This window comes from Aotus nancymaae, unplaced genomic scaffold, assembly GCF_030222135.1.
Source record: "Aotus nancymaae isolate 86718 unplaced genomic scaffold, 86718_ANA_hifiasm-v0.15.2.pri h1tg000040l, whole genome shotgun sequence".
In the NCBI taxonomy this organism is placed as follows: Eukaryota; Metazoa; Chordata; class Mammalia; order Primates; family Aotidae; genus Aotus; species Aotus nancymaae.
This window is the reverse complement of record NW_026988454.1, coordinates 126,462,213-126,744,593: the sequence shown is the minus strand read 5'-3', so window position 1 is coordinate 126,744,593 and position 282,381 is coordinate 126,462,213. Positions and strand designations below refer to the sequence as shown.

Here is a 282,381-nt window from a genome sequence, read left to right as displayed (position 1 = left end):
ATCATGTAAGGTATAACTCAAGACTCACTTTTTTATATATGAGGACCAAATTGTTCCAAAACCTTTGTTTTTGAAACGACAATACTCTTTCTATTTCATTGTCTTGGCAGCTTCTTCAAAAATCAACTGACTATATGTTTTTTCTGGACTTTTCTATTCTGTTCCATGAATCTGTTTATCTTTACACCAGTTACCACAAATACTGTGTTTAATCACTGTAGCTGTTAAGTTTTGGAAATCGGTGTTAAATCCTCCATCTCTGTTATTCTTTGTCAAAATAGTTTAGGCAATTCTAGATCTTTGCATTTCCATATGAATTTTAAAACCAGTCATCACTTTCTATACTTTCCAAATCTTTGGGGAAAACTGATGTCAATATTGAATCTTCCAATCTTTGAACACAGTATCTGTTCATTTATTTAGGTTTTCTCTAATTTTTCTCAACAATGTTTTATAAGCTTGCAGTTAGAGAAAAGCTTGTATATTTTTTGTAAAATTCACCCTTATTTAGTATTTTTTTTACTGTCAATATTATTTTTAAATTCTAACACCTGATTGTTCATTTGTATACAGAAATACAACTGACTTTTCTATATTGATCTTGTATCCTGTAAATTTGTTAAGCATACTTAATTGCTCTAATACCATTTTTGTAGAAATCATAGGCAATCATGTCATCTGTGAATAAAGAGAATTTTACTTCTCCCTTTCCAATCTGGAATACTTTTTCTTATCTTATTGCACTGGCTAGAACCTCTAGAACAATGGTGAATACAATTGGGAATAGCAGATATCTTGACTTGTTCTAAATATTACAAGGAAAGCATTCAGTCTTTCAGCATTAACTATGATTTCAGCTATTGGGTTTTTCACAGATGCTCTTTATCAGATTGAAAAGTTCCCTTCTTTTCCTCGTTTGCTGAGTTTTTATCAGCAAGGCATGTTAAATTTTGTTAAATGTTTTTTTCTGCATCTACTGAGCTGATCATATGCTTCTCTTGCTTATGTGGTACATGACATTGGTTTTCAAATGTTAAACCAACCTTGCATACCTAGAATAAACCCTATTTGGTCATGGCATTTTATCGTTTTTATATATTATTGGAGTCAATTTGCTAAAATTTTGTTAAAAATTTTGCAGGCTGGGTGTGGTGGCTCACACTTGTAATGCATTTTGGGAGGCCAATGTGAGTGGACTGCTTGAGCCCAGGAGTTCGAGATCAATCTGGGTAACATGGTAAAACCTCATCTCTACCAAAAAATACAAAAATTAGCCGAGCATGGTAGCATGCACGTATAGTTCTAGCTACTCAAGAGGCTGAGGTGAGAAGATGGCTTAACCCCAGGAGGCGGAGGTTGCAGTGAGCCATGATTGCACCACCACACTCTAGTCTGGGCAACAGAGTGAGACCCTGGCTCGGGGGGGAAAAAAGAAAAGAATTTTGCAACTATGTTCATGAGGGATATTGGTCTATAATTTTCTTTCCTTGTAATGCATTTGTCTAATGTTGGTAGACTAGATTTGTCTAGTTTGGCATTTGGTAATACCAGTGTCATAGAATGACTTAAGAAATATTCCATCTTTATCAACTTTATGAAGGAGTTTATATAAAATTGGAATTATGACTTCCTAAAATGTTTAGCAGAATCAGGAATACCATGTAGGCCCAGAGTTTTCTTTGGGGAATTCAATTTCTGTAACAGATACAGGACTTTTCAGGTTGTTTCTTCTTCAGTGAGCTTAGGTATTTTGTATCTTTCAAGGAATCTGAACATTTCATCTAGCTGTCTAATGTATTAGTATAAAGTAATTCATATTCTCTTATTTATCCTTTTAATAATTATAGAATCTGAGCTTTCTCAGCAATTATTTCATTCTTGATATTGGTAATATGTGTGTTCTCTGTTTCCTGATTAGTCAGGTTAGAGGTTTGTCAATTTTATTGTTCTCAAAGAACCAGCTTTTGATTTCACTGACTTTCTCTACTAGTTTTCTTTTTTTCTATTCTACTAATTTTGGCTTTTATCCTTAACTCTTTTCCTCTGTTTACTTTGGGTTTAATTTTCTCTTCTTTTTCTAATTTCCTAAGGTGAAAGCAGAGGACACTGATTTGTGATTTTACTTTTTACCCAATACAGGCATTTAGTGCTATGAATTTTCCTCTGAACATCTGCATTAACCACAACCCACAAATTCTGATGATTTTCATTAAGTACAAAATACTTTCTAAATTCATCTTTGATATTCTTCTTTGACCCATGGACTTCTTAGGAATATATTAGTTTCTTATTTAGGAATTTTCTAGGTATCTTTCTGTTACTGACTTTTAATTTAATTCCCTTTGATCAGCATATACATACTCTATAATAATCTAAGTCACTTTAAATGCATTGACATTGTTTTATGAACCAAAATATGGTCTATCTTATGAGATGTCCTGTGTGCAACTGAAAAGTTTGTGTATTCTGCTTGTACTGCATAGAATACCATGTAAATGTCAATTAGGTTAGTTGATAGTGTTGTTGACATCTTCTAAGTCATTTTTTGTCTACTTGTTCTATCAATTATTGAGAGAGAGGTAGGGTATTGAAGTCTCCAACTATAATTTTAGATCTATTTCTCCTTTTAGTTCTATCAGTTTCTGATTCATGTATTTTGAAGCTCTGTTACTAGGTGCATAAATATTTGGGACTTAATTTCACTTGATGAATTGACTCCATTATCATTATTAAATGATCTTCTTTATTGCTGGTAATATTCTTTGCACTAAAATCTAATGTCTGAAATTAGTATAGCTATTCCAGTTTTCTTTTGATTAGCATTAGCAATAATACATCCTTTTCCAACCTTTCCATTTCAGCTCTATTTGTATCTCCATACATAAAATATGTTTCTTATTCCAACCTTTCCATTTCAGCTCTATTTGTATCTCCATACATAAAATATGTTTCTTATAGGCAGCATACAATGGGTATTGCTTTTTTATTCAATCTACTCAGCTCTGCCTTTTGAGGTGTTTAGACCATTTATACTAAATACGATTATTATTATTATTTTTTTTTTTGAGATGGAGTTTCACTCTTGTTACCCAGGCTGGAGTGCAATGGCGCGATCTCGGCTCACCGCAACCTCCGCCTCCTGGGTTCAGGCAGTTCTCCTGCCTCAGCCTCCTGAGTAGCTGGGATTACAGGCATGAGCCACCATGCCCAACTAATTTTTTGTATTAGTAGAGACGGGGTTTCACCATGTTGACCAGGATGGTCTCGATCTCTTGACCTCGTGATCCACCCACCTCGGCCTCCCAAAGTGCTGGGATTACAGGCTTGAGCCACTGCGCCCGGCCTAAATACGATTATTAATATGGTTTGGTGTAAATCTGCCATCTTATTTGTTATCCATTCATCACATCTGTTCTTTGTTCCCTTTTTCATCTTTTTCTTGGATCTCTGAGTTAAAATGATCAAATTTAGAAATTCCTTGACCATTGTTTCTTCAAAATTATTTTCTGTATTTCCTCCTCTCCTTAAGACTACAACTACATGCATATTAGGCCACATGAAGTTGTTGCACAGCTCACTCATGCTCTGTTCATTTTTTCCTAGTCTTTTTTTTTCTTTCCTCTCTGAGTTTATTTTGGATAGTTTATGTTGCTATGGCTTCAAGTTTTCTTTTTTTCTTTCTTTCTCTCCCCCTACCTTCCCTCCTTTTTTCTTTCTTTCCTTCCTTCATTTATTTAAGAGACAGGGTCTTCCTGCTTTATTGCCCAGGCTGGAGTGTAGTGGCATGATCATGGCTCACTGCAGCCTTGATCTTCTAGGCTCAAATGATCCATCTACTTCAACCTCCCAAGTAACTAGGACTGCAACTGTGTACCACCATGCCCAACTAATTTTTAAATTGCATTTATTTTATGGCTGGGCATGATGGCCTCACACTTATAAGCCCAACACTTAGGGAGGCTGAGGCAGGAGGATCATTTGAGCCCAGGAGTTTCAGATCATCCTGGGCAACATGGCAAAACCCCATCTCTATGGAAAAATCAAAAAATTAGCTGGGTATGGTGACACCGTGCCTGCAGTCTCAGCTACTTGGGAGGCTGAGGCAAGAGGACTGCTTTAGCCTAGGAGGTTAAGGCTGCAGTGAGCCATAATCATGCCACTGCATTCCAGCCTGGGTGACAGAGTGAGATCCCATCTCAAAAAAATAAAAATAAAAATAATTTTTTTAAGAAGAAAAAAGTATTATTTTTTAAGAGATGAGGGGATCTCACTCTGTCACCCAGGCTGGTCTCAAATTCCTGGCCTCAAGCAATCATCCCACCCTGGCCTCCCAAAGTGCTGGGATTATAGGCCACTGCACCCAGTCTGGCTTCAAGTTATCTTTTCTCCTGCACTGTCTAATTTGCTGTTAAACCCACGCAGTGTATTTTTCATTTCCCACATTATAGTTTTCATCTCTAGATGTTCAATTTGGGTCATATCTTCCATATTTGTATTTAACATTTGCAATGTTTCTGGGTACTTTCTTGAATATGTGGAATATAGTTATAATAACTTTTAATATCTCTGTTTACTAATTCCATCATCTGTGTCATTTCTGGGTCTGTTCCTAGTGATTGATTTTCTTCTTCATAGGCTATATTTTTCCCACTTCTTTGCAAACTTGTTAATTTTTTACTGGGGGCTAAAATAAAATTTTACCTTAGTGAGAGCTAGATATTTTTGCATTCCTACAAATACTGAGCTTTGTTCTGGGATGCAGTTAAGTTACTTGTAAACAGTTTGATCCTTTGGATACTTGTTTTTTTAATTAATTTTTTTTTTATTGTACTTTAGGCTCTGGGGTACATGTGCAGATCATGCAGGATTGTTGCATAGGTACACACATGGCAATGTGGTTTGCTGCCTCCATCCCCCCGTCATCTACATCTGGCATTTCTCCCCATGTTATCCCTCCCTGACCTCCCCTGGATACTTGTTTTTAAGCATTTTTTTTTTAGATACAGTTTCACTCTGCAGTCCAGACTGCAGGGTAGTGGCATGATCTCAGCTCATGGAGACCTCTGCTTCCCAGCTTCAAGTGATTCTCCTGCCTCAGCCTCCCAAGTAGCTGGGATTACAGGTGCACATCCCTATACTCAACTAATTTTTTTTTGTATTTTTAGTAGAGACAGGGTTTCACCATGTTGGCCAAACTGGCCTTGAACTCCTGACCTCAGGTAATCTGCCACCCTCAGCCTCCCAAAGTGCTAGGATTACAGGCATGAGCCACCATGCCTGGCCTTTAAGCTTTTTTTTTTTAAAAAAATGTATTACTATTATTTTTTAATAGCTCACTGCAGCCTTGAATTCCTGGGCTCAAATGATCCTCCCACCTCAGCCTCCCAAGTAGCTGGGAATACAGGTGTACACCACTAGGCCCAGCCCATTTTGAATTTTTTGTAGAGACAGGATCTCACCATGTTGCCCAGGCTGGTCTTGTAACTCTTGTGCTCAAGAAATCCTCCTGCCTCGACCTCCTCAAGTGCTGAGGATTACAGGTGTGAGCAACCATGCCCAGTCTGCTTTTAAGCTTTGTTGGAGGGATGAGAGCATTCCTCACTCTAGGGCTACATTTGCCTCACTACAGAGGCAATACCTTTCTGAGTAATCTACCCTATGTCCTGTAACTTATGAAGATTTTCTGGTCTGGGTGGTGGAAACCAATTATTCTTGATGCCGACAAAGAATTAGGAATTCTTTCCTCAAATTCTTTTGGGTGCTTCTTTCTCTAGTTTTTGGTAGCCTCCACACAACACATTCACTGACCAGTACTCATTTAAAGACTTAGGGGAACTGTCTGCAGACCTCTGGAGTGCTCTAACTGTGCAGCTCTCTCCTCTCCAAACTCTGGCCACTTTGGCCTTCCTGGACTCCAGCTCCATCTTCTCAACTCAAAGAGATTTCTGCACTCTGCCTGGGGTCCCCCTCTGTACCCTGAAACCTAGAACTCTTGTTAGGCAATAAGCTAGTATATAATTATAGACTTTATCTTGTTTGTTTCTGCTTTCTTGGGATCACTGTCCTGTGCTGCCTGTTGTTCAGTATGAAACTGATGCTTAATATATTTTGTCTAGGTTTTCGCTTATTTTGTGATTACAGCCAAGAGAGTAAATCCAATCTTGCTATTCCATCTTGGCCAGAAGCCCAAGGCCATAAGTACAAGGGAGACATAGTAAAAAGACACAAGTAAGGGGAAGAAAGTGTCTTATAAACAGTGGCTGAACAAATTTTGACAGTCTGAAATGTAAAGGGGATAGGTTTTTCATGTCTCTATAAAAGTCAAAGCCTGTAGCTAATGCTTTATTTTAAAATAGATACTATGTGTGCATATTTCTACAAGTCTAGATAACTGAGTCTTATTTTGTTTCTTCAATCTGTATAAAAATGGCTATTTTAAACCTTGCAAGAAAAAAAAGAAGGCCAGGCGCGGTGACTCACGCCTGTAATCCCAGCACTTTGGGAGGCAGAGGTGGGTGGATCACAAGGTCAAGAGATTGAGACCATCCTTGCCAACATGGTGAAACCCCATCTCTACTAAACATACAAAAAATTAGCCGGGTGTGGTGGTGCATGCCTATAGTCCCAGCTACTCAGGAGGCTGAGGCAGGAGAATTGCTTGAAACCAGAAAACGGAAGTTGCAGTGAGCCAGGATCGATCCACTGCACTCCAGCCTGGTGATAGAGCGAGACTCTGTCTCAAAACAAGAAAAGAAAAGAAAAATTGTGATTTTACATTTCAGAAGGCCATTAATAAATAAATATCACAATAAAAAAAATCTGAGACAAAACTATTTTTCCCCTTCTTTTGAGTAATTCAATTTAAAAATATGCCAGATAAATCATCTTAATACTTCAAAGTTATAATGCTACAAAAGTTGCCTTTGGGTGACTTTGTATTAATAGGCTTTAGCAGGTCTTTAAATTTCTCTTTCCCTTTGAAACAAACCCCAAATCCCCACCTATTACACTACTTAAACTAGAAAGAAAACCCTAAACTATTTAGAGCACAAACACTCCGCAACAGACTTGCAAACAACATGTGAACAGTAGCTGTCACCAAGCCACATAGCTCTCCCTTCTCTGTGTAAACTTTTTTTTTTTTTTTGAGACAGAGTTTCACTCTTGTTACCCAGGCTGGAGTGCAATGGCGTGATCTCGGCTCACCGCAACCTCTACCTCCTGGGTTCAGGCAATTCTCCTGCCTCAGCCTCCTTAAACTTTTAACTAACCCTAGCACCACCTGCAGATCTCTTAAAAAGCATATAATTTCAGGCTGGGTGCCGTGGCTCATGCCTGTAATTGCAGCACTTGCTTGAGCCCAGGAGACCAGCCTGGGCAATATAGGGAGGTCCTGTCTCCACAAAATAAAATAAAAACATTAGCCAGGCGTGAAAGCACACACCTGTAGTCCCAGCTACATTGGGAGCTGAGGTGGGAGGATCATTTGAGCCCAAGAGATTGGTGCTGCACTGAGCTGTGATCATGCCACTATACTCCAGGCTGAGACACAGCAGGACATCTCCAAAAAAAAAAAATCTATATATAATTTCATAAGAAAACAATATATACAGATGCCAAAAATTGACAGAACTCAAACAGAGGCAAAAAAGGCAGTGAAGAGCTCTGCTTGAACAATTTCCTTCTCCCCCTCCCGAAATCACTTTCCATCAAAAGTGGCTTCTGTAGCTCAGACTATACTGACTGTTACCTTCAGGGTACTCTGCCACAGTTCATTCCACTTACCAATGGGAATTAGATAAACTAGCCAGATTTTCAAAATTTCATCCAAAGGTTCTGCTGAAAGTCCTAAGCTAGGGTGTGAGAAAGAGGCTTTTAACGGACAGTGGAAAGACAGATGAGAAAGTAAACAAAACTGACTGGAGAGGGAAAGGAGCATTCAAGGAATTGAGTATTATATCTGAGGCTGGCCCACTTTAATCATAACCCTATATCTCAGCTCCTCACCTTCACACAGTTTTCCTAGAAAGATGGGTACCTGGGTTTTATCTACAGAATGAAGAAGGGTTGTATTTTGAGTTATTTTATTAGCCAAAACTTAAATTTTTAAAATTATAACTATGTTATATGTAACATAGTTTGGGAAATAAAGAAAATATGTTAACCATATACGAATATTACAATTTTAGGGTACTTTTTTTAAAAAATAGACTTTATTTGTTAGAGCATTTTAGGTTCACAGCAAAAGAGAGCAGAGTACAGACAGTTCTCATATACCTGTTGCCTGCCCAAAGCCTCCTCCACTATCAACTCTGACACCAGAGTGGTACGTTTGTTATAACTCATGAACTTACACTGGTGATCATTAACAATCCATGAACCTACATCATTATCACCCAAAGTCCGTAACAGTTTAATTAGCGTTCACTCTTGATGTTGTATATTGTATAGGTTTGGACAAATACATAATGACATGGATCCACCATTACAGGATCAGGGTAGCTGACCTGTCCTAAAATTCCTCTGTGCTCTGCCTATTCATTCCTCCATTTACACTAACTCTTGGAAACCACCGATTTTTTTTTTTTTTGAGACAGAGTTTCACTCTGTTGCCCAGGCTGGAGTGCAGTGGCACAATCTCAGTTCACTGCAATCTCCACCTACCGGGTTCAAGTGATTCGACCTCCTGAGTAGCTGGGACTACAGGCATGCGCCACCACACCCAGCTAATTTTTGTATTTTTAGTAAAGACAGGGTTTCACCATGTTGGCCAGGCTTGTCTCAAATTCCTGACCTCAGGTGATCCGCCCACCTCAGCTTCCCAAAGTGTGGGATTAAAGGCATCTTCTCCCTCCACCCTGGGAAGTCCCAGTCCCATCCTGGTGTGAGAATAAATTTGGGCTTTCCTGCTCCACCTGCGATAACCAACTCTCTTCCATAATCAGGAAACCAAATGTCACCTTCTCTAAGAAACTTTATTTTCACATAGCTGAAGTGCAAAACATAGGTGACCATTTTTAATAAGCATAAATCTTTAGCCACAGAATGTCTACAAGAATTATGACTTTAAAATACAACCAATTTTTGTATTTCAAAGATATCTGAACTCAAATAAATCAATTTCTTAAAAAAAAAAAATGTAGCTGGGTGTGGTGGCATGTGTCTTTAGTCCCAGCTGCTCGGGGGGCTGAGGTAGGAGGATCACCTGAGCCTAGGAGGTCGAGGCTGCAATGAGCCATGATTGTGCCACTTCACTTCACCCCAGCCTAGGTGACAGAGTGAGAGATCCTGTCTCAAAAAAAAAAAAAAGTCCATATACAGGTTTTTGTCTGGATATATGTTTTCAACTCATTTGGGTACACACCAAGGAGCATAACTGCTGCATTATATGGCAATGATATGTTTAGTTTTCTAAGAAATTGCCAGATTGTCTTCCAAAGTGGTTTTACCATTTTGCGTTACCACCAGCAACAAATGAGAGTTCCTGTAGTTCCACATCCTTGTCCGCATTTGGTGTTGTTAATGTTTTGGACTTTAGCCAGTCTAATAAGTGTGCAGTGGCATCTCATTCTTGTTTTAATTTGCAGGTTTTTTTCTTTTTCTTTTTGAGACAGGCTTGCTCTGTTGCAGTGGAATGATCTCGGCTCACTGCAACCTCCACCTCCCAGGTTCAAGTGATTCTTCTGCCTCAGCCTCCTGAGTAGCTGTGATAACAGGCACACACCACTATGCCTGGCTAATTTTTGTATCTTTAGTAGAGACAGGGTTTCAGCATGTTGGCCAGGCTGGTCTCAAACTCCTGACCTCAGGTGATCCACCCGCCTCAGTCTCCCAAAGTGCTGGGATTATAGGTGTGAGCCACAGTGCCATGTTTTAATCTGCAATTTCTTAATGACACACAATGTTGAACATCTTTTCATATCTTTGTTTGCCATCAATGTATCTTCTTTGGTAAGGCGTCTGTTAAAGTATTTTGCCCATTTTGAAATCAGGTTGTTTTTCTTATTGTTGAGTTTTTAGAGTTTTTTTTTTTGTATATTTTGGATAACAGTCCTTTATCAAATATATCTTTTGCAAAGTCTGTAATTTGTCTCCTTATTCTCTTGGTAAGGGTTCTTTTAAACACTTATTATTATTTTTTATTTATTTATTTTTCTTTTTATCTCAGCATCTTCCCAATAAACATTTTTTCATACATTTGCCATCATAGTGTACCTATTTTATATTCTGATTCTTCCAATTTAACACTATGCACATTTTAAAATGTCACTAGAAGATTGTGACATTTAGTAGTATTAAAATAACTACAATTATAAATGACTACATTATATCCTATTGAATGCTCTCCAAACTGATCAATGAAATCCTTGCCAAAATCTAAGCTGGCTTTGTGGCAGAATTTAGCAAGCTGATCCTAAAATTCATATGGAAATGTAAGAGACCCAAAATAACCAAAACAATCTTAAGAAGAAAAAAGTGGTAGAACACATACTTCATAGTTTCAAAACTTACTACAAAGCTACACTAATCAAGACAATGTGGTAGTGGCATACGGAGAGACATGTAGATCATGGAATAGAACTGAAAGTCAAGAAATAAACTTACATTCAGCCGGGCATGGTGGATCACACCTGTAATCCTAGTACTTTGGGAGGCCGAGGCGGGTGGATCACCTGAGGTCAGGAGTTCTAGACCAGCCTGACCAACATGGAGAACCCCTTTTCTAAAAAACCAACCAACCAACCAACCAACCAACCAACCAAGCAAGCAACCAACCAACCAAATAAACTTACATTCATGGTCAACTGAGTTTTGAAAAGGGTACCAGGACAATTCTGGGATAAAGAACAGTCTTTTCAACAAATTGTGCTGGGACAACTAGCTCTTCCCATGCAAACGATTACAATGTTGGAAACACAACCTTAAACCATTTACAAAAAGTAACTCAAAATGAATCAAAGACATAAATGTAAAATATAAAACTATAGAACTATAGAACTCTTATTAGAAATCATAGGGGTAATCTTCATTGACCTTGGATTAGGCAAAGGTTTCTTATGTAAAACTGAAGGCCAAAGCAACAAAAAAATAGAAAAACTGAATTTCATCAAAATTTAAAACTTCTGTGTTTCAAAGGACATCATCAAGGAAATGAAAAGGTAATGCACAGAATGGGAGAAAAATTTGCAAGTCATCATATAATGAGATCTGTAGCCAGAATATTGTAAGAGGCCAAGTGCAGAGGCTCACACCTGTAATCCCATGTAATTATAAGTAATTAACATAATTAAAAGTATGGGTTCTGTTCATTACATATGTAATCCCAGCACTTTGGGAGGCCAAGGTGGGAGGATCACTTGAGCTCAAGAGTTGGAGATCAGGCTGAGCAACATAGCAAAACCCCATCTCTAAAATAAATATATATATATGTATATATAAAGAAATCCTCCAAGTCAATAAAAAGACAAAGCAAATTCAAAATGAGCAAAAAATTTGAACAGATCTTCTCCAGAGAAGATGTAACAAATGGCCATATGAAAAGATGCTTGGCCAGGCACTGTGGCTCACACCTGTAATCCCAGCACTTTGGAAGGCCAAGGCGGGCAGATCACCTGAGGTCAGGAGTTCGAGACCAGCCTGGCCAACAAGGTGAAACCCTGTCTCTACTAAAAACACAAACATTAGCCAGGCATGGTGGCATGTGCCTATAGCCCTAGCTACTCAGAAGGCCGAGGCAGAAGAATTGCTTGAACCAAGATCATGCCACTGCACTCCAGCCTGGGTGACAGAGCAAGACTCCATCTTAAAAAAAAAAAAAAAGATGCTCAACATCATTAATCATTAAAGAGATGCAAATCAAAACTACAATAAGATACCAAACATACCCACTAAGATGACTACTATAAAAAAGATAACAAGTTGTATACAGTGGTTCACACCTGTAATCCCAGCACTTTGGGAGGCCGGGGCAGGCAAATCACTTGAGGTTAGAAGTTTGAGACCAGCCTGCCTAACATGGTGAAATCCGTCTCTACCAAAAAATACAAAAATTAGCTCGGCATGGTGGCACATGCCTATAGCCCCAGCTACTCAGGAAGTTGAGGCATAAGAATCGCTTGAACCCAGGAAGTGGAGGTTGCAGTGAGCTGAGATCACACCACTGCACACCAGCCTGGGTGACAGACAGAGTGAGAGCCTATTCCAAAAAAAAAAAAAAAAAAAAAAAAACAAAGAGAGAGGATAACAAATATTGAAAAGGATGTGGAGAAAGTGAGACTCTTATTCACTGCTTTGGAGAATATACAATGGTGTGGCTGCTTTAGAAAATAGCCTGGGACTTCTCTAAAAAGTTAAATAGTTAAACCATTTGCCCCAATAATTCCATTCCTAGGTGTATTCCTAAGGAAAATGAAAACATATGTCCACACAGAAACTTATACACAAATATTCATGACAGCACTGTTTATAATAATAATAGTTGAAGAATGAAAATAGTCCAAGTGTCCATTAACTGATTAATGAAGAAACAAAACATGGTATATCCACATAATGGAATATTAACCAGCAATGCTGTACTGATAACATACCACAACATGGATGAACCTTAAAAACACTAATGTTAAATGAAAGCAGTCAGTCATGAAGGGCCATGCATTATATGATCCCATTTATATGGAAGGTTCAGAATAGGCAAATTCAAAGAGACATAAAGTAGACTGGTGGTTGCCTTAGGGTTAGGAGAAACAGGAGGAAAAGGGGAGTGGGAAATTTCTTTTTAGGGTTATAAATGTTCCAGAGTGGGACAGCAGTAATAGTTGCACAAATCTGTAAAATATGCTGGAAACCACTGAATTATATACTTTATTTTATTTACCTTATTTTATTTTATGTATGTATTTATTTATAGAGAGATGAGGTTTCGCTATGTTGACCAGGCTCATCTTGAACTCCTGGCCTCAAGTGAACCTCCCATCTCAGCCTCCCAAAGTGCTGGGATTACAGGCATAAGCCACCACACCCAGCCTGAATTGTACACTTCAAAGGGGAGAATATTATAGTATGTGAATTTTATCTCAATTAAGCTGCTAAAAAATTATTCTACTGAATGGATGACCATAATTCATGAATGATATACATTGCTTCCAACTTACTGATACTCTGTAATACTGCTATGAACATTTTTGTGCCTAAGCTTTTATCACATATAATTCAAAGTATGGCTTCTTGGCAGGCACAGCGGCTCATGCCTGTAACCCCGGGCACTTTGGGAAGCTGAGGTGGGCAGATCACCTGATGTCAGGAGTTTGAGATGAGCCTGGCCAACATGGTGAAACCCCGTCTCTACGAAAAACACAAATATTAGCTGGGCGTGGTGGCAGGCGCCTATAATCCCAGCTACTCAAGAGGGTGAGGCAGGAGAATCGCTTGAACCCAGGAGGCGGAGGCTGCAGTGAACAGAGATCACGCCATTGCACTCCAGCCTGGGCAACAAGAGTGAAACTCTGTCCCCACCGCCAAAAAAAATGTATGGCTTCTTGAACACAGTCAACACAGTCTGCTTGAATGAGAATCTTAGCTTGACAATACAGCAGCTGTATGATCTTGTGCAAGTCAGTTACCTTCTTTGTGCCTCAGTTTCCCTATCTAAAACACAAGGTTATCAGTATTAACATCTCTTGGGATTGTGAGGACTAAAGTAATGCACATAAAGGGTTTTGTACAGGGCCTGTTACATGGTAAACTTTCAACACAGTAGTAGTAGTAGATATTGTAACTGTTTAGTTTGTATTACCTTCTCTTTTCAAATTTTTTAATTTTTTTTTTTTTTTTAGAGACAAGGTCTTCCTATGTTGCCCAAGATGATCTCAAATTCTTGGGCTCAAGTGATCTTCCTGCCTCAGTCTCCCAAGTTGCTAAGATTTACATGCAAAAGCCACTGTGGCTGGCTAGTTTGTATTATTTTCTTAGCACTATGCCCTAACCAACTGAGCTAACCGGCCATGTTGTATTATTTTCTTAAGATTTCCAGAAGTGGTATGACCTCATCAAAAACAATGAGAATTTACGTGTCTGATTTTTTTTTTTTTTGAGACAGAGTTTTGCTCTCTTGCCCAGGCTGGAGTACTGTGGCATGGTCATTGCTCACTATAGCCTCAATATCCCAGGTTCAAATGATCCTCCCACCTCAGCCTTCCAAGCAGCTGGGATTAGAGACATGCACAGCCACATCCAGCTAATTTTTTTATTTTTATTTTTGTAGAGACGAGGTCGCACTATGTTGCCCAGGCTGTTCCTGAACTCCTGGGCTCAAGCGATCCTCCCACCTCAGCCTCCCAAAGTGCTGGGATTACAAGTGTGAGCCACCAGGCCTGGTTGTGTCTGAATATATTTCAACAAAATACATCTCAAACTGGGTATACTAATATTTGGCGCCAGTAGTAAGTATATGTAAACATATAAGAGAACAAGGATTACCTAGCTATCATAATTATAGTATATCTGTTTTGTTAACAGAAATCTCATTTTAAATGTGCATTCATTTTTGCTGCTTTTGGCCCTTAGTTGTTTGAAAGCCAATAGTTTTTTTAATTATCCTATGAATCCTACACACTATGAATACCTACTGAATAGGAAATGTCTGTAAGACCCTGTTCTCGGGGCTACAGAGGAAACTGAATTAAGTTAACCCAAGGATTTTTTGTGAAGGCAAAGAAACATTTTAATTCCAAATAATTATGATTACACAGAAGAGAGCTACAAAGTGTTTCTGAGTCCAAAGCGGGGAGAAGATGGCAGTGTCTGAACTGGTTCTTGAAGAATGGGCATACTTTCAACTGGCAATGGTGTGGCAAGAGTAAAATCAAGGCTGGTAAAAGAACACAGCATGTTTCAAGCCTAAGCAGCTTAAGTACAAAGTGGCTTGGGGCAGGAATGATGAGAGACCAAGAGCACAAAAAAGACCCTCTAAAACAGAGCCAGTGATCATGTGAACTGAGGGGGCAGGCTTCTCACAAGGCAAACTGTGCAGAAAGACACGAAGACACAAAGCATCATGACCCATCCAGGGAGCTAGCTGCATGTGATTCCATTTGGCTAAAGCAACGGGTACGTGCGGGAAAGACGCAGATGATGCTAAATAAACAGGCAGAGGCCTGACTGTGAAGGACCTTGTATGCCAGAATAAAGTACGTGAACTTTATTCCAAAGGCAACAGGAACTGAAGCATTTTTAAGAAAAGAAGTGACAAGCAGATTAGCTTTAAGAAAAAATTACTCTGACACTCCAGTGGCTTCCCATCTCACACAGAATAAAACCCGTCCTTCTTATGCTTAATACCCTATATATACTGATCACTGGCTATCTCTGAAATTATTTCTCCTTCTGCCCTCACTCACTGATCTGGCTACAGTGGCCTTTTTGCTGCCCCCTCCCATGTCCCCTTTCCTCAGGGCCTTTGCACTTGCTGTCCCCTCTACCTGGAACTCTTCCCTGGATAGCTACATAGCTTGCTCCCTCACTCCTTTCAGGTCTGCCTTCATGTTCAAACACTTTCTTATCGGAGTTGCTTTTACTGTTACTGGAAATAAAAGAGCAAAAATAGACTATAATCAGCCCCTGCTATGTTTTCCTCCAGTGTATTTACAGTATCTGTATACTGCCTGTCTCTCCTTACTAGAATGTAAGCTCTATGATGGATTCCTTCAATAACCGTGTGACATTGGGATTGTTATTACTGCCACGTCCAGACAGCAAAACTAAGGGACGAACTAAGTAATCTATCCATGGATATACACTGCTAGTTAACAGTGGAACCAAGGAGAATGACTCCAAAGCCTGCACTCTAACCGTTTTACATACTGACTCCCCAGTAGTGTCCCAGGTCCCTGACTCTGATTCTAAAGCATTTCCTGTGAATAGGCTCCATGCTGACAAGCACTAAGCCAGCAAAAACTCTGAATTCACAGTATGTCCTTCTAAAAAGACATCGATTCTTATCATTTGTATTAGCCAAGTTTTAAAAGCTAGGAAACATTTTTTAAATAATCAATCAAAATGTACAAGGTATCTGGACTTTTATCTATCCAAAAATTAGTTGTTATTTTTTTTTTAGCCCCACAGATATTCAAACAAGATGAAAAGATTTTATCAACTAAAAGGAACACAGCCTATGATACCAAAACTGCTTTCCCAAGACCCTTTTACAGGTATCATATTCAATTTCAGAAATGAAACTCAACAACATCTTTAAAATCATCATCAAAATTTTCTGACACACCACTCCCAGAGGAAGAACAATGTGGTATCTACAGCAAAGCATCCAGCAAATACAATTATCATATGCACAGTAAAAGAATGAAAGGTAGGCTCAGTAACATTTCTCTTGATTCTTTTCCCACGCCTGAAATTATTAAATTTCCTCTCTGCCTGGGCATTCTTTCATCCCATCTCCTTTTACCGTCAGTATCCTCTCTTTAAAATGTAGTTTTCAATCAACAGTTGCTCCCATCAACTACTTCATACCAGAACTCATCCACTCTTAATTTCAACTACTACCTCTATGAGTATAACTCCCAAATCCTAATAGAGGTAGTAGTTGAAATTAAGAGTGGCATAATTTCTCCCTGTTTCCTTCTCCAATCTTTGATTTCTCTCACTTCAGGACCCTTTTACTTCCTTACGTTTTTAAGGAAAATTAACTTTTTCAAAATTGGTCCCTTCTCCATTTACTTCATAATCTGTATTATCTGGGCATTCTCCTAGGTTTGCAACTTCAACATAATTTTTCTCCACTTAATCAATAGGACCTGCCAACTATTCATTGTGTTTCCTACTATCTTAATTTTGAATCCATAGCTATCACCACATTCTGAGTTTTCTTCCTCTCTCTTGTGAATTACTACGGTTCTCCAGAGGACCCGCCTATCTCCAGGCAGCTCATTCACTTCCACTCATTCTGTATACACTGCTAGTGAAGGCTTTCTTACTCAGCACACCTACTACATTATTCCCTAATTCAAGGACCTTAAATAGTGCCCCAGCACAACAAATCTAAACTTCTCAAACCAGCACTCGGTCTTCTGCTCCTTTAGAACATCATTAGCAAACGTTTATCTTAACCATTCTAAAAAGATAAAAACCTAGAAACCCAACATTGTGATCTTCCACGTCTGAATCTGTATAATGCACACTATGGATCTGTAGAGGTCATAGTATACCATCTTCCACCTAACTTCAACTGATCACATCAGCCAATGGAACTACAGACAGTCCCCGACTTATGGTTTGGGTTACAAGTTTCAACTTTTTTTTTTTTTTTTTTTTGAGATGGAGTCTCACTTTGTAGCCCAGGCTGGAGTACAGTGGCGCGATCTCGGCTCACTGCAACTTCCGCCTCCTGGGTTTAAGCAATTCTCCTGCCTCAGCCTCCCAAGTAGTGGATTACAGGTACCCACCACCACACCCAGCTAATTTTTGTATTTTTAGTAGAGACGGGGTTTTACCATGATGGTCAAGCTGGTCTTGAATTCCTGACCTCAAGTGATCTGCCTGCCTCAGCCTCCCGAAGTGCTGGGATTACAGGCATGAGTTTCAACTTTATGATGGTGAGAAGGCCATATGCTTTCAGTAGAAACAGTACTCCAAGCACCCATACAACTATTCTGCTTTTCACTTTCAGTTTTCAATAAATTATGTGAGATATTCATCACATTATAAAATAGGCATTCTATTAGATGCTTTTGCCCAACTGTAGGCTAATTTAAGTGTTCTGAGCACATGTAAGGTAGGCTATGATGTTCAGGTTAGGTATATTAAATGTATTTTCAACTTATGATATTTTCTATTTACAATGAGTTTATAAGGATGTAAAACCATCATAACCCAAGGAACATGTATATTACCTAATCTATTATCTTCTGAACATCTCGAGTCACCACAATAAGGATTCATTTTCAGAAGTTTAATCCTCTAATCCACAAAATGAAAGTGTGTACAGTTATCAGAAAAATAACACTTCATATCTTTAGTAAGAGTACAAATTGGTAGAATATTTTTAAGGGCAAATTTCACAATATTTACTGAAAGTTTATGAGCAAATATCCCTTAGCCCAGCAATACCACTTCCAGGAAATAACCTGTAGATATTCTCACAGAAGCAAGCAAAAATACATGCAGAAACACTACTATTATAGTTAAAAAAAAAAAAAAAAGGGGGGGAGTTTCCTTAATAGACCTATTATATATCTCTACAATGGAATATTTATAAAATTAAAAATAAAGATACAGTTACAAACGAACTGATATGGAAAGTTTAAGAATGGCATGAAGAAAAAAAGCTATTTACAGAACAGAATGTAATTGTTCTATTTGTGTAAAGAAAATGTGTATGAGAGAAAATATCTAGGAAAAAAATATAGCAAGCCATGAATAGTAGCTAATTCTGGAGAATGGGGCTCAGGAGAAGAAACAATAAATTTTCACTTTTTGTTTTATATATATGTGTGTGTGCATACATACATACATGCCTTTTAAAAACATAACCAGTTTATTAAATTTACATTAATAAAGCAAACAGTACAGCAAAGGCTTTTAACCTTAGATGAATATAATTGATCTTGATTATCCACAGCACAAGAAATATAAGCTATTAAAAGTACATAATGAGAAACGAATCCATTCAACTATTTATGGAACATTTACTACGTTTCAAGCATTATGCCTGATACTGACATAACGGTGAACCAGAAAGACCTAGTCCCTGCTCCCAAGGAACTTACAGAAAGGCCTTTTGCACTCCAATGTTTCTGTCTTCCCCGTAAGAACCATTCTGACTTACAAGTGTGTGCTCTCACTGTGCGTATTATGCTTATGGCTCCCATAAGACAGATGTTAATTAATAGAATCACTATATCAAACAAAAAGAAACCTTAAAATGATTAACCCATTTCCTCTGTAATAATAAAAATTATTATTATTATTTTGAAATGGAGTCTCGCTCTGTCTCCCAGGCTGGAGTGCAGTGGCACAATCTCGGCTCACTGCAACCTTCACCTCCGGGGCTTCAAACAATTCTCCTGCCTCCGCCTCCCAAGCAGCTGGGATTACAGGCGCCTGCCACCATGCCCAGTTAATTGTTGTATTTTTAGTAGAGACAGGGTTTCATCATGCTGGCCAGGCTAGTCTCGAACTCCTGACCTCAGGCAATCTGCCTGCCTCAGCCTCCCAAAGTGCTAGGATTACAGGTGTGAGCCACCACACCCAGCCCATAGTTACTTTTTAAAGTTATTAGAAGCACAATCTGTGGAAAGAACAATTCAACAAGCACTCTTTTAAATAAATAAGAAGTAACCTAGTTGGCTAGGCACAGTGGTGCATGCCTGTAATTCCAACACTTTGGGAGGCCGAGGCAGGTGGATCACCTGAGGTCAGGAGTTTGAGACCAGCCTGACCAACATGGTGAAACCCCATCTCTACTAAAAATACAAAAATCAGCCAGACGTGATGGCAGATGCCTGTAATCCCAGCTACTCAGGAGGCTGAGGCAGGAGAATCACTTGAACTCAGGAGGCAGAGGTTGCAGTGAGCTGAGACTCCGCCACTGCACTCCAACCTGGGTGACAGAGTGAGACTCTCTCTTTCTCTCTCAAAAAAAAGTAGTAACCTAAATGTTAAATGAAGTTTAAGGGAAATTAGCTAACAACATTGAAAAAGGAAAAAAAAATTATAGGAAATTTTTATTTTATTTTCCTCACTAATTTACTTAATTTTTCTACAATGAATATGTAATATAATAAGGTAAAAGTTATTATTCAAAAGAATCCTCTAATGGCAACAACAGATCAGCTACTGTATAAAATCCAACTCCTTTTCCCACTATACCCAGCTCTTTATGTTCTGGCCTTGCTGAGACTCCTTGTGTCAGCCCAGAACCCATTCCTCTTTATGCTGGAAACAGCAACCCAGGACTTACCTCTGAGAAGCCCTGCTCCTTACCACTTAGGCTAGGCCTAGTGTCCAGTTTTTGCCAGTCATTGCTTTCTATCCCCTTGACTACCACAACAGTTCAGGGGTAAATACTCGACCCTAACAGACCAAAACCAAAATCAATCCAGCAAAGAGACTAATTTTAATGAAACTATTAAATTGATTATAATTAAGTGACAGGTAATACAGCCAAATCCTTTTAAAAAACTTTGTAATAAATGTAATTTTCACTTAATGTGGTCCCTAAATGTTTTGTGTGGCTATTAATTTCAAATCATAAAACTGGAATGGAATAGTCATGTCACCTCTTTTGTTAAAATGCACAATAAAATAACAACAAAATATAATGGCACAATTTCCATTTCTAGGAAGCTATTAGAACTTCATGATTGTCTCAAAGAATTAGAATGTTAAATTCTTATCAATCATATCCTGTTAAAATACTAAATATAGAAACAGTAAGAATATACAGTTCAACCAGGCACATACGTTAGTCACATTTCCTCTGACAAATTTTTTTATGACTTCAAAAATAAAGACTCCTGTAGGAAGTATTTTATATGGAACCTAAAATGCCACAATATATAAGAAAACACTTAAGATGCATTTAACTTTCCAAAAAAGTTTGATCAATTAAATATTTTCTTCTCAACTTTAAGAAAGCTATAGAATGTATTAATAAATCACAGGAAAATAAAGTTAAATTCAGTATAAGAAAACAGAAGTTAACCATCAGAATTCCCTAAGACTGAAATAGGCTATTTTGTAAAACAGGGATCTCCTCTTCCTTGGAACTAAGCTAAAACTAAAACTCTGGAATTCTCTGGAAATAAGACATCCTTGAGGAATTCAATTGATGTGCCAGCTGTTTTATTTCTTGAAATAATATAGCTGAACACATACAATAATCTGTTGCTTTTTTTTTCTAGTATTGCACAATGTTCCTGGCCTACAATGCACATACTGTATCTATTATCATATTTAAGCATCTGACAGCATTGTTACAAGAATCCTTAATATTCATCTCTAATTAAATACATACATAAAATTTTCAGTCTTCAAAAGAGCATGGCTTTCAGTAACGTATCATATATATTTTTTCCACATAGTCTAAATACAATACATTTCCTGACCTTTTAGCTTTCAGTTTCCTGTTCGTCAGTGGCTACAGCTTTAGAGGCAATACATAAACACATCCCAGCCATGGTATTTCCACTTTTGACAACAGTGGACATGAACTTAATATGACCAATATAATTACAGTGCATATAATGGTATCTGATGGCTAAGACAGCAACAGCAGAAATTCAATTATTTTCAAAATTAGAAATATAAATTATGTTCTATATGTAAGAATTCACATAACAAACCTTTTAAAACTTATGACTCAGAAAAAGTGTCTCTCTTGTGAAAAACTGAAAAGGCTTTCTTTATTAGACGATAACTATAAAACCTATCCTGTTTCCTTTTTTCTCTTGCTTGCCAGGAAGCTCAGAGCTAAATTTAATGTTCAAACACAGAAACGATCTGGCCTCAGATTACTAATGTAAAGACTTCTTCCCATTCCCTCATTCTGCTCATTATTTCTCAAGTGATTTATGCTCATTTTCTACCTTTGTTTTTAATGGTCTTTGCCTGTTTTGTTTTAATCAGAAACTATCAAGTCCTTTTCAGTAAGTAAGTTCATATAAATTATGAATTAAAGAAAACTTAATGACCTTAGTTTGTATCTTCACACCACTGCATAACCCGCTAATGCAATTTATAGAAAATGGAGGTTCTAAAAGGTATGTTTGCTGTTTTAGTTAATTATTTCACATGATTCACTTTTAGAAAAGCCAATTACATTTTTTAAAATAAAAGAATAACAGAATGAAGCAAGGATCAAAACTTAAATTACTAAATTAGAGACACTGAATTAAGAGGATTCAAAATTTTTTAATGTTTTAAATTTACTAACAAAATTGGTCTGGCAAAGCTAGGTAACTAGCATAAAAAATAAACTTACATAAAGGGTATTAAATTCTGAGCAGGTGCGATGGCTCACATCTGTAATCCTAACACTCTGAGAGGCCGAGGCGGGTGGATCACTTGAGGTCAGGAGTTCAAAACTAGCCTGGCCAACACGGTGAAACTGTCTCTACTAAAAATACAAAAAAAAATTAGCTGGGCGTGGTGGTGGGCACCTGTAATCCCAGCTACTTGAGAGGCTGAGGCACAAGAATATCACTTGAACCTGGGAAGCGGAGGTTGCTGTGAGCCAAGATTGTGCCACTGCACTCCAGCCTGGGCAACAGAGCAAGACTTCGTCTCAAAAAACAAAACAAAACAAAACCCTCCTATACTGCTATCCGTGTCATTAGCTGCAGAGTACACATCAGGTATAAAAATATTGAAATAGTCTAGGAATCTAAGAAGAAGGGGGAAAACTCAGTCACATGTTTAAAAATTATAAATGCACACATACACATGAAAATGCTTGTATATGATAATACCAAAATTTGTTAAATGGAGATAAAAGGGAGGTATTAATTAAATTAATAAGCCAGGTACAGTTACTCTTGCCTGTAATCCCAGCACTTTCCAAGGCCAAAGTCAGACGATCCCTTGAGCCCAGGAGTTTGAGACCAGCCTGGACAAAATGGTAAAACCCTGTCTCCACAAAAAATGCAAAACTTAGTTGGGCATGGCGACACACACCTGTAGTCCCAGCTACTTGGGAGGCTGGGGCAGAACGATTGCTTGAGGCTGGGAGGCAGAGGTTGCAGTGAGCTAAGATCACATCATTACATTCCAGCCTGGGTAACAGAGTGCAACCCTGTCTCAAAAAATAAATAAATAAACAAAAACAATAAAAGGAAAAGAAACAATCCAAACTGACAAATCTAGCCAAAATCTTAAAAAATATATCATGAATTTAAAAAAATCTAAAACACAGTCATATTAAAAATGGAAAAGGGAAATGAATGCATTTTATAACAGAAAAGACGGCCTATAAAGTGCCTAACATTATGTGAAAGCTCCCCACTTTTAGAAGACACAAAAAAAATGATAATAAATGGAAGGAACAAGACAAGCCAAATAGTATCTATAAAATGAAAGGGAAAAATCAATTATCCCTTTCTCTCTCAAGATATCAGAATTGCAGGGTTTTCTGCACAAATAGTGGAGCCACACCAGAAAAAAAAAACAAAACAAAACAGAATTACAGGGTTAATACCTAAAGAAGTTAAATTACAAAGAACTTCATATTCTAAGACTGAAGTTAACAACAAAATTTATTACTATGTAAATTTAAAAGGCAAGCAACCACCCACAAATATAGCTTAACAAATTGTTTTTAAGCAGCAATAACATAATTCAACATAAGAAAACATTCAAAAATAGAAACAGAAGTTTCAACACATTATATGAAGGGGCTAAGAGAAACCTACACACACAAATCAGCCCTCTAAAGAACCCCAAAATCTACTTTTGAGGCATTTATCTTCTCTCTTAGTAGCAATAATTAGAAGATAAAATTTGTTGTGTTTTTTCCTTCACTATCTCCAGTAATGGCTATAAGCAAGATAAAATTTGTTATAAAGAGTAATCACCCAAATACAAAACAAGTCACAGATCAGAAAAGGGAGGAAACAAATCCCTTTTTACCTTCAGAAAAACGAAGACAAGAAAAAGAAACCAAACCATGAGAAATACAAATTAATAATCTGATACAAGGTATTGAGGACATAGAAAAAAATTTGTATAGACATTTGTGAATTATATGATTCAACTTCACAGTGTTCAATATAGAAAAATGAATATTTCAGTAAAAGTCAATCTAGTCCAGAAGCTTGTCTTTTTTTTTTTTTTTTTTTTTTTAGGAGTAATGTGGCAGACTGCAGAGGTCTAGGACATCTGTATAAAACTCAGGCCACTTTTTACTTCTTTAATCATGGGAAAGAATATAGAACGTGAAAAGTTTACCATTTGCAAAATGATTTATTGATTATGCTTATAGAGACTAAAAAGTATTTGTACATTACGCAAATTTTCAAAACGCAGAGGGCAAATGTATTTAAACATAGGTTTCGAAGGAAGAAAAGGAAGTGATGTGATAGTGAACTGGTGCTTGGGAACTAACATTATATATGAGAAAAAATTACCAGCCCTGTAAAAGGGAAGAGAATATTTACTGAGCAACTGGTATGGCCAGACACTAAGCTTAGGGCTTTATATATACCTTATATCACATTACATCTACGTAGAAAAACAATGTAGAAGAAAATGCTTGAATACATAACACACCATTATGTGTTGTGTGTGGCATATATTAAAATCTAAGAGATTGACTGGGTGTAGTGGCTCCTGCTTAAAATCCCAGCACTTTGGGAGGCCAGGGCAGGCAGATCACTTGAGGCCAGGAGTTCGAGACCAACCTGGGCACCAACACAGTGAGACCCCATCTCTACAGAAAATTTAAAAATTAGCCAGGTACGGTGGTATGCACCTTTAGTCCCAACTACTTGAGAGGCTGAGGTGGATAGATTGGGCCTGAGCCTGAAAAGGAGCTGAGATTGTGCCACTGTACTCCAGCCTGGGCAACAGAGAGAGACCCTGTCTCAAAAAAAAAAAAAGAAGAAGAAGAAGAAGAAAGAAAGAAAGAAACAAAAAGTCCACTCTTTTGAGAATATTATTTATGTTTATAATACTATTATAATTTACAACTCTAAAAATGAAAGCAAGAAACCCTCTCCTCAAAGCAGATTTTGGAGTGTTGGTTTTAAGCATTACTTTAAGAATAGTGATGCTCATCTGAGAAATAAAATCATGAGCTTATTAATAAGGTTGAATTATTATCATATAGTTCCTGTAAGTAAAATTATTTTTTGTCTTGGTGCTTAACAGTAATAACACAAAATTTACTTATTGTACTCCTAAAATTCCCACCCAGATGGCTGAGAATCACTCTGAGATGATAGTAAAAAACAGCCTTCACCCATTCAAAAGTGGGCGAAGGATATGAACAGACACTTTTCAAAAGAAAACATTTATAAGGCCAACAAACATACGAAAAATTGCTCATCATCACTGGTCATTAGAGAAATGCAAATCAAAACCACACTGAGATACCATCTCATGCCAGTTAGAACGGCGATCACTAAAAAATCTGGAGACAATGGATGCTGGAGAGGATGTGGAGAAACAGGAACACTTTTACACTGTTGGGAGTGTAAATTAGTTCAACCATTGTGGAAGATAGTGTGACGATTCCCCAAGGACCTAGAAATAGAAATTTCATTTGATGCAGCAACCCATTACTGGGTATATATCCAAAGGATTATAAATTGTTCTATTATAAAGACACATGCACATGTATGTTCATTATTACAGCACTATTTACAACAGCAAAGATCTGGAACCAATCCAAATGCCCATCGATGATAGACTGGACAAGGAAAATGTGGCACATATACACCATGGACTACTATACAGCCATAAAAACGATGAGTTTGTGTCCTTTGTAGGGACATGGATGAATCTGGAAACCATCATTCTCAGCAAACTGACACAAGAACAGAAAATCAAACACCGCATTTCTCACTCATAGGCAGGTGTTGAACAATGAGAACACATGGACACAGGAAGGGGAGCATCACAGACTGTGGTCTGTTGGTGGGGGGAAATAGGGGAGGGAATAGAGGTGGGGGTAGGGAGGTTGGGGAAGGATAACATGGGGAGAAATGCCAGATATAGGTGACGGGGGGATGGAGGCAGCAAACCACCTTGCCATGTAGGTACCTATGCAACAATCCTACATGTTCTGCACATATAACACAGAACCTAAAGTGCAATAAAATAAACATATATATATATATATATATCAAAAAACAAAACAAACAAACAGAAAATCCAGCTTTCATTTAGTCCCAAAAGCTGTGGATCTTGAGCGTATGCCTCTACTTCCTCTGCACCTCAATTTCCTCATCTGTAAAACAAGACGGCTGGAGTAGAGGATGGTTCCCTTCCTTCTTCCCTTTCTCCCTCTTTCTGGTCCTTTCCACTTTATGGCTTGTGATTTAGGATCTAGACTGGGGTTTTGAGGACAGGGAGGAAACACTAGCAGAAACCCACTAAACTTTTTAGAAAAGGAATAAGGATTATGTTAACAACTAGAATATGGAGAAAAAGAGAAAGCCAAACACATTTACAAAAATAAATGGACAAATAAAGAGGCATAATGGCTCAGTTTAGAAGATTATGAGCTTTACTATCAAAATTAGCTTAAATAGAAGTTTTTTACTTTGAAATCAAGAAAGATGGGGAGAAATGCTGGAGATACAGACTTAGAAATGATCTGTAACACATAAGACTCAACAACCCAAGAATCTTCCCAAGTTCCCTCAGTATACATGGAAGAGATGCCACACTCCTTGGCTTAATCATTCATGACTCTGCCCTGACAAATTCATCCACTATTCTCCAGCAGGCTATCCCTCTGGCCAATTTGGTTTCATCATTTCAAACAAACCTAGAGTATCTCCCCTTCATTATTACTCAATGTTCTATCTGAAATGCATTCTCCCTTCTCTCAACTTATTAATAATATGTTATCATATTGTTAGAACAATGTTTGAGGAACCATTCTAAGTGTTTTACATGTATTAATTCATTTAATTCTCTCAACAATCCTAGGAGAGAGGTCAAATCACTTGCTTAAGATGACACAGTAGCAGAACTGGGATTCAAACACAAGCAGTCGGGCTCCAAAGAGACTGTCAACTTGCTAATTAGTCCTTCAAAGCTCAGATCAAGTTTTGTCACCTTCCTGAAGTTCTCATTTGCTTAGCAATTATTCCTGCTTCTTGAGCCCTTAAGTCAGCCACTCATTTGCCACTTACCATTGGATTTAGGTTGTTATTCATCTTTTGTGCATATGTTCTATCTTTTCTGAGAGCAGGATCATGTCCTATTCATTTTGTTAACACTACTTAGAACCTAGAAGAACTTAATAAATATCTGGAACACAGCAGTACTTATTAATGAAACTATAATAGTATTTAATATTTACTGAAGACATACTAGGTGCTGAGCTAAGCACTTTACATGTATTGTCTCATTTAATCCTCACAACAACCTTGAGGTTAAGTGCTCATTTTGTCCCTCTCCCATGTTATAGATGAGGAAACTGAGACTTACAGAAAATAAGCATCTTATCCCATATTACAAAGTAGTAGTGATAAGATTCACTGAAGTCTTACTTAAGAGTCTACGTCATACTCTTAATCCCCAGGCTACCAGAAAACACCTCAAGGAAAGAAAGCATCAATCTTAATTCAATTTGCACTTAGCAGCAGCAATATTTCAGCATTAATGAATGGTGTGGATTCAGGATTAGAAGTTCAGCTGCTGCCTTCAAGAAACTCATAGTCCATTATGACTTCAGCATCAAACTTTTATCATTGCCAAGAGTGACTATCATCAAAACTTAGGATTTTAACTTATATTTTAGGGGCAAAATCAAAATAATCCTCGGAATTCTCTTCTACATCATTTTTTCTACCTTCAAGCTTGCCCACCTTTTCTCACCCTAGGACTCATCTCTCCAGTTCCTGTATAACAGAGTAGAAGAGTCCCATTAATCCGAACAACTACTGAGGTATCTGAATTTAAATCAGTAATAGCTTCGACTCAAGGGTCTATCTGATAAATTCCACAATCATAATGAAATATGGGTAATGAAGGATAGCTGGAAAAAAGCAGCAGCAAGAAGCAGCAGAGAAAAGGGGATTTGAAGTCATACTGTAAAGCATACAGAAAAGAAAATGCTAGAAAAGCAGGAAAGTGGATACAAATATTAATAGAAGGTGAAAGTAAGGGTCCAGAATAAATTCAGTGAAAAGATCCAGATAAATCTAAATCCACTTTACAAATGCTGACTCCTTTAATTATTTCTTCTCCTAACCTCTAATGGAAACAGAAAAACATGTATGTGAAACAGCCCCTGAAAAATCATTAACTAGGAACAGCATATAAATTAGGAGGCTTTTTTTTTTTTTTTTTTTTTCCCTGAGAAACCACTCATCTTAGAATTTCAGAACTGCAGAGGGACCTTAATATATTACCTAAGGGCCGGGTGCGGTGGCTCACGCCTAAATCCCAGCACTTTGGGAGGCCGAGGCAGGTGGATCATGAGGTCAAGAGATCGAGACCATCCTGGTCAACATGGTGAAACCCCGTCTCTACTAAAAATACAAAAAATTAGCTGGGCATGGTGGCGCGTGCCTGTAGTCCCAGCTACTCGGGAGGCTGAGGCAGGAGAATTGCCTGAACCCAGGAGGCGGAGGTTGCGGTGAGCCAAGATCGCACCATTGCACTGCAGCCTGGGTAACCAGAGAGAAACTCCGTCTCAAAAAAAAAAAAGATATTACCTAAAATCCAACCCACTCATTTTATACATAAAGGCTCAGAATGGTTAAGTAATTTTAACACACCCAAGATCATACAGCAACTTAGTGGCAACACTCCTGAATCTTCATTCCAGTGTCTATGTTACCATACCAGGCTTCCTGGGGATAGTTTATTTTCCTTCTTTTTCCCCCCTTAATAATCATTAAATTAATTTCTGCATAAGCATTTCCAAATCCCTATATCATCTGTAGTTCCGTCAGAAGAAAAGAATCAGATGTTCTGAATTATCTAGGGTAATATATTATTTCATTATCTTATCCCCAAAGTCAGTAACTACTTAAACTAGGTCTTAGTTTGTACCAGGAGGAAATTTTAACATTTCCCAGAAGGGCAGAAATAAGGAAAAAATCTCCATAAACGGACCAAAAGCAAGTCAAAACTACCACCCATCTGGAAAGGAATCACGCCCAAGACCCCTGGAAGCTAGACAACTGCTAGTGGGAAGAACAAAGGAGGTCAGTTATAATCTCATTTCTATTTTATATCCTCCCAACTAAGCTCAACTCCTATCTTTTGGACAAACCAATTCCAGAAGCCTGCAAAGAGAAGGCAGAGTAATGAAACAGAGTGTCATGTCACTTTAAGCAAAGGTAGATTTTCAAAGGGTCAGGAAATATGAGACACAGGATAAGAAGAGAGTCTTCAAGTAAATCCAAAGACCTGTACTTTCTGCCATAAAAACACTAGAAAGTCTTAAAAATGTGTTATATATACTCAGTTCAGCATTTCCCTTACTATAAAGCACTTGCTGATATTCTGGGCTGGGAGGAATTCATCCTGGGCCACAGTCTGTGGTCTAAGAAAGTCTGCTGCTGAAACTCCTTGAAAAATCATGGGCACTGCCAGCCACCACTATTCCACCAGGTTATTTGAGCTGAGTGATTTGGCAATCTTCCATATCACCTTGGTTTAAATATAATTATTACCTAGGCCTTAAAAATGATGTGCCTGCCTAAAGGCTGATTGAAGCCAATCTCTCTCTCTTTTTTTTTTTTTTGGTAATTTAATTTTTAATAACAGAGCTCCCTCTATCATCCAGACTGGAGTGCAGTGACATGATCATGGCTCATTGCAGCCTCAACCTCCTGGGCGCAAATGACCCTCCCACCTCAGCCTCTCGAGTAGCTGGTACCACAGGCACATGCCACCGCACCCAGCTTCCCTTACAGAGAAGGGAAGAAAACGTCCTATTTTACATCGGGGGCATATCTTAATTTTGATATGTATGAAGTTCATTAAAGATTCAGGATAACATCCTGCTTTAACATGTTAACCAATTAGGACAAGTGTAGTGAAAATGAAAAGGACAAAAAGATAAAGAGACATAAAGTTAGAAACAAAAGGATTTGGTGACTCATTGAGTTTAAGAAGAGTCAAAATGACCAGTAAGAATAATGGAGTCATTAACAGCTAAAGAGGGAAGTCAGGAAGAGAAGTGTTTTGGCTGGAGGGAGTGGGGAGGGGTCATGTTGGCATACAACTGCTACAGAGATGGTATTTAAATATATTTCATTTCAAGACATAAGTGACTATTTAGACCTCAAGTTTAGACAGTGATGTAGGTTTGGGGCCTAAAAAAGGGGTGGCAGTTAAAGCACTGCAATGATGTTTTTAGAGAAAGAAAAGGCAACAGAAAAACATTTAGACAACTGCATTCCTCAGATATTACACTAAACTAACTTTCCAGATGAAAAGTATCTACACATATAGAGTATTTGAACTAATTTATTCTAATGAAAAGCGTAAAAATTAATCTTTCTTTTTCTTTTCCAGGCTATGAATTGACAAAAAGAAGCTAAAGACAAAAACAGTTTCATAATTACCACTTGTCCAAAGTCAATCTCTGAGCTAAAACACAATGCTTTTTTACTGTTCTTTATTTATAACAAAACTTTGGGGAAAAACTCAGTAAAATTTGGTACACCAATACTGCCACTGTTTTACGATCTCTGTGAGAATTTAACAGTTTAAAAAAGCACACTGGCTGGACATGGTGGCTCATGCCAGTAATCCCAACACTCTGGGAGGCCAAGGCAGGAGGACAGCTTAAGCCCAGGATTTTAAGACCAGCCTGGGCAACATAGTGTGACTCTGGCTCTACAAAAAAATTTAAAAATTAGCCAGCCATGGTGATGCATGCCTGTAGTCCCAGCTAATGTGGAGGCTGAGGTGGGAGGACTGCTTGTGCTTGGGAGGTCAAGACTGCAGTGAGCTATGATTTTACCACTACACTTCAACCTGGGCAACAAGCAGGACTAGGACGCTGTTTCAAAAAAATAATAAAATAAAAATAACCAAAATGGCAGTAATCAATGAATCTGGGGAATGGGTACATGGAGGTTCATTAAAGAATCTGGAGAGTGGGTATATGGAGCTTCATTTGACTGTTCTCTCCAGTTCTGTCTATGTGTGCAACTTTCATAATAAAAAGTCTAAAAAGGTCTACTTACAGACATTTTTTAAGTCCTATCTTCAGTTAAGGCCAACCATTCAAAACAAAATTCTAGCAGATACTTTTTGAATAATGTTTTCTTCATTCTCAAAAGATCAATTAAACACCATAGTGAAATGGACCATAAAAGGGGAAAAGGACTCGTCTGTCATTTCAGAGACACATGAACGTGTTTACTATATGGAAAAAGTCAAGTCTTTTTATTCATGTTGATTGATATGAGACATCTGTTATTCTTCAAAGAATTATGCTTTTGTTGAAAAATATATAGGTTAAATGACTAAAGAAAATGTGGTATATATGCACAATAGACTACTACTCAGCCATAAAAAATAATGAAATAATGTCTTTTACAACTTTGATACAGCTGGAGGCCATTACTCTAAGTGAACTAACTCAGGAATGGAAAACCAAACACTTCATGTTCTCACTTGTAAGTGGGAGATAAACTAGAAGTACGCAAAGGCATACAGAGTGATATAATAGACTTCAGAGACTCAGAAGAGGGCAGGGGAAAGGGACAAAAAAACTACATATTGGGTACAATGTATATTACTCAGGTAACAGATGCACTAAAATCTCAGAATTCACCACAATATAATTCATCTGTGCAACAAAAAACTACTTGTACTCCAAAAGCTATTGAAATAAAAAATATATTAAATTTAAAAACTAATAAAAATAGGTCATATATAACTGTATTATTTTCATTAGCAAAGGCAAAACAAATGTTTATCTTGAATGTCAATGATTAATTTGTTGAAGCATCTGGTTAGCCCTACAGTTACTTCAAACATCTTCCACTCTGCTAAATAACCAAATAAATAACTTTCTAATGTAGATGGAAAAAAACAAGATATTTTTAAAAAATGAACCAGGCCAGGCACAATGGCTCACACCTGCAGTTCTAACACTTTGGGAGGCCAAAGTGGGAGGATCACTTGAAGCCAGGAGTTCAAGACCAGCCTGAACAACATAGCAAGTCTCTGTCTCTACGATTTTTTTCCTTTAATTAGTCAGTCATGGTGGTGCATGCCTGTAGTCCCAGCCACTAAGGAGGCTGAGGCAGGAGAATCATTTGGGCCCAGGAGTTCCAGGCTGCAGTGAACTATGATCACACTACGGCACTCCAGGCTGGACAACAGAATTAGACCCTGTTTCAAAAGAAAAAGAAAAAAAGAACCAATATCCATTAATTATGCCTAATACTAAACTGTAATGAGCACATACCAAAAAGTATATAAAATAATAAGTAGAGGAGGAAAGTTGAATTTTTTTAGCCATTATTGTTTAAGCTATGATTTAAATTGATTTAATCTAAATCAAATCACACTGAGGCTGTGGGAACATTAAAACTAGTAGACAGTGACAGATTCACCACTTAGATTTACCACTCACCAACTATCAAGAATAGTTTAGTTTACAAACACCAATGTCTTTCCTGCCTATGAAAAATAGCACCACCCAAAACAACAAGCAGATTTATATGCCTCCTCTTCTTTGTCTGGTAAGTTCTAGGATAGTAAAAACTGTTCATGTCTGTGTAACAGCTAGCACATTGTAGGTGTCCAACTCTTCTAACAGAAACAGTCACCACTTCCAATTCCCAGAAAGCTATTGCTATGTTTCAGTTGCTTTCCCTAGGTGACATGTGTAGGATAACAAAATAAAGCAGGTTTTCCTCATAGGCAGTTCTACCTTGAATCATTTTCAGGATCCTGTTTCCTGTAACAGAAACATGTTGTCATGAGTCTCAAGTGAAAAGCAGCATAAATATATATACATGAAGACAAAACACAGTCAACGATTTTCTCATCATTATTAAACCATTGGTTAATTCCTAAGAGTTATTTCATGTTTTTTAGATAACAAGATCATCCTTATTTTCTTTTTTTTTTTTTTTTGAGACAGAGTTTTGCTCTTGTTGTTCCCAGGCTAGAGTGCAATGGCAAGATCTCGGGTCACCGCAGCCTCCTCCTCTCGGGTGCAAGCGATTCTCCTGCCTCAGCCTCCTGAGTAGCTGAGCTGGGATTATAGGCATGGGCCACCACGCCCGGCTAATTTTGTATTTTAGTAGAGGTGGGGCTTCTCCACATTGGTCAGGCTGGTCTTGAATTCCCGACCTCAGGTGATCCACCCGCTTCAGCCTCCCAAAATGCTGGGATTACAGGTGTGGGCCACCACGCCTGGTGATTATCCTCATTTTCAACAAATTTTTAAAGCTTTCTTTCCTTTATTAAAGTAAAATTTTACAAACTATAAAATCTTAAGTTTGAATCAATATGTTTGAATAAATGTACATAACAATCAGCAAATCTGTATAAAGGTATACAGAAGTTCCTTGTACTAGTCTTGCAACTTTTGTGTAAGTTAAAAATTATATGAGAGCTTGTTTGCAGGTTCTAGCAGGGGAACACAGCTACTCATATACCCTTGACCGATGACCGGTCCTCCTCTACCAGGGATGGTTGTCTTCTTCGACCGAGCGCACAGCTTCGGGAGGGACGCATATGGAGTGGTGAGGGAGGAAGGGGACACCCGCCTAGCCAGCCAAATCAGCCGAATCAACCCTGGTGATCAATGGGTTGACAAGACGTTGCAGCCAGATCGCCCTTACATCCTAAAAATTATATGAAAACAAAGTTACCCAAAAAGTATATAATTGAATTACCATCACTCAAGTCAAGCTACAGAATATTTCTATCATGCCAGTCATGCCAGAAAGTTTCCTTGTGCCCCTTACCAATCACAGCCCCTACCAAGAGGCAACCACTGTCCTGATTTCTATCACCATATCTTAGTTTTGCCTGTTATTGTATTTTTCATAAATGGCATCATAAACACTTATACATACTCATCTGTGCCCGGCTTCTCTTGCTGTGAACAGTATTTCTGAAATTTATCAATGTTACTATGTGAATCAGTAGTTTATTTCTACTGTGAAAAAAGTTGCTATGAACCAATAGTTTTGTGGGCATATACTTATTTTCTCTTGGTACAGTAAGATTTCATTGAAAAGAAAAGTTTTACATATAAATATGCCTGGGAAATAAGGCAGTATAGATACTGCTATAAATACATAAAACATATAGCAACTATATAGTTATATATAATGTAAAAAAGATATTTGATATTTACACATATATGTGTAATATACACACACATACACAAGCCTGAATAATTCTAAGAAGTCCACCAGAAAGATATTTTAAAAGAATTTATGGCCTGACATGGTGGCTCACGCCTGTAATCCCAGCACTTTGGGAGGCTGAGGATGGTGGATCATGAGGTCAGGAGTTCAAGACCAGCCTGGTCAAGATGGTGAAACCCTGTCTCTACTAAAAATACAAAAATTAGCTGGGCATGGTGGAGGGCGCCTGTAATCCCAGCTACTCAGGAGGCTGAGGCGGAGAATTGTTTGAACCCAAAAGGTGGAGGTTGTAATGAGCCGAGATCGTGCCACTGAACTCCAACCTGGGCGACAAAGCCAGACTCCGTCTAAAAAAAAAAAAAAAAATTAGCCAGGCGTGGTGGTGCACACCTATAGTCTCAGCTACTCAGGAGGCTGAGGCAGGAGAATCACTTGAACCTGAGATGTAGAGGTTGCAGTGAGCCAAGTTCAAGACACCGCACTCCAGCCTGGGCAACAGAGTGAGACTCCATCTCAAAATAAAAGAATGTATAAAGTTCATAGTGAAAGTAAATCTAAGATGGGAACGATGAGCATCTAAACTTTTCTTAGCAATTTTATGTTTTAATCTAAAACATAATCTTTAACAATAATTTAAAAGAGAAACAAGTATCTCTCCATGTAAATTACCTTGTTAGGTTTTAAGGAAACATTTTTCTCTTGAAACAAACATCTCCTCTAAGCTGGAACTTCAAAACAGTGTTACCATCCACTAGGTAATAATTTTTACGCTAGCAACAAAACCCAAAATGTGTGTTCAGAATACATGACTGTTTTATTGTCTTGCTTTTTAAAAGAGTTAAACATAGAAAAACTTAATTGGTTAATATCTAACATGGGTAAAGAACATTCCATGCTCATTCAGAATACATTCTGATGCAGACTCAATCTCTAGGATGTTTTCTCCATTCCAAAAAGTAATCTATCGCACGCAGCATTATGTCTGTGATTGGGACATCTTGACTTTCAAATTCACTGTGCAATTTTCAGCTAACAATAGAGGAGGTTCTTTAGTTTCCAGAGACAGGAACATTGAGAAACAAATAGAAATCTAACCTTTGAAAAGATCAATCTGAAATTTGCAACCCTGCTTTTTACATGAAATGACCATTTTCTGGGGACTCTTCATTTATAACATCTATAAATTGCCAAAACTAAAACAGAATGCTACAAATGATTCTAAAAATTTACCACTGCCCACTTAGGATTTGCAATTACAAAAGAAAAAAAACAACCCTCTTCCACTCTAATTTTTGTTCACCTCTTATTCTTCTTTCCAAAAAATGCACAGTTTCAAAAAGATACAATTCAAATGTACAATTTTAAGCCAGGCATGTTGGCTTGAGCCTGGGATCCCAGGACTTTGGGAGGCTGAGACAAGGGGATCACTTGAGCCCAAGAGTTTGTGTGGAGGCTGCAGTTAGCCACCACAGTTCAGCCTACATGACAGATCAAGACACAATCTCTTAAAAAAAAAATATATACACACACACACACACACACACACACACACACACATACACATACATACACATACATAATGTATGTATATATGTGTATATATATATATCTTTCTTCATAAAAAGTATAAAAACATACATAAGCCAATCTCTGTAATAAGTATATGTATGTGGACTGGGCACGGTGGCTCACACCTGTAATCAACAATTTGGGAGGCCAAGGCAGGCAGATCACAAGGTCAGAAGATCGAGACCATTCTGGCCAAGATGGTGAAATCCCATCACTACTAAAAATTTAAAAATTAGCTGGGCGTGTTGGTGCATCCATGTAGTCCCAGCTCTTCAGGAGGCTGAGGCAGGGTCTTATTCTGTTGCCCAGGCTGGAGTACAATGGCTTGATCACAGCTCACTGCAGCTTCAACCTCCAGGCTCAAGTGAGCCTCCAATCTCAGCCTCCCAAATAGCTGACACTACAGGTGCACTCCACCACACATGGCTAATTTTTTTATTTTTGTAAAGAGGGGGTTTCGCCATGTTTCCCAGGCTAGTCTTGAATTCCCAGGCTCAAGTGATCCACTCGCCTTGGCCTCCCAAAGTTCTGGGATTATAGGTATGAGTCACTGCACCTCACCACCTTTTTCTTAGAAGAAAAACAGCCTTGATTAAGCCTTGATTTTGATAACAAAAATGACAGCAACTCCAAACAACTACAATCACAACTTTCAATATCTTCTGCTTGATTGTTTTAGAGAACTAAAATAAAATGTTATTCTTATTTTTTTTTAATATTTTGATTCCAGACCAAGGGTAAAAAACAAATACAACAAATATATAGACCCCACACTCCCTCTGGTGGACCTTCACTCTCATTAGCCAAATGTTTTCCAAAAGGCTGTAAGTAGGCCCTGAACTGTGGCTCACACCTATAATCCCAGTACTTGAGGAGGCCAAGGCAGGAGGATCACTTGAGCGCAGGAGTTGGACACCAGCCTGGGCAACACAGTTAGACCTTGTCTCTACTAAAAATTAAAAATTTTAAAAATTAGCTGGTTGTGGTGATGGGTGCCTATAACCCCAGCTACTTGGGAGGCTGAGGTGGGAGAATCACTTGAGATCAGAGGTTGGGCGGGAGGATCTCCTGAGCCCAGGAGGTCTGCAGTGAGCCTACGATCACGCCACAGCACTTCAGCCTGGGCAATAAAGCAAGACCCTGACTCAAAACAAAAAAAAACAACCTAGAAGTAAATACTAAATTAAGCATAAAATGTAGGTTCTCATAACAAACTACTATAAGAAGTACAAATTATTTTTAGGAGAATTTTAGTGTTCTAAATATTGCTAAAATACTCATCAATCTGTTAGTAACGTGATAGTACATATGGCCCTACTGAAAATTATTTTAACCAGTTTTATTTGGCAGTACTGTCTTTTACATAGTAAATAAACATCTTATTTGCAAATTAAATCACACTTAAGTGTTTATTGTTTTAAATCAATAGTTTTGTGACACACATACCGCCATCCACCCAGTCTCTACTGAATACAGATTTTCTTTTTTTTTTTTTTGAGACAGAGTCTCACTCTCACGCTGTAGATTTAATTTATCTTTATTTTGGGGATATGATGACAGGATTTTAAAATGCACTAAAATATATTGCAGAAAAATTCAGAAATATAAAATATTGAAAAAAATCTAATCAGCTAGGTTGGAAAGTTCAAATAGTTTCAGAATTACAAAATGCAGATTATTTAATTGTTAAACATGAATTACAAAATTTAGTGTGCCCAATATGTACAATATAGATTATTCTCTAGGAATTGTGAAAACTTAATTAAAGGTCTTTAGAGGAATTCTTCACGCCAGGTACAAGTATATTACCGTTAAATAAAGCAATACTAGGCCAGGTGCAGTGGCTCATGTCTGTAATCCCAACACTTCGGGAGGCTAAGGCGGGTGGATCACCTATCAAGAGTTCAAGACCAGCCTGGCCATCATGGAGAAACCCCATCTCTACTAAAAATACAAAAATTAGCTGGGCATGGTGGCGCACGCCTGTAGTGCCAGCTACTCAGGAGGCTGAGGCAGGAAAATCACTTGAACATGGAAGGTGGAGGTTGTAGTCAGCCCAGATAGCACCCTTGCACTCCAGCCTGGGCAACAAGAGCAAAACTCTATCTCAAAAACAAAACAAAACAAAAAAACACTACTAATGTCTATAATAGTGCCATTTGATCTGTCCTCAAAGTTAGCTGTTTTAATATAAGTCCTTGTTTTCTGTAGCTTTATTTATTTAAAAATACTTACTACCACCTCCAAACTCAAAAACAGTTATACCTGAGGGTAAATGGCTTTAAACACTCCCAATGTTTATTGTGTGGATGTGAGAATTCAACTTATGCTTAATTTTGAAACTGAAATTGTGGTTGATAATTTTATAATATCGTGTATTACAAGTTAAAGTATACAAAAATCAGTAATTAAAATATCTAAAAACTGATTTTTAAAATGGGCTTTTAATTAAACTTAAAAGTTAATAAAGCTTTAACTTTTATAGTTAAAATACTAAAATATACTTATATGTAAATAAATTATGAAATATAACTTTATTGTATGTGGTGTATATATATATATCACCATAGGATAACCACAATAATTATGAATAGTATTTAATATATTCCTGTACACTAAAGAGCAATTATATAAATGATCAAAATAATGGAAGCTACAGTCTTATTCAGATCCTTACAATTATTTATACAGAATAAGCCCTCCATATACAAGGATGAGTCATTGTTCAACACATCTATCCACACAAAGCATCAAAAAGCCAACTTATCTTTTAACAGCAGTAACTTCTACAGGTATACAAACAAGATGTTCTTTCTTCTCCAGACTAATTCATCCTAAGCTGAGAAGCCTTTAGGAAACTAAACTGAACCCAAAATATGCATTATTTTCCAAGAATAAACAGAAAACTAAAGATTAGTGGCCTAATTCAATATTTTAAGTTTTTCATGTTGAACTGATTAAAAGTGTGTTTTAAAAAAGAAATTCACACAAAATTCCCATAACTAAAAGAATTAAAGATTCAGAAACATATTTGTTTTGTTAAATATTAGAAAGACAAAGACCTCATAGCTTGTTTTGGAGAAATAAAACAATTTATAAAAATCTTTGATTTTTTTAAATCTAAAATACTCACAATTATTGGTTAAAGAATTTATGGTTCAATGGAGAACTCTTATCAGCTATTAGCTAACTTTAATTACCTAGGCAAATAAGTAAAATGACCATTCAATGAATAATAAACCAGCATAATTAAATCAAGATTAGTAACTGTGTTCTTAACTTAAACTTCATCTCTTAAGAATAAATCATACCTAATACAGATATTAGAAGACATATTAGAAGAAAAAACCTGAGTAAATCAAGTGTTTCTCACAAATAACGAGTATTAATAACCCTCGTTTTAAAAATGTTATTTCTATAGAATCTCTAAATTGGTCAGGGCCATAACCGTAGATTGTCAGGCAGAGGTCAGCTGGGGGAGAGACAAACAGAAAATGGTGAAGTGAAAGTATGACAATAAAAATTTCCCACCAGAGTAAGAATCTTTTCAAGTCGATTCTTGGCTTTTGATTCAAACACCAAGAGAAGCAGCTCCCTTTAGAGAATTACTTTATAATTCCCTAAAGTAAAAACTCTTATGGGGGAGGTGGATAGAATCCCAGACTATTAAAAATACTTAACCAAAATATGCTTTAACTTTCCCCTTGTCCACAATCTAACAAAATGGGAAGACAATGAAAATAAACACTCCTGTCTACCCTCAGAGAGGCAAAGAAAGCTCCCATTCAGTACGAAGCCTTATTCCACTGGAAAACATACTCCTGAAAAGTAAATCCAAAACCACGAGCTCAAACTGCCTCATGCAGAATTTACTGAACGGCGGCCAAACGCTGTACACACTGTCCTGAACCACACTGAAGGGTATCTAGAGTTCTGCATCTCCGCTTACAACTTGAACCTTACTACGCTTTCGCCACCACTGCAGAGCCCGATTTTAAAAGCGAGACTATGACGTTCCCGCCGGCTCGTGGATCGAAGAAAGGCACTCTGCACCCTGACGCTCGAAGAGTCTTTTTGGCAATACTGGTTTTTGACTCTTATACGGTGACCGGCGCACCTTTTTGGACGATCAATAGTGAGGCGAAAGGCGTTTTCACATCCTAGAACTGAAGAGCGTAAGGAGCCCGGGCACAGCGTTCAGCCGCTTGGGTCTGGCCCGGGAGTGACGCGGATCACCTGTTAGACGGCGCCGCGCGGACTCCTCCACGAGCGGCCGTCTGCGGCGCTGAGGTTCCCCGACGCTGGTCAGGGGCGACAGGTGAAGGCGGGGACCGCCCGTTCACACCCGGAGCGCGGCTACCCCGCCACCTTCCCCTGCACGGCCCCGCCAGGTGGGCAAGTCCGCCCCGCGCCCGCGGCGTCCCGGCGCTCGGCTCGCCCCGGGGTCCGGTTGTCCCGGCGCCAGGGCCCGAAGGCGAAGTTTGGCTCCCGCCCGCAGCGGTGCCGGCTCGGGCGCTGCCCCGCTCTCCGAGGGTCCCGCCGCCCGTCCCGGGCCAGCCGGGGGCCGGAGACCCGAGGCGGCGCGGGACCTGTGATCCCCGGCGGGAAACAAAAGCCCAGTGAAGACGAGCGGGCGCGACCGGCCTCGCATCCGCCGGGAGAGCGCGGCGAGGGCGAGGGCGGGGGCGGGGAGCTGCGACCGCGGCCACCCCGCTCCGCGCCTCCCGCGGGGAGCACCGGCCCCGCGGCCCCGGGGGCGCGGCGAGGGGCGCCGCAGTGGGGCCGGGGCCTCCCGCGCGCTCCCCTCGAGGCTTCCCGGCCCTGCTCCCCGAGACACGCGGCTCCTGGGCTGCGAAGCCGCGTGGGGGTGGGAGCTGAAGCGGCGAGTGCAGCCGCGGCGGGACCGGGAAGGACGGCGTTCGGCTCCCGGGGCGCCGCGGCCGGCCGCCCCATTCCCGCGGCCATGGCGCCGGTACCTGTCGCCGCGGGGGCTCGCCGACTCCGTCACTCTCTGCCTCGCTCGCGCGCCGCGCACCCTTCTGCCCGCCCAGCAGGCCTCCCGCGCGCCGGACACCGCCGCCTGAGACTGGCAGCGCCCGCGAGCGGGCCCGAATCCCCCGGGCAGCGCCCGGCCCCGTCCCGCCCCCGCCGGCCGCAGGACCCGCCTTCCATAGGGCCCCGGGGCTGTCAGTCCGCCCCCAAAAGGCGCGCGGGCTGTCGATCCGCCTGTCCGGATTGGTGGCCGCGCGCCGTCCATGCAAATGAGGCCCCGCCCCCATTCGTTGGCTTCTCCGCCTCTCCACGCCAGCCCACGTGTCTGGCCCTTGCCCTTTGTGGGGGCCATAGAGAAGGGATGGTGGAAACCGACACCCCCCTCAGAACATCTCTTACCTCCCAAGAAATTAATGCCTAAGCAAGGTAGTTGACTTCCCGTCTGTATCGTGTCTCTGAAGGCACTGCCCCTCCTATCTGTCCACAGGGCCTACTCAGAGGCTGGAGAGGGGCAGGCCAGGCTGTTTGGGTTAAGTCAACTGGCCAGGTTAGCTGTAGGAAGCCGCCCCATGAAGTCAAAGATGCCCAGTCATGTCTGGGGAAATCCCACCTCAAGAAACAGTTTAGCAGATATCACCTCCTTCTGGACACCCAGTGACTGTAACGACCATACTTTCTCTTGGCTTGCTACCTTTCAAGCAGGAGATCCCAGGCGATTAAAACAAGAAGAGGCCTTAAAAACGGCTGAGTTCGGCGGGCGCGGTGGCCTATAATCCCAGCTTTGAGAGGCAGAAGCGGACAGATCACGAGGTCAAGAGATCAAGACGATCCTGGCCAACATGGTGAAACCCTGTCTCTACTAAAAATACAAAAATTGGCTGGGTGTGGTGGCGCACACCTGCAGTCCCAGCTACCCGGGAGATTGAGCCAGGAGAATCGCTTGAATCTGGGAGGCGGAGGTTGCAGTGTGCCCATATTACACCACTGCACTCCAGCCTGGCGACAGAGCAAGACTCCATCTCAAACACAGTCACACACACACACACACGCACACACACACGCGCTCGCGTTAGAGATGCAGGAGCTGCACCTGGGCCTTAGGGAATCTAACTCAACTCTCTCATTTTGGAGGAAACAGAAACCTAATATCCCATAGCTAGTTACCCATGGGACCTAATAGTTACCTATGGAAACCTAAAGTCCCAGAGCCAGATTAGAACTCATGTCTTCTGGCTCCAAACCTGTTCTCTTTGCACTATACTGCATCCAAATATTTATGAAGAGCCTCGTCTACAAATCTCCATGCTGCCTTCAAGAGATGATGTCTGCAGAAAAGACAAATAAAGCCAACACTGAAACCGCCTCGAGAGCAGGGGCTCTGTCTCAGTCATTTGTCTATTCTCAGTGCCTAGAAGCTTCCCTGTTTACCAGCTGCCAGGGAGAGTCACTGAAATAACTTATTCGTTCATTAATGCAGAAAAACAAAGTTGATCAAAATTCCTCCGCATACTAACACCAATTGATTAAGCATCTACTATGCTTAATAACAGTACATATTAAGCTCTATGCTATGTGCAGGGTATATATGACCCAATCTTCAAGGGCTTCAGCCTAGGAGACGGTGACATACACATAACAAGTCAGTTCTTCTCCTCTTGTTACAGGGGTTGTGGCGGATGTCTGCACAGGGCAAAGCGAGAGGCCCCAAGGAAAGAGGAATCGGCTCTTCTTCTAGGAGAGGCAGGGAAGTCTTCATTGAAGAGGTTTCCTGACAGTAGAGCTGAATCTTAAAAGATGAAGTAGGTGTTTGCCAGACAGAGAGGTGTGGACAAGGAGGAAAGGGACTCCCAGGCAGGAAGGGATGGCACGAGCAAAAAGCATGCAGACCTGGAAAATCCTAATAATTGAGGGAACAGTGAGGAGCAGTGTGGGCAAATCTGCAGCGGGCTGCGTGGACGTGTCACATGTCTGGGACCAGGCTCTTCCAGGAGGAAGACAGAAAGGCAGGGGAGGCTGCCAGGCTGTGTTGTAATACACCGCAGCAACAACAACAGGCCCTGTAGATACAGCTACAGGCTTCTTTTTTTCTAGGCCAGAGTCTGTGGAGAACAGTCAGTTCCACAGTTCCAATGGCAGCCTGGCTAGCCCCACCCACTCTCCCAGAAAACCACTCTGGTCACTGCACTTGCCTTCCTTGGCATTTGGAAACACGTGGGCTTGCGTTTTCCCTAAACATTGCTGTCCTTCAGAATTCAAAGATGATGTGGGCTATGGCTGCAGACACCTGGGTGTGGGAGGGGCAGCCCTTTCCTCAGGCACAGAGTGGTTCTTTGCAGGGCCTGTTGCTAAGGCCAGCTCCATGAATGTGTGACCCGTGCAGTACACAGGGCCCTGTACTTAGAAGAGCCCTGTGCTTGGTTTAATGCTCTGCTGCTGCCATCTTGAAATTCATAGTACTTCTTCAACAAAGGGCCCTGCATTCTCATTTTTCACTGGGCCTCGCAAATTATATGGCCAGTCCTGCTTGTCACTGGTAGTGACCCTGGGGATGTTTGTGGAACTGCTCAAACCTCATCTCATTTAAAAAGCACTTGGCATTCACCAGACTTGTTCACATCCATTTTATCACTTGATTCTCTTTTTCTTTCTTTCTTTTTTTCAGAGATGAGGTCTCACTCTATTGCCCAGGCTGGTCTCGAACCCCTGGGCTCAAGAGATCCTCTGACCTCAGCCTCCTAAAGTGTCAAGTTTACAGATGTGAGCCACCCTGCCCAGACTTAGCACTTGATTCTCACAATGGAGTAGGCCAGTATGACTCTTTATTCTCATGTATTACTTAAGAAAACTGAAGTTTGGCAACTCTCTCCAGGTGGCACAGCTAGGAAGTAGCAGAGCTTGTACTTGAATTCAGCCCAGGCAAGCTCTGCTCCACTTACTATCAAGCTACCTCCATCTTGGTTTCAGAATCCTTTTAAAGGAAGCTTTGTACACTAAGGTTTTTAAGAGTCAGAATGCATGGTAGAGTTGATATCTATCATTTCATGGCTGCCTATCACCTTTTGAATAGTTTTTCATTAGTTTTTAACAATTCTCAGCCATTATATGTTCAAATACTGTTTCTGTCCTTTTCCTTCTTTCTTTCTGGGGCTCCAATTGAAACACATTCAATCTTCTTACTTTATCCCTTTCTTCTGTATTTTCTGTCTCTTCTCCTTCCATGGTTTGTCCTAATAAGTTTCTTCTATTTTCAGCTCACTCTCTTTTCAGCTTAAAAAAAAAAAAATCTCCTCTTAAACCCAACCATTGAGTTCCATTTAGTTATTCTATTCTTTAGGTCTAGAATGAATTTCTATTTCGTTCGTTCGTTCGTTCGTTCTTTCCCTTCCTTCCTTCCTTCCTTCCTTCCTTCCTTCCTTGTTTGTTTGTTTGTTTGTTTTGAGACAGAGTCTTGCTCTGTTACCCAGGCTGGAATGTAAGGGCAAGATCTCAGCTCACTGCAACCTCCACCTCCCAGGTTCAAGCTATTCTCCTGCCTCAGCCTCCCCAGTAGCTGAGATTACAGGCGTGTACACCACGCCCAGTTAATTTTGGTATTTTTAGTAGAGACGGGGTTTCGCCATATTGGCCAGGCTGGTCTTGAACTCCTCACCTCAAGTGATCCGCCTGCCTTGGCCTCCCAAAGTGCTGGGATTACAGGTGTGAGCCACTGCACCCGGGCTCTATTTGGTTCTTTCTCAAATCTGCTATGCCAATTCATGTAGCTCTCAGTCCCCTGTTATAATTTTCAGGCTTGTCTTTTCCCTCCTTAAACATAGTATCATTGTTTTATGGTCTATAACTGATAATTCCAACCTGGAGATCCTGTAAGTATGCTTCCACTGTCAGATTTTGGTTTTGCTTTTTACTCAAAAAAAAAAAAAAAATAGAGATAGAGTCTCTTTATGTTGCCCAGGTGGGTCTCAAACTCCAGGGCTCAAGAGATCCTCCCGTCTTGGCCTCCCAGAGTGCAGAGATTACAGGCATGAGCCACTGCACCCAACCAGTTTTTATTTTTGTTTTCATTTTCAAGACAAGGTCTCACTCTGTCACTGAGGCTACAGTGCAGTGCTGTGGTCAGGGCTCACTGCAGCCTTGACCACCTAGGCTCAAGTGATTCTCCCACTTCAGCCCCCCAAGTAACTGGGACTACAGGTGTGCACCACCATGTCTGGTTAATATTTTTTATTTGTAGAGGTGGGGGTTTCACCGTTTGCAGAGGCCAGGCTGGTCTCGAACTCCTGGCTTCAAGTGATCCTCTCGCTTCGGCCTTCCAAAGTGCTGAGATTACCGGTGTGAGCCACCACTCTTTGCCCCATTGTTCAGTTTTTACTGATTCTCATGTCACCACAGACCTGGTTGTGTTTTGGACATTGTATTTTTAAAAAATCATTTTAATTATAATAATTATACCGTCCTCTGGAAAAGATTTCCATTGGCTTTTACCAGGATCTAGGGACACCGGCAGTCTGGGATCATCTTAACTCAATTTCAGGGCTCCAGACTTTCTGAGCCACCCAGTGACTCGAAGCTGGACTGCAGTCTGTAGAAGGGTTTGGTTTGATTGGTTGGTTGGTTGGTTCCCCTTTACTCAATTTGGAGTCCCAGTTTAAGATTGGGAGTTTTTTTAGTTATAGATTGTTCCATAGCAAACTACTCCAGAATTTAGTGACTTAAAACAGATGTCCAGCTAACTCTTTTTTAAGGACCAGATAGTAAATATTTTAGACTTGCAAGCAACATGGTTTTTGTCACAATCACTCAACTCTATCATTATAGCACAAAGCAGCAATAGATAATAGATAAGCAAATGCATGTCTGTGTCCCAATAAAACTTTACGAAAACAGGCAGCCATCTTCAACCTGATAAAGGGCATCTGTGAGAAACCCACAGCCAACACCATGCTTAATGGTGAGAGGATGGATGCTTTCCCCAGGAAATAAGACAAGGATAAGAGAAGAATGTCCATTCCAACCACTTCTATTTATTTTTGTTTTGTTTTTTTGAGACAGAGTCTCACTCTGTCACTCAGGCTGGAGTGCTTGATCTCAGCTCACTGCAACCTCTGCCTTCTGGGTTCAAGCGATTCTCATGCCTCAGCCTCCCAAGTAGATGGAAATACAGGTGCACGCCACAACACCTGACTAACTTTCCATGTTTTTAGTATAGACAGGATTTCACCATGTTGGCCAGGCAGGTCTCGAACTCCTAACCTCAAGTGATCCACCTGCCTTAGCCTCCCAAAGTGCTGGGATTACAGGCATGAATCACCACATGCAGCCATTCCAACCACTTCTGTTTAATATTATACTAGAGGTTTTATTCAGGGCAATTAGGCAAGAAATACAAGTTAAAGGAATCCAACTAGAAAGGAAGACATAAAAATATCTCTTTACAGACACACGATCTTGTATATAGAAAATCTTAAGGAATCTACTAAAAAACTATTAGAACTAACAAATTCAGCAAGGTTGCAAGATAAAGAACAAAAATCAATTGTATTTCTATGTACTTTCAATGAGCAATCCAAAGATGAAATTAAGAAAACAATTTCATTTATGATAGCATGAAAAAGAATAAAATACCTCTTATTGGAATACATTCAATGAAAAGAAGTATAAACTTCTTTAGAAAATGACAAACATTGTTGAAAGAAATTAAAGACAGTTTTGTTTTGTTTTGTTTTGCGACAAAGTTTCGCTCTTGTTGCCCAGGCTGGAGTGCAACGGCATGATCTCGGCTCACCGCAACCTCCGCCTCCAGGTTCAAGCGATTCTCCTGCCTCAGCCTTCCAAGTAGCTGGGATTACAGGCATGTGCCACCACACCTGGATAATTTGTATTTTTAGTAGAGACAGGGTTTCTCCATGTTGGTCAGGCTGGTCTTGAACTTCTGACCTCAGGTAATCTGCCCGCCTCGACCTCCCAAAGTGCTGGGATTACAGGCTTGAGCCACCACTCCCGGCCCAAAGATGGTCTTTAATGGAAGGTATGCAGAGGTTTTTAAAAATATAAATTAAAGACCATCTAAATAATTAGAAAAACTGGCCAGGCATGTTGGCTCATGCCTGTAATCCCAGCACTTTGGGAGGCCAAGGTGGGAGAATCTCTTGAGTCCAGGAGTTCAAGACCAGCCTTGACAACATGACAAGACCTTGGCTCTACAAAAAATACAAAAATTAGCCTGGGTGGTGGCATGCACCTATAGTCCCAGTTACTCAGGAGGCTGAGGTGGGAGGATTGCTTGAGCCCAGAAGTTGGAGTCTGCAGTAAACTCAGATCATGCCACTGCACTTCAGCCTGGGCAACAGAGTCAGACTCTGTCTCAAAAAAAAAAAAAAAAAAAAAAAAAATTGGAAAAAATCCTATGTTTATGGTTTGTAAAACTTAACATTGTTAAAAATGCCAATTCTTTCCAAATTGATCTTTTGACATAGTGCAATCCCCATCAGAATCTGAGATGACTATTTTATAGAAACTGACGAGCTGATTTTAAAATTTATATGGAATCGCATTAGACCAAGAATAGCCAAAACAATCTTTAAAAAGAAAAACAAAGTAGGAGGGTTCCTATTTCCTGATTTCAAAACTTACTGCAAAACAGCAATAATCAACTCAGTGTGATACTGGCACAAGGATAGACTTATAGAGAAATGGAATAGAATTGAAAGTCCAGAAATAATCTCATTCATCTATGGTCAACTGATTTTTGACAAGGGCACCAAGCACTGGTGAGAATATGGAGAAACCAGAATTTTCATGCATTGCTGGTGGAAATGTAAAACAGTATGGCCTCTGTGGAAAACAGTTTGGCAATCCTAAAATGTTCAATATAGAATTACCATATGTTCCAGTAATTCCACTCATAGGCATTTATCCAAAAGAATTAAAAGCAGGAACTCAAACAGATACTTGGATACCAATGGATATATCAGCATTGTTCATAATAGCCAAAAGGTGGACACAACCCAAATGTCTAACAACTAATGAATGGATAAACAAAATGTGGTATATCCACACAATGGAACATTATTTGGCCATAAAAAAGAATGAAGTGTGGCGGGGCGAGGTGGCTCATGCCTATAATCCCAGCACTTTGGGAGGCCGAGACGGGTGGATCACGAGGTCAAGAGATCGAGACCATCCTGGTCAACGTGGTGAAACCCCGTCTCTACTAAAAATACAAAAAATTAGCTGGGCATGGTGGCGCACGCCTGTAGTCCCAGCTACTCGGGAGGCTGAGGCAGGAGAATTGCTTGAACCCAGGAGGCGGAGGTTGAGGTGAGCCGAGATCGTGCCATTGCACTCCAGCCTGGGTAACAAGAGAGAAACTCCGTCTCAAAAAAAAAAAAAAAAAAAAAAGAATGAAGTGCTAATAGATGCTACCTTGAAATACATGAACCTTGAAAACATAATGAATGAAAGCAGTCAATCACAAAAGATCTCATACTATATGATTACATTCATATGGAATGTCCAGAACAGAGAAGAAAGGAGATAATACATAGATTTCTTAGGGCTGGGGGTGTGGGAGAAGGGAGGATGGGAAGGTGATAGGTAAAGGATACATAATTTCTTGTTGAAAAATTATTATAAAGTGGATCATGGTGATGGTTGCACACATATGTGAATATACTAAAAACCATTGTGCTGTACACTTTAAGTGGGTAAACTGTATGGTATGTGCATTATATCTCAATAAAGCTGTTAATAAAAATAAAAGAACAAATAACCAGCCATGGGTCATAGTTTGCTTACTCCTGGCTTAAAATAACAACTATCATATTTACTCACTGTTATTTGTCCGTTCTCACATTGGCTATAAACAAGCATAGCCAATGTGAGAACGGACAAATAACAGTGAGTAAATATGATGGTTGACAAATAACAGTGAGTAAATATGATAGACTGGGTAATTTATCAAGGAAAGACGTAGCCAGGCATGGTGGCTCATGCCTGTAATCCCAGCACTTTGGGAGGCCGAGGCGGGTGGATCATTTGATGTCAGGAGTTCAAGACCAGCCTGATCAACATGGTAAAACTCTGTCTCTACTAAAAATACAGGATTAGCTGGGCATGGTGGTACATGCTTATAATCACAGCTACTCAGGAGGCTGAAGCAGGAGAATTGCTTGAACCTGGGAGGCGGAGGATGCAGTGAGCAGAGATTGTGCCATTGCACTCCAACCTGGGCAAGAAGAGTGAAACTCCATCTCAAAATAAAATAAAACTGGGTGCAGTGGCTCACACCTGTAATCCCAGCACTTTGGGAGGCCAAGGCAGGCAGATAATCTGAGGTCAGGAGTTTGAGCCCAGCCTGGCCAATATGGTGAAACCCTATCTCTACTAAAAATTCAAAAATTAGCTGGGCATGTTGGCGGGTGCCTGTGATCCCAGCTACTCGGGAGGCTGAGGCAGGAGAATCCCTTAAATCCAGGAGGCAGAGGTTGCAGTGAGCTGAAATTGTGCCATTGCACTCCAGCCTGTGACAGAGTAAGACTCCGTCTCAAAATAAATAAATAAATACATACATACATAGAAAAACAAAAGAGGTTTAATTGGCTCGTGGTTCCGCAGTCTGTACAGGAAGCATAGCAATTTCTGCTTCTGCTTCCAATCATGACAGAAGGCAAAAGGGGACTAAGGCCTCTCACATGGCAGGAGCAAGAGAGAGAGGGAGGGGGGAGGTGCTACACATTTTTAAACAGCCAGATCTCAAGAGAACTCACTCACTATCACAAGAACAGCACCAAAGGGATGGTGCTAAATCATGCATGAGAAACCCACCACCATGATCCAATCATCTCCCACCAGGCCCCACCTCTAACATTGGGGATTACAGTTCAACACAAGATTTGGTGGGAACACAGATCCACACCACATCATTTGCTCATGATTCTGCAATTTGAACAGAATTCAGCAGGGACAACTAGTCTCTGGTCTATGTGGCAAGGGTGGGGCAGCTTGAACAGGGCTGAATGATCCACTTCCAAAATGGCCTTACGTGGAAGGCAAGTAGGACCCTAGCTGTGATGCTGGCAAGGTTCTTAAGCTCTTCTCCACCTGGGCTCTCCTTGAAGCTAGGTTGGGTTTCTCACAGCATGTTTGTCTCAAGGTGATCGGACTTCTGAACGTGGTATCTGGCTTCCCCCACAGAGCAGATATGGAAATTGTCAGGCCTTCTTAAGGTTTACGCCTGTAACTGACATAGCATCACTTCTACCACATTCTCTTGGTGAAAGCAGGTTACAGCCCAGTCCAGGTTCAAGGGGAGGGAACTAACAATAGTGTGAATACATGGTTCTCTGGAGATCACCAAAGTACTCTCTATCACAGTCCACCTTCTGTCTCCTGATGATTCACTTGCTCTTACATGTACAATACACTTACGGCCCCTTAAGTCCCCCGTGAAGTCTCACCCCATTCATGTGGCAGTATTGAGCCTGCAGTCCACACTTTCCTCATCTAAATCAAGGCCAGGTATAAATGAGGCTTCTCAATTGATGCTCCTCTCGGTCTGAAGACCTTTGAACCAAAGAGACAAGTTATCCACTCCCCATAAACAATGGTGAGGCCAGGAAGGGAAAATCATAATTGGCATTCTCACTGAAAAGGAGGAAATGGGCCGGGCACGGTGGCTCATGCCTGTAACCCTATCACTTTGGGAGGCCGATGCAGGTGGATCACCTGAGGTCAGGAGTTCAAGACCAGTCTGACTAGCATGGCAAAACCTCATCTCTACTAAAATTACAAAAATTACCCAGGTGTGGTGGCCCATGCCTGTAATTCCAGCTACTCAGGAGGCTGAGGCAGGAGAATCACTTGAACACAGGAGGCAGAGATTGTAGTGAGCTGAGATCGCGCCTCTGTACTCCAGTCTAAGCGACAGAGTAAGACTCAGTCTAATTAAAAAAAAAAAAAATGCAACTACCCTGAAGAACTGGGACCTAACTAAGGAATTATGACCAACTGGATTTCAGAATTGCTACAGACCTGTGGCTGCTATGTGCCTGCCATTTCCTCCTTTTTATTTTATGGTTTTTTTAGACAGAGTCTCGCTCTGTCACCCAGGCTAGAGTGCAGTGGCACCATCTAGGCTCACTGCAATCTCCGCCTCTTGGGTTCAAAAGATTCTCCTGCCTCAGCCTCCAGAGTAGCTGGGACTACAGGCATGCACCACCATGCCTGGCTAATTTTTGTATGAAGCCGTCTTTTTTTTTTTTCTGGTTGAAGCTGTCTTCTTAACGCTTAAGCCAGAAGTGGCACAACATCACTACCACTATATTCTATTAATTAAAGCAGGTCACAGACCAGGGGCGATGGGTCATGCCTGTAATCCCAGCATGAGGCAGGTGGATCACGAGGTCAGGAGATCGAGACCATCCTGGCCAACATGGTGTAACCCCATCTCTACTAAAATACAAAAAATTAGCCTGGCGTGGTGGCACGTGCCTGTAGTCCCAACTACTTGGGAGGCTGAGGCAGGGCAATTGCTTGAACCCAGGAGGCGGAGATTGCAGTGAGCTGAGATTGCGCCACTGCACTCCAGCCTGGCAACAGAACAAGACTCTGTCTCAAAAAAAAACAACAAAAAACAGGTCACAGGGCAGCCCAGAATCAAGAGATATGCAGGGTATGAGTAGCCATAGCTATGGCTCAGTCTACCACAAGAGTAATTTGTCAGGGCGTCCAACCGTGGTAGGCCCTGAACTCCAAATTCATACCCTTAATCCCAAGAAGCTTTCAAAGGTATAGCTCAGCCTCTTCAATGGCTCCTTCAGACTGGCAAATGCCCTTGGGCAAAATCAGGCCCAAGTGCTGGGCTCCCCTCTCTGGTAGAGTCACCACATTTAACAAATAAAAAAGACCGGGCACAGTGGCTCACGCCTGCAATCCCAGCACTTTCAGAGGCCAAGGCGGATGGATCACCTGAGGTCAGGAGTTCAAGACCAGCCTGACCAACATGGCGAAACCCCATCTCTACTAAAAATACAAAAAATTAGCTGGACATGGTGGTGCATGCCTATTATCCCAGCTACTTGGGAGGCTGAGACAGGAGCATAGCTTGAACCCAGGAGGCAGAGGTTGCAGTGAGCTGAGAGTGAGCCACAGCACTCCAGCCTAGGCAACAGAGCAAGACTCTGTCTAAAACAGTAATTAATTAGGGGCCGGGCATGGTGGCTCACGCCTGTAATCCAGCACTTTGGGAGGCCGAGGCAGGCAATCACCTGGGGTCAGGAGTTTGAGACCAGCCTGACCAACACGATGAAATCCCGTCTCTACTGAAAATAGAAAAATTAGCCAAGTGTGGTGGCGCATGCCTGTAATCCTAACTACTCAGGAGGCTGAGACAGGAGAATCACTTGAACCTGGGTGGTGGAGGTTGCGATGAGCTGAGTTTATGCCATTGCACTCCAGCCTGGGCAACAAGAGAGAAACTCCGTCTCAAAAAAAAAATTTATTAATTAAGTAATTAATCAAAAAAATTAAAAATAGGTTGTCCAGTTAAATTTTAATTTCAGATAAGCCACAAATAATTTTTTTAGTGTAAGTATATCCCAAATATTACAGCAACATAATTTGCATATGAAAAAAGTATTCATTGTTTATCTGAAATTCAAATTTAACTGGGACACATACTGAAAAATTATCCATTATCTGAAATTCAGATAAGAATTTAACTGGGAGTGCTGTGTATTTGTTCAATTTTGTTTGTTTGTTTCTTGAGACAGGGCCTCACTCTGTTGCAAAGCTAGAGTGCAGTTGTGCAATCTCAGCTCATTGCAGCTTCAACTTCTCATGTTCAAGCAATCCTCCCACCACAGCCTCCTGAGTACCTAGGATGACAGATGTGCAGCACCATGCCCCACTAATTTTGTTTATTTTTTGTAGAGACAAGGTCTCACTATGTTGCCCAGGCTGGTCTCGAACTCCTGGGCTCAGGCACACTTCCCACCTCAGCCTCCCAAAGTGTTGGGATTACAGATGTGAGCCACCACACCTGGCCAGGAATGCTGTATTTTCTTAAAAAAAAAAAAAAAAGGAAAAGAAATGCATAAGAGGATACTGAACCTCATTCATAACGTAATGAAAATTATGCAATTTAGGGCCGGGCGCGGTGGCTTACGCCTATAATCCCAGCACTTTGGGAGGCCGAGGTGGGTGGATCACGAGGTCAAGAGATGGAGACCATCCTGGTCAACATGGTGAAACCCTGTCTCTACTAAAAATACAAAAAATTAGCGGGGCACAGTGGCGCCTGCCTGTAATCCCAGCTACTCAGGAGGCTGAGGCAGGAGAATCACCTGAACCCAGGAGGCGGAGGTTGCGGTGAGCCGAGATTGCGCCATTGCACTCCAGCCTGGGTAACAAGAGCGAAACTCCGTCTCAAAAAAAAAAAAAGAAAGAAAGAAAGAAAATTATGCAATTTAATATAATGATATGCCATTTTTATCTACTAGATTATATAAAAGATTGATAATATACAGTATAGATAAGGATGTGGGAAATAGGGCAAAGCCATTTTTGTTTGTGGGAGTGAAGATTGTGTAACCTCCCTTGGCAGAGAATTTAACAATGTTTATCAAATTTGAAAACCCACATACTCAATGACCTAACACTCCACTTCCAGGAATTCATTCTATAGCAATACTCCTACGTGTCGGCCAAACCATATATACAACAATGTTCTCTGTGGTATTTGTAACAGCAAGAAACTAAAGGTAATTCGATCATCGGTAGCAGGAGATTGTTTTACTAAATTATGGCTTTGCCATTCAACATACGCAACAATTTATTTTTATTTTTATTTCCTTTTTTTTTTTTTTTGAGATGGAGTCTTGCACTGTTGCCCAAGCTGGAGTGCAATGGTATGATCTCAGTTCACTGCAACCTCTGCTTCCCAGGTTCAAGCGATTCTCCTTGCCTCAGCCTCCCAAATAGCTGGGATTACAGGCACCCACCACCATGCCTGGCTAATTTTTTTGTATTTTTATTAGAAATGGAATTTCACTATGTTGGCCAGGCTGGTTTCAAACTTCTGACCTGGTGATTCACCCACCTTGTCCTCCCAAAGTGCTGGGATTACAGGAGTGAGACACCATGCCGTGCCTCATATGCAACAATTTAAAATATGATATGTAACTATGTACTTACATGGAAAGATCTATAAAATATATCAGATGAAAAAGCAAAGCACAGAACAGAGTATAATAGATGCTCCCACTTCTACTTTTGAAAAATTGTATATGTATAGTTAAATGTAATTAAAGTTCCAATGGAACTTTATAGAAAGATATGCAAGAAACTCATAATGGTAGTTATGCCTGAGGGTATGGGACTGGGAATCTAGGGTAAGAGGAAGGTCTAGGTTTTATTGTATTTCTCTTTAGATTGTTTTAGTGTTTTATCAGATACTTGAACTACTTTCATAATTTAGATCACTGGTAAGTATGAAAAGACTTTTGACCTGACTTGTTTTTTTAACTTTTATTTTCGGTTCAGAGGTACATGTGCAGGTTTGTAATATAGGTGAATTCGTGTTAAGGGAGTTTGTTGTACAGATTATTTTGTCACCCAGGTACTAAGCCTAGTACCCCATAGTTATTTTTTCTGATCCTCTCCCTTCTTTCTCCTCCCACCTCCACCCTCAAGTAAGCCCCAAAATCTGTTGTTCCCTTCTTTATGTCCATGTGTTCTCATCATTTAGCTCCTACTTATAAGTGAGAACATGTGGTGTTTGGTTTTCTGTTCCTGTGTTAGTTTGCTAAGGATAAGGGCCTCCAGCACCGTCCATGTTCAGGCTAAGGACATGATCTCATGACTTCTGACTTAACTTGTGGTAAAAGAAATGTAAACCAAGACCATGTTATACCTGTCAGAAAGATATATCACTTCTCCTTGAAAGACTGCTAACATTTTCTAATACAGTGGGTCCGTCAAGGTGTGGGAAAATACTATTGGTAAGAGCAAAGATTGATGAAACTTCTTCAGAGGGAAATTTGGCAATAACACAGTCTTTGACTAATACTTCCACTTCTAGGAATTTTTACTACAGAAATAGTCCCATCTATGCCAAGGAAGTAGGTAGATATAAAGATCTAGTTCCTTGCAGCATCATTTGTAATGAGTATAAATAACTTAAGGTCTGTCAATTGATTAAATAAATAATGGTACATTTGTACAATGGAATTCTTTTTCTTGAGACAGTGTCTCCCTCTGTCACCCAGGCTGGAGTGCAGTGACATGATCTCAGTTCACTGCAACCTCCGCCTCCCAGGTTCAAGTGATTCTCTTGCCTCAGCCTTCCTAGTAGCTGGGACTACAGGCATGCTCCACCACACCTGGCTAACTTATATATGTAGTAGAAATGGGGTTTCACCATGTTGGCTAGGCTGGTCTCAAACTCCTGACCTCAGGTGATCCACCCACCTTGGCCTCCCAAAGTGCTGGGATTACAGGCATGAGCCACCGCGCCTGGCCTTGTACAATGGAATTCTATGTACAATTTTCTTTTAATGAGGCAAATCTATGTATACTTGTAACAGGATTGTTAGTTGTGCCCCAATATCCATTCTACTCTTCTCCTTCTGATTTTTGAGCTGGGTACATGGCTATTTGGAATAAAAAATAAATTTCCAGGCTGGGTGCAGTGGCTTACACCTGTAATCCCAACACTTTGGGAGGCCTAGGCGGGCAGATCACCTGAGGTTGGGAGTTCAAGACCAGCCTGACCAATATAGAGAAACTCCATCTCCACTAAAAATACAAAAAATGAGCCAGGCGTGGAGGCGCAAATGCCTGTAATCCCAGCTACTCGAGAGGCTGAGGCAGAAGAATCACTTGAACCTGGGAGGCGGGGTTTGCAGTGAGCCGAGATCGCGCCATTGCACTCCAGCCTGGGAAACAAGAATGAGACTGTCTCAAAAAATAAAAATAAAAAATAAATTTCCCAGCCTCCTTTGCTGGTAGGTGTGCCCCTGTGTTCTGATTTGTTGTTGTTGTTGTTTTTTGGTGCTTTTTTCGCTGGCTAGATGCAGATGTAATGGCAGGAGCTCAGACAGCCACAATGGAACATGAGGGAGAAGCTCCATGTTGAAGATGGCATAAAAAAACAGCAGAAGGAATCTAGGTCCCTGATAATTATGGAATCCTAGTATTGCCTGACCACTTACCTCTAGACTTCATTAGAGAGAGAAATCAATGTCTAATTTTGTAAGGCACTAATATTTTTAATTTTCTTTCACTAGCAGCCAAATCTAATCTTAACTGACACATACTGTATTAGTGTGTTTTCATGCTGCTGATAAAGACATACCTGAGACTGGGCCAGTTACTAAAGAAAGAGGTTTAGTTGGACTTATAGCTCCAAATGGCTGGAGAGGCCTCACAATCACGGTGGAAGGCAAGGAGGAGCAAGTCACATCTTATGTGGATGGCAGTAGGCAAAGAGAGCTTGTGCAGGAAAACTCCCCCTTCTAGAACCATCAGATCTCGTGAGACTTATTCACTATTACGAGAACAGCATGGGAAAGACCTGCCCCCATGATTCAATTACCTCCCACCAGGTCTCTCCCACAACACATGGAAATTCAAGATGAGGTTTGGGTAGGGATACAGCCAAACCATATCACATATAATGATGTGTAATGACTTCTAAGATAAATTGTTAAATGAAAAAGCAAGGCGTATACAGTATAATACTATTTTTGGAAAAAAGTGCAGAGAGATATAACTACGTTTGCCAATGGGCAGCATTTTCCAGAAGTATATACTCTGAATTTTTTACCATGTGCAAATATAACTGATTCAAAAGTGAACTTTAAAAAATCAGTTTTATACTGGAATAGGAACATAAAAAATATTTTTTAAAAATAATAAAAAATCAGTTTAAACTAATTAATAAATGATTTGCATTTCTAAACCATAACAATTTGACAAAACTATGCTTGGCTCTTCTTTTCTTTCTTGCTTTCTATATTTTTAGGATTGTAAGATATTTACATGCAAAATAGAACAGTCCCAGACAATAAAAATAACTTATGCTTTAAATATTTCTGTTTTGCTGTCATGCAAACCCTTTAATTCCCAGGACCCCAAAGGTCAATGTATGGAGCATACATTTTAGAGTTGCAAGTCCATTAAGCAATCTATAATTGAGCATCTATGATCTCTCAGGCACTACTTTTAGGTAAACAAAACAGACAAAATATGTTTGTTCATGGAGCAGATGTTCTCACGGGGCAAACAGAGTAATGTGCTAAAAAGTGTTGAGAATTCCATTAGGGTAGTGAGGGAAGACCTCTGAGAAGGCAATATTTATGCTAAGGCCCGAATGATGAGAATTCCAGAAAATGATCCAACACCATGCAGAAACAGAAGGGGCAGGAAGGGTAGCTTCAGAAGAGGTAGCAGGGCAGCATCTGTGTGCTTCAGTGAAAAATCCTCCGCACCTAACTGGAAGTGTAAAACATAAGACTGGGTGCAGTGGTTCATGCCTATAATCCCAGCACTTTGGGAGGCTGAGGTGGGAGGATTGCTTGAGCCCAGGAGTTCGAGACCAGCCTGGGCAACATAGGGAAACCTGGTTTCTACGAAACATAAAACAATTAACTGGGCATGGTGGTGAGTGCCTGTAGTTCCAGCTATTCAGGAGGCTGACGGGGAGGATCACCTGAGCCCAGGGAGATTAAGGCTGTAGTGAGTCATGATTACACAACTACACTCCAACCTGGGCAACAGAGTGAGACATTGTCTCAAAAAGAAAAAGTGTGAAAAACAAAAAGCCAATGATACCAAGAGCTGGCCAAGATGTGGAATAGTTGGAACTCATACTTTGCTGGTGAGAACATACAGCCACTTTGGAACACAGTTCGGCAGTTTCTTTTGAAGTTAAGCATACACATATTTGCCATACGACTCAGCAATTCTGCTCCCAAGACAAATAAAAACATGTGTCCACAAAAGGAGCTGTACAAGAGTGTTCACGGCAACTTTTTCATAATAGCCCGAAACAACAAACAACCATAATGTCCATCAACAGGAGAATGAATAAACAAACTGTGGTATAGCCCTCCAACGGAATACAATACGGCAGTAAAAAGGAACAAACTACTTATATGTGCAAAAACACAAACAAATCTCAAAAACGTTATGTCGAGCAAAAAAAGTCAGATACAAAAGAGTGTATACTGTGTGACTCCATTTATGTGAAATTCTAGGAAATGTAAATCTAATCCATACTGATAGAAAGCAGACTGGACAGGTAGGGATGGGCCTTTGCTTGGGCCAGGTAGGGATGGATTGCAAAAAGAAACAAAGAAGACCGGTATAGTGGCTCATACCTGTAATCCCATCATTTTGGAAGGCTGAGGTGGGCAGATGGCTTGAGTCCAGGAAATGAAGACCACCTTGGGCAATATTGTGAAACCCTGTCTCTACAAACAAACAAACAAACAAAGCCAGGTGTGCTGACTCACACCTGTAGTCCCAGCTTCTTGGGAGACTGAAGTGAGAGGATCACCTTAGCCTGGGAAGTGGAGGTTGCAGTGTGCCATGATCTCAGCACTGCACTCCAGCCTGGGCAACAGAGCAAGACCCTGTCTCAGAAAAAAAAAAAAAAAAAAGAAGACCGGGTGCAGTGGCTCATGCCCATAATCCCAACACTTTGGGAGGCCGAGGCAGGTGTATCACCTGAGGTCAGGAGTTCAAGACCACCCTGGCCAACATGGTGAAACCCCATCTCTACTAAAAATATAAAAATTACCCAGGCGTGGTGGTGCTCGCCTGTAATCCCAGCTATTCAGGAGGCTGAGGCAGGAGAATCTCTTGAACCCAGCAGGCGGAGGCTGCAGTGAGCTGAGATTGCACCACTGCATTCCAGTCTGGGTAACAGAGTGAGATAAGAGAAAGACAGATAGAAAGACAGAAAGTGGGGGGGAGGGAGGGAGGGAGGAAGGAAAGAAAGAAAAGAAAAAGAAACAAGGAAACTTTTAGAGTAGAGGAACTAATCTACATTGTGATAAAGGTTCATCAAACTGTACACTTAAATGGGTACATTTTCTTGTATGTAAATTATGCCTCTGTAAAGTTGATTTAACACACGTACTTACCAGTCTGGTACATTATGTCCCTACTTCTGTTTCTTGTTTTTTGAGACAGAGTCTTGCTCTATCGCCCAGACTAGAGTACAGTGGTGCAATCACAGTTCACTGTAACCTTGAACGCCTGGCTCATGATCTTCCTGCTTCAACCTTCCAAATTGCTGGGACTACAGGTATGTACAATCACAATAGGCTAATTAAAAAACAATTTTTTTTTTAAATTTAGAAACAGGGTGTCCCCATGTTACCCAGGCTGACCTCAAACTTCTGGGCTCAAGCAATCCTCCCACCTCAGCCTCTCAAAGTGCTGGGATTATAGGCATGAGCTACCACACCTAGCGTCTGTATTTTCTAAAAAATAGCTTGCAAATAATTGTTTGTTACCCACTCTCTTTTTTCCTTTTATCCCCTGCACTAAAGTGAATTAAGCCCGTCACCTGGAATTTCTAACCATTAAAGCCAATTCCATTATCTCAGCCCTCACCACAGAGATGTTTGTCTCCATTTTACAGGGGAATCTTAGAGAAGGCTTTGGCAGGATGGGAGGTGTCAGGAGAAAGCCCCAGAAGTGGGTAAGGAAGGCAAGGGGTGGTAGGCATCTTCCAGGGAGATACACCTGGAAGCATCAAGGCCCTAACAGTTTGCTAAGGAACAGCTCTTTGGGCCTGGCACTAGGAAAGGCTCTGTTCTGTAAGCCAATCTCCTCACTATCTGCCTCTTCACAGCAAGAAGCAAGATTTGTCTACTGTCCCAGCCTAGTTCTCAGAGATCTGAGGGCTATCACTGCATAGCTAGATGCTGTTTTCATCCTGTCATGCAAACCACCAACAGGTATTTCCCAAGCCTGGCAACATGCAGGTAAGCTGGCTACCCTCAGGGAGATGCTGAGGCACCAGCGCCTTGTCTTCTGAGACTCAGCTCTGATGGGCAGGAACTGGGCTGACCCTAGAACTGAAGCTGGCCATGTGTGGCCTGGACATTCCCCAAAACTATTTAGTAAGGTTTCATCACAGCTTTGCTTTCCTGTCCGGGTCCTGTGGGCAGAAAGTAAAACTAACCTTATCCTAAAGCCGGGTGTGGTGGTGGGTGCCTGTAGTCCCAGCTACTTGGGAGGCTGAGGTGGGGGTGGGAGGATCGCTTGAGCCAGGGGGTTAAGGCTGCAGTGAGCCATGATCACACTACTGCAAAAAAAAAAAAAAAAAAGAAAAAGAAAGAAAGAAAGAATCTTACCCCAAGAAGCCAATCTCAGGAGAGTGGGTATAAGTGAGCAGAGGCAAAAAGAGGGGAGTGACTCCTTGGGGCATCTGGTGAGTAAGGAGGATGTGGCTCAGGTCAATGGGAGCCATACTTGTTGGGGGAACCCCAGGACTAGAGTGAGGCAACAGCCAAGGCCAAATCCTGTGGCCTAGAAGAGGGACAGCCTGATGGAATTGTGCCTCATCATGAAGACTGTTGGCTCCAGTGACAATATTAGCTAACACCTACTAGGCACTTCATGAAGCTGGACCGTGGGTGGTCTAGATGCTCTAAGGCATCTTAACTAATTTAATCTCGAAAGACAACCTTATGCGGTAGAGCTATCACCCTTTGACGGTTAAGGAAATGGAGGCACAGAGCTTTTAAAGGACCTGCCCTTCTAGCAAGCAGCAGAGCTGTGACTTATGCTGTAAACCACAGCACCTCTCAGAAGTCAGTGTAGGAGGCTGAAGCTGCTGGCTGGAGGGTGGGGGCCCAAGAATCACAAACTCTCCTGCCCTGGGGATTCTCATCTGAGCTTTTTCCCAGACTGAAATGCTCAATTTGCATAAAGGGTAGCAGAGAATGTTAAAATGCAGCCACTTGCCCAAACTGTGCAGCCACCCAGGAGGGCTGTGACCTGCCTCTCTGGACTCACACCCTTACATCCTCTCTCCCCTACCTTCCTGACCTGCCTGTCCTACTACTAAGCCTTAGGACCTAAATGTTTTCTTGACTTTGTGCCCTTTTCCATTCTGTCTGATTGTCAAAATCTGTCAAGGCTCAGCCCAAATCTCACCTCTTCCAGAAATCGCTCACAGACATTCCTGATTGAAACAATTCTGTCCCCAGTCCATCCGCTGCGACGTGAGGCTCTCAGCTGAGGCCTTGGGTCACTTCTCGGTGGATCTGTCTCCCTGGGGACATAACCACAGGGCTTCCTCAGTAAGTAGCTGATACCCACCCATGGTTAAGCAGGTCCTTAGAGCGTTATGAGGACATCTCTCTTCACTGACTTGAAAAATCTTAGGCGGCTGGGCACAGTGGCTCACGCAGGTAATCCCAGCAGTTTGGGAGGCTGAGGTGGGTGGATTACCTGAGGTCAGGAGTTCAAGACCAGCCTGGCTGACATGGTGAAACCCTGTCTCTACTAAAAATACAAAAATTAGCCAGGCATGATGGTTGGTGCCTGTAATCCCAGCTACTCGGGAGGCTGAGGCAGGAGAATAACTTGAATACGGGAGGTGGAGGTTGCATTGCCTCCCAAGTCTATAGGTGTATGCTACCATGGCCGCCACCATGCCCACCTAGTTTTTGTATTTTTAAGAGAGACAGGTTTTCACCATGTTGTCCAGGCTGGTCTTGAACTCCTGATTTCAGGTGATCCACTCTCCTAGGCCTCCCAAAGTTCTGGGATTACAGACTGTCTGGCATTCCATTAAATTTTAATCAGTTAATTCATTTATTCATTAATTCATCAGACATTAATTGATGCTGGTTGCTCAAAGCTATATGAGTTGGCAAATACTTCTAACAGTGAGTGAGTGCAGGGATCAACTGCACAGCATCTTCAGCCAAACTGGCTGTGAGGAAATCCCACTCTACCACTTACTGGGCATGTCACCTTAGGTCAATTAGTTACTTCACCTCTCTGTGTATCAGTTCTCTCATTTAGAAGATGGAGATGATAATGATAGCACCTACCAAGGTTGTTATGAGGCTTACACAAGCTTATATATATATAAGCATATATATCTATATGCAAAGGAATCAGAACAAAGCTAGGTCAAGGGAGAAAAGTCATCCAGGTGGCTGGGCGCGGTGGCTCACGCCTATAATCCCAGCACTTTGGGAGGCCGAGGTGGGTGGATCATGAGGTCAAGAGATCGAGACCATCCTGGTCAACATGGTGAAACCCTGTCTCTACTAAAAATACAAAAATTAGCTGGGCATGGTGGCACGCACCTGTAGTCCCAGCTACTCAGGAGGCTGAGGCAGGAGAATTGCTTGAACCCAGGAGGCGGAGGTTGCGGTGAGCCGAGATTGCGCCATTGCACTCCAGCCTGAGTAACAAGAGTGAAACTCCGTCTCAAAAAAAAAAAAAGAAAGAAAGAAAAAGAAAAGGCATTCAGGCAGCAGAAACAGCATGTACAAAGGCTCAGAGGCGTACACCAGTACAGTAAGCTGAGGGAACCAGGAGGAATTCCATGAGGCTGGAACTTAATGTGCAGCTGGGAGCAGGCCGAGAGTTGCATGCTGGGCAATGTGGGGAGACCTCATCTCTAAAAACATTTTTAAAAATTAGCCAGGTGTGGTGGTGCACCCCTATAGTACGAGGTACTCAAGAGGCCAAGGTGGGAGAATCACTTGAGCCCAGGAGTTCAAGGTTGCAGTGAGCTATGACTGTGCCATTGCACTCCAGTCTGGGCAACAGAAACCCCGACTCTAAAATAAAAACAAAATAGGGAAGACAACAGGAAGATCAGTTTGGTGGCATGTCTGTATGTTCTGGGGAGGGGTGGGCAGAGGTGGTGGGCTCGGTGTGCAGCATGTCATGTTTGAGTTCCACCCTCGGGAGTTCTTCTGCCTGTGTGATGTTCCCCAGTCTCTCACACCAAGACACACACACTCTTAGAAGATAGTTACTATGTCTGGCTGGTCGCAGTGGCTCACACCTGTAATCCCAGCACTTTGGGAGTCCCAGGCAGGCAGATCACGAGGTCAGGAGATTGAGACCAGCCTGGACAACATGGTGAAACCCCGTCTCTACCAAAAAATACAAAAATTAGCTGGGCATGGTGGCACTCACCTGTAGTCCCAGCTACTCGGGAGGCTGAGGCAGGAGAATTGCTTGAACCTGGGAGGCAGAGGTTGCAGTGAGCTGAAATCACGCCACTGCACTCCAGCCTGGCGCCTGGTGACAGAGCGAGACTCTGTCTCAAAAAAAAAAAAGAAGAAGAAGATAGTTACTATGTCTTATGATTTCTGTGCCACCTCTCATCCTTCCTACCTGCCTCAACCCATCCCAGGCACATGCTCTGTGCTCACATGCCCTCTTCCCAACTGGCAGAATCTATAGCATGACACAGGTGCAGCTAAATTGGGTTTAATGGAATCCAAGCTTCTTCCCTGCCTAACTCTTGAGATCTGATAATTGGGTCGTAAACATTACACCTCTACCTGGCTGGTCTCTGGATTTCTGCTGTGCTGCTCTGGAGGAGTCTGAGAGAAGCCACCCTTCTGTTGAATGGGGCTAGACTGCCTGGGACCCTGCTGCCAGCCCCAAAGCTGCCACATTGACCTTAGGACTGGCCCTCTTCCCAACTCCCCACATGGGAGAGCATGGGCCTGGGGCATCTGTAGCAACAGGAAGAATGGATGGACTGGAGGGAGGAGTGTAGAAGTGAGAGCAAAGACCAGCCTCATGTTTACTGGTCTCACCAAATCTCAGCTCCTTGGAGACCTTTGTTCCTAGAAGTGATGGAATCCTTACCCCACCCCTCTGACCCCATTCCTGCCAGGCACCCAAACAAGGTGCTGTTCCAGAGTAAACCCACAGCTCTTGAGCTTTCTCTCATTCCCATTGGGCCATCAGTAGGAAAAATTAACAGAAAAAACTCCAGTTGAACATAAAGTCAGAGGCAGCTGGGAACCAGCAACTAAGCCTGCATTTCCCCTGCAGCGTCCTCAGCCTGAGGCGTGTGATCTGAGGGTGGAGAGGAGCCCCCTGTCATGAGAAAGCATGTGAGTGTGTGTGCCTGTGTGCCATGTGTTCATGTCTGTGTGTGTGCTCTGTGTGCATGTGTGTTTGTGGGGCTCATGTGCATGTATGCATCTGTGTGTATGCCCTCATGTGTCCACATCTGTGTTGCCCATTATGCATGTCTGTGTGTGCCCTGTGTGTATGTGAGATGAATATGCACTCATGGCAATGCCCACCCAGGGGAGGGGCATGGGAGTTGTGGGAGCAGTGGGGTACATCTTTGCAAACTTGCTGCTGTGGGCAGGTAGGTAGGAGTGGGTTTGGATATGGTTGTGGGAGCAGGAGCCACATGTCTGTTGTGAGGGAGGATTTCTGCCCGGGTGTTTGTGAATGATGACTGGACGACTGAGGTGGGACAGTCGTGCTTCTGGCTGAGGCCCCGACTTCTCATCCTTCCTGGGGTCACCTCCCAGGGCAGCCACCTTGGCCAGAAGTGCCCAGGTTTGATGCTCCGGCCTGGGTTGGCATGGCCAGCAGAAAGCACAATGTCTTCAAGGCCCAGCGGAAGGACGACATCAGTCTCTGAAAGCTGAAAGGGGGCATGTGGAAGTGTAGGGTGGGAATAAGAAATCCCTTCAATTCCTCCAACAGTGGCTGACAAAACAGACCCCATATCCAAGGAAAGCTGTGCCCTAGGATGGGAGGATTGCAAAGTGGAGGAGGCTCTGGGTGACACCACTCCCCAGATGCCCAAGGACCGTGGGGCCTCTGGGGACAGCATTTGAATTAGGTCATAAATGATTAGGAGAATGTCCGAGGAAGGAAGTAGGAGGGGAAAGGGGGCATTCCAGGTGGCAGAAACAACCCGAGCAAAGGCACAGAGGCGGGAAAATGGAGGGTGTGCTCCAGAAGCTGCCTCCTGCATGTTCACGGGAGAAAGCTGAGGCCCAGAGAGAGGAAGTGTTTCTAAGACCTAGCAGTAGCCATGAGGTCCTCTCACTCCAGGTCAGTGCTTTTTGTTACACTAGAAAGCTTGCAGGAGAGCACACCAGGGAGTCAGCTGTTGGCTTGGTTTCCTTTGCTTTCTTATCCCCAGCTAGGGCTCAATCAGGGATCGATCCCTGTTCTTGGCCTTCCTCTGCCAGCAGCTAGCTGTGTGATTCTAATAAGTCACTTCCCCTCTCTGGGTCCCTCATCTCCAATATGAAGGAGGTATAAGGCTGGCACCTATACCACCTAACCCTCCACCTGGGAATGCCGACTGTGACTCCCTAGCAAGCTAAAATGTGGCTTAGTTATTCTCCTATTCCCAGCAACTGGCAGAATCTATAGCATGACACAGGTGCTCAAATAACTGTTTTTGAATGAAGAAAGGAAGGAAAGAATGAAAAGCATCGTGACTCTTCCTTAGCACTCTGCTTTGACAGCCTCAGCCTCTCCCCTCCCCAGGCAGGACAAAGGATGTAGGAGTCCCAGACCTTGAAAAGGAAGTCAAGAAAAACAAATAACCTAACTACATGGGGGCCCTAAACTCTGCCTCTGAGTGGATGCCCCTGAGAGAACCCTTCCTTGCAGCCTTGGCCTTGCTGAAACTGTGCAGTGGTCAGGGCCTAGAGGAGGGGCAGGGACCTCTAGCAGACCCAGAGGCAGCTGGGCCTGAGCCAAGACTGGCCCTCCCCTTGCTCCCTCCCCACTCACAGCTTCGCTGCTCCAAGAAGTGTCCCAAGCCCTCTGGTCCCAACCCTGAGGGGTTGGGCTGACTCTGAAACCTCCTGTTTCCCAGGCCAATGATACCTTCATTTTTCCAGTTCCAATAACCCCTTTTTTTGAGGCCCCCTCCTTTCATGTTAAGAACTTTATTGATCATTTCCCTCTTCTGTGACAGCAGCCGTATTTCTTTTAACTTTGTGAAACACACACACGATCTATGGTGGTAGAAATCAGAATCAGTTGCCTCTGGGGTGGAGACTGACTGGAAGGGGACACAAAGGAATTTGGAGGTGGTGAAAATGTCTGAAATCTTGATCTAGGTGATGGTTACATAGGCATATATATTTGTCAAAATTCATCAAGCTGTACACTTAAGATTTGTGCATTTTACTGTATGTGGAATGTATGTTGATCATACCTCATAAAGTACTGCTAGCATCTAAAAGATACATTTACGGAAAAGTACATGAAACGTACATGTTCAGTTTAATGAATTATTTAGCCAGCGCCTGTGAAACACCACCCACGATGCCTGGTGCCCCTGTGTAGTCCACAGAGCCTGGATGTAACCAAGCAGTTTCCCAGGGACCCCAACACCCATAGACGGGGCACCTCGACTCCAGACACCATGTGCCTCTTGCTTCCTGGATTCATGGAAACATAGAGGCCAGGGATGGGGCAGAGCCCATGGGCTTTGGAACCTAGAATTTCCCATCAGTTCAACACCAAGCGTGACCGCGATTCCCATTCTAGTGAATTGAAGGAACAGAAAACACACCATTTCCCCTTTCTGGGAGGGGAGTTTCCGTACCCGGCCTCCTCCAGTGAGTCTTGGCTGGGGGCTGGGGGTTGTCCCTAGTTAAAGTCAAGGAGAACTGTGCCTTCCCTGCATCCCTGCTAAAAATAACTCCAGGCAGTGTTGCTGCCACTGAGCAGCAGGAAGGACAGAGTCGTGTTTTGCTTTAAACCTAGAAGCAGCTCGGCAGTTGGGGGCTAGGGCGGGGTGGGAGAGCAGGCTAGGGATCTGAGAACCCTGGCTGTGCTCAGTGCACCCCCCACCCCCAGCTGCAGCTGGTCTTCCGGGGGTGCCTGGGAGGGGTCTATGTGTTAGCGCATGCACGCGCATGTGTGGTGACAGGGCCTCCCAGCAGCAGAGCAGGAAGCCAGGGAAGGCTGGGAATGGGTGGGGAGGGGTCTCTGTCCTGCTAACTGGAGCATGCAGCTGGAGGGCCAGGCGCCACGTACTCCATGGGGTCCCTACCTCCTCTGAGAAGCGTTCTGTTCCTGCAGCCCACGCCAGGCTCCCTGGGGGTTGGAGAGGCTAGCCTTCTGCAGCGTGGCCGCCTGCCCCTCAGGGCTCCTTGCACACATGGGGCTGGAGATGGTCGCTTGGTAGTCCCTGTCTCTGTCTGGCTTCCGCTCTGCCCAAAGAGATTGGGAGGTCCTCAAGGGTGGGTGCAGTCCAGCAGCGAGGAATTTCCCTGGAAGTGGGAAGTACAAGATGTGTCAATATGGGATCCTAACAGAGGAGTGAGAGGCTGAGTAAAGAGAAGGGACAAGGCCCTCCTGGCTGCTCAGTCTTGCTCTCTCCTCCCACCACTCCCCTGCCTGTCTTATGCATCAGAGGCCTCGAATTGTTGGTCTCTCTTTCTCTGTGCTTGTCTTTCTCTGGCTCCTTGGAGCCAGGATCATCCTGCAGTTGGCCTCCATTTTCCAAGGTAACAATAAAGAAGAATTACCATTCATTTCACAGGTACCCCGTTCCAGGCACTGTGCTGACTCTGATGTGGATGTTCTCATTTAATCCTCCCAGCAAGCCTGTAATATTGAAATGATTACAATTCCTCCCTATTTATAAAGGAGGAAACTGAGGCTTAAAGTGGTGAAATGCTAGTCTAGGATCTCACTGGCAGTACCTGACAAAGACAAGGCTTGAAGTCATGATATAGAACACACAGCATGTCCAAGATGACTGTCCAGGAGACAATAAGAATTTTAGGGCCAGGCATGCTGGCTCCTTCCTGTAATCCCAGCACTTTGGGAGGCCGAGGCGGGTGGATCACCTGAGGTCAGGAGTTTGAGACCAGCATAGCCAACATGTTGAAACCCTGTCTTTACTAAAGATACAAAAATTAGCCAGGTGTGGTGACAGGCACCTGTAATCTCAGCTACTTGGGAGGCTGAGGCAGGAAAATTGCTTGAACCCAGAAGGTGGAGGTTGCAGTGAGCTGAAATCGTGCCACTGCACTCTAGCCTGGGCAACAGAACAAGACTCTATCAAAAACAGAAAAAAAAAAAAAAGAATTTTAGAAATTTGACCATCTGGGCCAGGCGCAGTGGCTCATGCCTGTAATCCCAGCACTTCAGGAGGCTGAGGCGGGCAGATTCCCCTGAGGTCAGGAGTTGGAGACCAGCTTGACCAACATGGCAAAACCCTGTCCCTACTAAAAATACAAAAATTAGCTGAGTGTGGTGGTGGGTGCCTGTAATCCCAACTACTCGGGAGGCTGTGGCAGGAGAATCGCTTAAACCCAGGAGGCGTAGGAGGTAGCAGTGAGCCAAGATCGCACCATTGCACTCTGGCCTAGGTGGCAGAGCGAGACTTGGTCTTGAAAAAAAAGAAAAAAGAAATTTGACCATCCTAGATAATTTAGGACACATGGTTGCTGAACTTGATGATTTTGTTTAAAAAAAACACACATATATATACATACACACACTAAAATACCCCAAAAATAGTGGCTTTACAGCCAAAATTTGTACTCCCAGTTGTGATTTGACTAAGAAACTAACCATCCTGACAAGCCTCACTTTCCATCTCTACAAAATGGGTATGATAATCCTTGCAGAGGATTACTGGAGAGTAATGTATTTGAACCCAGCCTTTTTTCTAAACCTAGAAAACACAAAGCTCCTTCATGCCTTGAGGCCTTGGCATGTGCTGTGCTGTTTCCTGTGCCTGAAACCCTCAGCTTCCAGATGTTCACGTGACTGGTTTATTCTTGTCATCCAGGTCTTAGCTCAAACATAACCTTCCTCAGAGCAGCCTTCCCTGACTACTCAGCAGACCCCCATCACACTCAATCCCTGTTTCATTTTCCTCTTTGTACATATCGTAATCTGAAATTTCCTTATTTGTTCTGTTTGCTTTTTTATGGCCTGTCCCCCTCCCAACTGCCAAGGATGTAAGTTTCTTGAAAGCTGGAGGCCAGGCATGGTGGCTCACGCCTGTAATCCCAGTACTTTGGGAGGCTGAGGCGGGCGAATCATTTGAGGTCAGGGTTCAAGACCAGCTTGGTCAACATGGTGAAACCCTGTCTCTACTAAAAATTCAAAAAAAATTAGCCGAGCATGGTTGTGGGTGCCTGTAATCGCAGCTAATGGGAGGCTGAGGCAGGAGAATCGCTTGAACCCAGGAGGCGGAGGTTGCAGTGAGCTGAGATAGCGCCATTGCACTCCAGCCTGGGCGACTGAGCGAGACTCCATCTCAAAAAAAGAAAAAAAGAAAGCTGGAACCTCTGTGGGGTTGAATGACCCATTCACGGTGCTCAGAGCAGCACCTGGCAAACATCAGAGCTTGCTAAACATTTATGAATGAATGAATGAATGAGCTTTGAAAATAGCATTATATTTAAGTGACTGACTCTCATGCGCCTTGCTGAGGGCAGGGAATGTGGGCTAATGGGGGATCAGAGGAGAGTGCTTTGGGCCTGGCTGTGGTCCAGGCTAAGCCCTGAAGCTCCTGGGCTGCAGAGAACCATGAGGCTGCCTGGGCTTCCGGCTGCTCCAGGATAAAGGTCAACTCTTGCTGGAACATGAGGTTCTGCACCATCTGGGCTTGCCTGCCTCTGGCCTCATCTCCCCAGGCTCTCCAACCTGCACTCCATGTCCAGCCAGACCAAACAACTCCCAGTGCCCACCAGAGAACACGGGGCTGCTTCACGCCTGTGTGCTTTTATACACACTGTTCCTTCTACCTGGAACGCCCTGCACCCTTGCTCTGCCTGGCCAGTTCCTCTCTCCCTGAACCTTCTGCTCTGGCCACACCCAGTCCCCAACTTCCCAAGACACTGTAATGACCTGTTTTTGTGCATTTTCGCAAGTAACCCAGGGACATAGACTTCCCAAGTAGCCCATATAGGGCAGTGACCAGGTTGTCTGTCCCCAGTTCGTAGTGCAATACTTGGCACACACAGTAGGTGCTTAATAAATGCTCAGGCACAGTTTTTGGACTTTGGTTCCCAGGGCATTAACTCAATTCCTGGGACACACAGTAGGTGCTCTGTAAGTGCCCACTGGATTAACAAGGCTGAGCAATCTGATACTGGCAGAAGCTTGGGGCAAGATGAGGCGTAGGGTAGGAGTAAATGGAAGACACTTCCTGGGAAACAAGATGGTGTCAGAGGGAAGAAGCCAGAAGGGATCTTGGGAAAATTCCCAGAAGACTGAAAATACAAAAAGCAAAAATAGGCTGGGCACAGTGGCTAACGTCTATAATCCCAGCACTTTGGGATGCCAAGGTGGGTAGATCACTTGAGGTCAGGAGTTTGAGACCAGCCTGGCCAGCATGGTGAAACCCCATCTTTACTAAAAATACAAAAATATTAGCTGGGCATAGTGATGCACATCTGTAGTCCTAGCTACCTGGGAGGCTGAGGCAGGAGAATGGCTTGAACCCGGGAGGTGGAGATTGCAGTGAGCCAAGCTCATGCCACTGCCCTCCAGCCTGGGTGACAGAGCAACACTCCATTTAAAAAAAAAAAAAAGTAAACACAGATAGATGGAGGTAAAGAGGACTCTCAGTGAACAAGGATAGAGAAATACAGAAGGAAAGATAAATGAAGAAGAATGAACTCAGAGAAAGAAGAAAGTTGGAAAGACAAAATGTGCCCACGAGAGCCATAGAGGACAGATTGCCAGAGACCAGGACAGGCCAACTAAATACATTATGTCTGGTGCCCCTGCTTCATCCCCTGGGGGTAGACAAGGTTGGCATGGGCAGTGTGGTGCCATGGTCCCTTCCTTGGGTGATAGGGCTGAGTGAAAGCCCACACATCATCAGGACATCTTGGAAAACTTTTCCTCTCTTAGCTCAGGAGAGGCCCTGTGATAGAAAACAAAGCACCCCAGAGAACAACTACAAACCTAGTTTCTTGCCCTTAGCCAAGCAACTTAGCTGCTCTTGCCTCAGTTTTCCCAGCCAGGAAGGTGGGCCCTATTCTTACTTTAGAGACATATTAAGATCATACTGAGTTAAGGTAGGTACAGGAAATGTACACAGCCTGATACGAATGCCAAGGATTGACATCATGGTAGTGCTTTCTCCCAAAGGCCTGTTGTGAACGGGTCCTAAGAGAGGCTGTGACACTGTCACTAGGTGCTGCAGACAGACCTGACTTCAGAGCCCTGGAAACCAGGCTCAGCCTCTGGTTTTTGGATCCCAGAGCCAAATCAATACAACCAGACAGTTTATTCCTGGGTGGAGGGTGAGGGGCAGCAGGCATGCCAGCCGGCCAAGAGACACACGGAGCCCACAGCCAGCAGGCCTGACCATCCAACTCCACTGCTGAGACTGTCCTCTGGGGCCTTGATAGCATCCAGATTTCAGCCTGTCAAATGGGCTAAAAACGATTTTCTAGCTGTTAGATCACACCTCAAGGCATGTACGAGCTCCAAGGAGGCAGAGTTCTCTTTCATTTGAAGGGAGAAGGGAATAAGACTCAGGCTTGAGAAATGGAAGATTTGCATTTTAGGTACATAGTCTCAGGAATCTCACAGGCCATTTTGAAGTGCTGGCTTTGGCTGGGTGCGATGGTGCACACCTGTAATCCCAGCTATTTGGGACATTTACTCAGGAGACTGAGGTGGGAGGACTGATTGAGCCCAGCGGTTGAGGCTGCAGTGAGTACAGTGGGGCCGTACAGTGGAGTACAGTGGAGTACAGCCCCACTGTACTCCAGCCTGGGTGACAGGGTGAGACCTTGTCTCAAAAAAAAAAAAAAAAAAGGTGCTGGCTTTGATGTCAGACAGACCTGAATGTGAATCTCAGCTCAGCTTTGTCATTTCTCTGAGCCTCAGTTTCCTTAACTGTCAAAGAGGGCTAACAATAGTGCCCACCCCCAGAATTGTTGTGAGGGGTAAATGAGATCCTGTAAATAAAGGCCGGAAATTAACCTTGGGTCTAGTAGTGAGTCTCCTGGGCCACAGTCTTTGGGTTCCAAACTCTGGTGGGGGGTGGTGTGCAGAGATAGCTCCCCATATAAGCAATCAAGATTAGCCATCATCATGAATAATAATATCCCATGCTCCTGGGGGAGGAAGGCCAGATCATAAATGTATTGATCTCTCAATATCTAAGCCACTTTGAGGAGATTAAACTGATCACAACTCACAAAATCACTGAGAAATCACCAAGTGTCAAATTCCATTAGGAATATGTAACTCACAGGGATGAGAGGATGGGTTGATCCCCCTCCTGCTGCCAGGCCACCACTTCTGCCTCTGTTCTCTGTGACTGACAGGCAAGGATCACTGATTACCAGGTCTGCCGGGCTTTTGGAGGCAACTTACATAGTGCTGTCACTTGTCCAGCTGGGTTCAGGAATATTGCTAAAATGCTTGGGAAACAAGGCTGGCAAGGGGAGAGGGATCAGCCTCAAAGGTCTAGAGAAACTTCAGACCTGGTGTACAGACTCCAAAGCTTTAGAGGCAGTTTCAAGGCTGGGTGATGGGAGAGAGAAAGGACTGGGGGCTTCACCCTTCTGGAGTCTACCTTCTCCCCTCCAGGGTCTCTCTGCATCCCACCCTCCCACCCCCAGCAAGAGTTTAGAACCTAAAGACTGGGAGTAAGAAGTAGGAGACTCATTTCTTGATTCATGGGGGGTTGGGGAGCCCAGGTGGAAGATGCGGGGGATGAGAGCAGGGGTAACTGACAGCAGGATGCCACGGCTAAAGAAGGAAGTATAAATATAAAGCGGCCAGTGTAGGACTGGACAGAGGCCATATGAAACACACGGTACATTCCGGCCCCAGCATAACAAACTGTACCAGCCTTTTTGAGAGCTGTGAGCACTAAAAAGGGGAGGGAAGAGCAGAGGTTCCTTCGAGGTTGGCCCTGCCTCCTCCTCCCCCACTTCTCCCACAGCTCGGGGCACCGCAGGGAAAGTCCTGATGTTCCTTTTGCAACCACAGGAAACCTACCATCCCTGCTCACACTCTGTACCCAGTGTTCCTCTCAGCAGCTCCAGACTGGGAGGGAGCAATGAGTGTGTATGCGTGGAGAATGTGGGGTGCAGACAGCCACAGCAGCCCAGGTAACACCCGGAAAGGCAGCAAGCGTCACTTGGATACTGACTGGAAGTCACAGCCTGTAAAGGCTGCAAGGGAGGTACAGATGACGGTGAGGAAGTGCCTTGTGCAAGGTCACACAGGCAGTTGTTCCCCAGGGTGGGACCAGAGTGCATCCAGAACTAGGCAGTGCTGGGCAGCTCTCTTGGGTGTAGTATGTAGGAGTGGTAGGCCAGGGAACAGGCAGTGCCCAGGGACTGAGGGTGGGGAGCCCAGATCCAAGGCTGCCTCTATGCTCTGGTTGGCTTTGGGAAAGCAGGCCTGGCTTGGGCACTGTCCCCTCCAAGCCTCCCAATCCTATCTCCGCTACCTTAAATATTAGAGATAATGCATGTGAAGTGCCTAGCATGGAAGTTGTTTTGTGGTGATGTCGACCAGAATGAGTCACGTCCACCCCTCCCCTCTCCTCCTCCTCCACACACACACAGCTCAAGGCCTAGAACCTCCTGGGATCTTTCTCCCATAACACCGCCTTCTTTCTTCTGAGTCCCTATAGCTATTACACACATTTGGTACTCACCACCTGCTGGTTTGGGTTATTATTTAACCTTACATCCAGTGCGTTTGTCTCTTCAATTGCCCAAGGGGAGGATATCATTTCAACATACCCAATATTTATTGAACATGAACTCCCATGTTGAGCCTGGCCTGTGGGGGATGAGTCGGAATGGCAGGGGGTGGGGGGGCGGCGGGGGCAGTGGAGGAGAGGGCTCAGCGAAGAAGCAGACTTTTGGTTTCTGCCTCAAGGACTTTCTAATCTGGTTAGAAGAACAGGATTAGTAAACAGATCGCTAGAATATGAGACAGGCCACACACTGTGCTGTGAGAAAGGTACAAACTGAGTGTGCTGGGCATTCAGAGGAGACAGGAATCAGATTTGGCTGGCACTGTTTCAAGGAAGCTTTATGAGCTGGAGCAGGAGAGATGGATAGACAGGGAGGACAGGCATCCTGGCATGTGAAATGGCACAGCAAACTGTGGAGGTGGGAAGGAGGGAGAACAAAGGACTTCAGGAGTGTCTTAACCTCATAGTGACATTCTTTAGCAGGATCCAACACAGAGCCTTCCACATGGTAGACGTACTCACTATATAAATGCTTTGTTCCCTCCTCTTGGTTTGGAGAGGGTGGGAACTTTTTTTCTTTTCTTTTCTTTTTTTTTTTTTTAAGACAGAGTCTTGCTCTCGCCCAGGCTGCAGCTGGAGTCCAACGGCACAATTTCCACTCACTGCAACCTCCACCTCTTGGGTTCCAGCGATTCTCCTGCCTCAGCCTCCTGAGTAGCTGTGATTACAGGCGCCCTCCACCATGCCCGGCTAATTTTTGTATTTTTAGTAGAGACAGGGTTTCACCATGTTGGCCAGGCTGGTCTCGAACTCCTGACCTCAGGTCATCCACCGCCTTGGCCTCCCAAAGTGCTGGGATTACAGACGTGAGCCACCGCAACCGGCCAGGGTGGGATCTTTAGGACCAGCACTTAGTGATGTCTTTCCGCAGAAGGATGGGTAAGGAGAAAACGTGGCTCTGAATAAACCGGGAGGTCGCGGTGGTGGGGAGGGGGGTTGGTTGGGGCTAAACAAAGTGAAGGGTCAGATTCAAGGGGCAGTTTGGGGTTGTCTTCCTTGGCTTTGCCCTTCTTCCACCCTGCCGTCCACACCCACCCGACAGTGTCTGGGCTCTCCCGACTCCCGGCGTCCTGCCAGGGATTTCCCAAACCGTCCAAAAGGGCTGGGCTTGGTTTGCCAGCCCCGGGAATCCCTGGAGTCTCCGTGTTCCTGGCTTCTGTGAGGGATCAGACAAGTGGGGCGAGGAAAGGGGAGGCTCCTCCTGGGGAATCGCTTGAATTGGCCCCCTCAACACAGGCTTCCGTTGTCACGTGACTGCGTCCCAGGTCTCGCAAGTCTGGGGCTGGCGTGCTCCAGCTATCCTCCTCCCACCTCCGAGACTGAGCGCTGGAAAGGCACGGACGGCAGCCTGGGTGGCTCCTTCTCCTCGTAGAGCTTCCCACACCTGCCCCCTCCCCTAGCTGTGCTAATCCAGGCGCCATCCAAGCCTGGGGTACCCAACCAGGGGCAGATGGGGAATGGCTAGGTCTGGGTGCTCCAAGGCCGGTGAGTGGGCAGGGCTGAGGGGCCCAAGCGCTCTCCGGAAGTTGCTCGCCAGCCCCTGCCCCAGCGCTCACTCGCAGGGCTGCGGCGGTCGGGAGGCTGCGCGCCGAGCGCAAGTCGCGAGCACAAACAGGGCGAGGAGGCTGGTGTGAGCGCCTGGGCCCGCTGCCAGCGCGCCGGGGCTGGAACACAATGTCCCGAGCGGGCGGGCGGGCGGGCGAGCGCGAGCGAGAACAGCCTGACTCAGCAGCTGGGTAAGTGGGTGTGCTCGCTCACCAGATCAACCGCTCTTGCAGCCTGCGGTCAACGACGACCCGGCACTCGGCGGCTCCCTGGAACGGGAGGGGCGAGCGCACGGCCGGCTCCTCTGCTCGCGCCCGAGCCTGCCGCGCGGGACCTCCACGTGGCCGGTTTGCGCCTCCCTCTGCCTTCCCGCCCCTCTATTAAAGTGTCTCCCAGCCCCCAGCCTGAGCGCAGCCCGCTCTGCCTACCTGGGAGGAGCACTCTCCACACCCCACCCGACAGGTGTGGCCAGGCACACAGCTGCTGCGTACATGTCCTGTTTTCCCCAAACCTCACCCCTCTGGGACGCCTCTGAAAGTCTTAGCATGGGGGATTAACTCTTAGTTGCATAGGTAGGAGATTGTTCTGGAGTAGTGGTGGAGAACGGAGCCCAGGAAGAGGGTCCTAGGAGAAAAGTGGGACTTAGGGCAAGAGGATCTCCTCTATCTCTGTCCTCACCTGACCCAGAGTTCAGAGTCTCTTCCTGCCTTCTTCCCTCAAAACCACTAGGCCCCTGAAGTTTCCTCCTCCAAGGGAGAGAGACACAGGTGGTGTGGTGTTTTGAAGCCTGAGACCCTGCTTTTCTGCAGCCTCCAATCCTGCCACCTAACCACAAAGCTCCTTCTTCCCCCTCTATGCATGGGAAATGGGGTCCCATTTGGGGTCCCCATTGGGGACTTATGCTGTCTCCTAGGGTCTTATAGGGCCATTGTGATGATGACAGCAGCCCAGAGCAGGGCTCTTCTTGAGGGTGGGGACCTGTCCCACATCCCAGCTTCCTGGGGTGCCTGCATGGTGCCCGGAGGGATGCTTTGTGCCTGGAGAGTGCCAGGGTGGGCGGGGAAGAGTGATTCCGGGAAAGGCCCTGGCAGGCAGCACAGGCCTGGGCTCCAGGGCCTTTGAGGGTGGGACTAGGGGAGGGACCTCAGGCTGCTGAAGTGCCTCACCTGGGCCTCAGGCCCCCAGGCCCATCTGATGGCATCTCTGGCACCCTCTGTGGCCAAAGATGAGGAGATGGGCCATGGGCCCCCTTCCCATACATGCATCACACTTCCCACACAGGCTCTCACCAAGCCAATGCACACTACAGCTCCAGTTGTGAGGCACCTAAACTGCCATCTACTCCCACCTTCTTCCTGATGCTTGAAATCTGTCCATGATCCCAGGTCAGTGATTGCTCGAGGCTGTGACAGGGACACTCTGAGACAGCAGCCTACTGCCCTTCTGAACTTCCCTGTCTCCAAGTCCAGTCATCTACAGGACACCTGCCCTTACATGGCCTAGAAGTGACTGAACTCATCATCATGGCCCTCATACCAGCTCCTCCCCATGCCCACCATGACCCTCCCAGTCCTGAAACTCGCGGCAAAGGTGGATTAATTTTTAACTATGTTCTCTCCTTCACAATCCTATGTCTGATCTCTTATCAAATTCTGCAGATTCTTCCCTTTGTTGCTTTTATTTCAAAAGGTATTGTTTGTTCATTACTTTTCTCCTTCACCCTTTCCCCTCCAGCCCCATAGATTCCACCTTTGGCCCAAATTCTCACAGCAGCTGCCACACTGTCCATTCTTTTTCCTTCCTCCTACACACCCTGCTGGAATAATCCTCAAACACCATTTATTGTGTATGTTATCAACGTCAGACTTCTCAACCAAGCACACTGAGTACACTAGCTAATCTAGTGTAGCCTCTGTGATGGGACCTGAATTCATTCACGGCATGTCCAGGCCACAGGGACTAGTGCAGTGCCTCCTGCTCAGCAGGAGGCAGCAAATGTTCCTCAAGTGACCCATCCATTTGGTGGTGTTCCCTTTCCAACCTTACGATTCTCTCTCCTGCCTTGGTCTCCCCAGTCCCACCAAGCCTACTGGCTTCCCGATGTTCACTGGGGCCCTTTTGAGTGCCACTATTTTTCATTTCCCCAAAATCTTCGGCGGGGGTGGGGGGGTGGGTGGCAGTGGCTAGTGGGGAAGGGAGAGACTGATATCCAAGTTAATGTCAAGGAGTTTGTGGCAAATACCAACTGCAAAATCTTGGGTGCAACGAGGGCAGCTGCCTGCTAGGAGTCCTTGCTCCAGTAAGAGACAAAACAACAGAGGACAGCAGAAGGTGGAAAGGAGAGTGGCACAACTAGTGGCTTACCTCTGAGCCTGTGAGCTGACTTTAATCTTTCCTTTTTTTTTTTTTTTTTTTTTGAGACAGAGTCTCACTCTGTTGCCCAGGCTGCAGTACAGTGGTGCAATCTCGGCTCATGGCAACCCTCCGCCTCCCGGGTTCACGCCATTCTTCTGCCTCAGCCTCCCGAGTAGCTGGAACTATAGGCACGTGCCATTTCACCTGGCTAATCTTTTGTATTTTTAGTAGAGACAGGGTTTCATTATGTTGGCCAGATGGTCTTGAACTCCTGACCTCAGGTGATTCACTCGCCTTGGCCTCCCAAAGTGCTGGGATTATAGGTGTGAGCCACCACCCCCGGCCTAATCTTTTCTATATTTTATTGCTCAGTTATGTCCTGCAGTATTTTAAACCCCTTCTCCAGCAGCCTGTAAGCTCCTTAATGGCAGGGACAGTGCCAGACATCAGACATCTACTTATTTTGAGAAGCAGGGCTGAAATACTTTGGAGGCCATATAAAACTTGGGTCTGGATCCCACATTTAGCTGTTTGGCCCTGGGTAAGTCTCTTGAAACCTCTCTGAGCTTGTTTCTTCGTCTGCAAAAGGCACTAGTAACACTTGTCTTTGTAGACTGAGGGGCAAAAATTACAGAGAATACAAAACACCAGGAAAGTGCCTGTTGCACCCAGTAGTTTATTATATTCCTTCCCTGCATGGTTAGAGCCTTTCCTGAATTGGGAGAAAGGTGTTCCTTAACTACTGCCCATACTGAGACACTTTAAACTTCAAAAGGGACACTTAATAATTACGTCGGCTCCTGGGTTCCTGGGACATGGGGTCACCCTACCCTAGTTCACAACAACTGGCAGGGTTTGGATGGCAGGCAGTATCCCAGTGCCTAAGCACTGCGCCAAGCGTAACGCATAATAAGGGCCTGTTGAATCGACGAGCTAACAGAAGCTGACCCTCACTCCGTTTTTTGGACATCATCGAGTAAAACAAATTGAAAAGCCCGCCCCCGCCGCGCCCCCACCCCCACCTCCACTCCCACCTCCACCTCATCCCAGAGCCACCCGCAGCCTCAATTCCCTGAGGTCTGCCCTTCGCTAGCCCACCGCCCCGCCCCCGGTTGCCTTGACATCGGTGACGTCACCGAGGGGCGTGGCATCTCTCCATCCTCTCCCAGCGCCCTGGGCCCCTCGGCATCCGAACCTTTGGGGGGAGGATGATGGTGGCGCTTGACCCTACTCGCCCCCCGCCGGGCCAGGATCTAACTACGCCCGCCTGGCCGCCTTTCTCGGGCGCGCAGTTGTCTCCAGTGTGGGTACCCCACCTCCACCCCACCCTCACCAGGGTGAACTATAGGGGGTTTCACAGAGTGCCGGATCCCAGTGAGCCCTCCAACCCTCCACCAGCTGCGGGCCACAGATCCTGAGAACCCGGGCCCAGCGCTCGCCCCTTCTCGGGCAGCCCTCTTGCTACACGTCCTGGGGGGCGGGCGGGAAGAATGGGACCCCCGCCCAGAAGGCAAGCAGGCGCCGCCGAGCGCGGGAGAGAAGGAGTTAAACTAGGTGCCGGCGCCGGGCGCGGCGGGAGTGGGGGAGGGGAGCGAAGAGAAAGTGAGAGCGGGGGCGGAGCGGGGACGGGAGCGAAAGAACATCCTGTGCCCGTCGCCGGATGCGCGCGGGGGGAGGAGGTAGTCCGGGGAGGGAGAGCAAGACGGGGGGAGGCCCGGGGCGGGGAAAGGCGCGGCCTCCTTCCCCCCAACCTCCTCCTCTGCGGGCGCTGGCCCCCTCCGTCCCCACGCCTTCGCCGAGGCTACGCGGAGGCCCCGGAATTTGGTTCCTGGGCCGGAGTAGGAGCTAGCTGGGAGGAGATGATCTCGGAGAGTATGGAATCCACGTCAGGGCAGGGGCGGCCCGCAGCCTTTCATCTCTTGGCTTTCTGCAAGGGAAGCTCGCACGTGTTGAGCGTCCCCTGTGCACCGAGAGTACACACATTCTCTCAGTCAGTCCTGACAGCGGCACTTCCAGGCAGTAGACAGGAATTCATAGACTCGCGTTCTAGAGGAGGAAACAGACTCAGATTATGGAATTTGTCCAAACCTCACACTGCTGGGATTTGAATGCAGGCCTGTCCAACTGCAAAGGACTTTTCACTGGAGTTTAGGATAGGGTAATTTCCCCTTAACTTCTATGCATACAAGTGCTGGGCCGCTGCAGCGTCAACCTCGGGAATGGCGGTGTCTTTTCGTAGGCGACCCCCAAGGGAATGGCGGTATCTTCTCGTAGAGGACCCCCAAAAGCATCTGACTAGCCAGATGCTTCTGTCATTAACTAGGCTTAAACACCCATTGCCAGGATACTGGTAAAGAGAATGAGGAAGTGGCCTTAGCGTTCTACAGGTAGTTGGATGGTTCTTAGGAACACAGTTTAGGGGATTGTGTTGTAGGGCTCCTGATCCTCATTTAGCTATTTGTGGGGGCTTCAAAGAGGACTCCAGAGTCACTCAAGGCAGTTACATGGATTACAAGAGTTGGGATTGATTCACTTTTAAAAAGACCAGGGAGTCCTGGTGTGGTGGCTCAGGCCTGTAATCCCAGCACTTTGGGAGGCCCAGGCAGGCAAATCACCTGAGGGCAGGAAGAGTTTGAGGGCAAATCGCCTGAGGGCAGCCAGACCAAAATAGTGAAACCCAATCTCTACTAAAAAATACAAAAATTAGCAAGATGTGGTTTTGTGCGTTCCTGTAGTTCCAGCTATTCGGGAGAATTGCTTGAACCTGGGAGGAGGAGGCTGCAGTGAGCCAAGATCACGCCACTGCACTCCAGCCTGGGTGACAGAACAAGACTCTGTCTCAAAAAAAAAAAAAAAAGGCCATCTCAGTGGCTCCTGCCCGTAATCGCTGCAGTTTGGGAGGCCAAGGTATGAAAGATGGGAGGATCACTTGAGCCCAGGAGTTCGAGACCAATTTGGGCAACATGCATGGCAAAACCCTGTCTCTACAAGAAAATACACAAAATCAGCTGGGTGTGGTGTCACACGCCTGTGGTCCCAGCTACTTGGGAGGCTGAGAGGGTGAGGTTGAGCCTGGGAGATCGAGGTTGTAGTGAGCCATGATAGCGCCATGGCACTCCAGTTGGGGAGACAGAGTGAGACCCTGTCTTAAAAAGAAAAAAAAGCAAAAAAAAAAAACCAAAAAATCATGACCGGCGTGAGCGGTAAGGGGTAAGTGGAAGGAAGGGCTGACTCATGTGCTTTTCAGTCTGGGATGCATTGAGGGCTACCATCTGTGTTCTCACTACCTACCCACACCCTACATGTTGTCCAGGTGAAACCTGCTAAGATAATTAGGATTATAGTCAACATTTGTTGAGCTCTGTGTGCTGGGCACTTTTCCAAGTGCTTTACTTAATCCTCACAAACAATCCCATGAAGTAAGTCTGTTTCCATTTTTTTTACAGGAGGGGAAAATGAGGCACAAGGAGATGACAAAGCTAAGTCCGTGACTGAAATGGTTTTTTGTTTTTTTTCCCCCGCAGACGGAGTCTTGCTTTATTGCTCAGTCTGGAGTGCAGTGATTCTATCTCAAATCACTGCAAACTGCCTCCCGGGTTCAAGCAATTCTGCCTCAGCCTCCTAAGTAACTGGGATTACAGGCACACACCACCATGCCTGACTAATTTCTGTATTTTTTATGAGAGATGAGGTTTTCCCATGTTGGCTGGCTGGCCACTCCTGATCTCGTGATCTGCCCGCCTAGGTCTCCCAAAGTGTTCGGATTACAGGCGTGAGCCACACTGCACTGGGCCCTGAACTGGTTTTGAACCCTGGCTAGAACCCATACTTATTTACTAAACGCAACTGTGCTTAACACGATGAGAACACCAGCCTTGAAGGTAAAAAGCTGGCATAGCCTGGTGCAGTGGCTCACGCCTGTAACCCCAGCACTTTGGGAGGCCAAGGTGGGCAGATCACGAGGTCAGGAGTTCGAGACCAGCGTGACCAACGTGGAGAAACCCCGTCTATCCTAAAAATACAAAAAATTAGCTGGGTGCCTAATTACAGGCATGGTGGCGCATGCCTGTAATCCCTGCTACTCGGGAGGCTGAGGCAGGAGAATCGCTTGAACCTGGGAGGCGGAGGTTGTGGTGAGCTGAGGTTGTGCCATTGCACTCCAGCCTGGGCAGCAAGAGGGAAACTCCATCTCAAAAAAAAAAAAAAAAGCTGGCATAGATGTCAAAGAGGTCTGTGCTTGGGCAGCCCATGTCCTTTTCCTCAGTAAGGGCAGGTAAGTAACTCATAACCGGCTTTATTTTGGCGCTCAGACTTTTCTTTAACCAGTGGTTCCAGATTTCTGGATTTGACAGAAAAAGCAAGAAAACAAATGAAAGCCAGGTTCCCATAGAGTTGCAACTTTTAATTTATGCTCCCTAAGATCATGCAGAGCCAGGCATGGTGGCTCACGCCTGTAATCTCAGCACTTTGGGAGGTGGAGGCCATCAGATCACCTGAGGTCAGGAGTTTGAGACCAGCCTGGCCAACATGGAGAAACCCTGTCTCTACTAAAAATACAAAAATTAGCCAGGCATGGTGATGCATGCCTGTAATCCCAGTTACTCAGGAGGCTGAGGCAGGAGAATTGCTTGGACCTGGGAGGTGGAGGTTGCAGTAAGCTGAGATGGCGCCATTGCACTCCAGCCTGGGCAACAAGAACAAAACTCCGTCTCAAAAAAAAAAAAAAGAGCATGCAGAATATACCTACCATCTATTATCACCATCATTAAAGAAAATACTTTTTTTTCTTTTGAGACAGGGTCTGGCTCTGTCACCCAGGCTGGAGTGCAGTGGTGTGATCTCGGCTCACTGCAACCTCTACCTCCCAGGCTCAGGCAGTCCTACTGCCTCAGCCTCCAGAGTAGCTGGGACTACAGGCACGCACCACCACACCCAGCTAATTTTTGTATTTTTTGTAGAGTGGGATTTTCACCATGTTGTTGAGGGGGTTTCACTTGAGCCCAGGCCAGGCTCAAAATCCTGGGCTCAAGCGATCCACCTGCCTCAGCCTCCCACAGTGCTGAGATTACAAGTTTGAGCCACCATGCCTAACCTAAGAAAATACATTTTAATTCTCCTCAAAATAGGAATGACATCATCTGAATCAAAAACAATTAGTCCTGGCTGAGCGTGGTGCCTTATGCCTTTAATTCCTGCACTTTAGAAGGCCAAGGTGGATGTACGGCCTGAGGTCAGGAGTTCAAGACCAGGCTGGGCAACATGGCAAAACCCTGTCTCTACCAAAAATACAAAAAATTGGCCAGGTATGGTGGTGCATGCCTGTAGTCCCAGCTACTTGGGAGGCTGAGGCAAGAGGATTGCTTGAGTCTGGAAGCGGAGGTTGCGGTGAGCCAAGATCGCTCCACTGTGCTCCAACCTGGGTGACAGAGTGAGACCCCCTTCTCAAAAAAAGAAAGAAAAAAGGGAAACAATTATTTCCAAGAAAAGATGTTCAACGGACTTTAAACCAACAAATAGACATTCCTTTGTCTTTTTTGTTGTTGTACTGTGGACTAGTGAAAATGTCACTCTGGGAATGACTTGCCTCTAATCTCTGAATCATTTGAGGGCAAAACCAGAAGAAATGTGCTTTAGGTGTGGCAAGAGGGAGTTAGGTTGCAGCCAAGAAAGACAATTTTTTGGAGGTTTTTTTTTTTTTTTGAGACAAAGTTTCATTCTTGTTGCCCAGGCCGTAGTGCAATGTTGCCATCTTGGCTCACTGTAACCTCCGCCTCCCAGGTTCAAACGATTCTCCTGTCTCAGCCTCCTGAGTAGCTGGGATTATAGGCATGTACCACCATACCCAGCTAATTTTGTATTTTTAGTAGAGACGGGGTTTCTCCATGTTGGTCAGGCTGGTCTGGAACTCTGACCTCAGGTGATCTGCCCACCTTGGCCTCCCAAAGTGTTGGCATGAACCACGGCACCTGGCCTTTTTTTTAGATTGAGTCTCGCTCTATCACCAGGCTGGAGTGCAGTGGTGCAATCTCACCTCACTGCAACCTCCGCCTCCCAGGCTCAAGCAATTCTCCTGCCTCAGCCTCCTGAGTAGCTGGGACTACAGGCATGTGCCACCACGCTCAAATAATTTTTGTATTTTTAGTAGAGACAGGGTTTCACCATGTTGACCAGGATGGTCTCAATCTCTTGACCTTGTGATCCGCCTGCCTTGGCCTCCCAGAGTGCTGGGATTACAGGCGTGAGCCACTGCACCTGGCCTGGAGGTCTTTAAACAACAGGTGAGCATCACATGTGCTTAGGAAGCAAGGGTTGCAGAATCAGCTCTTATGGGATGGAGGGGCCAGTAACTCTGGGTCCCACCCTGGAGAAGGGCAGAGCAAGACCTTGTTTTGAGGGATTTATTCTCAGATCCACCAAAGTAGCCTTGGAACCTACATGACAGTTCCCATCAGGCAGTGGTTTTCTGCCCGGAATTCAGTGGAGATATGATGGGATTGCATGTCAGTAGGGAGGCTTCCATGGGCTTCTACTCACCCCTCCCTGCAGGGAGTCCGTGTAGTCACCCACCTTGGGGCTGAGTGCCAGGAATGACCCTTGAGGAGGGCTGAGGATGGAAGAGAGCAGGGGAAGAGAATGGTCACCCAGGAGTGTTGCTTGTTTACTGCCTGCTGCCTAGGGTGTAATGGGCCACGGTTCTGAGTGGGCAGGCCTGGCTGGCCGCAGCGTCATTGGAAATGCTGTTTTCCTATTTCCCTACCTCCCTCTATCCTGGGTGCAGCCCAGGATCCAGAGCCTTCTGTTCAATTTCTCTCAAAAAGGGCTCAGGACCAGGTAGGTGAACACCTGTTCTGGTGCAGCGTGCTTAGCACTGGCTATGCGCCTGGCCCTAGTTTGGAGCTTGCCACTTGCCTGTTCTGTAACAGAAAGTGGGGTCAGAGGGTGTGGGGAGACCCTGCTGGGGAAGAGGGAAGGGTCTGGTCTCACCTGCCCCATCTTAGTGGTGGGGATCAAGGCCTCTACAGGTGGGCTCACATCTTCTGACTCCAGAGGACTTCCCAAGCCTCATCTCACCTATGGGGAGGCTGAGAGGTAGTACTTCCAGATTTAGTTGAAAGGCACAGACTTACCCACATTTTAATCCTGGAGTTTCAGAATGGTAAATTTGAATCCCTTTAGGTTACAAATGCAGAAACAGACTAAGGAAAAGGCGATCCTTCTCTCCGCCAAGATCATTCTGGTTAGATGGGTCCGGAGCCCCAGTTACTAGACTCTGTCATTGTTCTGCCCCCAAGTTCTTAAAGAATGACAGAACACGACTTAAACCACCTGCTAAGTACACGATTCTGTGTTGGATGCTGGAGATGCAAAGATAGCTGCCTTCAAGAGCTTTATGTCAAACAGGGAAATGCCAGGGCCACAGGCAGATGCTGGAAAAGGGTGGATTTGCTGCAGAGTCTGTGCATGTTTCTAAGATGCTCCCCTCCTTTTCATCCTCTGATGCGGGGAGGAAACCCTATCTGAAGAAGCACCCCAAGGCCCAGGGGTAGATTTAGGGTGCAGAGATCACAGATGGGAGAGCCAGGGAAGTAAAGGAACAGGGCTGTCAATGGGCTCACCCCAAACACCTGTCCCAGAAATGCCCTGAGGCCCTGGCCCAGAAATGGACCTCTGCTTCCCTCTAGTGGGGGAAAGGCAACCTCTGGAGCTGCCTACTGGGGCACCACTAACCTTCCTCCCTTAAAGAACAGGGGATGTAAAGGACCTTCTGCCCTCTCCCTTTTTTTTTTTTTTTTTTTTTTTTTGAGCCGGAGTCTTGCTCTGTTGCCTGTGTTGGAGCACAGTGGCGCATTGGCTCACTGCAACCTCTACCTCCCAGGTTCAAGCAATTCTCCTGCCTCAGCCTCCCAAGTAGCTGGGATTACATGTGTGCGCCACCACGCCTGGCTAATTTTTTTGTATTTTTAGTACAGATTGGGTTTCACCATGTTCGCCAGACTGGTCTTGAACTCCTGAACTCAAGTGATCCACCCACCTCAGCCTCCCAAAGTGCAGGGATGACAAGTGTAGGGCCATTGCACCTGGCCCCATCTCTTTTCAAGCACCCCTGGCTGCCCCATTTCCTGACCACTGCTCTCCATCCCATCATCTCCCCAGTTTCCTTTGTTGCCTGGGTTCTGATTCTCATACCCTGGTTCCTGACCCTGCCAGAGTTCTGGTTCCGGAAGGCCCCCCACAGGTGCCTTGGGCCTAGCTCTTACCCAGGCCCAGGGCAACACTGAAGACATGGGCAAGAGCATCCCCCAATACCTGGGACAACTGGACATCTGTAAGAGTGTAGTAAGCCTGGCCACAGGCGCCGGGGCGATCTACCTGCTCTACAAGGCCATCAAGGCCGGCATAAAATGCAAGCCACCCCTCTGTAGCAACTCGCCCATCTGCATCGCCCGTGAGTGTCCAGTCCCTGGGGAGAGGGCTCTGCCCCAGGAGGCACCTGCTCCCGAGGCCTCTGCTGTGGGAGGGCCCAAAGGTGCCTCCAAGTTCTGCTTTCCTTCGTCTTTCTCTTCTCCACCTTCCTCTAGCCCACCCTGCAGCGCCCTAGGCAAGGCCCTGCTAGAGATGCTAGCGCAGGGTCCCTGGATCTCACTCAAGTGGATCCTCAGACTCATCTGGTAGATCTCCAACTACTTCTTCACTCTGGCTCCCAGGATTCCACTTCTTGGAAACTTCAGCAGCTCCTCCCATCCCTTTTTTGCCTGAAGAGCTTGAGGCTTTAAGGAAAGGGAAAATTGGCGGACTTACTCTGTGACCAGAGCTTCCACTAGTCCATATGGTACTTTTGTGTAGAGAAGGAAAATGAGCCCCTTCTGCAAGACTCTTTATTGCCATCTGCTGGAATATCGTTGCCATATACTGGTAATGATGAAATACTACTTGTTACTATCATATGCCAGACGATTGTTAGAGTAAATGGACAAATCTATGCTGTTATGTTTTACAGACAATACAATGTAAGATAGGGTGCCCATTGTGCAGTAAACATTCATTCAACTGTACATGGTGGTCCTGCCTATGGCGAGAAAGCTTCTCTGAAAAGGCAAGGCAGCTTTGTCCCCAGGTCCCTGTCCCCTACTTCCCAACCCCATTCTTTTCATCACTTCTGAGTCCACAGCCTGAACTGGGCTGGGGTGGCTGTCTAGGCCTGGCAGTCGAGCGAGAGCGGCACAGGCGGGACTCAGGTGAGCTCCGGAGGCTCCTCAACTCTTTGGAGCGCAAACAGGATGAGTACGCCAAGAGCATGATCCTGCACAGTATCACTCGCTGTGTGTACTTGTTGGAGGCTGAGGTGAGGGAAGGGAAGCAAGAGGTCCCCCCTAGCCAGCCTGGCCCCTGGGGGTTATGGCTGATCCCTGCCCCTGGACTGGCCAGACTGTATCCTGGGACCTGTCTCTTTCGGGCTGATAGCAGGAGGGGTGTGCTGAGGGATCTTGGTGGCGTGGGGGGGCAGTGGGCCCAGAACACCCGCTTCTCCTGCCTCTTCCATCTCTCCCCACATACTCCAGGCCTCTGCTTGTACAACGGATGACATCGTGTTGGTGGGTTACATGCTGGATGACAGGGACAGCAGTGTCAAAACCCAAGCTCTGAATACACTTAAAGCTTTCTCTGGCATCAGAAAATTCAGGCTCAAAATCCAGGTGAGCCCGGGGTGAGTGGTGGGGCAGGCAGGAGGTCTATGATTCTTAAGTCCTTTAATTGGCACAGGGTAAATGTTCCAGAATTTTGTTTGGGTGTGAATTTGTAACCCAGAAATAAGTGGGAAAACGGTGGTCCGATTTCCAGCAGGGTCATGAAGGCCTTTGAATTTTAGGATGAAACTGAACTGAGGCACTAGTGGTATCTCTGAGCCCCAAATAACAGGACCTCCCCCCACTACCCCCCAAGCTCCCTGCCACTGCCACGTTCTTTCTGACAGCAACCAATTCCCGGCACTGGCTGGTTGTTCAACAGTTTAATTCAGTTCAGACACAGTCAGGCCAGACCTCATAGGTTAAGGGCTGAGTCCTCCAAAGCTTCCCTCCAACTTCAGGTACCCGTCACAGGTCTGACTTCTGACTGGCCTGCTATGAATTCGGGGGGTCCCACAACTCCCTTTTTAGATTTAGTAATTTGTTAGAATGGCTCACAGAACTCAGGAAAGGACTTTACTTACCATTACTGTTTTGTTTTTTTTATTTTATAAAGGACATAGGAACAGCCAAATGGAGGAGATAGGGCAGGGTGTTGGGGAGGACGCACGGAGCTTCCAGGCCTGTTCCCAGACCAAAGTGAGGGTCTGGCTGCTATTTCTTGTGGCTCGATACCGAGATGCAGATGAACTGGGGAGGAAGAGGTGTTTATTTCTGTAACCAGTTACAGGGAGAAGGCTTGGAAATTATCGCCAGACCAACTCAAAATTACAAAGGTTTTCAGAGCTTATATACCTTCTAAGCTATATGTCTATGTGTAAGTGTGCATTCATCTAAAGACGTAAGTGATTAACTTCTTTTGATCTATAACTAAGGTCTGAGTCCTGAAGACCTTCCTCTGGAGCCTCAGTAAATTTACTTAATCTAAATGGGTCCAGGTGCTGGGGTGATTACCCTTATTTTGTCTCCTGCTAGATCAAGGATGTTTGAGGCCTTCCTTCAGACCTCAATAAACTTGTTTGTGGAGGCCTTGGGGAGCCTCTTCAGACCCTCAGTAAAACTTGTTTAATCCTAAATGGGTCCTGTTAAGAATTCCTTAATTATTTTGTCATGCTTTAAGGCCCAGGAAACGCCTAGGCAAAACTCTTGGTGAGCTTCTGTTGCACTCCAGCCTTTGTATGAAGTCACTGGCTTTTAATATTTAACTTAACCACGCAGTCAGTACTAAAACAGTTGTTAGGGAGGTCTGCCACAGGCCCACCTGAGGAGCGCCCTGCTGTTCCCAGCACCTCCACGCGTTCAACAACCAGGAAGCTCTTCGAACCCCGTTAGAGGTTTTTATTACGTAGTCTTAAGGAATTAAGTCATGTGCAGCTGCTCACTCCTCCCCAGAAGTTGGGGGTGAAGCTGAAAATCCCAGCCTTCTAATCATGCCTTGGTCTTTCTGGTAACCGGCAGCTATCCAAGGGCCCTGCCTGGAGTCACCCCTCATTAGCATAAGCTCTGTTGTGACCAAAAAGGACTGGTTTGCAATAACAAAGGACGCGGCTGTCACTCAGGAAATTCCAAAGGTTTCAGGAGCTCGGTTCCTGGAACTAGGGACAAAGATCAGATGTATTTTTTGTACTCCATCCCCTGTGCCTGTGTTGATCAGAGGTTGGTGTCAGGGCCATGGATTCCTTTTCCACTACTCCGTAGAGAAAATGTAAAACGCTACATGTCACTTCCCCATTTCCCCGTTATCATGCCCCCAGACTTACTGTATCCACACCCATCCTCCCTGCTTTCCTGCTGGTGCCACGAAAAAAATGGCTTTCTCCTGGTCTGTGGCCAGTGATAGTCTCAATCCTGCCTCCCACCCCTTCCTTGAGGGCCTCTCTGATTGCTTATGCCCTCCACCCCTGGCGGTCTCCCACACTCCCCGTCAGCACGCAGTAGGCTCTAACCCCTCCCATCTTACATAGCAAAACCAGAAAAGCCTCTCCTTTGACGTCTACATCTCTTCCTGGCAAGTAGTCTGTCTCTTCCAAATTAAAAAAAAAAAAAATGTAAAACTTGCAAATAATGTATATGTGTAGGGTAGAAAGAATAACAATAAAACAGAACGTGCCCAGGCCAAGAAATAGAGCACGGCGCCTCCCACATCTCGGCTGCCTCCCCCACCAGAGGCAGTCATTGGCCTGCATTTTGTTTAGAGTTCCATATGTGTATGTATCCCTGCATACTCTAGCAGGGCATGGCAGATAATAAAGAGGTAAAATATAGTCTGGTATGTTTTTAAGCTTCATGTATGTGGAAATAGATGGTTTCTTTTCTGTGGTTGGCCTTTTCTCCCTCCTGTGTTGAGAGGTTCATCCTTATTGGGCAGCTCTCCTTTCATTTTTTTCTTTTTTTTAGACAGAGTCTTGCTCTGTCACCCAGGCTGGAGTGCAGTGGTGCAATCTTGGCTCACTGCAGCCTTGATCTCCCAGGCTTAAGTGATCCTCCCACCTCAGCCTCCCTAGTAGCTGGGACTATGGGTGTGCACCACCATGCCTGTCTAGTTTTTGTATTATTTTGTAGAGACGGAATCTTGCTATGTTTCCCAGGCTGGTTTTGAGCTCCTGGGCTCCAGTGATCCTCCCACCTGGCTCTCTTTCACCGCTCTGTGGTGGTCTTTTTCGTGAATACCCTGCCACTTGCCCATTGTGAGGCATTTGTGTTGTTACCAGGTGCTTGTCACACCCACATTGTGCTGTGAACATTCCTATGTTCATCTCCCTTGTGCACCTGAGAGAGGATTCTAGGGTGTGTACGCAGGAGTAGAATGACTTGGTCAAAGGGTATACCCAACTTTTCCAGGAGTGTGGTATCCATTTACACCCCACCAGCCCTGCACAAGTGTTCTATTGTGTCCTAACCTCACTAGCGTTTGATAATTTCAAATTTAATTTTTTTTTTTTTTAGGCAGAGTCTTGCTCTGATGCCCAGGCTGGAGTGCAGTGGCACAATCTTGGCTCACTACAACCTCCACCTCCCACCTTAATTCTTGTGCCTCAGCTTCCAGAGTAGCTGAAATCACAGGTGCGCACCAGCACGCCCTGCTAATTTTTTTGTATTTTCAGTAGAGACAGGGTTTCACCATGTTGGCCAGGCTGACCTCGAACTCCTGGCCTCAAGCGATTCGCCTGCTTCAGCCTCTCAAAGTGCTGGGATTAGACATGAGCCACCATGCCTAGTCCACATTTTAATTTTTGGCATCAAACTTTTTTGGGGAAAAAATTCTTTTGACATATATCCTTACAATATGCACACTATGATGACATATCAACAAAAGTAAACACACAAAAGATTAAAAGTAGATGAGAAACAAACAGATAAAAAGACCTAGAGAGATCTCCACTTGCTGCCTCATCCCTCACATCCCTCAGCCTTCTCAAGTGCAGTGGTGCGATCTCGGCTTACTGCAACCTCCACCTCCAGGGCTCAAGTGATCTTCCCACCTTAACCTCCCTCATAGCTGGGATTACAGGCATGCACCAATATGCCAGGCTAATTTTTGTACTTTTTGTAGAGGTAGGGTTTTGTAGAGATGGGGTTTTGTAGAGGTAAGGTTTTACCACGTTGCCCAGGCTGGTCTCCAACTCCTGAGCTCAAGTGATCCACCTGCCTCAGCATCCCAAAGTGCTGGGATTGTAGGTGTGACCCACCTTGCCTGGTCAGGCTGGGATTCTCAAGCATATCATAATCACCAGATGACTTGTTAAAAGCAAAGATTTTGGCTGGACGTGGTGGCTCACGCCTGTAATCCCAGCACTTTGGGAGGCTGAGGCAAGTGGATTGCCTGAGGTCAGGAGTTTGATACCAGCCTAGCCAGCATGGTGAAACCCCATCTCTGCTAAAAATACAAAAGTTAGCCAGGCATGGTGGCAGGTGACTGTAATCCCAGCTACTTGGGAAGCTGAGGCAGGAGAATCACTTGAACCCGGGAGGCGGAGGTTGCAGTGAGCCAAGATCGCACCATTGCACTCCAGCCTGGACAACAGAATGAGACTCCATCTCAAAAAAAAAAAAAAAAAAAGGAAAAAAAAAAGGCAAAGATTTTGGGACCCCATGCCTGGAGAATTCACTTCAACAGGAGAATGTTGTTTTTCACAAATTCCCCAGGAAATTCTGATGCAGGCGGCCTGAGCCCTACTCTTCCTTTTCCCCAGTGTCTGTATCTTGAGGACCTGACTGCTGGTCTCTTTCCAGGTGAAAGTAGTTACACCTTGATCTCAATTTCCATCTAGTTGTGCCCTTCTGGATCTTGGCACCCTGTGGGCTCCCCTGCCTTCCCCATAGCCAGCTGCTACTAGGCATATCCACTTAGATACCCTCCAAGTCCTCTAATTCAACACATCCAAAATGGAGCTCACCCTATTCCCTAAGTCAGGCCACTCTCTCCAGAGGACTCTTAGGCCATCAGGCCCTTTGGTTCTCGGTATTAAGTGCAAGATTGGCGATGGGCTGCACCTCCTTGCCCTAACCCCAACCATGTACACTGCCTGCTTCATGCTCTCACATGCTCCCATGCATCTGCTATTCCCTCATTCTGAAACCCTGCCCCGGACTTGCTGACTCCAACCTGTCCTGCAGTTCTCCACGGCTCGTGAGGGGTGGGGGCAGGGAAGGGCAGGGTACCGATGGGAATGCTCACTTCCACTCCAGGACTCTTGCTTCCTTCTTACATGGCCCATAAAGGTGAAACTCGCGAGGTTGCCTGTCTTTGATAGTACCTGTAGGTCCAAGCATTTTGCATCTTAGAACCTAAGATCCCTTTATTCACTCAATCAATGTAATATTGAACACTGTGCCAACATGCTGTTCTAAGTACAGGAGAGAAAGCAGTAAACAGAACAGGGAAGATCCCTGTGCTTGCCAAATTTGTATTTTAACAGGGCAAAGCAAGCAATACACAATAAGCAAAATATATAGTGTGTTTCATGTGGTAAGTGCCATGCAGAAGAATAAAAGGGTAGGGGTGGATAAAGGAGGTTGGGTGCAGGTGATGCAGTTTTCAAGAAGAAAATCTTTTGGGACATTGGGCTTGGTGAAGAGTCCATGACACCAAAAGCATGACCTATAAAAGGAAAATCAATACATTGGACTTTATTAAAATTAAAAACATTTACTCCATGAAAGATCCTTTTAAGAAGATGAAAAAACAAGCTGCAGACTGGGAGAATATATTTGAAAACCATGTATCTGATAAAGGACTCAGCTAGATTATATCAAGTGCTTTCAAAACTGAATATTAGGCCAGGAGTGGTGGCTCATGCCTGTAATCCTAGCACTTTGGGAGGCCAAGCCTGGAGGATCACGAGGTCAGGAGTTTGAGACCAGCCTGGCCAGCATGGTGAAAGCCCATCTCTACTAAAAATACAAAAATTAGCCAGGCATGTTGGTGGGCGCCTATAATCCCAGCTACTCAGGGGACTGAGACAGAAGAATTGCTTGAACCTGGGAGGTGGAGTTTGCAGTGAGCTGAGATTGCACCACTGCACTCCAGCCTGGGTGACAGAGTGAGACTCTGTCTAAAAACAAAAACAACTCTGAAGGTTAAAACAAGCAATCCAATTAGGAAATGGGCAAAACACAAAAGACATGAACAGATATTTCACTGAAGAGGATATATGGATGGCAAATAATCACATGAAACGATGTTTAACATCACTAGCCATTAGGGAAATGCAATGAAGACCATGCTGAGATATTACTATGTACCTATTAGAAGATCTAAAATCAAAATTAGTGGCCGGGCGCGGTGGCTCAAGCCTGTAATCCCAGCACTTTGGGAGGCCGAGGCGGGTGGATCACAAGGTCAGGAGATCGAGACCATCCTGGTCAACATGGTGAAACCCCGTCTCTACTAAAAATACAAAAAATTAGCTGGGCATGGTGGCGCGTGCCTGTAATCCCAGCTACTCGGGAGGCTGAGGCAGGAGAATTGCCTGAACCCAGGAGGCGGAGGTTGCGGTGAGCCGAGATCGCGCCATTGCACTCCAGCCTGGGTAACAAGAGCGAAACTCCGTCTCAAAAAATAAATAAATAAATAAATAAATAAATAAAATCAAAATTAGTGACAATACCAAATGCTGGCAAAGATGTAGAGAAACTGGATCTTTCATATATTGCTGGTGGGAATACAAAATGGCACAGCAGCCACTCTGGAAAATAGTCTGGTAGTTTCTTTCAGAACTAAACATACATTTACCAACAGCAGTTGAACTCCTGGGCATTTATCCTAGAGAAATGAAAACTTACATCTGCCCAAAAACTGGTATACAATTGATAGCAGTCTTATGTAGAATAGCCCCAAACTGGAAACAATCAAAAATGTCTGTCAATACGTGAATGGTTAAACGAACTGGTATAGCCATTACTGTGGAATGCTACCTAGTAATAAAAAGGAACATAATATTGATTTGCCTAACAACTTGGATGGCTCTCAAGGGCATTATGCTGAGTGAAAAAAGCTGTTCTCAAAAGATCACACAAAAGGTGATTTCATTTATGTAACATCTTCAAACTTGAAAGGTCATATATAGAGATGGAAAACAAGTGGTTGCCAGGGCTTCGGGCTGGGGGAGCGGGTGGAGTGACACTAAAGGGGTCTCTTGAGATAGATCTTTGTGGCAAGGGGACAGTTCTGGTGGGATAATCTGTTGGTTGCAGTCATGGTTACACAAATATGTGCATATGGTGAAATGACATAGAACTATGCACACATATTATACCAATTTCCTAGTTTTGATATAGTACTATAATTATGAAAGATGTGACCACTGAGGGGAACTGGGTGAAGAGCACATGGGACCTCCCTGTACTATTTTTGAAACTTCCTGTAAATTTATAATCATTTCAAAATAAAGGCCAGGCACGGTGGCTCACACCTGTAATCCCAGCATTTTGGGAGGCTGAGGCGGATGGATCATATGAGGTCAGAAGTTCAAGACCAGCTTGGCCAATATGGAGAAACCCTGTCTCTACTAAAAATATGAAAATTAGCTGGGCATGGTGGCGTGCACTTGTAATCTCAGCTACTCAGGAGGCTGAGGCAGGATAATCGCCTGAATCCAGGAGGCGGATGTTGCAGTGAGCCAAGATCATACCACTGCACTCGAGCCTGGGCAACAGAGTGCGACTGTCTCAAAAGAAAATGAAATAGAATAAAAATAAATGAAAATTTTAAAAATATTTATGTTACACATGACGATGCTATAGAGAAAAATAAAATAACAGTGGGGGTGGTAAGGAAGGCTGGGATGGGGTGGTTAGGGAAGGGCTTACTGAAAAGGTAACATTTTAATAAAGTCTTAAAGGAGGTGAGAGAGTGAGTTGTGAGTCTCTGGGGGTAGAGTATGCTAAGCAGAGAGGGCAGCCTATGCAAACACACACTAAGACAGGTGGTGAACTTAGAGAGTTCACCACCACCAGGCCTGCTTTACAAGAGCTTCTGAAAGAAGCACTATACATATAAAGGAACGACCAATATCAGCCTTTCCAAAAATATATCAAAAAGCAAAGAACATTAACATAATGAAAAATTTACATCAACTAATGGGCAAAACAGCCAGCTAGCATCAAATGCCAGTATTAAACTTATATATATTTTAATTGGATAAAAAGCCAAAACCCATCGGTATGCTGCATCTAGACCCATCTTACATGCAACAATACACAAAGACTCAGAGAGAAGGAGGAAGATTTACCAACCGAACAGAGAGTAAAAATAAACTAATAAACAAAAAGCAGGAGATGCAATTCTCGCCTCTGATAAAGTAGACTTTAAAGCAACAAAGATCAAAAGAGGTAAAGAAGGATATTACATAATGGCAAAAGGATCAATGTAACAAGAAGAGCTAACGATTCTATAGATCAACGAGATAGAAACTTAACAAGGACATCCAGGACTTGAACTCAGACCCGGAACAAGTAAACTTAATAAACATTTATAGAACTCTCCACTTCAAATACACAAAACATACATTACCACCTCACACCTATTAGAAAAGTGACTATATAATTGGAAGTAAATCACTCCTCAGTAATCGCATAGCATTTCATAGGTTTAAATGAAATATTGGTTGGCTGTTTGTTTGTTATCTTCTTCCCTTATTCCTTCCTGATTACATCATTAAGTATAATTATCATTATAAAAGAGGTTTTTAATAACCATTACTAAATTGCGTTCTAGCCTGGGCAAGAAAGCAATACTCCCATTCTCTCTCCCTCTTTCTTTTCCTTTTTCCTCCTCCCCATTCTCTCTCTCTCTTTCTCTTCCTTTTTCCACCTCCCCATTTTCTCTCTCTCTCTTTTTTCTTCCTCCTTTTCAAAAAAAAAAAAAAGAAAAGAAATAGGGGCTCTTGAGCAGAGGAATGACATGTCTAACACGTCAGCTGTTCTGAAAGTAGATGCCGGAGGGCGAGAATGGAAGCAGGGAAACAGGAGCCTGTTGCAGAAATCCCGATGAGATGATGGTGGTTTGGAAGAGGGTGGCAGAAGAGGGGGTGACGAGAAGTGGCTTGATTTTTGATAGATTTTGAAGGTAGTTCCTACAGGATTTTCTGATGGATTGGAAAAGGGGCGTGAGAGAAAGGAAGGAGTCGATGCCAGCAATTTTTGGCCGGAGCAACTGGAAGGAAGGTGTAACTCATAGCTGAGACAGGGAAAGCTATAGAAGGAGCAGGTTTGGGGATGGGGGAGCATGTTAACTCTGAGAGCTCTGTTAGACATTCAGCGAGAAAAGTGGAATTGGCAGCTGCATATGTGAATCTGGAGTTCAGGGGAGGGGCGGCGTAGCTGGACCTAGAGACATAAAGGGGAGAGTGACCAGCATGTGGATCGTATTTAACACCGTGAGTCTGGATGATACCAGTAAGGGAGTGAAGCAGGTAGAGAAGAGGAGGTTGGGCAGAAGAGCTAGGAAAGAAGTCTGTGGAAAAGAAGCCAGATAATTTCAGGGCGGTGGGAGTGGCCAACGGGGTTGAATGATGTTGAGAGTTAGCGAGAACTGTCTACTGGGTTTGGCCCAGTGGACATCCATGGGGATGGTGAAGAGTGAATTCAGATACTGAAATAGCGGTGATCACCTGTACAAGTAGGCCCTTCTGTTCTCCCCACCCCAGGAACATGCCATCAAGGTACTCGAACTGATCTCCACCATCTGGGACGTGGAACTGCACGTTGCAGGCCTCAGACTCCTCAACAACCTTCCGCTGCCCGACTATGTGCATCCACAGCTGCGACGGGTGATGCCTGCCTTGATGGAGATCCTGCAGTCAGACAATATCCTGGCACAGGTGCCTGAGGACCATGGCCAGGGCCTTGCCTTGCTGACCAGCTGCAGCACAGCATTCAGAGGGAGGAGGAGCAGAGGTTTATGTCTTCCCTGCACAGGCCCACACTCACCTGCCTTCTCATGCTTTACTCTTTCCTTTATTCAGGTGCAAGCCATACGTCTCCTGAGCTACCTGGCACAGAAGAATGACCTTCTCTATGACATTCTCAACTGCCAGGTGAGAAAGAAATTGAAGAGGGGCTGATGAATGCCAACCCAGGTATTGTGGGGAGGGAAGAATCATGGCATCTCCAGACAGGTTTACCCCTGATGAGTTATTTTATGTCTCTTCCTGCCTCTGCACTAAATGCATTGAAACCTGTCCCTCTTCTGTTCCCCCGAGTAGAAGGAGACTCCATATGTTGGAAGGGGGATTCCCCTTTGAGGAGTTTTCTGAACTCTGAGAGTTAGGAACACAGGAGACAAAACAAAGTTAATGTAGGTATTTTAATATTGGGGGAAAATGACTATGGCAAAGAGCATTATTAGGGATAGACAAGATTAGTCTGTGATGATACCAGAACAGTAGGGCAACTCTAGACTTGTATGCACCTAATAACATAGTCTCAAAATATATATGACAAAATTGACAGGTGAAATTAACAAATTAACCACTACAGTTAACAAATATGCCACTACAGTGGGAGATCTGGAATATTTTAACCACTCTTGCAGCAACTGATAGATAAGAAAACTAAAACTAGTGAGGATATACTCTTAATGAATAACACAAATAAGCTTGAGCCATTAGACATAGCCAGAACAGGATTAAATGCATAGTCCTGTCAAGCACACACACAATATTTGTGAAAATAAGTCACACACAAAGCCTTGAAGTTTGTCTCAACAAATTTTCCAGAATGAATCTTACCATATCACTCATGTTTTATGATCACAAGGCAATAAAGTTAGAGGATAGTAATAAAAGAAAAACTAAAAAAATTACTATACATTTAAGTCTGAAATTTAGATATATTGGGGAGTTTAGGCAGTAGGAGGATACAAGAACAAGAATTTTAGAACTTGCCTAGGAGTTCATTCCCATTCTCTCGCTATTCTCATCACAGGTTCACTCCAACTTCCTAAGCCTGTTTCAGCCCACACAGCCAGGGAGTCTCCTGTATGAGGTACTGGTGTTTGCTGAGCGGCTGAGTGAGGGCCGGAATGCACCCCATTACCGTGCCGTGAAATGGCATTACAACGAGCAGTCCCTGCACGAATCCCTCTTTGGGGCAGAGACGCGACTGGCAGACCGACTGCTTGCCCTGGTCATCCACCCTGAGGAGGATGTTCAGATCCAGGCCTGCAAGGTCATCGTCAGCCTGCAGTATCCCCAAGACTTGAGAGCCCGGTCCTCCACCTGCCAGTCCAGTCATTCCTACTTTAAAAACACGGAATAAAATTAAGAAGAGCCAATAAATGAGTATGAGAGAGAAACTTGAAGTTTCTTGAAGCTTGGATGTTTGTCAGTGGCCTTCCAGGGCTGGGTAGAGATTTCATTCAGCATAATCTCTGTTCCAGCATGTGGCACAGCACAGGCTTATCTCCCAAAACACATCCCCACTTCTATGTCTGGGGGACTGGCTCCCCTCTTCTCTTGCTGCTTTTCTTTTTCTTTCTTTCTTTTTTTTTTTTTTGAGATGGAGTCTCCGTCTGCCACCCAGGCTGGAGTGCAATGGCACTCACTGCAACCTCTGCCTCCCACGTTCAAGTTATCTTCTGCCTCAGCCTCCCGAGTAGCTGGGACTACAGGCACCCACCACCATGCTAGGCTAATTTTTGTATTTTTAGTAGAGATGGGGTTTCACCATGTTGGTCAGGCTGATCTCAAACTCCTGACCTCATGATCTGCCTGCCTCAGCCTCCCAAAGTGCTGGTATTACAGGCGTGAGCCACCGTGTCCGGCCCATTCATTGTTTTATCTGTGAGTCCTTGCTGGGAAGCAGTCGTGGTTGCTAATGGTGTAAGAAAATGCTACGGGAGAGAAACCTAATGTTGGAGCTATTCCCAGCCTGCCACTGCAAAATCTAAGACACAGAACCTGGTCCAGCCACAGGCTCCCAGTGTTCTTCAGAAGCAGGATTTGAAAACCAGCCTCATTCAGGACCAACCTTGGCATTTTCCTGAAAGGAAAACAAACCCAAAAAGGGAAAGTGGGCTGGGCATGGTGGCTTATGCCGGTAATCCCAGCACTTTGGGAGGCTGAGGCGGGCAGATCACCTGAGGTTGAGAGTTTGAGACCAGCCTGGCCAACGTGGAGAAGCCCCATCTCTCCTAAAAATACAAAATTAGCTGGGTGTGGTGGTGGATGCCTGTAATCCCAGCTACTCGGAAGGCTGAGGCAGGAGAATCACTTGAACCCAGGGGGCGGAGGTTGCAGTGAGCCGAGATTGTGCCATTGCACTCCAGCCTGGGTGACAAGAGGGAAACCCCATCTCAAAAAAAAACAAAAACAAAAACGGAAAAGTGACTTGCTCAAGGTCACATGACTGGTCTGGGCCAGAAATAGGATTAAAACCTCCTACTACTGAGCTTTTCTTTCCCCCTCACATTCTTTGGTCCAAGCCCCTTAAGAGTGGATCATGGATTCTAAGCCAAAATCTATGGAAATTGAGAAAGATCTTGATGCTCCTGGCTTTTAGAGGCCAGTTTAGGACTGGAGTGCTTAAGGAAATCTGCCCCCACTTAATCCCTAGCCCAAGGTCATTTCACTCAGGTGGAATAGGGAGGGCGTTTCTTGATGATGATGGGGTGATCAGAAAGAGTCAGAGCTTATGGAGAGGCCAACCTCATCACTGTCGCCCAAAATGAGTGGGCAGTCACTACCAGATCCGAATCAGCATCTCTTGCTCCCTCCTGAGTTCAGGCCTGAGGCTGCTCCTTCCTGCTACTGGATACACTGCAGCCACCCCAGTGGAACTTGTCAAATGCCAAGATTGCCTCTTGACCAGCTTCATGTGTGCCCATGTCACCAACAGGTGTTGGGCATCACCTTCAAATTCTCCTCCCCACCACATGCACTCAGTTCTCCCATTTCCACTGCTACTGCCCTCTCCTCCACATCAGGACTTTCCTAATTCTTCTTCTTCTTTTTTTTTTTTTGTGAGACAGGCTCTCACTCTGTCTCCCAGGCTACAGTTCAGTGGTGCAAACACGGCTCACTGCAGCCTCGACCTCCCAGGCTCACGTGATCCTCCCACCTCAGCCTCCTTGGGTAGCTGGGACTACAGGAGTGTGCCACCATGCCCAGCTAGTCTTTTGTGTTTTTTTTGTAAAGACAAGGTTTCATCATCTTTCCCAGGCTGGTCTCAAACTCCTGGGCTCAAGCGATCCACCCTCCTCGGCTTTCCAAAGTGCTGGGGTTACAGGTGTGAGCCACCACACTGGGTCTGACTGTTCCTTTTTCTGGTTTCCATCCTCTCCAGTCCTACACACTCCAAGCTAATCTTACAATCCCACATGGCACTATCCTCAAAAGCCTTCGGGGCACTCTTTCTGGTGGTGACGACCTACCCATGAGAACATGCCTCTTGCAAAGGATGTCCTTCATCCCTCTCCAGTAGAGGAGAAGAGGAAACACAGGAAGAAACGCCTGGTGCAGAGCCCCAATTCCTACTTCACGGATGTGAAATGCCCAGGATGCTATAAAATCACCACGGTCTTTAGCCATGCACAGACGGTAGTTTTGCGTGTTGGCTGCTCCACTGTCCTCTGCCCGCCTACAGGAGGAAAAGCAAGGCTTACAGAAGGATGTTCTTTCAGGAGGAAGCAGCACTGAAAGCACTCTGAGTCAAGATGAGTGGGAAACCATCTCAATAAACACATTTTTCGGGGAAAAAAACCCTTCAGGGACTCCCCATTGCCATGGTGAAATTTTTCTCGTCATCAAAGTGAAGTCACATGATCTGATAGGTATAAATGTATTCTCAGCAAAAGGTTGAATTTTGTCCTCAAAGATGTGGTCACTGGACCCCGTTTTTACATGTCAAAAGCAAATGAATTAGCTTTGCATTCAAGGCTCTTCACAGTGTGATCCTCTTGCTGGCACAAGCCTGCTGTGCCAAAGCTCTGCTCCAGCCAAACTGGAGCAGCTCGTCGTGGCTGCCCGAATCATACCGTGTGTACTCTTGCTCCAAATTTGTTTCCTTTGTTTTCCTTTAAATTACTATTAAAAAGAGAAGATGCCTCCAAACTTTTTTTTTTTTTTTTTAGAGACAGGATCTCACTATGTTGCCCAGGCTGGAGTGCAGTGGCTATTCACAGAAGCGATCCCATGACTGATTAGCACCGGAGTTTGAACTGCTCCGTTTCCAACCTGGGCCTGTTCACCCCTCCTTAGGCAACCTGGTGGTCCCCCGCTCCCAGGAGGTCACTGTACTGATGCCAAACTTAGTGCGGACACCCGATCAGCATAGCGCACTACAGCCCAGAACTCTTGGGCTCAAGCAAGCCTCCAGCCTCAGCTTCCCGAGTAGCTGGGACTACAGGCATGTGCCACTGCACCTGGTGCCTCCAAACTTTTGATACAACTTTCCCTCTGCCTAGAATGCTAGAATGTCCTTCCCTCTTCTTCCCACTGGGCTGTGCCTCCTGGTGTCATCAAAGCTGGCAACCCACTGCAGCCTAGATCTTTTTGGAACCATACCAGCCTTTGGTGCATCCTGCAGCACTGCTCATCTGAACCTCTCACTTAGCATTTAGCAAATTAAAGCTTGAATCTTATATACCTTGGTATTTTATTTCTTTTTTGCAGTAGGACATATTTTTTGTTTTTTTATTTGTTTTTGAGATGTAGTCTCACTCTGTTACCCAGGCTGGAGTGCAGTGGTATGATCTTGGTTCACTGCAACCTCTGCATCCCCAGGTTCAGGTGATTCTCCTGCCTCAGTCTCCTGAGTAACTAGGATTACAGATGCCTGCCACCATGTCCAGCTAATTTTTATTATTATTATTATTATTATTATTATTATTATTTTTGAGACGGAGTTTCACTCTTGTTACCCAGGCTGGAGTGCAATGGCGCGATCTCGGCTCACCACAACCTCCACTTCCTGGGTTCAGGCAATTCTCCTGCCTCAGCCTCCTGAGTAGCTGGGATTACAGGCACGCGCCACCATGCCCAGCTAATTTTTTGTATTTTTAGTAGAGACGGGGTTTCACTATGTTGACCAGGATGGTCTCGATCTCTTGACCTCGTGATCCACCCGCCTCGGCCTCCCAAAGTGCTGGGATTACAGGCATGAGCCACCACGCCTGGCCCATTTTTTTTTTTTTTTTTTTTGAGATGGAGTCTGTCTCTGTTGCCCAGGCTGGAGTGCAGTGGGCACAATCTCGGCTCACTGCAACCTCCGCCTCCCAGGTTCAAGCAATTCTCCTGTCTCAGCCTCCCAAGTAGCTGGGATTATGGGTGCACACCACCATGCCTGGCTAAATTTTGTATTTTTAGTAGAGACTGGGTTTTGCCATGTTGGCCAGGCTGGTCTCAAACTCCTGACCTCAAGCAATCTGCCTGCCTCAGCCCCCCAAAGTGCTGGGATTACAGGCATGAGCCACCATGCCCATCTGCCTGCAGTAGGACATATCTGACTGCTTATCAAAGCCTTGAAGGAAGAGCCTGCTCAGGGCAGGCACGTGATAGCAATTGGCTGATGGTAATGAAAGGAATTGGCAGTGAGCAGACCAGATGGGAGTGGTGTATTAGTTATCTGTTGCCATGTAACAAAATTATGAGAAAACCTGTATCAGTCTAGGTCTGATCAAGAGAGAAACCTCACAGTAATTTAACAGGAAATTTCAATATGATTATTAAAACAAGGGATGGAGTAACAAAGAATTGGTTAGTAAGGAGTTATGAGAACCCTACGGAATAATGAATAGCTGACATGAGGAGCAGGCTGTACCTCCCAAGGCTGAGATGCAGCACCCAAGAAAGAGATACCCTCTCCCCATCCAGGGCTGAGACCCAGACCTTGAATAGAGCACAGCCCACAGCTCACGAGGTGGCAGAAAAGTCACTGTACTGTCATGCCAGTGGATCTCGCCAGAAATATGTCCTCTAGGATGCCAGGGAAAGCTCTTCCCAGGGAGGTGTGGAACCAGAGACTTTCCACTACAGAGCTAACCAAGTGGGGTGCAGGGGAAGCTGCTGCCCACTGGGTGCTGCTGGCCTTCATGTGCTGCGGGAGCTGGCACTGGAGAGGCTGTGGGTGCTGCAGGAGCCTGATGCTGGAGAAGCCATCTGCACACAGGTGCTGTGTGAGACAGAAGTTGGAGGCATTCTGCTTACACTACAGCCCAAGGTGGGCAGTGCCAGGAGAAGCTGCTAGCCACTGGGCATTGCTGGCTACTCCAGGGACTGGGTGCTGAGAGCTGTTTGCACAGCAGGAGCCTATAGATCAAGCACACTGGAACCAGGAAGCAAAAAACGTTTTCCTCCCACAGTGTCTCTCCAGCTCCCTTCCTCTTAATTTAAATATCAATAAACATACGTTATCTCTCACAGGAATTTGAGAGCATCTTGACTGGGTAGTTCTGGCTCAGTCAAGCTGTGGTTACAGTCACGCTTTCGTCAGGGACTGTTGTTATTTGAAGGCTTGACTGGGGCTGGAGGATCCCCTTCCACGACAATGCACTTATGGGACTGACAGGTTGCTGCCAGCTGTTGGCAGGAGACCTCAGTCTCTCTACACGTGGGCGCCTCCACAGGGGTGTTTGAGAGTCTTCACAACATAGCAACTGGCTTCGCTTATAGTAAATCATCCGAGAGAGAACAGAGCAGATGCGGCAATGTCTTTTCTGACCTAACCTCAGAAGTCATAGACTGTCACTTCCACCACATTCTATTCATTAGAAGTCAGTCTAGTCCCCATTCAAAGGAAGGGAATTAGGCTTTACCTATTAAAGAGAAGAGGATCAAGTAATTTGTGAACATTTAAAAAAAACCACAGCCGGGCACAGTGGCTCACGCCTGTAATCCCAGCACTTTGGGAGGCCGAGGCAGTTGGATCACTTGAGGTCAGGAGTTCGAGACCAGCCTGACCAACATGGTGAAACCCCGTCTCTATGGAAAAAAATACAAAATTAGCCAGGCATAGTGGCACGTGCCTGTAATCCCAGCTACTTGGGAGGTTGAGGCAGGAGAATTGCTTGAACCCAGGAGACGGAGGTTGCAGTGAGCCAAGATTGTGCCATTGCACTCCAGCCTGGGAAACAAGAGGGAAACTCTGTCTCAAATATAAATAAATAAATAAAATAACCACTATGGGGGCATTGTCAACAAGGATTAATTGGACACCTACTGTGTGCTCAGGAGCTAGACGCATCTGTATCCCCGCAGAGACATTCCCTGCCAAGGAGAAGAGAAATTCTATAACCAGTAGTTGACACTCCATCCCTTCCCTCTGTCTTCTTCTTCCAGTTGTTTAGCTTGTTTTCTCACCTGCAGACCTCTTTGACCATCAGGCCATTCTATTTCCAAAGAAACATCTCTTCCCATTTTTCTCATTTAATTCTAAGGTCCGGAGAAGAGGAGTGGCTTGAATTGGATCTCCAGAGAGGAGAAAGACAAGCTCTCCAGGTTGAAACACTTGGACTTTACAGGAAGGGAAACCAAACAGAGTTTTCCTCTGATGGGATTGTGATAGGGGCAGGGTGCTGGTAGATGATTTTGGCCAGGCGGATTGCCAGTTACTCCTCTAACTGGTTTCCTGAAGGAGATGTATGAGAGACAGAGACAAAGAGAACTCCAGCCCCACTGCATGGCTTCCGGTAGGACCCCAACACAGGTTCTTAAGCAAGCTGGCTAGAGTCCCTGGCTGTGTCTTAAAACTTAAAGCAAGCGGGCACGGTGGCTCACACCTGTAATCCCAGCACTTTGGGAGGCTGAGGAATGTGGCTCATGAGGTCAGGAGTTTGAGACCAGCCTGGCCAAAATGGTGAAACCCCATCTCTACTAAAAATACAAAAATTAGCCAGGTGCGGTGGTGGGCACCTGTAATCCCAGCTGCTTGGGAGGCTGAGGCAGGAGAATCGCTTGAACCCAGGAGGAAGAAGTTACAGTGAGTCGAGATCGCGCCTCCGCACTCTAGCCTGGGTGATAGAGCAAGACACCATCTCAAACAAACAAACAAACAAACAAACAAATAACTTAATGCAGGGGCTGGGCATCTGTAATTCTAGTGCTTTGGGAGGACAGGTATGGGGATCACTGGAGGCCAGGAGTTCCAGACCAGCCTGGGCAACATAGCAAGACCCCCATTTCTACAAAATATTAAAATATTAGCCAGTTGTGGCAGTGCGCACAGTAGCCTCCCAGTTACTTGGAAGGCTAAGGTAGTAGGATTACTTGATCCCAGGAGTTCAAGGCTACAGTGAGCTGTGATTGTGCCACTGCACTCCAGCCTGGGTGATAGAGTAAGACCCTGTCTTTGAAAAAAGCAAAAAACCTTAAAGCAGAGCCTTTCCTTTTCTCTAAACTCACATTTGACCGATGACAACTCTCTGGGCCCAAAGCAATAAGAACTCTGGAGTTGCTCTTATGAGTGAAGAAACAAAGAAGAGGAAGAGAGAAGAAAGATTGGTTTAATTTTTATGAAATCGGATTTTTTTTATCATCAGCAAATACAACCTTTATACATCTCTGATAATAATAGATGGCAAATGTGGTAGGCAGCCTTCTAAAATTATCTCAGTGACCCCCACTTCTTAAATATGCCCTGTTTAATTTGCTGCACTTGAATCTGAGCTGGAGCTAGTCATTTGCTCCTAGCCTAGAATATGGCAAAGTGAGAGCATGTCTTTTCTTTTCTCTTCTCTTTTCTTCTCTTCTCTTTCTTTTCTTTTCTTCTTTTCTTTTCAGACGGAGTCTTGCTCTGTTGACCAGGCTGGAGTGCAGTGGTGCAATCTCAGCTCACTGCAACCTCTGCCTCCCAGGTTCAAGCAATTCTCCTGCCTCAACCTCCTGAGTAGCTGGGATTACAGGCGTCTGCCACCATGCCCAGCTAACTTTATTTTTAGTAGAGATGGGGTTTTGCTATGTTGGCCAGGCTGGTCTCAAACTTCTGACCTCAGGTGATCTGCCCGCCTCAGGCTCCCAAAATGCTGGGATTACAGGCATGAGCCACCATGCCGGCCACACGTTACTTTTGAAGTTAAATTACAATAGACTGTGATTTCCTCTTGTTCCCATTCTCTCTTGCCCTTTCACTTGCTCATGCTGATAAAGGCAGCTGCCAAGTTGTGAGCTTCCTTGTGGACAGGCCTACATGGAAAGGAACCGGGGAAGGACCCAGGCCAACAGCCTGTGCAGAGCTGAGGTTGTCAATTCAACAGCCTGCAAGGAACCAAAACCTGCCAACAACCTCTTGAATAAGCTTGGAAGCAAATGCACCCTCCAGTGGACACTGAAGACGACTGCAGCCCCAGCCAGCACCTCGACCGCAGCCTGGTGAGAAACTCAAAACCAGAGTACATGGCTAAGCTGTGATAGATTCCTGACACACAGAAACCGTGAGATAAAAAACGATGAGTTAAGCCACTGATACGGCTTGGCTCTGTGTCCCCACCCAAGTCTCCTGTCAAACTGTAATTCCCAATGTTGGGGGAGGGACGTGGCGGGAGGGGATTGGATCACGGCGGCAGATTCCCCGCTCGCTGCTTTCGTGAAAGTGACTGAGTTCTCACGAGATCTGATGGTTTAAAAGTGTGTGACAGGCCGGGCGCGGTGGCTCACGCCTGTAATCCCAGCACTTTGGGAGGCCGAGGCGGGTGGATCACGAGGTCCAGAGATCGAGACCATCCTGGTCAACATGGTGAAACCCCATCTCTACTAAAAATACAAAAAATTAGCTGGGCATGGTGGCACATGCCTGTAGTCCCAGCTACTCAGGAGGCTGAGGCAGGAGAATTGCCTGAACCCAGGAGGCGGAGGTTGCGGTGAGCCGAGATCGCGCCATTGCACTCCAGCCTGGGTAACGAGAGCGAAACTCCGTCTCAAAAAAAAAAAAGTGTGTGACACTTCCCCATTTGCTCGCTGTCTCTGCCATGGTAAGATGTGCGAGCCACTGCATTCCAGCCTGGGCGACAGAGCAGGACTCAAAAAAAGAGATGTGCCTGCTTTTCCCCTTTGCCTTCCACCATGATTGTAAGTTTCCTGATGCCTCAGCCATGCTTCTTGTACGGCCTGTGGAATTGTGAATCAATAAACCTGTTTTCTTCATAAATTACCATCTCAGGAAGTTCTTTATAGCAGTGTGAGAACAGACTAATACAGCCACTAGGCTTTGGGGGAATTGGTTCATGCAAGAAGATAACCAATATAACAGGTGATTGTTCCAAGGGTCCAGGCGCTGGGTCAGGTCTCTTCTTCCACTCAACGATGGGAAGAAGAATACCCAATGCTACACTCAAGTGTGCGCCTTTAATGCCTGTGACTCCTGCCCACAAGTAACTGTGGTCATCTGTGTGTTCTGGAACATGACATGGATTCCTTTGAGAGAAGCAGGAAGGGCATGGAGAGAGAGCTTCCTCCTCTACAACCCACTGAACCCAAGAATAAACCAAAAACCCAGCCTGGGAGACCCCCTTTCCTCTCCAATGTCTTCCTTTCCTCAAAATCCCCTTATTGCCCCTGAGCTGCTCAGTCATTGCCACCTTAGAATGCTCTTTCCTATGAGCTGGGTCAAGGAGTCCTACAGTCAAAACTAAGTGACAGCCAGGAACAGTGGCTCACGCTTGTAATCCCAGAACTTTGGGAGGCTGAGGTGGGAGGATTGCTTTAGCTCAAAAGTTTGAGAATACCCTGGGAAACATAGCAAAACCCCACCTCTACCAAAAAAAAAAAGAAAAGAAAAGAAAAGAAAAGAAAAATTAGCTGGGCATGGTGGCGCATGACTGTAGTCTTAGCTACCGGGAAGGCTGAGGTAGGAGGATGGTCTGAGCCCAGGAGGTCGAGGCTATGGAGAGCCATGATTGTGCCACTGCACTCCAGCCTGGGAGACAGAGTGAGACTCTGTCTCAAACAAACAAACAAACATGCAAACAAACAAACAAAGTGATGCTTATTTTTGCTGGGTGTTGTGGCTCATGCCTTGTAATCCCAGCACTCCAAAGAAAAAAAAAGGTGATGCCTATTTTTCATCATATGGGAGGAAAAGTCAAGTGAATAGACACTTTTTCCCATTTTCCCGCTTGCTACAGCTTATCTGCTGATAAGTAACAGATGGCCAAATGAATGAGCAGGGAGCAAAGAGTAACAGAAATGTGATTTCTTTTTTTTTTTTTTTTTTTTGAGACAGAGTCTTGCTCTGTCACCCAGGCTGGAGTCCAGTGGTGCGAACTCGGCTCACTGCAACCTCTGCCTGCAGGGTTCAAGCGATTCTCCTGCCTCAGCCGCCCAAGTAGCTGGGACTACAGGTGCATGCCACCATACCTGGCTAATTCTTGTAAGTTTAGTAGAGATGGGGTTTTACCATGTTGACCAGGCTGGTCTTGAACTCCTGACCTCATGATCTGCCTGCCTTGGGCTCCCAAAATGCTGAGCTTACAGGCTTGAGCCACTGCACATGGAAAAATGTGATTTCTTTTTTTTTTCAAAATGTGATTTCTTAAAATAGTTTATGTATTGGGCTGGTGCAGTGGCTCATGCCTGTAATCCCAGCACTTTGGGAAGCTGAGGCAGGCAGATCACTTGAGATCAGTAGTTCAAGACCAGCCTGGCCAACATGGCAGAACGCTGTCTCTACTAATAATACAAAAAAATTAGTCAGGCATGGTGGCACAAACCTGTAGTCCCAGCTACTTGAGAGGCTGAGGCATGAGAATCACTTGAACCCAGAGGTTGCAGTGAGCTGAGATCATTCCACTGAACTCCAGCCTGGGTGACAGTGTGAAACTGTGTCTCCAAAAACAAAAAAAGTGTATGTGTTGTCTGAGATGCAGTGACCTAGTTACACACAATAGAATGAGAAGAGGAAATGAAGGCAGAGAAAGAGAGCTGAGTTCTTGAAATGGGATTAAATCTCTTGATGTTTCCTGGTGTGCTATCAGAGAGCACCAGAGAGTCCACCAAGACAAGTGTGAGAATCATAGCTGCTTCTAAGGGAGTGAGCTGATTCCTAAGATTTGACCCATGGGTGGAATCTGGAGGAAGATTCCCCAGTGGTGAAGGCACTGGAAAGTGGCACTGTGTAATGTATCCTGTCTTCTAATGCTAGAAACCATCAAAGCTAACTGCTGAGCATCAGTGACATCCTCTCGGCACATGGTTGGCAAATTTTTGTTGTTTACAAGAGCTGGAAATGTGGGCCACTGTGTCTGGCACAGCCTGGTCAGTGGGGGTGAGGCAGGATGACAAACAGAATCTAATTCTTGCTGTGGAACCTCTCCACTCTCATATTGCCCTGGATACTTGTATTCTGGGAGATGCTGGAGTCAAATGTGAGTCCAGGAGAAAAAGAGGCCATGGAATGGAGATTTGGTAGTTAGGGAGCTTAGAGACAGGACTCTTAGGCATAGGTGGGAGTGTAACTTGTGGAATTAGAAGGCACATTCCACACTACCTGTATTGATTTTCACACTCCTATCAAGAACTACCTGAGACTGAGTAATTCATAAAGAAAAGAGGTTTAATTGATTCAACAGTTCTGCATGGCTGGAGAGGCCTCAGGAAACTTACACTCATGACGGAGGGTGAAGGAGAAGCAAGCACCTTCTTCACAAGGCGACAGGAGGGAGAGAGTGAGAGGGGAAGTGCCACACTTTTAAGTCATAAGATCTCTTGAGAACTCACTCACTATCATGAGAACAGCATGACATGTGGGGATTATAATTCGAATGAGATTTGAGTGGGGACACAGAGCCAAGCCATGTCACTACTCAAAGCAATGTACAGACTCAATGCAATTCTCATCAAAATGCTGCTGACAGGCTTCACAGAGACAGAAAAAGAATCCTAAAATTTGCGTGCAATCACAAAAGACGCTGAATAACCAAAGCCGTCCTGGGCGAAAAGAACAAAACTGAAGGTATCACATTACCAGACTTCAAAATACACTACAAAGCCATAGTAACAGGATAGTACTGGCATGAAAACAGACATGTAAACCAATGGAACCAAATAGAGAACCAGAAATTAATCCATGTAACTACAGCCAACTGTTTTGTTTTGTTTTTGAGACAGGGTCTCACTCTGTCACCTAGGTTGGAGTGCAGTGGTGCAATCATGGCTCACTGTAGACTCAAACTCCTGGGATCAAGTGATCCTCCTGCCTTAATCCCAAGTAGTAGGGACTACAGGTGTGCACCACCCTGCCTGGCTAATTTTTTTGTTTTTGACAGAGACTCGCTCTGTCACCCAGGCTGGAGGGCAGTGGTGCAGTCTCAGCTCACTGCAACCTCTGCCTCCTGGGTTCAAGCAATTCTCTATCTCAGTCTCCCAAGTAGCTGGGATTACAGGTGCCCACCACCACACCTGGCTAATTTTTGTATTTTTAGTAGAGATGGGGTTTTACCTTGTTGGCCAGGCTGGTCTTGGACTCCTGACCTCGTGATCCACCTGCCTCGGCCTACCAAAGTGCTGGGATTACAGGAGTGAACCCCCACACCTGGCCTAACTTTATTTTATTTTTTATGGAGACGGGGTTTCACCATATTGGCCAGTCCAGTCTCAAACTCCTGACCTTGTGATCCACCCACCTCGGCCTCCCAAAGTGCTGGGATTACAGGCGTGAGCCACCTTGCCCGGCTGACTTTTTTTTTTTTTAGATGGAGTCTCACTCTGTCACCCAGGCTGGAGTATAGTGGCGTGATCTCGACTTACTGCAACCTCTGCCTCCCTGGTTCAAACGATTCTCCTGCCTCAGCCTCCCAAGTAGCTGGAACTACAGACACCCTCCACCGTGCTCGGCTAATTTTTTTTTTTTTTTTTGTATTTTTAGTAGTAGACACAGGGTTTCACCATGTTAGCCAGGATGATCTTGATCTCTGATCACGTAATCCACCTGCCTAGGCCTCCCAAAGTGCTGGGATTACAGGTGTGAGCCACCATGCCCAGCCAATTTTTTTTTTTTTTAAATGGAGATGGAGTCTCTCTATGTTGCCCAGCTGGTCTCAATCTCCTTAGCTCAAGTGATCCTCTCACCTCAGCCTCCCAAACTGCTGGGATTATAGGTATGAGCCACTGCACCTGGCCAGCCAACTGGTTTTTAATAAAGGTGCCAAGAACACTCATTGAGGGAAGGACCATCTCTTCAATAGATGGTGCTGGGAAAAGTGGATATTCAAATATAGAAGAATGAACCCCCCACCTTTCATCCTACATAAAAATCAACTCAAAATGGATCAAAGATCTAAATGAGAGACCTAAAACTATAAAACAACTAGAAGAAAACATAGGGGAAACACTTTAGGACATTGGTCTGGGAAAAGATTTTATGAATAAGACTTCAAAAGAACAGAAAACAGAAAGGAAAATAAACAAGTAGGATTGCCAGGCATGGTGGCTCACACCTGCAATACCAGCACTTTGGGAGGCAGAGGCGGGAGGATCACGAGGTCAAGAGATTGAGAACATCCTGGCCAGTGTGGTGAAACCCCATTTCTACTAAATATACAAAAATTAGCTGGGAGCGGTGGCACACACCTGTAGTCCCAGCTGCTCAGGAGGCTGAGGCAGGAGAATTGCTTGAACCTGGGATGCACAGGTTGCAGTGAGCCGAGATAGCGCCACTGCACTCCAGCCTGGGTGACAAAGTGAGACTCTGCGTTGGAAACAAACAAACAAACAGACAAACAAACAAGTAGGATATATAAAATAAAACAGGCCGGGCGCAATGGCTCATACCTGTAATCCCAGCACTTTGGGAGGCTGAGGCAGGCAGATCACGAGGTCAGGAGTTTGAGACCAGCCTGGCCAACATGGGGAAACCTCCTCTCTACTAAAAATACAAAACTTAGCTGGGTGTCGTGGCACACTCCTGTAATCCCAGCTACTTGGGAGGCAGAGACAGGAGAATCGCTTGAACCCAGGAGGTGGAGGTTGCAGTGAGCTGAGATCATGCCACAGCACTCCAGTCTGGGCAATAGAGCGAGACTCCATCTGAAAAAAAACAAAAAGCAAAAAACCCCCAAAACAGCTTCTACACCACAAAGAAAACAACAGAGTGAAAAGACAACCTACAGAATGGGAGAAAAGATTTACCAACTACTCATTAAAAGGGGATTAATATCCCCCATATACAAGGATCTCAAACATTGCTACAGCAAAAACAAAAAACAAACAATTTGATTTAAAAAATGGGCAAATGGGCCAGGCATGGTGGCTTACACCTGTAATCCCAGCACTTTGGGAGGCCAAAGTGGGTGGATCACTTGAGGTCAGGAGTTCGAGACTAGCTTGGCCAATATGGTGTCCTGTCTCTACTAAAAATACAAAAATAATTTGCCAGTTGTGGTAGTGCACACCTGTAGTCCCAGCTACTCAGGAGGCTAAGGCAGGAGAATCACTTGAACCTAGGAGGTGGAGGTGGAGGTTGCAGTGAGATCATGCAACTGCACTCCAGCCTGGGCAACAGAGACTCTGTCTCAAGAAAAAGAATTTCATTGTATGAATGTACCATGATTTATTTAACCAGTTGGCAAATCTTAAGTTATTTATATTCTTACAAATGATGCTGCAAGGAACTAGATCTTTGCATCTATCTACTTCCTTGGCATATATGAGAATATTTCTGTGGGAAAATTCCTAGAAGTGGAATTTTTTTTTTTTTTTTTTTTTTTTTTTTTTTGAGACGTAGTTTCGCTCGTTACCCAGGCTGGAGTGCAATGGCGCGATCTCGGCTCACCGCAACCTCCGCCTCCTGGGTTCAGGCAATTCTCCTGCCTCAGCCTCCTGAGTAACTGGGATTACAGGCACGCGCCACCATGCCCAGCTAATTTTTTGTATTTTTAGTAGAGACGGGGTTTCACCATGTTGACCAGGATGGTCTCGATCTCTTGACCTCGTGATCCACCCGCCTCAGCCTCCCAAAGTGCTGGGATTACAGGTGTGAGCCACCGCGCCCGGCCATCACCAGGAATTTTATGAAGAAAATGCTCAGCATCACTAATTATCAGGGAACTGCACATTTTGATGATGGGATGCCTTTTATCAAAAAGACAAAAAATAAATACTGGCAAGGATGTGGAGGAAAAGGAACCTGTATACACTATTGTTGGGAATGTAAACTAGTACAGCCACTACAGAGAACAGTATGGAGGTATGTGAACCCCAAATATCTGAGACAGCTCAGTTAATGTGGAAAGTTTGCTTTGCCAAGGTTAGAGGACATGCACCCGTGACACAGCCTCAGGATGTCCTGACCACACGTGCCGAAGGTGGTCAGAGCACAGCTTGGTTTTATATATTTTAGGGAGAGGAGACATTAATCAACATATGTAAGATGAACATTGCTTCTCTCTGGAAAGGCGAGAGAGACAACTTGAAGTGGGTCGGGGAGCTTCCAGGTCATAGGTAGACAAGAGACAAATGATTGCATTCTTTTGATTTTCTGACTAGCCTCTCCAAAGGAGGCAATCAGATATGCGTGTATCTCAGTGAGCAGAGGGGTGACTTTGAATAGAATGAGAGGCAGGTTTGCCCTAAGCAGTTCCCAGCTTGACTCTTTCCTTTAGCTTAGTGACTTCCGGGGCCCCAAATTTATTTTAACTTCACAGGTACCACAAAAGGCTACAAATAGAACTGCTATATGATCCAGCAGTTCTATTACTGAGCGTTTATCCAAAGGAAAGGAAAATTGGCCAGGCACGGTGGCTCACACCTGTAATACCAGCACTTTGGGAGGCCGAGGAAGGTGGATCATGAGATCAGGAGTTCAAGACCAGCCTGGCCAAGATGGTGAAACCCCATGTCTACTAAAAATAAAATTTAAAAAAAGCCAGGCGTGGTGGTGGGTGACTGTAATCCCAGCTACTCATGAAGCTGAGGCAGGAGAATCGCTTGAACCTGGGAGGTGGAGGTTGTAGTGAGCTGAGGTCATGCCAATGCACTCCAGCTTGGGTGACAGAGCAGCTAGATTCCGTCTCAAAAATTAAAAAATAAATAAATAAATAAAAAAGGAAAGGAAAACGGTGTGGAAGAAATACCTTCACTCTCATGTTTATTGCAGCACTATTCACAATAGCCAAGATAGTGAATAGACCTGAATGTCCAACAGCAGATGAATGGGTAAAGAAAATGTGATATAGGGCCAGGCACAGTGGTTCATACCTGTAATCCCAGTGATACAGTTCCGATAACTGGAGAAACACCAGGGTTCTTTGTCTCTTGCTGACTAGATAAACAACATGGACACATGTGGAGTGGTTTTAAGGAACGAAAAGTCTAATAGGCAAGAAAGAAGAAAACCACCTTCCCATAGCATACAAACCCCGTGTGCCACAGAAAAGCAGTCCTTTATACTGGGAGGCTGGAGGAGGCAGTGTCTGATTTGCATAGGGCCCAGGGAATTGGTTTGGCCAAGGAGGGCGGATCACCTGAGGTCAGGAGTTTGAGACCAGCCTGGCCAACATGGTGAAATCCGTCTCTATTAAAAATACAAAACTTAGCTGGGCTGGTGGTGCATGCCTGTAATCCCAGCTACTGGGGAGGTGACACGGGAGAATCTTTTGAACCTGGGAGGCGGAGGTTGCAGTGACCCAAAATCACGCCACTGCACTTCAGCTTGGGCGACAGAGTCAGACTCCATCTCAAAAAAGAAAAAAATCTTTAAGACCAGCCTGTGCAATATGACCCATCTGTGTATATATAGTGGCGGGCCGCTGTCAGGCACTTTTATCTGTAGTGGTTGCTGTAGCATGGTTGTTCAGCTTTCCTTTCCTCTCCTTCTGGTGTTCCTTCCTGCACTGCAGGGCAGGAAAGCTCAATACCTGTGTAGTAGACCCAGGTGTGATTGCTGATAACATGCACTGACTAAGGCCTAATATCCATGGAGGTAAGGGAGGGCAGTGGCATTTGTGGGAGGCATATATATATATATATATATTTTTTAAGAGACTGGGTCTCGCTATGTTGCCCAGGCTGGAGTGCAGTGGCTATTCACAGGCGCGATCCCACTACTGATCAGCACGGGAGTTTTGACCTGCTCCGTTTCCAACCTGGGCCGGTTCACCCCTCCTTAGGCAACCTGGTGGTCCCCCGCTCCCGGGAGGTCACCATATTGATGCCGAACTTAGTGCAGACACCTGATCGGCATAGCTCAAGAGATCCTCCCACCTCAGCCTCCCAAGTAGCTGGGACTACAGGCATGCACCACCGTGCCCGGCCTTTTTTTTTTTTTTTTTTTTTTTGCTAAGGAAGACTCAGATAATACTTTTTTTTTCCTTTGGAGATGGAGTTCGGTGCAATCTTGGCTCACTGCACCTTTTGCCTCCTGGGTTCAAATGATTTTCCTGCCTCAGCCTCCCGAGTAGCTGGGATTACAGGTGTGTGCCACCATGCCCGGCTGATTTTCTATTTTTAGTAGAGATGGGGTTTCTCCATGTTGGTCAGGCTGGTCTCGAACTCCCGACGTCAGGTGATCTGCCCGCCTGGCCTCTCAAAGTACTGAGATTACAGGAGTGAACCGCTTCTGCCCCCCACCTTTTTTTTTTAAGAGACAGGGTGTTGCCCAGGCTAGAATGCAGTGGTATGATCACAGCTCATGTAACCCCAAACTCCTAGGTTTAAGTGATCCTCCCACCTCAGCCTCCTGAGTAGCTGGGACTATAAGGTGCACACCACCACACCCAGCTAATTTTTTTATATTATTAAATAGAGACAAGGGTATCCCTATGTTGTCCAGGCTGGTCTCAAACTACTGGCCTCAAGCAAGCTTCCTGTCTTGGCCTCCCAAAGTGCTAGGATTACAGGTGTGAGCCACCACACGGTCCTACAGGCAATAATTTTGCTGGAGTGCAGTGGTGCAATCATAGCTCACTACAGCCTCAATCTCCAACCCCAAACAATCCTCCCACCTCAACCTCCCAAGTAGCTAGGACTACAGGTGCACCACCACACTGGGCTAATTTAAAAAATTTCTTTTTGTAGAGATGAGGCTTTGCTATGTTGCCCAGGCTGGTCTTGAACTCCTGAGCTCAGGTGATAGTCCCGCCTTGGCCTCCCAAAGTGCTAGGATTACAGGTATGAGCCACTGCACCTGGCAGGCAATAATCTTTCACAGCAGCTTCCTGAATCCGATATCACAGCTAAGGTGTGTGCTCCTAGGACCACCGCTGCAGTGACAACTACCTGCCTCCTCACCTGCCTGATGGTGGCAGGGGTAGTAGCTCCCCTGGTAGCTCAGTTCTGCAGGGTTGTTTTGTTTTGATTTTTTTTTTTTTAAGGAGTTCCCCTAAGATCAGAATCAAGAACAGATGCTCACTTTGCCATTGCTGTTCATCATCATGTTGAAAGTTTTAGTCAGAGTGATTAGGCAAGAAAAAATAAATAAAAACCACTCAAATTAGAAGTGAAGAAGTAAAATGATCTCTATTCATGAGGTAATACTAAAAAATCTAAGGGGAAACCCATTAGAGCTAATTTAAAAATTTAGCAAATTTACAGGGTATCAACTCACACAAAAATCAGTTGTGTTTCTATATACAGAAGAAGTTAAGACAACAACCCTATTTATAACAGCACAAAAAAGAAATAAAATACTTAGGAAGAAAGTTAAGAAAGTATTGATAAATGAATTTACAGAGGATCATGAATCAGAAGATTTAATATTATTAAATGGCAGTATTCCCCAAATATGACCTACAGATTCAATGCAATCTCTACCAAAATCTCTTTTTTTGTGCATAAATGAAAATGTTGATTCTAAAATGCACATGGAATTGCAAAAACCCTGAACAGTCAAAATAATCTTGAAAACAAAAACACAAGTTTATACGTCACACTTTCTGATTTCAAAATTTATTGTAAAGCCGTAGCAATCAAAAGTGTGCTACTGATGATGACAGAAATGTAGATCATGAGATAGAATTGACAGTCCAGGGATAAACCTTTGCATCTATGGTTGGTTGATTTTTGACAAAGGTCCAAGTCTGTTAAATGAAAAAAGAACCATTTCTTCAACAGTTGCACCTGGGACAACTGTATATATGCAAAATGATAAATGTGGATTCTTATCTCACACCATACAGAAATTAATGCAAAATAGATAAATAACCTAAAGAAGTAAAATCATAAAACTTTTAGAATAAAATCTAGGGATAGGTCTTCAGGATCTTGGATTTGGAAATTTTTTTTTTTTTTTGCCATCTTCTTCTGTAAATAACCTCAAAAATACAAGGCATGAAATAAAAATAAATAAATTGAACTACATCAAATTAATGTTTTGTACATCAGAGGACACTGTTATGAAAAGCCACCAGAAAAAAAAAATAATATGCATTTAATGATGCATTTAAGAAACAATTGAAATGTTGAACATTTTGGACAAAAACTGTGGCATGAATCTTTTCACAATAATGAGAAGAAAGTCTGTTAAAGTTAACTCTAAGAATGGTGAATTCTTTTTTTTTTGAAGGAGAGGAAGAAAAAGGAAGAGAAAGAGGGAGAGAGGATGGGAATATTGCTTTATTGCCCAGGCTAGAATGCAGTCTAAAAATGGGAATTGAAAACCTCTTTTATGCCAATAATTGTGCTTAACACTGGAGACAGGAAGGAATAAGGGAAGAAAATAACAAACAAGCAGCCAACCAATATTTCATTTAAACCTATGAAATGCTATGCGATTACCGAGGAGTGATTTACTTCCAATTATACAGTCACTTTTAGAATAGGTGTGACATGGTACTGATAAGAATGTATGTTTTATGTATTTGAAGTGGAGAGTTCTATAAATGTTTATTAAGTTTACTTGTTCCTGGTCTGAGTTCAAGTCCTGGATGTCCTTGTTAATTTTCTGTCTCGTTGATCAGTCTAATATTGACAATGTGATGTTACAGTCTCCCACTATTACTGTGTGGGAAGTTAAGTCTCTTTATAAGTCATTAAGAACTTATCTTATATATCTGGGTGCTCCTGCATTGGGTGCGTATATATTTAGGATCGTTAGCTCTTCTTGTTGCGTTGATAGTTTTACCATTATGTAATGTCCTTCTTTGCGTCTTTCTTTTTTTTTTTTTTTATGAGACAGAGTTTTGCTCTTGTTACCCAGGCTGGAGTGCAATGGCGCGATCTCGGCTCACCGCAACCTCCGCCTCCTGGGTTCAGGCAATTCTCCTGCCTCAGCCTCCTGAATAGCTGGGATTACAGGCATGTGCCACCATGCCTAGCTAATTTTTTTTGTATTTTTAGTAGAGACGGGGTATCACCATGTTGACCAGGATGGTCTTGATCTCTTGACCTTGTGATCCACCCGCCTCGGCCTCCCAAAGTGCTGGGATTACAGGCGTGAGCCACTGCGCCTGGCCCTCTTTGCCTCTTTTGATCTTTGTTGCTTTAAATTCTATTTTATCAGAGGCAAGAATTGCAACTCCTGCTTTTTATTTATTTATTTTTGCTCTCCGTTTGGTTGGTAAATCTTCCTCCGTCCCTTTGTTTTGAGTCTTTGTGTATCGTTGCATGTGAGATGGGTCTGGATGCAGCATACCGATGGGTTTTGGCTTTTTCCTGTCTGTATCTTTTGATTGGGGGATGTAGTCGAATTAAATTTAGGATTAACGATAATGTATATGAGTTTAATACTGCCATTTGATGCTAGCTGTCTGTTTTGCCCATTAGTTGATGTAGATTCTTCATTATGTTAATGCTCTTTACTTTTTGATATATTTTTGGAAAGGCTGATACTGATTGTTCCTTTATATGTGTAGTGCTTCTTTCAGAAGCTCTTGTAAAGCAGGTTTGGTGGTGGTGAAATCTCTAAGTACTTGCTTGTTCGGGAAAGATTTTACTTTTCCTTTGCTTGTGAAGCTTAGTTTGGCTGGTTATGAAATTCTGGGTTGAAAGTTCTTTTCTTTAAGGATGTTGAATATTGGCCCCCACTCTTTTCTGGCTTGTAGGGTTTCTGCTGAGAGATCTGCTGTAAGTCTGATCGGCTTCCCTTTGTGGGTAACCTGACCTTTCTTTCTGGCTGCCCTTAGTATTTTCTCCTTCATTTCAACCCTAATGAATCTGACGATTATGTGCCTTGGGGTTGGTCTTCTTGAGGAATATCTTTGTGGTGTTCTCTGTATTGCCTGGAGTTGAATATTGTCCTGCCTTACTAGGTTGGGAAAGTTTTCCTGAATGATATCCTGAAGAGTATTTTCCAACTTGGATTCATTCTCTTCATCACATTCAGGTACACCTATCAAACGTAGATTAGGTCTTTTCACATAGTCCCATATTTCTTGGAAACTTTGCTCATTCCTTTTTATCCTTTTTTCTCTAATCTTGTCTTCTTGTTTTATTTCATTAAGTTGGTCTTCGACCTCTGATATCCTTTCTTCTGCTTGATCAATTCGACTGTTAAAACTTGTGCTTACTTCACGAAGTTCTCGTATTGTGTTTTTCAGCTCCATTAATTCACTTATATTCCTCTCTAAATTGTCTATTCTCGTTAGCATTTCGTCGAACTTTTTTTCAAAGTTCTTAGTTTCTTTGCATTGGGTTAGAACAAGTTCTTTTAATTCACAGAAGTTTCTTATCATCCACCTTCTGAAGCCTACTTCTGTTAATGGAATGCACTCGTTCTCCATCAGGCTTTGTTCCGTTGCTGATGAGGAACTGTGATCCCCTGTAGAGGGAGAGGCATTCTGATTTTGGGTATTCTCTGCCTTTTTAGGCTGGTTTCTTCCCTTCATTATAAATTTATTCATCTGTCGTCTTTGTAGTTACCAACTTTCTAATTAGGTCTCTGAGTGGACGTCCAACTCATTGATTCCCAGCGCTGAAATCTGAGCAATCCACTGCGCCGGCCAAAACAGCGGTGTTAAGATTGATGGTGCTTTTCTGCCCGGGAATCTCTGGTCTGGCTCCCTTCGACTCTGCCTTCCTGGAGCTCCAAACATCGGCCAAAAGGATACCCAGTCCCGCTTACTCTGCACCAAGAACTGCTGCGCCGAGGCGCTGGCAAAACCACCACACCGGCCACAAGAGTCGCGCTGGCGACCCATGGGGCTTCTCTGCTAGGAATCTCCTGGTCCACGAGCAACAAAAATTCATCTGAAAGTGTGGTGTCCTCTTGTTCTCTGAGCTTTCACTGGGAGCTACAATCCCGAGCTGCTAGTGATCAGCCATCTTGGATCTCTCTCTTGTCTTGACTTTTAAGTCATTCCTGGAATTCCTTTCTACTTAAAATAAGTACGGTGGTGTCTGTTATCTGCAACTAATCTCTGATGATAAGGTACCTGACATAGGATAGGTATCACTAAACGTTTGTTGAATACATGAATGAATGATGAATGAACAGGCAAATAGAGACCACCAAGATGTCTACAGTGAGTTGGAAAGACGAACCTAGTGCACTCAATAGAGTGGTATTGACAGATGGTAAGTGGGCAATGAAACCGATCTGGTGCATCCTAACTGCATTTTTTTCATTTTTTTTATTTTTATTTTTTTTAATTATTACTATTTTTAGATGAGGTCTTGCTCTGTCACCCAGACTGGAGTGCAGTGGCGTGATCTTGGCTCACTGCAACCTCCGCCTCTCCGGTTCAAGTGATTCTCCTGCCTCAGCCTCCCAAGTAGCTGGGATTACAGGCACTCACCACCATGCTTGGCTAATTCTGGTATTTTTAGTAGAGACAGGGTTTCACCATGTTTGCCAGCCTGGTCTCAAACTCCTGACCTAGTGATCCGCCCATGACGGCCTCCCAAAGTGCTAGGATTATAGGCGTGAGCCACCCCACCCAGCCCTAACCAGCATTTTTAAAAGATGAAATAGAAAATAATTAAAAATCTCAGAGAAGATGGCATATGGTAAATGTAAGTATTGTTTTGTGAAACTTTAGTTCCATACATGCATCTACACATTGTATATATGCACAAGCACACACATTTGCAGTGGTGATAATCAAACCAGTATAACACAGACACCAACTAATTGGAGCTACTAGTTGTCTGAATACCTGTGTAAAATGTACGTTTACCATGGGTTGTAGTAAAAAAAAAAAAAAGCGATTGAAATCTATCGGTCTATAGAATGTAGCTTAGGCTTCCTGGGGGTCATTGGGGGGCGGAACAAGTTTCCAAGACCCTTCCTTCAGGGTTGCCCTTGGCTAAAGGATACTGTTCATGGTTCCTTCCTGCCGCAGGGAGCTGTTCCTGAATCCAGGTATGGTATTAAGCAGAGCAATCCTCCGTGCGTGGGATGTTATGGGCACCTGTAATTCTGCCTACTCAGCATCCACGTCCCATTCCTCAGGGGGCAGCAATCCCTCCATCTCCCTGCCTTTGGGGAGCTGCCCTGTTCAGGCTCCATGAGGTTCTGCCAATAAAAGTCCCTGGTCCCCTTGACCTTCTCGGGATTTCTAGATGGGTGCTGAAGGGAGGTGCACAGAGCTGTGTACAGCTCCCTGCTGCTCCCCACTGTGCACAGAGAGCAGTCTCCCTCCCCGAGAGAAAATAAGGCTGCCTGAAGGCTGAAGCTGAAGAGAGAGACACCTGTCAGTGGTTCCTCTTTGGAGCCCTGAGGCCAGCCTCACGTAGGGACTGACCCAGTACTGTTTCTTTTGGTTTTTATTTTTTAAATTACATAATTTGACTTGGGTTGTTTTACTTGTAGCTACAAGAGTTGAATTCCCTCGTGGCTCCTTGAGGTGGACAAGGGGCCCTCACTGCCTAGGCGACTGGGCACAAATGTGGCTCAGACTCACCAAGTGGGAGAAGGAAGGGACGAGTGTCATCTGGTGCCAGTGAGTCTACACACGCACCCCACGCACAGGCAGTGTGGGCAGGATGGCAGTGCGGGGCATCCTCCTGCTATGCGCCCTCTGGAGAGCTCTCTGCTGCATGAACCTTTCGCCTAAATACAGAGGTAGTAGGGAGCCCTCTTTGGCCCCTCTGAGGAAGGCCCCTGTCATAGGCTAAGCTGCTTGGAGAAGTTCAGTCCCCTCCCATGGGTGAAGGCAATGGGGTGGCACACCTGGCCGCCAGGCACCACTGCCCATTCTGTCCTTCAGGTCAAAGCCCTAGGGCCTAAGGACCAGCCCGGTCCAGAAGGAGGCCACAGGTCATCTCCCTCCCCCGTTTCTAGACCTGTCTTTCTCCCAAGCTGAACTGATAGACCCTTAGCAGGGTCAGCCTGTCCCGGGAAGACATAAAATGAGAACTGTGTGTTCTGAGCCCTGCCCCTGCTTCAGAGTATGTGTGTGGGTGAGGTGGCCAGAAGCTGGGAAAGAGCTGAGCTCCCTCAGGGCATGCTGGGGCTCTCCTTCTAGAGACCCTCCGGTCCTCACAGACAGAGCCGGGCAACCCCACCCTCACCCTGCACCCCTGACTGAACGGCTCAGGTCCCCCTGCTCTGACTCCAGCACTACCACCACCAGCCCAGCTTTTGACCGAGGAGCCACCTCAACTGTGGCTACTCTCACAGTCCCTCAAGTTCCCTGGAGCGCTGACTGCCCCGTCTCCATCCTGCATCCTCCACAAGCCCACACTGTCTCCTTGTGGTTCTACCCACAGCTACTCACTCTCACCTCCAAACCCTTGCCCCTCTGTCCCCTGCTTGGAAACCCCTAGTCTCTGCTTGCCAAAGTCCAGTCCCCCTTCAAGGCTTAGCAAAACAGCACAGTCCCCTCCTGCCCAGGGTCCAGGACATACAGGCTTGAGGCCTCCACCTCTTCACCTCCAAACCTTTCCCACTCTGGTCCTCTTCTGGAAGGCTTTGCTGATGTATCTTCGCATTTCAAACTCTTAGGGCACCCACTCGTTCCTCACTCTTCCCAGATTACTTTGAGAGTTCCTTCAGGAAGGACTTGAGTAGTGCAATTTTCACGAGATCAGTTCTCCCCGGAATTTTATTTTGGATTTCAAAGTGATAAGACATCCAAAAAATTTTGGGAACTGACAGAATTTGTGCACATATATTTAATATATTGGCCAAAAGCCGGACTCAGTGGCTCAAGTCTGTAATCCCAGCACTTTGGGAGGCTGAGGCAGGCAGATCACCTAAGGTCAGGAGTTCAAGACCAGCCTGGCCAATATGGTGAAACCCCATCTCTACTAAAAATACAGAAATTAGCCGGGTGTGGTGGTGGGTACCTGTAATCCCAGCTACTCGGGAGGCTGAGGCAGAAGAATCGCTTGAACCTGGGAGGCACAGGTTGCAGTGGGCCAAGATCGCACCACTGCACTCCAGCCTGAGTGACAGAGCAAGACTCAATCTCACACACACACACAAAATATATATATATATGCCAAAAAAGAACATGAACAATGAAACAAAACTACTGAGGCCAGGCATGGTGGTTCACGCTTGTAATCCAAGCACTTTGGAGGCCAAGGCAGGCGGATCACTTGAGGTTGGGAGTTCAAGACCAGCCTGACCAACATGGTGAAACCTTGTCTTAAAAAAAAAGAAAAGAAAAGAAAGAAAGAAACAAAACTGCTTACTGTATCATGGCTATTATAGCTTTTTTAAGATATATTTTAAATATTATTTATTATTTTTACCTCCAAATATCATCATAATTTTATTTATTTAATTATTATTACTTTTTTGAGACTGAGTCTATCTCTGTCACTCAGGTTGGAGTGCAGTGGCATGATCACAGCTCACTGCAGCCTCAACTTCCCAGGCTCAAGAGATCCTCTCACTTCAGCCTCCCATGTATTTGGGACCATAGGCACATGCCAACATGCTCAGCTAACTTTTTTATTTTTTGTAGAGACAGAGGTCTCACTTTGTTGCCAGGCTGGTCTTGAACCCCTGATGGACATTATTTCATAAGAGCACATTTTAACACCAAAGAAGTAGAAAAGACAAGTCGGGTGCGGTGGCTCACGCTTGTAATCCCAGCACTTTGGGAGGCTGAGGCAGGTGGATCACGAGGTCAAGAGATCGAGACTATCCTGGTCAACATGGTGAAACCCCGTTTCTACTAAAAATACAAAAAATTAGCTGGGCATGGTGGTGCGTGCCTGTAATCCCAGCTACTCAGGAGGCTGAGGCAGGAGAATTGCCTGAACCCAGGAGGCAGAGGTTGCGGTGAGCCGAGATCGTGCCATTGCACTCCAGCCTGGGTAACAAGAGCGAAACTCCTTCTCAAAAAAAAAAAAAAAAAAAAAAAAAAGAAGTAGAAAAGACGTAATTTCAGAATAAAGAATCACTCTTTAAATTAAATACATTTCCAGCCTGGGCAACATGTCTACTAAATTAGTAGACACTACCTCTACTACAAATACAAAAATTAGCTGGGCGTGGTGGCACGTGCCTGTAGTCCCAGCTACTTGAAGTGGGGCTGAGGCAGAAGACTCACTTAAATCCAGGAGGCGAAGGCTGCAGTGAGCCGAGCTCACGCCACTGCACTACAGCCTGGGTGATGCCTCAAAACAGAATTTAAAAATAGTAATAATAAATTGAATATATTTACCTTTAACAAAAACATTACTACATTATCCTTACTGTTTTCATTTTGCTGCAGACCAGAGAGAATATTGTTATGGAAACCACCACTTGGGCCACCAGAAAGAGGCAGGAGAAAAGAAGTGAGACATTAGAGACTGTCAGAGGAAGGGAAGGTGAAGGGGCAGGAAATAGGGGTAAGAAGTTCACCAAAGCTGCTCCCTGTCCTGAACTGACCCCCTTCTGCTCACTGAAGTCTGAGGTGGCCAGTTTTAGGCCCTGGGCAGAGCTGTGGCCATGCTCACAGGTCAGTGATTCCCAGCCCTGGAGGCCCTGGTGATCTGATTCCTACTCCCTGCAATGCAGAGGTACTTGGACATGTGCCTGTGACCACTGCCGGCAGGCCACGGTACAGGAGAAAGAGCACAGGACTTTGAGTCAGGAGCCCAGGGCCAGGCCTGGCTCTGCTACTCACCAGCTGAGTCACTGGGAGAAGTCCCTGCCCTCTCTGGGCCTCAGTTTCCTCAACTGAAAATAAAGGTTCTGAACCAGTCATTTTTGAGGAAACTGGAAGATCTCCAGCTTAAGAAAAAGAAAACAAAGGCATGCACATACGATTTTATACAGAATTCCAGGGGCTTCACCACCCCTCAGGGCCTTCAGTGGGTTTCCCAGGGGCTGCCAACCCTGACCCACAGCTGCTGGACCCTTGACCTCAAATTTACCACTTTCCTAAGCAGTAAACAATACTTCTCTAGTGTCTAACACTCATGCAGCTTCGGGCAAAAGAAGCCAGTAAAGCAGTATGAGGAAGTATCCGTCCCCGGGCCTCCTCTCCAGTTCACAAATGGTCTGCGTGGATGGGTCACTAGTCAACCAAGGTAACAGAACACACATACGAAGAGAGCTCAGACCGAGACTGCTGGAGGAGGGAACACAGTAATGATGGGAAACCCCTTACTAGGGCCGCCCGCAGCAGTGCTGAACAGTGGTAAGAACTTGGACCCAGGAGCTAGAATGCCCTGCATTTATATCTGACTCTGCCATTCAATCCTGTTACTTGGGCAAGTTACTTTACCTTGAGCCTTCAAGTTCCTAGTCTGTAAAATAGAGATAAGAGTTACAGGCTGGGTGCAGTGGCTCATGCCTCTAATCCCAGCCCTTTGGGAGGCTGAGGCGGGTTAAGGACCTGAGGTTGGGAGTTTGAGACCAACCTGACTAACATGGAGAAACCCTGTCTCTACTAAAAATACAAAATTAGCTGGGCATGGTGGCGCATGCCTGTAATCCCAGCTACTTGGGAGGCTGAGGCAGGAGAAGTGCTTGAACCCAAGAGGTAGAGGTTGTGGTGAGCCGAGATCGTGCCATTGCACTCCAGCCTGGGCAACAAGAGCAAGACTCCGTCTCAAAATAAATAGATAATAAATAAATAAAATAAATAGAAAAATTTAAAAAGAGTTACAGAGCAGAGGCCTGGTGTGGTGGTTTACCCCTGTAATCCCAGCACTTTGGGAGGCTGAGGTGGGAGGATCATGAGGTCAGGAGTTTGAGACCAGCCTGGCCAATATGGTGTGAAACCCCATCTCCACTAAAAATTAGCTGGGCGTGGTGCCACACGCCTGTAGTCCCAGTTACTTGGGAGGCTGAGGCAGAAGAATCACTTGAACCTGAGAGGTGGAGGTTGCAGTAGCCGAGATCGAGACTGCACTCCAGCCTGGGTGACAGAGCGAGACTCCTTTACAAAAAAAAAAAAAAGGAGTTACGAGTTACACAGCAGAAACGATGGTAGATGCTAAACAGTCCAAGACTCCCTTGAATTTCCCAGCCTCCCATGCAGAAGGTTGGAAGGTTGGGGACATGTGACTAGTTCCAACAGGTGGTTTGAAGGCAGGTCTTCTATGGTGACTTTGGAGGCTAGTCTTTTTTTTTTTTTTGAGACGGAGTCTTGCTCTTGTTGCCCAGGCTGGAGTACAATGGCACAATCTCAGCTCACTGCAACCTCCTCCTCCTGGGTTCAAGGGATTCTCCTGCCTCAGTGTCCTGAGTACCTGGGATTACAAGCATGTGCCACCACACCTGGCTAATTTTTTTGTATTTTTAGTAGAGATGGGGTTTCTAAATGTTGGTCAGGCTGGTCTTGAACTCCCAACCTCAGGTGATCTGCCTCCGCCTCAGCCTCCCAAAGTGCTGGGATTACAGGCATGAGCCACTGCTCCTGGCTTAGTCTTTTTTTTTTTTTTTTTTTTGAAATAGGGTCTCACTCTGTTGCCCATGCTGGAGTGCAGTGGCACAATCATAACTCATTGCAGCCTCAACTTCCAGTGCTCAAAAGATCCTCCTGCTTCAGCTTCCCGGGTAGCCAGGACTACGTGCATGTGCCACCATGTCTAGCTAATTTTTTTTTTTTTGTAGTGATGAGGTCTCACTATGTTGCCCAGGCTGGCCCTGAACTCCTGAGCTCAAGAGATCCTCTTACCTTGGCCTCCCAAAGTGCTGTGATTACATGCATGAGCCACCATGCCCAGCCAGAGACCAGTCTTATAGATGGAATGGCTACAGGATAGAAAAGGGGGCTCTTGCCCCAAATCAGACTTTACATAAAGCATGATTGTGCCAAGCCACGAAATTCCAGTTCTGTTGTGAGAGCCAGTGTTAATTACTCTGTGACAGCTAGTGTTAATACAGGGAGAGTTCACTGAAATAATGGATACAGGGCCCTCTGAGTGTGGTGAGGGCTGTTATTCTTGGAGAAAATACCTAAATTTCCCACCAAGACAGGATTCTTCAGTTCATTTCTTTCTTTCTTTCTTTTTTTTTTTTTTTTTTTGAGACAGAGAGTCTCACTCTGTCGCCCAGGCTGGAGTGCAGTGGCATGATCTCGGCCCACTGCAACCCCTGCCTCCTGGATTCAAGCAATTCTCTGCTTCAGCCTCCTGAGTAGCTGGGATTACAGGCACCCATCACCATGCCCTGCTAATTTTTGTATTTTTAGTAGAGATGAGGTTTCGCCATCTTGGCCAGGCTGGTCTTGAACTCCTGACCTCATGACCCACCAGCCTTGGCCTCCCAGGGTGCTGGGTTTACAGATATGAGCCACCACGCCCAGCTCTCAGTTCATTTCTTAAGCAAAACTTCAAAAGCAGAAACAGGCTGGACATGGTGGCTCAGGCCTATAATCCCACCACTTTGGGAGGTCTACGCAGGAGGATCTCTTAAGACCGTGAGTTCAAGATCGGCCTGGACAACACAGGAAGAACCTGTCTCTACAAAAAATATTAACAATACAAAATTTTTTAAAAAATAGAAATTAAAAAAAACAGAAGCAGAAAGGTAGGGTGAGGTGGAAGCTTCATCCACAGGGAAGTTCTGAGGAAGACCTACCTCCCCCGGCTCCGAGATTGTTGTTCTGTGCAGCTCTCCCTTAACCCTCCTCCCTATTCTGTTTTCTTCTCTTCCCACCCCTCCATTTTGCCCCCACATCTTGACTCTCACACAATTCAGACAAATCCTGAGGCAATTAATAGAATGATTAAGACTGCTAGAGATTGAAGATTTAGAGCCGGCCGCAGTGGCTCATGCCCGTAATCCCAGCACCTTGGGAACCCGAGGCGGGTGGATCACGAGGTCAGAAGTTCAAGACCAGCTTGGCCAAGATGGTGAAACCCCGTCTCTACTAAAAATACAAAAATTAGCCAAGCACCGTGGCAGGCGCCTGTAATCCCAGCTACTTGGGAAGCTGAGGCAGGAGAATTGCTTGAACCTGGGCGGTAGAGGTTGCAGTGAGCCAAGATCACGCCACTGCACTCCAACCTGGGCATAGAGTGAGACTCCGTCTCAAAAAAAAAAAAAAAAAAAAAAAAGACTTAAAGATCATCTTGTCTCACCTCTTGGTTCTTACAGAAGCGGGTGTGAGCAGCACCAGAGGATGACGCTGTATTATCTCTAAGGTAAGGGGAGACCAGAGGCTGCAAGGGCAGACAGAGAATCAACATCAGGAAGGAAGCTCTTTTTGTTTCATCATATAGGTTTTGTGCCGTTTAGTTATTTTATTTATTTATTTATTTATTTTTTGAGGTGGAGTTTCGCTGTTGTTACCCAGACTGGAGTGCAATGGCGCGATCTCAGCTCACCGCAATCTCCGCCTCCTGGGTTCAAGCAATTCTCCTGCCTCAGCCTCCCGAGTAGCTGGGATTACAGGCACGCGCCACCACGCCCAGCTAATTTTTGTATTTTTAGTAGAGACGGGGTTTCACCTTGTTGACCAGGATGGTCTCGATCTCTTGACCTCGTGATCCACCCGCCTCGGCCTCCCAAAGTGCTGGGATTATAGGCGTGAGCCACCGCGCCCGGCCTTGTGCCGTTTATAAAAATAAAGATTTGGGTCCAGGTGCGGTGGCTCACACCTGTAATCCCAGCACTTTGGGAGGCTGAAGCAGGACAATCACTTGAGGCCAGGAGTTCGAGACCAGCCTGAGCAACATGGGGAGACCACCCCCCGCCACCGCCACCGTCTCTACAAAAATTTTTAAAATTAGCCGGGTGTGGTGGCGCCCAGTTGTAGTCCCAGATACTCGGAAAGCTGAGACAGGAGGACCGCACCACTGCACCTCAGCCTGGGCGACAGAGCGAGACTCCGTCTGGAAAATAAATAAATACAATAAAAACAGGGTTTTATCTTACAGTTTCAAGCTTCTACTTAGAAGCAACATGTCTGGAGGCCCCTAGGGCCCCTACCGTCTAGAATCCCGCCTGTGCGAGCCTGAGCGCCTTTTCCCCCCGTCCCTCCCTTCCACCGGAGCGCAGCGCCCCCTCGGGCCCGACGACCACAGCGCCCTCGCCCTCCACGCCCTCCTCCGCGGGGGCGGCCTGGGGCGCCGGGTCACGTGGCCGGGGAAAGGGTTTATCCCGCGGCCCCCTGAGCCCCGCCGCTGCTCTGCCGCCCGGGCCCATGGCCGCAGCCCTGGCGCTGGTGGCAGGGATCCTGGCGGGGGTCCTGGCGGAGGCGGGGCTGCCGTGCTGCAGCGCGCTTCCGCACTTTAAAAAGGTGAGCTGGGAGTGCACCCAGCCCGCTGCGACAGCTGGGAGGGCGGCCCCGCGGCCCGGGCATCCTCGGAGGGACGGTGGGTCCGGAACCACCCAGAGCTGGGGGCATCCGCCCAGGAGGGCAGCTTGGGGCATCCTCGGACGGAGTTCAAAAGCCTCTTCACTTTCCCTGGAGGCCGCGGAGGGGAGAGAAGTTGGCCTATGACCAGCACCCTCGCTCCCCCCACCTCCGCCGCCCGTGCCCCTTTCCGATGACCTCTGTCCTGGGCTCGCCTCCCTCCCCGAAGTGCCCCCAGCCAAACCCTCCCTGCCAGCTCTGGTTTCTCCCCCTCTTCCTCCGCCTCCCCTCACTGCCCAATGATTCTTTCAGGCACGAGGACTCTCCCGTCTTCTCCTCTTAATCTCCCTCTCTGTCGAGCACGCAGCCCCCTCATTCTCATCCCCCAAACCCCGCACCGCAAAGTGGGATTTAAAAGTACACACACCCTGTGGGACTCATGGAGGTGAAGGGGGTCCAGGAAAGGAGAGGCCGAGGGAAAAGTGCTAATCCCTCTCTCCTCTCCTCTGCTTCCCTGGGTCCTGCCGAGGGAGGGGTGCGTCGGGTGTGGTGGGGTGGCTGGAAGGGACCAGGGGCGACAACCTCATGACTTCGCCTGGACCCCTGGGTTCCTTGGCAATGGTGGGAACCCTCCCTTCCTCTCCCACACAACTCAGGGATTGTCCCCAGCCTGGCAGACATCCTGCCTGTCCCCACAGAGAATCACAGACAGGTGCTTCCACCACTCTGAGTGCTTCAGTGGCTGCTGCCTCATGGACTTGGATTCGGGTGGAGCCTTCTGTGCCCCCAGGGCCAGAATAACCATGATCTGCTTGCCCCAGGTGAGGCTCTGGGGTGGGGCAGCTTCCTCTGGCAAATAAAGAAGTGGGCAGAAGAGGTTAAAAAAAACTCCTGGCCCCACCTGTTTTTTCACCTCTGCCTGGGGTGCCCTTCCCCTTCTCCACTTGGCAAACTCCTACTCATTGTGAAAAACAACTCCAGCCACCTCCTCTGAGAAGCCTTCCCTCCTTGGAGCTCCTGTATCCTGGGCTCAGATCCTCAGCAAAGCATGTATCTCCCTAAATGGCCACGTTTTTTTCTCTGCCTCTCCCAGTGGTTGGAACTCTTCAAGGGCAGGGATTGCATCATATTCATCTATGAAGTATGTACCCCCAGCTTAGTGTCTGCACATAGTAGGTGCTCAATAAATGCTTGGTTTTGTTTGTTTGTTTTGAGATGGAGTCCTGCTCTGTCACCCAGGCTAGAGTGCAATGGCATGATCTTGGTTCACTGCAACCTCTGTCTCCCTGGTTCAAGCAATTCTTGTGCCTCAGCTTCCCAAGTAGCTGGGATTACAGGCATGCACCACTATGCCCAGCTAATTTTCATATTTTTGGTAGATATGGGCTTTTGCCATGTTGGCCAAGCTGGTCTCAAACTCCTGACCTCAGGTGATTCACCTGCCTCGGCCTCCCAAGGTGCTGGGATCACAGGCATGAGCCACCGCGCCCGGCCAGTTAATGCTTGTTGAATGAATGAGTATCTCTTCTTTCACATCACTGAGGCAGGGTAAGTGGGAAATGACCTTCCCCTTACTAGTCCCCATCTCCCTGCCACAGGGACATGATTTTTTGAGACAGAGTTTCATTCTTGTTGCCCAGGCTGGAGTGCAATGGTACCATCTTGGCTCACGGCAACCTCCACTTCTTGGGTTCAAGCGATTTCCCTGCCTCAGCCTCCAGAGTAGCTGAGATTACAGGCATGCACCACCATGCCCAGCTAATTTTTTTTTTTTTAATTAGAGATGGTGTTTCTCCATGTTATTCAGGCTGGTCTTGAACTCCCATCCTCAGGTGATCTGCTTGACTTGGCCTCCCAAAGTGCTGGGATTACAGGTGTGAGCCACCGCACCCAGCTGACATGATTTCTTGAGAGGAGCATGGCACTGCAGTGGCAGGACCACAGCTTTGGAGTTGGACCTGAGTTTAAATCCTGACTTTCGACACCCTATCTTTGCAACCTCAGGCAGGCTCTCTGAGCCTTACTTTCCTCATCTACAAGGAGAGGCTAAAGTTCCTACCTCACCAGGCTGCTGGGAAGATTACGTGGTCCTGGCAAGGACAGTGTGCAGCCCAGCATGGTTGTCACTCGCTGCTAGGAATGCAGGGAGCAGAACGCTCAGTACCCCCTGTTCCTGCTCTCCTGGCCCTGGGCCCAAACCTTTCTGGGGTGGATAGGCCTAACCATGGGCCCAGCCTCCATGTCCCTGTGTGGGGAGTTGCCAATGCCCTAAGGAAGCAGCAGGGCCCCTGCTATGGCCTACAGCTGAAGTGGCTAAAAGGTTTTGTTGTTGTTGTTTTGAGATGGAGTTTTGCTCTTGTTGCCCAGGCTGGAGTGCAATGGCGTGATCTTGGCTCACTGCAACCTCTGCCTCCCAGATTCACGCGATTCCTCTGCCTCAGCCTGTGGAGTAGCTGCGATTACAGGCATGTGCCACCACACCCAGCTAATTTTTTATTCTTAGTAGAGACGGGGTTTTACCATGTTGGCCAGGCTGGTCTTGAAATCCTGACCTCAGGTGATCCACCTGCCTCAGTCTCCCAAAGTGCTGGGATTACAGGTGTGAGCCACCACTCCCAGCCTAGAGGGTCTTGTTATTATGGCCACTGATCTGCTTTATCTCATTTAGTCTTCATAACAACCCTATGAGGTAGGTTATTGTTACTGACCCCATTTGACAGATGAGGAAATCGAGCTGGAGAGGTTCATTAACTTACCGAAAGTCACGCAGTTATAAGCTGTAGAAGCAGCGCAGGCCTGTCTTACTCCAGCTCTAGTACTCTTGGTTCTGGTCCCTGAGAAGTTGAAGTCCCCATCCTTCCTGCATCCTGGTGATTCCCAATTCTCATACCCACTCCTTGCAGACCAAGGGAGCCATCAACATCGTCTGCCCTTGACGAGTGGGCTTGACGTGCATATCCGAGGACTTGATGTGTTCCCGCCGGTGCCATACGATTTAGAGGAAGATGCAGGCTGGTCACTGCTCCCTTGGGGCCGGAGGCCCTGGGCACCACCAACTTGCTCCAAATCCAGCTCCTGAGACATTAAAGTCACTTCCTGGCCCTGGCCTCTGTCTGTACTTTCTGGGCGAGGGGACCTGGTAGGGATTGTACCAGTCTAGGGGGCAGGCAAAAGGGGAGACTGGAGGCATGAACGAGCTTCTCATGGGGTTTGGACTGGAGCTCAGGGTAGAAAAATGCAAGAAGGGAATGGCGCAGGGAGGGTGTGGGAGAGCAGGGGCTGGAGGGCTGTGTGGAAGAGGCCGGACTGAGGAATGTGCCTGGAGTGCGTATGCTGCGGTGTCTGCGGAGGGGTGTGTGTAGGGAGAGACTAAGTGGAGGTATCTGAATGTTCTGCCGGGCGGGTGGAGGGGAGCAAAAGGGTAGAGGTCAGTAGAGAGCTGGTGAGAATGTGTGCAGTAGAAATGCGAAAATGCCTGTGGTGGGAAGGGGACCTGTGCATCCATGCCTCCGCTCTCTCAGGCATCGTCGGTTCCACTGCATGGACAAAGAAACTGAGGCCCAGAGAAGCCACTTGACTTGCCCTAGGTCACATAATGATCATTGGGGTAGCAGTGAGGACAGGACTCTTCTGCTGCAAGTATCTGAAAACCCAACCCAAATTGGTCTAGGTGAGGAGGGGATTTATTGGTGATCAGAAACAGAAGCCTGGAGGTCGGGCAGCCCTCAGGTAGGGCCGAGCCAGCAGCTCTCAGGCTGAATTCCTTCCCATTAGTCACAAAAGTTCCAGGTGTCATCTAATGATAACAGGTAGGATTTACTGAGTACTTCCTATTTTCCAGAAACTGTGCAAAGTGCTTTCTTTTTTATTTAATTTAATAATTTGAGGCAGGGTGTCACTCTGTCATCCAGGCTGGAGTCCAGTGGCTTGATTGCAGAGTACTGCAGCCTCAAGCCCCTGGGCTCAAGGGATCCTCCATGTCAGCATCCCAGGTAACTGGGACTACAGGTGTGTGCCACCATGCCCAGGTAATTTTTCTCGTTTTGATTTCCTTTTTTTTTTTTTTTTTTTAATGAGACAGAGTTTCACTCTTGTTGCCCAGGCTGGAGTGCAATGGCTCGATCTCAGTTCAACACAACATCTGCCTCCTGGGTTCAAGTGATTCTCGTGCCTCAGACTCCTGAGTAGCTGGGATCACAGGCACACACCACCATGCCCAGCTAATTTTTGTATTATTAGTGGAGATGGGGATTCTCCATGTTGGTCAGGCTGGCCTCAAACTCCTGACCTCAGGTGATCTGCCTACCTCGGCCTCCCAAAGTGCTGGGATTACAGGCATGAGCCACCTCACCTGGTCTCTCTTTTTTTTAATTTTAATTTTAATTTTTATTTTAATAGAGACAGGGTCTCACTATAATACCCTGACTGGTCTCGAGCTCCTGGGCTCAAGTGATCCTCCTGCCTCAGCCTCCCAAAGTGCTGGGATTACAAGCATGCATCACTGCACCTGGCCCAAAGTGGTTTCTTAGCTGTATTGACTCATCTTTCTGTCACAACAGGTGCATAGTAGGTGTTATCATTATCCCTGTTTCACAGACAGGTTATTGAGGCTCCTAGAGTAAGGGTTGAAGCTGAGACTTAAATCCAGACAATCCTGCCCCAGAGGCCAGGCTCTTAACTGCACCTTGTACATTCATACTGTTCCTTGCAGAGAAAGAAAACATCTCTCTTCCACAATTCTTAGCAAACATTGTAAGATTGGTCCTGATTGGATTGGCTTAGTCTGCCTGAACTAAACCTTGTGGTGGAATTTGCTGATTGGCCTAGCCCGAGCTTTGTGCAGGATGGGAAAATTCTGACAGCGTTGGGTGCTGGTTTTACCTGGTGTTTCCACAGCCCAGAGGACACCCACGCGGTCGGTGTGCAGGTGATTTAGCTGGATCTTGGAAAAGCCACCACCACCTGTGGGCCATGATGCTACCCCAGCGGCTGCTGCTGCTCCTTCTCCCCTCCTTTCTCTTCATCCTCACCAGGGGTTCACTTTCTTCAACAAACAAGCTTTTGGTAAGAAAGCTGGAGAGTGCAGTCACCTCCTCCTCTGCTGTCCTGTACTGTTTGGGGAGGTGAGTGGGCATGGAGGCTGGTGTGGGAGAAGTCCAGAAGTGGGGGCAGCAGGGAGTGTTGCGCGGAGGATGTCTCGGAGGAAAGAGAAAACACCCTGGTCCTGGGAGCTGTGCCAGGGCAGTGCCAGGTGCTGCTGCCACAGAGGTGAGTGTGAGAGAGCCTCCCCGCCCCGCCCATGCGCACATGTGGTAACGGAGACAGATATTCACTCAAACAACACATTTTATTGAGTACCTACTATATGTAAATTATTTTTCTACATTTAGGGATATGGCTATAAGCAAGAAAGATAAAAATCCTTGCCCTTGTGGAGTTGTCATTCTAGTGTGTGAGGCAAAGAAGTAAAATATGTTAATATTTATCTCAGGTGATAAACATGCAAGGAAAGGGAAAATAAGAAATGGGCTATGGGAGTGGTGGTGGGAGAAGAGTTTGCTGGTGTTTTGTTTGTGTTTTGAGATGAAGTCTCGCTTTGTCACCCAGGCTGGAGTGCAGTGGGGCAATCTCAGTTCACTACAACCTCCGCCTCCTGGGTTCAAGCAATTCCCCTGTCTCAGCCTCCCGAGTACTGGGATTATATGTGCCCACCACCATGCCCAGCTTTTTTTTTTTTTTTTTGTACTTTAGTAGAGTAGGGGTTCTACTGTGTTGGTCAGGCTGGTCTCAACTCCTGACCTCAAGCAATCCACCCACCTTGGCCTCCCAAAGTGCTGGATTACAGGCGTGAGCCACTCCGCCTGGCCAGGGTTTGCAGTTTTAAATGGGGTGCTCAGGGAAAAGCTTACTAAGAATGTGAAATTTTAACAAAGACCTAAAGGGAGGTCCTTCCTAACGGCAAAGCAGGCAGGTCTCTGGAATAAGAACATTCCAGGTGGAGGGAACAGCTAGGGCAGAGGTCTAGCGGTGGAAATGTGCCGGCATATTCAAGGAATAGCAAAGTGTAAGGAAGAGCAAAGTTCAAGTACTGCAATGTGTAAGGACTTTAGTCCAAGGGGCTGAGAAATACAGCAGTGAACATGAGAGCAGATCTGTTTCCTAGAGCTGAGGTGCTAGCAGGGGGAGATAAATGATTTTGTTTCTTTTTTTTTTTTTAAGAGACAGGGTCTCGCTATGTTGTCCAGGCTGGAGTGCAGTGGCTGTTCACAGGCACAATCCCACTACTGATCAGCACGGGAGTTTTGACCTGCTCCGTTTCTGACCTGGGCCGGTTCACCCCTCCTTAGGCAACCTGGTGGTCCCCCGATCCTGGGAGGTCACCATATTGATGCCAAACTTAGTGCTTAGTGCAGACACCAGATTGGCATAGCACACTACAGCCCAGAACTCCTGGGCTCAAGAGATCCTCCAGTCTCAGCCTCCTGAGTAGCTGGGACTACAGGCATGAGCTACCACGCCCGGCGATAAAAGATTTTTTAAATGTATAAATAAAATGATTTCAGAGAGACATAGGTGTTGTGAATAAAGTACAACCAGGTGATGGGGACTGCTCTGCTGGTGTCCAGGAAGGCTTCAGCTGGAGGCAGGAGAGGGAGGCAGCCAGGCAAAGAGCACAGGACAGGATCCTCCGGGCAGAGGGCCAGCAAGCACTAACGCCCTGGGGCCAGGCCAGGTGTGGATTCAGAACCCCTTTAATGGCTTTGAATTCAGAGAATGACTTTGTGGGAATTATCTTTTTAAAAAGACACCTCTAGCTGTTCTGGGAAGAATTGACCTGAGGAGGCTGGGGAGGTGGAAGTGAGAATGGGGAAGGTGAGGGGCACCTGGGGGAGGCCACTGGTAAGCGTGTAAGAAGGGAGGCCGGGAGGCAGCTATGGCCAATCCAATCCTCCTTTCCTGCTTTTCTTTCTTTCTCTTTCTTTCTTTCTTTCTCTTTCTTTCTTTCTTCTTTCTTTCTCTTTTCTTTCTTTCTTTTTCTTTCCTTCTTTCTTCTTTCTCTCCTTCTTTCTTTCTTTTCTTTTCTTTTGTTTTCTTTTCTTTTCTGTTTGAGATGGAGTCTTGCTCTGTCACCCAGGCTGCAGTGCAAAGGCACGATCTGGGCTCCCTGCGACCTCTGCCTCCCAGGTTCAAGCCATTCTCCTGCCTCAGCCTCCCAAGTAGCTGGGACCACAGGCATGTACCACCATGGGTGGCTAATTTTCGTATTTTTAGTAGAGAGGGGGTTTCACTATGTTGGCCAAGCTGATCTCAAACTCCTCACCTCAGGTGATCCGCCCGCCTCAGCCTCCAAAAGTGCTGGGATTACAGGGGTGAGCCACTGTGCCCAGCCTTTATTTTCTTTTTCTTTCTTTTTTTTTTTTTTTTGAGATAGGTGTTTCGCTTTTGGCTCTTGGTGCCCAGGCTGGAGTGCGATGGCACAATCGGCTCACTACAAACTCTGCCTCTCAGCTTCAAGTGATTTTTCTGCCTCAGCCTCCAGAATAGCTGGGATTGCAGGTACATGACATCATGCCCACCTAAGTTTATATTTTTAGTAGAGATGGGGTTTCTCCATGTTAGTCAGGCTGATCTCAAGCTCCTGACCTCAGATCATCCATCCATCTCAGCCACTCAAAGTGCTGGGATTACAGGCATGAGCCACTGTGCCTGGCCTATTTTCTTTATAGCACATAATCATACATAATAGATAGGATTATACATATATAATATAAATATTACTTACTGTTATATATCTAACATATATATGGTAAAAATTACACCTTACTAGGTGCCCAAATCTTGAATTTACATAGAAATTAATAGATTTGAACCTATGCAGACCCCCTCATCACTATCATCAGAACAAGATATAGGGCATTTTCAGCACCCCAAAAGGCTCACTCTTACTCCTCCTAGTCAATAGCACCAAAGGCAGCTGTCTCTTGACCTCTGTTATTATAGTTTTGAACTTTGAATGATGAAATCACACAGTATGTACCTTAAAAAAAAATCTGGGCCATGGGCAGTGGCTCACACCTGTAATCCCAGCACTTTGGGAGGCCAAGGCAGGTGGATCATCTGAGGTTGAGTTCAAGACCAGCCTGACTGACATGGTGAAACCCCATCTCTACTAAAAATACAAAATTAGCCAGATGTGGTGGCGCATGCCGGTAATTCCAGCTACTTGGGAGGCTGAGGCAGGAGAATCACTTGAACCTGGGAGGCAGAGGTTGCTGTGAGCCGAGATTGCGCCACTGCACTCCTGCCTGGGCAAAAAGAGCAAAACTCCATCTCAAAGAAAAAGAAAAAGAAAACAGATTGTTCATGTTTCTCATCAGACTTAAGGTCTTTGTTAACGTTAATGGTGGAGGGTATTAATGAGGCATGTCCAACCCCCACTTCCCGTCATGGTCTGAACCAGTCTTTCAGGTTAAATTTTAGAGTGCGTTGGCCAAGGAGGGAGTCCATTCAGATAGTTGCAGATTGGTGGTAGGAGGAGGCTTCAAATTTTATTTTTAGTTTATACTAGCTGCATGTAGTTACTTAGATTTAAATTGATTAAAATTCAACAAAATTTAAAACTCAGGCCAGGTGTGGTGGTTCATGGCTGTAATCCCAACATTTTGGGAGGCCGAGGTGGGAGGATTGTTTGAGCACAGGGGTTCAAGACCAACCTGGGCAACAAAACGAGACACCTGTCTCTGTTACTGGTAGAAGGCATCTGAGTTACTGGCAGAGAATCTGTATGCATTTGCAGCAACCTCAGTTCTTGCCTCCTCAGAAGGAAGAATTTGACTGAGGGGCATAAGGCAGAAAAAGAGACGGAGGCAAATTTCAGAGCAGGAGTGGAAGTTTATTTATTTATTTATTTATTTATTTATTTATTGAGATGGAGTTTCACTCTTGTTACCCAGGCTGGAGTGCAATGGTGCAATCTCAGCTCACCGCAACCTCCGCCTCCTGGGTTCAGGCAATTCTCCTGCCTCAGCCTCCTGAGTAGCTGGGATTACAGGCACACGCCACCATGCCCAGCTAATTTTTTGTATTTTTAGTAGAGACGGGGTTTCACCATGTTGACCAGGATGGTCTCAATCTCTCGACCTCGTGATCCACCCGCCTCGGCCTCCCAAAGTGCTGGGATTACAGGTATGAGCCACCGCGCCCGGCCGGACGTTTATTCAATAGCTTTAGAGCAGGAAAGAATGAAAAGTACACTTGGAAGAGTCCCAAGTGGGCAACTTGAAGAACAAGTGCAGTGTTTAACTTTGGTCCTAGCCCTTTACAGCCTGGCTCACCTCCTAGTGTCATGTGCCTCTCACCCCTGATTCTTCCTTTAGGGTGGGCTGCCCGCATGTGCAGTGTCCTTACCCTTGGGAAATGAGCACACTCAGGGTGTTTAGGAAGTTGTACGCATGCCCATCTGAGGCTTTCTTCCCTTTTCCGGTGGAGTGTGCCCCCAGAAGTTCATACTCCTCCATTTTTTTCTCTTAATGTGCATTCCTGGCTCACTCGCCCAACACCTGAGATTTTATTGGAAGCCCTTTGTGCTTCTCCCTGCCCTGCATTCAATGAACACTTTAATGTTAACATCTGTGGATCATTAGGAGATTGTCTCTCCGTGGAGCCTGGCTGCCAAATTATCATTTTTAGAGAGGTAATGAGATCATCGTTGAACCATCACCTGACATTCTTGGTGGGTTGGGGAGAGCCCTCTACTACCCAACACATGCCTGCCTGTAATATATCTACAAAAAAAAATTAAAAATTAGCTGGGCATGGTGTTGTGTGCATGTGGTCCCAGCTACATGGGAGGCTAAGGCAGGAGGATTGCTGGAACCCAGAGATTGAGGATACAGTGAGCCATAATTGTACCACTGCACTCCAGCCTGGGTGACAGAATGAGACCTTGTCCAAAAAAAAAAAAAAAAAAAAAAAAAAAAAATTCTAGCACTTTGGGAGGCCAAGCGAGACAGTGGATCACCTGAGGTCAGGAGTTCAAGACCAGCCTGGACAGCATGGCAAAAACCTGTCTCTATTAAAAATACAAAAATTAGCCAGGCGTGGTGGCACACACCTGTAATCCCAGCTACTCAGGAAGCTGAGGAAAGAGAATCACTTGAACCTGGGAGGTGGAGGTTGCAGTGAGCTGAGACTGGGCCACTGCACTCCAGCCTGGACGACAGAGAGAGACTCTGTCTTTAAAAAAAAAAAAAAATTTAAATTCAGCTCCTAGTTGCACTACTGCATTTCAAGTGTTCAGTAGTGGCTAGTGGCTATTGGACTGAGCAGAAAAAGCACGTTTTCATCACTGCAGAAAGCTCTGCTGGACAGTGCTGCTCCAGAATATCAGCTGCAGGTGGACAGGGACTTCTGTTTTTCTTGTTTCCAGCTGCATTCCCAGTGCCTGGCACTGTTCAGTATTTGCCTGTTGAATGACTATTGAAATTATCGGACAGAGAGATTATGCGTGGCTGTGATCAATAATGTTAATTAATGTCCTAAGCCCCAATACTGGGTGGAGGTCATTGATGTGTGTGTAGGCTGGGGTGCGGGGGAAACGCATGTAGGTGACCATCAAGCACAGGTGAAAGGGTAAGTATGAGTTTTTGGGAGAGAAGGCTCTGCAGCAGAAAAGTGCAAGAGAGAGACTGGAAAGTCTAGACTACCCTATTGTGTATGAGAAGCAATGTATATTGAGGGCACCAAGAGAAAACTTTTAAAAAACTGTTCAGTCCTCTCCAGGCACCGTCTGTCTGCACAGACTTACCCCGGCCCCCAGGTAGAGACCGCCCTACCTGGCAGGAGCCAGAGGTGTTGGTGGAAACCCGTAGGGAGAAAGCCCGGGAATGGGCGGCTTAGGCGGAAGGCGGGCAGTGGAGCCAGGCGAGGCTGTGTCCCTCCCTGCAGGACCTCAAGGAGTTTTGCCACCGGAATCAGGATTGCAAGTCTGGGTGCTGCCGCCAGGCTCCAAACACCTGCGAGGCGCACTGCATGGAGAAGGGATCCGAGGGCAGCTCCTGTCAAGTGCAGGTGGGTATCGGCCACGCCCAGGGAGAGCCAGAGGGGATCCAGGGGAAGGGGGAGCCAGGGCGGGCCCAGATTCCTGGGGAGGGAAGAAGCCTAGGTAGGCAGAAATGCCCTGGAGCCTGGAATTCTCCCTTGGGACTGCACCTCCACGCCTTCTGGGGGAGCCTGCGGACGGAACCAATATGGGAGCCCACCCTAGGGGCTTGGAATCTTGGACGGGGGCGGGAAGACGATGCTTCACTCTCTAATATGGGTTCTCATTCTCCAGGGGTCCTCTCAGCAAACCCCGAAAGTAGTACAGTAAATGGGCACAGCTAGGTCCGGCCTCTGCCCCAGACCCCGTCTTCATCCAGCCCAGTAGTTCTGCTGTGGCCTGGGTGTTCCTGGTGGAGGATGGGCAGAGGCAGCCTCTGAGCTGGGTGTGTGGGGGAGGGAGTTGATTTGCCCATAGAAGGATTTAAAGACAAGACTCAGAGGCCCCACCATGGTGTGTTCATGGACTTAGGACAGCCAGATGGGTCAGTGGCAGGCAGGGTGACAAAGACTGGAGTTGGGAGGGCACTGAGCAATCCAGGTGCCAGCCTAGAGAAGGCAGCCAGAGGCACCACTCTGAGCAGCTGGCAAGCTATCCTTTATCCCCGGCTCCTGGCTGTGGGCAAGCGCATGGGTCCTGGAGTTGGGCTGGGCTGGGTTTAGGAGCTAAGGGAAGAGCTGCCTCCAAGGTCAAGGTCAAAGTCCTGTCTTTCCCAGGCATACTTTGGCCAATATAGAGAGTGTCCCTGCCAGCGGAACCTGACTTGTGTATATCCTAAGAATGAGAAATGGCTTAGCATCACCTATGGCTTTTGTCAGAAAATTGAAAAGAAGACGTTGGCCCACAGAATGTTCTTCTAGTGCTCCCTCTTTCTTACTGCCTCCTCCTCTTCCGCCTGCTCTCCTCCCTACCCAGAGCTCTGGGTCCCGCCTTGTTCCCCGGAGCCTCCATCCTGAGTGGGGGGAAGGAGGAAGGAGTGTTGCACCATCATTGAAATAAAGAGCTTTCAATATTTGCAGCCCATAGAGTTGGGGCCTGGGTGGGCTGGGCTGGGGTGGGCATGGTACAGGTTTCTGGCGGGTGGGAGGTGAAATGAGGGAGGAAGCAGGAAGGGACACTGTTGGGCTTGGGGTCTTTCCCCAGTTGGGGCATGAATGAAAGTCCCCCAAAGGAGACCAAAGCTCCCTTCCCACCCCAACCCCTTTCTGTCTTCAGCCCAGTCTGTAATCTACCCCCTGAAAGCCCAGATTATACCTGATATTTCAGTTCCATGACCTTAAATTTCAGAAATGTGAAAGAAGGAACACAAAACATCCATGTGTATAAAGAATTGACGGTGTTTATTGAGCACTTCCTAGATGCCAGGGGCCTTGCACACATGACCTCATTGCATCCTACAACAAACCTGTGCGGTCTGTCCTGTTATCCTCTCTGTTTTACAGGTAGGGAAAGAGGGGTTGAGCAACTTGTTCAAGGTCACACAGCTGGAAAGTGCTGAGTCTGAATCTTTTGAGAGGCAAGAGAAGAGGGGGACGAGAAGGGAAGAAAGGAAGGAAGGAGAGCCTAGGAAAGTGAGAAAGAAAGACTGGAGCAGCAACTGCGGTGTGGGGTTGGGGAGAGAATGAGTCAAGTGGAGTTTTAGGAAGTCCCACTGCGTGTGTGAGGCTTTTCGAGTTAGATGCTAGCTTGCCTGTTTGTGTGTAGTGCCTGTTATATTCAGGTTACATTTTGAAGTTAATTCAGATTTTGGACCTAAGGTTCCACATTCAGCCACCAGAACTGAGCCAAACGTGCCCTCCAGGATGTTGGGCTTAGGATGCAAGGGCTCGGGAGTTCGGAGGCAAGCTATGGTTGTACTTAGAACACCCCCTTGTAAGCCACAGCAAAATGACGTGAACCATATCTTGGTAGAATATGCTGTCCTGTACTAAATGTATCAAACAGATAACCAGATTTCCATCGTGTTACATGAGCTCTCCCCATTCAGAGAAAACCTATGAAATGACCACAGAAGGCGAGGTGGCAGGCTGGACACTCAGCCTCCAAGGATACCCAATGTCTAAGAAGTTAAAACAGGAAGGGGAGAATACAAAGCCCAGAAATAAACCCAAGCCTGTACAGTCAACTAAGTTTCAACAAGGGCACCAAGAAGACACCATGGGGAAAGGATAGTCTTTTCAATAAATGGTGTTGGGAAAACTGAATATTCACATGCTAAAGAATGGAATTGGACCCTTATCTTATAGCACGCACAAAAATAAACTCAAAATGGATTGAAGACCTAAATGTAAGACCTGAAACTGTAAAACTCTGAGAGGAAAATACAGGGGAACTATTACACGACATTGGTCTTGACAATGATTTTTTGGATAAGACACCAAAAGCACAGGCAACGAAAGCAAAAATAAACAAATGGGACTATGTACTGAAAAGCTTCTGGGCCAGCATGGTGGTTCACGCCTGTACTCCCAGCACTGAGGTCAGGAGTTCGAGACCAGCCTGGCCAACACGGTGAAATGCTGTCTCTACTAAAAATATAAAAATTAGCTGGGCATGGTGGTACATAGTAGCCCATAGTTCCAGCTACTAGGGGAGCTGAGGTAGGAGAATCACTTGAACCCAGAAAGCAGAGCTTGCAGTGAGCTGAGATTGCTCCACTGTACTCCAGCCTGGGCAACAAAGCAAGACCCTGTCTAAAAAAAAAATTAATTTGCGGAAATTTTATGATTTTATTTTGTTTTGTTCACTCTGTCGCTCAGGCTGGAGTGCAGTGGCTCCATCTCAGCTCACTGCAGCCTCATCCTTCTGTGCTCAAGTGATTTTCCCATCTCAGCCTCCAGAGTAACTGGGACCACAGGTGTGTGCTACCACGCCTAACTAATTTTTAAGATTTTTGTGGAGATGGGGACGTCTCACCATGTTGCCCAGGCTGGTCTTGAACCTCTGGCCTCAAGCAATCCTGCTTTGGCCTCTCAAAGTGCTGAGATCACAGGCATGAGCCACTGTGCCCAGCTGAAATTTTAGTTTCTTTCCAATATTGAATATTTTCATCCAGGAACATAAAATGCTTTAAAACAAACTTGTTAATATTTTTTCATAAACATTTTTAGCCTCATATGGAGAAAACAAAAAAGAAAGGGAGTTGAGGGGAAGATAAGTTGCTGATATGATTAAACTGGTTCCAAGTGTTGGGGGAGGAAAAACTTTTCCTCTATCCTCTTAGGTTCAGTACTTGAAGGCCTGAGAATTAAACTGATAAAAGAGAAACAACAGATTTTTATTCAGAATGTAGGGGAGTTCACGTAAAAGTGTGACTCTAGGAGGAAGTTAGAATTTGAGGATTATGTACCATCTCAATAGAAGAAGGGGAGGAGGAGAAAGGGCAATCACAGGAAAGTAATTTTTAGGAAAGATCAATGGGCCCTTAAGAGAAAAGATGGGAGATTTGATAGTTTCGTGACCTGTTTTGTGTTTTGTTTTGAGACAGAGTCTTACTCTGTCACCCAGGCTGGAGTGCAATGGCACAATCTCGGCTCACAACAACCTCTGCCTCCCAGGTTCAAGTGATTCTCCTGACTCAGCCTCCCAAATAGCTGGGATTATGGGGGTGTGCCATCAAGCCTGGCTAATTTTTGTATTTTTAAGTCGAGACGGGGTTTCACCATGTTGGTCAGCCTGGTCGCGAACCCCTGATCTCGTGATCTGCCCACCTCAGCCTCCCAAAGTGCTGGGATTATAGGCGTGAGCCACCACACCTGGCTGACCTGACTGTTTAGGTGTGGTGCTGACTTTTCTCCTCTTCAACAATGAGTTCATTTTCCCTGGTTTTGAGAAACTCCTGGGAAGAGGATTTATAACAATGGAGCTCTTTTGCAGGGCTCTGCATTTAGGCAGATACAGTTCAGAAAAGAGCCTGTTCTCATCCAGCCTGGGCAGCATGGTGAAACCCTGTGTCTAAAACAAACAAACAACAACAACAACAGCAACAAAAGAGCAGCCAGGAGGTGGCATGCACCTGTAGTCCTGGCCTTGGGAGGCTGAGGCGAGAGGATCACTTGAGCACCAGGAGGTCGAGGCTGCAGTAAGTCATGATCGCACCACTGCTTTCCAGCAAGCAAGAAAGAAAAAGGCTCATTCTCAAATGCCTTCTGCTCAAAATAATTTTTATGCCACGGTGGCATTTTCTAGACCCCTTCATAACCCATGGTGATTCCGCTGCCCCTATGGGAAAAGTGGTCATTGGTAGAGGCTGCTGTTGTCAGAATCCAGAGAGATTTGTAGGGAGTAAAGTACAGATGCTCCTTGACTTACGATGGGGCTACATCCTGATAAACACATTGGTTAAGTCGAAAATATCTTAAGTTGAAAATACATTTAATGGGCAGGTGTGGTGGCTCATGCCTGTAATCCCAGCACTTTGGAAGGCTGAGGTGAGGATCAGCCTGGGCATCATGGTGAAACCCCATCTCCACTAAAAATACAAAAATCATGCAGGCATGGTGGCACACGCCTGCAGTTCCAGCTACTTAGGGGACTGAGGTGGGAGGATTGCTTGAGCCCAGGAGGTCAAGGCTGTAGTAAGCCATGATCATGCCACTGCATTCCAGCCTTGGTGACAGAGTGAGACCCTGTCTCAAAAAAAAAAAAATGCATTTAATATATCTAACCTACTGAACATCATAGCTTAGCTTAGCCTACCTTAATGTGCTCAGTCAGAATGCCTACATTAGCTGGGCAAAATAACACAAAACCTTTTTTTTTTTTTTTCTGAGATGGAGTTTTAATGGCTCCATCTTGACCCACTGCAACCTTCGCCACCCGGGTTCAAAAGATTCTCCTGCCTCAGCCTCTTGAGTAGCTGTGATTACAGACATGTGCCACCACACCCAGCTAATTTTGTATTTTTAGTAAAGACGGGATTTCTCCATGTTGGTCAGGCTGGTCTCAAACTCCCAACCTCAGGTGATCTGCCCACCTCGGCCTCTCAAAGTGCTGAGATTACAGGTGTGGGCCACCACACTCAGCCCAACACAAAGCCTATTTTAGAAGACAGTGTTGAATATCTCATGCAATTTGTTGATGTTTACTGAATGCATATCGCTTTCACACCGTCATAAAGTTGAAAAATTGTCAGTCAAACCATTGTGAGTTGGGACTGTCTGGTTCTTTGAGCTGTGGTTAGACTGTGCCTCTGCTGTGCAGGCCAGTGATCCTGAAAAGCAGCAGAAATTGAGAGTCTTCAGCAGCACTGGCTGATGGGAATAAAATGCAAGCTATATAATGTTTGGGGTCTTGGTCACTTGCTCCTGCAGAGCCCAAAACCTAACTCCCTGCTCACTTTTGGAGACCAGGGACATTTTCCTTATGCTCCCCCACCCCACAGTCTAAAACATGGTGCCAGCCACAGTATGGTCATTCAGTGGACACCTGAGGAGGACGTGAACGCGGATCTCCGGGACTGAATGTGCCACCAAGGAGCATGACTTAGCCCTGCCTCAGGGCCTGAGACCTCTCCTGGGTTAAGGCATTGAAGGCTCCTCTTGTTGAGCACATAATTCATATGTGGCAGACACCACAGCCTGGTTTCATGGTAGCCCTTGCCCCCTTCCCTGCCCCCTTCCTTGCCAACTGAAACCCAATATTGTTTGGGCATCAAAGTGCCTGGCCCCAAGAGAGGGATCTTATTCCCTTTGCTTTCCCAGCATCCCTTGCAGCTAGAGGTAGTCAGATAACCCAGTTCTAGGCACTGAGACATGAAGAGAAAGATAAGAAGAGGGTATGGGCTGGGTGCGGTGGTTTATGCCTGTAATCCCATCACTTTGGGGGCCAAGGCGGGCGGATCACCTGTGGTCAGGAGTTCAAGACCAGCCTGGCCAACATGATGAAACCCCATCTCTATTAAAAACACAAAAACGCCGGGCGCGGTGGCTCAAGCCTGTAATCCCAGCACTTTGGGAGGCCGAGGCGGGTGGATCACGAGGTCAAGAGATCGAGACCATCCTGGTCAACATGGTGAAACCCCGTCTCTACTAATACAAAAAATTAGCTGGGCATGGTGGTGCATGCCTGTAATCCCAGCTACTCAGGAGGCTGAGGCAGGAGAATTGCCTGAACCCAGGAGGCGGAGGTTGCGGTGAGCCGAGATCGCGCCATTGCACTCCAGCCTGGGTAACAAGAGCGAAACTCCGCCTCAAAAAAAAAAAAAAAAAAAAAAAAAAAAACACAAAAACTAGCCGGGCGTGGTGCCGGTGCCTGTAATCCCAGCTACTAGGGGAGGCTGTGGCAGGAGAATTGCTTGAACCTGGGAGGTGGAGTTTGCAGTGAACCGAAATTGTGCCACTGCACTCCAGCCTGGGCAACAGGGTGAGAATCCATCTCAAAAAGAAAAGAAAAAGGAATCATTAGAAGGGAGGCAGTGGAGTTAGATGGTACAGTGCCAGCATTTTCTGATTATGTGACATTGGGCAAGTTCCTTAACCTCTCTGAAACTTGGTCTATAAAGTTTGGTTTATCTATAAAGTGGAGATATGAAAATCTCCCTCCTGCGATCCTTGTGAGCATTTGCTGGCACAGATAATGTGCCCTCGATCACGTCAGGGTCACCACCTGGGACGTGGGACATCATCTGCAGAAGCCTGACCTGCAGACCCTGACTCAATGATGGATGAATGCATGCACTCTCACACTATTGCAGAGTTTCAGTGGGCTAGGGATGCCCGTTAGCTGCTTTCAGAGGGCGAAATGCATCCAGTCCAACCAGACCCTCTGTCTGTCCACACATTTATTCCTTTAAGATTTTACAACAGAGGTTCTAAGTTAACACACTTGTGGATAATTAACATGGTTAAAAGAGTGGTTTTACGACTGACAAAAGCTTTAGGTTCTGGGGCCCAGAGTAAATGCTATTAACAGGTAATTCCCTTTTGATCTTCCCCCCAGGGAGAGCCACCCAGCACAAAATTAACCTGAGTAAACAGAGTGGAGACAAGCCGGTGTGGGGTGAGGCCTTTGACCTGCTCTCTCCCTCCCTAACTTAATAGAACGGCTAGTCGGAAGGTTTGAGACTAATCTGCAACTTTCCCTAATATATCTTTACTATTTTCGGTAATATTTTGCCAGCCACCCCCAGTGAATCTCAACAAAGTAAGCTCACAGCAATTGCGAGTGGTCTGACCCCTTAACACATGAGTTATGTCAACTAGCTGTCACATTTGAGAATTATGTCCAGAAAAGAGGTGAGAGCCCAGGACAGGGGACTGGTAAGCTCTCATGCAGTGTGACGAACATGGGCCATTAAAACTTACCCACAAGGGTGTGTGTGTGTATATGTGTGTGTGTGTGTGTGTGTGTGTGCCCGCTTGTCTCTTTGAGAACCAGAGGGACAAGGAGGGCATCCCAGGTAGGTGTGACTGCTCCCCAGAAATGAAGAGCTTCCCAGGCTGGCTGGGCCTCCTTCACAGCTTTGTCTCCAGTCTTCAATCTGTTTGGCCGCATCCTCTCCGACCCCAGACCATCCCTGCTTCTTCTGACCTGCCTGAAGCCTGCCCTGGTGTGCCAAAGGCGTGATGCAACTTCAGGGAAGATGCTGACTCAGAATGAAAGAATATGCAGGAGACTGGGAAATGTTTGCAGGAGGCCTTTAATTGTCAAGCCCAATCAGAAAACAGAGGTGCTGGTCAAGGAGGTGGCCAGCCCAGGAGAGGCCCTGGAGCAGGGGAAAGATGCCCCTGCACCTTGAGGCCTGCAGCACACTGGGTTAGGCGTGGGAGTGGGTGGGCGGTCTCACTGCTTGGAGCGTCCAATGTCGTGGCAGACGCCAAAGTTGGTGTTGGTGATGGTACCCGTGATGGTCTTGTCTGCCTCACAGGTCAGGCCACGCTCACAGGGACACTTGTAGTAAATCCCATAGAGCGTCTGCAGAGACACAGCCAGTGGAGTCAAGGCAATGGGGGGATACTTTGGACATCACTTGCCCCCTGCCTGACCTAGAGAACCAGTAGGCCAGCCTGTGTTTTTGGAGAATGCCTCTCCCACCTGCCTCCCCAGGGGTGCCGTGGGCCCTGGAGACCCCAGTTCTGACCTCTGCTCTGGCTCACTTGCTGTTACTAGCTTGATCTCTCTGGGGAGCCTCTATTTACCCAGCCATGAAATGGGGATAACAAATCCCCAGCCTCACCCATCTCACTGGTCACTTGGGAGGGTTAAGAGAGATGATGGGATGGGAAAGTGCTTCGACACCTGTCGACCTCCCTCTTGCCTCCTCAACATTCAGTGTCCAGGCTGACCCCCTTCCCTGACCCCACTCACGAGCATTCAGGGCCCTCCTCCCCATTCTCCCCCACCCACGCCAAGTCTTCAGGCACCCACCTGGGGAGAGCACTCGCTGTTCTCGCTGGCCAGGGCTGCGCAGCGGGCCAGGCCCAACGCGCTCGTATGGTGGCAGCATTTGCTCTTACACTGGGCACTATTCAGGCAGAGCTCACCTTCTTCCTGCCAGGGGCAGCTGGTCAGCCCAGGACCCACTCCTTCAGGTCCCTTCTCCACTCAGACCCGCACCCGCCACCCACTATGCTGACAGTGTCTCCCTTGGTGGAGATGTGTGTGAAGGAATCCAACCTCTGAGTTTGGTGGCTTCTGTGTCCCCCACTCATGTGAGAAGTGGGGATGCGGTGACAGAGACGCAGCCCTGCACAGGGAGGGGGTCAGGACCCCCAGGTTCTAGTACCGCTGTACTACCAACTCCCTGTGTAACTGGGCAAGTCACTGCCTCCCAAGCCTCAGTGTTCCCATCTGGAATGTGAACATGAGGCCCCTAGACAGGCTCTCCAAGCGTCTCTGGGTCCCACACTCCTTTGAGGAGATTGCAAAAATTGCATCTCTCTGCAAGACTCCTTCCTCCCCCAACAGATCTGACTTATAATCTCCAAGGGTCCTGGACCTCCAGGTCCACCCATGGCCCTGAGTTAAGAGAGTTCAGAACCTTTTAATTGTGTGGATGTTCTGGAAGGGCTTTCCTAGCCATGACCGAGCATCCCGAACTGTGTCGGACGCACAGAAGCTGGAATGATTGGCAAAGCATTTTCCCAGGATGGAAGCCCAGGGCTCTGGATTTTTATAAAGCTCCCTCATAGCAAGGCTGAGCTGCTGCTCTGAGCATGCTCCAGTTGGAGCTGGAGAGGAGCTGATCAGCCTTTCCTGTGGCCCCCAGAAAGAGGCACAGGACAGGACATGGCAGTAAACTGAGGGATGTGAGATGCCACTCCTCCCAGCCCCTGCCAGTCCAGGTGGGGACATCAGAGGTCAAGGTCCACGCTTATGACATCTCCACCTGGGGACTCAGGAGGCCCCCTTCTGAAGACCCTCTTACCAGGTATATAATAATCCCCCGGGGGTCGGGAGCCGCATAGGCCACTGAGAGGGCAACGAGCAGGAGGATCAGGATCTTCTCCATGGTGAGTGAGACAGCTGGTGTGGGTGGCAGAAGACAAAACCAGCTGTGGTAATGGGGCTATAAAAGGGGCCCTGACCTCACGTGACCCACCTGTATCCCACAGGGCAGACCGTGGGCAGAGGCGCAGCTGTGGCCAATCTGCTGGGGGGATGGGTCCTGATAAGGAAGATGGACAAGTACCTGGTGGCCTTTTGAGTGTGTGTGTGTGTGTGTGTGTGTGTGTGTGTGTGTGAGAATCGTGTTGCATCATGGTTAAGAGTGTGGACTGTGGTACACTTTTAGCTGTACAAGTTATTAGTGAGGCAAACTCGCTGACTGTTCCAACTATTATTCTGCCTTTCATCTTATCTGTCAACTAAGGATAATTTAAAGAGTTGTGAGGGTTGAATTAATACACACTTATATGTGTTGCAGATATATAAACATTATTGTATACAATTATAAGAATATATTTACACTGTATATTCCCATATGCCACATAAGCGGTGGGTAAGGGCAGCTGCCCTTGTGTCCTGAGCTCCTGGGCAGTATCTGGATGAGTCTGAGGCAAGAGAGGCACCTACAGCGTGAGTGCCTGCTTGCATTCTGTCTTCTCCGGGCCTCTCTGCCTCACCATAGTCAGGCCTTGCCTTTGGCTCACCCAGGCCCAGGTGTCTAGCTGTGTCAGACTCCAGGGATGGGGGTCCTAGCCTTCCACCCCTCAACCTTCCTTTAGTTTCCACGGGGAAATCCAGGGCAGGCCCAGTTCCCTGGGGCTGACAGCTCTGCACCCCCGGCAGGCCAAGGTGTGTGTGCTGTCACTCTGGCACCCTCCCCCTGCCCTCACACCACGGGGCTGCCTGCAGGAGTGACTCACCGGCCCTTAGGAGGCCCTTCCTACATGTCTCTCTCCCCTTTCCTTTCTACCTCAATTATCTGCAATTCCAGCATCAGACTCCCCTTTCGTTAAGGTTTCCACTCACGCTGCCCCCTACCCAAGGCCACGTGTGTGCATGAGCAGTCGCTAGTCCTGGCTGAGAATGAAGAGGTCTTGTGAGCCTCAGGCGGAGTGGGGGCCTCAGCAAGCTGGGAAAGGCACAGGTGTCTGAGTTTGTTCAGGCATGGGAACAGAGCAGCTTTTCCTGAAGGACTGGTCATGGTAGCCAGAGGCCCCTTCCCTTCCCCTCTCCATCCCACGAGGTGGTAGACAAGACAGCTCCACTGAGAGGCACAAATTGGTTTGCCTCAAGCACAGCATTCTTTTATTATTATTATTATTTGAGATGGAGTCTTGGTCTGTGTCGCCAGACTGAAGTGCAGTGGCATGATCTCAGCTCACTGCAACCTCCGCCTCTCAAGTTCAAGTGATTCTCTTGCCTCAGCCTCCCAAGCAGCTGGGACTACAGGCGCCACCATGCCCAGCTAATTTTTTTTGTATTTTTAGTAGAGATGGGGTTTCACTGTATTGGCCAGGATGGTCTCGATCTCCTGACTTCATGATTCGCCGGCCTTGGCCTCTCAAAGTGCTGGGATTACAGGTGTAAGCCACTGCGACTGACCAAGCACAGCTTTTAATTTAATTTAATTTCGTTTTTTGAGACAAGGCCTTACTCTGTCACTTAGGCTGAAATGCAGTGGTGCCATCTTGGCTCACTGCAGCCTCCACCTCCTGAGCTCAAGCAATTCTCCCCCTCAGCCTCTGAGGTCTCAAAGTCCTGGGTTCCAGCAAGCCTCCGAAAGTGTTGAGGTTACAGGTGTGAGCCACTGTGCCCAGCCTGAAGCACAGTTTCAGTCCAGACCAAACTGGCTTTAAAACTCAGCATTTACTAGCTACATGACCTGAGACACATTATTGAAAGTGAAGCTCCCTGAACCTCACTTTCCTGATTTACCTTAGGTGGATAATGGCTCCTACTTCCTGAAGTCAGGATTAAGACAATGTATGTGAAACCCCGTCGGAAGTGCCTGGCACATGGCGGCATGTAATATGACCCCCTTCTTCTCACCTTTACATCCCTGGGGTGTGGAATGTAGATGAACAGCTAGAGGAACAGCCAGGAGACCCTCAAAATGGGAAAAACCCATTTGGTTCCAGTGATACAAAAATGCACCCTGGCCAGTAGGGTTGTTTTTAATAGTAAAAGGGTGGAGGGCCGGGCTCAGTGGCTCATGCCTGTAATCCCAGCACTTTGGGAGGCTGAGGCAGGTGGATCACTTGAGGTCAGGAGTTCGAGACCAGCCTGGCCAACATGGTGAAACCCTGTCTCTACTAAAAATACAACAATTAGCTGGGTGTGGTGGTACATACCTGTAATCTCAGGTACTCCAGAGGTTGAGACAGGAGAATCACTTGAACCTGGGAAGTGGAAGTTTCAGTGAGCTGAGATTGTACCACTGCACTCTAGCACTCCAGCTTGGGCAACGGAGTGAGACTCCATCTCCAAAAAAATATTAGGCCAGATGTGGTGGCTCATGCCTGTAATCCCAGCACTTTGGGAAGCCAAGGTGAGTGGATCACAAGGTCAAGAGATCAAGACCATCCTGACCTACATGGTGAAACCCTGTCTCTATTAAAAAAGAAAAGAAAAGAAAAGAAAATACTAACATTGTAATGCTAAGTAAAAAAATGTATACAAAATTGTGCAAACATTATCCAGTTGTGTAAAGGAGTATGTTCAGAAGGAGGAAAATGCAGAGATTAACAGAAATCATAATAATCACCAAGATTTTTGAGCACTTTCTTTTTTTTTTTTTTTTTGAGATGAAGTTTCACTCTGTCACCCCAGGCTGGAGTGCAATGCCATGGTTTCAGCTCATTGCAACCTCTGCCTCCCATGTTCAAACAATTCTCCCATCTCAGCCTCCTGAGTAGCTGGGACTACAGGCATGTGCCACAACACTTGGCTAATTTTTATTTTTAATATTTTATTTTTAGTAGAGACAGGGTTTCACTATGTAGGCCAGGCTGGTCTTGAACTCCTGATCTTGTGATCCGCCCACCTCAGCCTCCCAAAGTGCAGGTGTGAGCCACCACGCCCAGCCTGAGCACTTTCTTTTCTTTTCTTTTCTTTTTTTTGAGACAGGGTCTCTCTCTGTTGCCCACACTGGAGTGCACTGGTGCGATCTTGGCTTACTGCAGCCTTGACCTCCAGTGATCCTCCTACCTCAGCCTCCCAAGTAGTTGAGACTACAGGCGGGCACCACCAAGCCTGGCTAAATTGTGTATTTTTTTGTAGAAGCAGGGGTCTTGCTATGTTGCCCAGGCTGGTCCAGAATTCCTGAGCTTAAGTGATCCGACTGCCTGGCCTCCCTAGGTGCTGGTATTAGAGACCATGCCTGGCCTTTGAGCACTTTTATATGTGCCCTGGGCTAAAGATGTATTTTACCCAGCCCTTATGTGATAGATACTATCATTTCCTGCATTTAATAGATGGAGAAACTGAGGCTCAGGAAGGCAGGTTAAGTCCATGGATGGTTACTTAGCCAGTAAGTAGCTCATTCAAGTCTAGGTCTGTTGAAAGCCAAAGTCCATGTTTTTAAGATGGTCTTGTCTTTCCTTAGCTCCTGATGTTGGTGTTATGATTTTTATTCTTTTGTGTATACTTTACTGAATTTTCCTAGTTCTCTACACTAGCCATGTATTTACCTATAAAATCAGAATAACTGTGTATATATATTTAAAGGGAAAAATATGTAACAACCACATAGAAACAAGGGGAGAAAGACATTGTATTGAACAAAGCATGTACGTTCAGGTCTGCGAAGGTTCATAAAGAATGTTGTTTGCTCTATTTTGTAGTTGCTTCGGTTATCACACAATCAATCTGCATATACAGACATTATATATATATTTATATAGACTACATATATACATATATTATGTATGTAAATTTTTCACTGTCTTTGAAGGCAGGGCCCTGTCTTTTTTTCCTGTGGTTTTGCTTAGATGTCCTCCAACATAACCTTAACATATAGTTAGGCTTTTAGAAATTGTTGATTGAATGCTAAGGACGAAAAACCAGTGACCAGAAGACAACCGGAAAAGGCTTTGCTGACCTCCGGGGTGGTGAGGTTGGAGGTTCTGGGAAGGCGACTAGGGAGCCGGGTAGGGACAGGGTGGGATGGGATGTGGACAAAGCTTGTGCGGGGGGAAAGCGTTTCTGCAGCTGGAATTGAGCAGTAGGAATGTGTCAGCCGCAGCCCCACCCCTCCCAATTCTTGTCTTGGTTCAGGAAGGTGAACGGGGTCCTGATTCCCCGTGGCGGGGGCCTGTAGTGGGCGCTCTGCCCCTTCCCCGCCTCTGCTGCAGGCCCCGCCCCTCGCCCAGAACCCCGGGGCGCTGGCCGCGGTGCTGAAACGGCGCCCTCCGCCGACGGAGGAGGGGGCGGGGCTCTCGGGAGCTGTGAGCTCGGAAGGGAGAGGGGCAGGGCGGCGCCAGCAGGCCTGAGACCCTGGCGGGCTTGGGAGGAGGCAGGAGACTGGAGACAGCCTCGGCTGGAGCGGACACAGGCACCTGGCAAACTTCCCTTGACCAAGCCAAGGCTGTCCTTGTCCTATTAAGCCTCTTCCCCTTGCCTTGGAGGGACCTCACCTCGTGCCCTGACCGCAGCCTCCTGCCCAAACCCAGCCGGGCGGTGACCTGCTTCTAGGCCTCCATCCACAAAGCCACGGACTTGCAGCCCACGGGACCCCAGCCTAGGGCCTGCTGCCCTCGACATGGCGAAATTGCTGCCGGCCCAGGAGGCAGCCAAGATCTACCATACCAACTATGTGCGGAACGCGCGGGCCGTGGGTGTGATGTGGGGCACGCTCACCATCTGCTTCTCTGTGCTGGTCATGGCCCTCTTCATCCAACCCTACTGGATCGGCGACAGCGTCAACACACCGCAAGCAGGCTACTTCGGCCTTTTCTCCTACTGCGTGGGTAACGTGCTGTCCTCCGAGCTCATCTGCAAGGGCGGTCCCCTAGACTTCTCCTCCATCCCCTCTAGAGCCTTCAAGACTGCCATGTTCTTTGTGGCCTTGGGCATGTTCCTCATCATTGGCTCCATCATCTGCTTCAGCCTGTTCTTCATCTGCAACACAGCCACAGTCTACAAGATCTGTGCATGGATGCAGCTGGCTGCCGGTAAGCAGGGATGATGGGAGGGCAGGCAGGGGCCCACCTCGGGGCCACAGCTGCAGCTGCACCTTTCCACCCTCTCCCAGGGCTCTGGACCTTATATTCAGCTGTTCTCCCATAGCCCAGTCCTACTCAGTACTCTACAGAAGATTCTGAGGAGTTAAGAATATTAGAATGGCAGAGGCAGAAAAGACCTAAGAGATGGAACTGTCCAACCCTCTCATCTTACAGATGAGGTTCTGAGCCCAGAGAGGGGAAGTGACTTGCCCAGGAGCACATAGTTCCTTGTCCTGACTCCAAGGCCATCATGTCAGTTTTTGCAGCTGTGAGAGAGAGAAAAAAGGAAGCTTCCATTGTTGGCCATGTGAGAATAGGGCCCAACCCCAGCACAAAGTAGTGACCCCAGTCAAGCACATTCTAGATGCCTTCATCTCCCACCTCTGGGCTTTTGTTCTTTTTAAGAGTGCCCAGAACTCTGTCCTCATTCTCTCCCTCCCCCCCAAGACTGCTCTCAGATTCTAAGGTCTCTTGTTGATTTTGGAGTGTTGCTATTAATGCAGGATATGAACTTACCTATAAAAACTTTCATCTAAAGTCCCCTCTTTCATTGGGGAGTGAAAGTCTTTGTTCCTTGTTATGGTATTCTATACTTAAGGCAGCAAATGGAGTGATATTTTGTGAGGTGGAGGAAGCTATCTAGGGTCCTGGGTTTTGTTTTGTTTTTGTTATGTTTTGTTTTGTTTGTTTTGAGACAGAGTCTCACTCTTTGGCCCAGGCTGGAGTGCAGTGGCATGATCTCAGCTGACTGCAGCCTCGACCTCCTTGGGCTTAGGTGATCCTCTCACATCGGTCTCCCAAGCAGCTGGGACTCCAGGTGTGCACCACCATGTCTGGCTAATATTTTTGTGTTTTTGTAGAGATGGGGTTTTGTCATGTTGCCTAGGCAGGTCTCAAACTGCTGGGCTCAAGCGATTTGCCCACCTGAGTCTCCCAAAGTGTTGGGATTTCAGGAGTGATCCACAGCACCTGGCCTAGGGTCCTTTAAAACTATGTGGGGGCTGGGCACAGCAGCTCACACCTGTAATCCCAACACTTTGGGAGGGGGGATCATTTGAGCTCAGGAGTTTGAGACTAGACTGGGCAAGATGGCAAGACCCTATCTTTAATAATAATAATAATAATATTAATAATAATAAATAAGACAAAACTATGTGGTAGGCAGCTACTTGTGCCCTGAGGCAAGACCTCCCCTGCCTTTTTCCTGCTCCTAGCCCAGAAAGGCTTCTTGGTCTTTGTGCCAAGTGGTCTTGCTGTTCTCTGTAGCCCGAGAAGAGGGTTAAGACCTTGTGCTGCATCCTCTGGTACCTTGGTCCCTGCCCACCTCAGGGGCCACAGACAAACTCTCCATGCTGGTGAGTTGTCCAGGAGTGGTGCCGGGGATTGGAAACTAAAGTAAAACCATCTTGACCTCATTGGTCAGAATGAGAAGTGGTGTCATCTTTAAGAAGGGGAATGAGACAGGCATCTAAATCCAAGACCACCAAACATGTAGAGTCAAGACTGCAGAGTTAGAGGGGACCCAAGAGATCTATATCCATCCCCCCACTATAGATGAGGAATCTGCTGCTGAAAGTATCAGACTTGGCCAAGGCTATAGCAGATCAGTGGGCAACTGAGGGCCTGAAAGAATTAAGGCAGCAGTTCTCAAGAAACTAGATGTATTCCTAAGATGTTTTTATTGAGCCACATATTTACATAAGTATAAGGATTTGTGAAATACTTTTACATATATTATTTGGAAGGGCCTCAGCACAACCCATTGAGGTGGGTATTCCTCCATTTTACAGAGAAGGTTCCTAGTGGGTAACTTGTCTTTGAGCACGCAAGTCGGAAGGGATACATCTTTGATTCCAAATCTTGCACCCAGGCTACTCAAATGGTTTCAGAGCTCTCAGCAAATCTGCTTGCCACCTCTCTCTTCTCTGTAGTCTCTCTGTTTGATAAGGGAGAGGTGGGGGCAGGGGTGGGCAGTGGGGAGCAAGATAAAGGGTGGCCATGTCAAGAATGATGGTGGAGGCAGACACAGTGGCTCATGCCTGTAGTCCTAGCACTTTGGGAGGCCAAGGAGAGGAGATTGTTTGAGGCCAGAAGCTCAAGACCAGCCTGGGCAATATAGTGAGACCCTATCTCTATTTAAAAAAAAAAAATACACACACACACACACACACACACACACACACACACACACACACACATATAGTCAATTAAAAATAATAAGGCCAGCTGCGGTGGCTCACGTCTGTAATCCCAGCACTTTGGGAGGGTGAGGTAGGCAGATTGCTTGAGCTCAGGAGTTCGAGACCAGCCTGAGCAACATGGCAAAACCCTGTCTCTACAAAAAATACAAAATTCAGCTGCGTTAATATATATATTGACACCATATATATATATATATATGAACAAAGGAGAAATGAAGATTTAGCAGTTTTATACCAAAGAGGAGTGAAATCTATAAAGAACTATATAAATAAGCTCCTCCTAAAACAATAGAAGGAAGCGTGATACATTGAGGCGGGGAGGTGGGACCCTGATCTTTCCATTTACTGTGCATTTGTTTGACAATGATACACTTGCCAGCTGTTCTTCCTTATCAAGGTTATGGGCTGCTGGAGACACAACCATCTCTCTCATTCTCAGGGCTGTCTGCATACCCCCATTCCCCTGAAACATCCCCCAACAGGTGGCATGTGTGAGTAGACAGTGCCAGGAGGGGGAGGGGTGGCCAGGCCATCTGAGTTAGACACTATCTGGGTTGCAGAGCTGGAGACACTGATAGCAGAGGTGGCCAGGTGACATCTTATGCAACATTTACGTTGGGGAAAGGCAAGAGTGGTGTCATGTTCCATTCTGCTATGCTGTGGAAGGGGGAATGAGCCGAAGGGAGAGATGCAGAGTGGGCGGGTCCCACATCCAGCAGCTGGGTGATACATCCATTTATTAGCTACCGTTGCCAAGAAGTCTGGGAGCAGGGAAGGGGCAGGGGCAGAGGAGGAGGAGGACAGATGCTTAGGGCAATGTAGGGCTGCAGATTAACAAGATTAATTGGGTTTCTGGGTGCCAGGAGTAGGCTGGGTGTGGTCCCAGCTCCTAGAAACACAGGTAGGCCAAACTGCTTGTCTTCTATGAGTCTTGGTAGCCTCAGGTCTTAGTCAGTTCTACTTAGTTCTATTTAGTCAGGGCTGCCATAACAAATTGCCATAGACTAGGGGGCTTAAACAACAGAAATTCATTTCTCACAGTTCTGGAGGCTAGAGGTCTGAGATCTGGGTGCCAACATGGCATTATCATGAGAGCTCTGGTGAAGGCCTCTTCTGGGCTGTAGACTACTGACTTCTTGATATCCTCATGTGGTGAAAAGAGGGTAACAGGGCTCTCTGGGGTCCCTTTTATTTACTTGCATTGATGATGATTATTATTGAGTGAGGGTCTCAAAAATTATTATTTTTACCCAGGTTGGAGTGCAATGGCATGAACATGGCTCACTGCAGCCTCAACCTCCCAGGCTCAAGTAATCCTCCCTCCTCAGCCTCCGAAGTAGCTGAGACTACAGGTGCATGCCACCATGCCCAAATTTTTGTATTTTTTGTAGAGATGGGGTTTCACCATGTTGCTCAGGCTGGTCTGGAGCTCCTGAGCTCAGGCGATCAGCCTCCCTCAGCCTCCCAAAGTGCTGGGCTTACGGGCATGAGCCACTACACCCAGCCTTATTATTATTTTTAATCGACAGAATAATTGTACATATTTATGGACTACAGTGTGATATTTTGATACATGTATATAGGCAGGGCTTGAAATCCAGGTAGCCTGGTCTAGTTGTTTCTCAGCTTTTCCTACTGAGAAAATTAAGGTAATTAGCATATCCATCACCTCAAACATTTATCATTTCTTTGAGTTGGGACGATTTCAAATTTGCTGTTCCGGCTATGTGGAAATATATGATAGATTGTTGTTGGTTACACTCACCCTACAGTGCTAGAAAACACGAGCTTATTTCTCCTGTCTAGCTATACTTTTGTATCCACTGACCAGCCTTCAGCTGTGCCCCCTCTCCTCTGGGGTCCCTCCAATCCCATTCATGAGGGCCCCACCCTCATGACCTAATCACTCCCCAAAGGTCCCACCTCCTAACACCATCCCACTGGAGGTTAGGATTTTAACACAGGAATCCTGGGGGGAGCAAGCAGTCCACTGTACCCCATCTGTAGAACACAGCAGCAGTGGCCGGGCACAGTGGTTCACACCTGTAATCCCAGCACTTTGGGAGGCCAAGATGGGCAGATCACTTGAGGTCAGGAGTTTAAGACCAGCCTGGCCTTGTTGCTGATGAAGGTTATCATCAGCTGACGTTAAAAAAAAAAAATCCAGCCTGGCCAACATGGCAAAAACCCAGGTCTACTAAAATACAGAAATTAGCTGGGTGTAGTGGTGCATGCCTGTAATCCCAGCTACTTGGGAGGCTGAGGCAGGAGAATTGCTTGAATCCAGAAGGCAGAGGTTGCGGTGAGCCGAGATCATGCCATAGTTCTCTAGCCTGGGTGACGGAGCCAGACTCTGACACTCTGACACACACACACACACACACACACTCACAGAACATAGCAGCAGTACCTGCTTCAGTGGGGTTCTGTGAAGATGGGATAATAGAATGCATGTAAAACACCTTGCACATGGTAGGTGCGCAGTACCTGTGACAAACATAAAAAACAACTTTATCAGTCAGCATGGGAAGTGATGCCACGGTAACACACCACTCCCACATCTTGGTGGCTTAGAACAAAGATTTATGTATTTCTTGCTTGTGATCTGTGCTGACTGGGGATTTGTGGGGGTTCTGCTCTTGCTGCTCTCTCCTGGGACCCTCGCTAGGAGCATCAGTCACCATCATTGTCCTCGCATCAGAGGGAAGGGAGTTCTGGGAGGTCTCCCATTGCAGCTAAGCGATGTGGCCCACACATCTCTGCTCACATGTCATTGGTCAGAGGAAGGCAGACGGCCTCACTTAACCTCAAGAGAGTGGGGCAAGGAAGCACAACCTTGCCTTGCACCTGGAATATTCGTGAGCAGCTCTAATGGCATCCATGTCACTGAGGCAGCTTCTGTCTGTCTCCAATGTCAATAACAATAGCAGTGACCGTGTACCATGTACAAGACACTGTAGGTAGTGTTTTCTGTAAATGATCACACTTAATCCTTACAGTGCTATGAGTCAGGTACTTTGCAGACGGCAGGATGGAAGTCAGAGAGGGCAAGTAACCCGGCCTGAGAACACTGTGCTGGCTTCTACTTAGAGCCTTGAGACGCCACAACTGGGGTGGACACCTACTGTCCCCAGAACCAGGTGAGGTGCTCGCAGGGGACTGTGGCACTCATACCTTCTTTCCAAGTCAGAGGCCCTGGGCTCTTTTCTGAAGCCCTCACAGTAAGACGGTGCAGGAGGGGAGGGGCCAAGGGAGGAAGTGATGGAGAGAATGCAAAACCTGGAAGGGCAGGTCCTTCCTACCTTCACCTCTGCCCTTTAAGCCAGGGGCCCTGCCAGGCACTGGAGGGCTGGCCTCACCAAGTGGGGAAGGCCCGGCTACATAGGTTTTGCCTCGGAGCTGTGGATGGCTCCCCCTCCTCCACCGTGGGTATCTTCCTGAACACTTAGTTTATCACTGAACACTTAGGAGGTCTGAAATGTTACCACTAATTACATTCAGCCCCTTGGAGAGATGTCATGTTCTGGGGTTGGAGGGAATAGACTTTGAAGTCAGGAAAGTCAGGAATGGAGAATTCAGGCGTTGGCTCTGGCATAGCTGGGTGACTGGATGGGTGGCAAGTCACTTGGTTTCTCTGAGTCCTCGGTTTTCTAATCTGTAAAATGAGGATGTTAATAAGCAGCCCACTTCACAGAACTGTGGTCACGGTCAAGATGGTACATGAAGTATTTTGTGATCTATAAAGAACTATATAAATCAACTTCTTCTAAAACAATCGAAGCGTAATACATTTAGGTGGGACCCTGATCTTTCCATTTACTGTGCATTTGTTTGACCTCCTGACCTTTGCAGAACCAGCTGGGTCCAGGGAAGGTAACTTTTGGTCCGAAGAGGTGCTTCTCTGAGGGGCTCCTGAGTGGGGTACTAGGGAGCCCCAGACCTGCGGGAAAGCGGCACAACCAAGGGGAGCACCCCCTGCCCGAGGGGCAGCTGTGCCTGGGGCTGCCCCAGTTGCATCCTGGATTATGTCACCTGTCTGTGCTTCACCCCAGTAAAGCTAAGGTGGGGGGTAGTTTGATGGAAGGGGATGGAAGAATTGGGGGGAAAGTGGGGACAACAGAATTTTTAGCTGTAAATACTAAGTCAAGGAAGGCACAGGGTGGGATCATAACTCTCATAGTCAACTGTCATGGAGTGCCAAGTCTGCGTTAGTCACTGTTCTAAGCTCTTTTCCAGTATTAACTCATTTGAACCTCACTGTAACCTCAACAGGAAGATTGGGGTTATTATCATCTCCATTTTATAGATGAGGAAACTGAGACAAAGAAAGCTTAAGTATGCCTAGGGGCGGTGGCTCATGCCTGTAACTGCAGCACTTTGGGAGGCCGAGGGGGCGAATCACGAGGTCAGGAGATCGAGACCATCCTGGCTAACATGGTGAAACCATGTCTCTACTAAAATTAGCCGGGTATGGTGGTACGCGCCTATAGTCCCAGCTACTCTGGAGGTTGAGGCAGGAGAATTGCTTGAACCCAGGAGGCGGAGGTTGCAGTGAGCCAAGATCCCGCCATTGCACTCCAGCCTGGGTGACAGAATGAGACTCTGTCTCACAAAAAAAAAAAAAGAGAAAGCTCAAGCCGCTTGCTCTGAGTCACATAGCTAGGTAGCAGCAAACTGGGCTTGAAATCCAGGCAGCCTAGTCTAGTATTTCCCCACTTTTCCCACTGAGAAAATCACCTGGAACGGTGCTTTTGAAGACAGGGATTATTGAACCCAACCATGACCTAGGGACCAGCATTTTACCTTATATTTCTGTGCATAGATTATATGCAAAGGAGACAGCATTAAAGATTCAGGGACGTGTAGCAACTGCACATGCTGTACTGGGTAAGGGTGAGGAGGAAACCCGTTTGCTCCAGTGGAAGACTTTGGAAGGAAGCAGCCAGGGAGGCTGGAAAGCCTCCTGTATTCATCAAATCTAAGATACCTGAGTTGTAGGACACATTGTTATTCTATGTACTATAAAAACAAAAACAACTGGAATTCAGTTTGTGACAAAATATTCAAAAAACAAAACAAAAAACAAAAACAAAAAATACTGATAATCCGACCATGGCCCAACACTTTCTTATTACACGTATTTCAGAGATGTTGTAAGTATGAAAAGGAAATGTGCATCTCAGCACTGATGAGTTCTTTAGGCTGGGGTCAGATACTGGAGGGCTTTGAAGCCACGGTAGGTGGTGTCTTGTTGAGCCCAAGGTGAGGAGAATGGCTGAGGGCCTGGCAGGGCCACCTGGTGCGGTGGCAGAGTCCTCCTGGGCTGAGGAGCTCAGCTCTCTGCCTCCACCCGGACCGATGGGTCTCAGGGGGCCAGTTGCTTTAGCCCTCAGAGCCTCCGTCTCCTCACCTGTGTTTTGCAAGAAGGGTGGTAGAGGCTGCCTCTCCTGCCTCCTGAGGCTGTTAACAGAAGGAGAAAGGAGGTGACAACATAACAGCCGGGCAAGGTGGGAGGTAGTGGGCTGGGCACAACTAGTCTGATGCCATCTGCACCCTTCCTCCCCCTCAGCCACAGGCCTAATGATTGGCTGCCTGGTCTACCCTGACGGCTGGGACTCAAGTGAGGTGCGGCGCATGTGTGGGGAGCAGACGGGCAAGTACACGCTGGGCCACTGCACCATCCGCTGGGCCTTCATGCTGGCCATCCTCAGCATTGGCGACGCCCTCATCCTCTCCTTCCTGGCCTTCGTGTTGGGCTACCGGCAGGACAAGCTCCTCCCTGACGACTACAAGGCAGATGGAACAGGTAATCCCCCCTCCGACTCCACAACGGTGTCCCCTGCCTGGAGAGCCTGGGGTGTGTGTGGGGTTCATCTTAGCCAGTCTTCTGGGGCTTGGCCCCTGGCCAAAGGATGGGGACACCAAGACTAATCGGACACGGCCCTTGTCCTCCCTGAAGTCAAAGGCCAGTGGAGGGGTGCAAGCTAGCAGGCGACAAGGCAATCTGTGATAGAGGAGTGTCCCCCTCACCCCTCTACACTCCCAGAGGCTATAGGGGAGAGAGACCCAATCCAGCCTTGGGGGCTAAGTGTGGTCTCCCCTAGAAGGAGGCACTGAGGCTGGGTCTTGAAGTAATAATCCTGGGAGTTTGCTCCGTGGAGAGGGAAACAATAGGGGGATGAGTTGCTGGGGAAGGAGGAGAAAGGCAGAGACCTTGAGGACAACCCAATGAGGGTGAAGAAGTGACAGCTCCTGGAGTGCAGATGGCGGAAGCCCGAGATCCCTGGAGGAATGGCAGCCTTAGGGTTCTCGTAATGTCTGTCCTGTTTCAGTTCCCTCCCATCCAAATCCTACCTGTCAGTAATAAAAGTCAGCTGTGGCTGACCCTCCAGGAAGCCCTCCCTGACTGCTTCTCATTCCCTCCTTCCTAGGGTGCTTTCCACTCCTGTTTCTCATCGGGCTCTTCCCCTGCCAGTCTTGAGGGGCTTTTTCAGAGCATAGACTTCTTCCCCAAGTCAGAGAGCAAGGCCTGTCTTGCACCCCTGTGAATCCCCAGATGCCTGGTCTCAGCAGATGGCCATCACTGGGACCTGTTACACCTCAGGGACCTCTCCAGTCTCTTTTCCCCATAACTGTTTTCACATTGGCCCTTGGACTAGAAGAAGCAGCCAAACTCTTCTGTCCACTATAACCAAGGACTCTTCCCACATGAGGAACTTGAAGCCCAGAAAGGAGAGTCACTCAGAAGTTCCCAGAACGGGCCAGGCGCGGTGGCTCAAGCCTGTAATCCCAGCATTTTGAGAGGCCGAGGTGGGTGGCTCACGAGGTCAAGAGAGCGAGACCATCCTGGCCAAATGGTGAAACCCCGTCTCTACTAAAAATACAAAAATTAGCCAGGCGTTTGGCACGTGCCTGTAGTCCCAGCTACTTGGGAGGCTGAGGCGGAAGAATTGCTTGAACCTGGGAGGCAGAGGTTGCAGTGAGCCGAGACCGCCCCACCGTGCTCCAGCCTGGCAACAGAACAAGACTCCGTCTCAAAAAAAAAAAGTTCCCAGAACGGCAACAAGAGCCCAGAACTCAGGTCCTTCTGGCCAAGCCCAGGGCCCACTTCATAAGGAAGTGATGGAAAACACTTCATCCTTCTTTGAGGATGGGAGAAGGATAATCATCTGTTATGTGGTTAAAGATAAAAACAAATTACTAGAAAGAGCTGGGCCAAGGAGGAGAGAAGAGGGAGATTTCTTCCCATCACAGCAGGGTAGAGGGAAACGCTGGGGCTTGGATCTGTTGAGGATTCTATAAAGAGAAGAAAAAATGAACGAGTAGGGCAGGGTGCAGAGGCTCATGCCTGTAATCTCAGCACTTTGGGAGGCCGAGGCGGGCAGATAACTTGAGGTCAGGAGTTTGAGACCAGCCTGGCCAACATGGTGCATCCCCATCTCTACCAAAAATACAAGAATTTGCTAGGTGTGGTGGCACACACCTGTAATCCCAGCTACTCAGGAGACTGAGGCGGGAGAATTGCTTGAATCCGAGAAGCAGAGGTTGCAGTGAGCTGAGATTGTGCCACTGCACTCCAGCCTGAATGACAGAATGAGACCCTGTCTCAGAAAAAAAAAAAAAAAATTTGACCTAGTGTTTACTGAGCCTCTTCCATGTGTAAGAGTGATATAAGGGTCACTTTTATTTAATCCTCACAGCAACTCTGTGAGGAGATGTTGGAGCGAGTGATTTCGGCAGCAGCCCGTATAACCAGGGCTTCTCCAGTGAGGGAGGCTTTTCCAAGGAGCACCAGCAGGAGCTTCTGGAGGCATTTTGTCTAGCTCTTGGCCTCGAGGCAGAGCCACCCTGAAATCTGTTTGGCCACATGGACAGAATTGTTGTTTGTTTGTTTTTTTAGAGGGAGTCTTGCTCTGTCACCCATGTTGGGATGCAGTGGTGCCATCTTGGCTCACTGCAATCTCCACCTCCCAGGTTCCAGCAATCCTCCTGCCTCAAGCTCCCTAGTAGCTGATTACAGGTGTTTGCCACCACGCCTGGCTAGTTTTTGTATTTTAGTAGTGACGGGGTTTCACCATGTTGGTTAGGCTCTTCTCTAACTCCTGACTTCAAATGATCCTCCTGCCTCAGCCTCCCAAAGTGCTGGGATTACAGGCGTGAGCTACCACGCCTGGCTGGACAGAGTATTTTTATATTACCCATTTGGATTCCTTTTCAGAAGAGATTCTTTTTGTCAAAAAGTAATTTTGTTCACATAAATCCTCTTTACAGTGTTTTCTTATAAAGAGATGATTTTGTTCCTCTGACATTTTCTTTACTAAACAAACTGTCCATTCACGTTCGTCTCCTTCCTCGTCCCACTCCTTTTATATCCCGTGTACCTTGTCCTCAGTCTTTTCAGATTTTTTTCTCCATGCTTTAGTTCCCTTACTATCATACAGAGTTTGTTTTATTCTTTTTGTTTATTACCTTTGAGGAAACACCCATATAACCTTTCTGAATACATCTAGTTATTCACTGAAATTCCCCATGTCTTCTGTAAAAGTATGGAATTGGGCCGGGCGCGGTGGCTCACACCTGTAATCCCAGCACTTTGGCAGGCCGAGGCGGGTGGATCACGAGGTCAAGAGATCGAGACCATCCTGGCCAACATGGTGAAACACCGTCTCTACTAAAAATACAAAAATTAGCTGGGCGTGGTGGTATGCGCCTGTAGTCCCAGCTACTCGGGAGGCTGAGGCAGGAGAATTGCTTGAACCCAGGAGGCGGAGGTTGCAGTGAGCCAATATCCCACCACTGCACTCCAGCCTGGCACCTGGTGACGGAGCAAGACTCTGTCTCAAAAAAAAAAAAAAAAAAGTACGGAATTGGGGTCAAGTTTGAGTCCCAGTTCCTCCAAGTCACGTTACCTCAGTGTTCTTTCCTGTTAAAAAGGAGAACACTAATCCTGCGCTGCTACTTCCATTCTTGTGTGGCATGAACGAAACAATGAAAGCAGAAATGAAGGTCTGCACAAGGACGTCGTTGCTGATCCACTCCTCAGGGGTTAAGGAGGCAGAGGAGAATGAATGTGGGCTCTGGGGCCAGAACTGGATTTAAGTTTTGGCTCCATTTTTAACTAGCTGTGTGACACTGCAGAGACAACTTAACCTCTAAGCCTCAATTTCCTCATCTGAGCCTCATTTTCATGGCGGCAGGAGGCAGGTTTTTCTTCATTCAAAGAAAAATACCAGCTGGGTGTGGTGGCTCCCACCTGTAATCCCACATGATTTTCGGGAGGCCGAGGTGGGCAGATCACAAGGTCAGAAGTTCAAGACCAGCCTGGCCAGTGTGGGGAAACCTTGTTTCTACTAAAGATACAAAAATTAGCTGGATGTGGTGGTGGGTGCTGGTAGTCCCAGCCTCTCGGGAGGCTGAGGCAGGAGAATCACTTGAACCCAGGAGGCGGAGGTTGCAGTGAGCCAAGATTGCACCACTGCACTCTAGCCTGGGTGACAGAATGAGATTCTGTCTCAAAAAAAAAAAAAAAACGAAGAAAAATATCTACTTTAAAACATTGTGTTCAGGAACAAGAAAAGGATGTCGGCTCTCGTCACTTCTATTAACATTGTGCTAGAGGTTATCAGGGCAATTAGGCTAGAAAAAGAAATTTAAAGTTAGGAAAGGAAAAAGTGAAACTCTATTAACAGATGACATGATCTTGTATATGGAAAATCCAAATAATCCACTAAAACACTATTAAAGCTAAACACAATTTTAGTAAGGTGGAAAGATACAAGAATATATAAAAATTTACTATATTTGTATACACTAGCAATGAACTATCCAAAAATGAAATTAAGAAAACAATTTTATTTAAAACAGCATCAAAAAGAATAAAATATTTAGAAATGAACTTAACCAAAAAAGTGTAAGACTTGTAAATGAAATTACAAAACATTTTTGAAACAAATTAAAGACTAAATAAATGGAAAGACATTTCACATTTCTGAATGAGAAGACTTAATATTGTTAAGATGGCAATACCTTCAAAACTGATTTACAGATTCAATGCAATCTTTATCAAAGTCCCAGATGGATTTTTGTGGAAATTGATGGACTGATCTTAAAATTTATATAGAAATGCAAGAGACCCAGAATATTGAAAACAATCTGAAGAATAAGAAAGTTGAAAGAGTCATGTGTCCTAATTTCAAAACTCACTGCACAGCTACAGTTATCCAAATGATGTGTGACTGGCTTAAGGACAGACATGTAGCTCAGTGGAATTGAATTGAGAGTCTAAAAATAAATCCAAAAATTTATGGCCAATAGATTTTTCAACAAGGATGCCAAGACTATTTAATGGGGGAAAGAATAGTCTTTCCAGCAAATGGTGCTGGAACAATCAGATGTCTATATGTGAAAGAATGAAATTGGACCTCTACCTCACACCATATACAAAAATTAACTCAAATACCTAAATGCAAGATATAAAACTATAAAAATATTATTATTATTTTTTGAGAGCGAGTTTCGCTCTTGTTGCCCAGGCTGGACTGCAATGATGCGATCTTGGCTCACTGCAACTTCCACCTCCCAGGTTCAAGCAATTCTCCTGCCTCAGCCTCCCGAGGAGCTGGGATTACAGGCGCCTGCCACCATGCCCAGCTAATTTTTGTATTTTTAGTAGAGACAGCGTTTCACTATGTTGGTCAGGCTGGTCTTGAATGCCTGACCTCGTGATCTGCCCACCTCGGCCTCCCAAAGTGCTGGGATTACAGACGTGAGCCATCACACCCAGCCCTAAAAATCTTAAAAGAAAACTAGGTGTAAATTTTTGTGAACTTGGATTAGGCAGTAGTTTCTTGGATATGACACGTAATGCACAAGCAAAGGAAAAAATAGATAAGGCTGGGTGTGGTGGCTCACGCTTGTAATCCAAGCACTTTGGAGGCCAAGGCGGGTGGATCACCTGAGGTCGGGAGTTCAAGACTAGCCTGACCAACATGGTGAAACCCCGTCTTTAAAAAAAAAAAAAAGAAAGAAAAATATAGATAAATTGGCTTTCATCAAAATTTAAATTTTTTTGTGTTTCAAAAGACGCCATCAAGAAAGTAAAAGGACAACCCACAAAATGTGAGAAAATATTTGCAAATTATAATTGGATAAGATCTAGAATCCAGAATATGTTAAGAACTCCTACAACTCAACAATAAAAAGACAGACTACCCAATGCTTAAAATGGGCAAGGGATTTGAATAGACATTTCTCCAAAGATGCTATACAAATGGCCAAATAGCACACCAAAAGATGCTCAACATCACTAGTCATTAGAAAAACGCCAATGAAATCCACATTGAGATACAATTTCACACCAATTAAGATGATTATAATAAAAAAGGTGAATAATAACAAGTGTTGGTGAGCAAGTGGAGAAACTGGAACCTTCCTTCACTGCTACTGTGAATGTGAAATGTTGCAAATGCTGCAGAAAGCAGCCTGGCAGTTCCTCAATTGGTTAATCATAGAGTTACCATATGACCCAGTAGTTCTACTCTTGGGTATATACACAAGAAAACTGAAAACAGGTTGGGTGTGGTGGCCTACGCCTGTAATCCCAGCACTTTGGGAGGTCCAGGCAGGTGGATCATGAGATCATGAGTTCAAGATCAGCCTGGCCAAGATGGTGAAACTCAGTCTCTACTTAAAATACAAAAATTAGGCTGAGCGCAGTAGCTCAGACCTGTAATCCCAGCACTTTGGGAGGCTGAGGCGGGCAGATCACCTGAGGTCAGGAATTCAAGACCAGACTGACCAACATGGAGAAACTCCGTCTCCACTAAAAATACAAAATTAGCCGGGCATGGTGGCACATGCCTGTAATCCCAGCTACTCAGGAGGGTAAGGCAGGAGACTCACTTGAACCCGGAAGGTGGAGGTTGCAGTGAGCTGAGATTGTGCCATTGCACTCCAGCCTGGGCAACAAGAGAGAAACTCTAGTCTAAAAAAAAAAAAAGAAAAAGAAATTAGCTGGGTGTGGTGGCAGGCGCCTGTAATCCGTTACTCAGGAGGCTGAGGCAGGAGAATTGCTTGAACCTGGAAGGCAGAGGTTGCAGTGAACTGAGATTGTGCCACTGCACTCCAGCCTGGGCAACAGAGCGAGACTCCATCTCAAAAAAAAGAGAAAAATGTTCACACGAAAACTTATACACAAATGTTCATAGTAGCATAATAGCGAAAAAGTGTAAACAACCCGTATGTGCATCACCTGATGAGCAGATAAAATGTGTATATCCATGCAATGAAATATTATCAAGCCATAAAAAGGAATGAAGTAAGAATTGCTATCATGTGGATGAACCTTGAAAACATGTAAGGAACCAGACACAAAAAACTGGCTTCCATTTATACATGTGTGATTCAATTTATATAAAATATTCAAAATAAGCAAATCCTTAGAGACAGAAAGCAGATTAGGAGGGGGCTAGGAAGGAGGGGAAATGAGAGTGACCGATAATGGGCACAGGATTTCTTTTCAGGGTGATTAAAATGTTTTAGAATTAGTGATGATATGTGGTGGCTCATGCCTGTAATCCAAGCACTTTGGAGGCCAAGGTGGGCAGATCACCTGAGGTCGCGAGTTCAAGAACAGCCTGACCAACATGGTGAAGCCCCATCTTAAAAAAAAAAAAAAAGAATTATAGTTACACAATCTAGTGAAACCACTAAAAACCACTGAGTTGTTACCTTAAATGGGTAATTTTTTTTTTTTTTTTTTGAGACAGAGTCTTGCTCTGTCGCCCAGGCTAGAGTGCAGTGGCATGATCTCGGCTCGCTGCAATCTCCGCCTCCCAGGTTCAAGCAACTCTCCTGCCTCAGCCTCCCAAGTAGCTGGGATTACAGGCACCCACCTCCCCACCTCACTAATTTTTGTATTTTTAATAGAGATGGGATTTCACCATGTTGGCCAGGATGGTCTTGATCTCCTGATCTCACAATCCACCCACATTGGCCTTCCAAAATGCTGGGATTACAGGTGTGAGCCAGGGCACCTGGCCAAAATGGGTAAATTTTATGTTAGTGAACTATATATATATTTTTGAGACAGAGTCTGGCTCTCGCCAGGGCTGGAGTGCAGTGGCACGATCTCAGCTCACTGCAACCTTCATCTGCTGCTGGGCTCAAGTGATCCTCCCACCTTAGCCTCCCGAGTAGCTAGGACTACAGGCCCACACCACCACGCTTGGCTTAAAAAAATTTTTTTTTGTAGAGATGAGGGTTTTACTATGTTGCCCAGCCTGTTCTTAAAATCCTCGTGCCCACCTCAGCCTCTCAAAGTGTTGGGATTACAGGCGTGAGCCACTGCACCCAGCTTGTTAATGGATTAATTAAAAAAAAAAAAATGGCTGGGCGCGATGGTGCATGCCTGTAGTCCCAGCTACTCGGGAGGCCGAGGTGGGAGGATCGCTTGAGCCCAGGAGTTCTGGGCTGTAGTGTGCTATGCTGATGTGGTGTCTGCACTAAGTTCAGCATCAATATGGTGACTTCCCAGGAGTGGGGGACCACCAGGTTGCCTAAGGAGGTGTGAACCGGCCCAGGTTGGAAACGGAGCAGGTCAAAACTCCCGTGGTGATCAGTAGTGGGATCGTGCCTGTGAATAGCCACTGCACTCCAGCCTGGGCAACATAGGGAGACACCGTCTCTTAAAAAAAAAAAAAAAAGATTGTGCTGAGGATGCTATAGCATATATAATACACTAACAATGCCTGCACATTGCAAGTGTTATCTCCCCCCACTCTTTTTTTTTTGCTGCCACAGTAGCAGGTCTGATAGTTTTTTCTCCTTTCTTTCCAGTATATTCACCTTTTTTTTTCTTTGAGACAGTCTTGCTTTGTCATCACCCAGGCTGGAGTCCAGTGGTGCAATCTTGGCTCACTGCAACTTCTGTCTCCCAGGTTCAAGTGATTCTCCTGCTCAGCCTCCTGAGCAGCGGGGATTACAGGTATGTGCCACCACGCCTGGCTAATTTTTTGTATTTTTGGTAGAGACGGGGTTTCACCGTGTTGTTCAGGCTGATCTCAAACTCCTGGCCTCAAGGGATCCATCCTCCTCAGCCTCCCAAAGTACCGGAATTATAGACTTTTTTTTTTTTTTTGAGACGGTGTCTCACTCTATCGCTCAGGCTGGAGTGCAGTGGCGGGATCTCGGCTCACTGCAACCTCTGCCACCCAGGTTCAAGCAATTCTCCTGCCTCAGCCTCCTGAGTAGGTGGGATTACAGGCGCCTGCCACCACGTCTGGCTAATTTCTGTATTTTTAGTAGAGATGGGGTTTCACCATCTTGGCCAGGCTAGTCTTGAACTTCTGACCTCATGATCCACCTACCTTGGCCTCCCAAAATGCTGGGATTACAGGTGTAAGCCACTGCGCCAAGTGCGGAAATTATAGGCATGAACCACTGCATTGAATCATATTCATTTTTCATATCACGCATCTGCCTAACTGATAACAGCTACTGTGCTCCAGTTGCTGAACAACGCCTTTAGGCACTGGAAGTACAGTGGTAAGTGAAGTCTAAATTGGAGCTTATGGTCTGGTAAGGGAGACAATCATTCAGTACAGAGTGACAAGCTGATAAGTTATGTGAACAAAAAGGTACAAGCTTTCTTGAGAGAGTAAGAGGAATCTGATGTAGTGTGGAGATAGAGTGGTGTGCAGGAAATTATCCTAAAAACGAGGCTTGGTAGTAACATATACTGTTCTCTCCTTCATTACAGAGGAGGTGTGAAGCAGAAGGAGCTGAGGGGTCGGTGAGTAACTCTACGGGTGAGTGGTCTGCGTCCCCTCAGAAGGGCTGGGGCTCTCTGCTTCCCTACTGAATCCCCAGGCAGTGGGACACCAGGGGTTGTGCTGTAGGGCTGTGATTCTGCTTAGGGAGAGAGGGACAACACCCCACTGGGGCAGGAGCTACTTGACCTCTGAGACTTTCACTGGGGCGAAAACAGGAAGCCTTTAGTTTTACTTGTGCCTTTTTTTTTTTTTGAGACGGAGTTTCGCTCTTGTTGCCCAAGCTGGAGTGCAATGGCGCAATCTTGGCTCACTGCAACCTCCGCCACCTGGGTTCCCCCAAGCAATTCTCCTGCCTCAGCCTCCTGAGTAGTTGGGATTACAGGCATCTGCCACCACACCCAGCTAATTTTTTGTATTTTTAGTAGAAACGGGGTTTCACCATGTTAGCCAGGCTGGTTGAACTCCTGACCTCAGGTGATCTGCCTGCCTTGGCCTCCTAAAGTGCTGGGATTACAGGCATGAGCCACTGTGCCCAGCCTTACTTGTGTCTTGAGAGGCAGAAAAGATCAGGGAAAGAAGAAATAATTTAAAACTGGCAGGAGGTTAGTTTCATAAATTCATCTTTTGTGGAACCTGGCACACAAGAGCAGACTCTTTTTAGAAAGTCATTATTGTAATTTGGACCCTTATTTTCAGAAAGAATTTTTAAGTGATTTGTAAGAAACATACTAGAAAACCTAATAAAATAGAAAATAAAAGTCATAGAGAGAAAAACAAATATTCAAAAAAGCTAGGCTAATGCTATTACTGTCTTGAGTATTAAATTTAGCTCTATGCTCCCAGATAGCCGAGGCAAAAAGAAAAACAGTAAGTTAACCACTTTTTTTTAAATAATTTTTTTTCCTTTTTTTTCTTTTTTCATTATTTATTTATTTATTTTTAAGACAGGGTTTCACCATGTTGGTCAGGCTGGTCTTGAACTCTTGACCTCAGGTGATCCGCCCGCCTTGGCCTCCAAAGTGCTTGGATTACAGGCATGAGCCACCACACCCGGCTAACCACTTTTAATGTCTGGTTCAAAAAGAAGCACAACATAGTAATTTATCTTTTTTTTTTTTTTTGAGACGGAGTTTCGCTCTTGTTACCCTGGCTGGAGTGCAATGATGCGATCTCGGCTCACCGCAACCTCCGCCTCCTGGGTTCAAGCAATTCTCCTGCCTCAGCCTCCCGAGTAGCTGGGACTACAGGCACACACCACCATGCCCAGCTAATTTTTTTTGTATTTTTAGTAGAGACGGGGTTTCACCTTGTTGACCAGGATGGTCTCGATCTCTTGACCTCGTGATCCACCCGCCTCAGCCTCCCAAAGTGCTGGGATTATAGGCGTGAGCCACCGCGCCCGGCCCTCAGTAATTTATCTTTTAAGTGTCCAAACATTTGTTAAATGTGATTTAACAAGAACATTCAGGAATGTATTTAAAAAAGAAAAAGAAACCCCACAACAGTGTCGCCTCCCTAACAGCTGCCTTGAGGACCTAGAGCTGACCAGGCATGTTGTGTGGGGAGGAGGGTTTATCTCCATTTAAGCTGTTTTTATTTTTGCAAAGTACCTTCCAATCCTTGACCACATATACTTTTAAAATAATCATAAATAAAATTGTGACCTCCACCTCCCACACTTTAATTAGAGCATGATTCTCAAACTTCAGTGTGTAGACAGTCATCTGGGGATCTTGTTAAAATGCAGATTCTGCTGGGTCTAGTGGCTCACGCCTGTAATCCCACCACTTTGGGAGACTGAGGCAGGCAGATCTCCTGAGGTCAGGAGTTGGAGACTAGCCTGGCCAACATTGGGAAACCCTGTCTCTACCAAAAATACAAAAATTATCTGGGTGTGGTGATGCTCACCTGTAATCTCAGCTACACAGGAGGCTGAGGCAGGAGAATCACTTGAACCCAGGAGGCGGAGGTTGCAGTGAGCCGAGAGCACATCGCTGCACTCCAGCCTAGGCGACAGGAGTGAAACTCCATTGTTGAAAAATGCTGAGTGTATGATTGCTGAGAAATGCTGAATGTATGATAAAATATATTGTTTGCTAGGAAGAATGATGGCAAGGAAAACCTAGCCATCCCACCCCCCCAACAAAGTAGAAAACTACTTGGGGCGTTCTAAAGTGGCTAGGACAATACATAAATATTATACACTGGTTAAAACAATTCTTTAAGCGCAGGACATCTGACCCTGTCCCCATGGCTGCCTCATGAAGAATACTTTTTAGTTTGTCTGTGATCAGTGGTAAGCAGGCACCAGCTGCCTACTTGGTATATTTTTGTGTTTTGAGAAAATGCCAAACATCTGTTTGTTAATAATAATCAGTTGTTCAGAGAGAATAAATATGTGGGTCAGAGGCTGCTCAAGGCCCTCAGCCCAGAATGCTGTCAGCCCTTGAGGCTCTCAGCTTGGAAGGCTGTTGGCCCCCCGATAGACCCACTTTGCTCTTCTGTCTGGGTGTCTGCTTCTCAATTCCTTCAGCGCCACCTGGGTGGGGGTCTGTGTGGCAGAGCTCATTCTCAGTACTCCTTCTCAAAAAAAAAAAAAGCAGATTCTGATTTAGTTGGTTGGGTGGGTCTGGGGCCGCAGACCCTGCATTTCTAACCAGCTCCTAGGTGATGGTCTGCTCACTTTGAATAGAAAAGCATTAGAGCATAACCTTTTTAAAAATATTTTTGCAATGTTTATTATTAAAGTTTTTCAAAGCCAGAAACTCCACAGCACTGGTGTACCACAATTTTTTTTTTTTTTTTTTTTGAGACAGGGTCTTGCTCTGTCTCCCAGGCTGAAGTGCAGTGGCATAATCATGGCTCACTGAAGCCTCAACCTCCTGGTGCTCAAGCCATCCTTCCACCTTAGCTTCCTGAATAGCTGGGACTACAGGTACATACCTCCTGCCCAACTATAATAATTTTCTTTTGTTTTGTTTGATATAGAAACAATGTTTTGTCTTGTCTAGGCTGGTCTCCAAATCCTGGGCTCAAGCCATCCTCCTGCCTTAGCCTCCCAAAGTGTTGAGATTACAGGTATGAGCCACCGCGCCTGGCCTGGTGTACCATTTTTCAAACCAGATTTTGGTTATTAGACATTTAGTTTTGCTATCATAGATAAAACTTTTTGCTTCTGTTGATAAATTCCCAAGTGGAATTAGTGCATCAAAAGGCAACCACACCTCTATGTTTGTCTTTTTTTTTCATATTACATTTTAGAAGACCCAAGTTTTTACTTGAATGACAGTCAGTACTATCTTACACATGATGGGGAAATTCGCATTTCTAGGTAGAACTGAAGTCAAAATTTAAGCATACATAGGGAAGTGTTTTTTTTTTTTTTTTTGAGACAGCATCTCAATCTGTCGCCCAGGCTGGAGTGCAATGGCTCGATCTCGGCTCACTGCAACCTCTCGTCCACCAGATTCAAGCGATTCTCCTGCCTCAACCTCCTGAGTAGCTGGGATTACAGACGAGCACCACCATGTCCGGCTAATTTTTATATTTTTAGTAGAGACGGGATTTCATTACGTTGCCCAGGCTGGCCTTGAACTCCTGACCTCAAATGATCCACCCGGCCGGGCTTCCCAAAGTGCTGGGATTACAGGCGTGAGCCACCACGCCCAGCCTATATTGGTTTTGAAAATGACTTAATTTTAAACTCTTGCAATCTTTTGTTCTTTTGTTTTTCTTATACCACAGGTCATCTATTTCTCAGACAATGGAAAACTAGGGAATTGAATTCTTCAGTTAAGAACTTGTTCTTCCAAGTTTCCTTGTTCCTGGATGCTCTAGGCCTGAAGCCTGAAGCCTTTTGTTGTAACACTAAAACCGGACAGTCTCCTGAGACAAGACCTCCTACTGTACTCTTTCAGGTGAAGCAGAACTGCAATGACCCACATCAAAGATATTCAGAGGCTGAGCAGTGTAAGGAGTGCTCACCTGCTGGGGACCCAAGTCCTCTTTTTAGCTCCACGCAGCACTTCTTGAGGCCTCTCCTCTGTAAAGCAAGAGGGGTAAATGGGTCCCTCTGTAGGGGCCTTTTCTCCAGGTCTGTCTGATGGCTTTTACACACACATAGAAATACACACACACACACACACACACATACACACACACACCAACCAACTCTAAGAGGGCTACTGAAGAAGAGGTGATTGGATGTGTGCTGGGTCATTTTAGGGTGAGGTGTAGGGGTTTTTTTGCTTCTCCGTTCTCATATTTTGTTTTTTTATTCCTGCTCAGAGGACGGTAAGGAATGGAGAGGTCATCAGAACCTGAATCCTTTAACATCCACCAGGAAGTGGTGCAGGCAGCTGATGCACTTGTATAAACAGTCTAATTTTGCCATTTGGAGGGCAATGCTTGTTTTTGTACTAAAATGGGCAAAAGCTAGATCTAAATTAAAGACAACAGGCAGAGATTATTTTAAAAAGTGAACTTGGAAGGATATAAAATCAAATTGAACATCTACATATTAGAAACTCTCCTACAAGAAATGGTGCAGCCTGTAAACATAACTAGATTAAAGTAAACTTGCTTGCTGGGCCTGGTGGCTCACGCCTATAATCCCAGCACTTTAGGAGGCTGAGGCAGGTGGATCACCTGAGGTCAGGAGTTTGAGACCAGCCTGACAAATATGGTGAAACCCCATCTTAAAACAAACAAACAAACAAAAAACTTAATTCCTTGGTTGAAAAAAATTTTTTTTGAGTCAGAGTCTTGCTTTGTTGCCCAGGCTGGAGTGCGATGGCATGATCTCTACTCACTGCAACCTCTGCCTCCCAGGTTCAAGCAGTTCTCCTGCCTCAGCTTCTTGAGTAACTGGGATTACAGGTGTACATCACCACACCTGGCTAATTTTTAAATTTTTGGTAGAGATGGGGTTTCACCACATTGGCCAGGCTGGTCTCGAACTCCTGACCTCAAATGATCCGCCAGCCTTGGCCTCCCAAAGTGCTAGGATTACACAGGAGACACGGTGCCCGGTCCGAAATTTCTAAACACTTAACATCTTAAATTTCCTGGCCTTTTAACTGGGATATTTCTCTTGTATCACATGGGCTTGGTGTGGATTAATATTTTTGCAAGGACTTAAACATATTTACACAGGTAGTTTTAAAATTCCAACTTTTAAAACTTTTTTAGAGATGGGGTTTCACCATGTTGGTCAGGCTGATCTCGAACTCCTAACCTAAGGTGATCCACTTGCCTCAGCCTCCCAAAGTGCTGGGATTACAGGCATGAGCCACTGCACCCAGCCAAAACTCCGTAACTTTTATTTTATTGGAGTCTACCTGCCCAATCCTCCAACGTTAATGTCTTTAGCAACGTAAAAACGAACTTCCTTTTCAGTTGGCCTCTGGTTTATAGTCACCTTTTTTTGAGATGGAGTCTCACTCTGTTGTCCAGGCTGGAGTGAAATGGTGCGATCTTGGCTCACTGCAACCTCCTCCTCCCAGGTTCAAGCAATTCTCCTGCCTCAGCCTCCCGAGTAGTTGGGATTACAGGCACCCACCACCATGACCGGCCAATTTTTATATTTTTAGTAGAGACGGGGTTTTGGCATGTTGGTCAGATTGGTCTCAAACTCTTGACCTCAGGTGATTCGCACACCTCAGCCTCCCAAAGTGCTGGGATTACAGGCATGAGCCACTGCGCCCAGCCTATAGTCACCTTTCTACATTAAGTCTGAAGATTTTTTAAAGAGCTTTATGCTATCAATGCTTTACTAACTCCCAAGGCACTATTCAAGCTTCTTTGGTGCCTTAAGTCCTTATTTAAAAAAAAAAAATTTGTAGAGATGGTCTCGAGCTGCTGTTGCCCAGGCTGGAATGCAGTGCCATGATCATAGCTCACTGCAGCCTTGAAATCCTGGGCTCAAGCAGTCCTCCTGCCTCGGCCTGAGTAGTTGGGACTACAGGTGTCAGCCAACACACCAGGCTAATTTTTAAATTTTTATAGAGACATTATGTTGCCCAGGCTGATCTTGAAGCCCTAGGCTCAAGTGTTTCTCCTGTGTTGGCCTCCCGAAGTGTGGAGATTACAGGTGTGAGCCACTGCACCCAGTCATAAGGCCTTATTTTAAAGCAAATACAAGTTCAGATTCTATTATCAGCAAATCACCAATTTTCCGTGATACAATAATCTAAGGGCAAAGTGGTTTCCTTATAAGGCTAAATAGAAAGACTACAGTTTCAAAGGAAAAGAATGGGCAGTAACGAAGTCCACTTACAAGGTGGGACAGCTCTGTAGCAGCTAAATAGTTTCCCTGTGGACACGTAGAGCCCAGCCAGCTCAAAATTAAAGGGGGCTATAAACCCAGCTGCTTGTTGGCTCTTTTGAGATAGCTACCAGCTGTCCTGTAACAGCACTAAGGTTTCCCCAAACTCTGGGAATTCTAGGTTCAGACATTTAACACCAGGTGTAGGAGGCCTGCCTAGGTTCCTCAGTCTGGTAAACATACTGGTTTAATGAATCCCAATAAGTTACATTGTAACATTATGAAAACACTAAATGTGTTCTAAGTATTGCACAATTAAAACAAATTAACTAGAACAATTTACGTAGTTCAGGTGTAGGTGGGGAAGGACAATGAACAGAATAACACTAAAAACTACCACAAAAATGAAAAGCCATTTAAAAACTAGACAAGTGTATAAAGCAAAAAGTAATAAATTATCTCTAGTATATAAGTCCTGACCAAGTCAGCAAATAAGGAAGCACTCCAACAGAAAGCCAGACAATTTACAAATAATCAAAAAAATGCAAATACCTATGAAAACAAGTTTATGACCTCATTAGTAATCCAATAAGCAAATTATAACAATATTCCTGTGGTGGGGGCAGGGCGCAAACTAGCAATTTATAATGGAAGAGGCCTGTTCATACACTGTATATACAGAAAAACAGTCCGACCATTCTGCTAGCTGTCCAGGTAAGTTAGGCAATATTTACTTTTTAAAATGCCTCAAAAATGTGCTCTCTGGCCCAGTTCAACAATCTATCTGAGAAATGAAGAAATAAGCCTGTGTAATACATCATGCCACTGCCTTAGTAAGAGCTTATATCTCTAAGTCTTCTGAATTTTGCACATACTGTGCATTTATAATTTGAGAAAATCTTCTGAAAAAAAGTGCTATTGGATGTAGGGAGAAGCAATTTTCAAAAAAAAAAGTCCGAAAAACAGTATTCCACAAATGTTAATTTGGCTCTGTTAATTCTATCCCACTCCCAATTTAAAGCTAGAAGCAAAACTATGAACCCCACAAAATGGCAAGGGCAACTGCTAAGGGCAGACCAACTTGGGCAACAAATGAACAGAGATCTTTTGGAAACATGTAGGTTATTAAATAATTTATTGTACTGCATTTACAAAGAAAACAGACAATGCACTCAGTAGAAAGAATAAAAATGTATTCAGGGCTTTATTTTTAACTGACAGCAAATAGAAATCCTTTAGTGAGATCACGGCAATCTGACAGTATTATAATTAAGCTCAATAACAGTACATGGGGTACTTGGAAGATCAAGTTCTACAGCTGCCTGTTTCCACATCTTTCAATCTATCTGGCTCCTTAAACAATAGGGGGAAAAGCCCTTATTTGGTGGAGGAGCATTTCCAAAATGAAGTTACAGGTTCTCTCTCTTTATTAAAATTTACTGTCACACCAACTGTTAAAATAGGGCCTTTTGCGTGGTTTTTAATTCACCTTAATATCATCACCAGAATTCCTGTAATTCCACAATTGTGATTTTACAATGTAGAAGAGAATTCAGTTCTAGTCTATTGCTTTAGATGTAAAAACAGCAGAAAACCCAAAGTGGATTAGAATTGCTGAAGGATTTCCCTGCCGTTATTTGATACAATCTTCTCTTGATTCTTGAAAGGTGCATAGAAAGCCTAACTTAAAATTCTTTCTACAGGAACATGTCTGATTTTAGGAGTACCCAATGAAGGATCCGATGAATGGCTGGCCAGTTACTCAGAGTGATATGTTTATGAGTTAAAAGGACTGCATAACGGCACCACTTTTCCTTTGTCATTGTTGGTGGATAAATGACAAAGTAGATTCCAATCTCCCATATGGAAAGGCGGTTACCCAACAGTCTCACTGGTAGCTTGCTAGTAGTAGAGCCAAGTTGCACCTCTGTGGCTTTCTGTAAATTCAAGTCCTATAGCCGCTTCAAGAATGCTGTAATCTCCAAGGCCCACTTGGTCCATGCTAAAGAAGTGGCTGTGACCCCAGTCCTGCTCCTCTTTTGCTCTTCAGTATTACTGGAGGAATATGTAATATCTAGGTCAAGTCTAGGAGAGGCTCATCCAAAAAAAAAAATTGCAAAGTCTTTTCTCATTTAAAACAAAAAAGCCTCAAGTACATCTCAATCATGTCAAAATTATGGTTAAAAACTGGCATTACGCAGGGAAATAGCAGCAGAGAATGGCTAATCTTAAAAAACCAAGCAACCAAAAAACCAAACCAACAGAAAACAGTACCATCCCACCCTCCCCGTGGTTCTTTCGTTTGGGGTTAAAGACCCCGAGCCTCTGAGAAAATGAGAAAGGCAAAGCCACAGAGGAAAACTGCTTCAAGGCCAGAATTTTGGATAAGGTAAAGAAAAGGCTGTACATGAGAGCAGGGGACTGTTTGGAAAAGAATCAGAATCTCAAGATCTATTTTTCTTAAATGGGAAAGCCCTGAAACCTAGATCTCCATTCTGCAGTCATCCTGATCCTTTAGTTATGGGGCAATAAACTCAAGTGAAATGAGTAAAGTGCCAGCCACGGATACAAAAACAAAAAATAAAACAGTCAATCAAAGTAACTCTGGTCTTAGGGTAATAGAAGACATATCGGAAAGGACTGCTTATAGAACACCTGAGGTTCTCCAGAAATTACTATTCAATGGTTCAGTTTTTGTTTACATTAAAAATCAGACTGAAGATTCAAAGATCTTAACTATTAAAGGATGAAAGGAATCTGACAGTGCTTTGAACAGTGATGAAATGGTACCCAAATGTGGTGTTCATATAGCTAATTAAAAAAGACGGTTTAAAAGTTGCAGGAAAAAATGTGAACATAGAAAACAACAGAAATAGTCCAGGAAGATGATGCAGCCTGGATACAGCAAGTTTAATGTCTCTGCTGTACACACGATTAACACCCTTTCCCCTCCTCATCCTTATGCTGGCAATAGGATATGCACTAGAAAATTTGACTCTTAGAGTCAATGAATAAAAGGATGGGCTCATACAACTTCATAGCTCTTTTCAAAAAGGATGCTTATAACTTAAAGGATGTCCTAATGGGAAGGAAAGGTACAGGGCAAGAGGCTGTTTCACATTTTAGTCCATTAGTCTTTGGCAGAGCCCAACCAAGGCCAAATTCACCTAGGATGCCCAATGGCTGTGGGGATTTCCACAGGGTCAAGTAAGCAAACCCAAATGAACATGGTGGATTAAAAAAAAATCTAGAAACTCTTGAAGGAAGAGCTTCACCCTGAAAAGGGAAGAGGAAAATACTTGGAGGGGAAGGGCAGAGGGTCAGCGTGTGATCTCTGCTGTGGTGCTGGGCAGGGGCTTAGGAGTTAAGCCAAGGGTGCCGGAGACACTCGGCGGCAGTGGCTCTCTTCTCAGGGATCAGCTCCAACATGGGCAGTAAGAAATCCGTGAAGCCAGCTGCCTCTTCCTGAGACCACTCATACTTCTCCACTAGAACCTCAAAAAGGCCCCAAGGTTTCAGCTTCGTGATGTGTTTCAGGTCACCTGCAGTGAAGACAGTATAAAAAAGCCACTGACCAACACAGACAAATGACAAGATCCTCTTGTGGAAATCTAGGCACTAATCCATGTAGTCTATGAGCAATCAAAATTTGCAGTCAGAATCTAATCCCAGCTTCACAAAGTATTTCTTTTCTGACATAGGACTCAGAAAGAAGTGCCTCTATTTTTCATAAGGCTCTAAAAATTTAAGGTAATTTGTTTTCTCCCCTATTGTAGAATTTTTTTAGCCCCCATCAAACTGGGTATGACAATCAGGAACTAGGTATTTACTGAAATAAACATGAAATGTCTATATCTTCAACATGGTCTCATATGATGTGCAGAGGCACTCTAGCACCATACATCGAGAATAATTTGCTTATACTCTTTTTTGTGTGGATGTGCTCAATACTTTAGTAAATGTTGCTTCATGGTGAGATAGTAATTTAAAAATAAAATATCATGTCAAGCATGGATAAAAGCAACAAAACAGAAAACCCAAATCCTATACAGCTTTCAGATACAACAGCTTCATATACTCTATACCAGGGGTCCCCAACCCTACACCCATACCCCCTGCGGTACCAGTCTGCGGTCTGCCACGTCCGCACAGCAGAGGTGAGTGGTGGGCAAGCGAGCATTACCACATGAGTTCTGCCTCCTGTCAGATCAGTGGCTATGTTAGATTCTCATAGGAGCATGACTCCTACTGTGAACTGCACATATGAGGGATCTACGTTGCATGCTTTGTAAAAGAACCTAATGCGTGACAATCTGAGGTGACACAATTTTATCCCAAAACCACGCCCCACCTGCTATCCCACACTGTCCATGGAAAAATTGTCTTCCACAAAACCAGTTCTTGGTGCCAAAAAGATTAGGGACCACTACTCTACACTATACTGGAGTATCAACCTCATTGCTTCTCTGAAGTGACAATTTTTTAAAAGACAGTCAATTATGAATGGCTAAGGTAAATGCTGCTTTTAAACTTTTAAGATGCCCAGGCACATTGGCTCACGCCTGTAATTCCAGTACTCTGAGAGGCTGAGGTGGGTGGATCACTTGAACTCAGGAGTTCAAGAACAGCCTGGGCAACATAGTGAAAGCCTGTCTCTCCCAAAAATAAAAAAAAAATTAGCTGTGTGTGGTGGCACGTGCCTGTGGTCCCAGCTACTTGGGAGGCTGAGGCAGGAGGATCATTTGAACCTGGGAGGTGGAAGTCGCAGTGAGCCAAGATCACGCCACTGCACTCCATCCTAGGTGACAGAGTGACACCCTGCCTCAAAAAAATAATTTTTTTAAAAATAAAAATTTTAAATCTCTTCTGTGAGCAGTGAGTGCCTATTTGATTACCTACCTGTTACACACACACGCCTTAATCTGACTACACACAAGGAGGAACTCCTAAGAAATATTTTGTAATTTTCCCACCTAAAAAGAGGTTTAAGAAAGAGTAATGTGGCACGGTGGCTCACACCTGTAATTTGAGCACTTTGGGAGGCTGAGGCAGGAGAATTGCTTGAATTGGGAAGGAAGAGGTTGCAGTGAGCCAAGATGGTGCCTCTGCACTCCAGCCTAGGCAACAAAGCAAGACTACGTTTAAAAAAAAAAAAAAGAAAAGAAAGAAAGGGTAACGTTTCTGAGGATGGCTCCTGTCAAGGATTGAGAAAAGTCGTTTTTCTCAGCACTTTTGTAGAAGTTGTGAGGAAAAAGGGAACCATGGGACAATAGGTGTAAAAAAAAAACCAGACTATTTCTAGATGCTTCTAGATCAGGTTTTCACATTTCAAGGTTTTTTTTTGCAATGCATAAGAAATATATTATTGGCTGGGTGTGGTGGCTCACGCCTGTAATCTCAGCACTTTGGGAGGCCGAGGTGGGCAGATCATGAGGTCAGGAGACGGAGATCATCCTGGCTAACACGGTGAAACCTCGTCTCTACTAAAAATACAAAAAATTAGCTGGGGCATGGTGACATGCGCCTGTAGTCCCAGCTACTTGGGAGGCTGAGTCAGGAGAACTGCTAGAACCTGGGAGATGGAGGTTGCAGTGAGCCGAGATTGTGCCACTGCACTCGAGCCTGGGCTACGGAGCGAGACTCCATTTCAAATATATCAAGTCAAAAATGGGAAGTTTTGTTTTTTGTTTCTTTTTAATAACAAATACATAAAACTAAAGTGCAAAGTTCATTTGCATGACTAATGTACTTTGAGTGACTGTGTTAGGTGTCACTGGGATGAGTGAGATGTAGTACCTGCCCTTATTATGTAAGAAGCTTAAATTACCTGCCCTTTGGTAGAGGCAGTTCTTAGACCAAATGCCAGCAAAAAATGTGCCCATTTTTCAGAAGTGCTATAGAAGTAATCAACCAACTTTGTGCAGGCAGTATACATATTAACTCATTTAGTAAGAAGCATACATTATTATCCTCATTAAGAAATCAGCAAACTGAGGCACAGTTAGATCCTGTCAAAGGTCACATGGCTAGTGGAGTAGGCAGGATTTGAGAGTCTGGTTCCAGTCTCTGCTCATTTTTTTCCTGAGACAGGATCTTACTCTGATGCCCATGCTGGAGTGCAGTAGCACAATCATGGCTCACTGCAGCCTGGGCCTCCCAGGCTCAAGTGATCCTCCCACCCAAGCCTTTGGAGTAGCTGGGACCACAGGTGTGTGTCGCCATGCCTAGCTAATTAAAAACAATTTTTTTTTTTTTTGTAAAGGGGGTTTTCCTATGTTACCCATGCTGGTCTTAAGCTCCTGGACTCAAGTGATCCTCCTGCCTTGGACTCCCAAAGTGTCGGGATTACAGGCGTGAGCCACCGTGCCCAGTCCCAGTCTCTCCTCTTGACCACTTTTTTACCTCTGTGCTAAGTCACAGGTTAGCATTCAAGGCAGGCCCATCATTCTGTAGGACATTGGGAACATGCACTTACCTCTTCATTTTTAAATACTTCTGCCCCCTTAATGTCTGGAACACATTTATTTTACCTTTTTTGGTGAAAAATTCCTTGGAATATTTTCCTGCCACAATGAGCTTGCGAGGCACCTTCCCCAGAAGTTCTATGATCAATGCAATGTGATCTGTATATTTCAAACATTTCAAGAGGAGAAAAAAAAGATACGTAACAAGAGTAACAAATGCAGCTCTAGAAAACAGCAGAAAGAGTAGTACTAGTACACCTCTCTGTAAAGCATTTCAGGCTTGCTTTCTATCCTAAATGGGAAGAGGAGGATTCTATCCATCTAATGGAGAATCCACAAAGTCAAATTTTTGTGGATTCAGTGATAACTAAAAAAAAATCTTGGTGTGAATGTTCTGCTTCCTGAAGTCTCCCTGGGCCCTAGATTAAAACTCATGTAACAATACTACCTCTGCGATTGAAGAAGTCCTGTGAATATTTCCCACTGAGGGCAAAGCATCTTGGAATTCTGCCTATCAGCTCTATAATGTGCACAATGTGGTCTAAAATAGAAGGGTAAGAAGAACAGATCAAGGACAAGCTGTAAAAGAGGTTTTTCTATGAATAGCTTTTTCAAGGACTAGCTGTTTAAAAGTATCTACAAATAACACCAAGGATACTGAAGGGAAGACTGACTGGGAAGGCCAAGAATTATTTCAGGTGGTTGGTCACCCGATAGTACCTGGCAAGTCCCCTTCTGGATTTTGGAGGCTTATCTTCATCTTTACTTCTATTTTGTCTCTATATCTAGGTTCAGGTAGGTTCTTTACGTAAGATTAAAAAAACTGTCCTAATATGTGTTAGGCATTCTAGAACTATTATTTGTGATCATTCTGACTCAGCGTCCCTAGTGGCTGGGACTTCAGGCATATGCCACCACACCTGGCGGACTTAAAAATTTTTTGTAGGCCAGGCACAGTGGCTTATTCCTGGAATCCCAGCACTTTGGGAGGCCGAGGCAGGTGGATAACCTGAGGTCAGGAGTTCAAGACCAGCTTAACCAACATGAAGAAACCCGTCTCTACTAAAAAAAAAATACAAAAATTAGTTGGGCATGGTAGCGCGTGCCTGTAATCCCAGCTACCTGGGAAGTTGAGGGAGGAGAATCGCTTGAACCTGGAAGGCAGAAATTGCGGTGAGCCAAGATCATGCCATTGCACTCCAGCTTGGGCAACAAGAGCAAAACACAGTCTCCCAAAAAAAAAAAAAAAAAAATTTTTTTTTTTTTTTTGAAGAGATGAGGTCTTGGCATACTGCCAGGCTGGTCTCAAACTCCTAGGCTCAAGCAATCCTCCTGCCTTGACTTGCCGAAGTGTTGGGATTACTGACCTGAGCCACCGCCTGGCTGATACCCTATTTTAAAGATGAGAAAATAGAACTTCAAAAAGCATGAATGGCCTAACTTGAAACTTCAGGGCTAATATGAGCTACAACTCAAATGAAAACCAATTATCTTATGTCTTGTCTAAAGCTTTCTTTTCTAAACTCACTTTTTAAAAATAAAAAATTAGCACAAACATTTTAAAGTATAGCTACTTGATCATCTGTAGGCCACTAAAATGTCCAAGTAATGTAGTGACTCATAACCATCACTGTGTGAATGTGGACCATGAGCACCACCAGGGAGGTGTGCCGTCTCTTAGCCAGGAGGTGAGTGAGAGTCTGGGACCAGCCAGTACACACATCTCAGGTAGATCTACTGCCTTTTTTTTTTTTTACTCTGCATGTGACAAATAAATAATATAAAAGTTCTTTTTTTTTTTGAGACAGAGTACCACTCTGTCAACTCAGGCTGGAGTGCAGTGGCATGATCTTGGCTCAATGCAACCTCCGCCTCCTGGGTTCCAGTGATTCTTGTGTCTCAGCCTCCTGAGTAGCTGGGATTACAGGTGCACATCAACACGCCCAGCTAATTTTTGTATTTTCAGTACAGACAGGATTTTACCATGTTGGCCAGAGATCTGCCTGTCTCAGCCTCCCAAAATGCTGGGATTACTGGCATCAGCTACTGCACCCAGCCTGTAATTTTTGTAGAGATGGGGTTTTGTCATGTTGCCCAGGCTGGTCTCAAACTCCTGGGCTCAAGCGATCCACCCACCTCAGCCTCCCAAAGTGCTGGGATTATAGGCATAACCACCACACTCAGGCAGAACATAAAAGTGTTTTTAAAAAATGATGGCTCCTGGCCAGAAAAAAAGCTTTATTAAATACTTTCATCCTCTAAGTTATAGAATCATTAAGGGTTAAACTTCCAGTTATGTATTTTACAGGGGAAATAACATGCTGGAGACATCCATATTATCTGGGAATTTGTGAAGGTTTCAGGGTTATATCTCTCTCATGTAAAGGAGTTAGTGGTGCCATTTAAAGAGGACTTCAACCCTACAAGCTCTGAGTGGTTTTGACTGAATTTATGGTTTGGTAACAAGTACCTGCATGTGTTTTTACCATTAACAACAACCAAAATGAGAACACCAACAAAAAACTTCGACTATAGTTTCTCTTATAAACTATAAGAGAACTTCTTAAAGTTTTTTTTTTTTTTTGAGATGGAGTTTCACTCTTGTTGGGCTGGAGTGTAACAAGTGTAACAAACTATGCATACACTAGTCACGGGGTAAGCGTCTGCTTGTTCCTGCTCTTATAGGCCAAACTGCAGTAGAACAGCATGGTGGGGAGGTGCTGATGTTTGACCTAATAGTATTAACTGGTATAGGATGGAATAAATTAGAATCTAAATATCTAGCAAAGATGGTTTTTCCTTGTCCCCTTATTTGGGACTCTGCATATACATTAAAATTTTCAGGTTTAGTAGCATAAGGTACTACTCAATATAATTCTAGCCACTATGTGTTCTGTACCACACACTAACATGGAGTACCTAGGGAAATAAAGAGAAAAAAAATTACCCTCCCAAACAAATATAGTAGGTAGTTTCTTTTCTTCTATTTTTTTTTTGACATGGAGTCTTGCCCTGTCATCCAGGCTGGAGTGCAATGGCACGATCTCGGCTCATTTATTCTCCTGCCTCAGATTCCAGAGTAGCTAGGATTACAGGTGCGTGCCACCATGCCCGGCTAATTTTTTGTATCTTTAGTAGAGACGGGGTTTTACCACGTTGGCCAGGCTGGTTTTGAACTCCTCACCTCGTGATCTGCCCGCCTCAGCCTCCCAAAGTGCTGGGATTACAGGCGTGAGCCACTGTACCTGGCCATACATAGTAGGCCTATAATCCTAACTACCATAAGCCTATAACCCCAAACTTATAACCCAGAAAAATAGCAAGCAGAGAATAGGTAAAATCAAGTAGTAATTGCAGCATCCTCTAACATGGGGCTTATATACACAAAGTATGTTCAAACTGTACCTAAATAGGCACTCATGAGAATTAGACAGCATAGCATTTTCCAAACGGTATTCATTAGGGATATTAGCAAGCCCTACTAACACTACCTATTAAAATCCCAGAAGACCACATTTTGAGAAACAAAGAGCACTCGGTTCCACAGAGCATGAAATCTGAGTTCCCAAAGGCTCAAGGAAAGTACAAAAACTAAAGAACACGTTCTCTACCCTGGGAAGTTAGATGCTGTAGTGATCTCAAAATAATCCTCATTAATCCTACAAATAAAACATAAGCTACCTCAACCGTGTAAAACGTTTTCTTGGTTATTAATCTATTTAGTTACCTGGATGTCACCATGATAGAAAAATCAGACACATACAGTTGTCTGCTTCCACAGTCTCTTAGACAGTAACTGGCAGCTTGGGCTTTTCCTACTGGCTACCACAAAATGTAAATCCATTCTATTTTGTTTTAAAACGGAATTCCAAAAAAAAAAAAAAAAAAAAAAAAACACAAGCAGTTTTATATCCAGAAATAGAATGCTAAATGTTGGCAGAATTTATAGAAATAGGATATAGTCTCTGCATTTAAGTAGTATTTGTATATTAAAACTACTGACCTATAAATAAATTTAGAGGCATAATTGAGCAACAGGTTGATGAACAGGCAAACTCAAACTTGGTAAAGAATGAACCACTGATACATACATATACAGAAAGGAAGATAATTAGATGTTGAAGAAAAAACTGTCCAGCACACAGAAGTTTTAGGTTAGCTGTGGCCTTCTGACTCTGACAGAGCTCTTTAGTATCTTTCAGAAAATATCTAAAAACCTAATATAAAATGTATTTTATTATTTCTAACTTTTCTGGGATTTATATATGTTTTGCACACTAACAAGACTAAGACTCTTCAGTACTAACAAATTATGTTAGTCAAATGTGCAAAGTGTAAATACCACACACACACATCCATGGTTACAGGGACTCACCTTCATCTCGAGTGTACTCTTCCCCTGAGTGAGGTTCAAACAAATAGTCACCTGTGGCCAGTTCAAAGGCCTAAGAAAAAGAGGATAGCATATGAAAGCACAAAAGAAAAGAAGGCCTTTGGAAAGCTTATTGCTATTTGACTCAATATGACGTAACTTCTGTTTCCTTGAAAAAATTTACAGATCATTTTTTTAAAATGCTTAATTCCTACAGCATTCCTTCTATGCCCCTATCCTAATAAAATGGAGAAAACGGCAAAGACTCAGTAAATACCTAAATAGGCACTTAAGAGAATTAGATAGCATAGCATTTTCCAAATGGTATTCATTAGGGATATTAGAAATTGTGGTTTCTATGTGGTTATTTCATGCCAAAACCTCCCCACCCTAAACCTGAGCAATTCAGCCCTCTTGAGTTTCTCTTTTTTGGCCAGAAAGGAGCACACCTGGATATTAAGGTAATTCCAAGTTATTATTTATGAGAAGAACAGGTCTTACATTATAATCACATGTGGCTAGAAACTGAGATTCTGTACCAAACAAAAAAATTCAGACATCTACTTATGACTCTTTAGTGTTTGACAAGTACATCCTTAACTTTTGCATGGGAAGTACTCCCTAAACTGTCCCAGATGGAGAGTTCCTGATTCCTAGGTTTTCAGAACATCAGAAGATTAAGTGTAAAGGGAGTCAGGAGCCACTCTAGGCTATGTGACTGGCAAGTCAGCACTCTCCAATCAGGAAAAGAAAAGCCAGTCTCCTGTAATAGAAAAACCTCTTACAGTGTTTGAGAGTGTCTTAGGAAATGATATCCTTGGGAATAAGTGCCAAGTAGCATGAAAAGATAATGTCAGAGTAATGGCGGGGGGCTACATAAATTTTCACTGATTACAAGTAGAGTCTCAAATATCAATACAACAGCAGTTTTTAAAAATGACCGTATTGATAGGGAAGCAGAGTTATAAAGTAAGTGCTAGTCACAGGTCAATTTTGATTAATCAATGGTACTAAGTAGCCCAAACAACCTTAAGAACTGTAGAGTCCAGGGCTTAGTTGCGGCATATTCCTTTTTTTTTTTCTTCTTAGCTCTTGGCATCAGGATGATCTTGTTGCACATATTCTCAATTTAGACCCAAGTTTAAGTCTTGGTGGCTCACCAGTGTCAGTTTCTGCAATTTCATGACAGAACAGCCTTTCTCAAAATGGTACTGCCACCCAGAGGGAGACCACAAAACCAAAAGTTTCAGGATAGGTTTAGGAATCAAGTACTATCTCAATGTCAGCAGTGCTATGGCTCCTTGCTAGGCATAGCTTGTTTTTTTTTTTTTGAGATGGAGTTTCGCTCTTGTTACCCAGGCTGGAGCGCAATGGCGCAATCTCGGCTCACCGCAACCTCTGCCTCCTGGGTTCAGGTAATTCTCCTGCCTCAGCCTCCTGAGTAGCTGGGATTACAGGCACGCGCCACCATGCCCAGCTAATTTTTTGTATTTTTAGTAGAGATGGGGTTTCACCATGTTGACCAGGATGGTCTCGATCTCTTGACCTCGTGATCCACCCGTCTTGGCCTCCCAAAGTGCTGGGATTATAGGCATGAGCCACTGTGCCTGGCTGGTATTTTTTTTTTTTTTTAATCTCATGGTCTCATATATAGTATAGAGTTCAGTAAAGATACTAAAGTTAAAAAATAAAGAGCCAGGTGTGGCAGTGCTGCATGCCTGTGGTCGCAGCTTTTCCGGAGGCCACTGAAATATTCTTCAGTGCCAAAAAGAAATGAGCTATTAAGCCACAAAGATATGGAGGAACCTTAAATGCATATTACTAAGTGAAAGAAGCCAATCTCAAAAGGCTACATACTGTATGATTCCAACTACTTGACAGTATGGAGACAATATAAATATCAGTGGTGGTTGCCAGGGAGTGGGGGAAGGAAGGGATTAATAGGCAGAGCACAGAGGAGTTTTAGAGCAGTGAAACTATACCGTAAATAATAGTGATGGATACATTTGCCAGAACTCATAAAAGAGTAAAGCGAAATATAAAACTATGGACTTCGAGTAATAGTGATGGGTCAATGTAGGTCCACTGTTTGCAACAAATGTATCACTCTGGAGCAGATCAGTAGCGAGGGAGGCTCTGTGTGTGGGGAGCATATAAAACTTCTTTGTACTTTTTGTACAATTTTGCTGTGAACCTAAAACCGCTAAAAAATAAAATTTATTAAGAAACAATCCAAAATAAAACCAGTGTACCATCCTTACCAGAGCATTTAAAAGGCAGCCAAACAGAAAAGGAGGAAGTACAAATGTCAGTTAGCTGATGACATAACCCCCCAACTCTTTTTTTTTTTTTTAATTTTTTTGGCAAGACAGTCTTGCTCAGTCATCCAGGATGGAGTGCAGTGGCACGATCAAAGCTTGCAGTCACCTCAACTCCTGGCTCAAGTGATCCTCCTGCCTCAGTCTCCCAAGTAGCTGAAACTACAGGTGTGTGTCACCACACCTGGCTAATTTTTTCATTTCTTTTGTCAGAAATGGGGTCTTACTATGTTGTCCAGGCTGGTATGGAACTCCTGAGCAGCAGTGATCCTTCTGCCTCAGCTTTCCAAAGTGCTGGGATTATAGGCATAAGCCATCAAGCCTGGCCTGACATGATCTTATATATAGAAAACCCTAACGACTTCACCAAAACCCCATTAGAACTATAAACAAACACAGTATAAGTTGCAGGATACAAAATCAACACACAAAAATCAGTAACATTTCTGTAAACAACTATCTGAAAAATAAATCAAGAGAACAATCCCATTTACAATAGCTACAAAAATAACACTTAGAAACATATTTAACCATGAGGTAAAGACCTGTACACTGAAAACTACAAAACGCTGATAAAACAAATTGAAGACAACAAATGAAAATATATCCTATGTTCATTGATTGGAAGATTTTTTTTTACTTTTTGAGACAAGGTCTTGCTCTGTGAGCCAGGCTGGACTGTAGTGGTGCAATCTTGGCTTATTGTAATCTCTGCCTCCCAGCCTCAGGTGATTCTCCCACCTCAGCCTCCCAAGTAGCTGGGGCTACAGGCATGCACCGCCAAGCGCAGCTAATTTTAAAAACTTTTTTGTAGACATGGGATTTTGCCATGTTGCCCAGGCAAGTCTCATGCAATCCATCTGCCTTGGCCTCCCAAAGTGCTGGGACTACAGTTGTGAGACACTGTGCCCGGCCTTACTATTGTTAAAATGTCTATACTACTCAAAGTGATCTATCAGATTCAATGCAATCCCTATCACAATTCCAATGTTATTTTTCACATTAATAGAAAAAAAATCCTAAAATTCATATGGAATCACATCTAAATTTATTATATCACAAATAGCCAAGGCAATCACGAGCACAAAGAACACAGCTGGGCTGGGCATGATGGCTCATGCCTGTAATCCCAGCACTTTGGGAGGGTGAAGCGGGCAGATCACTGGAGCCCAGGAGTTCAAGATCAGCCTGGGCAACACAGGGAGATCCCATCTCTACAAAAAATATAAAAAGTAGCTGGGCGTGGTGGGGCGCATCTGTAGTCCCACTACTTGGGAGGCTGAGGTGGGAGGATCTCTTGAGCCCAGGAGGTGGAGGCTGCAAAGAGCCATGATTGTGCCACTGCACTCCAGACTGAATGACAGAATGAGAGACCCTGTCTCAAAACAAGAATAAAGCTGGAGGCATCACACCACCTGATTTCAAAGTATACTACAAAGCTATAGTAATTAAGACAGCATGGTCCTGGCCAAAAAAGTAGACACATAGACCAAAGGAACGATATAGAGAGCCCAGAAATGAACCCACGCAGGTATGATCAATTGATCTTTGACAAAAATGCCAAGAATACAGAATGGGAAAAGGATAATCTCTTCAATAAATGGTGTTGGAAAAACTGGATATAAAAAGAATGAAATTGGAACTTCATCTCACTCCATATACAAAAATCAAAATGGATGAAAGACTTAACATAAGACCTGAAACTGAAAAACTACTAGAAGAAAACATAGCGGGAAACTGACATGACACTGGTCTGAGAAATGATTTTTTTGGATTTGACCCCAAAATCCCAGGGAGCAAAAGCAAATATAGACAAATGGGATAACATCAAACTAAAAAGCTTCCGTACTTTAGAAGGACATTCAAAGGTCAGAGAAGAAGACAATCTCATCCTGTCAGTTATGGTCCTACTTGCTCTGACTCCAATGTTTGGAGACTGTTAATTCCTAATGTTCTTCATAGATATGAAGAACATTTCCCTTTTTATTTATTTATTTATTTTTTGAGATGGAGTCTTGCTCTGTTGCCCAGACTGGAGTGCAATGGTGCAATCTCAGCTCACTGCAGCCTCTGCCTCCCAGGTTCAAGCGATTCTTGTGCCTCAGCCTCCCAAGTAGCTGAGATTACAGGCATGTGCCACCATGGCCAGCGAAATTTTTTGAATTTTTAGTAGAGACAAGGTTTCTCCATGTTGGCCAGGCTGCTCTCAAACTCCTGGCCTCCAGTGATCTGCCTGCCTCAGCCTCCCAAAGTGCTGGAATTACAGATACAAGCTACCATGCCTAAGCCCCATTTCCCTTTTTATAACTGCCCTTTTAACTATTCCTCAATCATCAATGTGGTAGGCAATCTCAACTTGTTCATTTCATTACCTCTCAGAGAGGGTCCTAATCTTTCCATCAATTAATTACATTGGATGCAGGATAATCTACCTCTTCAGGCACTTCTGATATTCCAGAATTTTTGCTCTATGATCAAATTAAAGAAACGTTTTGTTTTTCTATGTTGACTGGCAAAATAACATTTGAGGAACAAATTGCTCAATTTTTCATGATATTGTTTCATGTCAGGTAAGTACCTTCCATTCCTTGGTCAAGAAAATTCTGACATGTGAGTGGGTCCAGAACTACAAGGCAAGATTAATTACCCTTTTATCTTTTAGCCTTACTTCTTAAGCCTGACATTAGAAATACTATATTAAATACCAAGCAGGATCTACCGCCCCAAAGCAAAATAGGAATGTGGAATAAGAAAAAGAAACCAGGGCCCTCTTTTTTTTTTTTTTTTTTTTTTTTTTACAATAAACAACTAATCCACTACTAAAAACGACAAGTTAGCAAATCCACATTTTAATAAATCAGATGCCACCTATTAACTAGATACACTTTACAGCTGGTGGCATCCCTATCATTTGTGATTTTCTATAGCAAATCAACTCAAATCAAATTCCTCAAAATACAAAACTTTAAAGCATGACAAAAAAGAAGCCTGATATTTTATTTCAATATTCTTTTTGTGCAACAATATTAAAACCTTACTTCAGACAGTCCACCTGCTTTAAAGACCAATGATATGCCACAACAAAGTGCTTTATAAGTGTTTTATCTCTATTAACTTTGAAGACAAAGTTTTTCAGGAATGTAGATAGCAAGAAATCTATGACTTAAAACAGGTTGGAATTGTTATCTAGCCTCTTTCTTAAGTTTTTCCCAGAGTTGCCTGTGAATATTAAATGTTAATTAAAATGAGCACAATATGTATCTGTTCATTCATTAGGGAGTCTATCTATATTTATTAAACACTACTGAATAATAAAGAAATTGGTCTATGTCCCTGTTTCCTGGGAGGAAGTCTCTAAACCTTAGATTTTCCAAGTGCTAGGTGTCTTTACTCAGAGTGGGTCTCTTGGACCATATCTAAGTTTATATTAACAAAGTGACTCATGTTGGGGCCCTATATAGTTGTTTTGTTTTGTTTTGTTTTTTGAGATGGAGTTTCATTCCTGTTGCTCAGGCTGGAGTGCAATGGCGCAATCTCGGCTCACTGCAACCTCTGCCTCCCAGGTTCAAGCGATTCTCCTGCCTCATCTTTCCAGGTAGCTGGGATTATAGGCATGCACCACCATGTCTGGCTAATTTTGTATTTTTAGTAGAGACAGGATTTCATCATGTTGTTTAGGCTGGTCTCGAACTCCTGACCTCAAGTGATCCACCTGCCTCAGCCTTCCAAAGTGCTGGGATTACAGGTGTGAGCCATCACGGCCAGCCCCTATGGGGCTGGACATACGGTAAAGACCAAAGACATGATCAGAGGATTGGGGCTTTCCAATTCCCCAACCTCCAGGGAACAGAGGGGACGCTTGAAGACTGAGCTCAACCACATGGCCAATGATTCAATAAATACCTAATTAATGAAATCTCAATGAAACTCTGGACACCTGAAGCTTGGGTGAATGTCCCTCGTTAGTGACACACATCAATGTGCCAGGAGGGTGAAAAGTCCTGAGGATACAGAAGCTTCACATTTAGTACTCTCAGACTTTCCCCTATGTGTCTTGATTTGTGTTGTTGATAATAAAACTATAGCAAGCTTAGCACTTGCTGAGGGGGTAATGCAAACCCTTCAATTTATAGCCAGTTGATTATAAGTGCAGGTGGCTTGTGGACCCTGAGGCTTGTGGTTAGTGTCTCAAGTGAGGGCAGTCTTGTGGGGAACCATGCTCTTAACCTATGAAGTCTGCAATAACTCTGGGTAGTTAGCATCGAAATTACATTGTAAGCATCCACTCAAAATGTGTCAGGCAACGAATCCAGACAGTTATACCTAACAGACATGATTCCTGACAGCATGGGGCTTACAACATGGTAGAAGAGAAACAAATAAACAAACATGATTAGAAATTGTGATGATTAAAGATCTTAAGGAGTATAATACATTTTAAGAAATAATGTACACATTCCAACATGAGGAAATTAGTAGGAAATTACTTATTATCAAATCTGACCACTGGAATAGTTGCTTGCCAGGATAAAATAGCAATTTATGAATCTATGAATGATTGGGCTTCACATCTTGGGAGCTGCAAAAATGTCTGAGGAGATGTTGAACTGTACAAAATGAAGCAGTTTTCAGGGGTTTCTTTGGTCTGAAAAATAGATGAGTGCTAAAAATGCAAAGAAACTTGTAATCTCTGAATAAAAACCAACAACACCCCTTAGGAGTTGTTTTAATTATTTTCCCCTCAACAATCTGTAGTAAGAAACATTTAGTTCCTTCACCTAACAGGAACTTGGCAGTAACCAAATAAATGCCAGACAGGTTTTTGAATTTGTACCTCTCTAGACATAGAATTTAGAATACCTATGATAAATTACCTGTGTTACATTCTTTTCTGCTAGTTAACTTGCTGGTTTACTGAAATTAGCAAACAGGGTAACATATGTACCACTTAACAAGTGAAAGCCAAGGGGAAAAAACGTTACCATGCATGCCGTGCTCCAAATGTCAGCAGGGGTATTATAGCCAGATCCTATTAGAACTTCCAAGGAACGATACTGCCTTGTTTGAATATCTTCAGTGAAATGTTTGTGCTGAAAACATGAAGAAAACAGTATTTTAAACTTCATTCTAAAAAGTAACAAGTCAAGACTGCTTAATAATGGAGATGAAAATAAATTCTCTGAAGTTTTTCCCAAATCAAAGTTCTCACTTTATTTCTTGAATAGCATTTTTATGCTATTAGCTCCTTGCCTTACACACAGCTACTTGAAATTATTCTTGCAAACAAACAAGCCTAAACTTAATAAAGATACACAGGTTTAGGAAACAACAGCTTTTTTCTTTTTAAAAATAGTGTTAGGCTGGGCGCAGTGGCTCACACCTGTAATCCTAGCACTTAGGGAGGCCAAGGCAGGTGGACTGCCTGAGCTCAGGAGTGCGAAACCAGCCTGGGCAACATGGTGAAACCCAGTCTCTACTAAAATACAAAAGAAATTAGCCGGGTATGGTGGCATGCACCTGTAGTCCCAGCTACTCGGAAGGCTGAGGCAGGAGAATTGCTTGAACCCAGGAGGTGGAAGTTGCAGTGAGCCGAGATCATGCCAACTGCACTCCAGTCTAGGCGACAGAGTGAGACTCTGTCTCTATTTAAAAAAAAAAACAAAAACTGTTAGTAGAGATGGAGATGGGATCTTGCTATGTTGCCCATGCTGGACTCGAACTCCTGGGCTCAAGTGATCTACCTGCCTTGGCCTCCCAAAGTGCTGGGATTACCGGCATGAGCTACCACACCAAGCAATCCAAACTCTTTAACCTAGCAATTAACTATACTTGTCTTTAACAATCATCTTTCTGTGCCTTTACTGGTGATGTTCTACCTAGAGTACGCTTTGCTCTTGTGGTCAAATTTCATCTAGTACCCTTTGGAGCCCTGGTCTATCCTGGTTTTCTACCTGAAGCTTTCTCTGAGTAATTTCCTCTTTTCACAAATACTGTTCCCTGCTTTTAAATTTCAATAGGATTAGAGAATTGTCTTCCACACTTGCCTGTCACATTTGAATATCTGAATTTTCTTTCCTGTATATGACTCATAGTAAGCTTCTTTTTTCTCTCATTATTCATTTATTTTTTATCATGGAAAATTTCAAATATATACAGAAGTAGAAAGAATAATAAACTCCCATGCCATTATATTATACTAGTGTCACCTAGCAATTACCATTGCCAGTCTATTTTCAACTGTATACCAACCCTGCCACCCACACCAGATTATTCTGAAGTACATACTAGACATTTTATTTCATTCGTAAATATGGCTTTCTGAGAGATCATTCTTTTTAACTATGACAACTCTGTCACCTAAAAAACAATTAAGATTCAAAACCAAAGAATCAGAGTTACAATACTGAAAGTGCACAACAAATCTTTAGTATAAGAGGTGAAAACAGACTGAGTGAGGCATATCACTATGAAATTATCCTACAGACTTCCACTGAAGGAAAAAGTTTCATATAAAGATCAAGAATCGGTCTTTAGCAGCATTATTATTTTTAATAATAGAGCTCTTTAAAAATCATGTAAAATTCCGTTACTAAATTCCAGATGCTGATGTACTAGAGATCAAGTGATATCCAATCAGGATCCAACAGGGTGCAACACCCATGTATTGTTCACCATTGTGTCCTAATGCCTAGGTCAGAGTATGTGCCAATATGTTTGCTGAATGAGTGAATGGGTGAAAAGAACATAGTCATTTTAAATGGAGAGAGACACTGCTATGGTTTGAATGTTTGTCCCCTTTGAAATACATATTGAAACTTAATAGCCAATGTTAATAATACTAAGAGGTGGAACCTTTAAGCCTTTAAGAGGTGACTGAGTCATGAGGGGGGTCTGCCTTCATGAATGGATTAATGGGTTATCACAGGGAGTGAATGAGTTAACAGAGTAGGCTTGCTATAAAAGTTGAAGAGAGATTCACTCTGTTGTGGTACAAGCAACAGAAGACTGTACCACAGTAAAGAAAAGTGTGCCACATAGGTAAGAAAGCATGCATGAAGGTGTTCCAAACATAAAGACACAGAAGCCTGAAACATGGTGTGGGCAGGAAACTGGCAAGCATTTGATGTTTGCACAGTGTGATATTTATTAGAGTCAATACGTTTCTCTACAATTCATTTGCTAAAATATTTATTGAATACCTGCTATGTACCAGGCACTGTTCTAAGTACTAAACATAGATACAGCAGTAAACCAGAAAAACTTTTTTGGCATACGATATACATTCTAGGGAGAGGCTTATTAAGCAAATAAACATATATAATATTAGATTACGTTAAGTGCTGTGGAGAAAAAAAGGAGAAAGGAAGAATGAGCATCATCGTATTCACATGAGTGAATATGATAAGGTATAAGTGTTTGGAGAGTGGTAATTATTAATTATGTTAGGTGTTCAGGGGAAGATCTCCCCGGTAAGTGACATTTGGGTAAGGACTTAAAGAAAATGAAGGAGTTCTACGTGAAGAGGATTCCAAGCAGAAGGAATAGTAAGTTCTCTTTGCTTGGTGGTGTGTAGGCTATGGTAAGGACTCTGGTATTCATTCTGAAGGGAGCCGCTGCAAAGTTTAGAGAATATATGACTTGACTTAGATTTAAAATGGCTGACTAGACACAGACAGTATATGCCTCATCCACAGAGAGGAACCAGAACAGTCAGAAGACACCCAAATTTTGAACAGATTGTCTAGGAAAGAATGCTAGGATTCACCAGAGAAGTGATGGGAAGCATCAGAAGAAAGGAAAGGGTTTGAGGAAGCTGGACATGGGGATACAGTAAGACAGAAACCCCCAGCATTCCACACTCTGAAATGGGTTTTACAATCTTGGTTATGGGAAAAGCCCTGGACTAACTATAACTAGGGCCTTGGGCCTGACATACAGAACTGCCTAAAGATTGGACAGATGTTCTAAAAAGGGAATCCACAGAGAATCCCACAGGCATCCAAGTCTAAGTACTTTCAGCTGGGTGCCATTTTGAGAGCCTTGATACCAGGAATCTGCAGACACAGCTGCAGTCACTCCACTGCTCCAAGGAAGAAGAGGGGAGACTAGGCACTCTCATCCACTCCTGGAAGGGTCCCTATCACCCGGCCATGGGCTGCTGTTGAGACCAAGATATGAGTGGACCACATTCCCCACAGCTTCTTCCCCATGCTGCCTGGCTAAGAGAGACCCTGCCCTCTCTGGTCCCAGGCATAAAGTGCTATTTTGAGAGTTTAATGCTACGTTGCACCTTGTCCTTGGGCAAGTTTGGACTTATCTGGCTGCAGCTGCCACTTGGCTGAGGAGGGACAGGGAAACCAGGCTCCTCTATGCATACCTAAGACAACAGGCTGCTGTGAGACTGAGACTTGAGCGTACCATAACTCTCCACAGTTTCTTACCTATGCTGTTCCTATGAGAGGGAACCTAGCTACCCTCTCAATCACAGGCCAACAGCTGGCATCATTTTGAAAGTTTAAAGCTGGGCTAGGCATTGCCCTTGGGCTAAGCTTGAGGCCACACGGCTGCAACTGCCACCCAGCTGGGAGAGGGACAGCAGAGACTATGCGTCTCTAAGCACACTTAGGAAAATACCCACTGCCCTGCTACAGGTGGCTATAAAACTAGGGACTAGCCCCCTCCGATCCATCACAGCTACCAACAACAACAACACAGACTGCTGGGGTCCCAGCGGGTTGCTCCACCACTCTATCCTGCCATCCCTCACATTATGCCAGCTGCTCAGGGGCTCGAGAACTTGCCCATACACCCAGCCAGAGACCCAAGAATCAGCCCTCAAGGACCCACTAACACTGGAGTCAATGTAAACTGCTCTGGGGCCTAAAAACAGGAACACTCAACCCCACCAATGCCACCATCAGGGTCCAAAGACTGGCTCAGTTGGCATCCAAGTCGTTGGCAAAACCGCACCACAACCTAAACTGTATCCTAAGCCACAGAGGAAACTGCAGCTACCCCTGACCCCGTGTACTACCAAAAAAGTTATACAAAAACCATATTAACAGCTGGGCATGGTGGCTCACGCCTATAATCCCAGCGCTTTGGGAAGCCAAGGCGGGTGGATCACCTGAGGTCAGGAGTTTGTGACCAGTCTGGCCAACATGGTGAAATCCCATCTCTATTAAAAATACAAAAAATTAGCTGGGTGTGGTGGCAGGCGCCTGTAGTCCCAGCTACTTGGGAGGCTGAGGCAGGAGAATCGCTGAATCCAGGAGGCAGAGGTTGCAGTGAGCCAAGATCGTGTCACTGTAATCCAGCCTGGGCAACAGAGTGAGACTCCATCTCAAAAAACAAACAAACAAAAAAAACCACCCAAAACCAAAAACAACCCCCCACCAAAAAAAAATCATACTACCAGAGGCACCCAAAATCAAAGTCAAAGTATCCTACTTAACCAGCAACATATATATAACTTCAGAAAAATAATCTCTCCTACAAAAGAAATAAAAAAAAATTGGAACAAGTGACTCCTGCAACAAATGTGGAGATATCAATGGAAGGACACAGAAAACAAAAAAGCAGGTAAATATAACACCAACAAAGGAACACAATTGTCTAGCAACAGATTCCAATAAAAAATAATTCCTTGAAATGACAAATAAATCAAAATACTGATTTTAAAGAAGCTCAATAAGATGCAAGAGATATCTAAAAATCAATACTAGGAAATCAGAAAATCCTTGTGAATCAGAAATCTACCAAGGTGACAGATATCTTAAAACAACAACAAAAAAACTCATTTAGTTATTTTCTATAACTAAAAATTCACTGAGGCAGGTCACAGTTGCTCACAGCTGTAATCCTAGCACTTTTGGAGGCTAAGGTGCTTTGAGTCCGGGAGTTTAAGACAAGCCCAGACAACATAGCGAGACCTTGTCCCTACTAAAAAAAATTAGCTGGGTGTGTTGGCATGCACCTGGGGTCCCAGCTACTCAAAAGTCTGAGGCAGGAGGATCGCTTGAAGCCAGGAGATTGAAGCTATAGTGAGCTGCGATCATGCCACTGCATTCTAAACTGGGTGAAAGAGTGAAACACTGTGTCAAATAAATTAATACATTAAAAATTAACTGAAGGAAATACAAAATACATTTGAAAGCTTCAATAATAGACTAGAACAAGCAGAAGAAAGAATCTCAGAACTTGAAGACAGGTCTTCTGAAATATTCTAGTCAGACTAAAATAAGGAAATAAACAGAATTAGCTGAGCATGGTGGTGTGTGTACCTGTAGTCTCAGCTACTCAGGAGGCTGGGGCAGGAGGACTGCCTGAGCCCAGGAGTTAAAAGTTGCAACAAGTTATGATTCATTTCTGCCTCAGCAACAAAGACCCTGTTTCTTTCTTTCTTTCTTTTTTTTTTTTAATTGAAAAAAAGATGGGGTTTCACCATGATGGCCAGGCTGGTCTTGAACTCCTGACCTCAGGTGATCCACCCACCTTGGCCTCCCAAAGTGTTAGGATTACAGGCGTGAGCCACCGCGCCCGGCAAGACTCTGTTTCTAAAAAAAAAAAAAAATGTTTTAAAGTTTAGAAAACCTCTTTAAGAAAATAGTCGATAAAAAATTCCCAAGTCTAACAAGAGAGTTAAGGCATTCACATACAGGAGGCCCATCGAACCCCAGGAAAATATATCAGAAACAGGATGTCACCATGGCATATTATCATCAGAATGTCTGAAGCCAAAGTCAAAGAAATAATTTTAGAATTGGCAAGAGAAAAGCGTCTACTAACCTACAAAGGAAACTTTACCAGACTAACAGCAGACTTTCTGACAGAAACCTTATAGGCCAGAAGAGAACAAGATGGTATTTTCAAAGTTCTAAGAAAAGTTATCCAAAATTTAGTACCCTACCAGAAAAAGGTTCATAAATGAAAAAGAAGTCTTTCCCAGATAAGCAAATGCCGAGGGAATTTTTCAACACCAGACCGGTCCTACAGGAAATGCTCAAAGAGGTCTTAAACATGGAGATGAAAGGCTGATATATACCACCATGAAAAAACATGACGCATAAAACACACAAGTCTTATAAATGGAATGGAGTTTTAAAAAAACCACAATCTAGCTATTTGTTGCTTCTAAGAAACTCAGCTTACCCATAAAGACACATATAGACTGAAAAGGAATGGATTGAAAAGGTATTCCATGCAAATGGAAATCAAAACTGAGCACAAGTAGCTATACTTACTTCAGATAGAATAGACTTTAAATCAAAAACAGTCAAAAAAAGACAAGGAAGGTCACTATGTAATGAAAAAGAGATCAATTCAGCAAGAGGATATAACAATCCTAAATACGTGTGTACCTGACACTGGAGTGCCCAAATCCACAAAACAAATATTACTAGACCTAAAGAAAGAGACAGCAATATGATAAGTGGCGGGGGGCGGGGCAGATATCCCACTCACGGCACCAGACAAATTATCAGGACAGAAAATTAACAAAGAAACATTGGACTTAAATTGGACTTTGGATGAAACGAACTTAACAGACAATTACAGAATGTTTTAGTCAACAACTATAGAATAAACATTATTTTCATCAGCACATGAAACATTCTTTAAGATGGCTTGTTAGGCCACAAGTCAAAGTTTTTTTTAAAAAAAACTCTACATCGGCCGGGCGCGGTGGCTCACGCCTGTAATTCCAGCACTCTGGGAGGCCGAGGCGGGCGGATCACCTGAGGTCGGGAGTTCAAGACCAGCCTGACCAACATGGTGAAACTCCGTCTTTAAATTAAAAAACAAACAAACAAACAAAAAACTCTACATCATATCAAGTATCTTCTTAGAATATGGTAGAATAAAAGTATAAATCAATACCAAGAGGAATTTCAAAGACTACATAAAATTTTGACATGAATAAAAATGAAAACACAACATACCAAAACTTATGTGATACAGCTAAAGTAGTGCTAAGAGAGAAGTTTAATGGCATTAAATGACTACATCAAAAAAGGAGAAAGATCACAAGTGAACAACCTAGCAATGCATCTCCAGGAACCAGGAAAAACAAGAACAATCCAAACCCAAAGTTAGCAGAAGAAAAGAAGTAACAAAGAACAAAGCAAAAATAAATGAAATAGAGACCCCCCCCCAAAATTACAAAGGATACAAAATGAAAAATTGGTTTCTAGAGAAGATAAACAGAATTTATAAACCACTAGGCTAGTCTAAGGAGAGGGAAGATCCAAAAAACACAACTATAAATGAAAAGGGAGACCTAAAAACAGATACCACAGAAGTACAACAGATCATCAGAGATGATTATGAACAACTATATGCTCAGAAACTAGAAAACCTAGAGGAAATGGGTAAGTTTCTGGAAATACACAACCTCTCCAGATTGAGCCAGGACACAGACTGAAATAGAGTTCCTGAACAGACCAATAATGAATAGTTGAATCAGTATAAAAAAATCTCCTAGCAATAACAAAAGAAGCCCAGGGCCAGATGGATTCAGCCAAATTCTACCAAACACACAAAGAACTAACACCAATCCTCCTGAAACTATTCAAAAAAAAAAAAAAAAAAAAAAAAAAATTAAGGAGGAGAGCATTCTTCCTCATTTTATGAACCAGTATCATCTTAAAACCCAAACTAGCCAAGGACACAACATCAACAGCAAAAAACTACAGACCAATATCCCTGATGAACATAGATGCAAAAATCTGCAACAAAATACTAGCAAATTGAATCCAACCACCCATCAAAAATTTTAAAAATCAAGCTGAAATTCTGGAGCTGACCAATGCAATTGGCATACTAAAGAATCTATCAAAGTCTTTTAACAGCAAAACTGAGCAGAAGAATTAGTGAGCTTGAAGACAGGCTATTTAAAAACACCTGAGGGGGGAGAGAGAGAGACAGAGAGAGAGAGACAGAGAGACAGAAAGACTGACCGACCCAATAAAGTCAGGGCAAAGATTTCTCCTTTTGAGGGCAAATCTAAGCGTTACTGGCCTTAAAGAGGAAGTAGAAAAAGAGATAGGGGTAGAAAGTTTACTTAAAGGGATAACAGAGAATTTCCCAAACCTAGAGAAAGATATCAATATCCAAGTACAAGAAGGTTATAGAACAGCAAGCAGATTTAACCCAAAGAAGACTACCTCAAAGCATTTAATAATCAAACTCCCAAAGATCAAGCATCTTTAAGCAGCGAGAGAAAACAAACAAAATACAATGGAGTGACAACACACCTGGCAGTAGACTTTCCAGTGGGAAGCCTTATAGGCCAGGAGAGAGTGGCATGACATATTTAAAGTGCTGAAGGGAAAAAACTTTACCCTAGTTTAGTATACCCAGCAGAAATACCCTTCAAACAAAGAGGAGAATAACAACTTACTCATACAAAACAAAAACTGAGGGATTAAAAAAAAAAAAAGCTGAGAGGTTTTATCAACATCAGACCTGTCCTTACAAGAAGAAATGTGAAAAGGAGTACTTCAATCAGAAAGAAAAGCTCATTAATGAGCAGTAAGCAATCATGTGAAGGTACAAAACTCACCAGTAATAGTAAGTACACAGAAAAACACAGAATATTATAACACTGTAACTGTAGTGTGTAAACTACTCTTACCCTAAGTAAAAACACTCATCAACCAATCAAAAATAACTACAGCCACTTTTCAAGATACAGATAGTCATAAATACTGCTGGGAAAATTGGATACCCAAATGCAGAAAAATGAAACTCAATCCCTGTCTCACATAATACATAAAAATAAAATCAAAATAGATTAAAGACTGAAATCTAAGGTCTGAAACTTTGAAACTACTAGAAGAAAACATTTCAGAAAAACTCCAGGACATTGATCTGTGCAAAAATTTCTTGAGCAATACCCCACCCACACAGGCAACCAAAGCAAAAATGGGTGAATGGGATCACATCAGGCTAACAGCTTCTGCACAGTAAAGAATACAGCTAACAAAGTGAAGAGACAACCCAGGGAATGGGAGAAAATATTTGCAAATTACCCGTATGACAGGAGACTAATAACCAGAATATATAAGTAGCTCAAACAACTCTATAGGAAAAAAAATCTAATAATCTGATCAAAAAATGGGCCAAACATTTGACTAGACATTTCTCAAAAGAAGACATGCAAATGGCAAAGAGGCAAATGAAAAGGTGCTCAACATCACTGATCATCAGACAAAGGCAAATCAAAGCTACCATGAAAGCAACCTAAGTGCTTATCAATAGACAGATATAGAAAATGTGGTACATATACACAATGAAGTACTATTCAGCCATAAAAAGAATGAGATCCTATCACTTACAACAACAAGGATGGAAATGGAGATCATTATGCTAAGCAAAATAAGCCAGGCACAGAAAGACAAATTTCACATGTTCTCACTTACTTGTGGGAGCTAAAGATCAAAACAATACAACTCAAAGACAGACAGTAGAAGGATGGTTACCAGAGGCTGGGAAGAATAGTGCGGGAGAAGGGGGATGTAAGGATGATTAATGGGTATAAATAAATTACTTACAAATAATAAGATCTACTCTTTGATAGCACAACAGGGTGACTATAGTCAATAATTATATATTTAAAAATAACTAAGTATAATCGGATTGTCTGTAACACAAAGGATAAATGCTTGAGGGGACGGATACCCCATTTGCTATGATGTGGTTATTTCACATTGCATGCCTGTGTCAAAACATCTCAGATACCTCACAAATATATATACCTATTATGAATCCATTAAAAATTAAAAATAAAAAAAGTTTTTAAAAAACAACCATACTACCCAAAGCAATCTACAGGTTCAATGCAATTCTTTTCAAAATACCAATGTCATTTTTTCACAGAATTAGAAAAAACAATTCTAAAGTTCATATGGGGAAAAAAAAAGAACCTAAATAGGCCGGGCGAGGTGGCTCACACCTGTAATCCCAGCACTTTGGGAGGCCAAGGCGGGCAGATCGTGAGGTCAAGAGTTCAAGACCAGACTGGCCAACATGGTGAAACCCCACCTCTACTAAAAAATACAAAAATTAGCTGGGGATGGTGGCTTGTGCCTGTAATCCCAGCTACTTGAGAGGCTGAGGCAGGATTATTGCTTGAACCCAGGAGGTAGAGGTTGCGGTGAGCCAAGATGGTGCCACCGCCCTCCAGCCTGGGCAACAAGAGTGAAACTGCATCTCAACGACGACAACAACAACAACAACAACAACAACAAAATCACAGTATCTTTCACCAATCAGAATGGCTATTATTAAAAATACAAAAAAAAAAGATAACATGTTGGGGAGAATAGGAGGAAAAGGGAATTCTTACTCTTGGTGGGAAGGAAAATCAGCACAATCTCTATAGAAAATAGTACAAAAATTTCTCAAAGAACTAAAACTACCACACGATCTAGCAGTTCCACTGCTGGGTATCTGCCCAAAGGAAAAGAAATCATACCAAAAAGATACCTGTACTTTTATGTTTATCACAGCACTACTCAGAATAACAACTATAGAATTAAGCTAAGTTAGGAACAGATAAAGAAAATGGGCTGGGCGCCTGTACTCCTAGCACTTTGGGAGGCCGAGGTGGGTGGATCACCTGAGGTCAGGAGTTCAAGACCAGCCTGACCATCATGGTGAAACCCCATCCTATTAAAAAGAAAAAAAAGGAAATGTGGCATGGAATGGTACACAATGAATACTATTCAGCCATAAAAAAGAATGAAATCACGTGTTTTGCAGCAACATGGATGGAACTGGATGCCATTATCTTAATTGAAACAAACAGATAAATACCACGTTCTCACTTGTAAGTGGGAGCTACATAAGGTGTACAAATGGAAGCATCGTGTGGAATGAAGACTCAAGAGGGGTAGAGTGGAAGGGTAGATGAAGGGAGGCTGCTTGGTGGTTACAATGTGCACTGCTCCAGTGATGGATACACTGAAGGCCCTGACTTCACCACAATGCAATTTATCAACCTAGCAAAACTGCACTTATACATCATGAATATACACAAATTAAAAAATAAAAGTATTATTCTGATAGATGAGCTGCCAATAGTCTATGGGGAGAAAGGGCAGCAGAAGGGAGAAAGTGAAGAAGCTATTGCAGTCACTATTGAAATCATCCAGGGTGACCTGGACCAGATGATAGCATAGTGCAGTAACTAATTACTTGGAAAGATGCTCCACATTCCTAAAAGTCAGTGCTAAGCTGATTTTATTTTTTCTAAAAGGTTATCAGAATATTCTAGAATCAATATGGGAAATGAGATCCTTCTGAGGTCTGAACCACGTCCTATTTACAAAGTGTATGGCTCTTTGAGTAGAGTCATGTAAGTGTGAATCATTCTACTACAGATTTTAAAAAGATGTCCATTAAAAATAACCTTGGCCAGGCCCAATGGCTCACGCCTATAATCCCAACACTTTGGGAGGCTGAGGTGGGTAGATCACTGAGTTCAGGAGTTTGAGATTGGCCTGGCCAGCATGGTGAAACCCTGCCTCTACTAAAAATACAAAAATTATCCGGGGCATGGTGGCAAATGCCTGTAATCCCAGCTACTCGGGAGGCTGAGGCAGGAGAATCACTTGAACCTGGGAGGCAGAGGTTGCAGTGAGCTGAGATTGCGCCACTGCACTCCAGCCTGGGTGACAGAGCAAGACTCCATTTCAAACAAACAAAATAACCTTACTATGGCTGGGCAAGGCAGCTCACTCCTGTAATCTTAGAACTTTGGGAGGCCGAGGCAGGTGGATCATCTGAGGTCGGGAGTTTGAAACCAGCCTGACTAACATGAAGAAACCCCCATCTCTACTAAAAATACAAAATTAGCAGGACATGGTGCTACATGCCTGTAATCTCAGCTATTCGGGAGGTTAACGCAGGAGAATTGCTTGAACCCGGGAGGAGGAGGTTGCGGTGAGCCAAGATCCTGCCACTGCACTCCAGCCTGGGCAACAGTCTCAAAAAAGAAAAAAAAAAAAAACGTAAAACCCTTTTTCATTAGCTATACAGTAAAAAAAAATAGTATAAATAATTTGCCCGTTAAAATGAGATTCCACTAGTTAGCCTGAAGATCATAAAGGAAAATACTTTTCTGAGTTGTTAAAGGTAGAATAACTGATGTATCTTTTCTAGAGAGTGATACTATACATCAAAACATATTTGTAATTACACGTTATTATGAATAATTAAAAGTTAAATGACATTATACATCATAAAGCCCTTTTAAAAATCACAAACTTCTGACTTAGCAATTCTATGCCTAGGACATGTCTTAAGGAAAACTACACAAAGATTTATGTGCAAAGAGTCTCATCACACAGAGCTGTCAAAAATATGTAGTTTAAAGTGTACTAGGGAAACTATGTAATGAACTGAATTGTATTTAAATTCTTGGTTGACAAAGAAAAGTGTCCAAAATATGTTACGTGAATTAAAAGCTTACAATTTATAAGTTAGTCATCAATTTTGAAAATGGGAATGGGGAGTATGAACATAGGCACTGAGTGTCTGAAAGTAATAAGGATATATATATAAAACAAGATTGGCCAGGAGTTGACATTACTGAATCTGGGTGATGGGTACCTGAAGTGGGATGAGGTAACAGAAGGACTGTTTCATGATCACGATTATCATTCTTTCTACTTTTATAAGTATAAACTTTTCCATAATAAAAGATTTTTTTAAATGTGAAAAAATATTCACTAAACTGTTGTGTCAATCTGGGTATAGAATTACAGATGTTTTACTTTTGCATAACTAAGTCCAAATTCTCATTCATTCTCCCAGTCACTTCAAAATAGCATTGAGACAAGTTTAACTTACCACCCAACAAGCATTTCCAAGATCAGCAATCTTCACCTTGAGCTTTTCTGCATTTTTTGGCTCAAGGGGATTAACAAGAAAATTTCCAGCCGCGGATTTTCCTACAGACAACAGGCATCATCAATAAGACTGTTCAATGAACAGAGAAATACTCAATAAGTAATAAAGCTCTTCAAGGTAAAAGTAATACCCAAATGACAACTTACAATACATTGTCTAAGACAAAAAGAGCACAGTAACACCTTGAGTTTCTACAATTAAAAACCTCTGCCCTTATATCAACAAATGAAATGCTGTGTACCTAGTACATGATGAATAAACTTCAAAGTTAGCTACAGATTACAATTTGAAGGTAACTTAGACACCTGTTGCAACACTATAGTTACAAAAACAATACTTTTAGTCTAGAGATATATGAATATGTTGTACAGGGAAGGAGTGTTGAGGAAGTATAGCTGCATAGCTATACCTTTGTTGTCCAGTGGTCCATTATGTTCTTGCTCTTGTTCGTCTTCACAAGGTATCTCTGCCCGAATGCTTTCTTGCAGTTGGCTAATGTGTTGTTCACTGAATGACTGATCTATAGTTGAGGAAGACTGGCACACCATGGTATCTGACACCTCAGAAGTTATAGGTGTACAAGAGTCTGTTTCTTGAGATGTGCTGCTGTCTCCATTTTGGGAGCTTAGGAAACTAGGTTCCTGCTTCAACTTTTGTACATCACAGTCATTAGCATTATGTAGATCCTCTTTATGTCTCAATGTTTCATTATTACTGTTCTGAGTATAATTAATGACTTCAATTACTCCATTGCAATTAATTTCTGCTGCACCACACTCTGTATCACGTTCCATAAGTGTTTGATCCTGGCCAATGGTATTTGACTCTTCTAAGGAACAAATGAACAAAAAAATATGTATGTGTATGTGTGTGAGTGAAAGAACAGAAACATTTATCACAAGATTAAAACATTTTCTAGAACTTATAATGAGTGACATAATAACAAGACTAAACATCTAAAACCTATTTCTGGAAGGGCCAAGATCTTATTTTTACCCAATTGTTAAATGAAATCTATGTTCCATTTCCTGAGAAAAGTTACAAATTACATTTAAATATTACCTGCCTAACATGTATGACAAGATCCATATTCTTATAAAGATACCCCCAGAGATAATGTGTTGTAAATATGAAACAATGTATTATGTAACAATGATAAATTAATGTTAAAAATGTGTTGTAATTTTTGTGATGTTCTATTTATACCAAGTTTTTCTTGGGTCATTTTATTAGGTGGGTTCTCTTTCAAGGGTCTTTCAACAGGACTCTCTGATTCTTCTTGCTTGTTTGGTCTTTTTTGCCCAGGGCCCGACTCTTTCTCCATTTCCTCAATTTCCTGCATTCGCTTCTCTAGTAATTCTGCCTGGCGCTTCTGCTTCTTCTTCAATTTCTTCTTCTTATTCTTTGACATTTTGTCAGCCTGGGCGGAGATTACAAACAGATAAAGCCTTCAGGTGGCTAATTAATTACCCCCAGTTGGAGATACCTGATAACTTTAATTACTTCCTAATTAAATTTCACAACTCTTCCCCTAACATAGCACTTAAGTCTTTCATTAAATTAAAAGAAGAGGGATACTCTGATAAACCCAAATAAAACCGAATAAATAACAAAGTGTGGTCTTCTGAGCAGTCTGTGGGACTGGTTTACACTCAGACAAACTCAAATTTTTTAGAGGCCTCACCAGTACAAACTTGATGAAGTGCATGGGAATTTACTGGAGAAAATTATAGAAGTGCAGGAATTTTTTTCCCCTTGGTTCCCAAACTTGAAATAAACTGTTACCATGCACAACAGAAGAACCACACCCACAGCCCATAGATCAAAATTAAATATAGAAACACGTTATACTTACTGGTTTAGGTTGGGGAGCAGTACTGACTGAAAAGAAAAGAAAACCAAGTAAGAATTCTGGCATTCATTAGGCAATATAAACTAAGGCTCAGATAAAACACTCTACCAGAATGAAAAGTCTTTCTTATGTAGCCTACACTGGAGAGAAAACTATTGTTTTTAAATGACTTAAGTAGAAACCATATTATGATCATTTTAAAAGAAAATAATGCATAATGGAAACAGCCAAACTTTAAAAAAAAAAAAGATAAATAAAATTCTTCCCCAGGTAGCATCAATAAGTGCAAAGAGCCAAGTTCCCATTTCTGGTTTCCACTACTAAAGCTGCTAAAATCACCTATTTTCCATTCCCATGCACTGCTTAAAATAGAAAGGGACAAGCAACAATCTTCACCTCCACCTACCCAGAACCTGTCAGTTTCAAAAGGGGAGTCTAGGTGACATCAAGAGCTATAGTAATTTGCTCTATATCATGTCATGGATAATAGTGTAGCTTAGCTGGAAAGGTAGGATCTTCAGTCTTCCTCTTTTAAAAATATTTGTATAAGCAGGGCACAATGGCTCACTCCTGTAATCCCAGTACTTTGGGAGGCTGAGGCAGGCAGATCACGAGGTCACTAGCTTGACCAATAGAGTGAAACCCTATCTCTACTAAAATACAAAAATTAGCCAGGCGTGGTGGCTGGCTACTAAGGAGTCTGAGGCAGGAGACTCGCTTGAACCCAGTTGGCAGAGGTTGCAGTGAGCTGAGATCGTGACACTGCACTCCAGCCTACAGAGCGAGACTTCGTTTCAAAAAAAAAAACAAAAACATTGTATAATAACAGTGTTTAAAAAAAAAATACACACATTAAAAATTTATACTCTGGATAAGAGTATAGTTCAAGTGGTTTTAACATTATTCACACTGTTGTATAACAGGATTTGTAAAATGTTTTCATCTTGTAAAACGGATACTACATCCATTCAACAACCAACTCCCCATTTCCCCTTTCTTTAGTCTTACTTTTTAAAGGAAGTACATAACTAATATTTCAATTTGATGATCAAGCAAGCTCCTCAAAAATGACATACTATTAAAACTAAAATCTGTACCTCAAAAGAAAAAAAATCATAAAGCAGCCATAATTTACTTATTTATATATTTGATTTTATGTCTTGAGACAGGGAGTCTCGCTCTGTTGCCTAGGCTGAAGTGCAGTGGCACTATCACGCCTTGTACCAGCCTTGACTCCCTAGGCTCAAGCAATCCTCCTGTCCCAGCCCCCCGAGTAACTGGACTACAGGCATGCACCGCCATGCCTGGCTAATTTTTTAAATTTTTGTACAGATGGGGGTCTTACTATGTTGCCTAGACTGGTCCCAAACTCCTGGGCTCAACTCAGTCTCCCAAAGTGTTGGGTTACAGGCATGAGCCACTGTGCCTGGTCCCATAATTTATTTAGTATATAATATTGTGTGGCACACTACTAACTGCTTTACCATTTAATCCCAGTAATTCCCAGTTGAGGGGAAATAAAGTAAATTAACTCAATTAAGGTCTCTCAGTCTAGGATGAAGGCCAAATTCAACCAGATCTTTCTACTCCAGTGTTTAAAGGAAGCTCTGAAGAGCAATGTTATCTTGCCCCTCTATAGACTACCAGTCCTATAAATGAGCATGTGTGATCACAGTAAGAGGTAAACACCTCAAAAATCATCAAATCTTAAGAAAAAATATTTTTAAACAATACACACCAGCTTTTGTAACATACAACATAAAAATACAACAATATCTAGTTTTCTCCTTCCCATATGAAAGTAATTCTGAGAATGTCTCTCAGAGGCTGATAATATTTCTGAAATATGACTGGGTGGTGTTTAATTCCCTGGTAACAGAATAAAAATAGAAATTTCTTTTAATTTCTAATGAGAGCAAAGTCCCTAAAAGAAAATATACCTGCAGATCCAGAAGGTGGAGGAGCTCCAGATCGCTGCCATTCTGTTGCTTCTGCAGCCAGCCTCCGAATGTACTGCTCATTCACTGACAATAAGATGTTCTCTGGTTTAATGTCAGTATGGATGATACGGCACTTGGTGTGTAAATAATCAAGACCCTGTAACACCTGAATAAAAATAGAGTGGCAGACTTGCAAACACAAAAAACAGGCTTCCTGGAGAAGTATGAGATTATAACACGACATTAAAAAAAAAAAAAAGATATGATAGTGTTTTCTCTGGAGAATAAAAGTACCTTTTAAAGAAAGCACAAACTTTCCCTGAAACATTAAACTATGAAAAAGGCAAGTATTTATTTACAATAAAAAAATTCCTCAATGTTTTACAAAGCTAATTCTATTTGGAGATATTCTTCAACTATATACATTATAAATACTAAGAATAAACATTCAACACACCCTCTAAGTGTTGAAATGTAGGTGATGGCAGAGATTTAGATATCTTTAATTCAAATTTCCTCACTGATGAAGAACTGAGGTCTGCTGCTGCCCAGTTTGGAGCTCCTTCCACAACACATTATCCAAACAAATTTTTGCCCCTTGAAGTATTAATATTTTCCTGATGGTAAAATTCTATACCGTATATTGAAGGCTCTTTAGAAAATTAGAAAATGCCCATGAATCATGCTGTATAAAGAGATGGCAATAATCTGACATAGCAATTATCTATTCATGTAAAATTACTATTTACAACTTCTGGATAAGGCCTCCAATGTTCCCAAGTCAGTTTCACCTTCTAATTAATATAGGAGGCAAACCTGGGGGAAAATGGTCATGCTAAAACATTTAAAAACAGGATAAGCGCCAGGCACGGTGGCTCACGCCTGTAATCCCAGCACTTTGGGAGGACGAGGCGGGTGGATCACGAGGTCAAGAGATCGAGACCATCCTGGTCAACATGGTGAAACCCCATCTCTACTAAAAATACGAAAAATTAGCTGGGCATGGTGGCACATGCCTGTAATCCCAACTACTCAGGAGGCTGAGGCAGGAGAATTGCCTGAACCCAGGAGGCGGAGGTTGCGGTGAGCCGAGATAGCGCCATTGCACTCCAGCCTGGGTAACGAGAGCAAAACTCCGTCTCAAAAAAGGAAAAACAGAATAAGCAAAATAAACTCTAAAGATTGAATGCAATATTTAATTTGAGGGATTTAAAAATAACTTACTTTTTTTTTTTGAGACTGAGTCTTGCTTTGTCACCCAGGCTGGAGCGTTGTGGCGCAACCTCAGCTCACTACAACCTCCGCCTCCTGGGTTCAAGATTCTCCTGCCTCAGCCTCCCAAGTGAGTAGCTGGGATTACAGGCATATGCCACCACGCCCAGCTAATTTTTCCATTTTTAGTAGAGATGGGGTTTTGCCATGTTGGCCAGGCTGGTCTCGAACTCCTGACCTCAGGTGATCCGCCCACCTTGGCCTCCCAAAGTGCTGGGATTACAGGCGTGAGCCACAGTGCCCAGCCAGTAACTTACTTTTTAAAACAAAAATTCGATCGGAAAAAATAAACTCCTGACACTTTAAGAATATTAAACCATCACTGCATAGTCAATACTAAAATACATACTTGCTGAATAATTTTTTTGACACAAGGCAGTGGAAGCCCCTGATAATTGGACTTGATGATCCACTTGAGCAGATGATGCCCCAAAACTTCAAATACCATGCAGATATCTAGGAGTTAATTAAGGAGGGAAAAAAAGGCACAAAAGAACAGGGCAAGACAACCTGTGAATTACACCCTATTAAAGTGTTATGTATTTTCTTTCAGTATAAAAAGTTATAGAGCTTGAATGAACAAATATATAGCTGCCAATCCTCTAAAATTTCAAAGTCTAATGCAACAGCCAACGAAAGCAATCATGAAACAGAAAATTGTGGGGGGCTGGCTTATCAATATTATTATGTACATTAAAATACTGGTAAAAGAAAAAGTAAAACCTACATATGCAAACAGTGAAAGAAAGCACTAGGCTCATGCTGTTGATTCTATTCATATAAATTAGTTTCTTCCCTAATATCAAAATTAGTGTCCAGGGTAAAAATTTCCACTCTCACAGTTTCAAAGCAAGGAAAAACAAATTCTTCCTTAACTATAGAAGAGATGAATGTACAAGACCTAACCTCAAAAACATAAATGCAAACATTTTTTAAAATAGGAAACTAACTTGCTTTATGCTCTGTAGTTTATAAAACTAAACTTGATTCCAGTGCCACCATGTGTTATCCTTATGTATGAACAACCTGATCGCCCCACACAGTAGGAATACTCTTTGGGTTTAATATTGTGTAGGGCATTACAGGGATTTTGGTAGTATTCTGATGTCTTCCACCACCACTAGCTTCTACATGCAAGTCAAGACATACATATATATAATGTCCTAGTGCTCAGACTTGAAGATTCTCCATTGCAGGAAAACCTGAGTTCCTTGGAAAAATGGCTAAATCCAAGCAGGAAAAATACAAGGTAAACTTGGAACACCCTGCTGAGCCAACAAATAAGAAAACATGTCAAGAAGAAAGAGGAACCATCTTGAAGAGGATGTCACCAGCCAACGTGGAGGCCATTTTAAAGAATAAAGTTATGAGTTAATATATCAATTAAAAACAGAACAAGTCCATACTGATCCAAAAGTGTGGAGGAAGAGAAACATTTTTTTGGGACGGAGTCTCGCTCTGTCGCCCAGGTTGGAGTGCAGTGGTGTGATCTCAGCTCACCGAAACCTCTGCCTCCCGGGTTCAAGCGATTCTCCTGCCTCAGCCTCCTGAGTAGCTGGGATTACAGGCGCATGCCACCATGCCCAGTTAATTTTTTTTCTATTTTTAGTAGAGAAGGGGTTTCACCATGTTGGTCAGACTGTTCTCGAACTCCCGACCTCAGGTGATCCACCTGCCTCAGCATCCCAAAGTCCTGGGATTACAGGCATGAGCCATCACGCCCAGCTGAGAAACATCTTCTTTAGAGAAGAAAGCCAAGTAATAAATATATAGGGTATTACAGAAATATCACCAATTTACAATCACTATAGTATACTATTACTGATTCAGGTAGGAATCAGTGAATACTAAAACGACTACGTGAAAGACTGTTGGGAAAAGGGATTTTCACAGTGCCAAAATATCATTCCACAGACTGCTTATTAATTACAAAAAGAATAAAATACCTTTACAACTATCTGGAAGGTACTGCCTTAACCAAGTGATCAAACTTATTACCACCAATGATAAGCATAAATTCATATCAAGTGCCTTCTAATGCAATATACTGAGAAAACTAAAACATAATCCATGTAGTATGCTTGACAAACATGGTTAACTTGAATTTAATCATGAGGGAACAGTCAAACAAATCCAAACTAAGATGGCATAAAACAACTAGCCTGGATTCAAAAAAAAAAAAAAAGTCAATGTCATAAATGTTCCAAATTACTTAAGATTAAAGGTACGTGACAACCTTAAACAGAGATCAAAAGTACAATAAGACAGCATCTCAAACTGACAAATGAATAAAATAGAATAAAGAAAAAAATAAACATCACCAAATGTTTAAGTGAGGTTGTGGAACAACTAGAACTCTCGTATTATGCTAGTAGAAGTCTAAAATGGTACAAATGCTTTGGAAAACTGCTCGGCAAATTCTATTTTTTTTTTTTTTTTGAGATGGAGTCTCACTCTGTTCCCCGGGCTGCAGTGCAGTGGCGCAACTCAGCTCACTGCAATCTTCACCTCCCTGTTCAACCAATTCTCTACCTCAGCCTCCCAAGTAGCTGGGATTACAGGCGCCTGCCACCATGCCCAGCTAATTTTTGTATTTTTTAGTAGAGACAGGGTTTCACCATCTTGGCCAGGCTGATCTTGAACTCCTGACCTCGTGATCTAATTTTTTGTATTTTTGTATTACAGGTATGAGCCACCACGTCCAGCAGCAAATTCTTATATATAAAACCCATGAAAGGCCGGGCATGGTGGCTCGTGCCTGTAATCCTGGCAGTTTGGAAGGCCAATACAGGTGGACCTCTTGAGCCCAGGAGTTTGAGACCAGCCTGGTCAACACGGTGAAACCCCATCACTACAAAAATAGCCAAAAATTAGCCAAGTATGGTGGTGTGTGCCTGTGGTCCCTGCTACTCAGGAGGCTAAGGTGAGGGGAACACCTAAACCCAGGAGGTCAAGGCTGCAGTGAGCCAAGATCGTGCCACTGCACTCCAGCCTGAGTGACAGAGACCCCATCTCAAAAACAAAATGCAACACAACAAACAAACAAAAAACTCCAGCACCTATCAAGTTTTCTGCTTTAGCCAAAATGAAGTGACAGGGACTGAATTTATCTTATTGAGAAAACAATACCCAAAACAGACCAAATTCAAAAACAGCAGAAGATTGTGGACATCAGGCAACATGTACAGTGATCCCTGAAAAAAAGGAACAAGAGCTGAAACCTGGGAATGCCCCATCTTATTGCCTTGAGACTTCCCAGGTAGACTCTACAAGATGAATCAATGGGAGGTAAGCGTCTTGGGGAGACCAAGGCAGCTATAATCCAGTGAACAAGGTACTAGAGAGGAGAGAGGTGCAGAAAGAGAGAAATTTGGAGATTTGCAGAGGGGGCCCCCTCAAGGATACGGCAAAGCACATAAGTATGAGGAAACGAGCAGAGGCAGAGAAGAAAAAAAATCTTAAAGGATTAGAGAGAACAATGCCCAGCATTTGCATAGGGCTTGGCAAAAGTGCCTGCTCCCAGCAAAGAGACTAGAAAAATTAAGTCACAGGGTATTGGGTATGATATATTTGGGAAAGTCTTGCCTCAACAGAGGGAATGATTAGCCCTGGACTGAGCAATGCTTTGGATACATATAAAAGGACAAAACACTTTCCAAGTAACATAACAGCATCCCAGAACAAGGCTCAAGAAGATTTATAGAAACACAAAACATCAAGCAGTCAACAAGGTAAAACTTAACAATGTGATTACCAGGCAATAAAACATATCTGAAATTAAAATACTCAATCATATGAAACTGACTCAGAACCATCACAGATGTTAGAATTAGACAAGGACATTAAATAGTTATTACAGCTGTATTCCATATGTTCAAAAAATTAAGTGGAGACATGAAAGGTATTTGTTAAAGGACTGAAAATGAACTTACAGAGACAAAAAGTGCAATGTGAGATAAAAACACACTGGATGGAATAAATGGCAGATTAAATATTACAGAATAAAAAGATTAGTGAACTTGATGGCACAGCAACAGAATTAGTCCAAAACGAAAACAGTTTGGAAAAATAATCCAAACAAATCCACACATCCACAAAAGAATAAGCTGTGGGGGCAACTCTAGTGGCCCCCAAAAAGGGAAGAGAGGAAGGAGGTGAAAGCATGGCTTTTTGCAATGAATCAACAAATTACAAAGGTAAAGATACACCCAGTAGCAAAGTATACCTCTAAGTGCTTAGATTCTGGATGTCATTTCCCAGCGAAAGGAATTAGGGCTTCTTAGAGAAAAACTGATTCTAGATTTAAGACAGGAAACTCACAAGGTGAGCCTAGAACATCTTGATGCCAGGTAATAAACTGCCAAAATCTCATATGGATCCTGACTCAAGTAAGAATCATAAACTAGAAAAGATTCTAAGATGGTGGAGTAGGAAGCCACCAGAAATCTGTTTCCCCACCTAGACAACCAATGCAGTGGCAGAATCTGTCTGATGTGATTATTTAGAAACTCTGGAGTCTATTGAAGGCTCACAACTTTTAGGAGAAGAGGCTTAGACAATAAATTATTGTAAATTTTGGTCAATTTCAGCTCTTAGCACAGTGGCACCCACCTATCCCCTAATCCTGTAGTAAGTAGCCCTGCCCAGTTTGTTGGAGCCAGAGTGGGTAAAAAGGATCCTATCCTAAGTATCACAGAGGCAGATGGCCGTTTCTGTACCTCCCCTCCATTGTTTGAAACCCCTCCTCTGGCTGAAGTCATGTTGCAAGGATTTAAAAGGCCAGTGCCCATTTCCTCTCCTTAATTTCTTTCTTTTTCCCCTTTGGGAGCCAGACATTAAGACCAGGATGTTCATGGCCAGGTGTGGTGGCTCACGCCCGTAATCCCAACACTTTAGGAGGCCAAGGTGGGCAGATCAGTTGAGGCCAGGAGTTTGAGACTAGCCTGGTCAACATGGTGAAACGTCGTCTCTACTAAAAATACAAAAATTAGCTGGGCATGGTGGTGTGCACCTGTAATCCTAGCTACACAGGGGGTTGATGCAGGAGAATCGCTTGAACCCAGGAAGTGGAGGTTGCAGTGAGCCGAGATTGTGCCAAAGCACTCCAGCCTGGGTGATAAAGCGAGACTCTGTCTCTAAATAAATAAATAAATAAATAGCCTAGGACATTCAAAAGCACGGCATATAGAGGGAAAATCAGAAAGTGACTGTGCATGCCCAAGGAAAGATGCAGACTGAGCAAAGGCCTTTGGTTTACATCTCAGGCTGATGCTTGGAAGAGACAGCCCTACAAAAGAAAAACAAAAACAAAAACAACACAGCGCCAAAGTGGCCCATGCATGTAATCCCAGCACTTTGGGAGGCTGAGGCAGGATGACTGCTTGAGCCCAGGGGTTTGAGACCAGCCTGGGCAACATAGAAAGACCCCATCTCTACAAAAACATTGTAAAATTAGCACAGGCATGGTGGCATACAACTATAGTCTCAGCTATTTGAAAGGCTGAGGCAGGAGGATCGCTAGATTCTAGGAGGTCAAGGCTACAGTAAGCCATGACTGTGCCACTGTACTCCAGCCTTGGCAGGAGAGAGATCTTGTCTCAAAAATAGATAAATAAATAAATAAATACCCCAGCAAATCTTGAGGACACGGCCAAATCTGATTTCCAGAGTTACCATATTAGATTAAAATGTCCAGTTTTCAACAGAAAATCATAAGGCACATTAAGAAATAGTTAAGTACAGCATATTCAAATGACAAAAATAAATCAACAGACACAGTCTCTTAAAAAGATTTGATGAGGCCGGGCGCAGTGGCTCAAGCCTGTAATCCCAGCACTTTGGGAGGCCGAGGCGGGTGGATCACGAGGTCAAGAGATCGAGACCATCCTGGTCAACATGGTGAAACCCCGTCTCTACTAATACAAAAAATTAGTTGGGCATGGTGGTGCATGCCTGTAATCCCAGCTACTCAGGAGGCTGAGGCAGGAAAATTGCCTCAACCCAGGAGGCGGAGGTTGCGGTGAGCCGAGATCGCGCCATTGCACTCCAGCCTGGGTAACGAGCGAAACTCCGTCTCAAAAAAAAAAAAAACAGGCTTGATGCAGATCTACTAGATAAAGACTTTAAAACAAATGTCTTAAAGATGCTCAGGCCAGGTGTGGTGGCTCATTCCTGTAACCCTATCACTTTGGGAGGCCAAAGCAGTAGGACTGCTTGAACCCAGGAGTTCCAGACCAATCTGGGCAACACAGTGAGACTCCACCTCTACAAAAAGTTTAAAAATTAGCTGGGTGTAGTGGCATGCACCTGTAGTCTGGAGGCTTAGGCAAGTGAAGCGCTTGAGTCTGGGTAGTTGCGGCTGATGTGAGCTGTGTTCACACTACCACATTCCAGCCTGGGTGATAGAGCAAGACCTTGTCTCGGAAAAAAAAAAAAAGGCTCAAAGAACAAAAGGAAGATGTGGAGAAAGTCAAGAAAACAATATATAAACAAAATGGAAATATTAATAAAGATTAAAAAAAGCTAAAAAGAAACCAAAGGAATTCTTGCTGAAAAGTACAATAACAGAAACGAAAAATTCACTAGAGGGATTCAAAGGCAGATCTGGGCAGACAGGAGAAAGAATCAGCAAATCTGAAGTTAGGATGATGGAAATTATTAAGTCTGAGGAATAGAAAGAAAAAAAATTGAAGAGAAGAGGCTTAAGGGACCTGCAGGACACCATTGAGTAGGCCAAATATACACTGTGGCAGTCCCAGTAGAAGAACAGAGGAAGAGGCCGGGCGTGGTAGCTCACGCCTGTAATCCTAGCATTTTGGGAGGCCAAGGCAGGCAGATCACTTGAGGTCAGGAGTTCAAGACCAGCCTGGCCAACATGGTGAAACCCCATCTCTACTGAAATACAAAAATTAGCTGGGTGTGGTGATGAGTGCCAGTAATCCCAGTTACTTGGGAGGCTGAGGCAGGAGAACTGCTTGAACCCAGGAGGCAGAGATTGCAGTGAGCTGAGATTGTGCCACTACATTCTAGCCTGGGTAACAGAATGAGACTCCATCTCAAAAAAAAAAAGAAAGAAAGAAGGGCCAGAGAGAATATTTGAAAAAACAATGAAAAACTCAAATTTGATGAAAGACATGAATCCAAAAAGCTCAATGAGCATCAAGTAAGATGAACTCGAAGAGACCCACACCCAGACACACTATAATCAAACTTCTGAAAGGTAAAAGAGAGAATCTTGAAAGCATCAAGAAGAATAACTCTTCACATCAGCAATTTCTCATCAGAAATTTTGGAGGCTAGAAAGCAGTGAGCCAACATATTTGAAATACTAAAAGAAAAATAATGTCAACCAAGAATCCTATATTAAGCAAAACATTATTTCAAAAGTGAGAGAAAAATTAAGACATCTCATGTAAACAGAAGCTAAATGAGTTCATTACCAGTAGATGTGCCCTGTAAGAAATGGTCAAGGGAGTCCTATAAGGTGAAATGAAAAGACACTAAACAATAGCACAAAGCCATCCATACGAAGAAATAAAGATAACAAATAAGGTAAATACTTGAGCAATTATACAAGTTAATATTACTGTAACAACGGTTAACTCCTTTTTGTTTTCTACATGATTTTAAAAACTAATATCAAAAAATTATTATTAGTCTAAAAGCTAGTATGATTTTAACTTTGGTTTGACAGAATGGATTAAAAAAATTGATACAACTATATGCTGTCTACAAGAGACTCACTTTAGATCCAAAGACACAAACAGATTAAAAGTGAAAGTTGAAAAAAAGATTCCATGTAAATAGCAGCCAAAAGAAATCAAGGGTGGCTATACTAACAGACAAAACAGACTTTAAATCAACAAAAGTTACAAGAGATAAAGAAGGACATTATATATATTAATAAAAGTTCAATATGCCACCAAGAAGATAAAACAATTGGACATTTGCATACCTATTAAAAGACCACCAAACAATATAAAACAAAAATTGACAGAATTAAAGGGAGAAATAGTTCTACAATAATAGCTGGAGATTTTAATCCCACACTCTCAATAATGTATAGAACAAGCAGATAGAAGATAAGCAAGGAAATAGAGGACTTGACACAATAAACCAATGCCATCTAATAGACATTTAACAGGTACAGAGTTTCAGTTTTACAAGATGAAAAGTTATGAAGATGGATGGTGGTAATGACTGCATAATTTGATGTTATGTGTATTTTACAACAAAAAAAAGTAACCAATGAGGAATAAGAAGAAGGACAACAACAACCAGTAGTAGTCGTTGTCGTAGTAGTAAACAAAAAGAAAATAAAGCACAAGACATTTGGCAACTGAAAAAATGACTATAGAAACTTGTGACTAAGAAATTGGTCCCAAGTTGTTTGGTGTAATAATCGTATTGAGGTTATCTTGTTATTTAATGAATCTGTTTTTCTTGTCAGAGATGACATCTTGTTTTGCCACACACGGTGGAGTGCAGTGGCACTACCACAGCTCACTGCAGCCTCAAACTCCCGGGCTCAACTGACACTGCTGCCTCACCTTCCCACATACATGCCTCCCATGCTTGGCTAGTTTTATTCCTGTAGAGACAGGGTCCTGCTATGTTGCCCGGGCTGCTCTTGAACACCTCAGCTTCCCAAAGTGCTGGGATTACAGGCAAGAGCCACAGCACCTGGCTAGGTTATATTTTAAGAGTCCTTGTCTTTTAAAAATACATTCTAAAACAATTTTGAATAAAATGTTTAAGATTCGCTACAGAATTATCAGGAGGTACAGACAAAACAAGATTGGCTATAAGTTGATAACTCCTGAAATGGGTAATGGATCTGTGGGGATTCATTAAATTATTTCTACTTCTTTACGATGATTCTGCTAAGACATTCTTTTTTCCCCCTGAGACAGAGTCTTGCTCTGTCGCGCTGGCTGGAGTGCAGTGAGTAGCATGATCTCAGCTCATTGCAACTTCCGCCTCCAGGGTTCAAGCAATTCTCCTGCCTCAGCCTCCTGAGTAGCTGAGATTACAGGTGCCTGCCACCATGCCCAGCTAATTTTTGCATTTTTAGTAGAGATGGGGTTTCACCATGTTGGCCAAGCTGGTCTCAAACTCCTGACCTCATGATCCTCCCACCTTGGCCTCCCAAAGTGCTGAGATTATAGGTGTAAGCCACCATGCCTGGCCAACAAATTTTTTTAAAAAAGCAATTAAATAGGCTAGGGAGGGTGAGACAGGAGAATCACCTGAACCCGGGAGGTGGAGGTTGCAGTGACCTGAGATTGCGCCATCCACTCCAGCATGGGCAACAAGAGCAAAACTGTGTCTCCAAAAAAAAAAAGCAAATAAAAAAATTTATCAAAACAAGATTTAAAATGCATATTGCTCAAAAAGACTAAACATAAAATAGAACTGTAAAGCTATTCTCTTTTGATTCTAGCTTTGATCTGCTTAATTTTCATTTGTTGAGAGAAGTATTATAATTTGAGAATGTTGTTTTAATTTGTAAGCAGTGATATTAAAATGGCCAAACATATAGCAGCTTAAAAAAAAAATTGGTAGAACATCATAATCAATTGGTAAAAAAAGATGAGCCAAATAATTTCAATGAAAGAAAGCTAACGAGTAGCAAACAGAAGGAGCACTGATAATTGAAATCAAAAGATTATATTTTAAAAAAAGAAATCTCTTGGGGAGAGTATAAAGAAAATAACAAAATGCTGAAAATAAAAGACTTACATTATTGAGTAAGCACAGTTAGGGCACATTATGAATAAGAGGAGCTAGCAAAAAAGAGAGTATATAGCATGAAAAAAAATGTATCCTAAAGACATAGGAGGTCATATAGGTAGACAATAATGACTGGCTAATGTCAACATTATATAAAGAGATCTGCCTCCCTTCTTAATCATTCTTTTCCCCTCACCCTCCATGGAAGTAGAGTGAGCCAGTTTATATGGAATTCTATAAGAACTTTCTAGTTCAGGGTCCTTTGTATTTTAACATAAGAAAGGATAGCGGTCCAGAGAAAAAAATGCCTGAACACATACACACACAAATGTGAATGTACAACTCTGTGTGGGTATGTTATGTTGTGAAAATAGGTAGGGGCAGGAGAATGACGTGAGCCATTACTAACCCTTAGCATAATGTTCTGAGTTATATCCTTTCAATCTCTAATAGTAGCAAATAATGCAGTAGCAAAGACAGCTGGGAGATAAGGATAAAGAAAGACAGGAAACAACAGCTAAGAACAAAGGGAGAAAAGAATAAAATAGGGAATCAATGGACAGAAGCTACCCAGAAACCCACCTAGCAATGTCTGAAAAATATCTTGGAACTTGAAATTCAAACCTACTAAGATATTTCAAAAGTTAAAAAACCTTTGCTTAGTTAGGGTGAAATAAAGGTACTCAGCGTTACTGGGGAGAGAGTTCTATAGTTTTACTTGGAACTTTTGCAAATTAGTAAAGAAATCTGGCACAATGATAAACATTACAAGATTAAATAACAGAAAAAAACAGATATAGCCATCACGACATCCTGTACAGGTTTTAAAAAATTTCTTGGTTAGACTTAATTCTTTGAACACAAACACACACACACACACACACACACACACACACAGAGAGAGAGAGAGAGAGAGAGAGAGAGAGAGAGAGAGAGAGAACACGCCATCTACAAAGTGACCACAGTAGGCACAAGATACTGTTTTAAGATGGCTGCAGCAATTTTCCTTAGACATCTGGGGGATCTGTGGTTTGTATGGAAATGACTCAGACAGAATTAACTTCAAAACAATAGATAGTCTTTTCACATTATCACCTGTTCCCTCTCCTTTCCCATCCCTTCTTCCTGCTTCTCTGTTCAAATCTCTACCCATAGTCTACATGAAACTAGTCATACGTAATCCTGTCTCCTTTAAATAAAAAGTATCAACGGCAACTAGGAATGTGCTTTGTAAGAAGCTAAACATGCATGGAAAGTAAAATGACATATAAAATGTCTTTATACATTTTTTTCTTTTTTTTGAGATGGAGTTTCGCTCTTGTTACCCAGGCTGGAGTGCAATGGCGCGATCTCGGCTCACCGCAACCTCCGACTCCCGGGTTCAAGCAATTCTCCTGCCTCAGGGACCTCCCGAGTAGCTGGGACTACAGGCGTGCGCCACCACGCCCAGCTAATTTTTGTATTTTTAGTAGAGACGGGGTTTCACCATGTTGACCAGGATGGTCTCGATCTCTTGACCTCGTGATCCACCCGCCTTGGCCTCCCAAAGTGCTGGGATTACAGGCGTGAGCCACCGCACCCGGCCATTTTTTTTTTTTTTTTTTTTTTTGAGACAGAGTCTCGCTCTATCACCAGGCTGGAGTGCAGTGGCGCGATCCCGGCTCACTGCAACTTCCGTTTTCTGGTTTCAAGCAATTCTCCTGCCTCAGCCTCCCGAGTAGCTGGGACTACAGGCACGCACCACCACGCCCAGCTAATTTTTTGTACTTTTAGTAGAGACGGGGTTTCACCATGTTGGCCAGGATGGTATACATCTTTAAAATAGCTTATAAATAGGTAATTTTAGATTCTCCAATCTAAGTAAGATTCCACTTCATCTTTTACTGAAAAATCTGATTGACTGTTAGAAGCATAGCTGTTGCAATAACCTTTTTTTTTTTTTTAAACTGTGGTTCAGAAGAAGCAATGATCTTTCAATTAGCTCACTGCAAGTCATTTTGATAGTAACCTGTGAAGAAAATCAGCTAAGGTTCCTTCCAATTCTACAATTCTAAAAATCCAGATAAAAACATTAAACAAGTCAGTTTTTTCATTCTAACAGCACGTGAACAATCACACCCTTTTAGACTCTAAACATGCATTCACAGCCTCTTCAAAGTTGAGGCCTAATATAATAAATACAATCATACCTTAAATTCTTGTTTATCCAGTGTTTTTCTTGGGACAGAGTCTGGCTCTGTTGCCCAGGCTGGAATGCAGTGGGCACGATCTCGGCTCACTGCAACCTCTGCCTCCCAGGTTCAAGCGATTCTCCTGCCTTAGCCTCCCCAGCAGTTGGGATTACAGGCACCTGCCACCACGCCCAGATAACTTTTTTTTTTTTTTTTGAGATGTTGGTCAGGCTGGTCTTGAACTCCTGACCTCAGGTGATCCACCCACCTTGGCCTCCCAGTGCTGGGATTACAGGCATGAGCCACTGTGTCCCGCTTACCCAGTATTTTTCAATTACTTCCCTTAAAGTTTCTGCGCTAATTGACAAAGATTATAGAATCTTTACTTAGTGATACAAGGTTATTTTCTAAAGGTTTGACTTCGGTTTAATTTGCCTAAAAGGGAAAAAAGCTTAAAGCAATATCCTGAAAAGTCATACCACACAAAATTAGACATAATTCAGATCTGTGTTCAGAAGTGTACAATGAAAGAGGTAATTTTATTATCATTTGCCTTGAGAAAAGACACCACGACCATCTACACAACATATCTAGTTCCTTTCTTTGGGATTTGGATGGTTTATTCTCAAATATATTTTTAAAAGGATACGTGTTCCATTAACTCCTGATATTTTAAAGTCATCTAGTAGTTGAACAACCATTTCTCTATTTGGATCATTAGGGTCTGAATTGCGAACCTGCAGTGGGGAAGAGACGGTATTTAGCAAAAGGTAAAGCATGGAAATAAGCCAAATAGTAGGGGAAGAATACTTACAGTAAATTAACTCCAAGAAAGAGCTCACATAAATCTATTTTTAAAACATACTAAAATTTCAATAGCTTTAATGGAGAAAAACTTAAAACAGTCAATTCATAAGAGAAAATACAACCAACAGGAACTGTTTTTCTTTTTTGTTTTTTGAGATGGAGTTTCGCTCTTGTTACCCAGGCTGGAGTGCAATGGTGCGATCTCGGCTCACCGTAACCTCCGCCTCCTGGCTTCAGTCAATTCTCCTGCCTCAGCCTCCTGAGTAGCTGGGATTACAGTCACGCGCCACCATGCCCAGCTAATTTTTTTGTATTTTTAGTAGAGACGGGGTTTCACCATGTTGACCAGGATGGTCTCAATTTCTTGACCTCGTGATCCAACCGCCTTGGCCTCCCAAAATGCTGGGATTACAGGCGTGAGCCACTGTGCCCGGCCAGGAACTGTTTTTCTAATTCAACTATTTTCCTTCCTGATACCAATCAAAGTGTGGTCTCCAAGTTATCTGCTGATTACCAGGTTATGAGGAACTAAGAAGCTTTTACAGGATGCAAATCAACCACAGCACTAACCAGTTTTTTCCAGCTGACTTTTTTTTTTTTCAAGGAAAAACTTTCTCAATGAAGAAAACAGCAAGGTTCCTTATCTTGTCACAAACGGACATTATGAAAAGTATTGTCTTAAGCCAGGTGCAGTGGCTTGTGCCTGTAACTCCAGCTACTCTGGAGGATAAGACAAGAAGATCACTTGAGGCCAGGAGTTTGAAAAAAAAAAAAAGTACTGCAATAGAAATCTCCTGGTGCAACATTCTCACTCTATGAACAAAAAAAAACCAGAAAGAAAAAAATGGTAACATGGAGGACATACCAGGGTAAAGGCAAACTAAACCCAGGTTTTCTAATCTGAGTTTAAGTTCCTTCTACTACATTGGCATGTTCCTAATTTAAAACACAACTAAAAATACATTTTTTATAAAATTTATCTCAGTTTCCAGGTATAAATAGAATCAGCAAAATACAGTATTTTTACATTATGTATTCCATAACATATTTGAAAACAAAACAAAAAAGATGCTATACATTTATTTACATAATTTTCCTTTTAACCACAGCAGGAAAGAAGAACATTATGACAGTGCTATGTGGCCTATAAAACACACTCAGTGAATATTTTTATTAATTTGAAAGGTTTTTATGGGTTAATGTGTATAAGAAGAATTCTAATCATACCATTTCCCACCAGTTCCCTACTATATGCATGGAATCTGTAAATATTGTTGTCTTCCTCTACTTCTTTAAGGATACTAGACTTTTATAGAAAAAATTATCCATGCTAAGGAGTCTCCACTTTGTGTGTTTTAATTCAATGAAACTTTATTTATAATTCTTTGCATTATATAATCTAATACTCACTGACTTCAGCAACCGGATTTCATCTAGTGCTGTTTCAGTGTAATGTTCAGCACTTTTAACTACTTTCATTGCCACAAATTTCTTCCCCCTAAGAAACAAACACAGGCAATTAAGACTACATAGCCTACCCTTACTTTAGGAAGCTAAGATTTAGCTATAAGTAAGATGGTTAAAAAGGACAAATATTCTGGAAACCATCAATCTCAGCAAACTGACACAAGAACAGAAAAACAAACACCGCATGTTCTCTCTCATAGGCGGGTATTGATGAACAATGAGAACACATGGACACAGGGAGGGGAGCATCACACACTGGGGTCTGTTGCGGGGGAATAGAGGAGGGACAGCAGTGGGTAGGGAGGTTGGGGAGGGATAATGGGGAGAAATGCCAGATAAAGGTAAAGGGGGGATGGAGGCAGCAAACCACATTGCCATGTATGTACCTATGCAACAATCTTGCATGTTTTGGACATGTACCCCAGTACCTAAAGTACAATTAAAAAAAAATATATATATATATATATATATATATATATATATATGGACAAATATTGATTTCATGTTTCCCTGTAGCCCATACAAGCTACTTCTATGGAAACATTTGTACTTGTTAATGGCACTAACTAGCCAGATTTCATTTACAGGAAGAAAAAAAATCTGTTCTCAGATAATTTCAGTTGTTGAACATTTCCTCTGAGTTAAAATCCTTTCTTTGAGTATCTCTCTGAATTCCAAGCAAAACTGCAAAATGAGGATAAATAAGGGGAAAGATGCCACCAAATTCCAAGTGTCTTGTGTATCCGTATACAGGCAAAAACTAAAAGCTTAAAAACTGTAATATTTTCCCATAGGCAGCCAGAAGAAATATTTGGGTGAAAACAAAATGATAAAAATCACAAAAAAGCAAACGACCAAAGATTTACTGGCATTAATTTAATCACTCTTGTCTCTAAAGTACAGAGGGAGATATATAATACTGATTCTTCATGAAAGAAAAGTGATTTGTTCAAGAATATAGAGACTACTGCCAACAACAAAACTCTGATAAATGAATCAAGCTAGAGACAGACTGAAGCCTGGATCAGCAGCGGAAAATCAGACAAAAACATTTGGGTATCATCTAACGAATTCTTTTGCAGAACCACTAGAACTTACTGAATATCCCATGATAACCACACTGTTGAAAAGTGTCCCCAGCCTAACTTTCGGATCACATGATATCTCCCGTTGAATAGATCTCCAATTTTTACAAGATGATAACCCCCTGGAAGAAACAGGGGAAATATAATCAGAAAAACCAGGATGAGAAACAATGGCAAGAAAAGGTATTTTCACATCATGTTTTTCAATATCTATATACCTTTTATCAAATAAAAAGTAAAATCAACTCAACAGAAGAAAACCTTAGTAGTCAAATCAGTCGTACAGTATTACTGAATTCATGTTATAAAAAAAACTTAGTGAATAAGATTAATGATTTAGATTGAGCCTACAACAGCCTCATCCACAAATAATAAACAGATTGTATATCACAATATTCTTCTCTCTCAATAATCCAATAGGTTTATCTAAACATATGTATCTATTACAGTCTCAGGTGATTTTTAGGAGGCAGAATAATAAATTGTTTATTTAGCAAAAAAAAAAAAAAAGCAAGCAAGTAAACAGGATTTCTTTAAATAAAAACAAAACAAACAGGCCAGGCGTGGTGACTCACGCCTGTAATCCCAGCACTTTGGGAGACAGAGGAGGGCGGATTGAGGTCAGGAGTTTGAGACCAGGCTGGTAAACATGGTGAAATTCTGTCTCTATTAAAAATATGAAAATTAGCCAGGCATGGTGGTGGATGCCTGAGGCATGATAATCACTTGAACCCAAGAGTCAGAGGCTGCAGTGAGCTGAGATTGTGCCATTGGACTCCAGCCTGGGTAACAGAGCGAGACTGTCTCAATAAACAAAACAAAAAAAAACCCATAAAAAAGAGAAAACAGAGAAAGGCCTGAAAAAGTTGCCAACAGTGGCAGGAATCAAAGTATTTTCATATTTATCTTTGCCAGCTGAGAATAAGAAGGACCACATTCTTCTCTTAGACAGTATGATACATTCATTTTATCTTCCTACCCAAAGACTATAGAAAGTCCCATTAAGAAACAGAAAAGACAACAGGCAACCTGATGATACCGCTTAAGTGTCTGTAATTCCAGTTTAACTTATCAGCTGTCACTATGAACAAAAAGTAGTAAGAAGGTATTTTATAAAAATCTATATGCCAAAATGTTACCACTGGTTATATGTGGCTGATAGCATTGCCAATGGCTTTTACTTTCTTTTCTGTTTAATATGGCTCTGAAATTTTCTAAGGTAAGCATGTACTATAATTTTTAAAGAAGAAAAAGGTAAAAACATCTAATATAAAATTAGGCTTTGATAAATTAAGTCAGACTAAGAACAAATACTATTTTGTATGTTTTAGAGAAAAGGATACAAGTAAACAGCAATAAAACTGTGTTTATGCTCATAGAGCAAACATCCAAATGAGAAATTGCAAATAAATGGAACATGTCTTCCTTTGTATCTCCTTATGAACTTACCTTTACAATAATCATTAGGATCTTCTTGCTCATCATCATCAGATCCCAGAATCTCCTCTTCCTGCTCTGGTAGATCACTCTCAGAGTGGGGAGCAGAGCCTCGGTGCTGCGTTTCAGATCTAAGAAATGTTACAAAAATGCACATTCCATTTGAACAGAAGAAAATAGGACGTTATCAAATCCCACCATCACCATAAAAAACTAAACCTTCAGATAATATGAACAGAATATTACCAAGTGGCAGCCTAGGAAAACATTAGCTATAGTTTTACCTCATGTTAGAAAAATATACTTTTTCAAAACATCATACATAATAAAATCTGAAAAATATTAAAAAGTACAAAGGAGAAAAATTACTTGACTCTCAATATCCAAACATAATCACTGATAAACTACTGAATTTTCTTTGAATATGCTGCTGTATCTTCATAAAAGTATTGATCTGTAATCACATACTATATAAACAAATTTGCATCTGGCTTTTTCTATTATAAACTTTTTCCATTTCTATGCATCTCTTAGATCTTAACATGCTTCTCTCTTAGAAGTATCACCGCTTAGTTTGGCACATTTTGGTCAGTTGGACATTTAACTTGTTTCTAATTTTTCATTATAAAAATAGTTGTTGAATACTTTTGGATAATCTTTATTCTGTAATCAGAATTATTTCCCTAAAATTAAACTAGTAGGTAGAGGTTGAAACATTCCTATTTATAAAAATAACATGTTAATTGTGGAAAATTTGGAAAACACGTGTTTTAAGACATACCTAATCAGAACGACTATTAACATTTTGGAATATTTCTTTCCAGTCAGTGGTCATGAATGCTTCTAATGATTTTTATGTAGTATGACTGTTTCCCAAAAAAGTTGTACTAAGTTACATCCCCACCAGCCACACATAAGCTTTTAGTATTTAAGTACTATCAAGTTCTGAAAGCTTATTTGATAGGTAAAAATGATATTTCATTTTATAATGCATTAAAAATATTTATTGATTTCCTTCTCTATATGTCATCAATTGGTTATATCAATTTTTGTGCACTGAGAAGTTCAAGCAACAGAAAAACCTAAATTTGCATTCAGGCTCTGACATTTATTAGTTGCCTGTCTCTTTAAGCATAAAATACCAGGGTACATCTGGGTCTCATGCCTGTAATCCCAGCACTTTGGGAGGCTGAGGCAAGTAGATCATTTGAAGCCAGGAGTTTGCAACCAGCCTGGCCAACATAGAGAAACTCCGTCTCTACTAAAAATGCATTCCAATCTGGGCAACAGAGTAAGAATCTGTCAAAAAAAAAAAAAAAGGACAAGTGAGGTGGCTTACGCCTGTAATCCTAGCACTTAGGGAGGCCAAGGCAGGTGGATCACGAGGTCAGGAGATTGAGACCATCCTGGCCAACATAGTGAAACCCTGTCACTACTAAAAAATACAAAAATTAGCTGGGCATGGTGGCACATGCCTGTGGTCCCAGCTACTTGTGAGATTGAGGCAGGAGAATCGCTTGAACCCAGGAGGCGGAGGTTGTAGTGAGCCAAGATCACGCCACTGCACTCCAGCCTGGCAACAGAGCAAGACTCCATCAAAAAAAAAAAAAAAGTGCAGGGTACACAGCATTCCTTTCAATGGCTAGAGGAAAATACATTTTAATTTTAATTTTTTTAGTATTTATTTACCTTTTCATCAATCTGTTTTATCAGATTATTTTTTCAAAAGATCCAATTTAACAGAAAAACATTTTAATAGCAAAACCAGTTACATGGTATTACTGAGCTATTGAGACATAAGAAATATCTTGATATGACTAATGATTTAGGTTTAGATTTTTAGTGGCCATTCCAACCTTCCTCAATTCTTGATTTTTTTTTTATCCCCCAGGGTTCACAAAATTAGTTATAAAACTTCCTGATTCAATGTGCATTGTAACTGAAGACCTGTCTTTGGGAAATCTATTTAGCAATAAACTGGCCCACTTTCCTAAGTGGAAATAAGGAGTCCGATACCTGAATTGAACCTTAGAAAGACTGAAAAAGAAAAACAAAAGTAAAAAAAAAGGAGTCCAAAGGAACAACAACATTCTTCAATTTGAGATTAAGATACAATTCTGAAACAGATTCTCTGATTCAAACTTAATGAAAATAAATTTGGGATCAGGAGTGGTGGCTCACACTTGTAATCCCAGCATTTTCTGAGGCCAAGGTGGGCAGATCCTTTGAGCCCAGAAGTTCAAGACCACCCTGGGAAACATGGTGAAACCCCATCACTAAAAAAAAATACAAAAATTAACTGAGTGTGGTGGTGCATGCCTGTAGTCCTAGCTACTCGGGGAACTGAGGTGGGAGAATTGCTTGAGGCTGGGAGGTCGAGTCTGCAGTAAGTCACAATTGTGCCACTGCACTCCAGCCTGGGCAACAGAGTGAGACCTTGTCTCTGAAAAAAAGGGGTGGGGGGAGGTTAGCTGAAGGTTTGTATAATGGAGTTGACACCATACACTGCACAGAAGACAAGCTATATTTATCTTGCAGGGGAAAAAAGGGAGGTCTATTCTCTAAGGAAAACAAAATAAACTGGAAAGAACAAATGCTGTTAGTGGATATGATGGCACCCCAGAGTAAAGTTTTCCAGATTCTGGCATTCAGTAGGACCAAACATCACACAAGTAGCCTCATACCTATTTACTCTAAAGAAAAAGCTGGCTCATGCCTGTAGTCCCAGCACTTTGGGAGGCTGAGGCCAGTGGAACCCTTGAGGCCAGGAGCTTGAGACCAGCCTGGCCAACAAGACGGAACCCCGTATCTACTAAAAATACAAAAAGTTGGCAGGGCATGGTGGTACACGCCTGTAATCCCAGCTACTCGGGAGGCTGAGGTGTGAGAATCACTTGAACCCGGGAGGCAGAAGTTGCAATGAGCTGAGATCATGCCACTGTGCTCCAGCCTGGGTGACAGAGTGAGACTCTGTCTCAATAGGAAAAAAAAAAAAAACCCTTGCCAGGGATATTGGGCTATCAATCAGGTCTCTAATGCCTTGTCCATAAAAATTAAAAGTGACTAAGGATCACTGAACATCTGAGGAGAGCCCAGGGCTCCAAAAACAGAGACCAAGATAAGCAATTAAAAAACTGACCCTAGAGAAGAGATATACATTCATGAAAATGACAAAACTTAAAAACTAGTTAATATGAATAGAGAAATGTTAAATGATGCTGATTTCTGTATAGACTATGATGCTCCAGTCTAAAAGATGAGTAGTCAGAAAGAAGTTTCAGAAAATAAAGTTGACCATTCCCTAAATGTAGAAGGGAAAAAAATGGTCCACTTATCTCATAATCGACCATTATCCCGTAATATCTCTATTCAAGATAATAATGCTCAAAAAGAGATGAGACAATCAATCCAGAAGTTCCCACATCTGAATAATCAGAGTTGCAAAAAGAGAAACTTATGAAAATAGAAGAGATAAAATTATTAAAGAAATTCAAGAAACTTCTGGAGACTGAATGGAAGCTCCACTTAAACCATTATTGGGGAAATTTTTAAAAAGAAGACTCTAAAGGCTTCTAGGAAATAAAAAAGCTAGAAGGCCACTAATTAGACTGTCATCATCTATCTCATCAGAAAGCTAGTACACTAAAAGACAATGAGGCAATGAGTTCTAAATTCTAAGGATTTTTTAAAAACCTAGTCTAAGTCTCAAACAGCATTTGAGAGCAAAGAAGTTTTTCAAATATAGATGGACACTGAAACTTATCTCCCATTTATTTTGTCTAAAGAAATTACTTGAGGTCAAGAAAAAAAGCAGTAAAACTGAGAAAGGCCAGGCGTGGTGGCTCACGCCTGTAATCCCAGCATTTTGGGAGGCCAAGCCGGGTGGATCACAAGGTCAGGAGTTTGAAACCAGCCTGATCAACATGGTGAAACCCCCGCCTCTACTAAAAATACAAAAAAAATTAGCCAGGTGTGGTGGTGCGTGTCTGTAATCCCAGCTACTTGGGAGCCTGAGGCAGGAGAATTGCGCAATCCGAGAGGCAGAGGTTGCGCCATTGTACTCCAGCCTGGGCAACAAGAGAGAAACTCTGTCTCAAAGAAAAAAGAAAAAAACTGAGAGAGAAGACATAGAATCCATAGGAGTCTGTTTTAAAGATCGAAAATAGAGGAGCCCAACAGGAAATTCCAAGAGCGCAACTACAGAGAAGGCCTGAAATGCATTTAATCTGACCTAGAGCAAGAGACCACAGGGCTCTGAGAGATCCCAGGGAAAAAAAAAAAAAAAGACAAGAAAGTATGCTTGAGACATACTTTCTGGAAGAATCTAACAGTATGATTAAAAAAAAAGAAAGTAACATAAGGGAGAAAGATGTAATATAAATTCCAACAAATAAAATCTAAACAAAAAAAGTTACATACTTATAGGCACAAGCCAGTCAAAAAAACATAAATGCATTTTATTGATTTTCTACTTCAAAATCAACCAACCTCACGAAATACTTAAGGCTACAAAATAGAACATAAAGGTTCTTTGTAAAGATTGTAAAGACAGAATTTAGGGGCAGTTGGGAGAGAAAGAAAGTCCACCAATATTCTCATGTTACAAAGTTAAAGTGCCTATTATAGTTGATGAAACCAAAAATAAAGGTTGAGGTATATGCGTGCGTGCGTTTGTTGTTTTCATACACAGTTCCTGGCTCCTAACTCCCATGGCCCTAATTAGTTTTTTGTTATAATGTTGGGGCTCTTTAGGCCTCAAAAACAGGCCTCAGAAAACAGAATCTCTCTCTGACCTTCTCCTGCCCTCCTTCACCTGCTCCTTTTTCTTCCCAATGCAGTAATGTAATCCTCCCATGCCTTTCCATAAATAAATTCTCTGACCTACCTGATCTGATTCTGATTGGTAAGATCCCCATTTCAGAGGTCCTATGCCATACCTTAAGGAAAGGAATGATGCAGAGAGGCCAAGACTCTGAACAGACAGATCCTGCTGGGTTTCTATACTCAGTCTATTAGGTTGATCTCTTTTTGTCCAATCACATTTCTACACAGTCGTCCATGCTTTGCTCATAGCTATCCAATGAAGTCTCCATGAAAGGCTGAATAGGATGAGGTACAGAGAGCTTCCAGACAGCTGAATAAGTAGAGATTCCTGGAGGGTGGTACACCCAGAGAGGGCACGGAAGCATGGAAGCTCTGTGCTCCTTCCCATACCTTAGGCCCTATGCATCTATTCATCTCTATCCTTTGTAACATTCTTTATTTAAAAAAAAAACCAGTAAACATGTTGCCCTGAGTTCTGTGAGTTCCTCTAGCAAATTAATTCAACCCAAGGAGGGTGTCATGGGAAACCCAATTTATAGCCAGTTCATCAGAAGCACAGGTAAAACAACCTGGGGCTTGCAACTGGCACTGGAAATGGGGGAGGGGCAGTCTTGGGGAGTGAGTCCTCAATCCAAGGGTTCTCCAGGAAGACGGCGTCAGAACTGAACTGAATCAGAGGACACCTAGCTGGTATCTGCTGCAGAACTGATTGCATGGTGTATGGTGGGAGAGAAAGTCTCACACATTTGGTCACAGGAGTCTTGTTCATTGTTGTGGGGTGACAGCAGACAACAAAATGGTTTTAAGCTTTCCTACTCAAGGTATATTAAAGTTATAAAGTAATCAAAATAGACAATAACAAGTGTTGGTGAAGATGTGAAAAAACTGGAACCCTTAAACATCGTTGGTGAGAACGTAAATGGCACATCCACTTTGGAAAACAGTTTGTTAATTCCTCAAAATGCTAAATGTTAGAATTACCATATGACCCAGCAATTCCATTCCTAGGTATATACCAAGAGATGAAAACATGTATCCACACAAAAACTTGTACATGAATGTTCACAATGCATAGTAGTACAATTTTGTTACCAGCAGTGTTAACCTGACTGGGATCTAGTTATTTTGGAAATGCAGCAACTTATGAATGTACTATAAAGTAAAATGCTGACTGATTCCTGGGGGCAGGGCGGAATATACAAATACAGCATTATTCATAATAGCCAAAAAATGGAAATACTCCAAATTCCACCAACTGTTGAGTAAACAAAATTCATATATCTATACATAAAAGGAATGATGTACTGATACCTGCCATAACAACATGAATGAATCTTGACATTGTACTAAGAGAAGCCAATTACAAAAGACCACGTAATCATAAGATTCTATTTATATGAAATGTCCAGAAAAGGCAAATCCATTGAGACAGAAAGTAGATTAGTGGTTGCCAGGATCTGGGAAAAGGGAGTAATGATAAGCAGTGACTACTAATGGGTTTGAAGTTTTCTTAGAGGAGAATAAAAATGCTCTAAATTTAGATCATGGTGAGATTACACCACGCTCAATTAATATAAACAGTGGAACTGTACACTAGATGGGTGAATTTATGGCATACAAATGCCATAAGCTTTATCTCAATAAAGCTGTTAGAAAACTAGTCTAAATATAGTACTTTATTGAGAGGAAGAGGGAGATAAAGTAGTGAGAGTACAAGTGAACTATATCTTCCTCAATCATACAAGAATTTATGATAATAGCTAATGCTGATGAATCAAGGAACAGCAATAAGTATGCTGGAGATATGCATGTCTAACTATTAATAATGAATTAATAACTATTACTATATATGATACATATTATACATAATGAATTAAAAACTATTAATAATGAAATATTAAAAACAATGAAACAGGGCCGGGCGTGGTGGTTCATGCCTGTAATCCCAGCACTTTGGGAGGCCGAGGCGGGTGGATTACAAGGTCAAGAGATTGAGACCATCCTGGTCAACATGGTGAAACCCCATCTCTACTAAAAATACAAAAAAATTAGCTGGGCATGGTGGCGCGTGCCTGTAATCCCAGCTACTCAAGAGGCTGAGGCAGGAGAATTGCCTGAACCCAGGAGGAGGCGGAGGTTGCGGTGAGCTGAGATCGCGCCACTGCACTCCAGCCTGGGTAACAACAGCGAAACTCCGTCTCAAAAAATAAATAAATAAATAAATAAATAAATAATGAAACAAAAAGCAAAGGGTAAAAGTAGTTGCTTTAAAAGGTAGGCCAATGTCTAGGAAACAGGTGAGACAGAGGACTATGTAGCATTTATTTCTTTTAATTCGTTCGTTCATTTATTTTTGAGACAGGATCTCACTCTGCCCCCCCAGGCTGCAGTGCAGTGGTGCTATCACAGCTCACTCCAGCCTTGTCCTCCTCAGTTCAAGTGATCCTCCCACCTCAGTCCCAAGTAGCTGGGACTACAGATGTACACTACCCCATCTGGCTAATTTTTAAATTTTCTTAGAGATGGGATCCCACTATTTTACCCAGACTAGTCTAGAACACCTAGACCCAAGTGATTCTCCAGCCTCGGCCTACCAAATTGCTGAGATTATAGGCATGAGCTACCATAACCAGCCTGTAGCTTTTACTTAAAAAGGCTTCTACTGTGTTTTCTATTGGAACAAATTAGAAACCTAAATGTCCAACAAGAGGTAGTTTGAATATATTTATTAGGGGCATAAATCACCTGTATCTATTTTAATTTGATTATCAATTTGTTCATGTAAAGTAAAACCTGTAATTGCTAAAAGGATCATCTACTCCAGCCCCTTGATCAATATATTCCATTATAAATGTTTACCATATTCGAAAATGTAACCATGCAATGAACTTTTAAAGTATAGTAGCACAATTCTCAATTGCAAAGATATGGAACCAACCTAAGTACCCATTGATCAACGAATAGGTAAGGAAAATGCAGCATCTATACACCATGGAATACAATACAACTCTGCCATGAAAAGGAATGAAATGTCTTTTGCAGCAATATGAATGGAGCTGGAGGCCATTATTCTAAGCAAAGTAACTCAGGAATAGAAAACCAAATACTGTATGTTCTCACTTATAAATGGGAGCTAAGCTATGAGGACTTATAGACATACAGAGTGATGTAACAGACTTTGGTGACTTGGGGTGGGGGAGAAGATGCAAGGGAGTGAGGGATAAGACTATATACTGGGTACAGTGTATACTGCTCAGGTGATGAGTGCACTAAAATCTCAGGATTCCCCACTAAAGAACTCATTCACATAACTATAAACCACCTGTACCCACAAAACTATTGAAATAAAGAAATTTTTTAAAGTATGTATATTTTTTAAAAGTTAATTTATCACAAAAATTAGCCAGGTATGGTGGCAGACACCTCTACCTCCCAGGTTCAAATGATTCCCCTGCCTCAGCCTCCTGAGTAACTGGGACAACTGGCATGCACCACCACACCCAGCTAATTTTTGTATTTTTAGTAGAGAGGAGGTTTCACCACGTTGGTCAAGCTGGTCTTGAACTCGTGACCTCAGGTGATCTGCCTGCCTCGGACTCCCAAAGTGCTGGGATTACAGGCGTGAGCCACCAAGCCTGGTGTTTGTGTAGAATTTGTTGACGTTTTTGTTTAGTTTTGGAAAATGCGAACTGGAGTTAGAGGTCAGAGGGCTTTAAGAGGGAGGTCTTAGGGAAAACAGACAAGAAGGCATGCTTGACACTGGAAGAACCTGGCATAGATAGTTTAACTTTTTTTTTTTTTTTGAGATGGAGTCTCACTCTGTTGCCCAGGCTGGAGTGCAATGGCATGATCTTGGCTCACTGCAGCCTCCGCCTCCAGGGTTCAAGTGATTCTTCTGCCTCAGCCTCTAGAGTAGCTGAGATTACAGGCATGCGCCACCACACCCGGCTAATTTTGAATTTTTAGTAGAGACGGGGTTTCACCATGTTGGCCAGGCTGGTCTTAAACTCCTGACCTCAGGTGATCTGCCCGCCTTAGCCTCCCAAAGTGCTGGGATTACAGGCATGAACTACCAGGCCCAGCCTGCAGCCACTGATAAATGCCTAGAACAGGGATGCATACAAGGTAGTTCTTCTCATCTTTAGTTATTACTCATTCTTCAGTTAAAGTCCATTACACTTCTGCCCCCAACAGAACTAGATTGTGAAGAGTCTTAAATATCAAGCATTGAAGCACTTTACATGGAAGTGGAGCCATCAGAGTGACCCTACAAAAGAAGTGCTTTAGAAAGATTCCTTTGGCTGCCTGGAGCCCGGAAGGGTGATGTGGCTGAAGCCTTACCGGCCTCGCTGTGTCTGCCATTACCAATTTTCAGAGTCTATTGACTGTAATCTTGCTGCTTATTTGTGTGCTGCTTATTTGTACCTGTGCTTATATTCGATCCTTGGCACCCAGCCTCCTGGACAGAAATAAAACTAGATTGTTGGGTATATTTTGGAAGTGTGCCCAAATTGGTGAAACGAAGAGTCCTTATGTTGCCGTATGCTGTATAGTGATGGCCTTCAGCATCCTCTTCATCCAGTAGCTGGGGAAAAGGCTAGAATTTAATTGCCATCAGATTTCATTGTGAACAAGGACTTACTGCATAAAATAATGGAAACGATGGTTAACTCTTTTATCTCCGAACACTGAATGAGATAAATCTGTAGATGCTGTTCTCTATTTTTACGTTATCGGACCAATGTTCTATATAAATAATTAATATGTAACCATTTAATAGTCTGTAACAATCAACCTCAGTGCAATCACTACAATATTACATTCTGCAAATGTTATTGTTGTGTCAGATACCAAATTTTAGTGAGATATCACTAAGGCACATAGTAGAAAACAAAATTGGTTAATTACTCATGTTCCTTTCACAGTGATTTGGAAATGATTTAATCTTTATAGAATGAGAAAAAAAAAAAAGATTCCTTTGGTAAGAAGGTCTGTAAAATGTAGGGGTTCCAGAAGCAGAGATGCAGGAGACCACTGCAGAGGTAATAGTTACAGCAAAGGTCTCTATGGTCAGGAGACTTGAGTTTGATCCTGGCTCCACAGTTTACCAGAGCTCCAAAACTCTGAATAAACTGCTAGTGTAAGAAGCTCTCTGCACCTCTCGCCCTATGTGTAAAATGAAGGCAGAAATGTTACCTACCTCATAGGGAATTTGTGAGGATATATTAATCCTGTGGTTAATGCATACCTAAACATAAATTTTAGAATTGTAGGTAAAAAGAAAATAAACAGACAAGTATTTGTTCATTTATTCTACTTAGTTTTACTGAGTGTAGATATTCCAGGTACTTTTTTCTAAGCACTGGGAATGCAGCTGTGAGCAAGTATAGGGTCCCTGCCTTCACTGTGTTTACATTCTAGCATGAAGTGACAAAAAGTAGCACTAATTTATCGGACTGAACCTATCTGGTTCTTAAGTTTTAGCTTGTGAACAGCAAAAGTTGGGACAGCAAAGTCCTATCTCAGTATCTCTAGGAGATACATGCTCTATAATGTCAGGTTATGAAAAGAGCTATAGAGAAAAATTAAGTAGGGCAAGGGAACACAGTGTGCTCATGCTATTTTAAATAGTGTTGTGACATTTGAATAAGGAGGTGAGAGATGTTGGAATTTATCTGAAATGATTCAAAATGGTGGTTTCAGAAAATGGAAATTCAGAAAGAGGAACTGATTTGAAGATGGTATGTCTGGGGTCTTAGAAATGATTTAGTTATGGCTCTAAAGGACGATAAAATGCGGCGTAGTGGCATACACCTGTAGTCCCAGCTACTCAGGAGGCTGAGGTGGAAGATCACTTAAGCCCAGGAGTTCAAGGCCAGCCTGAGCAACATGGTGAGATTCCATCTCTTAAAAAATAAAAAACTAGGGCCGGGCGCAGTGGCTCACGCCTGTAATCCCAGCACTTTGGGAGGCCGACGCGGGTGGATCACGAGGTCAAGAGATCGAGACCATCCTGGTCAACATGGTGAAACCCCGTCTCTACTAAAAATACAAAAAAAAATTAGCTGGGTATGGTGGCGCACACCTGTAGTCCCAGCTACTCGGGAGGCTGAGGCAGGAGAATTGCTTGAACCCAGGAGGTGGAGGTTGCAGTGAGCCGAGATCACGCCATTGCACTCCAGCCTGGTAACAAGAGCGAAACTTCGTCTCAAAAAAAAAAAAAAAAAAAAAAAACCTAAAAATTAGAGAGAGACTAAAAGCTGATCGGAAGAAGCACCTTTGAAACTTTAGTTTACTTACATGTAAAACTTTAGTTTTTTCTGTCTCGGGAGTGGAGAAAGGTTAAGATCTCCGAATTCAGGGAACTGCCTTCTGAGGCCTGTGTTAGAGGTTGAATTGAGCCCCTCCTAAAAAGATACGTTGGAGTGCTATCCTCTAATAACTGGGATTGTGACATTATTTGGATACAGGGTGGGTCTTCACAGAGGTAATCAAGTTAAGATGAGCCCAAATCCAATATGACTGATGTCCTTTTAAAAAGAGGAAATCTGGATGTAGAGAGACACACACATACAGAGAAGGAAGACAATGTGAAGAGACACAGGGAGAAGGATGGCCATCTACATACAAGGCAAGAAAGAGGCCTGAAACAGATCTTCCCTCAGAAGGAATCGACCCTTTGACATCTTTTAGACTTCTAGCCTGTGAGACAATAAACTTCTGTTGTTTAGCCACCCAGTTTTTGGTACTTTGTTACAGAAGCCTGAAGAAAATCATGTTTGTTTACTTATTTCCCTTAAGAAATCCTAAATCCCTTGAAGGAAAGGACTGTGTTCCAGTCATCCCTGTATCCCTTCTAGAGTTATCACACTTAGTTAGATCTGATGCAAAGATTTAACAAGACACTATTTTAAGTTCTAGCACCTACACACAATGGAACTCAATAAATGCTAAATTTCTCCCACTACCTTTTCCATATATATTTTTCCTGAAAGATTTTTTCTTTTGCAAATTGACATAATCCTTTACATATCTAATTTTATCTGAACATAACTTCTGAGACATACTCACAAGTAGTCTAAGTTTCTCAACTCAGAAATCTTAAGCTAGAGCTAGGGCTAATAATATCAAAACAAAAATTTGAGTGCCTAAGTTTACCAGGTGTTACATACAAATAATTAAATATAATTCAACCCTGATCCTCAGGTGACTATACTCCAAACTCTACCCCCCGCATATATATATACACACACATAAATATACATGAAAATGAAATACTAACACATGAGCTAAAACTATTAGTTTGATATACTAATAGTATTAAGAAATGTCATATAGGCTTAGCACAGTGGCCCCATGCCTGTAATCCCAGCACTTTGGAAGACCAACATGGAAGGACTGCTTGAGCCCAGCCTGGGCTAGATGGTGAGACTGTCTCTACAAAAAAAATTAGCCAGGCTTGGTGGCATGTGCCTGCAGTCTCAGCTATTCAGGAAGCAGAGGCAGGAGGATCCCTTGAGCCCAGGAGTGTAATACAGCCGTAAGCTATGATCACATCACTGCACTCCAGAGACTGAGCGACAAAGTGAGATCCTGTCTCTAAAAAATAATAAAAATAAAATTTAAAAAAAATGTCACATAAAAGACAAAGATAAACCCATCTAAGGTAAAGAAGGAAGCACGAGACATAAAGCAGTCATCGGAAAACTTATTTTACCTCAGTAGTGGGCTAGGCACTCAATGCAGTTTCATCCTTACAACCTTGCCATCTACAGATAAGGCAATTACAACTCCAAGTCAAAAGACACTCTCCATGTTCATCTAACAATGGTGTTGGAGGCAGGCCGAAATCCAGGACCATGTGATTCAAAAGGATAAGCTCTTTTTGATAAACAGCATATGAGCATAATGAGCATACACCTGTATTATCCTTCTACCTAGAAATATTAGCATGAGTTACCTAATTCATCCCATTGCATTCTTCTAATAAAGAAAAATGCAAAATGCAATTCCTGTTAAATCTATTCTAAAAGGCATAAAAACTAGAAGGGAGCTTGTCCTCAAGCTTAAATGTAGACAGAATAGAGAAAACCTGGCATCTTTGATCAAATTGATAGGTGGAGGCACATGAAAAAATGTTCACAAGCTAAAGTGCAGCAACACAATTAAAAGCAAAGTGGGTCAGGCATGGTGACTCACACCTGTAATCCTAGCATTTTGAGAGGCCGAGGTGGGAGAATCACTTGAGCCCAGGAGTTCAAGACCAGCCTGGGCAACATAATGAGATTCCGACTCTATTTAAAAAAAAAAAAAAGGAAAGTGAATGAATAGAAAGATATGGTTGCTTATGAGGTATACTGACAGTCAGTTACAAAATAAGGTTTATCCTAATATTTCAGGAAATAAAAGTTCACAAGAGGTCAGGTATGTGGACTCATGCCTGTAATCCCAGCACTTTGGGAAGCCAAAGTGGGAGGATTACCTGAGGTCAGGAGTTTGAGACCACCCTGGCCAACATGGTGAAACCCCACCTTTACTAAAAACAATATAATTAGCCAGGTATGATGGCACGTGCCTGTAATCCCAGCTACTTGGGAGGCTGAGGCATGAGAATCACTTGAACCCAGGAGACGGAGGTTGCAGTGAGCTGCAATTGTGCTATTGCACTCCAGCCTGGGCGACAGAGTGACAGACTCTGTCTCAAAAAAAAATCACAAGACTACCCCCAAAAGGACTGTTAGCCTTGTTTAAAATGCCTAGGCCTCTACGACACTATGACAGATCATAAAATTTAAAATTTGAGTAAATTATATATAAAAGTTATCAACATGATTGACTACCAGTACCAAAATTCATACAGTTGATGTTTGTTCACCACTATTGGTGACAATTCTTACATGGTAGTTAAAATATATATTAAAGTTTCTGAAACTTCTTGATATGTCATCCTAAATTACCCATCAATATTGTTCAAGGCATTTAAGCCATCAATAAATTAAGCAATGAATTACATATCTGGACTTTATCAACACAAAGGCACGCCATGCTACAAATAAACATGATTTTTATATTATTTTATTACTGTTTTTTTGAGTTAGGGTCTCATTGTTGCCCAGGCTGGAGTACAGTGGCATGATTACGGCAAACTGCAGCCCTGACCTTCCAGGCTCAAGCAATCCCACTTCGGTCTTCCGAATAGCTGGGACTATAAACATGCTTCACAACACCCAGCTAATTTTTTTTTTAAGACAGACTTCCACTGAACTGCCTAGAGTGGTCTTGAATTCCCAAGCTCAGCTGATCCTCTGGCCTTGGCCTCCCAAAGTGCTGGGATTATAGGCATGAGCCACCATGCTGAGCCATGATTTTTATTTAGCTAGCTTCTGCCAACTGATTTTTGTGTTTTGTGGAAATATTTTACTACAGTTATCTGAAAATTAAGTGTATTCAAATTATTTTGTGGGGTTCTGATAGCTTTCTGAAGTTATACCTTGTTAAATTAGTTGAAAAAATGGATTCTATGGTCTTCACAGTTGATCTTTGTTGGTCTTTTTCAAATTTCCAAAGCTAATCCTCCACTAAGAGGCCCACAGAACCATGGGGCTCTTCCACAACTGTGCTTAATATCATCATTCTGAGAAAGGAACTTGCAACAGTAGGCTTATTAATATCTTTCATCATAAAGACTCTGAGGCAGAGATTACATACTGCAGGCTGCAAGCTGAATCCTGACTGTAAACATAAATATACAATGTTTTTTGAATAAAGTCGTGGGGTGGGCACTGTGGCTCACACCTGTAATTCTAGCAATTTGGGAGGCCAAGGCAATGGGAGGATCCCTTGAGGTCACGAGTTCAAGACCAGCCTGGTCAACAGAGTAAGACCCCATCTCTACCAAAAAAAAAAAAAAAAATTAGAAATTAAGGGGGCCTGGTGTAGTCCTTGCTACTCAGGAGGTTGAGGCAGTGGGAATGCTTGAGCCCAGGAGTTTGAGATTGCAGTGACCTATGATCACACCACTGCACTTCAGCCCAGGTGACTGACTGAGACCTTATCTCAAATAAAGAACAAAAAACAGACAAGCAAAAGTTGTAAACACTAAACAATCTGGAGAATCACATAAAAACAAAGATTTCTAGCTTCTCTTGAAAAAGCTGAAGACGTGGTAACAGTGGACTCATCTTCTCATAGAGTAACAGGAGTGAAGAAACCTTTTCTTCTTTAGATATAAAGGAGGAGGCACACTTCACATACTCTAATAAGCACCATTCCCTTTTATCTTACAGTATGCTTCATAAGCCATATTCTAAAAAAAAACCCAACATAATCACAAATTACATACAACATTTATTTTAAGCAATAAGCCTAGATGACCCAAATAATTCTGCAAGACTTAGATTTTAAGGTGATGAAAATGAAAGCAAAATGAAACACATGAATCTAAGAAACTAGGTGGTAACAATCTCACAGCAAGAAACTAGTCAAATGCAACTATAAAATTCAGTCACTTCATTCTACATCCCCAGCGAAATATCACCTAAGAACAATAACAAAAATTATTATCTTCCTTAGTAATCATATTGTCGAGGTAGTGCTGAAATTGTAATTCTAAGACTGTTGTGTATACATTGTAGGAAAAAGAAAATGAGCAATCACGGTGCTGTTGAGAACTGGGATTTTTAGCATGAGATAAAGAAGAGTAAAATATAAAATCAAAGAAAAATCCTTGGGTCCTGTGATTCCATGTTTAAGTATAACATGAACTCATTATTTCTTTTTTAAATGAAAAAACATAATTTATTTCCTAGCTCTAGTCACAGAAAAGGCCTAGAACAATGACTAACTAACTTGACTAGTAATAAGCTCCTTAAGCACTCAGATTATGGTCTCCAAATGCCATTTCCCACTAAAAGGCTTCTTGGAGACAGAGCTATATCCTAGCTGGGGGCAGAAAATGTACAAGATAAGCCTAGACGTACAGTCACACCAGATTTAAAAAAAGCTGTAAAATACATCTCAGGTTGAATTCAGGACCCATCATGAAAAAAACTCCAATTAGCCAGAGTGGACAGACATTAAAAATAACAACCACACATGTCACAACATGTATGAATTTTATTTTATTTTTTTAGGGACAGAGTCTCACTCTGTCACCTGGGCTGGAGTACAGTGGCATGATCTCAGCTCCCTGCAACCTCCTCCTCCCAGGTTCAAGTGATTCTAGTGCCTCAGGCTCCTGAGTAGCTGGGATTATAGGCATGCACCATCATACTCGGCTGATTTTTGTATTTTTGGTAGAGACAGGGTTAGGCCACGTTGGCCAGGCTGCTGTCCTGGCCCCAAACGATCCACCAGCCTCAGCCTGCCAAAGGGCTGAGATTACAGGTGTGAGCCATCCATGAATATTTAAGACATTATGCTAAGTAAAAGAAGCCAGTCACAAAAGACCACATATGTTATGATTACAATGATATGAAATGTCCAGAACAGGAAAATCCATAGACACAGAAAGTAGATTAGTGGCTGTTCTAAGGCTGAAGGTGGGGCAGTGTTGGGGGTCATAGGGGATGACTGCTAATTAGTATAGGTTTCTTCTGGGGTTGATGAAAACCATCTAAATTTACATTGCAGCGATGTTTGAACAACTCTATGAACATACTAAAAACCACTGAATAGCACATTTAAAATTAGTGATTTTAATCATACCTCTGTAAAACTGTAAAGAAAAAAATCCCACTTTCATGAACTGAACCACAAATATGTTCAAATCTGTGAGTTTATAATCAAATGTTTATTGGTCATTTTGGAGGATGCTAGGAATCTGTCAACTCTCTCTCTGGGTAACCAAATTTATGAGGTAAAGTATCTCCTTATAGAAGTATTACAATTAATAAATTAAGGAATAGACTATTACTATTTAGAAACTCTAAATAAATTAATGGATCTAAGCAATGATCAATAGCCACTAGCACCCCCAAAAAAGAGACAACATTGGTGGTAGTGTAAACTTCCTGATGAACATTCACACCACCATCAATAGGTAGTTTGGCAAAAACAAATTTGCAAGGAAAAGAACCACAGAGAACCTACAGAGTAAAAGACTAGAGACTTTTCAAACAAAGGCAATGGAAGAACTTGGTGGATCCTGATCCAAAGAAAATTAGGAAAATTTGAACACAAATTGAATACTTGACATTAAAGACTTGTTTAAAAAAATGTAGGGCGATTATACTACTGTAGCTATGCTTTAAAATATTACGAGTTTATAATTTATAAAATAATATGATGCCTGGGATTTGCTTTAAAATAAGATGGAGTGAAGCTGGGCATGGTGGCTCACGCCTGTAATCCTAGCACTTCGGGAGGCCAAGGTGGGAGGATCACCTGAGGTTTCATAGTGAAACCTCATCTCTACTAAAAATACAAAATTAGCTGGGCATGGTGGTGCATGCCTGTAATCCCAGCTACTTGGGAGGCTGAGGCAGGAGAATCGCTTCAACCTGGGAGGCAGGTGTTGCAATGAGTGAAGATCACGCCATTGCACTTCAGCCTAGGCCATAAGAGTGAAACTCTGACACAAAAAAAATAAAAAATAAGATGGAGTGAACACATGAATAATAAAGAGAAACAGCCTTGATATAGTTTGGCTCTGTGACCCCACCCAAATCTCACATAAAATTGCAATCCCCACATGTCAGCAGAGGGACCAGGTAGGGGGTGATTGGATCATGGGGGTGGTTTCCCCCACGGTGTTCCCTGATGGTGAGTGAGTTCTCATGAGAGCTGATGTAAATGTGGCACTTCCTCATTCTCACAGACGCTCCCTCCTGCCACCTCGTGAAGAAGGTCCCTGCTTCCCCTTCACCTTCCACCACAATTTTAAGTTTCCTGAGCCTTCTTCACCATACTTCCTGTTAAGCCTGTGGAACTGTAAGTCAATTAAACCTCTTTCCTTTATATACCCAGTTTCAGGTAATATTCTTTATAGCAGTGTGAAAATGGACTAATACAGTAAATTGGTACCACAGAGAGTGGGGTACTACTATAAAGATACTTGAAAATGTGGAACCAACTTTGGAACTGGGTAACAGGCAGAGGTTGGCACAGTTTGGAGGGCTCAGAAGACAGAAAGATGTAGGGAAGTTTGGAGCTTCCTAGAGACTTGTTGAATTGTTTTGACCACAAAGCTGATAGTAAGGTGAACAATGAAGTCCAGGCTAAAGTGGTCTCAGATGGAGACAAAGAACTTACTGAGAACTGTAGTAAAGGTCACTCATGCTATGCTTTGGCAAAAAGACTGGTGGCATTCTGCCCCTGCCCTAGAGATCTATGGAACTTTGAACTTGACAGAGATGATTTAGGATATCTGGCAGAAGAAATTTCTAAGCAGCAAAACATTCAAGACGTGACCTGGATTATTCTGAAAGCATTTAGTTTTATGCATTCAGAAAGAGATCATTTAAAATTGGGACTATGCTTAAAACGGAAGCAAAGAATAAGTTTGGGTAATGTGTAGCCTGACCATGGAATAGAAAAGAAAAAACAATTTTCTGGAGAGAAATTCAAGCTGGCTGCTTAATCACCAAGACAATAGGGAAAATGTCTTCAGGGCATGTCAGAGATCTTGGCAGTAGCCTCTTCCATCACAGACCAAGAGGCTTAGGAGGAAAAAACTAAAAGGGGCAAAGTACAGCTTGGGCCATTGCTTCAGAGGGTGCAAGCCCCAAGCCTTGGCAGCTTCCACATGGTGTTGGGCCTGTGGGTGCACAGGAGAACTGAATCTCCACCTAGATGTCAGAGGACATATAGAAACACCTGGATGTCCAGGCGTAAGTCTGCTGCAGGGGTGGAGCCCTCATGGAGAACCTGTGCTAGGGTCATGCAAAGGGGAAATGTGGGCGGGGGGTTTAGAGCCCCCACACAGAGTTCCCACTGGGGCATTGCCTAGTGGAGCTGTGAGAAGAGGGTCAGCATCCTTCAGACCCCAGAACAGTAGATCCAATAGCTTGCACCACGTACCAGGCACTCAATGCTAGCCTGTGAAGGAGCTGCCCAAGGCTATGGGATCCCACCCCTTGCATCAGCATGCCCTGGATGTGAGACACAGAGTCAAAAGAGATTGTTTTGGAGCTTTAAGATTTAATGACTGCCTGCCTAGATTTCAGACTTGAATGGGGTCTGTAACCCCTTTGTTTTGGGCAATTTCTCCCATTTGGAATGGGAACATTTACCCAGTGCCTGTATCCCCATTGTATCTTGGAAGTAACTAACTTGCTTTTGATTTTATAGGCTCATAGGTGGAAGGGACTTGCCTTGTCTCAGATGAGACTTTGGACTTGGACTTTTGAGTTAATGCTGGAATGAGTTAAGACTGTGGGGGATGGTTGGGAAGGCATGATTATGTTTTGAAATGTGAGGACAAGAGATTTGGGAGCGGCCAAGAGTGAAATGATATGGTTTGGCTGTGTCCCCACCCAAATCTCATCTTGAATTGCAATCCCCATGTGTCAGGAGAGAGACCAGGTGGGAGGTGATTAGTTCATGGGGTTGGTTCCCTCAACGCTGTTCTTGTGACAGTTCTCATGAGAGCTGATGGTTTTAAAGTGTGGCACTTCTTTGTGCTTGCACACACTCCCTCCTATTTGTGAAGAAGGTGCCTGCTTCCCCTTCACCTTTGGCCATGATTCTAAGTTTCCTGAGGCCTTCTAGCCATGCTTCCTATTAAGCCTGGAGAACTGTGAGTTAATTAAACCTCTTTCCTTTATAATTACCCAGCCTCACATAGTATTCTGTATAGCAGCGTGAGAACAGACTAATATAAACCTCATTTCTGAGATGGAGAAAGTTTTAGTGTTCTGAATAGAAGATCAAGCCAACCACAACATTCTCTTTAGCCAAAACCCAATCCAGAGCAAGGCCCTAACTGTTCAATTTTATGAAGTTTGAGAGAGGTGAGGAAGGTGCAGAAGAAAAATTTTAAGGTAGGTTGGTTCATTATGTTTACAGAAAGAAGCCATCTCCGTAAAAGTGCAAGGCAGCCAGGCACAGTGGTTAACACCTGTAATCCTAGCTATTTGGGAGGCTGAGGTGGGCAGATCACCTGAGGTCGGGAGTTCGAGACCAGCCTGACCAATATGGAGAAACCCTGTCTCTACTAAAAATACAAAATTAGTTGGGTGTGGTGGCGCATGCCTGTAATCCCAGATACTTGGGAGGCCGAGGCAAGAGAATTGCTTGAATCCAGCAGGTGGAGGCTGCAGTGAGCAAAGCTGAGATTGCACCAGGGCACTCCAGCCTGGGCAAATAAGAGTGAAATTCCATCTTAAAAAAAAAAAAAGTACATGCAAGGTAAAGTGGTGAGTGCTTATGAAGAAGCTGCAGCAAGTTATCCAGAAGATAAGATAACTGATGAAGGTGGCTACACTAAACAGCAGATTTTCAGTGTAGACAAAACAGCCTTCTGTTTGAAGATGATGCCATCTAGGACTTTCATAGCAGGAGAGACGTCAATGCCTGGCTTCAAAGCTTCAAAGGACAGACTGACTATCTTGTTAGCAGCTAACGCACCTAGTGACTTTAAGTTGAGGCCAATACTAATTTACCATTCTAAAAATCTTAGGGCTCTTAAGAATTATGCTAGCCGGGAGTGGTGGCTCACGCCTGTAATCCCAGCACTTTGGGAGGCTGAGGCAGGTGGATCATGAGGTCAAGAGATCGAGACCATCCTGGTCAACATGGTGAAACCCCGTCTCTACTAAAAATACAAAAAATTAGCTGGGCATGGTGGCGCGTGCCCGTAATCCCAGCTACTCAGGAGGCTGAGGCAGGCGAATTGCCTGAACCCAGGAGGCGGAGGTTGCGGTGAGCTGAGATCGCGCCATTGCACTCCAGCCTGGGTAACAAGAGCGAAACTCCGTCTCAAAAAAAAAAAAATGAATTATGCTAAATCAGTCGGGTGCGGTGGCTCATGCCTGTAATCCCAGCACTTTGGGAGGCTGAGGCGGGTGGATTACCTGAGGTCAGGAGCTTGAGATCAGTCTGACCAACATGGTGAAACCCCGTCTCAAAAAAAAATAAAAAAGAATTATGCTAAATCTACTCTGCCTGTGCTCTATAAATGGAACAGCAAAGCCTAGATGACAGAACATCCGTTTACTGCATGGTTTACGGAATATTTTAAGGCCACTCTTGAGACATTCTGCTCAGAAAAACAGATTTCTTTCAAAATATTACCACTCATTCACAATGTATCTAGTCACCCAAGAGCTCTGATGGGGATGTACTAAGAGATTAATGTTGTTTCCATGCCTACTGACATAACATCCATTCTATAGCCGATGGATCAAGGAGTCATGTCAACTTTCAAGTCTTATTATTTAAGAAACACATTTGATAAGGCAATAGCTACCACAGTGATTCCTCTGATGGGTCTGGGAAAAATCAGTTGAAAACCTTTTGGAAAGGATTCCCCATTCTATACGCCATTAAGAACAGTCATGGAGAGAGGTAAAAATATCAACATTAACAGGAGTTTGGAAGAAGTTAATTCCAACCCTCATGCATGACTGAAACGTTCAAGACTTCTGTGGAGGAAGTAACTGCAGATGTGGTAGAAACAGCAAAAGAACTAGAATTAGACATGGATCCTGAAGATGTGACTGAATTGCTCCAATCTCATGATAAAACTTGAACAGATGAGGAGCTGCTTCTTATGGATAAGCAAAGAAAGTAGTTACTTGGCTGGGCATAGTGGCTCACGCCTGTAATCCCAGCACTTTGGGAGGCCAAGGTGGGAGGACAGCTTGAGCCCAGGAGTTCAATACCAGCATGCGCAACACAGTGAGACCCTGCCTCAAAATAAATAAATATTTTTTTTAAAAAAAGAAAGTAGTTTCTTTCCTTTTTTGTTCTTAACAGCTATCTCAAGATCTTGTTATGTTGCCCAGGCTAGTGTTGAACTCCTGGGCTCAAGTGATCCTCCCGCCTCAGCCTCTCAAGTAGCTAGGACCACAGGCACATGCCACCATATCCAGCAGAAAGTGGTTTCTTGAGATGTAATCTACTATTGGTAAAGATACTGTGAACATTGTTGAAATGACAACAAGGGATTTAGAATAGAACAAACTTAATTGATAAAGTAGCAGAGTTTGAGAGGACTGACTACAATTTTGAAACAAGTTCCTCTGTGGGTTAAATACTATCAAACATCATCACACGCAACAGAAAAATCTTTGTGAAAGGAAGGGTCAATAGATGCAGCCAACTTCATTGTTTAAGAAATTGCCACAGCCACTCCAACCTTGAGCAGCCACATCCTCATCAATCAGCAGCTATCAATACTGAGGCAAGACCATAGGTGGGTGCAGTGGTTTACACCCTTAACCCCAACTACTCAAAAAGGTAGGAGGATTGCCTGAGGCCAAGAGCTCAAGGCCAGCTTGAGGGCAACGTAATGAGATCTACCCCCAAAAAATAAAATTAGCTGGGCATGGTAGCAAGTGCCTGTAATCCCAGCTACTTAGGAGACTGATGCAGGAGGAATGCATGCACCCAGGAGTTGGAGGCTGCAGTGAGCTATGACAGCACCACTGGACTCCAGCCTGGGCAAAAGAGCTAGATCACATCTCTCTTAAAAAAAAAAATTATTGCGGCAAGACCCTTTATACTAGCAAAAAGATCACGACTCACTGAGGGCTAAGATGATCTTTAGCATTTTTTAGCAATAACATTTTTAAAGTAAGGTCTGTACATTTTTTTTTCTTTTCTTTTTTTTTTAGAGACGAGGTTTCACCATGTTGGCCAGGCTGGTCTTGAACTCCTGACCTCAAGTGATCCGCCCGCCTCAGCCTCCTGAGCCACCGCACCCGGCCTGTCTGTACATTTTTAAAAGACATAATGCTACTGCACCATTAACAGACTACAATACAATGCAAACATAACTTTTTTTTTTTTTTTAAGACGGGGTTTCACCATGTTGGTCAGACTGGTCTTGAACTCCCGACCTTAGGTGATCCGCCTGCCTTGGCCTCCAAAGTGCTTGGATTACAGGCGTGAGTCACCATGCCCGGCCGCAAACATAACTTTTATATGCATTGGGAAACAAAAAAATTGTGTGGATTGCTTTGAGGTGGTCTAGAACTGAATGTGAACCCAAAGTATCTCCGAGGTATGCTTCTAAGGTAATACTTCAGCCAATTTAAAAATATCCCCAAAGCAGTAACAATTAGAGGATTTGGAGAGCATGAGCAAAAGAGCTTACCTAAAGTGAGAAAAACCCCACAAAAATGTGCCAGTTATTCAACAAGGTCTAAATTGATTTTAGTTGATCATCTCTCTTTTTTTTTTTTTTGGAGACAAGGGTCTCCCCTCTGTCACCTAGGCTGGAGTGCAGTGGCATAATCAAAACTCACTGCAGCCTCTACCTCCTAGGCTCAAGTGATCCTCTCACCTCAGTCTCCTGAGTAACTGGGACTACAGGCATGTGCCACGATACCTAGCTAACTTTCGTGTTTTTAGAAGAGACAGGATCTTGCCATGTTGCCCAGGCTAGTCTCAAGTTCCTGAGCTCAAGGCCTTGGCCTCCCAAAGTGCTGGGATTACAGGCATGAGCCACTGTGCACAGCCTTCTTCACTTTTAATAAGGGAATTCCCAAATACTCACAGGCTTATTCACTTTAACACATCAACAAGTTGCTGGTTTCAAGTTATCTAAAGGAAAATGGTAATTTGTCAAGCCTGGGCCTCACTGTAGCAGAAACACTAATGTACACAAAACTTACTAACAAATGAAATTACAGAGGAAGGAAAGAACAAAATTTTCTGACAAGAGGAGTTCTAGAAATGCACTTTTGCAAGTATATATTTATACTTAAGGGAATCACACACAATTAAAAATGCAATTTTTAAATAAGATATAGTAGTTGACCTTGACCCAGTAGGTGGAGGTTGCAGTGAGCCGAGATTGCTCCCCTGCACTCCAGCCTGGGTGACAGGATGAGACTCCATCTCAAAAATGAATAAATAAATAAAAATAAAAAGCAAAGAAAAAGATGGACTTGACAGTTTTAAAAATCAATTTATGTAAAAAGCACACTATAAGTGACATTTGAAGGATCGATAACAAGCTGAGAAATAAAAATCTGCCATATAACAAAGGACACATTTTTTTCTCCTTTTTTTTTTGAGATGGAGTCTCACTCTGTTGCCCAAGCTGGAGTGCAGTGGCGCAATCTTGGCTCACTGCAACCTCTGCTTCCCGAGTTCAAGTGATTCTCCTGCATCAGCCTCCTGAGTAGCTGGGACTATGGGCGCCGGCCACCTTGCCCGGCGAATTTTTTGTATTTTTAGTATAGGGTTTCACCATGTTAGCCAGGATAGTCTTGAAGTCCTGACCCCTCGTGATCTGCCTGCTTCGGCCTCCCAAAGTGCTGGGATTATAGGCATGAGCCACCACACTCGGCCAGGACACATTCTTTTTTTTTTTTTTGAGACAGTCTTGTTTTGTCGCCAGGTGCCAGGCTGGAGTGCAGTGGTGCGATCTCGGCTCACTGCAACCTCCGCCTCCCAGGTGCAAGCAATTTTCCTGTCTCAGCTCCTGAGTAGCTGGGACTACAGACTCACGCCACCATGCCCAGCTAATTTTTATATTTTAGTAGAGACAGGGTTTCACTATGTTGGCCAGGATGGTCTTGATCTCTTGACCTCGTGATCCACCCACCTCGGCCTCCCAAAGTGCTGGGATTACAGGCGTGAGCCACCATGCCGGGCCCAGGATACATTCTTAATAAAGAGCTCTTAAGATAAAGATAAAAAATCTAATACTAAAAATGGGCAAAAAAAAAAAAATTCAAAATTACAAGGTACTTTACAGATTATCAGATTTGGCAAGATTTTTCAAGTAATATTACCTAGTTCTGGTGGCTACACAGGAGATACAAGAACACTCCCACTTCCACTGCTTTCCCTGGGGCAGTCCTCTTCCAAGTCTTTGTTCAAATGTCACCTTTTCAATGTGGCCTCCATCACCCTATTTAAAACTGCAATCTTATCTCCACTTCTCAACCCCCATTTATCTTTCTCTTTTTTTCTCCACCTAATCACCTAATATCCTATATAGTTTACTTATGTCTATCATTTATTCTGTCTCCCCTCCCACTATAATAATATAGTAGCCAAGGGGACAGGAATGTTTTTCTTTCACTGTTGAATCCCAAGGATGGAAAATAGTGCTTGGGACAGGGTGGGATTTCAAAAACTATTTAATGAATAAGAGTTAAACCTTTTTTTTTTTTTGAAATGGAATCTTGCTTTATTGCCCAGACTGGAGTGCAGTGGTGCAATCTTGGCTCACTGCAATCTCCACCTCCTGGGTTCAAGCGATTCTCCTGCCTCAGTCTCCTGTGTAGCTGGGATTACAGGCACCTGCCACCACCTCTGGCTAATTTCAGTAGAGGTGGGGTTTCACCATGCTGGCCAGGCTGGTCTCCAACTCCTGACCTCAAGTGATGCTCCTGCCTCTGCCTCCCAAAGTGGTGGGATTACAGGCTTCAGCCACCATGCCTGGCCAAACCTGTTAAATCTTGCTAGAGAAAATTCTGACAATATGAACTAAAAATAGTAAAAATGTATATACCATTCTAAGTATTTATCCTAAGGAAATAATCACTGATGTGAGCTATGATTTGTCCAAAAGATTATTCACGCTCTCGGCCTTAGCGCCATTTTTTTTGGAAACCTCTGCGCCATGAAAGCCAAGTGGAGGAAGAAACGAATGCGCAGGGTGAAGTGCAAAAGAAGAAAGATGAGGCAGAGGTCCAAGTAAACCGCTAGCTTGTTGCACCGTGGAGGCCACAGGAGCAGAAACATGGAATGCCAGACGCTGGGGTTGCTGGTCCAAGTTGTGGGACTGCATGCTACTGTCTAGGGCTTGTCTCAATGGATCTAGAACTTCATTGCCATCTGATCGCCGATCACCTCTGAGACCCACCTTGCTCATAACCAAAACTGCCCATGTTGGTCCTTTGCCCTGGACCTGTGACATTCTGGACTATTTCTGTGTTTACTTGTGGCCGAGTGTAACAACCATAAAATAAATCACCTCTTCCGCTGTCTTAGCTGAAGAAAAAAAAAAAAAAGGATTATTCACCATATTTGTTTTTTTTTTTTTTTTTCTTTTTTCAAGACGGAGTTTCACTCTTGTTACCCAGGCTGGAGTGCAATGGCGTGATCTCGGCTCACCGCAACCTCCGTCCCCTGGGTTCAAGCAATTCTGCCTCAGTCTCCCGAGTAGCTGGGACTACAGGCTGCGTCACCGTGCCCAGCTAATTTTTTTTGTATTTTTAGTAGAGATGGGGTTTCACCATGTTGACCAGTATGGTCTCAATCTCTTGACCTCGTGATCCACCAGCCTCGGCCTCCCAAAGTGCTGGGATTATAGGCGTGGAGCCACTGCGCCTGGCCTATTCACCATATTTGTGAATTAACTGTGAAAAACTTGAAACAGCCCATAGTGGAATATTTAATACATGAAAAATGCTCATGATGTTAACTGGGGAAAAGTACATCCAGTGATTCCATTCTTGCCTTTAAAAGTATATATATATATATGTTTATTAATGAAAATTAAGTATAATTGGCTGGGCAGGGTGGTGTGCGCCTATAATCCCAACTACTCAGGAGACTGGGGCAGGAAAATTGCTTGAACCTGGGAGGTGGAGGTTGTAGTGAGCTAAGATCATGCCACTGCACTCTAGACTGGGTGAAGACTCTACCTCAAAATAAATAAATAAAATAAAATACATTATGGTATATCAATTTAATGGAATGCCAGATGAGGTTCTCATTCTGTCCTGATATGGAACTATTTCTAAGACTTAGTGAAAAAGGTAGACCTCAAAAAAAATAGTAAGGCTGCACTATATTAAATATAGAACCAATTTCCAAGGTGCACTGCTAAGTGTAAAAAGCATCAAATACCATTTCATTTTTTGGCCGGGTGCAGTGGCTCATGCCTGTAATCCCAGCACTTTGGGAGGCCAAGGCGGGCAGATCACAAAGTCAGGAGTTTGAGACCAGCCTGGCCAACATGGTGAAACCGTCTCTACTAAAAACACAAAAATTACCTGGGTGTGGCAGCGGGCACCTGTAGTCCCAGCTACTCAGGAGGCTGAGACAGGAGAATCGCTTGAACCTAGAAGGCGGAGGTTGTAGTGAGCCGAGATCACACTGCTGCACTCCAGCCTGGGTGACAGAGCAAGACTCTGCCCCCCCCAAAAAAAAAAAGCATCAAATACCATTTCATTTTAAAAAATTGTTTCCAATTTACTGGCTCTACTTCCTACCGAATAAAAATGTTAGATATTTAAGTATTTTCTCTTGTAAATTTTTTCTTTTTTTTTTAATTTGTAGCCAAATTCAAGTAAATTTTTAATGTATCGCCCAACTGACTCCACAGATCAGTGTTAGAAAGGTAAATTAAATAATTTTACTACCAAATGCATACCAAGTCTGTAGTTATTTAACTGCAAATAAAGTGAAAATTACTGTCCAAACTAACTTCCTAAGTAATAAAATCAGTAGGTATGAAATCCACTCTAGAATTATGTTCCATAGAAACAAGTTCAAAAGCAGACATATAGGCCAGGCACAGTGGCTCACACCTGTAATCCCAGCACTTTGAGAGGTCAAGGCAGGTGAATCACCTGAGGTCGAGAGACCAGCCTGGCCAAATCCCGTCTCTACTCAAAAAAAGAAAAAAATTAGACAGGCATGGTGGCATATGTCTGTAATCTCTGCTACTTGAGAGGATGAATCAGGAGAATGGACTGAACCCGGGAGGTGGGGATTGCAGTGAGCTGAGATTGCACCACTGGACTCCAGCCTGGGTGACAGAGTGAGACCCTGTCTCAAAAAAAAATAAAACAAAACAGACATACACTGTTAAATTACAAAAGCTTATGACAAACAGACAAAGGTTCACAGCTATTGGTATAAACATTGAAAACCAAATGCTCAAAGGGAGATAGATGATTGTGCTGTTTCATAGACACAGGACAGTAGGTCATGAAAGTGCACCCAAACCCCCAGGCATCTGGAGGTCTCTCATTCAGAAGGCTCTTTTCACTCAGTTTCTACCTTACCTATTGTAAGACACACCAAAAGGAACTGTCACTCAGAAACACATGATTGGTAACCAGGGCTTTGGGTATGTCAGACCTGGGTTCAAATCCTAGCTTTGCAATTTTCTAGAGGAGTAATCTGACAAACCTCAATTCTCTTAAAGTAAAATGGAGATCATCACCAACTAGTTAATGTTAGTAAATAAAAGCATAGTGTCTGAAAAAATAAAAAGAAGGAATTGTCTAAGTAAGAAAATTAAAAATCCAAAAAGTCAAATACTCCAGTACAGTGAAAAGAACCCAAAGGAAATCCACTCTAACAAATACTAAGCTGGAAAGGAGCCCTGAATTCCAAGATTTGGTTCTTCTGTCACCAGCTTCAAGACCCTGGGTTTAAGATCTACGGTACCAGGGACTGAAAATCCCTTCTGCCTGTGCCACAACACGACTAAATTACTAAGGATGCTACTTACTGTAATACTTCCAAAACTTTCTAAGATTTTTCATTTAAAAGCTTTGGTTTTTCTGGTTTTGTTTTGTTTTGTTTTGTTGAGACAGTCTCACTCTGTCGCCAGGCTGGAGTGCAGTGGTGCGATCCCGGCTCACAGCAACCTCCACCTCTTGGGTTCAAGCGATTCTCCTGTCTCAGCCTCCTGAGTAGCTGGGATAATAGTTGTGTGCCACCATGCCTGGCTAATTGTGTATTTTTAGTAGAGACGGGGCTTCACCATGTTGGCCAAGCCGGTTTCAAACTCCTGACCTCAGGTGATCCACCCGCCTCAGCCTCTCAAAGTGATGGGAATACAGGCCTGAGCCACCAGACCCGGTTTGCTTTTACACCTTTAGGTACTAATCAGTTTTCATGATGACAGAACTGCCAGTCACAATATATACATAAGACTGTTTCCCTAACTAACTTGTCTAAGGTCAGATTGCTAAAAAGTAGCAAAATCAGAATTCAAAACCCCATCTACCTCCAAAGACCAAACTCTATAGCATGAATCTTCCTCAAACCTTCTGACTCATCTCCTGTAACTAGCAGCTTGCCTTTGCAAAGTAACTGGAAGTCATCAGGAGTGCAGTTAGAAATCATGGAACAGAGTCTTGGGGCTTGAACTTCTAACAGTACTCTAACCAACTTAATTACATTTCAGCTACTTAAAAGAAGGCTGAGGAAACAAAAAAAAGAAAAGAAAGCAAAGGAAAGAAAAAAAGAAAAAGGAAAAAAAGGGCAGGTGCAGTGGCTCATGCCTGTAATCCTAACACTTTAGGAGGCTGAGGCAGGACCTGAGCTCAGGAGTTCAAAACCAGTCTGAACAACATGGCGATACCCTGTCTCTACAAAAAATACAAAAATTAACCAGGTGTAGTGGCACACGCCTGTAGTCCCAGCTACTTGGGGAGCTGAGACAAGAGAATTGCTTGAACCTTGGAGGTGGAAGGTGCAGTGAGCCAAGATCGCACCAATGCACTGCAGCCTGGGAGACCGTGCCTCAAAAAAAATAAATAAATAAAAGAAAAAGACAAAAAGGTAGGTAAATTTAAAAACAAAAAACCAAAAATGTATTAATTGAAAACAAAACCAAAAATAAAGAACCTCTGAAATTACAAGTAAATGGGGCAGTTCATTCACACATTTTCAGGAGTCAATGTTGTTCAAGATGAAATATTAAAATGACTGCCAGGTTATCTATAATCCATACTTGCAAACAATTAACACCACAAATAACTCTAGGTTATTAATAGCAGTGAATGAAGTAACAGATACACATCTATCTGGCTTTAGAAATAAAGAATATGGTCTAAATAGATAATCCAAAGTAACAGATAACTGGTGCTTAAAGTATATGATCATTTATACACATTTACCTCTCAAATTATAGCTTGATTTGGGCTAAGCTCAAATTAATTTCCAAGTGGTAAGAGAGAGCTGGACAATTGGTCTGAGAGACCAGGATTTCTAAAAAATAGAGTAATATAAACTGCAATTTCATTATATCAACAGAAAAGAAAGTTTTAACACATTTTATCAATTCCACAAATAACTAGATACAGAGAATAAAGAAAAGAAACATTTCAATTCCTATTGCATACTAGGACCAAGTTAGCACCTTGCTGTTTCTATTAAACAATCTATGATTAAAAACTGGTTCCCATATATGGATAATCCAAAGGCAAACAGACACACACAAACTCACATTTACAAGCCTTCGTCACCAAGCACTTAGAAAATACATTTCTTAAGACAGAATAGAAAATGGAGCAAGAGGTGAGGTCACCTACTACTTTAGTTCTATTGAGAGAAGTCATTAAGTGCTCTCCCCAAACAGTAGGTAGCCTCCAAAAACAACACACACCCCTACACCTCCCTAATCTGGTTTTGTCATTCAGTGGGGTGACCTAGGGAGGTCTTTGAAATGTGTTGTATCAGCTCAGAGAATTACACCGCATACAACGCCACAAAATATCAAATATTAAATGGAAAAGTATAATAATACATCTAAAATTAAGAACTAGGCATAGAATCTCTCTCTGAATACAAATTGTCTAACAGCTGATTTCCAAGACCCTTTGCAATTAAACGTTAGTACAAGATTAAAGTTCTTAAGGCTTAGCCTCACTTGCTGAAGCCTGCTGAGTTTCTACTAGGCTGTGACCAACTTTTGAACTTGCCACCGTAACACTAAACCTCTGTTATGCATCCTGATAAAACTGGACATGTGGCGCTTAATACACCAAACTAGAATCATCAACGTTTGTTAAAGAACTCTCCCGTTACTATTGTGACGCACACTCCAGAAGATTATCTGCATTTGGTTGAGGTTAAGACAGAAAAGAAGCAGTTAACAGATACTGTATACACAGCGGTCTGCCGGCACACTGCGAAAAAGGAGATGCGCCTTGCAGGCTCAGGAAGTTGACTAACCCAGGGAAAAGTCCCATGCCGTTCTCTATGAAAGGGAGTGTGTGGCTGGTAGAACCCAAAGTAAACACGGAAAAATTCATTCAAGAATTTCCTGAAGGCCTACCATGCAGACGTCGGAGGCAAGTTAAGACGCTGAGGAGCAGGTAAGAAAGAGAGACCAGAGTTCAGAAACAGACGGATAATGATCTACCAGCTCCGGTGTGTGGGGTGAGGTGGGGGGGCGGGGGGGGGGAGTCCAATCTAGGGAAGTTTGTGCCTCCTCTGTGGAGTTGGGGAGGAAAGGTACTGGGCGGGCTCTGGTCCTCCTCCGACAGCCCTTTCCAGCAGGCCTGGGGCTGCTAAGACCCAGGCCTGGCGTTCAGCAACAGCAGCTCTCTTCCACATGGTTGCTGGAGGGCGACCCTCCGAGCTGCCCCGAGGCCATGTGGCTGCGGCCACGGGGTGCCCAAACCCGGTGCACATTCAAGACGTGAAACCAGGGCAGAAAAGGTGTCGGAGGAAATCCAAAGAATGGGATGTTGGGGTACAAGACTCACTTTCTTTGCGCTTTGTCCTTCTTGGCCTTGGTCCTTTTCTTTCGGGCCTGGAGCGCAAGCACTGCAGGAGAGAGGGATGGATGAAGGGCGAATGTGGAGTAAAGGAGGCCACCAAGGTGAGGGTGGAGACCCAGCAGGGGCGCCAGGCCGGGCGGCCGGGCCTGCCTCGGGGGCGGATGCGGGGCGAGCGCGGAGGCTCCGGCGAGGCGGCCGGCCGGGGGGCTGGAGGCCCACGGGGCACAGAGTAGCGCCCGGGCGGGATGCGCCGGAGGGGTCTCGGGCCGGGTCAGGGGGCTGGCGGGCGGGCGGGTGCCTCGCCCGCCAAGGGCCGGGCGCTGGAGTGGCCCCAAGGCGCTAGCCGGCCTGGCGGGGAACAAGGGGCGGCGACGGCCGGCGCTGTAGGACGCCGGGGCAGAGGGGCGCGGACCCGCAGCCCAGAAGCGGGGGGTGTGGGGCGGCGCCACCTCAATGGAGGGGCGCCGCAACGCCCGGGGACCGAACCGCGGCTGTTAGGCTAAGCTCTCGGCGCTGACCCGAGCCTCGCCCCAGCGGCCGTTGCCCCTCGTGGCGGACGTCGCTCCACCGCTCACCTTTCCGCTCCATGGTGAGACCGGCAACCGCCAGGCGCCTGCGCACTCGAGTGGCGGCGACTCCTGCTCCCGCCGCGGCCCAAAACCGAGCCCGCGCACACTCCGCCCCCAGTCCCGCCCTGCCCCCGCCCCACGGTGCCGCGCGCATGCGCGTTGGGTGCGGAGCCTACCACCTGCTTCCGAGGTGGGGGCGGCATTGAGAAGGATGGCGCAGGGCGGGGGAGGAACGCCGTGGGTGAACGCTGAAGGAGTGTTTGAGATCCAAGCTTGGAAACCTAGCAGGGTTAGTTTTGTTCTATTTGCTTAGAAAAGGCGCAGAGAGCGGCAAGGCTCCCTTCATGCTGAGTCAGAGCTTCGGAGGCAACTGGGATCTGCCTCAGTTTCCTGGCCTGCAAAATGGGTTAATCAGGCTTGTCCCAGTTTCTCCTTCCCTGAGCTATTGTGAGTGCCAGTTCAGATACTATTTAAAGAAATGGAAAAAAAAATTACATGTGAGAAAGAAAAGGGAGTGGGAGCAACACAAGAAGGCTGGAACGAAAGAACCTGTGACCCTATTATCACTTAAAAAGTGAAAACTTCAAAAGTGAATTTTCTCTTGAAACTTCAAGTTTAAATGAAAGCTGTAAAGGAAGTGAGAATAAAAGCTGAAGGAGAAGTGAGAATAAAAACGTTTAATTTTTTTTATTCTACCACCTTCAGTACATGATAAAATTGTCCTTTTTATAAGTTTTTTTGTTTGTTTTTTACTTTTCTAAGTGCATTATCTCATTTGATGTTTATGACAACTTAAAGGCAGAAACTTTCACTACACAAAGACACTAAACTTAGAGGGCCTGCCTATATGTTCAGAATCTTAGTGTATGACCCAGTTATTTAATCATCAAGCCCTTATTGTATAGCAAGCTCAGCAAAGTTTTTATTTGGGCCATATAGTAAATATGTAGGCTTTGTGGACCATAAATTCTCTTTCTCAGCTATTCAACTCTACCGTTGGAGTTCAAAAGCAGTCATGGAAAATATGGGCTGTCTGTGTTCCTATAAAGATTTGTTTATTCATATAATTTTCACATGTCATAAAATGTTCTATTGATTTATTTTTGAGACATGGTCTTTGTTAGGTTTTGAAGGGAAGGTGAGGGTTAAACAAAGAGCATTCTTGCTCTGCTGCTCAGGCTGGAGTACAGTGGCATGATCTCGGCTCTCTGCAGCCTGGACATCCAGGCTCAAGCAGTCCTCCCACCTCAGCCTCCCAAGGTGCTGGAATAACAGGTGTGAGCCACTGAGCCAGGCCCTTTTGATCTTTTTTCAAATGTTTCAGCCATTCTTATTTCAGATCTTAGTTTACCTATGGTAAAGTACCGCAGCTGGACAGAGTGGAAGCTCTGAAGACCTTTGCTCTAAACAAGTAATCAATTGAGAAGGAAAGATGAGAGTGCAATAGTGCAGCACAAGTCAAGCATGGGGGCTTTGGCAGGTCTTATTGAGCAAAGTAAGTAATTAAGCCCATCCAGGGAGGAGGCAGCTTTTGAGCTGGGTCTTAGGAAATACGTAAGATTTCTATAGGTGGAGAAGGAGATGTCAGGCATTCCTGAATGAGAAAATATATTGAGCAAAAAGGCACAGATGTGGACACCTGTAGGTGGGGGTTAGGATTGGGGCTGGTAACAACCGAAGGGATGAAATGGAAGGTGAGGCTGGAAAGGCAGGTTAGCCAAATTTGAAATTTAGATAATTGATATGTGTTGCATGGAACCTGAATCATAGCATGTCTGGGTATATTGCAAAAGAAGACAGCACCTGTTGGCCAAGGAAGTATGCAGCCCAGCCTATTCCCTGCTGTGAAGTTGAAAACAAAAGGAAGGTTAGGACAGACAGGGGAGCCCTGGACTCTGAGGATTATGCGAGCTCAGGATAACCACCTGTGGTTTAGAAAAGACAGGAGAGAGCTGATGGTTAGGAAAATCCCCGAATTGGGAAAGTACTGCCTACCCCAAAGTAAACTTTATGAGTGTAGAGACCCTGCCTAGGTTTTCCTTTGTGTATACTCAGTGCCTACACGGCGTCAGGCACTTAGTAGGTGCTCAAATATTTGTCTAATAAAAGAATAAATGAGCCGGGCGTGGTGGCTCATGCCTGTAATCTCAGCACTTTGGAGGCCGAGGTGGGTGGCTCACCTGAGGTCAGGAGTTCAAGACCAACCCAGCCAACCTGAAAAACCCCGTCTCTTCTAAAAATACAAAACTAGCCAGTGGCACCTGTCTGTAATCCCAGCTACTTAGGAGGCTGAGGCAGGAGAATCACTTTAACCCAGGAGGTGGAAGTTGCAGTGAGCCGAGATGGAGCCATTGCACTCCAGCCTGGGCAACAAGAGTGAAACTCCATCTCAAAAATAAATAAATAAATAAATGGTCTGAATTGGTTATTGCAGACCCATCAAAAAGGAAATGTGTTCAGCTTGGCATGATTCAGTCATATCTATTCTGACTCTGATTGACTATTGCTTCTCTAAGAGCTTACTAACCATCTGTTTAATAACTCATTTTCAGAATTTTTCCAGAGTCAATTTTTTTTTTTTTTAAAGATGGGGTTTCACCATGATGGCCAGGCTGGTCTTGAACTCCTGACCTCAGGTGATCCACCCACCTCGGCCTCCCAAAGTGCTAAGATTACAGGCGTGAGCCACCGCGCCTGGCCCCAGAGTCAATGTTAAGTTCACTGGTCTGAGTTTCCAGAATTGACCATTTCTCTTTTTTTTCCATCTGTTTTTCTCTATTCCTCCACTTTTCTAAGACCTCTATAACTGTTCATATAAGTAAGTTTGTTCATTCCCCGTATTCTAAAACCATCCCTTTTTGTGCATTTTACTTTAAATGTAACTTTAAAAATCAGTTTTTCTCCCAGGTTTGCAGAGCTTGGCCTATTCTGAACTTTACCCTTCCAGAATTTTTTTTTTTTTTGACAGGGTCTCACTCTGTCACCCAGGCTGGAGTGCAGTGGCGAAATCTCAGCTCACTGCAATCCCGGGTCAAGCAATTTTCCCACCTCAGCTTCCCCAGTAGCTGGAACTACAGGCACTTGCCACCATATCCAGCTGATTTTTGTATTTTTTGTAGAGATGGGGTTTTGCCACTTTGCTCAGGGTGGTTTGGAACTCCTAGGCTCAAACAATGTGCCCGCCTCAGGCTCCCCAGAAACTATTCTTAAAAGTGTTAGCAAAAAAAATTAAAAAAAAAAAAAGTATAGACCAGGCATGGTGGCTCATGCCTGTAATCCCAACACTTAGGGAGTCAGAGGCAGGAGCTGAGGAGTTAGAGACCTGCCTGGGCAATATAGCAAGATCCCTTTCACCACAAAAAGGGGGAGAAAAAAAGAAAAAAAAAAAAAAAAGCCGGGTGTGATGGCTCACACCTGTAATCCAAGCACTTTGGAGGCCAAGGCGGGCGGATCACCTGAGGTCGGGAGTTCAAGACCAGCCTGACCAACATGGTGAAACCCCGTCTTAAAAAAAAAAAAAAAAAAAAAGTGGTAGCTATTCTTACATGCATACCCCTCCTCCATCAGCTGTTTTTTTTTTACAAGTCCCTTTAAAAGTAGAGGTATTCGGAAACCATGAGCCATCATATCATATTTTTGGCTGCTCATGGGCAGTATCAGAATTTAATTTCTGAAAAGATCCCATCCCTTTTGAGCTAACTTACTTGTGAAGACTGCCCTAGAATCTTCTCTAATGCTTCTTTGACATTTTTTGAAATCTGAATGTCTAAAGTTGTATTCACATGCTTCCTCATACCCAACATTCTCTGCCTTGATTGTCACAAATTATTATGCTTTGTCTAAAGTTTTGATCTGACTTAAATCCAAAGCAGCACATCTCTTTATGGCTTCCCTTACATCCTATGAGACAAAATGGACAGCAGGAGAAATTAGATGATTTATTTTGAATGAGTTAAGATTTCCAATAGCTGTCTGCGTAATTGGAGAACCCCAACAAAACTTTCTCTTGCCTTTTTGATGCATGGTTTTGTGAACTATATTGGGAAAATCTATAATCTATAATTATATTATAGTCCTGGGTATCAGGAAGCACATGGTACATTCAAAGGCTAATTGAAAAGAATTTAATGAAGGGATAAAGGTATTAAGGGAAACAAACAAGGGATGGTCGGACATCCAGGGACTAGCAACAGCTGGAGTTTTTACTATCCCTAGGCCTGAAGGGAGAAGAAGAGGGAGGTGTTATCAGAACCCAGGGAGAGGTTTACTATTATTATTATTATTATTTTCTTTTTTCTTCCTTAGGAAACCACCGTGTTAGAGAGGTTTATTATTAATAATTTGCTAGGCACCGGGTGTGGTGGCTCACACCTGTAATCCTAGCAGTTTGAGAGGCCAAGGCGGGTGGATCACCTAAGGTCAGGAGTTTGAGACCAGCCTGGCCAACATGATGAAACCCCCGTCTCTACTAAAAGTACAAAAATTCGCCAGGCATGATGGTGGATGCCTGTAATCCAAACCACCTGGGAGGCTGAGGTGGGAGAATCAATTGAACCTGGGAGGCAAAGTTTTCAGTGAGCCAAAATTGCGCCACTGCACTCCAGCCTGGGCAACAAGAGCAAAACTCTGTCTCAAAAAAAAAAAAAAAAAATAGTTTTCCAGGGTCATAATAACAAAGTACCACAAGCTGGGTGGCTTAAGCAACAGAAATTTCTTGTCTCACAGGCTTAGAAGTCAGAAATCAAGGTGTTGGCAGGTGGTTCCTTCTGAGGGCTATGAGGGAGAATCTGTTTCAGGCCCTTCTCCTTGCCTTCTAGATAACCATCATCCCCTGTGCCTCATCACACCCTGTGAATGTGTCTCTCATTGTTGGGATTTCCCCTTTGTATAAGAACACCAGTCATACTGCATTAGGTGCCATCCTAAAAACCTCATTTTAACTTAATTACCTCTGCAAAGATCCTGTCTTCAAGTATGGATGCATTCTGAGGTACTGGAGATTAGGACACCGACATATCTTTTGTCAGGTGAGGGGCGAAATTCAATCCATAACAGAGCTGTAGTGGTAAGAGAGGCCTGCCTGGCATTAGCTGTGCCCTTTAATGAGCCCTTTAATGGGAGAGGGCAGGGAAATAAAGACTCACATCTTCTTAAATGAGTGCCTCCATTGACAAAACCCAGCTGGAAGTTAAATGGCAAGGAAGCCTGGGTGATGCAGTCCATACATGCCAGCCTCCTAGGGCATAAAGTAGGGTAGGGAAAGGTGGAGAGTGGATGTGGAGGGCCAAACAGAGAAAATCCAGCACGACCTGTCTGGGCAGTCAGACACCCAAAGCAGCTGGTGTTTTCCACGCAGGTAAATTGCCTCTTTTTTTTTTTTTTTTTTTTTTTTTTTTTTTGTAGAGACAGGGTTTCTCCATGTTGGTCAGGCTGGTCTCAAACTCCCAACTTCAGGTGATCCGCCCACTTCAGCCTTCCAAGTGCTGGGATTACAGGCGTGAGCCACTGCACCCGGCCAAATCTGCCTCTTGAGCACCCTGATCCCTGGAGAACCAATGCCATCTGGAGATGACCCTATTTCTGGCTTCGTTCTATAAAAGCTTAAGTTGCACAAATAAACTATGCTGGGGTGAAAGATTAGGGGGCATAGGTGGAGGAGATGAAAGAATAAAGGCCTTGGCTTGATGGGGTGGGAATAGAGGAAATAGCTAGGAGGGGAATGGGATTCTCTACAAATGAGGAGGTTAGAGATTGATGATTCCCTAGCAGGTAGGGGCCCTTGTTCTGCTCCCTGGAAGTGTTCTGGGGAGGCAGCAAGGTGTTGCAAACTGACGTCCTAAGCTGATCGTGCCCAACTCTTAGTTTTTTTTAGTTGGGAATGATGCCTGCCAGAGAAACTTGATATGGTGGGGATTTGCCTCCCCCACAGGCCTACTCCCAGGACATAAAGAAAACTTTCAGACTAAAATCTGCCACACATATGTTTGTGGCACACTCATTAGCAGGCATAAAACAGCAACTATGAGCTGTTCTGTAAATTCTTTGAGGTCCCAGCTTTCTGTCCTTTTAGGTGCTCTGGCCACAGCATGAATGAAAGGTTTGTTCACAGCAGAGACAACAATATCCCAGAGTCAGGACTCTGTCACCCTCACAAATGGCATCAGGCAACTAGAGATGGAGTCTCCCTTATGTTTGTTACGCTGTTCCAAACCCAATTCCCATCACAGGTGTTATCAGAAATGGGTTTTCACTGGTGAAAGAGTTGCTTGTTAATTTGTTTAATGGATTTTAGAAAAGGGCTGTCATTGGCAAAATCTCTGGCAGTCAATGACTCTGAATTACTTTGTTGCAGTCACTTTCTGACTTATTTACTAACCACTCCTGGAATGGAAATTGCTTATTAAAACACAAGCTGTGGCCAGGCGCAGTGGCTCACACCTGTAATCCCAGCACTTTGGGAGGCCAAGGTGGGCAGATCACATGAGGTCAGGAGTTCAAGACCAGCCTGGCCAACCTGGTGAGACCCCTATCTCTACTAAAAATACAAAAATTAGCTGGGCGGGGTGGCAGGCACCTGTAATCCCAGCTGCTTGGGAGGCTGAGGCAGGACAATCACTTGAACCCAGGAGGTGGAGGTTGCAGTGAGCCGAGATCGTGCCACTGCACTCCAGCCTGGGCAAGAAGAGTGAAACTCTGGGGGAAAACAACAAGTTGCACCTAGCTTGTTACCTAGTAAGTAACTAGTGCCTACAAATGTCATCCTGTCTTTCTCAAAAGATTTAATGTGCCCGAGTATTTTTTTTAAGAAGTAGATTTATTTCTTTAAAATGCCAATTAAAAAAAAAAAAAGCAATCTGGGAGTTCAAGACAAGGGGAATGTAAGAAAGTCTTACTGCACATCAACTCTATGTAAGTTACCAAAACGGAAACATTCTTGATCTAGTAAGGTTCTGGAAGTCCCAGAAGAGCTTTCTTAAATATCCTTACCTTGCCTTGATTCCAAGGATGGATGCCAAAGTATTTTAAGGTAAATTATGAATATCATAAGATCGGGGGGCCCTATGAGGCTCCCAGGCCAGGCAAAGATGCTCTGCTATACTTAGCATGTCCCAGGGGTCACGAAGACTTGGACAATAAAAATAATGAACTTAAGATCAAAAGTCTGACCGGGTGCGGTAGCTCATGCCTGTAATCCCAGCACTTCGGAAGGCCAAGGCAGGTGGATCACCTGAGGTCAGGGGAGTTTGAGACCAGCCTGGCCAACATGGCGAAACCCTGTCTCTACTAAAAATACAAAAATTAACCAGGTGTGGTGGCAGGTGCCTGTAATCCCAGCCACTCAGGAGGCTGAGGCAGGAGAATCGCTTAAACCTGGGGAGGCAGAGGTTTCAGCAAGCCAAGGTCGCACCACTGCACTGCAGCCTGGGTGACAGAGCGCGACTCCATCAAGATCAAAAGTCTTTACTTTGTTTTCCGAACAGTGTGTAAACCTCCCAGACTCTTATGTGACCCTTGGGAGACAAGCTCTATAAGGACTGTGATTTAACTTCTCCATCGTGGCAGCTCAGGGTCACACTGAAGTCAATTTAGGAAATACATAGAAATGGACAACATGGATTACACATTTGACATCTGATTTCTACCGGCTATGCAATGTTGAAACTATTTTTTTTGTTTCCTTCTTTCAAATACTTTCCACAATACTTACCCTCATGACAGACATTTACAGTTCAGCCCTTAGGCTGTGAGAAACAAAGAAGGAAAAAAATAGGCCTTGCTCTGTAGGACTTAATAGCTAACTCTTAGATAACAATTACTGTTTACTAGACACTGTTGTCCCACAACTCTGAAACTCTACGAGATAGGTACTATTCTTTTAATCTCTGACAGGAGAAAACCGAGGCACAACCAAGATCATGCAAGGTAGTAAGAGGCACGGTTTTGAATCTGGGCTGTCAGGTTCTAGAATGCACACTCTCAACCACACACTACATTACCTAGCCAGTGTAGTGAGAGGTGGATGTATAAGTAAGTAATTAAATACAATGCACAATGGTAGATGCACAAGCTACCCTGGGAGCACAATAAAAGAGGCCCACTCAGCTCAGGATTTGAGGAGAGGCGAGGAAAGGGGCATCTCTTGGGTGAGTGACACCTGGACAGATTTGGAAAGCATGAGTAGGTATCAGCTGCACACAAAAGGGAGGAAAGAAAACTCCAGTCAGAGAAAACAGCATGGTATCACTGAGGTATAAAATGTAAGGGGAGCCAGGCACAGTGGCTCACACCTATTATCCCAGCACTTTGGGAGGCTGAGGTGGGAGGATTGCTTGAGGTCAAGAGTTCAGGACTAGCCTGGGCAACAAACTGAGACCTTGTCTCTACAAAAAAATTGTAAAAATAGCTAGGCCTGCTGGGATGTACCTGTGGTCCCAGCTACTCAGGAGGCTGAGGCAGGAGGATTGCTTGAGCCCAGGAGGTCATTGCAGTGAACTGTAATGTGCCACTGTACTTCAGCTTGGTTGACAGAGTGAGACTCTCTCTCAAAAAACAAAACAACAACTCTCTCTCTCTCTCTCTATATATATATGTATACACACACACACACATACACACATAATGCAAATGGGGAGTAGTGAGAGATAGCTTGCCCACAAATATTTATGGGGCCCCTCCTTCTTTGGGCAGACACTGTGTTTGGTGCTGGGGTAACAAATAGCAGGAACAGGACATCTAAGGAACTTGAACTTTCAAGCATTATGCTCCCTTACCCACTAAAATAATTTTTAAAAACTAGCCCTAGGCAAAACACTCAACAAACTAGGAATGGAAAGGAATTTTCTCAACCTGATCAAGGACATCTGTGAAACACCCACAGCTAACGTCACATTTAATGATGAAAGGCCAAATGCCCTTCCCCTGAAATCAGGAACCAGAGGTGGATGTCCACTCTTGCCACTCCTGTTCAGTACTGTGCTGGAGGTTCTAGCCAGAAACAATAGGCAAGAAAACGAAATAAAAGGCATACAGATTGGAAAGGAATCTGAAATTTTAAAATAAAGCTGTTATATCACAGTGTTGAATGCCATCCAATGGAATTTAAATATATATAGCAATTTGTTATGTACCGTCATCCATTTATATAGAGAGATATATAAAGCAAAAGCACTCTTGGAGCTATAAGAAATTCTGCATTACTCCTTTTTCTCCTTGAACTTGTCTTTCTACTCCATTTTGTTCTCACAGAAGTTTATCCTCTGGGAAGTTTATGCTTGAAAGGCTTTTATCGACCATCCTTTCATACTTTTCTGCCACCCAAATGTGCATTTACATAGAAATTTAATTTGTAAAAACATTTCCTCAGACCATAACCCTCTGAAAAATTCCTTATCAGCTGGGCGTGGTGGCTCATGCCTGTAATCCCAGCACTTTGGGAGGCTGAGGTGGGTGGATCGTGAGGTCAAGAAATCGAGACCAGCCTGGCCAACATGGTGAAACCCCATCTCTACTAAAAATACAAAAATTAGCTGGGTGTGGTGGTGCGTGCCTATAGTCCCAGCTACTTGGGAGGCTGAGGCCGGAGAATTGCTTAAAACCAGGAGGTGGAGGTTGCAGTGAGCTGAGAACACGCCACTGCACTCCAGCCTGGTGACAGAGTGAGACTTGGTCTCAAAAAAAAAAAATCCTTACCTGTGATTACAAGCATTATCATTGCATGATTAATCAAAGTAACATATAGCATCATTTTTCAGTGAATACAATTTTAGTGCAAATACATTTCAAAGTGATGTTATGTGATTTTTATCAACAAATCCTGCATCATCCTTCTATTCCTATTTTTTTTAATTAAGAAAACTTACATAAAACAAGTAGATGGGGATGAAAAGGTTTTGGTATAGCAATAGCATTCAGTTCTTTTGGAACTCTTTCCAAATAATGTGCTAAAAATCACACGGCAATCACAGTGAAAACTCATTTTAATGGCCCATCAGCTGACAATTCAAAGAGATCCTTATTCAATTTTGTTGAAAACAAATAATTGGAAGCTTCCTAACTTACAAAAAGATGTGTTACTTAGTCATTAAAGTTACTTACTTTTTTAATCCAGACACTAGTATTTCAGTATATGCCTTCACATGGACCCCTTGGAGATTTGTACGCCCGCTGGCAATGCACCTGAGATTCATTGGGGAGGAAGAGAGGCCTTTGTTTTTGTTTGTTCCTTTGCTTGCTACTTTTGTCTGCTCCACCATTCTATGGAATAATAGCTCCATAAAGGCTGAGATGTTTGACTTTGGTTCACTGCTATATTTGTAGGACATAGAAAGTTGTTGGATACCCTACCCACTAGATGCTTGATGCTTGATGAATGTATGCGAGATGTTATGAAAGAATGTAAAAACTACACGTTTCTGGCTGTATGCTTTGAGAGGGCAAGGAGAAGGGGCAAGGAGACAGAGGTACCCAGTGCTGCACTGATTTGGCAGTCCAAAGGCACCAGAAGGTTACCTTTCTCCAAATCGAAGATGCAGCATGGAGCAGAGAAGAGGTCTAATCTTTGGAATCCAACCTGGGTTTGAATTCTGACAGTGACATTGAATAGCTGTGATTTTGGGGCAAACTCCTAGTCTTAGATTCTTCCCCTGGGTAAAAAGAATAATTGGCCCTCCTTCCAGGAGAGGCAGAGGAGTTAGTGACCATGAAATATGATAATGCCCATCAGGTATCTGCAGCATCTCATGCACTCATTAATGTGAGTTGTCCTTCATTCCAGCTCTGCCTCTTTACTCCTTGGTGGCAGCAACCATGCCTCTAATCAGCCCAGAAATTTATACTACTGGGTTCATCCTGAATCCTCCCTGCTGTAGATGCTAAGCAGCAGACAAAATGTTAAATTTAGGGGCTTTGGTGGAATCTAGAGCAGTGGGAAAATGGACCCTCATCTCCTCATTTAGAAGATGGAGGTAATAGGTCAGGCACCATGGCTCACACCTGAAATCCCAGCACTTTGGGAGGCCAAAACGGGTGGATCACCTGAGGTCAGGACTTCGAGACCAGCCTGGCCAACATGGTGAAACCCTGTCTCTACTAAAAATACAAAAATTAGCCAGGCATGCTGACAGGTGCCTGTAATACCAGCTACTCAGGAGGCTGAAGCAGGAGAATCACATGAACCTGGGAGGTGGAGGTTGCAGTGAGCTGAGATTGTACCGTTGCACTCGAGCCTGGGCAACAGAGCAAGACTCCATCTCAAAAAAAAAAAAAAAATGGGGGTCATAACAGCCCTACCTCAGGATTTTTGTGCAGGTTAATGTGTTGACTTTTGTGAAGTGTTTAGAACAGAGCTTAACACACAGCCGAGGGTTGATAAATGAGTGTTATTGTTCTATCTTGGCCTGCCTGTAGGGCACTGATAAAAATAGATGTGTTATCTGGAAGAGAAGAGGCAGCCCAGCATAATAGTGGAGTGAGAGATTAGGGATTTTCTCAGATGCTCTGTCTCCTATGCATCCTTTATAACATGCTTTGAGATCTCACAGAGTCAGATACTACAGGCGGAATGAAAACCAGTGGTCAGGTTTCAGTGGATATAGCAGGTTAAGGGCAGGCACCATGGATATCTGTGATCAGAAGAGCCACATGCTTCCCTCAAGTCCCCTACCCACAGGACTTCCCCCAATACCCCCAGCAGAGGGTGGGGTGAAGTCCTGTCCTGCCTCCTCCGCATCTTCACAGCCGTCTTCTCTGAAACAACTCGATCAGTGCACCCAGCATTATAGTCCTTGACTTACATGCACTCTCTCCTTCAGCCTATGACTTCCTCCAGAGAAAGAAGTCATCCTGTAAAACCCCAGACAGGCATAAGGCTCAGTACATTGCAAGCACTCAAATACTCCTTAAATGAAGAAATCTGGAGGTAAACTGCCGATGTCACAGGTTGGCCAAGGACAGCTTCCCCTGGGACTGGAGGGGCAGCTTCCTAAAAAAAACAGGAGAGGGTAAGGGAATGGTCATAGTTTCTGTCAACTCCCCTGGCAGTTTCTCAAATTGATTAAACCCAAGGAAAGGATACTGGAAAAAAACATGTAGGTCTGGGAGCTGCCTAGAGCGCTATGGCCAGGTATGGGCAGCTGGCCCCGTTTCTCAGGTTATTTATCTTAATTTCCTTGAGAACAAGAAATGCATGTTAGGATGGGTTCTTTTTCTTTTAGATTTAACCAAGGCACCCCATGATTTGCTGGATTTTTTTAAAGTTCTGTAACACTGGGAAGGGGGAAAGGAGAATTCCTCCACTATTATGACAAAGTCTATGCTTTATAATAAAGCAAAAACCCCAGAATGTTAACAGAGTTTATCTGTAGGCAGCAGAAGTATAGGAGATTCACTTTCCCTCTACTTTATTCTGAGATACAGAAAAGTAGAGGAATAATACTTGCTCTTCAAGAAAATTATAGGTGAGTGCCACTGTGCCTGGCCACTGTAGCTTTTGTTTCTTAATTAGTTTTTGAGTTGTACATATCACATTGTATTGTGTATGCATATTCTCTCCATCTGTCTTCTTGTTCAGATTATGGATATCTTGAGGGCAAGGACTGTCTTGAATATTTGACCCAAACATGTATGGATGAATAAGAGTATAAATGAATGAAAAAAATTTTTTTTTAATTTAAAAAAAAGAGTATAAATGAATGCATTGGTAAATCAATGAATGAATGACTAAAAAGATTCAAAGATATAAAAAGCTGTTTTTAAGGCCATATTCAGATAGAGGGGAGTGAGCTGTAAGCCAAATTAATTTATCAAGGCTTTTTTTCCTTTGATGATACACCCAAACTACTTCTTGGAGTTATCAGTCTGAAGCTGAGAGACCTCAGAACTCAGCCATGTGGGTTTCTTCTTCTAGGTAACTTGACTAGTCAGCCCTGGTGGTCCCTCCAAGCCCTGAGATTCTATGGCCCTGAGATCACTGATAACCTTGGATTGTGCCATTGCTTTCTCTATTTCTGCTAATGAGTCACATCTAGATACAGTATACTTGAGTCCTTGGACTTTGTGACACTTGACACATATGGAGACAACTTCCTGGGGTCACTTTATTTTTTGACAGTCTCTTCCAAACCTACGTTTTTTGTAGTATTATGGAATCCACTTAGATCTTCACATATGAAAATCATACCCCAACCCCCATTTACTGTAGAACACAAGCTGTTTTGAGGAAAAGTAATGAAAGTATTTGTGCTCCCAAGACATTTATACTTTCTAACTTATTCTTTACCCATTTTGCAGTCTTTAGAATTTTTCTCCCATTTCTTATTAGAGAGGGAAAACCGTGATGACCATGCTGTGAAAAGTAAACTAACTAATCCAAACTAAACCATTTGGTAAAGTTTGAAATGGCTTAGAATCTCAGGTGATCTGCTGGGCACGGTGGCTCAGGCCTGTAATCCTAGCACTTTGGGAGGCCGAGGTGGGTGGATCTACCTGAGGTCAGGAGTTCAAGACCAGCTCTGGCCATCATGGTGAAATCCCATCTTAAAAAAAAAAAAAGAATTTCAGGTGATCTGCATTGGAAGACTTAGCCTTTGAATTGTTAATCACTTTACCTTTTCTTTTTTTTTTTTTGAGATGGAGTCTCGCTCTGTCGCCCAGGCTGGAGTGCAGTGGTGCGATCTCGACTCATTGCAACCTCTACCTCCCAGGTTCAAGCGATTCTCCTGCCTCAGCCTCCAGAGCAGCTGGGACTACAGGTGCCTGCCACCACACACAGCTAATATTTGTATTTTTAGTAGAGACGGGGTTTCACCATGTTGGCCAGGATGGTCTCCATCTCTTGACCTCATGATCCGCCCACCTTGGCCTCCTAAAGTGCTGAGATTACAGGCGTGAGCCACTGTGCCCCTCCCACTTTACCCTTTCTTTAATGCTGTACTATTTATAACTGGTTAATCAATTTTCCTTATTTGATTAATTTGAGAGGGGCTAGATGCTATGAGTTTATACCAGAATTTTTTTTTTTTTTTTTTTTTTTTTTGAGACGGAGTTTCACTCTTGTTACCCAGGCTGGAGTGCAATGGTGCGATCTCGGCTCACCGCAACCTCCGCCTCCTGGGTTCAGGCAATTCTCCTGCCTCAGCCTCCCGAGCAGCTGGGATTACAGGCACGCACCACCACGCCCAGCTAATTTTTGTATTTTTAGTAGAGACGGGGTTTCACCATGTTGACCAGGATGGTCTCGATCTCTTGACCTCGTGATCCACCCGCCTCGGCCTCCCCAAGTGCTGGGATTACAGGCGTAAGCCACCGCGCCCGGCTATACTAGAATATTTTTAAAAGACGTAGTGAAGCATCTGGTTGGTCTTTCTGAGGTCATGCATCAAAGCCAATATTTAACCATTAGTATGGTTTGGCTCTGTGTCCCTATCTAAATGTCATCTTGAACTGTAATCTGAATTGCAAACACCACATGGGAGGGACCTGGTGGGAGGTGACTGGATCATGGGGGCAGTTTCCCTCATGCTGCTCTCATGATAGTGAGTTCTCACCACAGCTGATAGTTTTAAAAGCATTTGACAGTTCCCCTTTTGCTCTCTCCTGCCACCTTGTGAAGAAGGTGCCTGCTTCCCCTTTGCCTTCCTCCATGATTTTAAGTTTCCTGAGGCCTCCCTTGCCATGCGGAACTGTGAATAAGTTAAACCTCCTGGTATGGTTTGGCTGTGTCCCCACCAAATCTCAACTTTATTTATATCTCCCAGAATTCCCATGTTTTGTGGGAGGGACCCAGGGGGAGGTAATTGAATCCTGGGGGCTGATCTTGCCCATGCTATTTTCATGATAGTGAATAAATCTCACAAGATCTGATGATTTTATCAGGGATTTCCACTTTTGCATCTTCCTCCTTTTCTCTTGCCGCCACTATGTAAGAAGTGCCTTTCGCATCCTGCTGTGATTCTGAGGCCTCCCAAGCCATGTGGAACTGTAAGTTCAATTAAACCTCTTTTTCTTCCCAGTCTCAGATATGTCTTTATCAGTAGCATGAAAATGGACTAATACAGTAAATTGGTACTGGTAGAGTGGGGCATTGCTGAAAAGATACCTGAAAATGTGGAAGCAACTTTAAAACTGGGTAACAGGCAGAGGTCGGGAACAGTTTGGAGGGCTCAGAAGAAGACAGGAAAATGTGGGAAAATTTGGAACTCCCTAGAGACTTGCTGAATGACTTTGCCCAAAATGCCAATAGCAATATGAACAATAAAGTCCAGGCTGAGGTGCTCTCAGATGGAGATGAAGAACTTGTTGGGAACTGGAGCAAAGGTGACTATTGTTATGTTTTAGCAAAGAGACTGGTGGGATTTTGCCCCTGCCCCAGAGATTTGTGGAACTTTGAACTTCACAGAGATGATTTAGTTTATCTGGCAGAAGAACTTTCTAAGCAGCAAATCATTCAATAAGTGTCTTGGGGCTCGGTGCAGTGGCTCACACCTGTAATCCCAGCACTTTGGGAGGCTGAGGTGGACGGATCATGAGGTAAGTGGATCGAGACCATCCTGGCCAACATGGTGAAACCCCATCTCTAAAAATAAATAAATAAATAAATAAATAATAATAATAATAATAATAATAATAATAATGAAGTGACTTGGGAACTGTTAAAGGCATTCAGTTTTTAGGGGAAGCAGAACATAAAAGTTCAGAAAATCTGCAGCCTGACAATGTGTTAGAAAATAAAAACCCATTTTCTGGGGAGAAATTCAAGCTGGCAGCAGAAATTGGCATAAGTAGCAAGAAGTCTAATGTTAATCCCCAAGACCATGGGGAAAATGTCTCCAGGCCATGTCAGAGACCTTCATGGCAGCCCCTCCCATCACAGGCCCAGAGGCCAAGGAGGAAAAAGTGGTTTCATGGGCACAGCCCAGGGTCCCCATGTTGTGTGCAGCCTAGGGACTTGGTGCCTTATGTCCCAGCTGCTCCAGTCATGGCTGAAAGGGGACAACATACAGCTCAGGCTGTGGCTTCAGAGGGTGGAAGCCCCAAGCCTCGGCAGCTTCCACAGCTGTTGAGCCTATAGGTGCACAGAAGTCAAGAATTGAGGTTTGAGAACCTCCACCTAGATATCAGAAGATGTATGAAAATGCCTGGATGTCCAGGCCAAAGTTTGCTGCAGGGGTGGGGCCCTCATGGAGAATCTCTGCTATGGCAGTGCTGAAAGGAAACGTGGGGTTGGAGCCCCCACAGAGAGTCCCTACTGGGGCACTGCATCGTGAAACTGTGAGAAGAGGGCCACTGTCCTCCAGACCCCAGAATGGTAGATCTGACAGCTTGCACCATACGCCTGGAAAAGCTACAGACACAACACCAGCTTGTGAAAGCAGCCGGGAGGGAGGCTGTACCCTGCAAAGCCACAGGAGTGGAGCTGCCCAAGACCATGGGAACTCACCTCTTGCATCAGCATGACCTGGATGTGAGACCTGTAGTCAAAGGAGATCATTTTGGAGCTTTGAAATTTGGCTGCCCCCACTGGATTTTGGACTTGCATGGGCCCTGTAACTCCTTTGTTTTGGCCAATTTCTTCCATTTGGAATAGCTGTATTTACCCAATACCTGTACTCCCATTTTTATCTAGGAAGTAACTAGCTTCCTTTTGATTTTACAGGCTCATAGGTAGAAGGAACTTGCCTTGTCTCAGATGAGACTTTGGACTGTGGACATTTGGGTTAATGCTGAAATGAGTTAAGACTTTGGGGAACTGTTGGGAAGGCATGATTGGTTTTGAAATTTGAGGACATGAGATTTGGAGGGGCCAAGGGTGAAATGATATGGTTTGGTTGTGTCCCCACCAAATCTCAACTTTGATTGTATCTCCCAGAATTCCCACATTGTGGGAGGGACCCAGGGGAAGGTAATTGAATCATGGGGGCCAGTCTTTCCTGTGCTATCCTCATAATAGTGAATAGTCTCAGGAGATCTGATGGTTTTATCAGGAGTTTCCACTTTTGCTTCTTCCTCATTTTATCTTGCTGCCACCATGTAAGAAGTGCCTTTCACCATCCACCATGATTCTGAGGCCTCCCAAGCCACATGGAACTGAAAATTCAGTTAAACCTCTTTTTCTTCCTAGTCTCAGATACGTCTTTATCTGCAGCATGAAAATGGACTAATATACCTCTTTTCTTTGTAAAGATACTACCTGGTTTCAGGTAGTATCTTTATAGCAGTGTGAAAACAGACTAATATAGATTGGTGCAGTTGTAGGAGAGAGGATCAAAGTCTAGACTCTACGACTTAATGGTGCAAGTGTCAGAAGCCATTGATTCTGTGTTTATAGACTTTCCTCTAATGGATACATGGGACTAGAAGGGAACTGAAGTGAGAAGGTGGCAGTCTGTAGAAACTAGGCTCTCTGTGCCCTTCTTAGTCTCCTGTGTGTGTATGTGTGTATTTAAGAGACAGAGTCTCAGGCCAGGTGCAGTGGCTCATACCTGTAATCCCAGAACTTTGGGAGGCCGAGGCGGGTGGATCACAAGGTCAAGAGATTGAGACCATCCTGGCCAACATAGTGAAACCCTGTCTCTACTAAAATATAAAAATTAGCTGGGCATGGTGGTACGTGCCTGTAGTCCCAGTTACTTGGGAGGCTGAGGCAGGAGAATTGCTTGAACCCGGGAGGCGGAGGTTGCAGTGAGCCGAGATCGTGCCCCTGCACTCCAGCCTGGCACCTGGCGACAGAGCGAGACTGTCTCAAAAAAAAGACAGAGTCTCGCTCTGTCATCCAGGCTGGAGTGCACTGGCGCAATCTCGGCTCACTGCAACCTCCGCCTCCCAGGTTCTAGCAATTCTCCTGCCTCAGCCTCCTGAGTAGCTGGGACTACAGGCGCATGCCGCTATGCCTGGCTAATTTTTTTTTATTTTAGTTGAGATGGGGTTTCACTGTGTGGCCCAACTTGTCTCAAACTCCTGAGCTCAAGCAATCCACCCGTTTCAGCCTCCCAAAGTACTAGGATTACAGCTGTGAGCCACCGCGCCTGGACTGTCTCCTGTTATAAATATGAAATGTTGGCCGGGTGTGGTAGCTCACGCCTGTAATCCAAGCACTTTGGAGGCCAAGGCGGGCAGATCACCTGAGGTTGGGAGTTCAGGAACAGCCTAACCAACATGGTGAAATCCCATCTTTAAAAAAAAAAAGAAAGAAAAAGAAAAATGAAATGTTTCCTTGGCTTTGGCAGATTTCTGTGCCTGTCCCTGCTATCCTGACAACTTATTCCTGGTTTGACATTTCTAGTTGAGCCTTGATATCATAGGCTCCATCTAGTTGTGACCCAGGATGTTCAGCTTCTGTTCTCATCCACGGTCACCACTCTTGGTTCCCCATTTGGCCCTGACCTTCTAACAGTCTCTCATTGGAACTTACTTTAAGCCTAATTCCTACTTATCCTTCAGATCTCAAGTAATATGTCATTGTCTTAGGGAAAACTTTGAGACCCAAGACTAGGTCATGTCCTCTTGATATGCCCCCAGAGTTTATTGTGTTTCACTTTTACAGTTTGTAATTTATTACTTTTCATAATTTGTAATTATTTTTGTCCATTCTACACCCCTCCTGTATCTTCAGCACCTGGGACAGTGCTTAGTACAGCGTAGGCGTTCAATAAATGTGTTCAGTAAACATGAAACAATGAAGCTTGTGACTTTGCCTCTACCTCTTTTTGTATTTACAAGGTCATATTGCATATTATATCTCAGTTTATGCATGTATAAATTAAGATAATATTGTCTTACCTACCTCACATTTTGAGATGCTATGCTTGTAGTAGATGCTTAACAAAATGCTTGTAGAATGAGTGAATGTATATGCTATCTCTATGATAAAATAAATCTATATTTTAACAAAGATTTATTTCACTTAACAAATAAGAGAAATGGAGTACTCAGGCAGGAGGAGTCATGTTTTTTGAGTTGGGAATAAAATTCAGGATTTTTTTTTTTTTGAGATGGAGTCTCACTCTATTGCCCAGGATGGAGTGCAGTGGTGTGATCTCTGTTCATCACAATCTCCGCCTCCTGAATTCAAGTGATTCTCCTGCTTCAGCCTCCCGAGTAGCTGGGATTACAGGTACTTGCCACCACACCTGGCTAATTTTTGTATTTTGAGTAGAGACAAGGTTTTACCGTGTTGGCCAGGCTGGTCTTGAACTCCTGACCTCAGGTGATCCACCTGCCTCGGCCTCCCAAAGTGCTAGGATTACAAGTGCGAGCCACTGCACCCAGCCAAAATTCAGGATTTCATATACCTTTGCCTAGGGGGTCTGTATTTTTCTTCTGATCATAGTTTTATACTAGACATATTTTAAATGGGGAAGGGGGAATTTTTTGAATGGATTTGGACAAAACTAGTAATGATTAACTTTTCCAACTTCTAGGCTAACTGTGACTGTCACAGATTTTAGCTCCTTGGTACACCAAGAGTACAGATTCCAAATTGCACATATCTTAAAAACTTGTAAGGAAGTAGTGGTGAATGTGAATCTGAATACGAGGGAGAGTTCCATAAAGGGAACTCATAAAGGGAACTCCCATCAGTTGGTACAGCTAATTGGCCTTATGAAACCAGTGGCAGGATAAGATCTTGACCTCTAAGGATGACAGCAAAAGTGCTCTCAGCTTAGCAGGACCTTGTACCAC

General features: G+C 43.9%; 8 protein-coding genes across 11 annotated transcripts; 6 read left to right on the top strand and 2 right to left on the bottom strand.

The window, feature by feature from the left end:
* Positions 1-85,052: 85,052 nt before the first annotated feature.
* ARMC12 (armadillo repeat containing 12) lies at positions 85,053-97,743 on the top strand. Of its 3 annotated transcripts, none has more exons than XM_012461598.3 (6): positions 85,053-85,705; positions 86,457-86,602; positions 86,820-86,954; positions 96,095-96,268; positions 96,413-96,484; positions 97,404-97,743. In XM_012461598.3, exons 1-6 carry the CDS (start codon positions 85,543-85,545, stop codon positions 97,704-97,706), a joined length of 993 nt encoding a protein of 330 aa, XP_012317021.1. In that variant the 5' UTR covers positions 85,053-85,542; the 3' UTR covers positions 97,707-97,743. The 3 variants fall into 3 exon arrangements, with proteins under 3 accessions (XP_012317021.1, XP_012317020.1, XP_012317019.1); XM_012461597.3 differs by having other exon boundaries at positions 97,374-97,743; XM_012461596.2 differs by having other exon boundaries at positions 85,053-85,786; positions 97,374-97,743.
* A 2,086-nt stretch (positions 97,744-99,829) lies between these two features.
* LOC105723496 (small ribosomal subunit protein eS27-like) lies at positions 99,830-100,084 on the top strand. Its single transcript, XM_012461552.3, has one exon. It carries the CDS (start codon positions 99,830-99,832, stop codon positions 100,082-100,084), a length of 255 nt encoding a protein of 84 aa, XP_012316975.3.
* Positions 100,085-128,766: 28,682 nt separating this feature from the next.
* CLPSL2 (colipase like 2) lies at positions 128,767-132,039 on the top strand. Its single transcript, XM_064360446.1, has 4 exons — positions 128,767-128,883; positions 129,639-129,761; positions 130,034-130,112; positions 131,844-132,039. The coding sequence occupies exons 1-4, from the start codon at positions 128,788-128,790 to the stop codon at positions 132,017-132,019; spliced, it is 474 nt and encodes a 157-aa protein (XP_064216516.1). The 5' UTR covers positions 128,767-128,787; the 3' UTR covers positions 132,020-132,039.
* Positions 132,040-133,811: 1,772 nt separating this feature from the next.
* CLPSL1 (colipase like 1) lies at positions 133,812-141,004 on the top strand. Its single transcript, XM_012461549.2, has 3 exons — positions 133,812-134,004; positions 139,888-140,010; positions 140,758-141,004. The coding sequence occupies exons 1-3, from the start codon at positions 133,912-133,914 to the stop codon at positions 140,899-140,901; spliced, it is 360 nt and encodes a 119-aa protein (XP_012316972.2). The 5' UTR covers positions 133,812-133,911; the 3' UTR covers positions 140,902-141,004.
* A 6,657-nt stretch (positions 141,005-147,661) lies between these two features.
* Positions 147,662-149,527, bottom strand: CLPS (colipase). 2 transcript variants are annotated; one of them, XM_012461547.2, is made up of 3 exons: positions 149,409-149,527; positions 148,409-148,531; positions 147,662-147,955 (listed from the first exon to the last, which is right to left on the bottom strand). In XM_012461547.2, the coding sequence occupies exons 1-3, from the start codon at positions 149,490-149,492 to the stop codon at positions 147,824-147,826; spliced, it is 339 nt and encodes a 112-aa protein (XP_012316970.1). In that variant the 5' UTR covers positions 149,493-149,527; the 3' UTR covers positions 147,662-147,823. The 2 variants fall into 2 exon arrangements, with proteins under 2 accessions (XP_012316970.1, XP_012316971.1); XM_012461548.2 differs by lacking the exon at positions 148,409-148,531.
* Positions 149,528-153,907: 4,380 nt separating this feature from the next.
* On the top strand, positions 153,908-163,332 carry LHFPL5 (LHFPL tetraspan subfamily member 5). The gene is made up of 3 exons (XM_064360384.1): positions 153,908-154,599; positions 162,421-162,657; positions 163,283-163,332. Exons 1-3 carry the CDS (start codon positions 154,188-154,190, stop codon positions 163,330-163,332), a joined length of 699 nt encoding a protein of 232 aa, XP_064216454.1. The 5' UTR covers positions 153,908-154,187.
* A 15,673-nt stretch (positions 163,333-179,005) lies between these two features.
* On the bottom strand, positions 179,006-262,723 carry SRPK1 (SRSF protein kinase 1). Its single transcript, XM_012461594.2, is given in 16 exon segments — positions 179,006-181,429; positions 184,418-184,510; positions 188,727-188,796; positions 196,024-196,131; positions 208,895-208,995; positions 209,364-209,783; positions 210,161-210,374; positions 210,810-210,835; positions 212,747-212,912; positions 214,368-214,474; positions 226,571-226,658; positions 228,139-228,226; positions 229,294-229,402; positions 230,730-230,848; positions 262,121-262,602; positions 262,604-262,723. Coding segments are annotated over 16 exon segments (2,496 nt in total). The 3' UTR covers positions 179,006-181,244.
* On the top strand, positions 239,656-240,126 carry LOC105723516 (protein kish-A-like). Its single transcript, XM_064361251.1, has 2 exons — positions 239,656-239,666; positions 239,877-240,126. The coding sequence occupies exons 1-2, from the start codon at positions 239,656-239,658 to the stop codon at positions 240,124-240,126; spliced, it is 261 nt and encodes an 86-aa protein (XP_064217321.1).
* Positions 262,724-282,381: the final 19,658 nt, after the last annotated feature.

Excerpts from the sequence above, each read along its gene's own strand:
- ARMC12 (XM_012461596.2), top strand. The coding sequence starts at position 85,543 with ATGGGCAAGAGCATCCCCCAATACCTGGGACAACTGGACATCTGTAAG. Across the intron at positions 85,787-86,456 it reads TGCTGTGGGAGGGCCCAAAG|GCCTGGCAGTCGAGCGAGAG; the intron begins GTGCCTCCAAGT and ends GTGGCTGTCTAG. Across the intron at positions 86,603-86,819 it reads TGTACTTGTTGGAGGCTGAG|GCCTCTGCTTGTACAACGGA; the intron begins GTGAGGGAAGGG and ends CACATACTCCAG.
- LOC105723496 (XM_012461552.3), top strand. The coding sequence starts at position 99,830 with ATGCCTCTTGCAAAGGATGTCCTTCATCCCTCTCCAGTAGAGGAGAAG.
- CLPSL2 (XM_064360446.1), top strand. The coding sequence starts at position 128,788 with ATGGCCGCAGCCCTGGCGCTGGTGGCAGGGATCCTGGCGGGGGTCCTG. Across the intron at positions 129,762-130,033 it reads CCATGATCTGCTTGCCCCAG|TGGTTGGAACTCTTCAAGGG; the intron begins GTGAGGCTCTGG and ends TGCCTCTCCCAG. Across the intron at positions 130,113-131,843 it reads CAGCTTAGTGTCTGCACATA|ACCAAGGGAGCCATCAACAT; the intron begins GTAGGTGCTCAA and ends CACTCCTTGCAG.
- CLPSL1 (XM_012461549.2), top strand. The coding sequence starts at position 133,912 with ATGATGCTACCCCAGCGGCTGCTGCTGCTCCTTCTCCCCTCCTTTCTC. Across the intron at positions 134,005-139,887 it reads CTTCAACAAACAAGCTTTTG|GACCTCAAGGAGTTTTGCCA; the intron begins GTAAGAAAGCTG and ends CCCTCCCTGCAG. Across the intron at positions 140,011-140,757 it reads GCAGCTCCTGTCAAGTGCAG|GCATACTTTGGCCAATATAG; the intron begins GTGGGTATCGGC and ends TGTCTTTCCCAG.
- CLPS (XM_012461547.2), bottom strand. The coding sequence starts at position 149,492 with ATGGAGAAGATCCTGATCCTCCTGCTCGTTGCCCTCTCAGTGGCCTAT. Across the intron at positions 148,532-149,408 it reads GGGGGATTATTATATACCTG|GAAGAAGGTGAGCTCTGCCT; the intron begins GTAAGAGGGTCT and ends TGCCCCTGGCAG. Across the intron at positions 147,956-148,408 it reads ACAGCGAGTGCTCTCCCCAG|ACGCTCTATGGGATTTACTA; the intron begins GTGGGTGCCTGA and ends GTGTCTCTGCAG.
- LHFPL5 (XM_064360384.1), top strand. The coding sequence starts at position 154,188 with ATGGCGAAATTGCTGCCGGCCCAGGAGGCAGCCAAGATCTACCATACC. Across the intron at positions 154,600-162,420 it reads ATGGATGCAGCTGGCTGCCG|CCACAGGCCTAATGATTGGC; the intron begins GTAAGCAGGGAT and ends CCTCCCCCTCAG. Across the intron at positions 162,658-163,282 it reads CTACAAGGCAGATGGAACAG|GGTGCTTTCCACTCCTGTTT; the intron begins GTAATCCCCCCT and ends CCTCCTTCCTAG.